A 240,401-nucleotide genomic window follows, 5' to 3' on the forward strand; every position below is an offset into this window, starting at 1 on the left:
ATATAAATTTTGAACCGACACTATTCTGCTAACATCTGCGTATGTAAATATTAATGACATTGCTTTCATAAAGAAATAACTAATATATTTTATGCATTTATATTATGATGATTCATTTTTTAATCGTGAAATTAATTTTGTTTGTATTTTTCTGTGAGCGCAGGATGCATGCGGTGATTCTTTAAAATAAACACTAACCTAAAATAATAAAAACTTCCAACATTATGCGCTCTATTTATAAATAAATTCATAATATAAAAATAAAGAACAATACTGAAATTATGTCATTTTGAACGAGAATCACATTTAGATCAAAGTTTGTCATCAAGTAATTTTTATTTTTTTACTCTTATAAATATAATATCTTATCAGGCACACTGTTTACTTTCAGAATATATGATATTGAAAACTTTAAATCGTTGGAGAATGTTTACTTTTATTTTTGGCAGTTTACTTTTTACAAAATAGTTGTTAAAAATTATATATTTCATCATGGACACTATAAACAATATAATATATTTTACAATATTTTGTGTCATGCAAGATCTTGATATTTTACTCAAACCAAAAAAGGTTTGAGAAGCAAAAACACTGCTTTACTATTTCGATCACCTGTTTGATTCGATTAAGAATTACAGGGGATTATGGGAAACATACTTGTAGGGAGTATATATAAAAACAGATCTGTTATTTTTTTTTTAATAATATATATTTTGATGCGTAACATCTACAGTCGCGTCTTAGAGATAAGAACGACTCGTAAGCCGTGACGGTGAACGTCATACAGCTCTCATCTGCCGTCATATATCCTTGTGTATACTTTATATTTCGTTCCTATTATTATAATAATAGGAAGAACATATGAATTTTAACAAATTCATTCGTTAATACGAACACTATGTTTCTAGGCGTTTTACTCCATATTTATTGATTGGTCATCTCCCACATGTCCGGCCATATGATTTCTGACTTCATTCATTTTTATTACATTTTCGAAAAAAAATTTGATTTCCATCGTTGTACCCTTTCTGAATGATCTTTACAACCAGCCTCTTACTTTATAAATATCAAAGGAGGCTAAAGTTATGAATATTATAATATTATTCCTTTACTAATGGATATGCACTTGTATAAATGTAAGTTTATCCCTTAGAATATCTGATTAATTTAAGTTTACGGTCTGTAATATATTTGTTCATGCATACGTAAGACATTACGTAAAACATTCGCTTATAGTAATAAATAATTAGTTCGCACGTATTTCCTGGAATGTTTTAATAAAGTTCGTTTCTTCGTATGGCTGTGGTTGTGTTCAAATAAAAGCAAACATGTAAAACACCGTACATAATAAACGCTACATATATCATCAGGAGAAATTCTGAGACTCGGTAGAATACTAAGAACAAGCTAGAAGCTCGGTTACTCTTTTTCACAGCGAAGTTGCAAGTATGTTGAATAAATATAATTAAATTATTTTATGTAATCTATCTGTAAATCAACAAATGTTAACTCTATGTGAATAATTTTAGTATACAAACGACCGACCGATTTTAGTATAAAACCTTCCGCAAGCAATTTACCTAATTTAATAAGTATGTAATTACAAATATGATATTAACAATAGATGAAATAAAAGTCACGCCATAAATATAGAAGATTCCAATAAGCCAGTCTTTGTGCGGTAATCTCACGATGTCCGGAACTCATTCGGTGACCGGCTTGTAGGCTTTAACCGGCTTTGTAAGGGCATTTCTAATACCCGCATTGTCGCGAATCGAGACACCTTTGTCCGAGATGTCTAAGAATTCCTTTTTCATGAAAAGAAATATAAAATACATAAGCTCACCTAATTGTTCGAAAGCGAAGGGACACCGATTTTCTTATTTATTTGTTTGAAATAACGATCGAAGAAAAGTGAGAAAAAAATTAGGACGACTTTTATTGCAATGAACATATTATTGAGAAGCATAATAATACTTGGCATTTATTAGAAATTCAAAGCAAGTGCTAATCTTTGGAGATGCATTTTCTTCCCGTCGTAGCTTATTATATAGCGTCGATATACTCCTGTAAGCCTAGCGAGAGCGAGGCGACGATTTCCATGGAATTTTTCCATTACCTCGACAAATTGCGCTCCCGCTTCCATAATGTAGTGCCATCGAACGATTGTTATTTATTTTCTTGAGAAGTTTATTATGGAATAAACATCTTTAATATTTTAAATTGTTGATCCTAAATATAGTAATTACGTTAAATTTGCTAATGCTGAAGGTTATACTAAGGATTTTTAGAAATTTCAACTTTATTGGGGCGTGACGGGAGTCACGATTTTGTATGAATTTTATCCGTATGAAGTCTGGAGATAATTGTAAATAAAATTTTGTATTCTCCTCTTCAGTTTCAAGGTTTAGGTCAGAAAGAGATGGGTAGAATTCATCCAAAACATTTCCGCTTTATTTTTATACAAATATATTATTTTATTATAAATGAATATTTTATGAAAGCGATGTAATTTTTTCTAAATATCTCGGTTTACGCATTTTAGCAATTCAAGTGTGCACTTTCCACGTGTATAAACAAGATGTACCTTCACAAACTCTTTGGATGCGGTCACCGTGCACCGGACAAAGGAAACCGTAACAGCGCGGTTTCCGTTCAAAGTTTTGTGTTAATACGCATGACTATTATCATTTTAATGATCACTTGTTTCATGTAGTTTACCTCTCTTTTAGATAAATGTTTGCCCAATGTTTGCTACGTGCTCGAGAGTTGTAAATTATTACGAGGAAACAATATTATATTATCTAGACACTAATAAATATTTTAATTTTGACTAACTATTATTTTATTTATTTTCTATTTCAAAATTACTTTAATCTATTCGATTATCGGAAATGTATACGCAGCATCCAAAGCAAACGTATTGTGCATCATCATGCATGAACAAATATTACATTAATTCACATATCAATTCCAAATTAATTTTATTTTGAAAGCTTAATATAATAATTACCTTATTACTGCATAATCTTAAATGAAATTTAGAATGATGATATTATTTAAAATGAAGTACAAAGATTAATTATTATGTGACATAGTTGTAGCTTATTTTAGTACCTTTGATTTTGCAGTTATTAAAAACACATTTATAAATTTTAAGAGCAATTTAAATCAGTCATCCTCTATGCTTAACAAGACATAAAATTTCCTCAAAATCATTCTATGGTATTGGTCACCTCCGGTTCAAGCCCTGACAATAAATAGTTACACAAATTTAAACATTATTGCTAGACGATAAAGTTCACTTTGGAGAAAGAGGGACACATATGTATGAACATTCGATTATACACATCGATGGTCAAGTATTTATCAATTAACAGAAAATTTAATACAGCAAGCATCTCGTCATTGAGCGACGAGTCGACGACATTCCAGTTTGATAACACATAATCAGACTGGAATTTACTCTACACGAATGACTGGAAGTGTTTAATATATGTAGCTCGTGTCTATTAATATTTAAAACAAATCAATTAAAATAAAGTTATATTAATAACTAAATATTTTATTGAAATTATTCAAAATTTGGTCGTAAATATAATATACATTTTAAGGTCGTTTCCGTTGAGCTTTTTCATGTGTAAATTTTCAATTAAACGTTTGACGTGAAAAGTTTTCATTTCTTTCACTTACAGCCGATTTTATTTGTTTCTTTTGTTTCAAGCTTTTTTTTTTTAATTTAAAGGCATTTTTTAGAGAGGCTTTTTTAATTTTTATCTTAAGAGCACGCTTTTAACAAATTGGTATTGCATTTATTTTATTAAATTTCTTGGCACAATAAAAATTAAATTGAACAACATGAATGATATAAAATTATGAATATTAAAAATATGAATCAAATTGAAATCCGCGCTAGTGAATGGGCGGTGATTCGAAGAACCCTCAAGTTCGTCTGGCTAATCTACGCGAGGGTTAGATAAAGTATACGTCAAACAATCAGATAAATCGTAAAAACGCAATATTTAATATTTTAAAATAAAATTATTTTAAATATTATCGACTTTTCTATCACTGTTTTTATTATGTTTTAAACTTAATAGAGATATCCTTTAAAAAGAAAAAAACAACTCACCACGATTACACGAGCGTAAAATACCAAAATGTGATATGCGACATTGATTATAATAATTATAATAATTATAAAATTTATAGGATATTCGAATCAAAATGGCGTATCGCCCTAAGCCAACATGTCACGAGTGAACGAAGTGAATCCTTAGAGAATTACACTGCATATGCCTCTATTTTATTCAAGCATATCTAATAAATCTTTAACTTTGCGTGCATATTCATGTTTTCTTCAAATTTTCAATAAAAAATACAGAAAATAAAAAACAATCATTACCGTATTACGTAAGTGCCGAAAAAATAGTACTATATTATTTTTTCCATAGTCTGTAGTATTTGGGGACAGGCTCCGCTAAAATTCTTTTTCATGGTCAATTTAGAATATAATACAGTTGTCGAAGTGAATGGCCCCTTGTGAATCTAATTTGCGCTTCCATAACCTGACCAATGGACGCATTTTGTTAGTTCAATCTCGAATAAGTTCAATATATTTCCAGTAAAAACTTACCTTTTTGATGGTAATAAAATGTTAAAATCAAAATATGTTTCATAGATTTTTTAAATACAGTATGGGTTAATGGAGTTAATAGACAAATTGTCTATGTATTTTAATTGAAAAAAAAAAGAAAACAAATTTCTTTACTGTATGTAATATTTGAATCATTATGTACAAATATATGTGTATATGAAAGCCTTGTATCCTTCTTTATATATACTACCAATATATCCTCATATATTATATATAAACCGTCTGAACGTATGTATGTATTTAACTGAATTTGTCCTAAACGGTTGTACCAATTTAATGTTTTTATTTTCAGTTTAATCATTCATTATCTATTTTATCCTTTTATTACTACTTATAGCGCTTAAATTAACATCTTACTAACCTACTATCTTTCAAAGAGTTTGTTTTCTCCGCCTTCTATTCCTCGACTGATAACATGTATCAAGTATAAGCATGTTACGGAATTAAAATAGGTGAGCAATTCCGTACTTCTTAAAAATTGCAAACGGCTTATCTTACCTACTCTGTCAGTATATTTATTTATTTTTTCGTTCAACTTTGAGAATTGACAATAAGTAGAATTGCTTTTTTTTCGATTCATGGTTCATGATGAGTCGTGCACTTTTAGATTTCAATTTTTTTTTGTATATAGTGTATTTTTTTGTATATAGTAAAATACTTCACGGTGAACTATGGACTTATTTATTAAATCAAGCACACATAATTAACTCAGCACTTTATTTTAGCATCGATAATTTAAAATTTTAACATAAACGTCGCTTTACGTATACGTTCATTAAACCAATCATTGATCGATAAAAAGTGATCAAAATGAAACCATAAATACTTTCAATGTATATATATTTTAAAGTATTTTTTTATGATATATGTAGGCGGACGAACAAATGGGCCACCTGATAGTAAGTGGTCACCACCGCACATAGACAATGGCGTTGTAAGAAATATAAACCATTCCTTACATCACCAATGCGCCACCAACCTTGGGAACTAAGATACGTCCCTTGTGAATCTTGTGTATCTTAAGAGCTTGATTGTAACACAAAAAATATTGAAATTAAATATTGTTTTAGAAGTTCGGGATTGAAGACATCAGTACAACTTATTATATATATACTTTAGAGGTCGTTATGATAGAGGTCACGTATATAATAATTGTCACAACGTCAAGGACCACAGTATTATCGTCAATCTTGTGTGAACTAGAACTTTAAATCTTCATATTTGTGAAATAATGTGCAGTAAGATTATATTATATGCCGTTTGTGTTTTATATCTTGAAATAAGCTTAGTTTCGGCATTTGATTTAACAAAGGTATTGTATTTTGTTGAATTAACTTTGAAGCCAATATTTTATTTATTTTAGCACCCGTCATTTGAAAAAATAAGTGAGAAATTATAAAAATAAATATTTTATATTATCATAGAGGGATCCCCTTATATACCTACATATTTTTCGTCAAGCTTTTATTATGTTGAAATTATTTCGTATACTAAATTTGTAAACTCAAAACTCATCAATATAGTATAATTATATTTTGATGAGATAATTATACATTTTTATAATACCTTTATAAGTAACCCTATTAGATTTTGTCTTCTTCGTCCCTCTGAATCTAAACTAATTTAAATAGAGTCTCGTTATCAACTATTTGAGTCGTAATTTCTATAAAAATTATGTCGAGGTCAATGAGAGTTTAAATTTGGTACAGACACTAAACTAACATAGTTTCATCTCCTGGACAATACTCCAATCTAGCGAAATTAAGCACCGCCTTCGAAAAAAGGTATAACAAACAATTTTTCTAAAATAACTGCTCTCCAAAGCCATCTACGCTAAAAATAGTTTATAAAATTATAAAACGTAAAATTTGTTACAACGTTCACGAGTTACAGCCGATTCAATTTTTCATATTGCTTAGCAGTCAATATTTACAAGCTTTTACTTTTGCGTTTATATAATATATAGCAGTTTTTGACATGTAATTACTAATTCAATAATTTAAAATTCGAATTAATTTGCAAATTTTTGCACTATTATACATTCGTTTATTATTAAAGACTAGATGCTGTGCGCGGTTTTGCTCGCGTTAAACATTTCTACTCCGCCCTCAGACCGTAGCATGTTTTTAAATAGTCTGTCCTATAACCTTCCTCAATTATTGAGCTGTTTATTCGAAGAATATTCTTTCAAATCCAACTGGTAGTTGCAATTAGCGCGTTCAAAGAATAAAACGATTTTAGTAAATATAAAAGAACCAAATTTTTAATTACCAGTAACCTTCCAATGAACAATTCTAATGCGATTTTATCAGTTATAACTTACAAAAATCCTATATATTTATTTTTGTAAGTAAGGAAAGAGAAATTATAAATCTTAACCTTATGGCCATATTAATAATTTATGAAGATTATGAACATTTTTGTAAATATCCAAGACAAATCTTCTATACATGGTTTTAGTGGATTTAGTAAACTGATGTAGTCTTAGAGTTAAGCTTAAATCCCCGTCATATCAAAATATACTTACGTCAATATCATGTATATACAAAATAACGTCGATAATTTTGGAAGAAATACTGACAATCAATGTACAAACACGAAATGCAAAGATAAACATTTAACATCACGGTTTCTGACTACGCTAAGTCAATAAATCCTTACATGAGCAAAGTATTTAATATATAATTATAAATCTAATTCTTTGCTAAAAAAAATCCACAGATACTTTGTACCTAAAAATTGATAAATTTGACACTATTCTTAATAATATTTATTAGACATATTATTCTATTGAAGATTATAATTATTATAGCATAATTGACGACCTCCGTGGTCGAGTAGTTTGTACACCGGTTTTCATGGGTACGCCACTATCGAATCGAACCCGAGATTCCTGGCCGAGTCGATGTAGAAAAAGTTCATCAGTTTTCTATGTTGTCTTGGGTCTGGGTGTTTTTTGGTACCGTCGTTACTTCTGATTTTCCAATATTTTGTCCAACGCTTATTTATTTATAATGAAAAGGCGTGGATTTAGTATTCGACAATTTTTACGGAAAAATATGTATATATACTTACAGTGAAGTGATTGACGATCAAAAAATAACTACTTTCCGATTTATATTTCATTTTAACAATGTTGATATAATAAACTGTACGACTGATTTTGGCTACGGCGAAAACCAACCAAAGCAATCATTCAACCGGGATTGAGAACTTATACTTATAAGCTATAAGCAAAAATATGCATCATACAAAAATTACTTCCAATTACTTCGACTTAAAATACATATCATTATTATTTCTAGATTTCGAAACTATTCATAGATTTTAACATTAAATTATATTGTTAGTACCAATAACGTAATACAATCATTATGTTACTACCGATAGTCGGAACAAATTGAACCCATACCATTTAAGTACTCAGTCAATAGACTCATAGCGTCCTCTTTGTTCGAGATCATAAAATGCGTTTTCGTAACAATTTAATCAGATACAAGATATTTACATAATACTGTGTGATAATATTATCAATAGAACGCGTTCAGTCATACCATACCTAAATACCTACTCAAAAATATTTGTTTCATTTTAGTTTTCTTCTTCCATTGTTCTTAGTTAAACGTTTAATTCGCAACTAGTGAAAATAATTATTAAAGTTACATAATAAGTACAAAAGACGATATAAAATTCCTTTGTTTTGATCTACATTTCATCGTTCTAAATGGTAAGACTACAAATAATTGATAATAATTAAATATAACCTCAACATTGACATTGATGTTTACACAATGATTGATCGGTATTTATTAATTTACGCCATTGTATATTAAGATAATGTTATCGCAAAATAATAATTAGGTCACATTATTTATGTACAACAATAAATATAAATATTTTGATTGCATTCGGTTTTACGTACAGATTTTTGAATTACTACACCGCAGAATAGTAATTCGATGAACATTATACGATTGTATTGTACTGTACAACATGAAGTTACTGTCACCTGTCAGTAGAAAGAAATTGACAGCTAGTGCATTTATGAAGCATGCTAAAATTTTGTAAGAAAATGTTACCAAATTTTAAATTAAATATGTAATAAAAACTATATCGTCTTAGTTTTACGTCTTTGTTTTATCAATTATTTAACTATTGTTATCTTTAACAACTTTACCAATACTTTTTGTCATGCGAATATTAAATATTCGCATGACAAAAAGTATTGGCTACGTTACTTGTATTGCAAGTTAATAAATATACTAATTTCATCAATTTAAAAGTTATTTTAAATTGATGAAATTAGTTTTTTTTTTTATCCTTAGTAATAAAAAAAAGATCACGAAGTAAGATTTCACAGATGCTTTGTTCATATGATAAACGAGGTTATGTGACTGGAATCAAAAGCATTTGTTATATAAAAATAAATAAATAAATGCAAACTGCCTGCTTTTTTTTTGCTTTTTTGTGTATAAACTTTTTATACACATATAATAATATGTACATATTTTTAGCATATACTTATGTAATTTTTGCTTTCTTTTTTCTATAGACACATATATCAAATCCTCGAGTATGTATAATCGGGGCTGGCCTGGCGGGGCTAACTTCAGCCAAGTATTTAAAAGAAGAAGGTATCAAATTCGTTGTTCTTGAATCAACTCGATACGTCGGCGGCACATGGCGATATGACTCTAGAGTAGGCTACGATGAAAACGGTCTACCATTGCATACCAGCATGTATATGCATCTGAGGTAAGTTTATAAAGCTAATAAATAATAAACTAATAATCAGCTCATGGAACTTATCTACATGTTTGATAATTATGACGCTACTTATTTATTATATATTTTTATATGCACTATATTGATGTAATCTAGACGCATTACAGTACTATTTAAAACTAGCGACCCGCCCCGGCTTCGCCCGGGTGCAATGCTGATGCTAAATATACTACAGAATGTCTTTATATACAAAGTTCACAGCTCATGACAAAAAGTCATTAGAAAATCCAAATCGCCTATGTCCCTGCATTTTAAACCTGTAATATCTTGGAATATGTTCATTTATTTTCGTTCTGTACTTAATTGGATAAGGTTAATGCGGTATTGTTTAAAATCGCTTCGTAAATAAGCCATTATATTTCCGTAAAAAGTAAAGAATAAAAAATTATTATTTTAAGTTACCCTCAGAGATAGACATACAACATCGGGAACTTTTTTGTAGACCTTTTTAAGGTGTGCAATACTGTAGTACATTATTTTGATCTATCTCGTAGAGATCAGTCCAAACAATTGTGTTTATTTACGACATCACATTAGAAACCTCTAAATTTATCAGTGTTTCTCTACATTATACATATAAACCTTCTTCTTGAATCACTCTATCTATTAAAAAAAAACGGCATTAAAACCTTTGCGTCGTTTTAAATATCTAACGACTTTGTTTTATACTATGTAGTGATATATTTCCTGTCGTGACTTATGTTATCATTAAATAAATAAATTTACAAAAAGATAGATTAATAAACAACGGCAGTAAATGATTGGTGATAACATATTAGTCTTTTCTAGCGTCGTGTGCAATACTTTAAAATTTATTTGTTGATAAATATCAACAACAATAGCCGCGTCCACAGATTATATAAATATGTAAAAATTGATTATGCTCGTTCTATTATTTTAATTTAAAGAAATATTGTTATCTTTATTTTATTATTGATCGAACACGATGTCAACATGAATCAGAATACTATATTTAGATAGACAGATATATAGGTAACTTTATTTAAACTATAATGAATATCTTTAACAAAACATAAATGAATTAGATAATATGTTTTATAAGCCCTTGACCTCACTAGTGACTGTTTTTTGCTACTACTAACGTAGTAGTAATGTAACTTCCCTATAAAAAAAACGTTTTGTCGTTTTTATCGATAATAGTAAATTATTAAAAAACCCGCATCAAAAAAAATATTGCTTTTGGTTATCGAATCTCGTTTGATTAATTGAAAATTCTTCCACGAGCCTATTCTTGTACACCAAGAATAGGCCTCCACTAATTATCTCCATTTATCACTTCCTTTATCTTACCTGCATGAAAACTCTTTCTCTGTTGCTTTTTAATATTTATCGTAAAATAAACAGCAATTGTAAATTGAAATTTAAACAGGCTACATGTGCAATAAATGCAATTGTCTAATAAGATATAATAATATCGACTTAACCTTTATCAATAACGATAAGAAACATCAAACAATACAGCTGATAATGGCTCTGCTTAAATACTGCAGTTGATTATGACATTAGAAACTAGTACTTACAATTACTTACTAGTACATTCAATTTAATGATTATGATTACCACTTAGTATCCGAGAGTCATGGTATTGTAGATTCAAACCTGGGCAACCTCTAAGTTTTCATATGCACAATTTGTTTTCACTAACCTCTTCTCCAGTGGAATATCTATGGGTTATAAATTATTCTCAATCCTATATATGTCTACCGCCAACAGCGATACTTAGTATCGTTGTGTTCCAGTTTGAATGTTAAGTAAGCTAGTGTAACTACAACATATACATATTATGGTTTATGGCGCATGTAAATCACATCAATTAGTCCGTTTGCCAGTCCCATCTATTATCAATAAATATTATTAATAATAAATTAATTTTTCGTCACAAAAAAATATACTTTACATACCTAATTAAAAAGTGATATATTTATATCTAAAGAGATTGCACCTTCGTATTATGTTGTGTCAAGAATGTGTGAGGAGCTGGTGTCTGAGTTAAGAAAATGCATAAGAATGAATCCCGTATTACAGATCGCCGGTAAATAAACGAATGATTTATAATACTGTTGTTTATATTGTAGAACCAATCTCCCAAAACCTACCATGGAGCTGCGAGGTTTTCCTCTGCCAGATGATATCCCTTCGTTTCCGAGCTGGAAAATTTATTACAACTACATTAAAGACTACGCCAAGCATTTCGATTTAGAGAGAGACATCAAGGTAAATTATTATCTGTAAATCTTCAATATGAAATGATTCTCTATAATTTTCATAATGATTATTTTTGAAATAAGTAAAACATTTTAAAATGATTAGTTCAAAAAGCAACTACAGTTAAAAAACATACTACGTCGTTATGATAAAATATATATGAGTGAAGAATCGAGATGGTCACGTGGTTTGGAACTCGTGAATCTTAACCCAAAATTAAAGTTTTAATCAAATGAAAGCACTACTTCTCTACTTTATTCTCTTCTGCTTAAATTGTGTTTATAATAATTCATCTCGTGTTTTGAGGTGAAGGAAAACACCGTGTGAAAACATCTGTCGAATTAAAATCTGCCACATATTTAGATAAACAACTTTGGTAGTTATAATCCGCATTGGAGCAGCGTGGTGGAACATGCTGTTGGTTTGGATGATATTAGTTTACATCAACCTAACTTTGACTTATTTAAACATTAATTTCAGTTTCTACACAACGTAATATTAGTTTCTAGAGTTAATGACATTTGGAAGGTCAAATATCAAAACGTATTAACTGGTGAGCAGTTTGAGGATGAATTTGACTTTGTTATTGTCGGCACTGGACACTTCAGTAAACCAAATATGCCTAACATTCCTGGAGAAGAAAAGTTTTCTGGTAGAAAATATATTTATATTTGTTACACTGTCGTAAACGAAAAACTGTTATCGAGATTTATCATAAATAATCTTATGAATCATCAAATATATTTCACCTTGTAAACACACTCAAATATAGTATATTATTATTTGTTATTGGTATCTGATGTGTGTTTTATATATCGCGGGTATTCTGGCAGAACTGAATAAGAGCAAAATTTTTAAAATTTATTTAGAAACATAGGATACGGATAAGGATACTTCGTTTTTGTCGATTTCTTATCTGGAAAAACCATATAACTGTCGAAGCTTTAATATTAGTTTTTTTTTACACAATATCATAAAATCAACTATCAAATCAAAATATCCTGGGATAAGGGTAGGAGGATGATGATGATCATAAAATCAACTTATATAATACGGGACAGAGAACTATTCTTAATTTAGTAAAGATTAATGCGTGTTTAAGAGATTTAAAGCTTTTTTTGCGTATCAGGTAAAACAATGTAACTCCAATACCTTCACGCCAAATTTCAGCTTTTTTAAACTTTTTATTACAATTATTGCATAAATAAATTATTCGACCAAAATGTTAGATAATATATCAGAGGTAAAAGTAGTAAATATATATATATATATATATATATATATATATATATATATATATTTCATTATACAAGTTTCGCTACTTACCCAGTTCTCCCTGAATACCCTGGATATGTATTTGGGGTACATAATAATATGTTTGAAATAAAATGATTTAAGAACTATTTATTGTTGCGGGAATTTTATTTTATCTATATTAAAGTACTTAACAAGCTATTAAAACAGATTAAGAATGGTATCGGCACGTGTGGCGGCACGGCATATGATTTTAATATGCAATATTTAGATCAGATCAAAACGAAGCTAAGCAAGAGAATCCGAATTAAAATGTTATTAAAAGGAATAAGGAAAAAAAGCTCTCAATAACAGGATCGAAAAAATTTCAGGTTCCATTATACACAGTCACGACTATAGAGAACCGATTCGTTACAAAGGTCGACGAGTGCTCGTGGTTGGCGCTGGACCATCAGGCATGGACATCGCAATAGATGTGGCCTATACCGCAAAAACCCTCATTCACAGCCACCACTCTAAAATTAACTTCCGTACGGTATTTCCAAAGCACTATATTAGAAAACCCGATGTACAGGAGTTCAATGAAACTGGTGCTATATTTAAGGACGGAAGCTATGAAGATCTTGATGACGTTATATATTGTACAGGTTAGTTTGAGGAAAACTGTCGTTTTAAATATTTATATTTTGAAATACACAAGTTGATTGAAGTTTTGTTCATTGAATATTCAAGTTAATCTATTAAACGAATGGAAATATTTCTATGAAACATTATTTTACTTTAATATACAAATATATTATAACCATAATCAAAAAATATTTATTATTATACTAACGTTTCAGGTTTTCAATATTATTATCCATTTTTGGACGAAAGTTGTGGATTGAACCTAACTCCTCAAAGTGTAACTCCTTTGTATAAATACATGGTGAACATTTATCAACCCACAATGTTGGTGATGGGACTTGTCGTACGAGCTTGCCTTGTTGTGGCATTAGACGCACAGGTTATTATACCCAATTTTTATTTTACTTTAGAGTTTAAAAGGCCGTGACTGAAGGTAATCCCTGAATAATAATATCCTCCTGATTTTGGACACTAGGTTATCTGATGGTCTAGGCAACCATGAAAGAAATATACTAAGGTTAAGGGTAAGGTAAGGGTAAGGGTAAGGTACATACATACAGGTGCATCTCCATTCTTCCGGCATTGGAACACGACCAGAGACTCATCACGTATAGGTATACATAACTCGGCAATTATTTGAAACCTTTTTATCAACGACGTTTTTCGTATAATGTGTCCCTAGCGTAAGTTAACCAAAACCACGTTTATTTGAAGTCACATATAATTATTTAAATTTTATAATATTAGTAGCGATTGAATGTAAAAATTTCAATTTAAAACGCTTTTTCATACTTCATACAAATAATATACGATAATGCTTGAAATATTCAAGGATCAAATATTCAAAAATAGAACTATAATTAAATGAATTAATGATTGGATAAAGTTAAAATTGATTGTATAATTTTAAAACTATCTTAATTTAATTTTTAACAAAAACATGATATGGTATTTCTTATTATTTATGAAAAAACGGCAAAAGAGAGAGCAATATTTTAGATACTACAAAAAAGTTTTAATTTAGCAATCGTGTACTCGACATTTTGCACTTTAAATTTATATGTGTAATAAAAATTAGGTACATTTACATTAAAATTTAGCAGCGCCATCTGTTACTAAATTTACACATCTAACTGTCTCTCGGTGTGTTCGTATGAATGCAAAATCTCTTTGTATGTAGGAAAAATTCTATAAAATATGTTATTCAGCTTATTGGTATATATATAATACCTCTTTTGTATTTAGACAATGATATTTTGCTATTAACCTTCATGCCAGTAACAATTACAAATGTAATAAGAATCAATTAAAATCGGATAAAATGAATAACATCCATTACAATAACTAAAAATCATGGATTAAAAAAAATTTGTTAATAATTCTCTCTTATTCTTTTTTTTTAATATGACGTTTTAATCTAATCAAGTATTTATTTTATTTAGGATTTTTCTAAATAATTAATGATATCCACAGTCCAGATACGCAACCGCATTAATCAAAGGTAACTTCACATTACCACCGAAAGAAGAGATGTTAGAAGAATGGCAAAAGCGAGCTGACAGTATCATATCCAGAGGTCGACCTATTTCTGATATACATTTTTTAGCGGAAAAAGAAGTAAGTAAATTTGTTTTTTTGTTCAAATTTTATATAAACCTAAAAACGCCTTATATAAAACGACACGTATCACTTGATTCTCTTATGTAGGAAATTTAAACCCACTTTAAAGTAGGTATTGGACGTTTTAAATCGGGCATTAAGTTAAAGTATAACGCCACGAGAAATAAAATGTAATTAATAAAGTTTATTATGAATTGATCGCTTTGAATAATAATGTAATAACAGTTTATAAATATAACAAGTTTGACGAAAATTAAAATAATTTGATATTAAATAAAGAACACAATAGAAGTAGGTAAAAATAAACAAACCTTAGATTTAGGTATTTCATTCGATTTGCTAAAAACTTAGGTATATTGTGGACTTCTAAGATTTTATGATTATATTATCTTTATTTATAATTCAACACTATTACATTTAACTACTTATATCCATTTTAATTTTACTCCCAAAATTCCGATTCCGGTTTAGTCGATGTATAAAACGCCATGTTTTGCAAATCCATAGTGAATGTAATAGATTCACCAAGCTCTCGACCAATGACATCGCGTGAATTTGCTGTCAAATATTGTTTATTTGGCGTTTTTCCTCTTATGGTTAGAATAGAGTATGTATATTAGGTATATACCAATTATCATGGCGAACGGTTGAACGTGATAGAAGTTTATGTTCTGCACCGCCGTCTAGCGGCGTTTTCAACAACATATAATACCATCTCCATAGAATATAGGCCAATTTTATACGGCGGTCGTGCGATGTCCAAAATTATAAATCTCGAGCAGAGACTTGAGCTCGACAATATTATCCGACGATATAAAAAAGCATTAAATAACTAACTTAAAAGTGGTTGTAAAATAATAGCATAGTATTTTTGGGTTTAATTAAATTTATATTTCAAAAGAAATGGAAGTTGTTTCGATTAAAAAACGATCGATGACATATTCTAAGAATAGGCATGAACTGAGCTTATCGAAAAACTAGGCCGTTAAACTGAAACGTTGGTTTCAAAATCAATACTGAAAACTAGATGCAAATTTAATTTTCATGCCTTATACCACCCTCAAATTAAATTCTAGTGATCAAGGAAGGTATACTTCAAAAGTTCTTAATATTTTAGTACTACTGTACTTATATATTTTTTATTTCATGGGCATTGTTTAACGATTGTGATTTAGAATTTTTATACTTTGATTACTTAAGTTTTTAACATTTTACTAAGTTAATATCCAATTAAAAATGTAATAATAAAATATTTATCATATTTCCTCAGGACGAATATTATGCTGAGTTAACAAAGGAGTCCGGGATAGACAGAGTTCCACCTGTCATGTTCAAAATTCGAGCCATAGACACGGAAGCAAAGTTGGAAAACCTTTATACATACAGGAACTACGCTTATACGGTGATAGATAATGAAAACTTTGTCCGGACGTTAGATAATATAACCGAAAATAATAGCAATAATTTGTAAATCCTTGATAAGTTAGTGATTATTCAATAATCAATGCAAGAAATATACAAAATATATTACTTTGAAAATCATATCAAAAGTTGACCGACAGCTGGTATATAGATGGAACATCTTCTAATTTTTCTTTTTTAATACATTCAGTTCTTTTTTTAAATTATAGCAATTATTTTTGAAGGAATTTTAAATTAATAATGTGTATAGCTTATGCTAGGAGGAGTACACTTAATCTACGATTTTCTTATCACTGTGGTTCGTATAGAGTTGCGCGCTAGTTGTTGAGAAATTAAGATTTTTGTTGATATCGTATCTTACGTGTATGCTTATCATGTAGATACTACTTATCATTTATGTACAAAACTCCTCATACTGCCTGCCTGCCTGCTTTTATAACTATATTGCAATGTGTCAAATGCACAAAGCATTCCAATTCTGTAAGAATTTACGTCGATTCTCACTTTTGAAATGTCAACCGATTTACGGTGATACGCCATTTTGATACGTGTATACTATAAATTTTATAATTATTATAATCAGTGTCGCATATCCCATTCAAGCATTTCACGCTCATTTTCTGAGCTGACTTTTGAGTTTCTACCTCTGTTTCCTGTCAAAGATGTGCGTGTAACTTCAATTCTTATTTTTTAAAATATATTTTGCAGAAAAATTGTAAATTTTATTTCAAATACGTAAATATATCCACAGTTGTTCTTTATTTAATTTATTGTATCTTAAAATGTTAACGAAATCTTTTTTTTTATAATCTGTGTAAAGTATTGCTATTTGTAGGTACCTTCAAACAAGAGATAATTATATATAATTATAAATAATCAACCAATTTGTAATTTCTTTTCATTAATTAATATTAAATATTCATTTATTCGTTGTATTTTAAAAAATACAATAGATTATTCGTTGTTTAAAATCAAATATGTTTTTAATAATATTTTATAATTATATAAATAATTATATTGAATGTAAATTTAATTATATATACAATATATGTTGGTATTGAAACGACTTATTTTAAAGAAGATTTTCGGACCCCGTACTAAGACTAGGTACAAGACATACCTACCAGGTGGAACACACGCCAACAACTTAAATATCATAATTAACTATCTAGAGCAGCTCTCAATTCTTCTCGGGTGTAACGGTTTTATATCCCATGCTCTATAGTAAAATAAAATATGTTTAAAACCTTTTCTCTCTATCTATACAGCGACATATTCGATTAACATTTTTAAAACATCCCATCAATGAATCATTTATAATGTTATCCTTTTTAAATACTCATTTTTGTTTTAATTATTTTTGTATAAAATCACCTATATTATAAAATGTGAAAATAAAAAATAAAAATAATAAAATGCAGTTTTTATAATAAAATATTTACTAATATTAATAACAGTTTAAAAGTTATACAGCTTACTAACCAAAATTGTTTAGCGTGCGAATATTTTTCTCTCTATCTGACTTACGTGATTTAACATTTGAAAGAAGAAGACAAAGCATCGTGTAACTTAACAATAACTATTTGTAAGTATAAAATTAGATAGCACCAAATAATAGCACTGATTCTATAGTAAGTACATCATCTTTAAACTAAATTAATTCAACTGTACTTAACATCAGACTAATAGTATAAATGCCAAAGTTACTGTCTGTCTGTTAACTCATTATAACATTAAGCACTAGTGGTATAGGATACATATAGGTATTAAGGACTTTTTTAATGTTCCTCGTTAAAGTATGTACATATATCCTGACAAATTAATGTCGAAAAAATAATACATAACATTATTAGTATCACACGCTACAAAATAAGACAAATCAACACAACTTAAAATTCACAATACAAAGCAAAAATATTTTTATCAAATTTTCTATTATGTATATTACTATATAGTATCATTTATATTAGGTACTTGATACATAAGAAATAAATATAGTCTTGATATTAAACATTTCATTGTCCTGTGAGTCACTTACTTTTGTGCCTTTGGAGTATGGACAGAGAAGTTGTTATTTATGTATTACATTTACAAATACGAAAGAGGAAGAGGCTAGAGGCTTATATTAATCTATTAGTTGTGTTACAAAGAGGCGCAGATCAATATAGCAGAATCGAATTAAACCACTTCAATGAGCAGCTGATATATTTACCTAGGCCTTAATTGAAAATAGACAATGTAACAGATCTGATATTTACGGTAACCACAGATAAAAAATATTAATCTACATTTTAAATATAAAAAATAAAATTATATTGTGTACCAAAGAATTCGAATTCGTGGTTTAACACTAAATACTACTAAAGTTTCATCAAAAGTTAAGTTTTTAAAAATATTTATTATAATAATTAATTTAAATCATTACATAAGTATATAATTGTTAGCGAGGTTATACTAGCGGTTTTAGCGTTTTGTTATAATTCTAAAAACTGTTAAAATAAAAAATAAAATTATTAGAAGTAGGTACCAACTATCCTGCATGTTATTATTACAACCGTTTAAATAATAATAATTATACAATAGTTAGAGCTTATAGAACTAAGTTTATTAAAAAGTTAAATGACTAAGTGCGTAATTTTTTAGAATTATTGTGAAATTATTATTAATAAATTTATTATTATTTACATTATTCGTAGGTTATAAACTTAACGGTAACCTTATTAATCGTCATATACACAGAAATAAAATTATCTAATATTATAAACATACTTTGCTTCTGCCCAGCCATTCGCAGCCAAAAGCAGTCCGCTTTTACTAATACTACAAACACATTTGTAAAAAGAGAACGGAATAATTTTTAATATGATTCTTAAGTACGGCGTTGTCAGCTTAGCTTGCAATAGCAGATTGATTTTAAAATTGTGATGTTTATACTTAATAATAAAACTAATTAATTTTTTAAGCACCGCTATTGCTTCGCGAGCACCATTCGTTACTCAAACATGTAAGAACAGATATTTTCTTATTATGATTTAAAAGTTAGATTAATCGGATAAAATCTTTTTTCGAATTCCTTGGTCATCAACCATTTATAAAGCATTGGTTATGAATTATTATATCATACAAGTGTGAAATTGAACTAATAACTTTAATATTGTACTTTTATGTCAATGATGTTTCACATTAGCACATAAATGTTCTCTTTCTACTAAGTCTGTGACACTTCCAACTTATCGTTAGAGGTGATTATTCATTTTTTTTTTTTTTAATAATCTGTCAGGCTCAGAGATATTATTATCATTTTATTCGATCAAATGACGATTACCAATTTTAGAAAAAACACTAAAGCAAACAAAGTTAGACATCACTTTGGGAAAACGACTTTATTTTACTGCGCTTATAAATCAATCGGACACTCTTCGGCTCTATTTCCTCCACCATTGTGCCACCGTTTGTAATTATTCGAATCTACAATTTCGTAATCATAATCTCTATAATTCAACAGATCCTCTAAACGATTTTTTGCATTGAAATCTCTTATTTCAGTCAATACTGGTGGCACTCTCGTTACACCCGCCTCCTTTGTAAGATTGCCGAAGTATTGGTCCTGGAACATGAAGTGAATGATTGTGTGAATTGTTATATAAAAGAATTTTTGAAATTGCAAACCGACTTTGTCAAATACTTTTGATGTATGTGTAAAAGTGTAAAATTATTTAAATTAAAAAGATAAAACAATTATGATGAAAGTACACTATAGTTGTGTTTATTTGTTTTAATTTGAGTAACAATTTAAATAATTAGTAGTGTTTTGCTGAAGCCCTACTGGGTAGGCACAACCAACTTCTCAGTTAATCGGCCGACACACAACAACCCTTTGTATATCTGTGATTCAGCTTGGCAGCCCTGTGACAGTGTAACAGGTTATATCTCTTGGGGGACAAAGCAACTCAGTTCCCATGGTTGTCGTTGCATTGGCAGTGATATCAACACCTATTTTTTCCTAATTCTTAGATGAACAGTTTACCAGACTCCTATACTAAAAATTTCAACTTACCATGTCCGAGCCCACAGTGTTAACATCAATAATCTTCTTACGCTGGTACTGAAGTTTATAAACATGAGCGAGCCAGATCTTGAGCATTTCCTCCTGAGAAGGCAGTTTGAACTTTCCAGCGATCAGCGATGCGACGTACTCTGCCTGTAATATACATATTTTAATGTATTCCTAACAAACGTTTTTTTTTTTTTGAATTTCGTATTGCTGTTGGCCTTATTGACCTTGACAGCATAACTGGCTTGGGGGGCCGAGTCAGTACTTGGCCTTGGATGACTCGGCCGAAAAAAAAACATCATAAAGGTCATTTTGTGAGAATCGACAAAGGATATTGTCAGTGTGGTAGAAAACAAAAGTAAAGAAAACTATACTGTGACAAACTCGACAACCAATATTAGTGCAAATGGTACTAAATTATATAACATAGGTCCTTCAATATAGGAGACCACCGAATTCAAATAAAATTAACATAGTTAATGTTTACTAGTTTGCTTTTTAGCTAGTTGAAATATTAGTTATGGTTACAATTTCATATTATCCCTCTTCATTTTAATTACGGATAATAACAAGAATTACTAGACAAAAAACTGTTAAATCCCACCTGGGCATCCATCACTCTGGTGATGACTTTGTTCACCACCCCTATGAAGCTCATACTAGGATGTCTAATGTTGACGATGTTCTGGTGCAATGGTAGAATAAATTTGCCGGAGACTGTAAGTCCACAGCTTTTATCCAAGAAAGGGTGGTAGAACTCATAACCTTGTAAAGAAATAAAGAATTACTTTATACAATTAAAAAAATTTTGATTTTGTAACTCCTAATGCACTAGGCAGTTAAATAAACCATCGTGGTCAAATCAGAACATGTTACATGAAATTCGGCCATATAATCAATATGAACAGAAACCATTATAGAAGCGAGATGGAAATAAATAACGGAAATAATAAAAAAACAATTCTCCGATACGATACCTGTACAAAATATGACATCATCCACTTCTTCTATAGTACCATCCTTAAAGACGACTCCATCCATCGTGAAAGCTTCTACATCAGGTTTTTTAAAATAATGTTCAGAGAACTTAGGCTGGTTGTATACCAGGTGATGGCTGTGAAATAGTTTAGCGGTGATGTTGTGTAGTTGGCCAGCAAGATCCAATCCTGATGGCCCAGCACCAACAAGGAGCACCCTTCGTCCTTTATATGTCTCCGGTTCTCTATAATCGTGGCTATGGATGATTGATCCTATAAATAAGTAATAAGCTATAAATTATTAAATCTACGCTAATTCATATGTGCAAATGCACCAGATGCAACTGTTACTCTACAGTTTTAACCTAGCTTAAAATAATTGACTGTATATTCAAAGATTATTTACCGTTAAAGACATCTTGTCCAGGAAAATTGGGCAATAGAGGTCTCACATATTGACCATTGGCGATGATTACAAAATCACAAGATACCGTATTGTTAATTCTCTCGTCAGTCTGTGTGTAAGTCAACTCCCAATGATGATCAATCCATTTTACTGACGTCACAAAACTACGTACCTGCAAATATAAAACAATAATTATAAAAAAATAAAAAACAAAAGACTTTGAGTCTAAGAGTTTGAGCTACAAAAATAATATGTTATTAAAAATATATGTGTCGTGACGTGACGTAACATTAAATGTTACAATTGCTTTTGAAATAATATTTATGAAAGCTGAATTGTATTTGCCCTTAATAAAGTATTTTTACCTTTTAATAGAAACAAACTACGAAGAGACAATCTTTCAAACTTCAATGCAATTGCCAGGTATAGAATTGTGATATCTACCGTCCATTTAATAACATTACAGATTTTTCCTAATAATAATAAATGAGTACTTTGAAATATAATGGCGACGTAAATCGAATAGGAATTAAAGCTTATATAATAAACGTAATGTAAGCAAAAATTAACAGTTCGTAAATCATGTTTCGCCCTCGGGATCGGAATGGATTCGACGGGGAATTGCCGTCATCATTCTTGCCATCATTCCACGTGATCATGATTTATACAATGGCTATTTTAATTTGTATTTGTAAATAATAATATAGATACACATTAAATCAATATTATTTTTTCTAATCATTTTAAAATACAAAAAAAAAATATCTACGTGACTATATGCGCAGGTTAAGGTTAGAGGAAATATTCTGCGTTAATTAAAATCACAGTCACTAAACAATGGCATATTATTTAAAAGCGTAGGATTAGTACACAAGACACCTACGAAAATTGCTATTCAATTTCAAGGCTATTTATAATAATATATTACTGTCACTTTTCATACAATAGTCATAATCTACATCTAGACACGCGGTAGCGTGTCAGCCAAGTTCTAGTAACAGAACTGGCGTGCAGCACCGTGTGTAATATTACACGAACCATTTGGAGCCACTTTTGACCTCCTCATAACTCAAAAACTATTTGACATAAATGTGTCAAATTTGGCTCATATATTGAGACTCGTGAGATACATATGTGTTTCAAATTTCATAAACGCATCTCAAATGGTTATTTAGATATTAACGTCTAAAAATCGACATTTTTATCACTGACTGACCTATAGATCAAAACTATAACCTACTTCCAGATGACCTAGAAAGTTGAAATTTGGCATGCAGGTAGATAATTAGGCCAATATAAAGGAAAAAATCTGAAACTGGTAATTTTGTATCATTTTATTATAATTTTTCATTTTATTGGGTCTATAGGAACACTTATATACTTAGTTCCTGTAAAAACTGTAATAAAAAAAATGATGTAAGAACCAGCAATCAAAACTTATGACAGCCGGTCTTAATGTGGATTTTAAGGTCTTCACGTGAATATATAACAAGTTGAATACCACCCTTAAGTTTTTTAAATCCAAATATTTCCGTTTTATTACTTATTAGTATAGCCGACTTTGGTATTTATTACGTTATTAACTAGCATTTAGCGCACATCAATGGTGCAAAATCTATATATATACTTTAAAAAAAAAATACGCATTTCGGTACACGGTGCGCGATGTGACGCCGAAGCAGCGGGTTAGAAGCGTTGTGATTAAACCTTAACGCGGACGTGTCTGAGCGAGTGGCAACCGCGCTCATAAGAATTATTTCAATGTCTTCCGATGGAAGCTGCCTAGTCTATTCGACTGCATATTTTTTGTTTGAGTATACTAGTATACAACAATAAAATAGGTTTCGTGAGACTGTAGTAGAGTATGTATATCGTAACAGGAATGATTTAAGTTTGTACTCTAGCGCTACAAACGGGGATCCTTATTGCTTGGAAGAACAGTATCGAGCGAGCATGCTGATGTCAGCAAAGGACTGGTGAATAAGTCCAATGGAAAAATAGAGAAAGTACATTGAGGACGTCGACAACAGCAATAGCGCATGTAAAATAACAATTCAATTTAAACATAATTTAATCTGCGAACTAGAAGCCAAACCAAGTTACAGATATTAAGTAATGAACATATATGTTCAAAGGAAACAATTCTCTATTTGCTTAGCATATTCTACTACTATATACAAATCACAAGCACTTGACGGTGCTCTTTTCGACATAGGCTCCTCTATATTAAGTAAAGAGCAGGCTTACGTTGGCCTCTCTGGAGTTAAAAACTTAGATGGAGTACATTTTATCAATTTAGGTCCAAGTCAAATCAAGACACAAGAGAGCTCTATTGTAGAGTACAACCGTCTGCACACATTATACCACCCCTACTTGGGCAAATTAAATATAAACAGAAAACGCGTAAAAAATATCCGGACACTGAATGGGCAATTCACTCGAACATTTAAGAGGTACCTACAAGAAAAATAAGAACGTATCAAAAAAAAAGACAATTATACCCCGTAAACATAAGAAAACAGAATAGCTTAACAAAAACCATTTGTATTAATTTTGTTATTAATAAGTACCTACTAATAATTTATATACAAAAAGTAGTGATATCCCATCAAAAACATAAATGTAAAAATGAGAGCCAAGTTAAATATTATGATATATACCTTGGTTGTTGTCTTCAACGACAAAAGAAGTGAGATCTAAATTTGTGCCAAGTTAAATAGTCCTTTTTGAAATTTATTTATAACTACATAAAATATCATTTCTTCTTATAACTTGGGGTAATATATTGTTGCCTAAGGTCTGACTTGGCTAGTTCTTATATGTTTATAAACACAAATTGTAGTTTGTGTTTAGAATAACAAATTATAACTCAGAACATCTAAGAAGAATGGAGGACGGCTCAGTATTGCTTAGTTAGTATTAATGTACATTAAGAGCTGCGATGGTCCAGTCACTAGAAAACATGAATCTTAACCAGATATTGCGAGTTCATATCCAGACAAGTACCATTGAATATTTGCGTGCTTAATTTGTGTTCATAATTCATTTGTAACAGGCTTAGAACTTACGAAGGCTATAATATAATTTGTATATGAGAACTAGCCAAGTCAGACCTTAGGCAACAATATATTACCCCAAGTTATAAGAAGAAATGATATTTTATGTAGTTATAAATAAATTTCAAAAAGGACTATTTAACTTGGCACAAATTTAGATCTCACTTCTTTTGTCGTTGAAGACAACAACCAAGGTATATATCATAATATTTAACTTGGCTCTCATTTTTACATTTATGTTTTTGATGGGATCTTCTTTACATCACTTTGAATTCTTGTCACGCTTTAATACTGAGCTAGCCCTTCCGTTGTAGAACATTTGATCTTTAACAATAGTCTTACAAATGGTTTGAGATTAGCCTTTTAACTTGCATTAAAAGTATAAACCGACTTTAAATATATTGTAAATCACAAGAACGAAGGTATAAGACATAAAAATAAATCTTAAATTGAATTGGTAAATTTGTCGAAATTCTTTACAAAATCAAACTTGTCAATAAAATTTACTTTACTACCATAATATATAAAACTAATGTTATCCTTATAAGACATACCTACTTACATGAATATTCGGCATCAAGTCGAAATGTTTTACAAACGACTGTAAGTATTTGTAGAAGCATGTTCCGGTTGGGTACGAGGGTGCGCTAGCTGGGAAAGGAAAACCTCCAAACTCCATTGTCTGGCGTGGTGTATTGGTTCTGGAATAATATTCAGGATACGATACTTGGGATAGAAACGACAGTTGCCTTTTCTAAACAACAATTTGTACTTAAAAATAAAAAGTAGGTAGTAGGTAGTAGGTACATTTTTAATGTAACTTTTTTGTTTATAAGCCGATTCGATGATTCTTTTTACGTTAAGTTCTGTACAACTCCAACGATATTGGATATTGTTTTTATTGAAAGCATATTCAGGAATTTTTTTAGTCTAAATTTAATCTTTTAACATTATTGTAAATTATTTAATGGACATGTTCTGAACAGTTTATATTCTTATATAACTTTTTAAACAATAACCTGCTTATTTTAAATATATAAGTATTTCTCTTAGTTTACTTATAAAGAACACATTCATTGGTAAAATTAATGTAATATTGGTATATATTTGTTCATGTTTTAGAATAACAAATAATAGCAATTTTTTCTTGACATTTCAACATTTCGTTTTCCTTAAAGTTCGTTTATGGATAATTTGGAACCGCAGTTCTCATTATACACTCATAAAAGTTTATAGCAGGTTACCTAAATAAAATACATAAATTATATACTTTAAAATACCTAAGTTAATTTAATAATATGAATATTATAAATAAGATGGAAATATTACAACCAGCGTTTTTAATTAACGAACCGCTAATACTTTCCATACAAAATCTTTTAAAATTTTGACATGTATTTCTCGATTAATATCGGGTGTTATATTAAAAAAATTGCTTTTTTTAAGTAAAGTGAAATTGTCATTGCAAATTAAAAAGCGTTCGTTACGTTTGAGTACTTATATTACACAATAGAAGTCCTGACATAAAAATTTTGGTAAGTGTTTTTAGAAGTTTTATCACAAACATTATGCTTTGAAAACAGATGGCATTAAATAAAGTTAAAAAATTATGTGAACAAAAATTATTTAAATAAATAGCAATATAAAAACTTGCAGGATGATGACCCCTTGGGATATTGTCGTCCCCACTCCTAGCACGAGTGATAAACTTAAAAGGAAGGGTAAAAAGGAATATAAGCAATTTCTTAATTAATAAGAGGTATTGTTAGTATTATTTAAAAAAATATGTGTAATTTACCTGAGATATTTATACATGCTAGTTAGCACTGGTGTCCCATCTTCATCTAAGCCAACGTGTGGGTCGAATCGCCAGGTACCACCAACATACCTGGACGCCTCAAATACAGTGAAATTTACGCCGAACTCTTTTAAATATCGCGAGACTGCTAACCCTGAGTATCCCGCCCCTATCACGCAAGTGTGTGAATCCGGCTGAAAATAAAAACATTGTTACATTTAAAAATGTAATTTCAACATGTGATTAAGTTGGTGCAAAATATTTTCCTTGCGCTTAATATGCCTTTATCATACTGCATACATTATACAACATTCTAATCGATTAGTGTTTGTGTTATAATATATTCCTTTATGGTAATTCTGCAGACGTATAAACTATAATTCATTAAAAAAAAGACAAAAGGCAATCTCAAAGCAACTACCATCAGAATGTGTTGTACAAAGTTAAAATACTTGTAATGTTATGAATATCTACAATAGTATAATATAGAAACATATATTTTAGAAATAGTTTTTGTTTTTTTTTTATGGCATTGGTTGGTGGACGAGCATATGGGCCACCTGATGTTAAATGGTATGGTAAATAGACAAAGGCGCTGTAAGAAATATTAACCATTCCTTACAACACCTATGCGCCACCAACCTTGGGAACTAAGATGTTATGTCCCTTGTGCCTGTGATTACACTGGCTCAGTCACCCTTCTAACCGGAACACAACAATACAGAGTTATTTGGCGGTAGAATATCTGATGAGTGGGTGGTACCTACCCAGACGGGCTTGCATAAAGCCCTACCACCGAGATTGTACAAATATGTACCTACCAATGAGATTATACAAATATTAGAAATATATTAGAAAATGTTCCTGTTCATAACACTTGTTTTTATTTAAATCAAACGCCTTCTACTTAACACTACTGGGAATATCCTGTCAAGAGTTGAGTCATAAAAGATAAAAAAAAAAAACTAAAAAAATGTGCATATAAAAACCAAAGCCACAAATGAGTTGGCAATATACTCGTAATTAACCTTCAACGCGATTTAGTCGGTATTTCCAATCATGAGATCAGAATCGACCTCTGTTTACATGTGTTCATAGCCTCGTACAAGCTGCATTTTATTGCATTACGTATTGCGTAGAAGAACATAATGGCATGTTATAAATTTTCCAAGTATACGAAGACAGACACATCCATAAATTCAAGGCGACCTTGAACTACATATGTATAAACCAGTTGATGTTTGTAGCTTAAATAATACTTGAGTTACATGGTTACATCTTTTTCCCCAAAAAAAATAAATCAATCGACGAAGAAAATAAATCTATTTTGAAAAAGTGTGAATATTCGCAATCTGAATAGTGAATTATTATTATAATTGTAACTTTTTAGAATACTTAATTTATCCTAACTTGTTTAGTTTATACCATCATAATTCGCTTATCCGAAGCCTGAAGTGTACTTATGTTTTATTACACACAAGGGTATAATTTAATACATATAATATAATATAGATCATACACAATAGTAGCAGCCTGTAAATTTTACACTGCTGGGCTAACGCCTCCTCTCCCTTTGAAGAGAAGGTATGGAGCTTATCCCACCACGCTACATTATCGTATATTCCCAGAGAATCTTCTGTCATGCACATTATCACACACTATTCTCACAAATTGACATGACGTTTGTTGATAGGATAGCAATCTTTTCTGTCACGAAAGTCAAACCATATTCTTACCGTTTACTCGTCTTATATGAATTCTGTTTATGCTCCTGATTATTATATTAAGTATTATACGCAAAACGTTTATATTGAAGTAGAAACATACAAGAATTCCCTTTTACTTATAAAAAGGAAAAGAATAAAGTTAGAATTATATTATTTTATGTAAATATATAAATAAATAGAACAAGAAAAATGTGTTTTAGTTTTAAAAATATTAATGTTATTAAGGATTTATTATCAACCAATAATAAGCAGAAACATAATATTACAAGATATATTGATGTTGTTTAAACAAACTAGTTCATAAGACGTAGACATTGAGTAACATATCGAGGTATTTACATTGAAACCATTGCTTAAAGGGCACGGTGACCAATATTAAGTGATTTAACACTTACAGCGTAAGATGTAGACGTAACTAATCGATTTTCAATTAATGTAGGTTAAGTACCTAATTAGTCTAGTCTAAATACACTAACTAAACCCGGTTTGTATCTCAGTAATTAAACTCGAAAGAGCCGAGATGACCCAATAGATAGCAATTTGATATTTCATAATATGCTTAACTTATGCACATACATATATCAACCAAATGTTACTCTAATCTATGTATATAAATGCGAAAGTGATCTCATTGATTAATCACGAAATCTCAGAAACTATAACAACTACAAACTTGAAATTATAGGCAGGTAATTATATAGGCAGGTAATTATATAGGCAGGTAGGTTCCTTATAGGGTGTAGTACGGATTTTACGAAACTTCGCCCCTAACAGGGTAAAACTGGGGTTTGAATTTTATGTTATATAAATTTCGTGCGGGTGAAGCAGCAGATTCAGCTAATTTATAATAAATTATAATGTTCGTTAACAGTAGGTATTATAAAAAAATGATTTTTAAATTTAAACATGATCATTGTATGCGGCAGAAAACTAACAAACCAAACAAAGTATTTTTTATTTTAGTTTTTTTAAACGTTAGCGTTTGAAAGTCATTCAGAGAGAAACCTGTTTATTTTTGTCTAAAAGGTTGTGCATGATATTAAAACTAGTTTATGATACCTGTATTATCTGTATATATTTTATAATTGTGTATATTTATGTTGCACTTATAATCAAAATTAACAGGAAGGTTTCGATATATTTTCTCGTATTTTACGCCATCATATTAAGCTCCCTCTCCTTTTAAGGAGAAGGCTGACATATGACAGGATAGAACCCATAATGTTCAATGCAAATGCAAGTTTTCTGACAACTGGGTCATCGTTTTTATAAATAAACTATTTAGTAAACATAAGATAAACGATCTTTAGCGCCATCATCACATAACTGGAAATTACGAGAGTTGAATATTTAATTAGTTACACAAGAACTCAATTTCTAATTCATATGTGTTTAGAATACAAGCAACAATGGATTAAATAATAAATAACGTTAGGAATTATAGCCTTAGTGGTTTTAATAATACGAATCATTATTGAATATTCTCATTTAAACATATCCTTATTCATTGCCTGCGTTAAAGTTACATTTCGTCAAAATATGTAGCAATTTGTTACGTATTATTTTATAAATTACATTACATGTGCATAAAATAGTATCCGCAGTTTTGTATATAAATAAATCTTTATAATATTTGAAATAACTGGCGTCTGATTTATATAACCTTAGAATATTAACTACATTTTTTAATAAATTATATATAATTGTTTATTTTTATTTATCCAGACTATTATTATTATAAAAAGTACAGAAATATTTTTTCTTTAGGTTGGCAAAAACTAATAGAAAACTATTATTATTACATGCTTGAAGTAATCGGATTGGTCTCCTTTATATAATAATAACTAAACCAAAATAACGAAACAGATAATATTTAAACTATTCTAATTATTCAAAGCATATACAATGATCTGTGCAAAATATTCGTGTCGCTAATAAAATAGCTGGTACATATTTGCATTTTATCTCAAGGATTTCAGGTTATCGTGACAATTTTAACGATCAAAATTAACTGGCGATATCCCATAATGCAGGTGGTCTCTGCATTCACCTGTATGAGCCATCATTTTTACTGCCCATGACACCATTGCTCAGTGAAGAGACAATGTTGTTTGCCAGTCCGTAAAAAATAATAATTATACGTTTCACGATGATCGCTTATATTTTTAGGTAGAAATCTCCGTGTATTTTTTTATCGTTTCCACAGATAAAGAAAGAATAATAATAAATATCTAACTATTATATCGTAGGTATGAAAAGATGTGTGAAATATCGTATTATTCTTTAAATAAGTGTAGCGTGCATTAAAAAAATGCACACGGAATTATAAAATAGCATTAAAATTTAATTTATATAAAACCTAACTTGCCATTCGTGTAAAATTACGATATATATAAAATGAAAGTACTAGGCAATAATTATATTCTGTATTTTAATTTAAAAAAGCTACGATAGGCCGGATATGTTTACTGTGACATGTTAGAATATTAACAATAAAAAGTTAATATACTTAATTAAAAATAAATAAACACATTAATTATTCAAGCAAGAAAAATGTGCATTTATATATTAATAAACGATTGCGTCATTAAACAAGTATTTAATAAAAAACGTACTTTATTATAATATAAAAACGAAGATATGGCATAGTCTTGCAATAATTGCTTATGATAATTTATTTATTTTTAGGATCTCCAACAGAAATGACATTAGTTCAACAACAAAGATACATAATTAACACATGTGGTATTTCTTTTTATAGCTAATCGTAACACGTATCATAATCAGGGCCAGACCGTAAGTTTGGGGGCACTGGGCTAACACTACTTAGGGGCCCACCTAAGACATATCTGAACATAGACTTGAATTAAATTAATTCAATGGGTTTGATTAATTGCAGGACTCGCAGGGCCGCAAACCATACGATCTATTTAATTTAATAAAGTTATGGATTCTTTCTCATTATTGTCTATTTTTGGCTTTGACTTGACTTAGCTGGAGCCCCCTTGAATCCACGGGGCCCTAGGTTGAAGCCCAAAAAGCCATATGGTAGATCCGGCCCTGATCATAATTAATACTAAGCAATATTGGAAGGAAGTAGTTTTGTTCGTTATCTGTCATCTCAATCCAATCCGATTTACGCTCGAAATTCATAGAATAGTACCTTTCTTATAGTTTGTAAATGTTATAATAAGTACCTATATTAGGTACTATTCACAACATAGTATATTTTATGACATATAGAGAATTATGTCACCAATATTCGATGATGAAATTGTCGACATTGCTGCCTTTTTGGCCATTCTGCCAAACTCTAAGAATTATAAAATACGGAAGTAATTATAAAAACTCATAGAGAAATTTATTCATGAATATTAATATTCATGTAACTAAATTTATGTTTACTAAAATGTGTGAATAAGTCTATCAAATATATATGTTAAATAGAATATTCATTGTATATAAATAAAATCTGACGTTTAAACTTTTTAATTGCAGTAGTTTCGTGGGTAATAAAAAAAATTGTGGAAATATCACATTACTCTTAATACGAATGGACTGTGCGGTAAAAAAGCGTGTGGAATTAGCGTTAAGCATTAAAATTTACCATTCGTAATTAATTTCTACATTTAAAATAAATCTTTAATGAATAAAAGTAAGAAGTAAAGTAACAATTTCCTTATGAAAAGACGGTACTATAGTAGTTTACTAAGTATAATATTCTACTACTATAATAAATAGTGTCTGTTTGTCTGCCAGTTACGCTTTCAATGCTAAAGCACTAAATCGAAGTTAATAAAATAATTGAATAGATAAAATTTGGTATAAAGCAAACTTGAACTCTAATAAAGGTATTGGGCTTTTTATACCTAAACGACTTGGACCCCTCACGGGCGCATACTTAGTCATAAAACTATTTATCTATATATTTAGGTATATAGGTGTTGAATAAACATCGGCTTTACATGAAAATATTTTAAATAAATCGTTACTGTTAAGACATCATGGACAACAAAGTCACAGAATATTTGCTGTAACTATTTAGAAGAACGCACATTCTCGTAACTAACTTAACCATTTAATTGAATAGCGCATCTATTGAATAACTTACGTGGCATTGTTGCAAAACTTTTATTGATTAGAGACACGAATTACTACGATAATATTACCTACTTCATTGTTATTTCCTCTATAAAAAGCAAATTCAAAACATAGTTTAATTACGTATTATACGTTATAAAGTAGATATGATGTATTAAATATAAAACAATTAATAAAGTAAAACATATTTTATATTTTTAATACCAATTTAATAATTTTTATTTTAATATAACGAATTTAGTAACGTATTATTTAATTTGGGTGCCTATTTTTATTTTTGTTTTATTCTTGTTTAAAGCTAAAGTAAAAAAAAATATATACCTAATATTTTTTTATTCAGAGTCATGACAATTTTAATAAAATAAAATATTTAATAGCAATTGTTTGTACGTAGTTTTGTGATGAGGCAATATAAGATCTGTGTGACGAGTATGGAGAGATATTATGCGAGCCGGTTGCGAAACGCTTCCCGTTTCGCCTTGAGCAAGTTGCAGCGCTTTGTGTTCATGGCGGTCCACAGGGCACAGGTACACATTAACAGCCGACGAGTGTTTTAATTCAAAAACACATTCAATACACATATTATTATTATCTTATTTAGTATTTATATCCTAATCATATATAAAACTCTAATACAAAATATACCTAATTATAGAAATTATTATACTTACAAAAAACCAATTACATATTCAAAATGTGAATATCAAACTACTTTTTTCTGTAAAATTTTAAATTTCACAATATTTTAAGAATGTATATATTACTATACATATATTATTAATATTCTTTTTAAAAGGTATTTTTAACTTATTTGTATTATTATCATTACTTTTAAAGGTTACCTACAGCTTAGACGATATAAAACTACATCTTCTATGCACCTAAACATGTTAAACAAAAAATCAATATAGTCTGAATCTATAGACCGAAATTACTTTAATTTATAATCACATTAAGAGTTTTAGTAGATAATGTAAAAGTAATTTTTTTAAGATATACACTTTTATAATGGTGCTAAAGGGATATTATAACGCAATCCGACGTATCGAAGGTTTAATATACTTACTCGTTTGAGGTTTGGGGGTAACCACCATATTTTATTTAGAGTAAGTCACAAAAGCGCCTAAATCCAGTTTTTTTTTCTGATCATCATAATTGTTAATTACTTGTTATATTTTGCCATTATTATATTTTAAAATAAATATACTTATTAACTTTAAAAGTTTCAACTATTTATGTAATTATTACATGTAAATAAAATATTATTTTTATTTTCATAATATATTTACGAAAATGTAATCTAGACTATAAAAAGCGTTCGTACATTGCTAAATTTATTTTAATTAAATATTTTTTTTAAATTGAGTTTTTGTATTATGTCACGAAAAGTACGTAATATTTAGAATATTACTAACAGACAAAAATATTTTTAATATTGTGTATGTACATATAATGTAATTTAATAATAAGATTGTTAAGCGGTCATTGCTCTACATAAACCAAACCGGCTTCCGTTCGGTTTGTTAAAATTTTTTTTTTACTCCGACAAATTACCATAAATGGCAAGTAAGATGCAACGTATTATTCAACAAATATAAAATATCTTAACTGAACTGAGACAGATATCTTTAAGGATTTCTAACTTGTATTTTTTTTATTTCCTCAATGCTACAACAATATTTTGTTTCGCGAATTTAGTTTTTCTTAGAAACGTTAAATATCAACTTACATAAACCACAGATTAAAACATAAACAAAACCAAGTTATCAAAAAATATGAAGGCATTGAATATATTATTAGTTCAAACATTCGCACGGACGTTGGTGAAATAATCTGTGCCTTTATGGCACAAATTAAAAAATTCAACCATCTTTTACTTACCTAATATGTGTTAACTTGTGCGTGGTTAGGTAATAGCATAACACATATCTAATATATAACTTAAAAAGTACTCGATGTCGTTAGTAGTAGTAGTAATATATGATTATATAATATTTGGTCAACTCGTTTCAAAACATAAAAATTTTTATAATTGTGTTATTAACCTTAACACCTTTATCACCTTTATGTATCTGATTACCTTATTATTCAAATGCAAATTTACTAAATTAGCCTAAACATCCATTCTAAAACCATTAAACGGTCAGAACGGGGTTAAAGTTTTTTTTTTTTTTTTTTTATTGCCCGGGAGGGCAAATGACTCTGCTCCACCTGATGGTAAGTGGTAGCAGAGTCCAAACGCGACGACGGCTAGTGCAGTTGGGAAAGGTGATCTGCTCTAGCCGCCCCCGCCTTGCCGGCCCGCAAGATGCCTCTTCACGCCTCGCTTGAAGGAACCCAGGTCATAAGAGGAGGGGAATACGTGCGCTGGTAAAGAATTCCATGTTTTGGAAGTGCGACAAAGAAAAGAGTTGCCAAATTTCTTTGTACGCGATGGAATTGATGTCACAGTTAGGCGGTGACATCGAGAACCAGCACGCGTGGACTTGTGAAGGAAAGGGGAAGCAGGAATAAGGGAGAATAGTTCCTCTGAGCACTCGCCGTGACACATTCGATAGAAAGCGCTGAGTGCCGCTATCTCTCGACGCAATTGTAAAGGCTCGAGGGTGTTGGTGACCTTTACATCGCCAATAATGCGAACCGCACGTCGCTGCAACCGATCCAAGGCCTCCAGTAGGTACTTAGCGGAGCCATCCCAGAGGTGCGAGCAATATTCAACGCAGGACCGTACCTGTGTTTTATACAGCAGGAGCAGTTGAGCAGGCGTGAAAAAACGCCGCACCTTGTTCAGGACTCCGAGTTTACGTGAGGCTGTTTTTATAACAGCCTCGATGTGATCCCTTGGATTGAGGTCGCACCGAACGTCGATTCCCAGTATGGCGACTTTGCTATGTATCTCCAGCGTGGTGCCACAGAGGGAAGGAGGAGGGGAAAATGGTGACTTTTTCGCTGTGAGAGCGCACACCTGTGTTTTCTTGGCGTTAAACTCAACAAGATTGTCAGAGCCCCATTTAGCGATGAGTCCTAACGTCCTATCGAGCTCAACAACAAGATCCCTCCGTCTCTCCTCAGTTTCCGCCCGTCCAGCCGCTGCGCGTCCGTGGTATCCCCCGTGCACTGTACTGTCATCTGCATAGCAATGTATGTTCCCGAGAGAGAGCATATCATTGATATGCAGAAGAAAGAGCGTGGGGGATATCACAGACCCCTGGGGGACTCCAGCATTCACTACATGGGATTTTGAAGCGCAACCATCAACTAGAACGCGAAGGCTGCGCTTGTGTAGGAAGCTAGCAATCCAGGTGCAGAGCTGAACCGGCAGACCGTATGCCGGCAGCTTGGAGAGAAGACTTCTGTGCCAGACTCTGTCGAAAGCCTTGGAGATATCGAGGCTGACGGCCAACGACTCTCCACGCTTATCGATAGCTTCACCCCAGAGGTGTGTTACGTACGCTAGAAGATCACCTGTGGACCGTTTTGGTCGAAACCCGTACTGACGATCATTAATTAGACAGTGATCTTCTAGGTAATGGATCAGTTGGTTGTTTAAGATCCGTTCCATCACCTTACAAAGAACTGAGGTGATAGCTATTGGCCGATAATTTGCCGGGTCAGATCGATCCCCTTTTTTGGGAACCGCTTGCACATTAGCTTCTCTCCAAGAATCCGGCACACATCCTGTAGAAAGAGACAGCTGGAACAGGCGCGTTAACACAGGAGACAGCTCCGCTGCACACTTCATCAGCACTATGGCTGGTATTCCATCGGGACCGCTAGCTTTCCGCACATCAAGTGATTGTAGCTCTGCACGTACATCACGTTGCCTGATTTTGATGTCAGGCATCGTGTAGCCACATGAAGGAATTGTTGGTGGCAGCGCACTACAATCATTGATTACGGAATTATCCGCAAAGAGTTTTGCCAGAAGATCAGCTTTCTCCTGCGGACTGTGAGCTAGCGATCCGTCCGGATACCTGAGCGGTGGCAGCGAAGGTTGACAGAAATTGCTTTGCACAGATTTGGTCAGACGCCAGAAGCTACGGGAGCCTCTAGGTTGTGAAATAAGGTCATGGCCAAACCGCGCAATGCGCTGTGCATCCGCTCTTGTGTATGCCTTCCTACAAGACTTGGAAGTTTTATTGTAGGTTGCTTTCAGTGAGTCAATGTTAGATGCCCCACTAACGCAGCCATTGATCCACGCGCGATAAGCCGCCTGCTTAGAAGACACAGCATCGGCACATTCGCGAGTGAACCAACGGTTACGCGTACCCTTACTGGCGAGGTCTGAGTTAGGAATGTAGTATTCCATCCCCAACAGGATCTCACCAGCAATAGCAGCGGCGCTAGCTGTCGGGTCATTCTCACTGAAGCAACGCTCCTTCCAAGGGACTGACGCATAGTAATCGCGCAAACCGTCCCAATCTGCCGACTTATAGTGCCAAATGCGACGTTTGCTTACCGTTGGTGGCGGCAGCTTGGCCTGTGGCACTTTGGTAGATATCAGGCAGTGATCCGAAGAACCAAGTGGAGCCCGAACCTCAACCTGATATTCCACCGGGTGGCTAGTCAGCAGAAGGTCCAGTAGGGAAGGCGCTTGCCCGTCAATGTCTGGGATCCTGGTGGGCTGATCAACCAACTGGGTCAAGTCATGCGTGAGAGCGAAAGCATGGGCAGTCCTTCCTGCATGGTCAGTTTTGGAGGACTTCAACCATGATTCATGGTGAGCGTTAAAGTCCCCCAAAAACACCAGTTCCGCGTTAGGAAACTGCTCTTGCGCAGCATCTGCCACCCGACTAAGATGGTCAAATAGTCGGCTTGTCTCCAAGTCACCATTGTGGGATCTGTAGAGGCACACGTAGACCCGACTCTGACGAACCAAGTCCACACGTACCACTAACAGGGAGAAGGAAGGGTCCTCCAAGCAGCGCAGACGGTGACAACAAACATCCGTCCTGACGAACAAGCATACTCCGGCTTTCGCTTTGAAGGATTCTTCAAGCATGTAGCCGGGATAATTAAGGTAGCTGGTATCGACAGGACGGAGTATTTGAGTCTCCGTCAGAAACAACATTGCTGGCCGTGCTGTCTCGAGATGGTGGTGGACAGCATTGAGGTTAGCGTGGAGTCCACGGATGTTAACGAACTCAACCTCAAACAGCGTGGGAATGGTGGGGGTGTGCACCGCTGTACGACCGTCATTTCTTTTATGCACTGTCATGGATAGGGGGAAAAAAGAGGAAGAGACGTGAAGCGAGCGATGCGTTGCCACGATAAGGACGGTCAAAGTGTGGAGCTGTGTTTCCCCAATAAGTTGCCAGAAGAGAAAATAAACCGACCCGCCGGGCGGAAGGGCCCCCGAACCCTCCCGGTAGTGGCCGCCGGGACCCCACCGTCCGGTCACCAACCGGCACGACGGTCCACACCGGGATTATGCGTGGCCTGGTGGGGCAGCCTCGCGAGCTGGTTAGGAACGCTTGGGCCCCTGTACTCTGCCACGGGCGGCCAGCGGAACAACCGTTTCTACGGGTCTCCCTGACCGGCGGGTCAATATACTTTCCTCCAGCATTGGTTCAACAGCAACATCCACCGGACCAACACTTATCGCGACAATGCGCGCTCGGGCACTGGCTGTACGCCGGCTGATCTCGAAACGCGGCTGCAAGCAGCCACTTCACGAGTGTTTCACCATGCGTACGGTGGTAACAAGCCAGGCGGATGATTGACATCCTACCACCAGATGAGCAGATGGTCGCTCAGATGTCCCTTAGTCGCCTCTTACGACACCCATGGGAGAGAGAGGGGCAGTGAATTGTATTCTTACTCCGTCACTGCACGGAATAAAGTATTGAATATATACTGGTATCATACCGGAAGTAATAGTAAAAACGACGTTTTATATCTTAAACGCAATTTTAGAAAATTCACACTTAAAAAACATTTTATTTCTTTTTTTACCATATTTATCTTTAATTTATAAAGACGTATTAAAAATGCATGCAATGAAATCGACTATGTTTTTATAATATTAAATATTTATATACTTATATCAATTATACGCTACTTTTCGTAGTATATTCAATTTAACACTAACTTCTTCTCATGCATAAATTAGATAAGTTTTATTGGTAAATGGTAATATTAAAATTATAATACTTTATTGTGAAATAGTAAAGATAAATAATAATTTAACAAGTTGTGTTTGTGGTTCTTTTTAACAGCAAACTTTCAAAGTACGTAAGTAGTTAACATATTCATAGTTTTATAAATATATGTGTATTAAAAAAGGAGACTTTTTTTGTATAACCTAACTGAAAAGACCACTAAACGAATGTAAGTAAAATTACTACCAGAAGATGTAGAGCGTTTCGAAGATTATTATTATTTATATAACTGTTTCACTTGCTTTAAATAAAGACTTGAAACTAATAATCATATTATTAACAAAAAAAAGATTTAATGTTATTAACAAGTAACTAAATAAAACTTTATTAAAAGAGATTGGAATAGATATAGTCTTACGTCTTATATTATATTAAAATTCCTGCATGTGTGTATTTTGAAATTGTAGTTTGTATGGTTAAACGCGATAATCACAAAATCCATCAAATCGATTTGAAAAATTCTACGAACTTGTACGGATTATGTCCGTATGTAGCTTCAACTTATTTATTTAACAACAAACATCGTTACGTTTTCTTGCATTCGCGTGTTTTATAAACCGGTTGATCGTTAATATATTGCATAACATTTGATTTGTATCAAGTAATTTAATACACACTAAGATTATTTCCTTAAATTATTTTAATTCCAACTAAGATTATTATTATTCAGATTAAATGATAATGTAAATGTCGTTCATTTAGAACGACCGTGTAACGAAACTCAATTAATATTTATAATTTATATAGGGTAACGGATTATTACAGACTTAAACAGATTACACACGAGATACTTATAACTAATGAAATTAGTTTAAAATATAAAATACAGATTTTTAATGGCATAAAATCAGAACAAAATTTAAAAATATTAAAATTGCTCTTATTGAAAAATAAATTTAAGTTTGCATTCATTACATAAAAAAATAATGCTATTGATGATATATTATGTATAATTATAACACTATTTTTATTTATCGTTTAGAAAGTTATAGTATTAAATAAGATCTTACCAAAGAAAGTGCGAGGCCTCCATTGTAATTACTATTTAAGCACAATAATAATATTATACATGACCACAAAACACTTAATAAATACATCATGATTTATTTTAAATAACACTATACACTTATATTATATTTCGTGTGAGCTGCATCAACCTTTTTTAGTGAATGGATTCGCGTAAGTCTGTTCTTGTCGAGCGATCGAACAGCGAATGAGGTTCTGCTTCCAAAGTGAGGGCTGAATGGGGATCCAACCAACCTTGGCAGTCAAGGCTCATTGACTCACATAACTGACGCTGTTCTTAAAGTTTACAAAAAACGATAAACACTAAGGTAGTTAATTAACCTGTAAACACTTATCGCTGCATCGATCATTCCACTTTATATTTGTTTGTCTCTCCCAAATACCTCATACTTTTAAATCAGGTTTTTGACAATTCTGTTTCAACGAAGAATTCTGTTTTAAATGTGATTTAAGCGAACTTTTAGTGATCAAATTCATTAAACATAACCTATAAGTTAACCTATTTCCTACTTATTAATGTGTTACAACTCGTTTATTTTACAAAAAAATATTAATTTAATAAATAATAAGCGATATTGTATATCGAATTTTATATAAGTACTGTTTCTCACGCGGTCATGACTGTAGTTTTTTCAGAATATAAGATATTATTTGGAAGAAAATCAATAGCCAATTAAAACAACAACCTTTTATGAAAATATGATATATATAATAGATATGGGAAATTGTGTTTACGTATTCTTATGAATTTTATACATTGCACGGAGTAATATAGACAACTACTGTTTAGAGATATAACAAACATATAAGTTTATACAACATCGAAATAAAAACAAATTACGGTACAGGTCTGGTCGGTACAGGACCTAATTCGTCACTTCGATGGCAATGATTTTGCCATTTAATCACCTGTGTCATTTAGTTTTCCTTAAAGTTTAATTCAGTATGTTAGGTACCTCCATGTGAATTTTTTATATAAAAATTAAATTTAGAGCAAAATTTGTCATAATTACGACATATGGTTTAATAATTATACCTAAAAATACTACATACAGGAACTACACACAGCTGGCGCAATGGTTAGAATACGTGAATTGTAACCAAAGATTGCGGATTCAAATCCGACGAAACACTGCTAAGTTTTCGTGTGCTTAAGACTGCTTTTATAATTCATCTTATGCTTGTCGGTAAAGGAAAACATCGGGAGGACATTTTGTGTTACAGTTGAAATTCCGCTACTGGTGCATACCAACTCGCATAGGAACATCTTGGTGGATAAGGCCTTCTTATCGAGAAAGCTTTTGCCTAGCCGAGGAACATTAAGAGCCATTTTTGTTTCCTTGCTTCGACTTCGTTTTGCACCGAATTAAATAAAGAAATGAATAATATATGCATTTTCTTTCTATAGCCATTTGAAGATGAAGAAAATCTATTTTTTAGTATTTCAAAAAGTGTAGTACAATGTCAAAATTGATCAACAAAGATTTTAGTAATTAAAGTTATCTCATGACGGCGCGCTCGTCTGCCTTATATTAATTACTTTTAATAAAATAAACTAAACAAATATTCGCCACTCATTCATTCATGACACTAATAGTCGCCGCACTACGACATCTTGTAAGCACTCACTCATACTAAAACACACCGATAATAATTTAAGATGGATGGGCTCGTCGAACTAATTAACTGTAGGACAAAGACATTACAATTTTATTTGAAAGAGACTCATTTGATGGAATGTTACCAGCGCCCATGGACATCAGCAACAAAGAGGGGCTTGAAGGTGCATTGCCGCCCTTTAAGAAATGTGTACGCTCTTTTCTTGAAGGTTCCCAAGTCCGATCGACAAACTGCCTGCGAAAGCTGGTTCCACAGAGCGGTTGTGCGAAGCAGAAACTGACTTAGAAGTCCCGCTGTTGTTAATTTTCGGACATCTAGGGCGAAACTTGGAATTTTGACTAAATATCCGAAGGTTAAATTCAGCAGCCGGGATTAAACCAAACAATTCCTCGGAACATTCCCCTTGAAAAATTCGGTAGAAGATGCAGAGTTATTCAACATCTCTACACAAAGCCGATCAAGTAGGATCAAGCAGGTCGGAAAGAACTTGATCGTCGTTAATTATTGTTATTATTATATCAGGTAAGTGTTTTCTAAGCTAACACATTGCCTTGTACGATAATATATGGAAGTCGCTAATTTTTGCAAAGTTCTTGAAATTTTTATTGAATTTTTATACGTTGACGTTGACCAAGGTTAGCAGAGAATGAAATAACAAAGAAATTAAAAAATCTCACCAAGATTTAAACGTATTTGAGAATTATTTGAATATTTTAGTGCTGTTAAAAATACGATCCTAAAATAAAGAAAAACATTTAGTAACATTTTTGTATTCATTAAGTAGTTTAAATTTTTAAACTCAGGAAATCAAAATTTTAGTGAGTCAATTTACAATGTTTTTTTTTTAATTGGCTCGTGTAAGCATTTATGCAGACAGCTATTAGAAATAATTGTTTTTGACTATGGTAACATAAAATAACCGAACAGCTGTTACTTGACGTTGACATTTAAAACGAAGAAATTGTCCTTCGCAATCCTACTTCAGTGGTATTTTGAATAAAATTGTCAAATTCGGTCGGTCGCTATTTATAAAATAAGGAGAAGAAGACGACTGAACGCAAAAAAATAATTTAAATATCAATGATTAGGCGTAACCTATAAAATGTCCCTTGAACAAGAAGATGAATTCTTTTCTGACTTTAAGGTGAGAATAGACTGATTATAATTTATGTTATTAAATACTTAATAAGCTTGCCGTATGTTTTAGTCGCCACCTATATTTGAAGATTTAGGAGAAAAAGTAAAAGAATATTTATTAAAACCAGAACGATTATCTATTCATAAATGGGAAAGATCAGAGGCTCATTGGCATAGGAAAACAGACATTGACGACTTGTTCAAAAAACATGAAATAGACTTAGAACTTGATACAACACTCGAAGTAAGTGCATTTAATCAAATTATGCTGTTAATATTTATAACCCATAAATCTATTGTTCCTTTACTCTTATACATATTTTTAGGTTGTTCGAGACCCAATTACAGGAGAAATAATAGACCTAGAAGAAGTCAGCATACCAATTGATGATGATGAAGAGAATCTCTCTATGTCCAGGGCACCATTGCCACCTAGTCTTGCCACTAGAGGGACTACCACTCAAAGTCCATTCCTCCCAGCTGGTTTTGAAGAAGAGCTTCAAAAAATTCTTGATGAAGCTGCAAAGCGTGGAGAGATAACAATCAATTTGGAAGATGACGAAACTGGAAGATTTTTAGGAGAAGGTTACACTTAGTTAATTTTTTATTTTGAACAATTTTTCATAACTTTTTAATTCTATGTGATAATTATAAAAAACTTTAACATATTCATTTTAGAACTGTTGACCACTCTACCGGGTTCAGAAGAAGGTATTGTCTTTGCAGCAGATGGAATCACAATACTGGAACAAGACAACAAAGATGAAAGTCAACACAAAAAGAATGAAGACATTGATTTAGAAATTCCTATTAACTTAGAAGAAGTTGTTGACACTTCTTCACATTTGATAGGTAGAGTATTAATTAAAATAATATTCAAAAAATAATACCATAGCCTATTTCAATGGAAGGAGTAAAGATAAAAAAAAACATTTGATCTTGAATTGACAAGATACCATCTAGAATTATCTATCATTACTGATTTCTAAAAAAATTGTGGTTTGAAAGTCAGCAAAAGTTGTTATTGGTGCTTTGGGAGAAATTTTAATGTTTATAAATCAAATTAAATCATATAAGTGCATAAAATAGAAAAGATATTAGCAAATTGCATGGAATAAATAAATGTATCCTTCGTTTATCTTTATAACATCCTCTATTGGAATATAATAAATATTTACTGTAAATTATAGTGCTATTCAATAAATGAAAATTTGTTAATATTTCATTTATTCAATTCATTTGCATTAAGTTCATAAATACATACAAAAATTAAATTAAAATTAACAACTCATGAAAATTCATTATTGTGTGTTTAGTTCAATATCAAAATATGTATAGTAGAAATAATTAAAATACTTTATTTAGGTCTTTGGAAAGATGATGATGAATCGGAAACACCACAGCCAAAACCGGTCAAAAAAATAGAACTAGATATTGAAAAAGACCCTGAAGAAGAAAATTTCCTTGAAAGTACTATCATAAAGCCTGCAGTAGAACTTCCTGCGATACCAATCCTTAATATAACTACCTCAGCTGTTAAACTTGGAGTAACATCTACTGATTGGGCAGAGATGATTGATGTATCTTTACCTGTACCTGATTTTAAGGAGAAAATAAAAGATATGGCACATTCATATCCATTTGAATTGGATACATTCCAGAAACAGGTATATATAAATAAATACTAATTTATTTAGTTTCAATAATATTGCCATTTTTTTTCAAACTATTTGTATACTTATTTCGTGTTGTACTCTTGCATAATAGGGATAACTAAAGAAAGTATTGATCAATTAAAGTCTTACGTTACTATGTAAGTATTATAATATTTTATGAATATATAGATTTTTAGTATTAAATTTTTGTTTATTATAGCATTTTTTTTTTAATTAAACAATTTTATAACATTTATTTATTTTTAAGGCCATATTGAAGTTAGAAGAAGGTCATCATGTTTTTGTTGCTGCTCATACTTCCGCTGGTAAAACTGTCGTAGCAGAATATGCCATTGCAATGTCTAGAAGGAATTGCACCAGGTTTGTCAAAAAATAAATATATTTCAAATAATAATTTTCTTAAAATTCACTGAAGACTTTCTCTATGGATTATTTTCTTGCTCAGTATTTTTCTTTAATTTATTTATAATTATAGCCTGCTTTTTTAATTTTTGTATTCATATATTTTTTATTTGTTTTAAGAGCAATATATACATCTCCTATTAAAGCTCTCTCAAACCAAAAATACAATGATTTCAACAAAATGTTTGGTGAAGTTGGTCTGTTGACGGGTGATCTTCAAATAAACGCAACAGCCTCTTGCCTCGTCATGACCACTGAAATTTTACGCTCCATGTTGTATTGTGGATCTGACGTCACAAGGGATTTGGAATTCGTAATCTTTGATGAAGTTCACTATATAAACAATGCAGAGGTGTGCATATATCTTTTTTTTTATTAATAATAAAAATACTAAAATAAAGGTATTATACATTTGAATAAGTTTCACAATTATATATTTGAATTTAACCACATAATTGTAAATTTGTAAGTTTCGGATATTCAATAAATGATAAAATCACTGTAGTTTATAGGGTCTAAATGTTAAATAACTGACACATTTATATTAAACCGAGTTAAAGATAATTTGCAATCGTTTCAGCGTGGCTACGTGTGGGAGGAGGTGTTGATCCTACTGCCGGCACATGTCAGTATAGTGATGTTGAGCGCGACGGTACCCAACACGCTGCAGTTTGCGGACTGGGTGGGCCGTACGAAGAAGCGGAAAGTATTCGTAGTGTCCACACCTAAAAGGCCTGTACCGCTGTGTCACTATCTGTATACAGGTAATCATGATCATTTTATTTCATTAGACATTAGTATCAAAAATAGATAATATGCTTATTGATGCGCGCGGCTTCGCTCGCGTTTCAGGGGTCGTTCGTCAGGCATTAGGAACAAAAAGTAGCCTATTTCCTTCCTTGAGGTTCATATTTTACCATGTTCAGTTCAGTAGTTTGGCCATGATGGCGTGACAAACAAACAAACAGAGTTAATATTAGTACAGATTATGTTCATTGTATATGTAAGTAGATATTACAGAACTCTTCAGCTCTAATAGTCTTTATTATTTATGGTCTATGGGCTATATTCTATTATTGACAACAGCGGCACTTTCTTTCAAATATGCGTTGAGAAATGATTTCGTGCCTGCAATTTCTTTACTATGAATATTTTCAATGCAATACACGGGTGTAGTTGGTTATGGTAATATGACAAAAAAACATTATTGTATTATACAGGATCTGGCGGTAAATCTAAAAATGAAAGATTCATGGTTGTCGATCAAGAGGGTAATTTCCAATTACGAGGCTACAACGAAGCGGTGGCCGCTAAGAAATCTCGGGAGAATGAGTACAAGAAAAGTTTCGGACCCAAAGGTATTTTTTATTTCTCATATTTAGTTTTCATATACACTCCTCTTTCAGTCATCAACCAGCTCTTGCTTCACATAGTTGCCTGCTACTTAAAATCACTTTATTATAGAACATATCTATAGCAATTACCTTTAAAAAAATTTTACTAAAACATTAACTTAAACAATTCCACAATATCTTAAATCTTTACCGAAAATAATAAATGTTGGTCGTGAGTAAATAATAAATAAATATACACTATATCAAAGTAGTTAAGAAAAAATAATCTTAGACGTAAATTTAATATGTAAATATTCCATGTGTTTTACTAATGCTATATCATTCCACTTCTTTCTGATAGCAGAAAGTTGTATGTACTAATATAGATTAGTACATACAACTTTGCCTCCATTCATAACAGCATTCAACGAGTAAATATTCGACCTATAACCAATATCGCGTCAATTTAATGTCAAGGTTGTTTATTTGTCTTTACTCCTCTTATTTTTACTATATATATATATATATATATATATATATATAATTATATATATATATCGTAATAAGAGGTTATATATAGCAATATAATTTTAGGTGGTAAACAGTTCGGTAATCCGAAAGCAGAACAAACAATGTGGGTGGCTTTCATAGACCATCTTCGGAAATCGGACAAGTTACCTGTTGTGGCCTTCACTTTGTCGCGGAATAGGTATTTTATTACTAACTATATTCGATTACAATTAAATTTATTTTAATAAAAAAAATTACGTTACATTAATAACACACACACACGCACACGCACGCACACACGCGTATAATTTATTAGAACTGTTTTAAAATCTTAGAATTGATTGGACATACATAATATTTTGATATAATAATGATATAATGATGAGGAAGTGGTACTTAACTTGAGCTTTGCTAGCAGATAAGTTATCGAATATTTATTACTCAAAAATTCCACGCAAGTACAATGACAGTTGTTCGGCAAAGGAGAAGGTATCTTTAGCGATAAAACCAGTCACCGTGGAGTACTAGGAGCTGACCAAATATTTTTTGTAACTTTAATTCATCTTCCTTAATGTTAGCCTCGTTGGTCTGGATGGGTATTAGTATTTAGAATAATCATTAAAAATTAAAATCAAAAAGAGAGTGACGTAAAAGTAGCGAAAGTAACAAATATAATAATAAAATATATTCTGTTGTACCACTCAGCATCACCGTTGGCTGTACATAACTATTTTTTACTATATAAGATTTTAAATTAACATGGTTATTTTTATTACTAACAGTATTTAAAACGGGATATTTACCATGTTTTTTATTTTTATTTGTTGGAGCTCGATATTTCGACATTATCTACGAATGTCTTGTTCTCGTGAACAAGACAAACATGGTAAATATCCCGTTTTAAATACTGTTAGTATTTTTTACTACTTAGAAAGAGATTAAACAAATTTATGTAAAGCTCCTGAAAACTCAACTTTTCTATCTAATGGACACTTTCACAGGTGTGACCAAAACGCTGAAAATTTAATGTCTGTTGATTTAACTACTGCCAAAGAAAAGGGTTACATACGATCATTCTTTGCGAGGTGCCTTCAGCGGTTAAAGGAACCGGATAGAAGATTACCTCAAGTAAGTAAAACTAATCTAAAGATTTATCTTCATCAGATGTTCTATGTCAATATTATTTAACAGACTGAAACGTTTTATACTTTTAATATACATATCTAGCTCTAGAAATGTTTCATCAACTACTATGTACTGAGAAATGTATATGTATCTCGCTCTAACAACGTGCTCATAACGTAACGAGGCATTGCCTATCTCCTTACATAAAACCTGTTAGTACATAAATGACACACTTAATGTTTTTCTTATTTTTTTTAGGTTATTCGATTACAAAGGGTATTGGAAAATGGTATTGGTGTACATCACAGCGGTATTTTGCCATTACTTAAGGAAATCGTTGAAATGTTATTCCAAACTGGTCATGTGAGTATGAATCTAAAATTAATACAGTATTTCTTTATTTGTGATCGTCACGGTAGCATGCGAAAGCGATCCCGCGGCGCCCACCGAAGAGACGGAGAGAGTACTGCTGATTTTTAGTGGGTATTCTAATATAACTGGCGTCCTGGACACCGGCGAGTCCCACTTACCCCACACCCACTTCGCGTGGGAAACGCGTAGGCGTTCTTTCAGCGAAAAAATAGGCATTTTTTTTATTTTGCTATGGCATTCACACATAAATATTATTTTATTCGATTTTTGTCAAGCAACCAACTTTAAACTGTGAACGGGTGCCTTGACTTCCGGTAATAGATTTTCTCTTTCTTTATAAGCAATTAATAAAAAAGTTCACAGTTCCGAAATCGGTATTCATCATCGTTTCGGCTGATTCTGACAGTTCTTTTGTGATAATGAGGTTCTTGCTTTTACTTGGGCTTAAAATAATGGTATTGACCATCCCCAGTCACAACCTGCTCCAAACTCAGGAAATGATTGGTACCATATAGTGCCCATGTAGATTCATCAATTTGCAGTTCCTTTTAAGGCGTGACGTGAAAATTCTTATAATTTGCGCTGATTTTGGGTGGCGAACAGGGCAATCGCCCGGGGCCTCGCTCTTGCCTCGCGCAAAAATCCAAGCAAAATTGAAATAGATTTTTTATTTAAAACTTTTATTTTTAATCCCTAATTATTTATTAAGGTTATAAAATAACAGTAAATTAAAATATAGTTAGGTTTCTAATTCATTTATTCAGAACATAATATATCGCGCCTCGAAACATTTGAAGATCGGTTTTTTAATCGCATAGTTCTCGGCTCATGCTTTAATTAAAGATTTCGGTCGAAGGAATACGCCAAAAACATCAGTTTAAAAAATTGTATATTTGTAATTCTTTCGATGTCAAATATTTTTAAAGTACACAAATTTTATTTATTTGTTTAACTTTACCATCTCTCGTCAAACATAACAAACACCTAAACCAAACAACCAGACCTACTTTCGAATCATATACATACTTTTCACCGAGGACAGGGGGCCTCGCAAAGGGCTCATAAGGCCGCCGCTGCCAGGAGGATCATGCTTGGTGCGTTTTCCAGGTGAAGATCCTGTTCGCGACGGAGACGTTCGCGATGGGCGTGAACATGCCGGCGCGCACCGTGGTGTTCGACGACATCACGAAGTTCGACGGGCTGCAGTCGCGCAGCCTGGCGCCCGCGGAGTACATACAGATGGCGGGCCGCGCCGGACGCAGAGGTCCGCTTCATGTCACGTACTCGACTCACTCACGGCCCACCGTTGTATTAAATAGAGAGACTCATATAGCTTAATATATATATTAACTAGCTGAACCAGCGGCTTCACCCGCGCGAAATTTATAAAACACAAACTTCCAACCCCTCTTTTAGACCCCCGAATGTGGAGTTTCGTAAAATCCGTTCTTCGCGGATGTCAACACCTTATCAAAATATACTATATATTCAAGTAGGCTTTTACAAGCACCTTTGATGCGTCATTTAACAAACTGTATTAAGTGAAGCTACCACCGGTTCGGAATATAGATTCTGCCGAGAAGAGTCAGCAAGAATCTCAGTAGTTACTCTTTTTCAGTATTTAAAAATACAGTCATGTTAGTTAAATACGATACGATATTTTTTTTTATGGCATTGGTTGGCGGACGAGCATATGGGCCACCTGATGGTAAGTGGTCACCACCGCCCATAGACAAAGGCGCTGTAAGAAATATTAACCATTCCTTACATCACCTCATTCATTCCATGCGCCACCAACCTTGGGAACTAAGATGTTATGTCCCTTGTGCCTGTGATTACACTGGCTCACTCACCCTTCTAACCGGAACACAACAATACAGTGTACTGTTATTTGGCGGTAGAATATCTGATGAGTGGGTGGTACCTACCCAGACGGGCTTGCACAAAGCCCTACCACCAAGTATTTTATTATATATATTATTATATTTAATATATCCTGCCTGGAAGTCAACAAGTATGAAATTCACGCTTTTTTATCATCTACCAAATTTCAAGTTTGTATTTAGGTGTTATAGTTTCAGAGATTTCGTAATTAATCAGTGAGTGGTATTTCGCTTTTATATATACATAGATTAGTATTAGTAATTAAGTGGAATAATGTACTGATTTGACCGCAATCGTACGTCTTAATTACCTAACAACACTAATAGACCACCTATTCAGTGCGTAATTTTTTTTATGAATATTATAATTGTCAATAATGAATTAACCCAGAGTATTTTTGCTTAAAGGGTTGGATGACACTGGTACAGTCATAATTCTGTGCAAGGAAGGAGTGCCGGATCAAGTGACACTGAAGGGCATGATGCTGGGCACGCCGCACAAACTCTCCTCACAGTTCCGCCTCACATACGCCATGATTCTCAGCTTACTACGGTGAGCATTATGTATTGCTAAAATTATTAATAATAACCATGTATTATTTATTTTTTGTCGTCGTAATAAAATAAAAGTAATTAAATTAATAATAAAACTTTACTTTTAGTGTTGCGACGGTATCCGTAGAGGGCATGATGCAGCGTTCATTCCGTGAATTCCACCAGATATGCCAAGCAGATAACTACCGCAAACAATTACAAATCGCTGAGAAGGAATACTCGGAGAAGTGCGGTACGCCCCTCCCCTCGCACCTGGGCCCCCTCGCGACCTTCTACGACACGGCGGCGGCGTACATCGACGTCTTGAACGATATAATGCCGATATTGCTGAACCAGTCCAAAGTTGTTAAGGAACTAGTACCTGGGAAAGTACTTATATTGTCTGCTGGACCCTACATCAATCAGTTAGGCATATATTTAAATAATAGTGGTGAGTTATACTATCATATATTTTTCTAAACAGTTGCTTTAACAATAAAATCAATAACCAAACTTCCATATTGATAATTTATTAAAAAATGTATAATAATAATTTTGTAGCGAACGACCTTCAATTGTATTCTGATGTAATAAAATTAAAAGCCTTAATTCTGTCTTAAGCTGTTATTTCGAGTTTATTTTTAATATAATAGAAAAATATGATTTTCTACATATTTAACTCAGGTCCCAGACAAAGTCCATACAAAGTACTGGTACTCAACACAGTTGAAGAAGACACTACAAGGTACAATTTCGACGTCGACGAGAACTGGTACCGAATGCTTAGTTTTTCTACACTTTACGATTACATAGGTAACATATATGTTCTGAATGTATTTCAATTAAATTCCGATTTTTAAATTGAGAATAAGCCTTCAAAGCCCAATATTTCAATTATGATATTTAAAACATTGCTAGTCGCGTTGTTCTCGTTTGTGTAAAGTAGAACTAACGATATTTTTTAAGAACCGACTAAATAATTTGCTTCTGATAAGCGCATCTATCAATACTATAGCACATTGAAGCAACCCATCAGTAAAATTATTTCTAAAGAGAATGCAAAGTTATAAAAATCTATTTCTTGCAGTTTTCTAAAATCCACAGCGATAACCCCAAATAACCGATAATAATAAATGTTATAAATTTTAGGCACAGAAGAAAATACTGCAGATCATACCATACTATGCATAGCGCCAAAGAACGTAATCGCTGTAACTAAAATGAATCTCAAAATTGACGCTAATATTATCATCCAGGACTGGGAGAAGAGGCAGATGCAAAGGTACTCATTACTGTACTTCGTGTTATTATTCCGTCACTCTAACACGATGATGATTATGTCCGACATCGGCCCTGCCAGCAATCCTCAAGGAGGTTTCCCTTCTCCTGTACTCAGGCATATTATAGTGGACAAAGTTTGTGCGCTTAAATATCTACACACTCTTTCCTCTGTGCTCTTTATTCCCTCAGAGAAAATTCGAGTTTATTGTATTGTAACCGGTAGCAAAAGTGTCTGAAAAAAAAACAGGCTATATACTTAGTTTACATTCAAAGATACGACCCATAAGTACTAGCAGGTGAAATGAAATGAAAGCTCGTAATAAATAACACGTCATGTATAAGTTATAGCAACGTGTAACGGTGTTGCCAGGTTCAAGGACGCGCCGGTGGGCTCGACGTGCGCGCAGGCCGTGCTGGAGCTGTCGCGCGCCTCGCACGCGCTGCGCACGAGCGGCGCCGCGCCCGTCACCGTCAGCCTCACGCAGGCGCTCGCCATCAGCTCCGGGGAGATCCTGCACGCGCTCGACAACATGAACCGACTCAGGGTGAGCCGTGGACATTTTTATATTAACTAATTCTAACTAGTGTCCCTGGCCTACAGGTGGACCACAAATTGGGCGAACCTGAAAAGGCCTAATATAACGTTTGTTACAAAGAATATTTTTTTGGTACGCCGGCTTACTAAGAAACTTTGATTTCTTTACGAATAAACCTTTTATATAGCCATCTAATGCGGGCTTTAGGCCGGTGTAAGAAAAGATGTCATTACTATTCATCTTTTCAGGCTGCGCTTGACGTACAAAAGAAGAACACAGATATAGCGAACTTTAAAAATGAATTCGCGATAGTGTACGAGCGGAAACAAGCCGAGAGAAAGCGTGACAAATACAAACGATTACTCTCCTTTGAAAACCTCGCACTGTATCCCGACTACCAGCGCCGTCTCATGGTCTTGCGTGAACTGAACTACATCGATGATCAGGATAATGTGATACTCAAGGGACGAGTCGCTTGCTGTATGGGAACAAATGAACTGATTATATCGGAGCTGGTGTTTAGAAATGTGTTTACAGATAAGAATCCAGCAGAAATAGCGGCGTTGCTAAGTTGTTTCGTTTTCCAAGCGAAAACAAGAGTGGATCAAGTTTTGACGGAAAAATTGGCTGCCGGAGTTAAAGCTATTGAACAAATTGATGAGGAATTGACTGCCATTGAGGCAAAGTATCTGGTACGATTTTTTTTCCAACTTTGGAAAACATTATGGTAAACTTGGTTCTGTTCACTGTTTCGGCACTAGTGATGCAAAGGATACAGAAATGTACGTAGGGTAGGCGTTAGGATAGATCCGGTTAGGATTTCATTTTCTGTAACCCGGACAATTTTAGTCTCAAATCAAAGACAATGATATTAAGACATAGACAATTATAATGCTTTTTAATCATTTATTAATATATTTCTATCAAAAATGTATATGCAAATTTCAATTTCAAAAAAATAAAGTAATTAAGACGTTAAAAAGTAACAAGCTAACTCAATACTTACTTAAAATATTAGTTAGAATTTTGCCTCTCTATTCTCAGAACTTTATTAATTTCAATATCATTTTTTTCTGATATTAATGAATCCCTATCCTAAAAGGTGGGTCAATTCGAGGGACAAGCGGAACGATTAAACTTCGGGCTAGTTCGCGTAGTATATGAGTGGGCGCTGGAGAAACCGTTCGCAGAGATAATAGACCTGACTGACGTGCAAGAAGGCATTATTGTGCGTTGTATCCAGCAATTGCACGAGGTAACATATTTTTAATAGTATTAAGTACTTTAAAAACTGGCAAAGTCCTACCGTGTTGCAGTTTTTGTTATGGGCGGTGGTAGTCCCCTTCCATCAGTTGTATAATAAACCAAAAAATAATTGAATTTGAGCACAATACATTTTTAGGAAAATTTAAAATATCAACAGAATAACTTGTAGATGTTATCTAATTATAAACAATATTGTGTCTTGTTCTTTCGGATGTTAAAGCAATAATGGGAGAAAGAGAAAAGAAGAGTTTACCTAAAAACCCATATATACCCATAACCTAAACACCAATATTCTTATCCTTTTCTCACATACAATAACTGCTTATGAATATTTTTAGTAAATTTGTATTTGTCATAATCTCTATAATATATTATTAATTAATATAATTAAAAAAATAATAGCAATTTTCTCTGTGATTTAATATTCGAAAGAAGAAGACAAAACATGGTTTACCTATACCACTACAGTACAATGTTTATTAATAAATGCTATTTATGTACCTATATCCTACATATATATTTGAAGATTTGTACTAAATTTATATTTACCTTGATGTTTTTATTATAGTTACTTGTGGATGTAAAAGATGCAGCAGTAGCAATAGGAGACCCTAAACTACAAGCTAAAATGATGGAAGCATCCACTGCCATTAAGAGAGACATCGTTTTTGCTGCCAGCTTGTATACAACACAACGAGAGACTGTTATTTTATAGTACATTGGCATTTTAAAATCATTCATTATTAAAGATCTTGTCATATTAATAATTACAAGATTAATTTGTATTTAAAATAAAATTGTGCAACCTAATAATGTGTGTTAATCTGAACTGTAAAATATACATTTAGCTTTTCGTTAAAACTATAAACTAAATTATAACCTACATTATTCCTTGCTCCATACTTTCCATTCCCAATTTATAGGGATGCCAATTTTTTACAATTAAAAGCAGTTAAAGAAAAGTAAAATATATTGAAATTACGTTAAGTAATGCAGCAACGATCGAACAAAATAGGGAATCGGATGTCTCCGCTCGCAAGTTTGGAAGGCTTCGTCTGACTAATTTTAAAAACGAAAATGGGGCTGCCTTCTAAGCCTGAGATTGTCAGTAAAGTATAAAGTTTTTGGGGAGTTGTATTCATGAAATCATGGAGAAATCTATAAAACACTAATCAGTGTTGATGACCAACGCCCCTTACTTACACGCCTTTACTCAGAAGAGTCTCTGAACATTAAGTAAATAAGAGTGTCTTGGGATTCCATCAGGCTAAGAAAGCACAACCAGCCACAGCCTTTGTGGATTCCAAAAAAGTCGATACAAAAACTATTATGGTTTTCATTTCATTTAAACAATATAAATATATTTATGAAATAGAGTATCCAATTTTAATGTTTCATGAATTTCATTACATATCGTAAAACTTATCAGATAGGCAAAAAAATAATGTATATTAAGAAGTTCGAAGAATAAATTATTAAAAAAAAAAACAATTATCTTACACTTTATTAAATAATTATAAAATTAAACAAAAATATAAACCCATTTAATTACATAACCTTTATACCAAAATAAAACACCAATCGGTTATACAAACAAAAATACTTTTAGCTACCGTTCTGAACCAAGCCAACGACTTAATGCCCCATAGTATGGCGTATTAACAAAGTAACACTGCTGCAATATTTCTATTATTATTTTTCTTCAGTCGTTAGATTTTGTAATGTAATTATAAAATAAAGATTATAAATGAATTAATTAAGTAAAACAAGAGAGACAATTTAAGCGTGAAACGAATCGAAACATGATATAATGATATTTTGGTCTTCATTTATCGACTATATGTCATTATGACGTCGGACCTCGCAATCCTGACATTGAGTAAAAAGTATGTCAGTTGAAATGTAAAATTCGTGAATTGGAACGTATAAACCTTACATATTTTCGGATTTCATTTCTTACTGAATTATATCAATGACTTGTGTAAATTCAATGTTAATATAACTTGTGGATGACTGTTGAAAACCAGAAGTGTTTTTTGTAGTGTGTGTTTACTGCTATGTGTTACAGTGACTTCAAATGCTAAAGAGTAGTGTTTTTATATTTTGATGTGAACTGGTAAATTAAATAAAAATGATTCAAGACGACGAATATGAAGCTTACGTTGCAACCCCGGAGAGAATTAAGGCTTTGGGGTTCAAGCCGCAAAAAGAAATAATAACATGTCACTTGTTGCCCTATGCCGATAAAATCGATGAAGAGTCGAAAATATTCCTGGAACAGGTCAAGACCAATTTAGCGAAGGCAGTCATGTTACGAGAGATGAAGCCAGCCTGTGGAGTCTGGTCATCCAGGCTGATGAAGTAATTATATTTTACATATATACTCAATATCATTTAAAAACAATTTATAACATATTAACATTTCCACAATTTAAAAATTAAAATTTAAAATAATTATATATTTTTATAATAAAAAATAAATAATAAAAACTTATAACTGTGTCTAGCCCATACAAATAAATAAAAGTGCCATAGGCATATATATATGTATAGTATGTATATAAAATAAAATTTGTTCTTATTTTACTGCAATCGTAAAACTAATGTCCATTGAGTTCCTTAATTGATTAATATGTTAAAATCATGAAATACAATTGTTTTGGCGTCATATTAACTAACCTTTGGCAATGTCACTTGTAACTAAAATATCTGGCTGTAACCCAGAACTCCCTGACCGAGACACTTGGCATTGTATTTTTTTTTAATTACCTATTCAATTGCCTTATTATTATTTTATTTTCACTGATAATTAACAATTTGTAATTCTATTGTAATATTTCTTATCTATATATAGATATATAAGACTTGTAATAAATTCTTTATAACCGTTACTATCAGGATACTAAAAATTATGAAATTTTAAAGACACAATATAAAGTTAAATTTTATTAAAAATGTTTTGTCAGGTAATAAGTAATAAAATAATCAAAATCAAAAATTCCTTTCATAAATACAGACACTGGAAAGTGTAATATGTTAAAAAAAAAATGATTCAACCATTTACACATAAGCTCTTTAAAATCCATGAGTCTTACAAATATAATTTCAATATATTTGGCTTACTCACTATTGATCAATAGTATCAATCAATTATGATCATATTTATTATTGATTATTCTGCATAGTATATAAATACATGTTGATCAATGAAAGATTTCAACAATTTGCTAATAAAATTTTACAAAAACAATTGAGATTCGAAGAAAGATACATATTACTAATAATTTTTGGCTTTGAAACCAAAATACCAAAATGATACATCAATAGTAAATGTGTGTACTATTCTTCATTTTAGACATTACAACAAAACCAACTTCAACCAAATGATACTTGCGAACTCAAATTCACTCAGTGGTCCAAATTTAACCAATATTATTGAAAATTTAAGGAAAGCACATGATTTTTTATTTTATAAATATTTGTTTCAACTATTATTCCATTTTTTTTTTCTGATAATATTTAAGTTTGTTAACCTACCAACCAAAGCATACATTAAAAATTAAGGAGAAAAAGATGCTAAACTGTTTTGTCTTTGACCATTTGAAAAAAGCAACTATGCGAGTATCTTGCCATTTCTTCTTGGTAGAGACTGCTTTCCAAAACAGTGGTAAAGTTTAAAAACTGATGATTCAAAAATGCGTTATTGTATAGCTTACATGAATAAAACATCTGATTTGATTATTTATATATAGGAATTAGCTGTGCGCCTAAGTTTCAGCTGTTTTTAAGTTGGATTATTCAAATTTTATGAACTTCGTTAACTTATTAGATAGTCTTTTGGTATAATTTGCTATGCTGCTAGAGATTGTAGTGTAAAACTATACATCTTTAATCTGTAATAATTAATGATTAACATTCTTCAATGCAATATATGGGTTTTATAATGGAAAATATTTATTCAAATTAGGCTGGTATTAACCGAGATTATTTTACTCAACCATATAAGCATTATAACACTTATTGTTAAGTTATTAGCTTAATATATAGATATGTATCACCTTTTGCCAAGCGATCTTTTCGTAAACCTGTACTGTGCTAGTGCATCGTAAAATAAGTGCTACGTAATTATTCACGTTTTTATTTAAATATCTCCTAATTTTTCTATAACTACTAATGCGAATTGTAAAGTATAAAATGAAATTTTTATCTACAAAAACATTTAATATTGACATATTATTTATTTGATATTTAAACAAAACTTGTCGTTATTTTTTTTTCCTATTTTTTAAACACAGGTTCGTTACAATGGTTACTGATATTTTTTTCGATAAATGATAGACATATGCTGAATCTCACTTTTTCGTAAATATTTTGAAGACATACGCAATTCGCTCATACGAAGTTGTTCTGTATTTGTAATAATTTTAGCAGCATTTTTGCTTTAGAAGCATCAGGACTTATCTCCGATTACGGCGGTATATTAAGCTTTATCTCTTATTAAAAAATATGCAACTTATTAACCTACTAAGCTTTTGTCCGTCCTGAAATAATTAGTTCCATTCGGTTTAGTAGTTTTGGCGTGAAACCGGAAAAACAAAACCTACCTTGCAACCTCGATTGGGTAGGAGTACTCGTACTCGTACTGTTTTACTTCGGTTTGAAGGTTGAATGAGCCAGTGTAACCATATGCACAAGGGTTATATCATATTAGTTTACAAGGTTGTCGGCCCTATTGTCGATGTGTAATGGTTGGTCAAACTCACAATACCAATGTCTATCGTCCGTAGTGACCATCAATAAATAAATTAATTAAGTTTTTATAATGTTAGAATGACACCATTTATGTTAATAGTTAGAATATAATTAAATACTTTATCTACGATGTTTAAAAGAACCATTAAAAAACAATTTGATAAAACCTCGTTAATTAATAGACTTATTCAAAAGCATTTTAAAAATTCTCAATGGACTTGTATGGTTAGCCGCGATTCCTCTAGGGCTTCTCGAATATCTTCAGCAGCATCGAACAGCAGTTCTTCTACTATGACCAGACTAAAACTGGTATCTTGTTTCTTTAAATGTAAGCAGAGAATTATATATAAATATGTGCGCTGTTGCTTCTAAGACTTGAAAGGAAATTAATTTTATTTACTTGCCGGTTCTTCTCGGTAGAATCTACATTCCGAACCGGTGGTAGCTTTACTTTAAATAGTTTGTTATGACGATTCAAAAGTGCTTGTAAAAGCCTACTTGAATAAAGTATATTTTGATTTGATTTGCCTGAAGGTTTGAAGACGTTGCATTATAAATTAAGCAAAAGGGATTATACATGGCTTTACGCCAAATAGGGAGGTATTGTGTCCAAAGGCAATAACTAGATAATAATGTAAGTTATATAAAATATAACTTAAAATTTTACTTCTTATATCTCCGTATCAATTAAATGGGAAAAGCAGTTTTTTTTTCTTTAATTTAATCATCAGTTAAGGATGACAGAAAAATTATAAGAGTAGTATATAAAAAAAGTTCATATATGCTATAGCATTCAGCATACAAAAAGCATTAAGTACAGGTATAGTTGAAAGCTGAATCGGATTGAAAAATTTGGATTCTCACTAAGAGACTTGCCAATACTGATAAAAGAGGAATTTCAAAATATCAGCTCAGACCAGATCAAGTATACAACTATGCATATAGTGCATCGCAACGTAGCTGATCGATATTTAATTGCGCGTTACTGCGCATGCGTAGGTTTCTAGGTAACGAGCTTCGGCGATTTGATTTGCTAGGATAGATTTTCACAACCTGTGACGTAAAATACCAAGAGTTGACCTTTGTTTATGAGTACATTATCCAAAGATGAAATAAAATTTATGTCAATCTTTGAATCAGAATAATCAAAATATACTTTATTCGATTACACTTTTACATGCACTTTTGAATCATGATTTTATAGAATTATATTTAATGTAAAGCTACCACTGGTTACGAATGCAGATTCTACTGAGAGGAACTGAGGTATAGGTTATACTATACACAAACAAACTTAACGAGATTCAAAATGGATGGAATTGCCACATCCTTGTAGTTCTTTTTAATAAATCTGTAACAAAATCCTTCATGATTATATGATGTTCATTCACAATCAAAACATACTTTTGTTCCAGTAGGCCTTTACAAGTACTTTTGATACGTCATTTTACAAACTATATTGTGAAGTGAAGCATCCAACTGTAAGAATTCTACCGAGAGCAACCGGCAAAAAACTCAGTACTAATATAATATTGCTATTTATTAACAAGCAGAGCGTAGTTTTACCTGTATTACATTTTTATTATACATGAAAAAATCCTAAATTCCGTCAATAGTGACTGAAGAAAAATTCAGTTTATTTACCATATTACAAGGAAATTTTAAAAAACCTCTCCGTGTATTATAATTATCTACATTATTAAAAGACCAAGCGTTTTATAAGTGGGTCAGGATTTTTTATTTATTTATATAAAGATATCAATACCCAACCAATTGCACAGGACATTATATAGTGCACAAGTTTGTGCGCATACGCTAATACATTTTCTTTTCCCTCACACTTCTGATACCGGAAATATGTAGTTCAAGGACTATGGAACGACTTAACGTGCTTTCCGAGACACCATATTGCATGCACTGCTACATCATTCAGAAATAAAATCAAAATTATGTAACATAAGAATTCATTCAAGTTTTTTTCAAATTGAAATGCCAATAATGACATAATGAGTATTCGAATTTCGACTACTGTGCAAATACTAACAATCGAATTCGAATAAACTAACATCTACTTGTAATAAATTATCATTTAACAATATATTAACGAAAAAAATAGACGTATAATGTTTATAATAGAAGTTTCTAAATAATTTAAATTAAAAGAATTTTATTAATTATGAACCAAATACCAATAGAAACAAAAAATATGTAATAGGTTTATATTCAGGAAATAAATCACTGAAAATTGTTAAATATGATCCATAGTTTTTTATAAAGGTAACCTAAATCACGCTATAATTGTTTTCTGTGATAATTGCTATATAATACAATCGACTATTTCAATCGCACACACTAACCCCGGGGTGTCATGGTTTCCACATTTTACGTCCCGACGATGGTTAGGCTTTTGATGGCGTCATATTATCATACTCCCGACGTCGACAACTTCGACAACGTCTTCAGTAAAAAACATACTCACAGCAGGTACATTAGAACGCGCTTATTCTATCTCCGTTAAATTAATTTCTAATATCTGGCTTAATTTAAAAATTTAATGGATTTTACAAGGTTTTATTTCACTTGCAATGTAAATATGTACGCGTGAAATCTTGCAATTCAATTTAGAAGCAGATATATAAGATATATTTAAACGATTGAACTGAAATTTTGTATACACGTTCAGTTTGGATGACAATAGCATGGTTAAGTGCGTGACGTCATTATCTAACATGGTTGTATACCCAAGATGGCGGTCCAATCATTTATTTATAATAATAAATAATCAAAGCTAAATGAATATCAAACAGTGTTAAAAGTTAAATGCAGTTTATAATAAACTAAATTTTTATCAATTTACACCTATCTACTATAAATAAAAGAACCATATTAAACGATTTTATTTTATTTTTAGATATATTCGTATTTATGGCCTAAAATTCCCGAAAGAAGATCACATTGCATTTATAAAATTGGCCTACGAACTTGTACTCATACCAGACTTGGAACCATGCAAAGTTCATAAATTTGCAACGATGTTTATCATGTTAACCAAGTAAGTAATATTTCAAGTAAAATATATATGATATTTTTTTGTCTTAATTATGTGAATTTTGCTTGCAGGAAAAGGTATCTTTTATCTCCTGAAGAACTCACTCTTCCATGGCGACCTCTGTATGAAGTTGGTATAAAGATTTTTGATAAGAGTTCTACGAGTATTGGAATGTACCACTACTTAACGTATGTCAGGTTTGAATAAAGTATACATTTATAGCACACTAAATCATAAGCGATAATGTCAAATCTAACTAATGATAATAAACTACATAAAAAATTATACACATACAATGAAATGAATACCAATGTGATTATTTAGTAGTTTTAATTGAATAAAGATTAGGTTTTAATTCCACTCATTTAATCATTTACGTTTTTTTTTTAATTTATTTTGACGATTATTGTTTAGGCGCAAATCTTCTGAAAAACAAGAAGTTTCTAAGCTCGAGATGGTTCGAAAATTTCTGTCAGGATACGGTTTAGATGACGCACTCGAATTATTTGGACTTTCGATGAGGCAGAACGAAAATGAGCTCCCCACGTAAAAAAACTATATTTTGGTGCTTAATTATTTCGGTGGCAGTGGAGATGGGTTCACAGTTCATTAAGCTCACATTATGAAGAATAGCCTATCATAGTCACAAATGGTCATGACGTGTATAAATGTTTTATGTTAAATATATCAAATCAGAATCATGAATAGGTTTAGGTACTATTTTAGTCATTTTCAAGGTTTTTCATGTAGTTTTATTTTCACAAATTTGCACCATCGTAATGATAGGTGGCAGGGGTGCGCATGATCTGTTAAATATTATTTCATTTAGTATTTTATTACTTCATAAATGTATTATATTGCAGGTCCTTGGAGGGATCATACATGTCAATGGTTAAATGCGCGAGGACGTAAGTTTTGAAACGATATGTGTTTATGACTTATCATATAATATATTTAAATCATTTTTTAATCTAATTATGTCCAATATTTTAGGTATTTCGAAGTGGGTGCAACAAAAGAGATATTAGAAGAGCTGCTCCCTCTTATTTGTCCCTGGTCATCTAACTCACAAATGATGGGGCCTCTTACGAATTTTCTGCCGATAGGACTTCATCCTAAATATGCAAAACAAGGCCACGAGCTCTGGTTTGGCCAACTAATGGCATTGTGGGATTCATGTTACAATTCCCAATGTGGAATTTCCGTAAGATTATCTTTTTACTTTTCAATGCTATCCTAATCCTACTAAATAGTTATCAATTCTGAGTACTGAATATATTTCAGGATGTAATGATACTTTTCGCTGGTTTGGCTAAAAGAAATCCAGGCGCGATTGATTGGACGCCTCATGTACCAAAACTGTTTATGAGATTCCTTCACGGACTTAACTTACCTGTAAGTTATAAAGATATGCAGTACTCTCGGAGTCACTCCTTAGGTAAGTTACCGTAACATATTTTGTTCATTGTGTATTTGTTGTCTGTCGTTATCGTATATATTTTTTTGTTTTTAGATATGAAATGTGTGGCTTCATGGATCGTTTGGACAATAAATCCAGACGGGGTTGTGCTAAAACATCTTCGGTCATTCCTCGCTGGATTTGAAAGTTATTTACATAGTGCTAACTCTGGTCGATGGTCTTTTAAACTACGTGACCTTCTAAGAAAATTAGCGAGAGAATTCCTCAATAGGTATTATTCGACTAAAACGTATCATTTAATATCAAATATGTATTAAAACCGTATGTTTTTCCGACTAATAAGACATATTTTTTCTATAGAGTACGCCGTGAACGCGAGAAGAGGTTCCGTCAAACTTGGGAGAATAAAACACCAGAATTGTACAAACTCCGAGACGAAGATGTTACAGAATTTGTGAAAATAGTTCTTGAGCCGACGTTCCAAGCCGTCTACAGTAGGAGTGGATCTCTTGACATTTCCATCGCCTTGCATAACTTAGCGATTCTCCGACCAGCAATCGTTATACCTCCTTTACTTGAGAAGTTGAAGACTTCATTAACATCTTTGACTGAGCCTCACAGAGTAACGGCAGCTATGTCGGCAGTAGCGGCCGTGGCTCGTCCGATGCTTCGAGGTGCTGATGCCGATTACCCAGAAGGTCCTACCCACGTAGTTCCTTTCCTAATGGCGGTGCTGCCAGGTCTTGATCCCAACGATATTAAAAAGACGTTAGTCACATTACATTTCATATTAATATTCAGCAGTATGGTACCATATATCGACTGCAGCTCAGCGCACGAGCACTGGCCAGATCTTACAGATGAAGAGTTATTAGTCTGTGAATCGACTGCTCAATTGGAAGACTTCGTCTTAATCTTTCTAGATAGAATCTTTATTATCATCGAATCATCTGTTCTAGAACATGCTCGTCTTGATACTAAAGATTCTGATTGTGCTAGAAGTAAAACAGATGCTGTAATGGAAACTGCTATATCCTCCGCCGCAACGGCAGTACTGACTCAGTGCTCCCCCAAAATATTCAAAGAAGCTCTAAGGAAATTCAAGTCTTTTGCGACTGAATCTACATTTGAAACCAACGTTTCGGGAAGCATGGTCGGAGTGCTATTACACGTTTTCGCCCGAATAAATTCCGAATCCACATTAGCTGCATTTTTGCCGAAACTTTTAGAAGAGCTAGAAGAACTGACATCCAGCGACGAGGCTTTACGCGAAGAAAACCCTCCACGAGATCTTGTTTACAGATTAGTTCTATTGATGCATGTCGTAGATTGTGACGGTACCGTCTTGCTTAAATATATACCGCAAATACTACCCGTATTAGACAGGATATTAAAATTACACGCAAAATACGCATTGACACGTGCGTGTGAAGTTTTGAGTCATATCTTGAACTCGATGTCTTATGTAGACTTGAAGGAATGGAAGAGTTCATCAGAAGATTTCGGTACCGCACCTGAAAAATGGCTGCCAATACGGGAATGGGGGCGGGGTTGTTTGTTGAAAGACACGAACTTTAAGTGGCACGTGCCGTCTGCTGAAGAAGCCAAATGCGCCCAAATGATTTCAGACAGATATTTAAAGCACGAGGTGACGAGACTCAAGCAGTGGTTAAGCGGTGAGAGATCAATGAGTCGCGAGCGAAGATTAAGAAGCTTCCATATTATCAATTCCGTGATGTCTTGCAGCACATTTTTGCCACAGCCAAATGAAGAACCCATTACTCTGTAAGTTTTAAAGATATCACTAATTACAAATTTCTTTCTCGTCGTATATCATTTTTTGGTATATCTATCTCAGTAGCAGTAATTACCTCAATTACTACCATCTCTCGCAAATCAAATCTCTTTATCTATTTACCTTTCGGGTCTCTCTCATTATAATCATTACTCAGCTTTCGTATAATTTTTTTTTTTTGTGTAGTATCATCGTATAATCCATGTCCAACCCGGGCAAGCATAACTGAGTTTTCATATACTTTTAATTTGTAAACACAAATTCGGGAGAAGCTCAATTCTTTGCCCGGGGACGATTATAGGTTGTTACTTTATTGTTACGTTTGTATTTTTTTAGATTAGAGACACAAGTACCACCTACGAGTATGCCGTTCGCAAATGCCGTTCCATATACCGTAACTTTGGACGGTGAAAACATGCGAGTCGCTTTAACACGCCTCTTACTGGAAGTTCAAGCGAAAATGCTCAGCGACAAAACTGATGACACACGAGGCTTGGAAATGCTCCTTCAAGTGAATATAAAACAAATCTTTATTCCACACCTCTATAGAGAGATCCTTTTATATGAAACTGTCCGGCATGCGTTGCGTACCCTCTTTTAATTTTATTCGATTCCTTGTATGTACATAGTTTCAGTACTCAATCAAATGGACATTAAACTCTCAAGCAGTAATCTATTTATAAAATGTAAAATAACTATTATCAGGCTTGGGAGCGCGTGGTCGTCCTGAAAGGCCTCCGCACCGGGCCGGGCCTGGAAGCGCGCCTGCGCTCGTACGGCGCGCTGGAGCGAGCGCTGGACGGGCGCGGTGGGCGGCTGCGGGGCGGGCTCACGGCGTCGGCGCGACTGCGCATGCTCATCGCGGACGCGGCGCGCCTGCAGGACGAGGCCCGTCTGGACTTGGTGTGCGACGCTGGAATCACACCGTCGGCAATGAAAGCGGTGCATGCGCTGTACGACCTTGCCATCAATACTTATAGCTCGGTAAGTAGTAATATAATTTTCTTTATCGTTTCGACTCGTTGTGCTAACTATATAGTAGTTGCTATTATATTTAGAAATATATCTTAGGCGAAGCTCTATGGAATCGTTGATGGACTGCCCCATCTGTAATATTTTAAACTTACAGGTTCGCATTTTCGCACAAATTCGTCTATACTGGATGCTGAGTCACTACCCGTACTCATACCGAGCGCTCATCCCGAGGCTAGTGGATTTGCTAGCGGCCGGAGGTGAAGGAGACGAGTGGCACGCTCGTCATAAAGGAGCTCTTTTCATGATGCTGGGACCGAAGGCCGGACCTCTCGTAGCAAAACAAGACTGGGAAGTTGTGGGAGCGCTGTGGCCAGCGATATTAAAGGCTCCATTGAGCGAGAAACCAACTATACATCGGTAAGAAATTCTGCAAATACAGGTTAACCACGATATATCTTTCGATTCACATATTACACATTTGAAAACTCAGAAATAGTTGCGCGAGACCAGGTTACCTGGTCATGACATTACAGCGACTCTTTCGTAAACAAATATAACAATATAATACTGATCAAATAAATATTTCAAAAATATATTTTCTACAATAGGTTGGAGCATGCCTTTAGCGAAACATTGCATCGCCATTTTCCCGCTGTGAACACTCGCTTAACAATGTCACAAGCTGCCGTGGATGCAGCAAAATGTCTTCTGAGTGAGGAACAACTGAACGATACGGAATTCATGGAACAGCTGGAGAAATCTGTAGAAAGAGAAATCGCTACGTCTGATAAAACGGAGAAAGTATATATTCAGCTCGTGAATGATTTGGTAACCGTTGCGGAGAATTCTAAGGGGTAAGATGATACAAGAATTAAAATTTAATTCACACATTATAATTATACATGGGGTACACACAAAAGTTTATACTTGGAATTTGAACTAAATATATATATATTACATATTAAGTAAATATGTCTGAATGGTTACACTAAAATTTTGCTGAATACCGTAAACATTTTGAAAAAAAAAGTATATGTATAAAAAAGACAATTTATATAATATTAGCATTTATTAAATTTATCAAATTCAGAGACAGGGGTGAAATATTTTCGGATCAATATTGTCGCTTACTCTAATTTACTTTAGTTGCATCGTTTGCTTGATATTCAATTAGAATTATTATTTGAAAAAACTTACATGAGAGATATATACTTGATACGGAAAAAAAAAATTCATTTGTTCCAGTCAATGGCGCCGCTTAGAGCTAGCAATGCAGATGTTAACCTACTGCCCTCTCGTACAAACCCCGTACCCGCCGCGTGCTGTCCGCCTCATGGTGCAATCGCTGCTGCACGACGATATCACCGTACGACGCATTGCCCAGAAACTAACTCACTTTGCGTTAAAACAACGTAAACACAAAATTAAAAAAATTGAAGTGGATCCTTATGAAATAGCCGGAGTTGAGAGACCGGAAAAGCATGTACCAGGTTATTCATTTACCTTATATTATCGATTCCGAATGATTTAATTTGTTGGGTACCTTCTTAAACTGCGTTAGGCGACATGAATATGCGGAAATGTCAGAGAAACAAGTAAGAATAATAAAGAAAAAGATATCCTCCACATTGCATATTACTTTTTTAAATGGTACACCTGCTTATTAAACTGACTTGGTAACCTTAATTGAGTTGCTAACTGTACTTTAATTTCTTTAGACTTCATACGACGGTCAATTCCTAAAAGGTCAATCTATTATGCTATATCTTAAATAATTTATTTAATGTTGTCATTATTAATGTTATATTATAAGACAAAGTTTTAATTCCTGAACATGTCCATATTGTTTAAAAAATAAATAAAACGTATTTCGTATAGGTTATAGAAAGGATATCGAATGGGCGATGTGGTCGGAAGATAATGATATATTAACTGATGAAGAATGGGACAAACCATGGTTACGGGACTACAACTACGGCTTCTACGCTTGGCCGAAAAAAATTAAGGTATTTATTTAAATCTTTAGAACATTAAAATTAAACTCAAACTCAAATTCCTTTATTCAATATAGAAGCATTGCACTAACTTATTAATGGTCAAATTAAACACTACCATCGGTTCGGAAAATAAAATACCCTGACCTGAGAAGAACTGGCGAAAGAAACTCACCGGTTTTTTTTTTGTCATGAAATTGACATTGATATTTACATACATTGAATATGAATAGAAATAGCCAGGAGACCATCGTTTCATTCCCAAGGTGTGCTATCCATCATAAACTCGCTAATTGTATCCTAACCTAATAACCTTTCGTACACAAGCGTTCCTTAACAATTTTTTTTTTTAATTTGGCAACAGAGGCATTTTGAACGCTTTCTAGGATGAAATTATTTTATAGGAATATAATATGCCAATTGATTTACTTACTAGGTGGCAGCACCAGTCAGCGAACAAACATATTCAATAGATAGAGCTCCCGAAGATATGGAAGAAGGCGAACGGTACTTGTACGAGTTCTTCAGTGATGAAGCAAATATTGAACGTCTCGTGGCGTTCTTCACCGTCGAGGAAAAGAAGGGGAAGGACAAATTCAACGGCATACGTTATGCCATGTTTCGGGTGAGGCTGCTCGTTTTTTAATATTAGGTGCCAAGTTGATAAGAAACAGGCAAATAATTTCGACAGACAATATGAACTCTCCCCATATCTGCTTAGAAATATCTCGGAAAGTACGTACTTATCTGAGTTATAATAATGGCAACAGTCGTTTTTTATTAATAAAATATGTTTATATTACTACTACTTAAATACTATTTCGTACTTGAATAATGTGTGTCATATAAAGTCAAATTCTAAAAAAATTATCGTATAGTATTAAAGAAATATACTTTAAAGAGTATATTTTGGCTCGATCGTAACAGAGCCGGCTAAAGAATGGTCAGGATGGCCTGCGAAATCGCTTTACTTTAAATGTTTAAAAACACATTGCTCGACCCCACATAGGCGGGGAAAGGACGAAGGAAGAAGATGTTGCCAGAAACCCACCGCGACCAATAATAAGTTCGGCACCACAGATGGCGTTCGCGCAGTTCGGCGAGCGCGTGTCGCGGCGGCTGCTGCAGCGCGCCGTGTGCTGCGCCGGCGACGCGCACGAGGCGCCGCAGCGCTTCGCGGCCGAGCTGGCCACGGCCGCGCTGCGGGCGCCGCGCGACTGGCCCCGCGCGCGCGCGCTGGCCCTGCAGGCCGAGGCGCTCGACGTCATCAAAGCGGGTACGCTCCGGCCTCTGCTGCCGAGTAATAAATCTTTAAAAAAACATACAGCTCCTGAATATTTGCGTAGCAGTTGTAGTTATTTATAGGATTTCCGATCAACCTTTTTTGATATTATTATTTGTGCTACTTAGACAATGCGTATCTGACTCGATACCTTACAATTTAACTTACAGCAATATTGAGTATTCCATATCCACTCAGTATATCGTATCGTATGCTTCATGCTTCTTCGTTCCAGGTTCGTTCTATCAAAATTAATTGAAATTTCAATTTGTCCGAGGAAAATAATTATATGAATGCATTTAAAGTCTAGCCCTCCACCCAACGGGACATTTCGTTTTTGGTCAGTTCGTTTTAGAAGAAAACAATTCTATTAAACCTCCTTTTGTTATATATGATACCAGCCAGTCCAGCCAACTGAAGTTAAATGGGGGTTTTATATAAATAAACGAACACGTTTTTTATTTGAGATGGTGTCATTGAATAAATTTTTCAGATACTTTAAATTCTTGTATTTTCCTAAATATGTTTCTGTGCTATAACTTTTTAGTTTTCTGACCGGTTCTAACTCTTTTCACATTCCTCCAGCAAGTTCGGTGTTTTCCTATATTTATTTGTTTTTCCCTCAAAATTTTGATTATATTTGTTCAGGTCATACTGTCAAAGCTGAGAACTCGCCGAAAAAAATAGTGGCCAACTGCTAGCCACTAAGTACACGCACACTAGTAAAGTCGCTTTGTGTGTGTCAAGCGTAGCTGTTACGCACACCAAAATAATAAAGTTGGGTCGTTTGTTTTTGTTCTTTTGTAGTGCGACACTTCATCTAGGTATAGAGTAATCCAAGTTCAACATCTTGATTTTTTTCTGTATTTTTTCGACGCCTCTCCATAAACATTAAAAGCACTTTTAAGAACTCGACTAGAATTTGAAGAGTATTTAAATAAAAGGTTTTCTTCTGCTGATTGTATAGCAATTGTTTGGTGGTCGTGATGGATGATTCAGAGTGGTGGTAGTTCTTAATATGTATCGTTTTTTTTATAGTTGAAATTATCATCGCTCATAAATTATCGTAGTTGCTTCACGGCTATTTTGGTTACCGATCTTCACGTAATCAGCAGGAATAGTAAGAAAATTTTAGGCCTTGCTACGCACTCCAATTTAATTAGACGACCTTGACGGTTTTCATGGGTACGCTACTCTGAGGTCCCGGATTCGATTTCCGGCCGAGTCGATGTAGAAAAAGTTCATTAATTTTCTTTGTTGTCTTGGGTCTGGGTATTTGTGGTACTGTCGTTACTTCTGATTTTCCATAAACCAAGTGCTTTAGCTACTTACATTGGGATCAGAGTAATGTATGTGATGTTGTCCAATGTTTATTATTTATTTATTTAATTCAATTTTCTTTTAGAGCGAAAAGAGAGACCGCGACAAAGGCTTTTGTTAGATCGATCTTATAACAACAAAATCCAGTAAATCAGATATCGGAACTTCTTTATTTCATTTAAATAATCGAGAATGTGATTTAATATAATATAAAAATAAAAAAAAATAAAAATATTTTTATTCTGAAAATGGTAGGAAGTACTGGTTGACCGGTAATTTCGACGACCTCTTGTTCATCTGAATCTGTTCAACGATTAATATTATTAAGTATCCAAATTTACTTATTTTTTCAAATACTATTTAAACTTAGTGATTTATTTTTCTTAACTAAGAATAAACTGTAATTATTCTAACTACAATCGTAGCAAACTATTTTTATTAATTCGTAATATCCTATAATTAGAAGTACAATAAACTTTGTTTTTTTATTCATTTAATTCATTCAAGATTTTTTAAATGTAACATCCATCTTTACTTCTGTTTCAAACAGAAGTAAAGAGTGATAAAATACAGAAGAGTGTTTTGCGCAGAGCTGGTTATTGTTTAAGACGATCTTAGACTTTGAGTCATCGTTTTCATGCAGATATCGGCAGTTGTGGTTTGAGTTATCATTTTAATTTTATTTTTACATTATTTAATTAATTCGTAAATCACTTTGTATATTATTTGCGTTTACATTCAGCGGATAACTACGAGTCAAACTCCGGGTTTTCTTAAAACTCAATTTTATCACAAATAAAAAGAATAAATGAAAGTAAGCTATCATTCAACTCGATCATAATGTATTCGGGTTTATCTTTAAGACCCGAGACTACACAGCAGACGTACAGCAGCTGACAAGAGTGACTCGATTCAAACTCGGAACTAAATCTGTAAACTCAATCCATCCACTATACTGACGAGACAAGTGCACACCTGAACCAATATAATCCCCAACAAGGTCTGACGGCGGTCACCCCGGAGACGATCGAGGACTGGGGCACGTGCGTGGCGACGGGCGTGGAGAAAATGGACCCGCGACGCGGCGCCGCCGTGCTGCGCGGCCTGCTGCAGCTGTGCGCGCCGCCGCCCGCGCGCGGGGACTCCGACCCCGACCAGAGCACCTCCTTCGTGCTCTGCGCGCGCCTCTACGCCCTGCAGGTCGCTTTGCTGTTCTATCTCGTCACTTGTGCTCTGATCGGCCCACATTTTACGCTTAACCGAATTAAAAGAAATAAAGTATTACTGAACCGGTACGAGGAGAACCTCGTGCCATAAAATAAAATTAGTACTTAATCAAGCTCTCAATTAATGATATCGCGGCGATTTACTGTCGAATGTTGTTTATTTGGCTTTTTCCTGTTATAGTTACAATAGAGTATATATATAAAGTCGGGTCGAGCACGTGGAGCACTTCGCTGTCGGGGTCGTTATAAGACATTTTGTAGATTTGAAATAAAAGTCTATTATCTAATCGATCTAGTAGCAATGTTGCTTAATAACGAATCAAGAAGATAACAATCAACCAAGCCGATTAAAATAGATGGAAACGCAGTAAGTTCGATACAGGAAGATGACCGTTCGCCCCGGTCATCCTTTTCCAAAGTGAAGTTCACAAACACGATACCAAACATCATGAGTCGGGCGTCCAATCATGTTAATTAATTAAGTCAAGTTGACTTTTCCCGTATCGATCTTACTCGAGTTTACTACTCGACGTTACCGATGATGGTAATGTTGATGATTGACGGTGTTTTATCTTTGATTCTACAACATATATTTAAATATGTTCAGGGTGCTCTTGGATGTATGTCATGGCGGGCGGCGCCATTAGCAGTTGAATTGCTAAAGCGTCTGGAATCTGCAAACTTTATTCAACATCCCTATCAAAATGTCAGGGAAATTGTGGGCAGGTAAAATATAAGTCAAAATATAAACTTTTGGAAGTGTTTTTTACGCAAAAGTAAATACATAACAAATTTGAACAAGAAGATAAACATTTTACCATTATTTAAATAAATGCACTTACTTGAGAACTTATTAAAATTACTTTTTTTGACAGTACAACAAAGAGAATTAAAATTTGCATACGAAGTACGTACATAAAACGTTATAAAATATTTCCAGTATACTTATGACGATATTCGACACCGAACTGGTGATCCAAGGCGGAGAAAACGGCGTAGCGCCGTGCTTAAAGGACTTCATCGCCACGGTCGAGCCTAGACTTGATGCTCTTTACGACGATAATGGAGATATTGGTATGTGTTTATAATTCCTTTTACAAATTATCTAGTTAAAAACTAGTAATTACTAAAATAATTAAAAAAAAAACTTATTATTTTAAGACTAAATCTTATTTAACGTAAAAGGATATTTGCACATTTTTTTAATAATGTATTTATATTTATAACTTTCTTATTATTTATTATATGACTTACTAAAAATGTTTAAAAATTATATATTTTTTTTAGTGGTGAAAACAGCAGTGTCCATTGGCGGGCAGTGCGGCGCGCGGGAGACTATCGCAGCTCCCGAAAACCCCGTGGCGCCCATCACCGCTATACCGCTCACCACGCTTACCAAGAACAGCCCGCACGTCGCCAGGCTGTCCACAGAGACGCCGAGAGCCGATCACGCGCACCAGGTGGGAAAATCAGTGTTGCCAGAGGAGCAATGTACCGGTTACAAATGTGGCTTAAGCGAGATTTTCGATGTGAACATCACTCTATATTTTTCTAAAAACTGACAATCGTACCTCATTTGACTACTATTATATCATTAATTATTTATACGATTACCATGTTATCAAAACGAAATTGAGATTTCAAAATTGAGTATTTCATTGTAAACGTTTTTAAATGACACAAAAGAAAAACTATTTATAATTATTATAAATTTCATTGTTTTTATTGAATTCAATTATTGTGTCAAATATGCTTTGCTAATGTCTTTCTTTCGTCTAGTGGTATTATTCTAGTACATTCATACATAGTAATAATTGTAATTTATTCAGGCCGAAGGCAGCGACTCAGCCGAGACGGAGAGCGAAGATTCCGTCGCTGACAAACAGCTGGTGGAGCGACTCAACAGCGCTCTGCGGCTGTCCGGAGACGTGGTGCCTGCGCAGAGACACCACGCGCGAGCCGTCAACCTACTCACTACAGGTAAGCTGAGCAGAACGAAATAAAACATATGAAAGCATGACATCATTCAATCATTTTTGAAATTTAATCCTGTTAATAAATAATTTTAAATAAATTAATTTGCTTTCGTAATAATGTAATTAATTAATATAACTTCCTTTTATAGTTCTTCGCGGCTGCATGGGTGTGATAGTTCGAGGAGTTTACGGCAACACAGAAACCCAGTACGAACTCGTCACTACTGCGTGCGCGCTTGCGTCGAGAGGTCCTCCGCAGCCGCACGAGGAGCTTCCCCGAGCCGCTGGAGGTTTCCTCGCAAGCCTGGCCTTAGCAAACCACTCCTGCTCCGCTTTCAACAAAGCCCTAGAAGTATTGGAGACTCTCGCAAAAAGTAGATCATGGTGGGCCCGATTGGCATGCCTCGACTTTGCTCAGCCGTTACTCTTCTATGGCCTGCCCATGTTATGTGACGAACCAGAGAGAGCCGTTCGAGCCGAAAAATTCGCATTGAAGCTTATGAGAGATTCTAGAGTTGAGGTTGGTGTAACAAAGGTTTTTTTTTTAAATTAATCTATCGAAATGAAATTTCATATACACAATTACTTTTCTCTCGTAGGTAAGACAATCTGCAGCAAAACTGCTCACTGGCCTAATGCACTGCCGTGCGTTACCAAATGAAGATAAGACACTGAAATCTCTGAAGCGAAGCTGCCGGTCTAAAGACCTTGTAGAACGCCATTGCGGAGTATTAGGTCTTTGTGCGTATTTAGCTTCTCGGCCTTACAGTTTGGGCCCGGAGCTTGGCAATGTTTTGGCAGAATTATCAAGACACACTAGTGCACCAGATCCTATACCGGCAACTATTCGCACCGCATTGGCAGACTTCCGAAGAACACATCACGATGACTGGCCCAAACACAGGGAACAACTAACAGAGGATGAATTAGATCTTTTAGCAGACTTAACTTCACCGCCATCATATTGCGCGTAAATTAATTATATAATCTTAACTAAGTATATGGATGTTTAAAAATACCTATTAAATGGGCAATTTATGACATTTTAAACTTATATGGATATTAATCAATCATAAATTAATCGCATATCTAATACTTAAATTTATCCAATTATAATAAAATCTTGCATGTTAGTAATACAATAAACAACAACATTTGAACTGAAAAATTCGAAATTAATCATGACAAACTTACAGTTTTATTAAAATTTTGAATAAATGTGACATACAAACTACAAACCATAATTATACTCATCTTAACTTTTGAAATAAAATTGTAATGATAACTGGATAGTGGCGTAGGGAATCTTAATGTCTATTATATCTGTGTAGGTGCAGGAAAATATGTTAATTGGTGTTGTTGTTATTTTAATTTGTGTAGTTTTCGTTAAGACATGGGTATAGCAACTTAGCAAAGGTGGATTTCGGTGGAAAGGTTATAATCGTTGGCAAGTTGGAAAGAGCAAAGGTGTCAAACACTTACCCTGGATATATTTTTTTATTTTATATCTCAAATGTAAAGCTTGAACAAATATAATTTGCTCTTGGTGGTGGAAGGTTTTGCAAGTACCTCAATAATATGTATAGTTTTCTGAGTATTTTTATGCATTTTTGTTTTCAATAGAAATATTTTAATAAAATGTTATATCTAACCATTTGTTAAAAATATTTTGTTTTTCATCTTCTCAGAACGTCGTTTATTGCTCTTATTAATTTTATAGATCTGTCACGTGGGCGTTTTTTTTTTTGTAAAAACTGTATATTATTATTTCTTAACATTTCTAGGATAAAAATAAATATAATAAATAAAATACCCGATAATTCTATAACGCATTTTTAATTAAAAATATATGTGTTCTTTATAAAAGTATTATTTTTTAGGAAATTTTAACAAAATTTAATTTGATGATCAAACAGCACCCCTTACTATTTACTGTATTGTTGTGTTTCGGTTTGAAGGATGAGTAAACCAATGCCAATTGAAGATACAAAGAACATGTTAGTTCCCAGCGCCCTGTTAGCGCTAACGAGCACTTAAGTATCCTGTATTAATTTTATTAATGTGTCAAATTTTCCAATGTCCGCATGATGCTAGAAATATTGGCTGAGTCAAAGAACCATCGACATAGCTTACGCATTTTTTTCGGCCCTAGATTTATTAAGCTTTTTAAATACATTTTGTGGCGCACATTTTTCTCAATTCCATTTTCTATAACTTCGAGCACATTTACATTACACAAAGTAACATCTCTTTAGTATTATTAAAATTTATACTAGACTAATTTACTGCATTTTTTGTTCTATAGCAAAAATATATTTTTTATTTTAGTTTTTAGTCAAATAATGCTCGGCAAAGTCGTGACAGGTGTCCGAAAAAATTAACACAACATTTCATAAGGATAGAGATGCCACTTGGTGATAGATGGGACAGCAATTAAAACAATGTTCGTTGTTCAGAAATAAATCTTTGATCCATACTTTAACTATACATATATGTTTGTTCGCGCGCTCGTGTATGAACGCGCTAATTTCTATTGAGCCAATATGAAAAGAAATATATTTATTGAAGTTTCACTATTTTTTATTAAAGGCTTTTTTCTTACATGACATAATATATTATTTGAATCTAAATTTCAAATCACAGATTAAGACATAAGGTGCACGGAATATTACAGAGAAGCAAAAAAAGTAAATCAATGTTTACTAAAAAAATATATAAATATGGATAGCCCTTGCACTGAACCATAACTTCGAGGCATGTGAGGTCATTGTTACCATTGTTAGATTCTCCTTTGGTTAAGATATTATTTCTATTCTGTCCTGTGACAAAATGGAAATATCTCAGTTCATAAAAGTTAAAAATGTATATTTTACGAATAATGAAAAAAGTTTCAACACTTCACTGTTTAATTCTATAAGTGGAAAAATATTTCATAAACAAAAGTCTTCAACAAAACATTTTATGTGTACAGCAATTAATAATTTAGGAAACAGCAAATAGTTATTTTTTTGAAAAAAATTAAAACTAGCTTTCTTTATTACATCATTCATTATCTTCGATCATCAACATCTGAAAATATAAAACGGCAAATTAGTTTTAAAAGAGTACAAAATATGAACATGTAGGGTATGATTTGCCATGTTTTACAAAATCTCTAAATGTATGATAAATAGGACTGTTGTGTTCCTTAATACTATATCAGTTTTATCTTTTAATTGAATTTCCAAGCTTTCGTCCCAACTAATTGAGAAAAAGTTTCAATCACAATTTAGGCATTGATAACAATACAATCAAGTATATTGTTTTTTTTTTTTTTGTAGACATACATTGGATTGTAAGAATTTCAGCACCAATGAGCCACAAACCTTGGAAACACAACAATAAAAAGTATTGTTGTTTGGCGGTAGATTGTGTCGAGTGGTTGTGGGTAAGTATGTATGGTATGGTAGGGTACCATCAAGTAAATGAATCTTTGTCCTCTTACACATCCTCTTATTATATAAATTAAATAAGAGCTGATTTTTAAATTGGTAGTTTTAAAATAAAAAATGTAGAAGTTAATATGGCATCCACTCCATTTAAACTTAGAGACTGCACAGCACCACCATAACCATTACTAAAACAATTGTTTGAGTGAAGTTAGTACATGTAATACTTACTTTTACCATCACAAGCAACTATTTTAACTTTATCCACCTTTGCAACTTCTTGAACTTCCCTAAACTCTACATCATTTAACATAAATGTCCATACATTATCACAAAACCTGAAAAATATGTATTACTTTAGAATTTTTATTGACAATTCCAAATTAAAACCGTAGACATAAATTGAATTTTGTACCTGTAAGTATTTAGCTTTCCTGCCTTAAAAGTTAGTCTAGATTTTACTCTGTTGGATAAGGCTTGATTTATAGATCTATCGAACTGTAACATGACTTTTAACGCCAATGAGTGTGTTATTTGACCATACTGAAAACAAATCGAACAATGAATTGGTATAATTTAACTGAAAAAAATATAATTTGACATACAAATAATTATGTATACCTGTATTAATTCCTCAAGGCTTTCTTGTAACGTGTTACCAATTGTCGTATTTCTATACAGTTGATATGACATAACTGCTTAATAAATGTATGTGGTTTAAAAAAGTATTTTAATATTTTAAATTTAATATTATTTGCAAGCGCAGTTCTTTTGCTTGCATCTAATTATCAAAACGGATGCAAAATGCCACAGAGTATAATAGAAACTAGACAGTTATAGACAGGTGCCGAGAAGAATTAGTGTTGATTTACCACAGATCACAATAATAGCTAGTATCTATTATCTAATAAATAGCTCCGGCCTACTCTAATTTTAAATTATATTTTTTTTAGTTGGTTGGTTTTTTAGCAACAACAAAAAGCATTTACTAATATAATCTCATTGATTTGTTTATAACGTAAAACTTGTTAAAAATATCTTATTTAAAGCCTAACAAAATTAATATTAAGTTTAAGTCGAATTAGCCCAATAACCTACAGTTTTTATGTGCTTAATTAATTTGTCTTATATGTCATGGAAAGAATGTGAACCAAGAAGATCACTTTAAAATATTTTTTTTGGGAAGTCAGGTTGCAAGAACAATTCTCGCACCCGGCCCGCCGCAAGAATTGTGGTATCGCTGACCCAGTATTATGATTAATCGAATGTAAAGAACCATGAGGAAGTTGTGGACTGACAAATGTAAAGAAAAAAAGCGGCAATGCTTCGGCAGCTGTACCGCATCTTTTACAACGCCGTATGTAAGCTGCCTAACAGTCTACAGCTGGCTTTGACATCTGATGTCAATATTTTATTTAAATGAATTCATGACAATTATCTTGTAAACATTGTAGGAGGTTATATAAATTGATTACAAATTAAGATGAATTGAATTAAATTAAAACATTTTATACAAAATGGCATTATTTAAAAATTTGAAATTAAATACATTTCAAATATATCGTTCTTCCTCCACATTATGTAAAACTTTTGATTCAAATTTATTGAAATTTCCATCTGGTTTAAATAGGATTCCACAACGTCAATTGTTTTGGGAAAAAGATAGGAAAGCAGGTTATAACAGTAAAGAACAACCTGGCAAAATCCAACATATCAAAGATGGATTCAAGGAACTTAAATCGGAATTTAAATTGTTTACTCAAGAAATTAAAGAGTTCATAGCAGCAGATCCTTTGCTCATCGCAAGACCAGGTGAGTTCAATTTTTTATACTTTACTTCCTTCCATTACGATCTTCTTGTATGGTGTATTATCTCTTAGAAATTGAGCTTTTAAAAAAAATATATTTATTTTTGTAAAATATGTTATACCTGATAAACATTAACTTTATGTTTTAAAGAAAATATAACATTACTAAAAAAACATCAAAAATAATAGTGCATCAGCATGTGTTCATTTTATTTTTCAATGTATGATTTTGATTATTTTTTTGTTTTTTGCGTGAGTTGTTCTTTCAAAATACATAGTAGCAACAAAATAGCTTCCATATAATTATACACAAACAACTATACAAATTATCAATTAATTTACCTCTGTGAGCAATCAAGATTGTTATTATTATATTAAGCACAATTTGTTTTAATAGTTCTTAGATATTCTAAGGTTTAGTAATATATATATATCATTTATTTTCTACTTCATAAATGGAGGAATATTTAAGGACACTAGGCATGATATTGCCTTAATAAAGGTAATTAATAACCCTTAGTAGCACTAAGGCATATAGTGTGTTTTCTGTTTGAAATCTTCCATTCTAGAAATTCTAATGTCGACAAGAAAGCCTGCAGATCAGAAGTGGTTCCATTAATTTTGAACTATATGGGAAAATATATCCAAATCCAATGAGGTAGTAAAGATTGCGTAAAAGGTGTTACATGCATTTTTAAATTACCTTCACAAGATTTTTATAACAGAGGTGTTATTGATCTTCTATTAAAATGCAAAAGTACCTTGATAATGCTGGTAATTAATAACATACCCAATTATAAAATAAGACAACTATATAATGCTCGATTATAGACTACTTTATTGATATATTGGTAATTTACATGGAACCAACCTATTATGCCCTATTTAAACTATTTATTAAATGGGAGCCCAAGACTCTTCGGAATGTTTTGAGATGAGAGAAACAAGAGTGATTTACTACCTACACTTTCAGTTGCATTACAATATGTTTACACATATTATGTATATTCTAAATAATGAAAACCATTTTGCAAGAGCAGTGCCATTTGATCATTGTTAAAATACAAGTGTTAAAGGTAAACTTAATTATAACACTTAATTTTTGACTTTGCAAAGTTTATACTATGGTCCAAGAAGGATGTATTAATATACGGTATTAGTTTCTAATTCTTATTATAAGGTTCTGCAGATATTTTATATGTACCCTGTTAATAGTCTATGGCTTTATAATCAATATAAGACTATAGCATTGGTAAAAAAAGTGTGGAGTTAGTATCCGTTGATTTTCATACAGGATTAATAATAAATTCAGCCATATTCAATAACTAAAGTAACAATACAAATGTAAATAGATGGAAAATAGTAAATAATGAATTTCTTGCTGTTTCTTCTCAACAGAGTCCACATTTCGAACAATAATAGTAGGTATTTAGGTACATTTAATTCAATGCTGCAGTAACCTCAGACTGAAAGTGTAATATGACAACAAGTATATAACATAACATAAAACTCCGAAAAAAAAACTTCAAGAATTCTCCGAATTCAAGTCGCACTCTCGCGCTCATAACAAATTGAAATAAAATTTAACTCTAGCTGTACTGTGTCTGAACTATACTTATGAAGTATGCATTATTATCCGAAATATTATGGATTGTTACGGATATCATGTTCTTATTACTATTTCCATTCTAGCAGTATCTGCTAAATCTAATAAATGATTCATAACCAGCCGAATACTAAATTTCAATTTATTTTAAAGTTTACCTTAGGTACTCATCATTAGAAACGAGTTTAAAAGATTAGCTTTAAATGTAAATTGTGATAGTGATTTTTATGATATGTACATAAGCTAATTGTTGTTTACTTAAAATTAAAACGGTAAATAACAAATAACATTATAACAATATTTAGGTACGAAAAATTCAAGGCTACACGTTGAATCAATTAAAAAGATGAGTTTTAAAACAGGCCCCCGTTACACTAGTATTAAATTTAAAAATGAATAGAATACCCATTTTTATAGGTTAAGGCCTGTTTCGATTACTTGTATATACTTAATATAATATTACTTGTAAACTGTATTGAATATGACTCGTAATTTGATGAGATCCTTGGTATAATCGACTTTTATAATTTATCCGTAAACATATCTGCTTAATGAATTTGAATTAATTTTATATCGTTTTTCCCATATTACATGGCTAGTAATAATATATAATTCAATCCTTCTCTTTTTGAATCTGATATTTACATTATACATTGTCACAGCTGTCACTTTAAAAAATTTAAGATTTTAGACATAATCTGTATTCCCTATCAGTTTCAAAACTTTCCGTTATTTCTCAACAACGGCTGGAATATTTATTTTATAAATATAGATCGCTATTGTTTTGCTTCTTTCTTTTCTACCTGTGATTATTAGTTAAGAAACTGATAACTTCAAATAATTCCATAGCATATTAAAAGTTTTGTGAAGTTGTTATTGAGATAAGAACATACCACGACTTGATAAATCGAATGTTTACTAATATTCTGTCTAATAATTCGTCATATTTTAAAAATGAAAAAGGTGGCTTAAGCAGCTTAAACCTTAAATGTAATATTCTCTCAAATCGTGAAATAAAAAACAGTGAAATAAAAACTGAAAACATGCTGTCGTCACGAGTTAGTACTATTGCTTCTGATGAAAGCTTCATCACTCCCGTTTCTTCAGTAGACGATCTAATGGCTCTATCGCCAAAAAAATCAAGAGAAATCTCTGATCAAACGAATGTTACAAGTGATTTTCTCACTGGTACCGATTTTGATAGTATATGTGATATAACAATGCAAGAAGTTCCAACGTGCGATGATATGTTTATGGATGCTCACAGCTTAGATTACCTTGTTAAATGTGCGGAAACAAATAGAAATCAAACCTTAATCGATAGAGGAAAAGAAAGTCTATTTGTAAAATTTGATCCACTTTATGCAAAGAAAATGTTGCAAGATGCATCTGATAATGCTCAAAACTCACAAACAGATTCTTCTGAATGTGATGTTGGCTATGAAACCAGCAGTTCTACATCAGTCGTAACTGAAAATGTTACCGAAACTTCCAAACATACATTGTCAACAAGTTTAATGATCTCTAAAAATGGGAAAGATAAACCAACTCAGGTTGTTCCACCGGTTGTAAGCAGTGATGTTCCAAAGCCTAGTACAACTCAGGCAAAATCTGTACCAGCTCTAGTACGAAGTGTTTCTGCTATTCTTACACCAAGCCAAGTAGCAACAGACAGGCTCATAAACTTTGCTGGCAACACTCCACCAACAGCTGCTCCTAGAAGCCCTCGTCGCCCACAGTATGGAGCTCAAGAAGTTGATCGACTCCAGTCATTAAGAATTATTTTGCAAAATCAGGATCAAGAGGTTTTGCTGTTAAGACAAGAGAACAGAGAGTTAAAATCCTCTTTACAAGATATTGAACACAAATTTTCCCGCACAAAAGAAGAACTAGAAAATCAAATAAAAAAATTAACTGATGAAAAAGAAGTTTTACAAGAAAAGGAATGTAGATTGACTCAACAAGTTAATGACAAAACTATAAATAATAAACAAATGTGTATTGTAATGGAGGAATATGAAAAAACTATTTCATCTATAATAGGTGACCAACAAAAAGAAAAAATACTATCACAAGGGAAGTTTGAAAAATTAATATTAGAAAGAGATCAAGCACTTAACCACCTTTCAAGTATGGAAAGTTCCTTCAATGATTTGTTAACAAAGTATGAGAAATGTAAGACTTTGATCCTAGATTCTAAAGAGAGGGAAAGAGTTCTTAATCTGAAGATAGTCGAGTATGAAGCAGGTTTGGAGAAATATGAAATACTTTATAACAATCTTAAGCAAGTTACAACAGATAATTTAGACAAAGCAAATGAAACACTGGATAATATTAAAAAGGCTCACAATGTTGAAATCACAAAGTTAAATGCTACAATTAAAAAACATGAAATCATGATATCTTCTCTCCAAGAGTCGTTGATACAAAAAACAAGAGATAATGAGGAATTGACGAGAATATGTGATCAACTAATCAACGAAGTTCGCTAATTATTATCTATATATTATAAAGCTCAAGATATTATTTGAAATTTTAACATAATTAAACCCTGTTTTCTAAGAATAATACTTAATTTTAACTTATACTTTGTAGCCATTTTATTAGCACTTGTTTGCTTCATAAATGAGCATTGTGATTCCTAATTATAAAGTTTTGCATTAATAAGATTATTTGGTAAAAATTGCTTATCCAATGTTAAATTATTTTCTTATTAATATGGTACAATAAGATTGATTTACATAGTTTATTGCTCACTTAAGACTATTTTATTGACAAACAAGAGCCATAGAATTGAATTTGACTTTGATTTATTTAAATTTTTTGTGGTGGTGCTTATTAGGTTTTTTAAACTATTATTCGAACTGTTATGTTCATTTAGTTGTATAAAATGTTTTGCTTTGCTGAATCTCATTTTTTGTTAAGAAAATATTTTTTAACTTTTAAATTTATTAATTTGTATTATTAACTCTTTATTGACACTAAATTGATAACTATTGTGACATAAAGATATATGTAAAAAATGTTAGTTTTATTTGTCTTCAATTAATTCATTAATGTTTGATTCAATAATAATAATTAGACTTAACATTATGTTACAATTTTTTTCTTTTATTTTATTCATATTTAGTCAACAACAACATCTGATTTATGATGCCTTTGTTATGTGTGCCTTAAAACATATTCTAATGACAAAGATCAAATATTGACTATTAAAACAACATATATCCATCTTAATCTATAAAATATCTTCTTTACAGGTGAAACAGATCTGATATGGTGTTTTAATGATCCCAGTATCATAAACAACTTTGTAACAACTTGTGACAGTGACCACAATCAAGGATATAGTTCTTGTGGATTTGACCCGAGTCCAGCGGGTAGAGCGCTATTTCATGGCTATCTGGACACAAGAGTACCAAAAGATGGACAGGTTAAAAAAGCTGGTTATTGTTCTATTCGCTCTAAACGAATAAGGGTTAGTAAGTTTTATTTAATTTAAAATAATCTAGATAAGTTACTCCTATGTTCCACCCAAACTCCTACGATTTTTGTTTTTAGTGTGGTATGAAAAAATGCTTAATAAATTTTTGTGATACGCGCGCACTAACATGCAACTACGCTATGAAGGTGCTCGCTAAACCACCAATAAAGTGTCTTATTTAACAATGTTTATTTTATTACAAATATTAATTATGTATCTTTCAATTTGAGAGTGAGTGTTAAAGTAGTGGTAAAACAGAAGATTTATTATTATTATTTCAACTACTTTTAGATTATTTATTTATTTATTTAAAAACTTTATTGACCAACAACAAAAGTTGGAACAAAAGGCGGACTTAATGCCTGAAGGCATTCTCTACCAGTCAACCTTTATTTATTGCACGTAATTAAAAATATTTTCAATAACGCCGAAGTTGAACTTTTCACTCGCGTACATAAATAGGTACAGGCGCCTTTTTCTTACTTTTACAACCTTTTAAAAACATTTCTTTTAATGTGTGGTAATGAGAGGAATGCATAGTTTAAATAATGAACTAACACTAGTAGTAGGTATCAATTAAATACCTACTTACCAATTATTGATAATAAAAATAAAAAATATATTTATCACCACCCTTAACTGTATTATGCATGTTCAAAACTTTTAGTGCGCAAACAATAGTTCAATGACCTGTACCTGTAACTATACCTTCATCAAAATCAGATCAGAGAAAGTTCTGGCGCAAGACCCTTAGTCCAAAAGTTTCAAATGCTCGAAAATAATATGTGGTCATTATCTGCCCATGCTGTCTTGCAAAATTGCTTAAAGTCAGTTGACGCCTTAGATTGTGGTTGAAATTATTATTTATTAAAAATTTCAGTTATATATGGCCTCTATATGTATGTCCATTATCCACACAAGAACGCCCTCTCTCTTTCTTGACATAATGATTGCCGACCCATTCAGGTTTCCTTGAGGTGTATCAAAGCGTGAGATAAATTAGAACTACAAAAAAATCACGTAATGAAACCAGTTGTGCATGCTTCGGGTATAAAGCAGCGATCTTGTCAAAATCCGCATGTTTTATGCACAGAAACATCTTAGCTCTTACTTGAAAGTTCAAGTTAATTTGATGTGAAATTAGATATTATAAATTTAAAATGGTTGCATTTGTAATATTATAATGTGACTTAAAATATTTTTTATGACCCAAACATAATTCACAATCTTAATACATAATATGTTTACAGAAATCATTTAAGCGTGAAACAACTTTTAACTGGAATTTATATAACACGATTGTCTTAAAAGTAAGAGGCGACGGGAGATCGTATTTGTTAAATATATCTTGCGAGGGATATCATGACATCACGTGGAACGATATATATCATTATGTCCTCTACACTAGAGGAGGACCTTACTGGCAAATTGCCAAGGTAAGATTATTTACCCAAAAGATAAATAATAAAGTATAAATCATTATTATTTAATTTATTATTTTTACGATCATGTGTTATACAAATGAATAGTTAGAATCCTATGTTTTTTTTTTTTAAACTCGTATACCGTCAAGAAATGTTATTTTACGATTTTTGAGTATCATTAACTCAAAAACTTGCGTGTTGTCGAAAAATGTAGTCTTTAAATTTCGTCCCAATCTAGACAAAGTCGCTTTCAAATTGTTGCGCCGCTTTAAATATCGTAGAATCCTCAACGAATCTAATAATTCGTTATATTATAAAAAATTTAATCTTCCTTATTGTTTCGTTTTAAAAAAAACGCACTTCGACTGTAGTTGTATTTTGGGTCACTTTCACGTCAGCACTTGTAATATGATCGTAAGAGAGTAACATTTCTGTACACTTCTTATATATTATATAGTTTTTATAATTTTAACAATTTTCAGATTCCGTTTTCAAAATTCATTCTGGGATCAAAGGGTAGGATACAAGACAAGCAAACGAGGGTACGATTAGATAGAGTGACTCATTTTGGTATTTCTTGTGGAGATAAAATCAATGGAGTCTTTAATCTAGAAATTGAATACGTTGGTAAATATTTTTCTTAACATTATCCCAAAAATGTTTTATTTTTTTATTTTTATAATATAATTTATATTTCAGGTTTAGAATATGATCCTACGCACAATGAAGAGTTTGCTTATGAAATGTACAAAACAGATAGATATATTGTTGGTGTATAAAATAATAAAATATTATATTACTTAATATACCTTTTTTATTTAACTGTTCTCATATTTCCGCCTTCCTGTAATAATTCAAATCAAATAATAATATATCGACAAATATCAGTAATGCGCTGAATTTCGATATTTGATATGCCTTTTATTAGTTTACCAGTAGACACTAGATTATAAAACAAAAGGCAAATGAAGCGCAAGGAAAAAGTAGTGTATAAAACTAATCCAAATTTCCGGTAGATGCGTTAATTACGCATTGGTAATACATTATTAATTAATATGATAATGTTCACTCTATAATTATTTTCTAAATATTAAAATTATATCAATAGATTACTCCTCTAAATTTGAATTAAGCAGATACTCTATATAAATGTGTTGGCAAATGACAACTATAACTTATAAAAAATATACCTATTACACCAGCCATAGCTAACAGTGTTTACTTTCTCAAAGTCGATAATATACTAATTATTTTTCGTCTTGATTTTAAAATTTTACCTGGATTATCTTTATATTGCGAATCTGTTACTACTACATGCTATTATTATCTGTGAAATATTCTGAATTCTGATGTCATCCATCCGTCGACCATTTAGCGAAAAGTCGTAATTTTTACCAAATAAAGTAAAATAGTGAATCGGTTTTAACAAAGTGAACAACTGTGTAAATTATGAAAAAAAACCGTGAGCAATAAAAACAAATGGGTTAATGAATATATTAATGGAATACCGTATTCATATTATGAATTCTTAATTCCATGCGTGGGATGTTTACAAAATTTTTGTAGTTTTAATAAAATTCCGAGCAATAGGTGAGCTTTATTAATCTTGATTTTATTTGCTAAACATATTTATATACACTAAAGTATATTCTTGATACATATGTTCTCAGTAGCAATGTCACTGTCCTTGGAGATTTAACGATTTATATGGTTTTAGGGAATATGTCAGCAGAAAGAGTCCGAAAACTTTAGTCAATAAAGACAGTGCAGTTAATTTTTTTGTGTAGATTTTGTAAAGTACCATGTCAGGTACAGAGCAAAATATTGCAAACTCAATGCAACAATTATCTGTGCAACCAAGTAATAGTGGTCATACAGATAAACCTACTCAAGTAGTTACTCCCGCAGTAAACAGGAGTCAGCCTGCAGCAGTCAAAGTTACACCAGTCAAGTCTAACACAATTTCGCCTGCTATTGCTACCATTGATAGACTCTTAAACTTGGGTGCTAGTCTTCCACCTCCACCTCCTGTCATAACTAGGCAATCAGATATGGACCCACACACTTTGGAACAGCTGCGAGCTGTTAAAGAAATGCTGACAGCACAAGAAGAAGAAGCTCAAAGCCTACGAGACCTTAATAGAGATTTACGCGAGCGATTAGAGGATTGTGAAACAAAAATTAAAAAACTGACAGAGCAGAATGAGGAATATGCTGAGAAAGAAAAATCTCTTTCACAGCGTGTTGCAGAAAAGGTCAGAAACAATAAACAGATGAGTGTAGTGATGGAAGAGTATGAGCGTACAATATCATCTCTTATAGGAGAAAGGGAAACTGAAGCTAAAAGATGGACTGAGGAGAGATCTACTCTCTTGAGGGAGCGTGATGAGGCTGCAGCTCATTTAGCTTCTATGGAACATGCATTCAATGATGTTCATACTAAATATGAGAGATGTAAAGTAATTATTCAAGGGTACAAGAGTAATGAGGAGACCTTAAAGAGAACTGTGGAAGAAAATAATGATGCAATACAGAAGTTAGAGGCTCGATATGAAACATTACGACAACATGCCATGCAGCAATTGAATAAGGCTAATGCAGAACTAGACTCTGTAAAGAAAACTCATCAAGCTGAGATTTTGAAGCTTAATGCTATGCTTAAGAAGAGCGAAGTGCATGCTTCCTCTTTACAAGAATCACTAGCTCAGAAAATTAAAGATAATGAAGAGCTTACAGCCATCTGTGATGAGTTAATTAATAAAGTAGGTTAACATGTCACAGTCTGCATTGACTATACACGTAATCATTTTCATTTACTCAACTAACATTTAGATTATAACAGATCACATTAGAGTACACTAATAACCACTCACATTCACTCTAATGTATAACATTATTAAAAAATACTTAAAGCAAGCAAGTGCTGTTACCATTTCATAAAAATTATATTGTATTTAATTTATATTTTATAATTGTATGTGCAATCAAGTGTCAGTTTTATTATTGTACAATTATTGAAAATATCAAATAGAATTAAAAGTTTTTATGTTATGACATTATTATTTATATACTTTGTGAATTGTGTTATCTCTTTGTACTAGAACTAGAACATTTGATTCACTCGGTGCTTTGCAAAATTTAACTAGCCTTTTACTGCTTGCTTAACATACTCCCAGGTTATTTATTTTAAAAAAAAGTATTAATTAATAATCTATAAAAATAGTAATTCTTTTTTGCATATATGTGACAATATATTGCATATAAGCCAAAGATTTTTTAAAGAATGTTGGCTGGTTTATGGTGCAAATTTCAGCTGGTTTTGGATTTTGTAATACAATTTTGATTTGTCTTTCTGTTCATAATAAAAATAATTAATCTATAATAGGTACATTTTATATCTACAAATTAAAAAACCGATTTTGTTGCAGATAAATAACTGATATTTTTAATACCTGCTGCCATAAGTGATTGATAAAAATAAAATATTATATTTAAATTTGTAATATAAATAAGAGTAGTTTGTTATTTTTGTGCTTTCCAACTATTAACATTAGTCCTATTTTGTGTTATGTTCATTTTAAGTTTATCAAATATTAAGTATTAAGTTGGTAATACTTTAACCAGGCTCTAAATTTTTGCTTGTTAATTGATCTAGTCTTAAAACTAATTTTCTAAACAGATTATTATGCTTTCAAGAGATTATTGATGTCTTAAGTAATCTAATAATAATGTTTAATAATATTTAATGAATTTAGAATTTAATGTTCTTTATCTATTTTCCATATGACACCATAGCCCTTTCACACATAGGCTTAAATTAGGAAAAAATATTCTAAAGTTTTGTTCCTATTCTTATCTCCATGGGTGTGAGGTATTATACTGAAATAAAGACTTGAAAATTATCCAGCAATAAAATGAATAATTTGTATATATAAATTTTTTTTGGTTGTACAGTGAGTGTGCCTTTATGAAAATTGTCTCACCATCCATTCAGTCCAATATTAGTTTGTTACATAATAACTTGAAATTGGTAAAATTAAGACTATTAGGTATTATAGTAACAGTAGTGTCCAAGATATGGTTAGTAATATTGTTTTTATTGACAATGCAAAAGTATTACAGCTTGTAATATCATGGCATTCTATACATTATAGTTGAATGCCTAGATAACATTCAGTTTCATTACTTATGCCTATTTTTTAATATAATTGTCATTATTTTTTTTATAAATTAACTATTGGCTAACAAACAGTAACAAAGTATTCCTTTTTAACAACTGTCAACATTCCACATATTATTTTTGTAAACATTTTATGGATACTTAAATTTTTTTGAACTGTTTTTATATCCATCATCTCCATTATTTTTGACAGTTTTTTTTGTAATCAATAGTTATGGTTGTATTTTGGATATGACTCAAAATTGTTATTGAAATATAATTTTGTTTTGTTCTTATTAGTCTAAGTATAATTTTGTACTTTTGTCATTTTTTTTATAATATATGAGTATTTTGTGCATTATGAGCAGTTTATTCATGTGAATAGAATGATTTAATAAAACTATCCCTATTTTATACAAATCAGAAGTTTATTTTAACCATTTGATATATTTTTTAGGCTTAACAATAAATACATTTCATGGAAAACTGTTTAAAAACATTTTCATTCCAAATTTACTTTATACACACAAATCATACATGACAAGTGGAAGACGACACATGATAATCACATATTACTCATAATTTCTTCTTCAGAAGTTTATAGGTATCTTTACTTATAATATAACTGATTGCTGAAACAACAGTAGATGCAGCAGTTAATCCACACAGTGCATTTAGTGCAGGATGATCCACAAAATTGAATACCGGTGAAGCTAAAGCTGTTCCCACCTGAAATTAGAAATACATATAAATAAAAATATTACTATCCTTAAAACCAAAGAAATTTTACTAAATTATTAATAATTTAATTGAAAAAGTTAATAATAAAACAGATTAAATTTTATTTTGGGTTTTTATAAGTAATTATCTAAAGCAGTTACCTAGTTATATTAGAATAATTAACAAATCTATAATCTACATTTATATCTCAATTACCTAAATATGAAAAGGGTTTATAAGCATTTAATAATTTTCCATATAGAAACATAAAAAGAAAATAAACTTGCCAGTAAAAGTTGAATTGCAGTATTAACTTTGCTGATAAATGTTGGGGCCAATTGAGCTGTTGCATGAGTCACATCAAAATACCTGCTTAGTGTTTTCTGTAAGGTAAACAGAGAACAATTTAACACAGTTTAATAAAAAAGTGAATTATCTTAAATCAAAACAGTGTTTACAAAAATTGTTAAAAGTAACTTCACTATTATTTTTCTATTAGAACATGCTTATTTAACTTTTATTTATAAATTTATTGTGTAACAAATTTTTTCATTAGTTAATTATTAATAATATAAAATAAAATTTGAAATATAAGATAATCCATGTAAGCACAAAGATATAGATACTTACAGGGGGTGGTAGACTGATGTATCTAATTACAAAACCGGCTCCAACTAATACAGCATCACGGGCCACAATCAGCAAAGTCAAAGGAAGTGGTATCAAATTTTGCCACGTAAGACTAATGAATAATGTGGCTATAAGGACTTTGTCAGCCATAGGATCCAAAAATGAACCCATTTTGGATGACTGACCTTCCCAATTGCGTGCTATCCATCCATCTAACTGCAAATGCGTGTACTCTTTATTTTTTATAATATAAAGGAGAGCTTATGTGTATATCATCAAATTTATATGAATAATTTTGTACTTCACTTACACACACAGTTATGTCACTTACCAGATCTGTAACACCCGCAAATACCAATAATCCTAGAGCCAAGTTATAATTATCTTGCAAAATGACATAACCTAAATATGGAGACATAGCTATTCTAGTCATGCATAGTATATTGGGTACGGTAAAAACATTTTCTTTCTGAAATACAAATAAGTGATTTACTTTAATAAAGAACTGATATTTAACTTATTTAGAAACAAACATATTTACAACCTCCACAACTTCCTCGATTTTTTCTCTAACTTTAGCCCTTGTTTCTAAAATATCCTTAACTAAATGTTCTTTCTTAACTTTAAACTTTTGACCTGTAATTTCTTTTTGTTGTTTCAAGTCGCGAACAATTTCAACACCCTTTTTTCGAATTCTCTGTTCTGTATCCTTGATTTGAAACTTTTTTTGTTCTAAAGCATCTTTTAAAGCATCTGCTTTCTTATCTATGTCTAAAAAATGTTTTTTGTTGTCTGAAGAATATACACACACTAACGATGAAAGTTTTGGGTTGAAATTTATTCGCCGCTTTGTATTAATAAGAGTACTAAATTGACGGCTTGATGTACAACACAACGAATGAATTTGTTTGATAAACCCAATCGTTTTGAACCTCATTTTTAAAATAAACAATACCGTGTAACTTTTTTTAAATAGCTTTTTGTAAAATATTCAAAGTTTCACTTATTTACAAAATGTTACCGACGACCAGCTGATATGTGACAACATGACATTGACAATTAACTTATACGCTTATCAACATGATAAATTATGTAATAAATAACGCCACACAATATTGTAAGCTTTGGTTGATTGAATATACCTTTACTGTGTATCTGTATAAAATTATAAAAAAGGAGCAATTATTTTATGCTTACTTTAAGCACTTAAAAAGTAATTTTATGTAAGTGTAATAGCCTTTATAAAGTTATCGATAATTGTATTTTTATTAGCCAGCACTACATTAATAAGGCAGATAGATATAAATCAGTAAATTTTAGTAAATACTTAGCTATTAAACAGTTGAACATGTGTTATTAATATTATACATATATGAGAACTGTTCCTACTGTATAAACCTACTGTTTGCGTTCTAGAACGGTTAATTGTATAAAATATTTCTAATGATCTTAGACGTGAAATATTCTACAAACTTTTATTACTTTCAAAAATTATTTATAATATTTTTTTACAACTACACGTAGGACGTACACCTCTAGTTAAAGTTGTAAAAAATGTTATAACTTTTCTATACTATATTTAAAATTTACATTAACTATTAATATCATTAAATAAACTTGTATTCAGGGCCGTTAGATATATTTAAAAAATAATCTGGTTACCATTTGTCAAATGTCAATATAAACTTAATAATTGACAGCCTGTATTAATTTTTTTTGTTTATGTAGAATTGTGAAGTGACTTCCAAAATAAACAATTTTTGGTTTCAAGTTCTGTGTATTTTTTAACGTCAATGTAGATGTAGTTTATATTTTCGTATACTTTGTTATGTTATTAATGTAAGGTAAGATTAATATACCATTTGATCAACCTTTTGTTAAGATTTTGTTGACGGTTATTTATTCCTATTGAAGTACGTATATGAATTTTTTCCTACATTCAATAGATTGTCTAAATTCTTTTTGTTTAATTTTCATTCTAAGAATTAAATAAATTTCTACAAATATTAAATGTATTATATATATAATGTTAAAGTTTTTAAATTGAGTAGTATAAAAATTAATGGTAGGTAGCACATAATGCAATAAATGAATGAAGTATTATATAACAATAAATATATTTGTTTTATAGTGATAGAATTTGTAGAATAATAACCAATAACAATGAAGGAAGACGAGTTAAAATATACACTCCGCCTATTGGATAACTTAACTGAAGAAGTATTCGAGGTAAGCCAAAATGCGGTAGATACATAAGCAGCCCGTAAATGTCCCACTGCTGGGATAAAGGCCTCCTCTCCCTTTGAGGAGAAGGTTTGGAGCATTTTCCACCACGCTGCTCCAATGCGGGTTGGCGGAATACACATGTGGCTGAATTTCGTTGAAATTAGACACATGCAGGTTTCCTCACGATGTTTTCCTTCACCGCCGAGCACGAGATGAATTATAAACACAAATTAAGCACATGAAATTTCAGTGGTGCCTGTCTGGGTTTGAACCCGAAATCATCGGTTAAGATGCACGCGTTCTAACCACTGGGCCATCTCGGCTCTTACATACACATGTACATGTTATAAACACACATGTACATGTTATTTACATAGCGACTTTATATTAAATAGATTTAATTGTTGAATATGGAAAATTAAGTGTGGGACAACTGGGTGGCCTTAGTTTAGGTTTAAGTGATTATAAGCATAAACTTTGGTAGAGGTTTTCAATAATATTGAAAATAGTGCTCACCTACAAGACCAATCTTTATTTAGTCTGTCTCTTTGTGATGTCTCAGATTTTAATATTATAAGAACAGAGCTTACAAAGATTTGGTGTAACTTTTTACTCTTAAAAATAATTTATTATACTTTTATTCACCCTTAAAGTATTTGAGTTAAATATCTTATTCCAGGAAATCTTACAAGTTTATTATGATACAGAAGAATCTAAGCCAATTGAGAACATATCCAGCCAAGCACTAGAATTCTTAAAAAAAAATTTGACAAGCAATCCAGTTACAACCTCAACGATACTAAATTTTTTACAAACCCATATACATGATAAATCGATTTTGTATAAAATTCAACTTTTATATTTGGAAGTATTAAAATCTGAATTATCAAACAATTATCCAGAGAAAGTGATTACAATTTTGTCATTAGCGAGATGGGATGATAAAATACAGCCTCAATTAATTAATGATATCTTCAATCATTTCTCTGATGATATATTCAGACAACACAGAAAGCAGATTCTGATCAGCTTAGTTACCCATAGAAAACCGGAACTTATTAATATAGCTTCGGATCTCATGCACAGAAATGAATCACAGAAGCATTTTAAATTAACAGCAGAATACATGATAGAACTTTGTTACCAGGATAAGACTCATTGGCTGTTGAAAGCCGCTCAGATTTATAAACAACAACTGAATGATATGAAAAATGTGACATTTGAAATTAATAACTTCACAAAACAAATTCTCATAATGGTATTAATTGATCTCACAAATTGTCCCGAGACGTACGACTTGCCTTCATTAGTTAATCAGTTGACAAACATATTTTCAATCCTCGATACATACACAACAACGGATCGACAATTGCAATTTTATATGACTGAAATTAAAAGAGAATTGACAGTCATCAAATTTTGCCTCGAAAATAATTGTAAAATTATGACGACATCGATATTTAGTCAGGTTTTAAGTCAGAGTGCTTTAACAGTTATATCCCAGGTTTGTAGGCTGTCTAAAGTGGACAGGTACAAGGTGTCTAGGTTGTTGAATACGAACAATGAGTTTATAACTGAACTATTGTCTCATAACAATAAAAACAACCCAGAGAAAATCAACCAAAGTATCTCAAACTGGGATATTTCCACATATAATAGTTACTGTGCAATAACAAAGGTTATAGATACAATATTAAATACATCCGAAGGTATTGAAAACACGCAAGAAATGAGTACATCACTCGATGACATCAAACGTCTAGTCTTATCAATTCAACCTTTGCAATATTGTATCGAAGCTATAGAAACTATATTCTCTTGTTTATTTTTGAGATATGAATATTTCTCATGCTACGAACATACGCAAGACTACCCATGCGGGACGCATTCAGAATGTTCCTACTTCTATTCCAAAAAGCAGAACAAGAATCCGAAAAGTATGAACAGTTCGAGTACAGGTTTCCTGTGCAACTCTTTAACGACGCAAATAATTTTGAATACTCTTAAATTATGTATAGAAACATTATGGGAAAGAGACGTTAGCAATACACAAATCGACGACCAAAACACATCGGCGCGTTTAAAAAAATTGACGAATGTTATCAATCATTCTATTTGGAAAATGCAACTCGTGTCGACGCTTTCGCCTGACACGAGTCCCGTACATCTGAAACTGTGTCTAGATTACGTGGAGGTGGACGAGAGTAGTGAAGACGAAGATCGTGAATCCGATCAAAAAGTTGTCAGAAAGAAGCCTAAAATAAGACGTCGACACACGAATCCTAGGCCCGAAGTTGATCAAGCTATGCTTACATCTACTGTCTCTGCTTCTGAAGAGAGTAAGTTATACTACGTATGTAAAATAAGAGTTAATTATTACATTAAACTCAAAAACTAATAAATGTTGTAAATTTCCAGCGTGTTCTCTGAAAAAAAACACTATAGATTTCATTTCAATAATGCTGGCGAAGCCGAATTGTCTTGTAGCTCTGGCGCTGTATCAAAATGATTTCTCTAAAGCAAACCAAATATTAGAGGTATGTTAAAAGTATTTAATTCAATATCGCTCGTTAAGGATCCAAGTTGTTTAAATATATAGTTTATATTAACCCACTATTGTTATGAATGAATGACTTATGTTTTTATTGAAACGTTCGTTAAAATATTGTGCTACTCCTTAATTTGCATATAAAAAAAACAAAGGTTCGATTTTTGTCAAATATACTAAATATAGGTCCTTTTTCATACATGATCATTTCATATATCTGCCTAAATTGTTCTGATCAAGTGCTCAAGCTTTTCATAACAATCTCTTTCATTGTCACTTGGCTCGTAATAAATCACACCTCCCCTGTGTCTAAAGACTCCTGGAGGATTAGTTTCTAAAAAAATTTTGGCTTCTTCGATCATTTTATTTGGTTTGAAAAAATTACACAACAAACAACAGCAGCACCAACCTGGAAATAAATTTTAAAATAATTCCATCCGCCATAAAAAATCATGTAGGTACTTTTTTTTCGTTTGAGTATACTTTAATTCATAAATATAAAAATCATTCAAAATGTTGAAACATACCGCAACTTTAATAATGAAATTACCATGAAAAGAAGGTAGGGAACTTTTTCCTATTTTACAATCAAAACAGTAAAATGTGTAGTATGGTATGAAGTCTAGTTGGCCAGCCTGATGTTAGATGCTTTTCGAAATGTAAAAAGTACTAACAATGATACGATAGTTAAATATTTACTTAATTGTAACCGCGATATATAAGTTACCGCTTGAAATCCACACCTAAAAAGTTAAAAACTATATATACAGGCGCTTGTGACTAACCTCTGACCTTAAAATTTTATTACAAAATAAGTATATTGTTTAAAATAATACTTTATGTACCTTTTGTACACCATAAAGGGATCGCTAAGGCTAGGTAAACGAAAAACCATATTTTTAGAATTTCCGATAAACGCTGTATTCGTAATTTACTAATCTGTCTTTGTATTATAATGTCGTTGAGAAAATACTTGCTTGGCTTGGGGCGTTCCAATGTTTTGTTTTTGAGAATGTCATTCAAAAATGGTAACATCTCTGTAAAAAAAAATTGTTTATAATTATAAAAATGGGCATATATCGTTTTTACTATCCTTCAAAACTAATAATTACTTTTTTCCTGGCTGCCAGTAACATTCGACTTCAGTATTACATCTCCAAAGTAATATTCGGCGAGTAAATTGTCATATTCATAAAAAATATTATATTCTAAAACAACCCAGAGAAAATAATAAAAGTAATGATTTATATGTAATACGTGAATTATGGATGTCGAGTCGGTTGTACATTCCTACGCTGAAGTAATTTAAAAAGATTAAAAGGCTTAATCTTTTCAACACATAAAAACGAGGTATAGCCTATTCCAATGGAAGTAGGAAAAAATATAAATAATCTTTAGATTTATTTAATGCGATTTGCTAATAACTCAGCTATATTGTTCACTACTTTAGAGTTTATGAGCAATATATCTTTATTTATAATATTACACTTAACTACTTATTTCCTCTTTAATTTTACTTCCAAAATCGCGATAACAGTTTCGCCGACGTTCAAAACGCCATTTTGTCGCAAATCCATAGTGAATATCATAAATTAATTAAGCTGTCAACCAATGCTATCGCGTCAATTTACCGTTAAATTTTGTTTATTTGGCTTTTCCTATTAATTGGAATAAATAATTAATACTAATTATTTATTCCAATTTTAATTTGGAATCAAGTATAAGTATATTTTTAAAGCTTTTTTTTAAATTAGTTTGTAGATTGCTTCAGCGGTATCAACACCACTACACCACAACACTGATAAATAAAAAAGAAACGGTGAAAAATTTAAGCATTAATGTCTGTCTGTAGGGGGAACTGCAAATGGGTCACTTGATGGTAAGTGGTCACCAACATCTATAGACAATGGCACTGTAAGAAATATTAACCATTCCTTATATTGCCAATGCGCCACCAACTTTGGTAGCTAAGATTTTATGTCTCTTGTGCGTGTAGTTACACTGGCTCGCTCACCGTTCAAACCGGAACACACAACAATATGACTACTATTTGGCGGTAGAATATCTGAATCTTCGATATTTTCTGTCTGAATACACAATTCTAGTTGTGAAATTAAATCAATTTTCTTACGAAAGTAATATTAAGATGAAAAATGTTTTAAAACTTATGTTAGTCTTTTAAAGTATGTTTTGTATATCGTAAACTAAAATGGAATTTGTTTGATAATTAAATTATTATTCAAGTATTGTATTTGTAAATGAAGATAACGTCCTCAGACGGGCAGGAGTTAATACCTGAGTCGTTTTCTTCAAAAAGTTCTAGTGAACAACGTCGCAACAAACATCGAAAAAATTGTAGTTTTTTTTAAATTTAGCTCACAAAACACGATACGTATCTATAGACCATTTTATACTTACGTTACATTATCAATTCAAAGTATAGATACTCTATTCAAGAGCCTACTTGAAGCTTGTAAAAGGCTTTTTACAAGTACTTTGAATTGGTTTACTTCAAGATCTCATTAAAAATAAAAATACAAATGAAGTTACGTAATTGTAACAGAGATTAATTTGTCTCAATATTATATTTATATCTTGAAAAAATAATGACTATGCTGTCTAAATTATGTAAATAATTAATAAAAAATAAACGTAACTATGAAAGTACACTTAGTAAAGTTTTGCAGTTAATGAGATTGCAGTAAGTTATATTGAATACATTTACATTTTACCGTTCAAAGTTTGCATAAACTTTTTTTTATTTTGTATATATTTCTATACATTCAAGGGATTCTAATTTCATAGCATTAAAGCTGTACTACTTGATATAAATATTCATTAGACATTAGATAACAAAGTACCAGTAGAATTATTCTGAAAAAAACTCGAAACTCACTGCTGAATATGAAGAAGAGTACGAAGTGATTTATTACAGAATAGCACTTTAGATAGAAATACGTAATCTTTTAGACAAACATAAGCAAATAAAATTAATGTCAAAAGTCAAAACCATTTCCGTGATTTCGCAATATTCCGATTTGTATTTATCGGTAAGATGTCATTGCCCTGCGCGTAACAACAACTGTTCACATAGAGATAATTAAATACATTTTTATTGTAATAAAACATAACGCATATGCAATATGCAAAAGCACGCACACATAAGTAAAGACACGTATCAAATGTGTAAACAGTTGTCTATTGATAAACCTGAAGTAATTGAATATGATATCATGCATTGCTTTTGAGATAGCTTTGTATATTTAAATACATAATAACAAGTATCAATAATCTAAATCGTCGAACGTCAATCGTATAGTACAAAAAATATACCACTTTTCAATGGATTCTCGTCATTCATTCTCAATCCTTTATTATTGTTATTTATAACTTTGTTATCCGATAAATTATAAGGATTACCAAATAATCTGCTTGTTTGAGCGATAACCATACTGCCTTTAAAAAAATAAAGTAATATTTTACTAAAACAAAGTATAAATATTGTTTTATGCAAAATGACATATATTATCATATCATTTAATTTGTCATTAGTTTGTAATATATTTATAATTATTTATGATGTATCAAATGAACTCCAAAGAGTTTATAGCTTTAATATTTTGATTTAATAAAAATATGTCAAACCTACTTTTCAGATGTTCGATTTATCTGACTCGGAAATTGCTACAGAAGTTACGTTTACCGAACAATTGAGGCATTTGATTGCAAAGATAAAAAATATTATATGTTATCGAGATTGCTCCCGATATCCCTCGAAAGAATTATCTGCACTTTCTGTTGTATCTACAGAAGTCATGGGCCTTGTAGAAGGGTTCTTAGCTTCGAACAGAGCCCCGAATTCCTTCGATATAATCGAATTAGGAGCTCGTCATCCACATTTGCAACTGTATAGCCATCAAAATGCTCCATTTATTAATGCCGTCGACATACTCCTTAGTAGCGGACTCAATAGAGAAATTACCTATGGATTAATTAATGTGGTCGAAAGAAAGCTTGCGGAAGTTAGATGCAGTACTGATGTAATGGCGGTTAAGAAAACTAACTATATACGATTCGTCGAGGATATCGCTAGTGTAACTTTTGAAATTTTCGGTAATACAGATAAATCGTTTGATTTCGTAGATAACGTTTGCGAATTGATCACAGATTGTCGCATCCCTATTAAACATAAGGAATTTTGTAAATTAAACCAGCTGTCCAAAGAGCTCAGGCAATGTTGCTTCGACTTAGCCGAGATTGTAACTCCTAATAAATCTAAGGATCTAGATGAAAATTCGTTGCAAAAATATCATCAAATTTATATGAATGTTGTCGCTGCGTCAGATAAAGATCTATGTAATATAAACGAAGTTTCGCGACACGGTACCAAGAAAGCAAGAGTACATTACTTAAGGAAATGTTACATGTATTCGAAATCCGTGTCACAATTGGAACAGGAAGACAAAGTTAACGAAACATCCATAGACGCGCCATACTTCTCGGTATTAGAAAGACAATTGCATGACATATTTGGAAACATGATAAACAATAAAGAATTACCAATAACGTATTTGGAACCAATATGCAAGAAATTAAATGTGAATTTGATTCCGAAATTAATTCTTAACTTTTGTCCGTCTATAACATTAGCAGGCCCGTTGAGAGAGGCCAGTGAGGAAAATTTCAACAACCTTCTACAGGTTGTGTATGATTTGAAAAATTCGGAAGAAAAACTATTTATTGAACCAATGACTGATTTTGCACCTTTACCTCGGACTCCAGATCCTCAGTGCCTCACCTATATTGTCTTACATAATTGGGTACTCGCACATATTATTAGAAAAATTCATCCAACTTTAAGCGAAAGTAGTACGCAACAAAATATAGACGCACGCACGAAATATCTTAATAAATACATGGATTTAGAAAGATTCAATTGTACCAAAGCTTTGTTCGGAGGTAATAAATGTTTAGCGTCACTTCATACAATAATAGACTTAGACAAATTATTTTCGTACTTACCGCAATTACTGGAGTCTGGTAAGATATTGCAATGCCTGAAAATATTGGATGCACTGTCAGAACGTCAACTCATGTGCAGTGCAAATTTAACGAACATCCGGGACTTGATTTTGTTCAAAATAGCTACCAATCCAAAGGTCCACTATAACTGGAAATATTGTCAATATTTGAAATGCCCCGATTTGAAGTTAGATCTCATACTTAACAACTTATCAGCCTGGCCGGCGGAGGGGGCTCTTGAAGCTATTAATTACCTAAGATATAGCTTAAATCATAGTCTGATAGACGAAAGTTTATATGAAAAATGTACAGATTGGGTCGTCAAAATACCACTTTACGATCAGGTAAATTAACAACTGAATAAATATATCTACTAATCTATGGTTACTGTATTATTGTTCAAAATTAGTTTCTGTGATAAGCAATGGGAACTATATTTTTTTTATCTTACAGATATCCTCCATAATGGGAACTAACCATTGGTATACAATTTATGAGAAATCCATGGAAAATCCGGAAAATATAATTGAAGTCCTTATGGATAGCCAACAGGTATTTTTTTGATAAAACAAACTATATTTTGCTTATTGATTTTGGACTATGTATTGGTACATCCATATCTCCCATATCGATCGATATTATGGGAGAGTTAAATTTTGTTATTTGTTTCAGTTTAAATTATGTTTAGAATGGGCTGATGTTCACGAGGCTTCTGATTATATGAAAAATCTAATCGTGGTTAATCTTTTACGTCAATTATTTGAATACACCAGTCAGGCGACGCCGACCTTAGTCCGTGAATTGCTCGCAAGGTTACCGAAAACTCAAGCAATGGACTTAGTTTCAGAAGAAATATCAAAAATCAGAAACATTGAAATATTCCAAGTCTGCATTGACTTTGTTTCTGCCAATGCCACAGTTTGGAAAACATTTGAAAATATTAAAATAGGTTTTCAAATTATGCTCGAAATTGAAGCAAATTCGAGGCAACTCTTCTGGGACTTAATAGAAAAACCTCTGATAATGATCGAGCAACTCTTAATGAATGCAAAGCTCGAAATGTTGGTTCAAATAATAAATAAAATTGCACCCACACTCAAAAATGACATAAATGGCGATAACCTGTATTATAACATAAAAGCAATTGATACGTTATTGATTTCACGTAATTCTGTCGATGCCTTGTTGAGATATTACGCGGAGAAAGCGTTAGATATGAAAAACCCGAGACTCTCGTGTCCTACACCACCAAAACCTTGGGACGATTCATTATTACAGTCCATAGATTCTATTAATATAGAAGCTACCTCGAAACCATTCGTGATGCCGGAACACGTACCCACAAAGGAACAGTGGGTAGAAGATTACACGGCAGACAGATGTATGGTCTGCAAGATATCGATATTCTCATTGATTATACGCAGACATCACTGCAGGCGGTGTGGTAGAGTAGTGTGTCAGGGCTGTTCAAGAAATAAAATGCAGGTACGGATATTTTATTTACTTCAAGCTAGTATACTAACCAATACATCCAAATGATATACCTTTAGAACAAATAACGTTTATTCGGGTATAATTACTACAAGATGATACATGCTAGTGTAGTATTTGCTTAGAAGTTTTTATTTTTATTTATTTTCATTATTGTGGCCATATTTTTCTCGTTATGACTAATTTCCACCCATGTGTTTTAAATATTGTCTTGTATATATATTATTTTGTACTTGAAAGAAGTACTTTGTTTATTTATATTTTTTTATCCTAAAAAGTCGTCCTTGTAGAATTAAAGGTAATTTATACAGACTATTTAACCTAAGCATACTATTAAAATAATAACGCTTCGTTTGTTCTTTTGCGTTGAAATTTTGTTTAGTTGTTGTTCCGCTAAGGTTTTATTGATATTAACACTTTCTTTCTGGATAAAATATTTGGATTTAGGCTCTGGTTCGTACGCAATGTCCATTATGTATTTGTATCTAGATTTAACAACTTAAATGTATATGTGTTTACTTAAAGGTGCCAACATACCCCAGTGGCGTAAAGTTCCGTGTCTGCGAAGATTGTTTCACGCAAACAATGAATAAGAAATCTAATTCTGAACGGGAGAACATGATGTTAAGCAGCAACTCGGATACCGGCAGCGCCACCACTTGTATGGACTGGTGTCTGTCTACTAATACGAAGAAGAATGATGCGGTTAGGACAGAGTTTAGTTATGAGTTCACTCCGAATGTTACTCTCTGTTTATCCATAATGAAGATGCATACAATCAACTTGGACTATCCGAGGCTAGTATTATATAAACTCTTATTTATAAAAAGTACGACAGGTTCTAAATAATTTGGCGTCTGGTAATACATTCGATTTTGTTTTTAATCAATTTTATTCACATTTCTACGAATGCCTGTCTACACTCTATGGAAGCGCCAATTGAATACAAGCGTTTTTTTTTTTTAATAGAAATCCCGTGTCCCTTTTCAATTACATTTTTATTCCGCCATTGCAATTCGAACACTTCGTTCTTACTAAGAATTAAGTTTTACGTGTTTTTAATTTGAATTATCTATTTAATAGAACTTTTATTTATTAAGTTTTAGTTGTTATAACGTAGGTATAGTGCTCTGGCACGAGTGTACCGCAGGGTTCAATTATAGGATCTCTGCTGTTTGTGATATATATGTAAAAGAGTGACCTTATTTTGCAGATGATAAATCTCTTATTTTTGAACTCGTCAGAAAGATAAACATCTATGACCTAGTGAACAATGCTTTGTCACAGGCTTATGGCATAAATAATCTTGTTCTAAATGTATGTTATTTTACCTGCCAAATGTCAAGTTCAATTCTTCTGTGGTTATTTTAAATAATGAAAGGCTTGAGTTTGACTACCATCTATTTGTATGCCCTAGTAGGGAAACTAAGAAGTGTAATTTATGTAATCACAGAAACAGCTTTACGAAATAGTGGTAGAGTGGAAATTTTGACAAATTTTAAAGTTTACTTGAATAAATTACATTTGAAATTATATTTTCTGTCTTCTTATTACAAAATGAACCGTCTGTGGTCATGATATTATTATTATTCATTTATCCAGTTTTAATAATGTTATTTTTTCTATGAATTCTACTCACTCTAATAAAAAGGCTTAGGTTAGGGTTAGGGTTACAACGACGCAATGCGATTCACGATTAATTATAATTACTAAGTCCTTATTGTATTAATTCCGACAGGTTTCTTCTTGATCGAAGTGATGAGGTAGCGCGAGAACTCGCAAACGGAGGTGACTCGAGACTTCTGGTACGAGCGAGACGATCACTTCTGCTAGCGGCCGCTGAACTATATTCGCGAGCTCCGAATGAAAAATCGTAAGTAAATATTTTTCCTTTTAAATTGAAAGGGTGCACTTGTTTTAATATCAAATTTAAAAAAAATTCTGCCTTGACAAACTCAAGGCAGAAAACGATTAGATTTGTATTTTTTTTTAAATACTCGTATTCAGGGGCTTTTATTTTCTTACGAGATCTCTAAAGATATCAAAAATAAGAAACTTTGGTCATCGGTACGATATATTCCGTGGGTTATGTATGTCGTAATGTGTGACGCAGCGCGGGCGCGCGCGTGTGCGAGACGGGCGCCGCGCACGCCGCGCGCTGCCTGGCGCACGCGGACGCCATGGCCACGCTCGTCAAGCACCAGGCGCACCACCTCGTGCCGCACCAGGGCGCGCATCCCAGTGAGTACCCCACTCGCGATTTTGACGATTTTTTTAGAAAAACAAATGCAATATGTACCTATATTAAAAATTGATATCTGATAATAATTAAATTCATTAAATAATTATTAACTTGAATGACAACAGTGCAATGATTGTTAATTCGGATTTTAAGTCCTTATATTAGTAAAACTGCAAAATAAAATTACAGTAAACACCTTCTTAATCGGATTCGGTTACGGCTTCGGATATATTTTTATTTAGGGTATCCGATACTTTCAGTTACGGTTACGGAGCTCTATAAAATCTCTGATTTCCAGTGCATTACCAACGTGTTTAATAAACGTAGTTCTTAATTTACTATCGTCACTAACTTACTAAGTTCTTTAGGTCAAATTGTTCGTTCTTTGCTGGAAGCGGAGAAATGGGAGCTAGCGTTAGAAATAGCGACGAAATCGGGCCTCCCTCGCAACAGTGTTCTCGCTGCGTGGGGTAAAGCGTGTCTCAAGGCGGGATGTTTTAAAGAAGCGCGCAGAAAATTCGCTCTTTGTTTCAAGAACGCGCCAAACGTCTGTCTCGATGTTCAGGAAGAACTGGAATACGGGAAGGAAGCCTCGGAATCACATTTTGTAAATAGAAAATTACAATTGAGATCAGAGAGATCTATTTCTGTATCAAGTATTCAGTCTGAGAATCGTTCTCGGAGCAATCCGTTGCTGAATGAAATAATATCCATGTTGGAAGAGATGAACTACCCAGTTAACCAGCTACTCCTGGATAAAGCGGAGACTATAAAAGTAAGATTATAAAACAAATAATTGTTAATAGCCATTTTTATTCAGTAATTCAGTGATTGGTTTAAAATTGTTCCAATTATAGGCTGTTATATTTTTGGCATCCATACCAATTAAATGTTTTCGAATCGCACTTATTATAAACCATTTTTAATAATACAAAGATTTTGTTCGGAAAATTAATTGAGTTTTAAGTAAATATTTACATTTAAAGGAAGAAAATTTTGTAACATCACGCCAAAAAATAAAAACGAAAAGATGTTTTAAAGTGACGGTTTTTTTTCTAATGTTTAAAATATCACTGTTTCTACAAGAGTAATTAAAAAAAAAAATCACACAATTTGCCGCCTCTCAAATACCGCGCCTCGATTACTCACTCTGCTTGAAAACTGTTGGCGATGTATTGATTTAATGTATATAATTTTTACAGACTACGAATGAAAAACTATCAACAATGAATACAAGCAAGAAAAAGATTTCTCTAACAGAACCGGCGTTAAACATAATGCATACTCTAGCAAGTGTCAAAAAGATAAAACAAGGCGATTACAGCGATTTCCAAACGGCAACCGTTCAGCCGAAAAAATCACTAGCTCAAGGTCTTTTACGCAGAAACAATAACCACAACGAACCGAAAATGGACCATCAGAATAAGAAACTCGACCCGTTCTTTTATAAAGAATGTGTTTACTATCTCAGCAATTATGGTTCACACGTCGCAAATATAATGTTCTTCATGAAACACAGTAACATGAATGAAGTGATTAGATATTGTTACGATAGTATGGTTGATAAAGAAACCTTCACAGAATCAGTTTATATGGAATGCTTAAAGAAGGACAAAGTAAATGATCTTTTAAAGGCTATGAGTGACATGGACTCTACTCTTGAAATGTGGTCGGTAAGTGTAATCATAGGCACTTTTTTTTAAATATTTCTTAAAGAATACTTGATTTATGTCTTATTATGTAATTTGACACACACGTAATAGAGAAAAAGAGAGAGAAACACATATGTCTAAAAAAATAATACTAAATTATAACATATTAGTAGAAGGTACAAATAAAACTTCATTGTTTTCACTTAACTATTCAAATTGAAAAAAAACTATTATTTCACTCGTCATTTTATAATTTTCTAATTGTATCCTGCGGTAAAACCTTACATTTGGATTATACATGTATTTTATAGTCATAAGCCTAAAGTTTGTCAGATTGGTCGTAAGTTATGGTTATTTATCTCCTTAGGGTCGTAACGCTGAATCACATATATCCAGCAACCTTTCTCAATAAATTCCAAACAAAATAAAAAAATTAATACAAAAAATACAGCTAGAGAGTTTTGGTCATAACTCTTCAGTATTATAAAATTAATGTAGAAATAATTCTTTCAGGAGTACATCATGCATATATGTCGAACTTTAGAAGTCACAAAGAGACTGGACGCGCTGTACGCCCTGCAGTGCGGTACGGGTCAGCACGCACGCGCTTCGGCATCTTGCGCTCTCTTGTACTCGAGGCCCATTCCGCCGGGCAACCAGCCGTTCGGAGTGTTACAAGCACGACAGCACCATCTAAACGCGGCCTTACACCATCTCAGCCAGTGTGTACCGGTCACCAATAGTAAGTTGTTTATCATTCAATAACTTACAAAAAAAAAAAAAATTACAGCTAATTAATTTTATGATGTTTGCTGGTGATAGAGCGCTAGGGTATTAACACCCTAGAGGTTAGCAAAAGCATTTTTTCATTCCATATCCGCTTCATTAACGAAACAGTGTCCGTGTTATTATTTTTCAAGTGGTAATGATGTATTGGATATAATGTTCACATTTTTTTCCCACAGAAGTAAATGATCCAAGATCAATACAATTCAATCTTGACAAAACTACCATAGACAATCTCATGACGACGATGTCTCGTCAAATAGAATTAGCGAAATATTTAGCAGCAAGTGAAGCGAGTGGTAGATTAACAGAAAAAGTAATTACTGACGTCATACCGGTTCATAGCGGACGAAGGGAAGAAAATGATCTAAGGCCGTTGACTCTATTTGGTTCGAACACAGATAAAATAAGAATCGTTGCTATAGTACTGGCTACTGGGCAGACCATAGAGGGAGGATTTGAATTGGCTTTCAAGTAAGTCATAGTAACTTTATCAAAGCATTGTCTTATGATGACTGTGGGTGTTACATTAAATTTATTAATTATACCTTTGTTTATTCATGCTTATAGTTTGTTCAAATATATTTGTTACTTATATCAAAATATAATTTTCGTATAATTTATCTTAGATAGATAAATTATATACTGAGATGTGCTAATTATAATACTAAAGAAAAAAATATTTAACTTTGCAATTTCAAAGCAATTATTAGTTGGAATTTTATTTTTTTGCTTAAAATTTGTTGGCAGACTGGCAAATTGGCCACCTCATCATAAGTGGTAACCACTGAGAAAAGACATTAGTACTGAAAGAAATATTAACCATTCCTTACATTTTAAAAGCGTCACTAACCTTCAGAACTAAAATTTTAAGTCCCTTGAATATGAATGACTCGATCACCCTTTAAACCGGAAATACTAACAAAGTTATGATGTTTGGAGGTAATGATCAAAATATAATAACAACCATTAATTACAGGATCATTAGCGAGCATAAGTTGGACTCTATGAATATTTACACACACGTGGCAAAATATTTGGTAAACGCGGACAGATTTATGGAAGTAAAGACGTTGGCGAAGTGCATTCGGACTTCAAAAGAAACTGCTGCCAAGTATGTAAAAAGTCTTACAGTATTAATTATATTAGTTTAAAACGTAAATATTAGGGTAGCTTATAAGGTTACAGATCTAAGTAAACGACCCAAAGTCTTTAACTCAAAATGCAGACCAATAAAAAGGTTTTTGGCTTTTCCTGTCAAGAAATTCTTAGTAGTAGCTGTTTATAAGTCGGCATTATTTACACTACCTCGTAGAGCACGTAAAAGCCTCACTCCTAATCTCTCTCCGGTCGAATAGGATCCGATAGAATGGACGACCTATATTAGCTACAGCCTGTTCCTTAGATTTACGTTGCCATCCAATTTGCTAAAAGCACTACTAAAGGCCATTACATATGTACATCCACATTATTTTAAACAAAGTTCAGATAACACCTTCGACATTAAAAACGTAATTTTTTTGCATATCTATAATGATTATCATAGATTATTTATGCTCTCAGTCAATAATATCGCGTCAATTCGATAACATATGTTTTTTTATTTGGCTTTTGTCTTCTCGTGGTTGGAATATATCGTAGGATTTCAAAAAGTTAAATTTTTATATTATTATTTTTGTATCATAATCAGCTTTTGAGTCCTGGTGCGTTTATATGCGCATTTTTTTTAAAAAGTATGGCTTTAAAGTATCGTTTTCTCTCAAATTTCCTGGGTCATTTGTTATTTAATATTATAACTTTATATTGTATCGTGTTGAAGGGATAATTCTTGATATAAATGCATCATATTTGAGGTAAAGATTTACTAACCTTTTTTTATTTGCTGAAAATGGGCGTATCACTGGGATCAATTTTAGGTTCTTTTCTATTTCAGTTACATATAAATGATCCGCGTTGTATTTTAAATGTGTATTTTTGTTGATCAGAAAAACAACTTATTTTACCAATGCATCATCAAAGTTAGTTAACAATGATTAATTTGGTTTGAAGTGCTAATAAAATATATGTAGTATGTATACTGGTGGTAGCTTTAAATTGTATTCAAACTTCCAAAATGAGCAAAAAATTTTTTTTAATTTTGATGCCGTGCTAATTTCTGTGTAATTGTTGTTGTTTTTGTTATGGCATTGTTGTTGAATTGTATGTCTGTGTTTCCCCTGTAGTCTGATGAGCGACCAGGTGCTGGAGGCGGGTGCCAGCGCCGTGGTGTCGCGCTGCGAGGCGCGCGGGCAGCTGCACGACGAGCAGGCTGAGATGCTCATCACAGACATCGCTAGTGTCGCTGTCAAGGTCGAACTATTTAGCGTGCTTGTAAAATACCTAGTACTATTCCTGTGATTAACTATTTTATAAGCCGTGTAATACATATTTTACAATGTACAGCCTTCTAAACTTTGAACAATACGCTTTTTATCTTTGAAAATATCTGTAAATCTTGCACTTTTTGATAAAGTTAGTTGAACATTAAGACATCCTATGGTGAATGGTCACAATCCAGAGTACATTGTACGAAGTATTATGCATTATTTACATCGTCAATGAATTGGTGATTTTGTGATTTAAAATGTCATGTTCAGGGTCTGTAATATTTCGTTTACCATTTAAATTGGAAGTAATAAAAAATATTGAAGTTTAGAGGAGAATAAAGTTGGATTGGATTGGTTGGACCAACTCTACCATTAGTTAACAATAATTATATTTGATTACCTACAGATCTCCTGCTATCTTGTATGCCGTAATGTAAGCAGCGCTTACATACTGGCAGCAAAGCACGACCGTACTAACGACCTCCGAAGAGTGTTGCAAGAAGCCGAAAGATTGGGTAACGACCAAGTGAGGAACGCTTGTCTCAAGCGACTCACATCTAAAAACTTACTCTTATAGCAATCTCTAAAAATATTTAGTAGAAATTGAAACTTATAACCAAAAATGTTAAGATTTTTTATAGGCCTCAGGACATTAAATAAATAATTTAGTGAAATAATCTCTCAATATTGCAAAGTATGATAATTATGTCTTTGACTGTTATATATTTTAAAAAATAAACTTAGTCACTAGGTGCGATTCTCTATTGGGATGTGATAATTTATAATCTGTAAAAATGTATAACTATTAATTTGTTTATGTCTTACCAATTTATATTGTAGAAATTGTCTTTATTAATGAAATATTATAAAATGTTATAAATGCGAGCATTTGTTTCCTTGTTAAATCAATTTATTAAAAATGTAACAAACAATGATACTAATTATTATGTGCACATTTTTTTATCTAATTTGAATGTAGTGAAACACTTGATATCCTTGTTAATACCCAACAAAGATTATACAAGCAGAATTTACATTCCTGTCAAAATAGTTATGACTGTGTGCAAATGAACTAAATACAATAAATCATTAATAGTTGATAAATATTTTTGTATATTAATAAAAAAAAAAAATAACCTATATATTTAAATTCATTTGATAAACAGCTATATTTTGTTGCGGTGTCTTATATATATATTTTAAATGTTAAGATTGCTATTTTTTATTTCATGTTATACTTTGAAAAGCTATTTAGTTAAATTATACTGTATTTCAATTTTATGTATTGGTCTCATGTTGTGATATATATAATAAGGTGAAGAATAAAATCATGATATTTTAACCCTTCTTTAATTTCATTGTTATCTTATAATTGTTATTTTAAATGCAATTTCAATAAACTGTTTAATAAATACATAATAAACCTTATTTTACAAATAAAATCTATTGTGACATAAAGCCCCAGAAACTTTTCCCTTAAAAATATATAAGGTATATTAAAATTACATTAAAAATGACAGAGAAATTGAGAACCAGCAGTATTTATTTGATAAATGTTAAAAACTTTAATATATAAATCAGGAGAAAGGACAGATGGTCAGTGACTTAAGCACCACAGTCACCAGCCATACAGGCAAGACTCCAACTCTTCATCTCACAGAGAGAAAAGCACACTTCAATGGACCTCAGCCAACTTGTATGGCATAAACAGTGGCACATCCACAATAAGTTCATTTACACATCACTATTGCTTCAGTCTCTTGACACTACTATATGGTTATTTATTGCGCCGCCATTGCTTTTTTCTTAGGCTTCTTTAAACGTTTTAACCCATTAACACTAGTTTTTAGAAGGTTTGAATATGCAGTAGTAAATTTTTCAACATCCCGCTGCTCTATAACTGTTGATATTTTCTTGCTCCTTGACTGTGCTCTGACCAGACACTTAAATTCTGGATTCTTAACAACTGGAGTTCCATCTCGTGGCTCGGGTTTAGTTCTACCATCATCTAGAAGTTTAGGAAACTTAATTATTTTCAGATCTAACAGTTTTATTAGTCATATTAAGTATAAATTAGTAATTTTGTGTTAAATGTAAATTAATATCATGCAAATTTAATTCACTAATCAAATTATTATTAAGCTTACATCTTTTCATAGTCATTGTGACTGATCCAGATGCTCTGGCTTTTTGAAATAATTTTGATAGCTCCATCAGAAACTGAAAAACAAGAAAACATAAATTTACAGCTTTGATAACTTGTAATGATTTATTTAAGATACAATTTTGCACCATGAAAATATACCTCATCATTTCCTAACAGGACCATGATTATAATATGCAAGCTTATAATTTAATTTTTCATTAGGATTAAGGTTAACTTTCGGCAATGATATAGTAATATATCAATTAATCACTTCTATACATTTCAGAACCACAGTTTTATCTTCACGTACTGAAATTCTATTCTACAGTCTACACGAATTCCACGCAAGACAGGAATACACGTTGACTTTATTAAAATGACGTTGTCAATATGACATTTAAACAGGTACAACTATTATTACTTTTCTATGTACAACTCTTGTGTCTTAAAAACTTAACATTTTTTAATAATAATGTTCAATTTTTGTTAAAAAAAGTTAAATTTTATTTTAATTTCCATTTTCATATATAATTGTTTGTAGTTTTTTATACGATTTAACTTACGAAATGCGTAAAATAGCATAAATAAATATATAAGTAAATGTTGACATAATTATATGTAGGTACTAGCACACATTCATATTAAATATGAGAGCATGTTATTATTGTAGTTGTTGGTAATGTTGCTTACTGTTATCAGTTCTACTTGTAGGACACAGCGGACATATTCATTGCTATTTATTCTACGATTTTGATTTTACGAACGTCATGTCTTTTCAAGGTAAGAAATTTGCAATGATAATCATTAGTATTTAGAGTATTAGTTATGTATCCCTTATTTATTGATTTGATAAGCTAGATGTAAATATACGTATCATATATTTTTTTAATATTGATTTTCTGTTGATACGCTTGAAACTCATTTGATTAGAATAAGCAGTATCTACGTTAGTATGTTTGTCTGAGACCTTAAAATTCCACAACTACTAAAATAGTTATTCAATATATTTTTTCCATGAATACAATTTTTTTAGAATGAAGGGCAGGTAATTTCAAAGTATCCAATTTTGTTAGATATTCTGTTATATCATTGTACCAAAAACACTACTAATTAAGAAACGTTGAATTGAAGTTCTCTAATGGAAAATACATATTTGGATAACATTTTGGTTAAGTGACAGGCTGTATTTGTATTTCCGATTAACTAAATCAGAATTAAATAAAAAAAGACAAATATTAAAAAAGTTTAAGACACAAAATCTTAGTCTTAGTCTAGACGAATAATAATTACATTTAGTGGATTCTATTCCTATTATGATTATTTTTATGAAATAGCGTGACTGACGGGCAAATATGCGATCTGAGGGGAAATGGTCACCCGTAGACATAGGCGCTGTAACTAACCATGGGAACTACGATGTTTTTTATGCCTGCAGTTACAACAATACCTGTTTGGCGGTAGAGAGAGTATATTATGAGGTGGTAGTATTCACCTATCACCAATTTATTTTACATAAGTAATTTGCTTACTATTATTTTACTATATTTTTTTTATTTACATAAACTTTTTCAGGCTCTTATTTAACAGCAGCAGTTGCTACTGCAAGCGTCATCGGGGGCGCGTATTGTGCCTATAGCATGTACCGAGTGTATCAGAAACCGCAATTACCAACCGTATGGAACGAAGTTGGGACTTTGAAAGATCTCTATGTGTACCCAATTAAATCTTGTGGTCCGATCATACTTAGTAAAGCGGAATGTACAATTTTAGGACTGAAAGACGGCTGGTTGCGAGATCGGTGTGTAAATAAACTTTTAACGTAATCACGATTTCTGGGGCAACATGATTACTAATGATTACTAATATTCGCATGTTATTATAGAGTTCTTATGGTCGTTGACGATAAAAACAACTTTATAACTGCCAGAGCGTACCCTGAATTATTGCTCGTCCAACCAAAGGTCAAGAGTTCAATTCTTACATTGAATTGCAATGGTATGGAATCTATTGACATCAACTTGGCTGAGGTTTGTTGATAAGTTATTTTTTAATACAAATTACGATGCTAATGTAAAAATAGTGCTCCCTCCTAATATATAATTTTTGAAGTTAATAATCGCAATATAAGAGTTATTGCTTGACTCAATTTAAAAATTATTACATATATTTATAAGGATTTTAAGACGAACGTGTAATTGATTATAACTTACTTATTGCACGTTATCTATTGATATAAAAGGTAATAGCGCTACAAACACCAAAGCCGGCTACAGTATGGGGCGTTACGGTTCCGGTGCACGATTGTGGTTGGGAAGCAAGCGAATGGTTTTCAAGGTAAGTTATTATTTTTATACAATTGAAATGAATGTTTCCTTCTTAATCGTAAGTATCTTGCTTAATAGCTTGGAATATATCAAATTATAAAAAGTAGTAAAATTGTCTAGAAGGCTTTGTATGAGTACGACTATACCAGAGATGTGAGAACTCTTTTGTAATTATAACATATATCGTGAATTAGTAGGTAAATAAGATAAATAATTTGATGGTGATCATAATGCGGTATATAATATTTATATTTTAGGCTGCTTAATAAAACAGCAACTAGCTTCAGACTCGTTTACTACGCCTCGCAAAACAGTCGCGAATTGAGAGGATCAACGAACAAATTCTATAAATTCACAAAGAATGATACGGTAAGGTGTTTATATTAAGTTGATAAATAAACATATAAGCTTGCTATTAAACCATGTTTATTATTGCTTATTATTTGAATACACTCGCACTAGTTTTTATTTAATAATTGCACAAATACGATTTTTATAAGCTATTGCGTACCTATGTTAGACTAAAAACTTGCTATATTAAAAATTGATTGTAGGGTGCATTACCAGATGAAGTACCTTTTAATTTAATAAACCAAGCTTCAGTCGACGATCTCAATACGAGGCTAGATGGCTGTCAAGTGACTCCGCGCAACTTTAGGCCAAACTTCGTACTCACTGGCGCTAAGCCCTACGACGAAGACGCTTGGAAGTTTGTCAAAATCGGCGATAATATTTTCGAAATTATCAAACCTTGTACCAGGTAAGTTTAATTTATCTTTCATCGATATTTATCTGTACTTATACGACACTTTGACACTGACCTATTATCTCAATTAATCCGAACTGTAAGACCTACAGATATGAAATTTTTGAAATGGGCATGTTCCTTTTGTTGATAAGGAAACAGGGCAATTGTATAGTTGTGGGCTTTCAGTACGTCGGGGCTGAATCCACTTCCTAATAATTATATTTTTTCTACCACTATGAAATTTTATTCATACTCATATTTATTATACCATATGCCTAAACTATATATTTACTTTATAAATAAGAGCAATATTTGTCTTTAACAGTTTTATTTCTTTCTTTTTTTTTTGCCTACCATGCCTAATGGATAATGAGAGTGACCAACGATAAAGCTTAAATAAGTTGTATAAAATCGTAATTACGAATGTCCTTATTATTCAAAATATCTTACAAAAAACACGAAGATTTAATTCTAAACTAATCCTAATGTCTAGGTTGTAAAAACTGTGAAATTCCTAACTACAATATTTGTAGAGAAGTGTAGTGATGATCAACTTTCAATAATTACCTACTCAATATCAATATATCGATTGATGTCAAGTCCTATGGAATCAAAATATAAACGAAATATTTAGTATCAGATTTAAAGATGATGAGGACAAATGAGCGCGCCAGGATTAGTTACCACCTTAAAAGTTATAATAAAAAAAAACTTATTAGTGATCAACATTACGATTTTATTTGTTAATTATTACAATTTATATTTATATATATATATATATATATATATATATTTATTTATTTATATATATTCAAATAAATTAAGATCGAATTAATTTTATAGATGTATCCTAACAACGATTGATCCAGAAACCGGCGTGCGAAATGCAAAAACAGAGCCTCTGGAAACATTAAAAAAGTAAGTCTGTTATTTACAATCCTATACGAATGTACTAGTACATATAACTAACCATACTAAAAGCTAATAAATCTGATTGAATAACATAACAAAGCCAAAACGTTTTCGTTTTAACATATGTATTATTTAAGACTAACAAAGACGGAAAACGAATGACGTAGTTTATTATTAATGAATGATATTTCTCATTAAAGTAAGTTTCGAGTTATCATGTTCTTAATTTGTGTTTATAATCCATCTCGTGCTCGGTGGTGAAGGAAATATTGTGAGAAAACCTGCATGTGTTTAATTTTAATGAAATACTGCCACATGTATATCCATAACCCGCATTGGCTCTATACCTTCTCCTTAAAGAGAAAGGAGACCTTAGCCAAGAAGGGGGACAATTACAGTGGAGCAGTTACTTAACTTACGAAAAACCTAAAAAAATCATCGTCGTTTATAACAGCTACCGTCAAATCGAAGATCCACGAGTTCGTAAATCAGCTGGCAACTCGCCACGCATGGGCCTGCAGATCTCGCTGCGCTCTGGACCTGGTGGCATTATTTCACTGAACGACACAATATATGCTGCATAAATCTAATATTTCATTAACATTTTTTTAATATTTTTTTGCTTTTATACATTATTAATACTTGTTTATTTTATTTTATGAATTAGTAATAATAAAACATTAATTATAAAGACTTATTTTACTGAAATAAACATATGATATATTGTTGGAACATTATTTTTAATTTAATAATCCCATTTAATATTGTTTTAAGTTAGTTTCATCTTTCCTCTTATAATGGGCTGGTTGGATAGAACTTATAAATGTTTAAATTCAATTTATTGTAATTACACTATTGAATAAGTTAGTTAATACTTCTCTGCAGTAAATCATTTTAATTGAAAAAAGTTACATTGTTCGGCTATTAATAAGTAAGTTATATATATATATATAGTTCCTGAGTTCCTAATTTTATTTACATAAGAGTTATTAACATTAAGTCCTTAAATATGCATATACAAATAAGAATTAAAAATAATTACTGTATAAATCTTGACCGCGTGGAATGATTGCAAGAATGCCATACAAAAACCACCAACTTCCACTGGTGACAGGGGTCACTTTACTTTTAATGAAGATTTTTGCATCGTTCCTGAGTATTTAAGACAATGAGGAAGGCCGTTGAACATTTCGACTTCCGTCCTTCTTCGACATAGTCTTCTAGCGTAAGTTTTTTAATTTAATACTTCTAACTGATTCCAAAAATTATGTTTATTTATCCAATCATATCACAACTGCTAATCTGTTGAAATATAATCATTAATGTGATACTTGAAATCGCATTTCTTAAGTTACTCTAGCCATAAATAAACCCATTTATATAGTAAAAAAAGGATAAATAGAACGTAAAGTCGCAATATCGAGCAATCGGCCAATATCGACGACCTCCGTGGTCGAGTAGTGTGTACACCGGTTTTCATGGGTACGCCACTCCGAAGTTTCGGGTTCGATCCCGGCCGAGTCGATGTAGAAAAAGTTCATTAGTTTTCTAAGTTGTCTTAGGTCTGGGTGTTTGTGGTACCGTCGTTACGTCTGATTTTCCATAACACAAGTGCTTTAGCTACTTCCGTTGGGATCAGTAAGCAAAATTACAATAACCATTGACCATGTGTGAAGCTTCTGATACACATCGTTTTATTCCTAATGTAATGTTTCTCTATTATGCTTATTTGTAATATGTAAATTCAGAAATCATTATTATAGGTATATGAGAGAATAATTAAAAAAAAACACTTTATTATACATCATTTTCACACATATATAAAAATATAAAAATTTTATTTTCGTAGGTTTTTTTCAGCTAGCGTATATTAAAAACAAATAGTGTTACCTTGTTGATTTACTTTATACATTTTTTCCAATAAGAAATATGGGAGACTTATTATTGCCGTTGGTAATGTTGCTTACTGTTATCAGTACAGCTTCTAGGACGCAGCAGACAAAATCATTTACATTCAATTAACGAGTTCGATTTAAAAAACATCATGTCTTTGCAAGGTTAGTTTTATTTTTATAATTTAACTTTTATAACATTTAACATATTTATTACTTATTTATTTAATTAACGTGAGGCTTAAAAAAGATTAGTATTAGTAATTCGAATAGTATTATATTAAGATAGTTTTGTTGACAAATCAGATAAGAATAATAAGTAATCAACATTGAAACTTGAATTAAGTAATATTTTACTTGCTAAGCTAAATAAACCATTAAAAGAAAATTAAATTTTAATTAAAATACAAATCTATAGATAGTATTCTAGTAAAATTCAAATTCGATCCATGACATACTCATATCATGTAGGTATCTCAGTAATTATGACCTCTTGTTTATTTTTATACAATAACGATACCAAAAAGATTAAAATTCGAACAATGTTGTTAATGTGACTAAATATTAATATTATTTATTTTCATTTAATAAAGTGTGTGTTCTTTCAACAGGCTCTTATTTAACAGCAGCTGTTGCTACTGCAGGCGTCATCGGGGGCGCGTATTGCGCCTATAGCATGTACCAAGTGTATCAGAAACCGCAATTACCAACCGTATGGAACGAAGTTGGGACTTTGAAAGATCTCTATGTGTACCCAGTTAAATCTTGTGGTCCGATCATACTCAGTAAAGCGGAATGTACAATTTTAGGACTGAAAGACGGCTGGCTGCGAGATCGGTGTGTAATTAAAATATTTTACATGATCACGATTTCTGGGGCAATCACGATTACTAATGCTAGCATGTTGTTATAGAGTTCTTATGGTCGTTGACGATAAAAACAACTTTATAACTGCCAGAGCGTACCCTGAATTATTGCTCGTCCAAACAAAGGTCAAGAGTTCAATTCTTACATTGAATTGCAATGGTATGGAATCTATTGACATCAACTTGGCTGAGGTTTGTTGATAAGTTATTTTTTAATACAAATTACGATACTAATATAAAAATAGTACTCCCTCCTCCTAATATATAATTTTTAAAGTTAATAATCGCAATATATGAGTTCTTGCTTGACTTAATTTAATAAGGATTTTAAGACGAACGTGTAATTGATTATAACTTACTTATTGCACATTAACTATTGATATAAAAGGTAATAGCGTTACAAACACCAAAGCCGGCTACAATATGGGGTATTACGGTTCCTGTGTACGACTGTGGTTGGGAAGCAAGCGAATGGTTTTCAAGGTAAGTTATTATTGTAGATCACAATTTAAAACAATCCGATATTTTTGATATATATCTGATATATAATTATATATCCAAGCTAAGAAAACGAAACGAATTTAATTCTGTAAACACTTAAAAATGTAAAAGGAATTTGTAAAATAATGCAAGTGTCGAAATTATTAAAAAAAAAGAAACAAAGGAATTAGTGTCTATCTATTTGAGAGAGAATTTTTTAATGAACACTTAAAAAACAAGTACCTTTTATTATTATATCTTCATTTGATTGTGATTATTTTAGATAATTCAACTAATTTTATTTTTATATTAATTTGTAATGGACTAATCATAAATCTAATCATTCAGAGTCAGGCCTCTAGGCATTGATCTATGAGTGTTGTTCAGAAGATAGAAAAAAACAATTGATATATATCGTAATATATATCATGATATATATCGCGAACCCCGATTTAAAATGTATGAATATTTATTTGAAAAAAAAAACTTAAAATTAAACTAAGGCGTGATTTTTAACTAAGATTTTTAATTTCATTACTTGATCAATTAGTACCAAAAGCCACTGGATCCTGTTACAAAATACTCTGTGTTCAATGACATGAATAACCAACGTTTATATTTTAGGTTGCTCGATAAAACAGCAAATAGCTTTAGACTCGTTTACTACGCATCGCAAAATAGTCGCCAATGGAGCAATTCCATCAACAAATACTTTAAATTCACAAAGAATGATACGGTAGGATATTTAATATCTATATGTACCTATCTATCGCTAGCTATACAATATTAGAGTTGGAATAAATACGAAAAGTCGCTTGCTTTTATAAATAAAATGATGCTATATAGAAACTGAACTTTTTAATTAATTTTAACGGTTTTAGGGTGCTCTACCAGATGAAGTGCCTTTTCATTTAATAAACCAAGCTTCAGTGGACGATCTTAACACGAGGTTAGATGGTTCTCGTATGACCCCACGCAACTTTAGACCAAACTTCGTACTGACTGGCGCCAAGCCGTACGAAGAGGATGATTGGAAATTCATAAAAATCGGTGAAAATATTTTCGAAGTCATCAAACCCTGCACCAGGTACAATTTAAATTTAATTTAACTTTGTAACGAATATGTGTACTACATGTATGTAGGATATATACAATACAATTTGATTTTAGGTGTATTCTAACAACGATTGATCCAGAAACCGGTATACGTAATGGAAAAACAGAACCGCTGGAGACTTTAAAACGGTAAGTCTGTACTCGTCAATGAAAAATTGACATTTTAAATTTTTGGAAAAGTGAAAGCTAATAAAAAAAAAATATTTTATTCAGTTTACATAAAAAATATGATTAATAAATAAATGTTATGTATAAAAAAACATTTTTTTTTTTCATGTAAACATAATAACTAACGTTTTCTAACAGTTACCGTCAAATCGAAAATCCAGAAATACGTAAAATAACAGGTAGTACGCCACGCATGGGCCTTCAGATCGCTCTGCGCTCGGGACCAGGCGGCATCATTTCGCTCAACGACACCATATATGCAGCATAAGTCTTGTTTATGTAAAACATGTTCACTTTTTTCGTATCTTATAAAACATGCTACGAGTGGTTTATTTTTTCTTTAACAGCAAATAAAAGTGGTTTTAATTGTAAGAATTGTTTATTGAATAAAACTAAATATATTATCATAACAGTCTATTTTAATATTACATTCCTATTTAATTTGTATAAGTAATACTAATTTAAATCCGGACAATCTGAGCCGCAACACCTCCAGGAGGGTTTATATCCGGGGTAATCAATAAGCGGGCGAAGGTACCGCCTCCGACGCCCTTCGCTAAGCGTTCTGGATTTACAACGACGCAGCCATTCACTTCCTGCAATATATGTATTAATATAATATTTGCTTATTTCACATTAAAGTTTTTAACTCTCAAATTCTATGCCGTCAGTTCCGATACGCGGCATGTAAGAATTACCTTAACGAAGTATCTAAAGTTGGAGGGCAGCAGCAGCACGTGCGGCGCGGCGGGCAGCTGCGCGTGCGCCGCCCACAGCGCCGCGTCGGCCGCCAGCGGCGCCGGCCACAGCGGGCAGTAGCTCTGCTGCGCGCACACGTGGCCCGCCAGGCGCGCCAGCTTGTCGCCGCCCATGCCTCTGCAATGCGTATTTTTGTCATATTGTCAGTCCTTCATTTATATATTATGTTCGACGATATGGCAAACATTATCCATTATACAAATTAAAAATAAGTTAACATTATTTATTGATTTTGTCTTTCTCTACAAATTTACGGCTACCAGCATTATAACAGTTTATTTTTTTGAGAAGAAATAGTTTTGTTACAGTCCCATCTTTCACATCACTTCTGGCTTATTTGACTGGTTTCTCTTTGGACGTGTGCGATAGTTGTCCCATCGGACTATTACTAAAAGAATAGTACATCATTCACTAAAATATCTCCTGCATAGTTAATCAATGAGATTAGCTAAAATTAGATATTTTGAATCTTGTCATATATCTAATTCTAAAATATTGGTTTTTAAATGAAAACTTACAATGAAATCTCTTCTTGACTGATGTGCATGAGGACATCTGTGCTGGTTAATCCAACAAAAATACCGTTAATGTTTAGAGTGCTCGGGTCTGGTAGAAAGTGTATGTTGGGGTGCTTTCGACGACTGCTGTATGCTGGAGTAGGGTAGATGTTCACGTTGAATGCGTCCTTAGAACTCGATACGATGTATATCTTTGTAAAAGGACTGAAAATTTCCATAACATAATCATTTATCACTTTGATTAAGTTGTTTCAATTTCAAAAGACATCTTATTTTTATTAGCTAACACTATTATACCATTTAACGAACATTTGCATTAAATTTATGTAATTGAATAACTTGTTATGAATATATGACTAGATACGTGTGTATAATGCGAAGAAAGGTTATTATTGTTTTCGTTTTATTTTTTAAGATTAATATTTTTTTCTTACGATAACATTATCGCAAAAATAAACAAAGTAGAATTAAGTTGTTTACGATGTATTGTATTTATCTGAACATTTCTTACCTCGCTGTACTAATTTCTGCTATACTATCAATCAATTTATCAAAAAATGATTTGTAAGTTTCGGCCATCGAGTGATCTTTTATCTTGGCGTGTTCGCTGTCCATAAATGGTCCGATCATGATTACAACGTGAGGTTTGTGCGTCCCGATGTATGTTATTAAGTCTTTAAGTGGCTCATAGGCCATGTTGTTCGAATTTGTATATGGTCCAGTCGCTACCACCATTGACATTGTACCTAATATCAATCTGGTTAATAATTGTGTTACTTACTTAAGGTTTACTTAACATAAATCAAAATTTGTGAACAATGCCTGGGACCTAGTCCTTAACATAATTTAATTAATGTTTGATTTTGATTTGTTTGAGTTTGATTTAAATTAAATTATTGACTCGCAAAATAAACAATTATTTGGCATTTAACCAGAGATTATTGATCCGTCTTACATAGCGGGAATATATTTCGAAAAGGATTCTTTGTTTATTATCTTAATAGGATTATCAAAATATTATTCGATTTGTTGTATGTGTTTTGGAGAAGCCTCCTATCGAAAATGCTTTATTTGTACCTTTTAAAGCGTTCATCATATCAGCCTTGGGGTCGGACACGAGTCGAGACGCATCATGGAACACTTCCTGTGCTATGAACTTGTTTCCCCGCGGGTTAACACCGCGCATCACTACCACTTGTCCAGGGAAGAGTGAATACTGCTTTACTCTGTCGAATTAATCATTTCTTAAAAGTTTGAAAACTTTTTTTGGCGTCTAATAAGGGATGCATCTTAGGAAGTTAGCAACATTGATTTAGAGCTATTTTGAATTATGAAGAAGGCGCAACTGGTTATATTTTTACCTAATCATGCCTATAGGAATTATTAATAGAATTTTTAATAATGAGTTTACAGAGTAATAAGACCTTTTTTGTAAATATAATAATTATTATATTTTGATAATGGACGTCAATCTTAAAGTTAATAACTTTGATAATTGCAAAAGTGTAACTTTTACAGAGATTATTTTATTAAGTCTATTTTAACAAAATTGATTAGTTCAAGTATCTTTTATTAGACTAAGGTATTTTTAACATGACTTAAAAAAAGTAGAGGTTATATATGTTAACTACCTTTGTTATACATACTTGACTGTGTGTCTTTTGTATAATGTGAAATAGGATATTAACTTATAAGTATAGAAAAAAAAGGAAAAAGTAAAGGAATTAACTTAAAAGTAAAAAATACAAAAATACTGAAAAAATATGAGAAAATATTAATAAATAAATATTGGACAACATCACATACATTACTCTGATCCCAATGTAAGTAGCTAAAGCACTTGTGTTATGGAAAATCAGAAGTAACGACGGTACTACATACACGCAGACCCAAGACAACATAGAAAACTAATGAACTTTTTCTACATCGACTCGGCCAGGAATCGTACCCATGAAAACCGGTGTACACACTACTCGACCACGGAGGTCGTCATTATATTATAATGTTACAACGCATATACGCCTCTTTTTCGGATAGTTTAATCGCGTACTGTTATAAGCTTATCATTTTCTAAACTTAAAACATTTTATTATTATACGTAATATAAAATGATTTGCTTCGTATGGCAAGATGTGTGATATTATTGTCTTATAAGCATTGAGAAAACATAATTTCTCCTTTCCTTAGAGGCATAATTATTGTATGAAATACTATTATTTTTGAATTTCCTACATTTTTACTCAAATGTTTAATTTTTCTTACCCATCTAAATCAACAGATACAGCCTGACTCAGAGAATCCTCCCATGTTCCTTGTAGAACAACACTTTTAGAGTTGAGTCTCGCATCCGCGTCACATTCTATGCGACCTGCTACTAATACTTCTGTCTGTAAACATTTCAGGAAACTTAGAATTTGAATCATTTAAAATCTATATAATAGTCAATAACATATAATATCTTACCTGGGTTTTATGTCTCACCGAAGACGATTCCGTAAAACCATTCTTCTTCATTATACACTGCGACAAATATCTGATGTGGTTATCGAAAGTACTGGCTTTTTCATGGAGCAATTCAAAGCCGAACCTTGAATAAAAGTTAGGCATTTGTTTTTAAAGTAATACAAGCAAACAGTCCTTTGTTGGGGAGTGACCATTGCCCACAAACATACGCACTCACTGCAAGAAGTAGGTATAAGCCTTCGCGTATTTACTGTATAGCTAAGAGGACACGTGTCCAAGGATAGGACTTTTAGGGACGGCAGACTAGACCGCTTTCGTCCGGCATGTACCAGTCTTTGACAAAACAAATTTATTATTTAATTTATATTATGTAAATAAAATTATTTATAGTTAAAAAAGTACTAGATGACCGGTGAATGTGGCTTTCGGTTCAAATCAATAAATATGCTCTTTGTTATTTCAGCTATTATGCATTAAACACAAATACAAATTATAATTATTTATGGAAGACAGACAAGACAAACAGACAGTCCGGAAAGCCACTGGTTGCGGGCTGCAAAGACCGGTCGTTGTGGCGATCTTTGGGGGAGGCCTATGTCCAGCAGTGGACGTCCTTCGGCTGACATTAATGAATGAATGGAAGACAGATCATAAGTTATCTATATTATTTACTGTCTATTGAATACATAACGCAAAGTTGATTCTTTACGTACACGAATGCTCATGGCCCAAAATTAATTTACGCTCCAATGACACAAAACACAATTAATATAACTCCATAATTGTTAAAGTAAAAGTTTCAACTTACATCGCTTTAGTATACACGTCTCCATCATCATTTGGCACTTGCGATATATTCAATTCCAACAAGTCATTAACTCCGGTCGACGAGGCTATTGCAGATAACAATTTTTCATCGCCATAGGAATGTACAACGGATCCTTGATTCGTCCGTGAAGTGTATTTGCCCGAATTATCACTAAAAATTGTATTGATTGGTTATTGAATGTCGTATCAAAAATTCTACTCTTGATCTTCCCTGTCCTATCTTTAGTAACGGGTGAGAGTTACATGACAGTAATTAAAACTTGTAATTCATGCATTACAGACTTCAGTATATTTCGCACGTGCATAATTAAACGATAAGTTAGTATACCAAATAACAAATTATTCATTTAGATGAAAAATATTGAGAAAAAAAACACTGAAAACTGATCAACTCCCTAGAATCTCTCTTTAAGATATATTTTGGATGGTTTGTTTGAAATTTTATATACACGAGAGAAAAAACCTATAACGATTTTGTCAGTGTAGTGTATGTTCCTGAGGTACGGTGTTAAACACAGCGCAGTGCAAATTTTTTAAAGACTTCCAGAAAGAAGGAACATTGTTATTCAAAAGTATAAACGAGCGCATCCCTATATATATATTTTCTCCCTATGTTCAACGCACCTAAACATTTTTCGTTTTGTTTACATACTGCATTTGTCACTTACACAGTCATTACATGCAACAGAAGTTAATACAAAGCGTGTAAAAATAATATTAATAAACTTTAGACAAAAGGAAAACATATGTATACATCGATATATATTTTTTACAGGCTTATTAACTGTAATTTATGTTCGTTTGTTGAAATCAAAAAAAATTTTGCAGGATGAATTAGAATGATTTCCTTTGATTGTATGAGTTGAAATTATACGTGTTGGTTCAGATCTGATGACAATCATTTTTACTAGAATGAGCTGTTTCTACACTCACGATAGGCTCCAGATGCAGGAACTCTTACGATCGACAACAGGTTTTTTGTATTTATAGATGAAAACGCATCGACAAGTCGTCAGCTAATGATCGTCAAAATACATATATTTATAATGTAAATATTCATTTTGTAATTGTAGTGAAATATACAAACTTTGACATTAAGGCGACTAATAGCATAAGTCTTGAAAATGTAAGTTTACCGTAAGTTCTAAGTCTTCTTAATTCACTATTTAGACAATACATTTTTAGTTCGTATGAAATATATATGGAGAAAGATTAACTGTATGGTTATGGGTTCGTAACTGCATTACACTCGTACAAATACATGTAAGTATATTTAACTAGCAATAATATTACTACATACAACAAAACTTAATATGAAGAGTGTAAAAATATCTTTTGGAATATTTTTTTAGACGATAAGAATTTTACTGATTATTCGTATTCTGTACAACCCGATATCCGTAGGAACAACCCATGTTTATACCATCACTAGTTAACATAATCATTGAGTTGAAAAACATTGCAGTAAAGGTATTCTGTAAGAAGAAACTCGAAACTCATCGCAGAACTCGAGCGTGAACTGTCGAAATAAGATTACATGACAGTGACTATAACAATTATAAAATTTATAGGATACACGTATCCAAATTTCGTATCATAATTTTTTGTCAACACTTCACGACTGAGATACCAGATTTCTAATAGAATCGCACTGCATTTCTAATATGTAGATGTAATATTGGGATATTTGCAAAAATTACAAAGTAGTCAGACACAATTATTTTATTTGTCATTCTTGGAAAGTTCTATAACTTTCTCGAAACAACTACGTATTGTATTTTCAATACGGAATAAAACGAGTAAGTATTTATAATATTATACGCTAAGAGCGTTAATATGAAATACCTAATAAGGCAAGAAATCATCAATACAAATAGTTCGTGGTTTTTTGATGACGTAATCTTCACCCACGATCTAATCTACAAGTAAAAAAAAAATGTACCTATATTTAAACAAAAGCGAAGTTTACAAAACACGGCTACATCCTAAGTATTCGACTCTTGAAAGCAAATTAATAATTGGAGAAAAACATATTATATTAGCTTTTATGCAGAAAAAAATTAATAGAAATTTATTCTGCCTTATTGCGTAACTTATTTCCTATATCATGACAGGACTCATTTATCCAACAAAGTAATATACCAAGCTATAGTTTATTTGTTATAATATATATAATAAATGAGTACTTTTTCTATAATGCCTAACTGCTGAAATAAACTACTAAACCAATATATATATAACATATACCAGAAAATGCATCACAGTAAGGTTAATAAGCAACTATGTTGCACAGTCAATGCTTTAAATTAGACTAATCATATGATAAGTTAGAATATTATATCCTTGTAACATCATATTTGATCTAAACTCTATGGATTGGTATCTTGTGTTAGATAATTAACAATAACAATAATTCACACAGTACATGTTTTATAACAAATGTATGTGAATTTTCAAAAAAATAAACTTACACATTTGGTGAGTATGTAGCGGGATGTAATTCATTGTTATGACTTTTGCCTTGTTCTATTTTCTCAGTTTTAATTCTCTGAAATAATGTATTAATAAGTATTTTATTGACACAGCATCTCGAGAATATTTTATGGGGTATTTTTGACATTTATAAAAAAGTTATGTTTGAACATGGTATAAAAGTTTGTATTGACAAATTTATTTCATATAAATTTAATTTATGTAATTGCTGGACTGTATTTAAGTAAGCAAATAAACGTAAAAAAAATGCATTTACAAATCTTAAAAACTACAGGTAAATTTAAAATGTTTTCCAAATCGCAGTAGATTGAGTTGATGGCTGCAGACGAGTATGGATCTAGTCATGATGTTGAATTTACATGAACCAGAAGCAAACTCGCCCACAAAAATCATCAAGTCAAGAATAGTTAGGTTATTTTCAAATCAATTTCACTTACAAAGCTTAATTTTAAAATAAAACATTATAAAAAAAATATTAATTAAATAGTTAGTTGATTTATTATTGGTTTGTTTTATTGCAAAAGTATAATAAATAAACACCATCAATATGAAAGCACAAAATTTTAGAAATTTTAATGTAGAAAATTGAGCATTCAAATAAAATGTACATTTCTTAGGCTATGTTAGATGTCTGTCTACTTGTATTCTTAGCAAAAAAGATGTAAATGTTCAATATTTTTTATTTATCCTTGTCTTCTCTGCAGATAGTTCTGGCAGCAATCAATGAGTGTAGATCTAGTCACAGGACTGCACTGCACCACTAGATTTATACCCATCGACTGCCAACAGTAACTTGAAGAATTCTGGAATACTCGCAGTTAGTGTTGTCTTGATGTTTAATATAAACATTATAATTATAAAAAAAAAATTCATTGCAGATAAATGGTTCAGTTATATATTACAATATAATAATGTTATTTTAAAATAAATAATTAAGTTATTATTTATAAAAACAAATAAGTTAAATAATATAATCTAATAGCAAATAAACTGCAATTTTTATTCAATAAATTATAATAATGAATGAATTTAAAGTTCAGGTATTTAAGTTTACAATTATAATAAAATTATTAAGGAAAATATTCAACAAATTCTTTAAAAATATATTCTACATACCTTTGGGGTAGTACTCATATAATTTGACAGGACTTCATTTTCTGATCTGATTTGTTAAGAATTATTACTAGTACTAGTATTCCAGCTGGCATTATACAACAAAATTGATAATACATACTTCAGTAACTTAACCTTATGACAAAAAAGTTTAGTAACCGACACGAACGTTAGAATAACAATTAAAAAGTAACATTTAAAATAAACACGTGGAAAAGTTTTAAAAAGGATACGGAATAGTTGCGGGTGCGCCGTAAACAGTCAAACTTGCGCCGGTACTTGAATGTGTAACTTCATTAACAAGAGCGTTAGACCGACTTGCCGAACGTTTGGAAAATTCCCTTTTTGCGAGTAATTCCAAGTTTTCTAAAGTTGGCGACGCACCATTTAATGTAGTTAAACTGAATGCCATCCATTGTTCAATAAAACTTTCGGCGTCTACATTATATTCTGTACACAGACTTACACCTTGAAAGAAACGAATAACAGAACAACCTTGAACATAATTTTATAGCGTTATAGCTTTACTAACAACAACTAACTTTTTACTGTAGGGGAAGTTAGTAAGAGGCTTCGGTGTCGAGTAAAACATCTTTAGACGACTAGTTGGTTACTCACATTTGGTTAAAACTTCTTTCGATACGTCTATACCTAAAAATTGAAACTGCTCAGTCACCAATTCTTCGGTAGCCATTTTCTGTAAAATTGAAAGAGCGGAGCGAATGAAGGAAGCACGAAGTAAAAGAGCGCCAATCAAAAAGTATGCGTCAGAAAGTTTTCGTTATAGACTATAGACTATTTTGAATAGTAATTTATGGTGACATTATATGTCAGAATATCTTTTTAACGGTTAAACTCTTTGTTTTCCACAAATCAAACTTTTTTAAAAATAATGTTTTTTTTTTAGATAAAAATATTACTAAAACCGAAAAAATATTACGTTATATGTTCTTGTTAAAATAAAGAAAAGAAAAAAAAAACTTTTTTTTAGGTTCTTTATTAAAGAATGATGAATAATAAGTGTAGCATATTATAAAAACATTTATATATTCGATTACGAAAAGTTTATTTATTTTTATATTATATTCAATTAATTATTATTTTTTCTAGTAATTCGTTATCAATGTTTATAATGTGATGAGACTAGTGATGGTGCCCATCGAATTATTATTAATAATGATTTTAAGTAAGTGTAAAATCTTAAATAATTTAGATTTTTTTTTATGTTTATCTTATTATAGTAATTAGTAACTTAGATAATAAAAGAACCTACTTTTCAAGCAATGGCTGCCAGTTGATCAATCGTCAGATTTACAAAAACTTTGTATGTACAAACGAAATGTAGGTCTCAAAAAAATAAAAACACCTCATCTACCTTAGATACTACAACACAGCAGACATTTTTAGTTTGAAAAAATTTAACAAATAAACAGTAACGTTAATTCTATTTATTTGACCCTTGTAGCTTGTCGCACATCTATCTTAGCTATTCCTATACAATATATACCTAATTCTCATCAAATATAATTTTCTAGATTTTATAAGATATAGAGAACAAACACATAAGAAAAAATAGACGTTTTTCCACGTAAAGTAGTAAGTTGAATACATTAACAGAGTGTCATTAGTGATCCCTTGGACCGATCCTTTACATTATAATTTGAAACTAGATTTAAGCCATAACTAAATCTCGAACTGTGGTTTGTACTGTTTTCAGCCAAAATATTAACGTTTTAAACGTATAAGTCGTATTATATAAAATCCTACGATTTATTTAGTAATAGACCTATAACTATTTTGGAATGTAGGAATTTTTCTTTACTAAAATTATTGCTCAGTAGTTTCCTAATTAAAGAAACTTATTACTAACAATATAGTATTTACAATTCACTCACGGAGGCTCCTCCACTCGTTCTTACAAGATATCTTAGTGTGAATGAAACGACTAAAAGTAAAGATAGACAAAAGTACACATTAGATTATATTTGTTAAATTTATTTTATTAAAACTAATTAATAAAAGTTATTGATGTTTACGCGCTTTTTCAATTATTTTTGGTCGAAAACCAAAATGAAAAGAATCTATTTTTTTATGTTCACTAATATTTTAACTTATAAAAGTATCGTGAGATAAACCTGAATTTTTCGTGTGCAACGGCAGGGAAACTTTTATTTTGCTTTCCAAGTTTTGCACCTACTTGGTGGCGATTCTTAATTCAAATGTTGAATTAATATCTGAAAAATAGTAAATACATATTTTTTACCTAAATGTTACGGTGACACTGCTTACTAATAAAATTTACATACACATAAGTATTATTAATAAGTTCGAAAAACAACCAGGAAAAACCAGTAAAGCAAGAAAATATTAGAACAATTATGTTACAATTTACAAAAGTAAGTTTTGTAATAAAAATGAGATCCAATCAATTTATAAGTAATGCTTTAATCTGATAGGTATTGTTAAAGTATTAGGAATTATATTATTGTATGTATATGTAGGTACATATACATACAATAATATAATTCCTCATTGTATTTTACCTAATTGAAATCTAATAATTCTAGGGAACATCGAGATATTTCTTTCGTGGAATTTCTACTACACCAATCAAACATCAATCTACACTTGTGAAATTAAGAAAACTTCAAGCGGATTTTCAAGTTGGTAAAATTTTTGTTAATGTCATCTCTTATATTTGTTTTTATGATAAACAGAAATTCAAGATAATAAAAATTATTTTGAATTTTAAATTGCAATGTTTATAGTCTAACCCGATTTTAATATATTATTAAAAAAAAAACACATAGTAGCAAAACAAAAAAAAATGTTCAGTAATACTTCATTTTATTAACATATTAAATATAATTTCTTCATATTGTAGTGTGAAAATGGAAAACCAATTTGGCTAAAAGGTGGTTTAAGTGACAGGATCCTGTATGGAACAACTGTGGTTCTGTGTTATATTGGTGTATTGATGACACTTGTTACAATTTATGATAACGCCAAACCATCATCTTGGAAAAATCCTACATGCTAATTTTTTATTACAATGTCTTATAGCATTTTTTTATTTCAGTATCAGAAGGGAATATAATTTAATTACATAAATAATTATTAGTATACATTATTATGTTTTCTAATTTGATTGTAATAAACAATTCTACTTAAACTATCAATTATTTTAATAACACTAATACATATGTATATTAAAATGATTTATTAATATGTTTAAGTTCTTTGGACATGTATATGAAATTTACAAGATGGCATTGATTGTACTTCAGCGGTCACAATACTGTTAATGCAGAGATTGGCCAGACCCCCTCTTATCAAGCCACATGTGTATGCCACATACTGTAAAAAAAAAACAGTGTTAGTAAAAAATTTAACATTTGTTTGAATTGATTGATACTTTTATATATGTTTATTGTATCTGTTATAATATATGAACTATTTTTAAAGTAACTAATACTTTTTTCGATAAAATTTAAAGTTGAAACATAAGTATAATTTACAATATGAATAAAAAATATCTTTAATTGAATAACAAAAACAATTGTATATATTTATGGTTTATACAAATTTTCTGCAATAATGTATATAATTCAAAGTAAAAGACAAAAAGTGTTTTTTTACCCTAGGTGCATATTCCAAATATTGATGTCCATTTGAGAAATTGGTAAGAAATCTAAAAGCATTATCTTGTAGGACATATACACCCTGGTGATTTGTCCTTAAGTTGTCTATCTGTTTTTTATAAATGCATGTCCAAAAATCTGTACATATGAACTTCATTGTGTCCAATTCATCTTTAAACCTTGGCCATTCTCTTGTTAGCCTTTCCATTATTTTATAACCAGCTGCAAATCCAATGTACTCCACTACAGACAAATCTACCTCCTGTAATATATTCAAATATGCATTAAATTCATCTGAATTTGAAAAGAAATATTAAGTAAGGAACATAAATGATATTTAATAGTTTTTATATTTATATCAACATACCTTACTACCATTCGTATTTTTTGGTTCTAAAGCGTAGTTAATAATTTCAGAATGTAATAACTCGAACACTATATCATCAGCCATGTTTAACGATATACGACAATAATAATTTTAGGATAATTTTCAAGAAATATATGTTAAAATTTAAAAGTCTATAGATCAAAACTTTATTATATTTTTATCGAATACAGGAAATAATAAATAAATAAAAATATATGGTAAAGTGTTAAATATTCTTAAAAATTAATTATTACTAATTACCACTGAAATTGAACAGAAAACACTTTTGTCATAAGCATAACAATTAACAGTTACTCATACTCACTGTCATTTGTCAAATTGACAGTCAAGAGTCAATCGTGAATTCAAAATTCAATGACGTCTCAGATTGTACTACATAGTTTAAACCCCTTATGTCATTTAAAAACAAGAGTTAAGTTTATTATGCTAGGTCATATGATCAAAACCTTTAAATGCCCAAATAATACAATATAGTAATTTGTGGAATATTTGTGTTACCTATATATAGAATAGAACAATAGATATATATACCTATATATATCTATTGTTAAAATGCCTACATCTGTAAATCAATATTTTTGATTTTGTTAACACAACCAAATTGTTCATATAGTTTCTGTTTGGATAATATTTTGAGTTCAGAGCTTCAGCGAGGCCCTTATTTATCGTATTAAGAAGACCTAGGCTCAACTTCACATTTTATGATATTTACAAAAAAATGTTAGACTATTGACTGTATTGAAACAGACGTGTTAGTCAGTTAGTTATTTATTTCTAAGACACACGGATTCTGTACATAGTATATAGGAGCCAAAGAAAACATTTTTCAGAGATTTTCTTAAAAAACATGATCTTGTAAAGTTGTATTCGTGTAAATATTTAGAAAATAGAAAATAACTATGTAGATAGATAATGATATAATAATAAATGATATGTTATTCTTTAAATAATAATTGATACTCTTTTTAATATATTTGATAATAATAAAAAATAATTATATATAATTCCATATATGGAATACCGCTCTTTGTTTTCGAATTGATTTTAATATCAATATACAATAAAACAATTGTATTATTTAATTTGAATTAAGTTTGCGTTCAATCATTACTAATACATCATGAAGATATTCAGTGAGTTCATTACTTACTGAAACTATTTATTGCTTATCCTCGATGTTGACAAGGAGAATATGGTATGTAACGCCCAAATATTAAATTTATGTTCAATACTCAATTCCGATATAAGCGGGCTATCAATGATCTTCAAGTTATATACTTTTTCATGTTGAATTTGAATTCAATCATATCCTATATGAAAATAATAGTTCTATCGCTATATATTAAAAAAACATGTAATTCTTAATCAAATATAATAATAAAATAAACGTATGTTAATGGTTTGCAAAACAGCTACGATACGGGTAACACTGCTTGAAGTTAAGTTAAAAGGAGTCAAATAGCAATAGCCGCGATATAAAATGAATATGGCGAAGCTAGAGATGTTGTGTCTAGTTCAGAATTTAGTGAATAGAAAAGGATCATTATTAAAGTTACTTTTGGGTTAGTGGCGTATTCGTGTTAATCATAGGTGCGAGCAAATTGGTGAAATTAAAATATAGTGACTTGTATATCTGTTGTTTTGCAAAATGGATGTTAAAAACATATCAGAAATAAAAGATGGCGAATCAACGAGTCCTCTTGTGCTGGTAGAAGCGCCATCTATATTAGAAGTGCCAAATCTCAAACTAGATGGAAGTGTAAAAAAAAAGAGAAGACGCGGGAAAACCAAACGAAAAATTATAAAACCATTTTTAAAAATGCCTTGGCAGGAAAGAAGAATGATTGATAATTCTAAGAGAAATAATCGATTTCGAAAAATCGTTTTATCAAAAACCCAGGCACCTTTTAATAATAATCAATTTCTAATGGAAATTCATAAACCAGAACCAGAAAATAATTTCAACTTATTCAGAACCCCGTCTGCTCGAACCCGGGATTCTAGTTTTAGTGTAGATTCAGAGGAAAATTACTTTTTTTCACTCCCAGAAGACGAGGAAGAATATTTAACCAAGGAATTTTCTAGTGTTTACGAAGACGCGCAAAGTGAACGGTTATCAAATATGTCTAAAAATGAACTTGTTCAAGAATATCTTTTGCTTGAGGCTAAATATGATAATCTCATAAAGAGGAATGAGCGAAGTAAAGTGAAAGACACGGAGGGAGACAAAGATGTGTCAGTAGCAGATAAGGATGTCTCAATTACGGATAAAGATAGCATGCTGACTGACCGGGATACTTCAGGTACATCTGTCATGTCTGGTTCAATAGACGAGCCCTCAGTTTATGACGTCATGCAGAGATTGAAGGAGCAAGATGAGCAAATTCGCGAACTACAGCTGGCTAATGAAAAATTACTTTTAGAAAATAGCCATTTAAGACAAAGAAATCAGGGCTCAAGTGAAGATTCAGAGAGTGACAGCTCTTCTACTTCTGATAGTTGCAGCAGTTCAAGTTGTAGTTCAAGTCCTGAACATGAACCTGTTTTGGTAAATGGTGATGTAGCAGCTAATGAAAACCACATTGTTAATGGAGAGCATAATGTCACGAATGGTGTACAACCAACTCCGCCTCTTGTCAATGGATTTCACAGTCCAAGTGATAAAAACTAAAGTGAACAGTATATAAACTTTTAAAGATGGACAAAGTAATATATGTGTTAGTCTTACGTTTATAGCCTTAGCTCAAAAAAGGAATAAATATAAACAAACTATAGATTTATATATTCCATTTGATATAGTAATAGCTGTAGCACTACAAACAGTTCTTGATTAATATATTTTATTTTATAATACCACCACTATTTCACTTTCATTTTATTATTTAAGTTCTAAAAACAACTTCATCAACATTTAAAATACAGGTTTTTTGTCAATCCATAATGCATATCAATTATCATTCAAGCTCTCGACCAATTATATCACATACATTTTAAGTCATATGTTGCTTATTTGTCTTGATTCCTCTTGTGGTTTGAGAAGCTGCTGTGTATTACTAATATACAAGACTATTGTTGTTCTCTTGCCTGTGTTGTATGTCTTTATAAAGATACTCTTATTCATGTAATAATTTTAAGACTGTTATAATGTAACTGTGAGATCTCATCTTAGGTTTAATGGATCCTCTGTGATACCCATGTTGATATTTGTGTGATAGTTTACCTGATTGGTGATAAGATTTGGAAAATATTTAAGACAATGTGTATGGAATGACAATTTGTATAGTCAAGCAACATTTTACTAATGTCATATTAGATGTGATAAAATGTTTTAATCAAAATAAATTTAATGGCATAATAAAGTAATAAAATAAATATCACAAAAATATAAATATTTGCATATTTTTTACAATAAAAATAAAACTTAAAAAAGCTGTCTGTATGCAAAATTGCACAATTTTATTTAATTATTTCTCATACAATATATTTTTTACTTCTGAAGTGCTATAAAAATATTTCTAATCAAGATCTGGATCTCACTTTTATATTTATACAGTGTAATGATATTAAGAATGTAACAGTACAGTTGTAACTTGGTCTAAAAATTGTTATTGCGTTTAACAAGTGATAAGTTAATTGTGTCAAGTACCAGTTTAAGATAGCAAGTTAGTCTGACCGAGTAATTATTTTATGTTTAGGTGTTTAATGTTATTTTAAACGCAATTAATATTCTTACCCATAGTTGTTAATTATAAATTTTTAATGATAAATCATATTAAAAATATACCTAATATTTACTCTTTATATTCAAGCTCAAACTCTATTTAAAAGTTATTTTTATTTGGAAGGTGCTGTTCTCCTGTTAACGTTGGTACCTTGTATCTATTGATTCGCTGATACACAAACTAGAACAGTAATACAGAGTAATAATGTTCGGCATTGGTAGCATATGTGATGCATGGGTAGTCATCCAGATAAACTTGCACAAAGCCTTACCACCAGGTGCATATTAATTTTTTTTGTGTGATAAATGCATATATTAATTATTGCTTTTATATGTTACAAAAATATATTTAGTCTAGTTTACATCGAACATAATATATAGAAATAGTTAACCAATATTTTTAGTGTAGATAACAATAAATAGCAGTGAAAATGGTCATTTCTTGTGATTAGTGAAATATTATTTTAATACAATACTTACCATTTATTTATTTATATACTATGTTTTGGACAAATTGATTTATAGTCTATACGATTTGGTTAACTAATAAAGAGTATTCATGTTTTATTTAGGAAACACATTTGGATGAATAATATATTTATATCAAAGAAAAACAGTGTTACATCATTTGAATACATGCAATATTATAAATAAGATGCATTATTATTTAATAAAGTTATACAGTTTGTCTGATGTCAGTAAGATGACTTTAAACATTTAAAACTGTGTTAGAAAAAAGACACTATAAGTAAAATATAAAAAAATATGTATCATTGAGATGTAAATATTGAAACTGCGTGCTTTTATTAAGTTTAACTATTTGTAAATTTAAAATAAATACTTAAGTGATAACCTTATTTTCTTTTAATAAAATGTTTCATGTTTGCTTTAATAGCAAGGCCTATTTATAAATCCTAATTGCTTATATGTAATAATATTTTAACTTACTTTTATGATTAATTAGCACTTGACTAATTCTCTTTTAGTGAGAATATTTAAATAACAGCATACTACATGCACAACAATAAAAAAATTCTTACAAAATAATATATATTATCCTTATTTATAATATTATAATGATGTTATAAACAAATTGACAATTATAAGAAATTATTGTTTAGCTTTTTTTACTTTAGATTCTGGTGCATTTGGATTGGTACCCTTGTAAAATTGTTTCAATAATGCCATAGCTTCATCAGCCAATAGATGTCCCCTTAATATGTAATCATGTTTGTAAAAGTCACTTACATTCAATACTGTCTTACCACCAAATCTATCATTGGCACAGCCGTACACAACCTCCTTAACCTTCAAATTATTTAAAGCTGCAGCACACATGATACATGGTTCAACAGTAACAAAAACGACTATATCTTTGAAGTAATGCTCATAATTAATGTTATTATTTCTACAGTAATCTAACAGAAAATCTATACAATTGATTTCTGCGTGCCTTGTCGGATTGTGGGTTATATTTACACTATTTCTAGATTCAGCAACTATGGTTCCCTCATAAGTGAAAACACATCCTACAGGAACTTCCTGAGCAGCTAGTGCTTCTGAAGCTAATTCAAGAGCTCTTTTCATAAAGTTATTTATATCTGAATTACTCATTGTCACACTTGATATAACTAAATGAACTGTATTTATTTTCAAGGCATTAGCCTAAAATTTTAGGTATTTAAACTAACTTATAAAACATTGAATTTGAAATCACGCCATTGCTCTGTCAAATGACAATTGACACTTGAACACTTTTGGTCGTGATATCACATTATACAGAGTGTTGCCATCACAAAAATATCGAAATAATGTGTCTAGTTGCATAATAAAAAGGACATTTACAAAAAAATAAATCCTAAAATATAAATACATTTTACGTTTGGTCAAAATTTGAGTTTATCTTAGAAATTATCAAATTACCTAATTAATTAATAGTAAATTATAATATTGTTAAAAAAATATACGATAAATTAATAATATTTGGACATAACTCAATATATTAGGTCATATAGGTAAATATATTGTTAATTTATTTATTTATTTATGCTTTATTGCACCAACACTTAATACACATACCTAAGGTTTAACATTAAAAGTTGCATGAGTGCAACAGGTGGTCTTATCGCTAAAACAGCGATCGCTTCCAGGCTTCGCTCTAAGGAGTGAACCAAAAAATAGGTAGGTCCCTGCTTACCTAAGGGTAAGCCCTGACAAGCCGAGTGTGCGGGCGTTATGAGTGCCCTTCGTGTCAGCTAGGAACGGTACCAGGTCTCCTGGTACAATACCATTACCATACAAACAGACTGGATTTTTCCTGGATGAATACACTACAAGTTTCTTCACTATGGATAAATGCAGAGAAACATTTAAAACCATAGAAATGAACTCAGTACTATACCCTGTTCAAGTTTGATTGATCTTTTTGACAGACGGGCTAGTGATGAGAAACAGAAAATATAACATATATAAAAGTCGATGGAACGATGGAATGCGTAATTCAAATTAGAATTCAATTTTTTTTTAACTTATTTTTCTTAAAAGTATTATACCAGCTAAAGAGACCCCAATCAAAAGTTCGTAACCGTTCGTAACATTAACTTAACTATGATCTTTAATAAGGATTTTTGTAATCGATATTTGCAGTTACTGCCTGTTATTCACGTCCCTACCGTCTCACCGATATAACATTGTACAAGCGTCTATTATTTTCAGTGTTTCTATTTAAATTTTGCTTTGAAGCAATAATATATAATAGAAAAAGTCTTAAAATTTTCTGATAACTCTTGAATCTTTAGGAACTTTTATATAATATGTATTTTTTAAAATATTTTTAATATTTTTAAAATCATTAAATTAAGAAAATAATATGTTATCATTGCAAAGTTATGTCGATTAGAAAATTTTTACATCTGTCAAAAGATCAAGCTATCTTGTACAGGGTATTACACAGATTTAAAACAACTGAATACTGTCATAAAAAAAATATGTCATGATCAATAAAATATGTAGGTATATCTAATTATTATTTAGTTTAAAAAGTCAAGACCACTTTCAGAAATCAAGACAACTTAAACAAAAAAATGTTCTAATCTAAACAGTTCAGACTGGGAAAATGTTCAGTATACTCTAAACTATGAATAACAGTTTTAAAAAAATTTGGCATCCTTATCATGCTCTGTATAAACCAAAGGGTAATTAACAATGTAGAATAACACAAATTTTTACCATTAACATTTTAATTAAAAAAATATAATATAAAACTTACAATTATTTGTATTGTGCTTACATAAGAGATCAATGAAATGTTATATTTTAGTTTTTTTTTGTTGATTAATCTACTTTTTATAATATTTTAAAAGATCATGAGCTTTTAGTTGCTCCAGCGCTTTTTGATCCCAATTATTATTGTTCACAGTTCTAGGACTTGGATGTGATAAATAAAGTATCTGAAAAAAAATATATAGACATGAATTTTTTTTTTATATGATAAAAAACATAACAAAATTTACACCTTAAGTCACCATACAAAATTTAAATTTACCTTGATATTATTACATGGCATATATTTTTTTAAAGCTTTTTGTGCTCTGGTTTCACAGAATTTTCCTATTGCTACAATAATTTCCACTTCATACAGTTTCAAAACTTTGACTAAAATAGGATCACAAATATTATAGAGACCTTCCATTTCTGAAACCTAAAATATTAATAAAATTGACTAAAGATTCAAAATATTTTCATAATATTGCAAAATAGCTGATACCTTAAAATCTCCTGGAGTAAGGTTGCACCCGTTGCTTTTCATCCATTGTTGATTAATATAGTTATAGACAAAACTTGTTTCAAAAAAAGTATCTGGTGTTCCACAAATATTTTTAAGCAGTCCCCAAAACCTTTTTCCACTTACCTGTAAGTTATAAAATAATTAAAAGGTGATAGGAATTAAAACTTGATAATATAATACTTATAACAGCTTACTTCAGTCCGAGTACATGCAAAGCCATTGACAGGACGTTCTCTAATTTCATTACATGGCTTACTCACAGGACCCTCTATTCCTAACCAATCTCGTACTGATGAAATTTCACCGAAAGGCACCTATATAAGTATTTCACTTAATAAATAATTAGGTAACATAATACAACTGAAAATAGCAACTATATAAAAAAAAGTACCAACACCAGTTTGGGACATTCCCCAAGGACCAGGATTCATGCCAAAAAACATAATTCTTTTTTTTGTGTTACAATATTTTCGAACATACATTTCAAAAGTTTGTCTGGCGTATATTGTGGGATTGTAAACGCATTTAACAGCAGCTGGTAAAGTAAATTCACGAAGTGAGTCATTGAGTTCCTGTACGATTTCAAGATATTCTTCGGAGATACTGTTTGGTTTTCCAGATCCAAGTTCTTCCGTTTCAGTAGTAAAAAATGACGATTTCACATCTAAAGCCATTATTTAAAATTAATCGACTATTGTTTACATTCTCTTTGAGCTGTCGTTCATGGTTAAAAGGTCAAAACTGCAAATCTTAATTAATGTTAAAAATATTTATTTAATGAAATATAATGTTGAAAGTACAAAATGTTGAAGAATATATAATTTTTTTAGATTTGCATACATTAATTTTTTTTTAAATTATTTTTAAAATTGTATGCTTAAATTGAAGCCAATCACTAAAGAGTATTCATTATTCACTACGACTTGTCGTACCAATCACCAGTAAGTCCAATCACCTATGACGCTATTTCTTCTATAGGGATGTTATTTGCGATAAGGAATTGGAATAAAGGTGATTACTAAAATCGATTTTCAAAACGGTGGTGCAGTCGAAATATTGTCGATTCAAAAATGATTTATTGTTAAATTACTTGAATATATTTGATTTCATTTAATTTTTTTTTTAAGTTATTCTTATGTTAGATGAAAAGATGTAGCTCTTCAATTTTCCAGTCTATTATTTAAGATTTTTTTTGTATAAAACAGGTAGCTGGAGTTACCAGTGCTACCACTTCCACCTACCAGGTATCACTGGTTACAACACTGGATAAAGACATTGTATCCAAACTCGGATACTGTTTAATGTTAATAATAATAGTATTTATATATTATTCATTATATAGTCATTATCGAATGAATCGAATGAATATGTAATATATATTCCATCTATAATTATCTATAATTATCATATAAATATATTTATACTTTATATTAAATTTTAATTGACATTATATTTTCGTTATACGTGCAGATAACCTTACAGTACGTTTCGACGATTTTACAAATTCAATAGTTACAAATATTAAAAATATAAAATCGTTAAAAAAGGAGATTTTTTTATCACTATACAGGTTAGTTGTTACCTTTTTTCTGTTTTTCTGTAATATACATATTTTCAAATAACTGTGAACGGACTATAGTAACTTTGATTTTATTTTTAACTGTCAGTGTCAAGTTGTCAACAATTGATATACCGTATGACACGAGTTGTCACTTGTCACAGATTGAAAGATAATAACATTGGGTACATATGAGAAAGTAAATTAGTATTTTTCAAATAATACTTTTATTTTAAGTATGATCGACAATATTGTATTGCAAAATATTGACCATATCGTTATCTTATAATGACTAAAAATTTGTTAAACTTAATATAGCACTTATGTATTTGAACCTATTACAAGTATTTTAAACGCAACCAACAATATTCTTAGTATGTACATTATGTACCTACAGTTTGGATGAGCGAAACTAATGCAGTAAATATTTTATTGCATATGCGGTTTGGAATGTCGTCCGGGATGCGACTCTTGTATCTTTGTAAGTGTTGATGTAGGTTTATTTATTTTTATTGTCTTTAAATGATTATATATTAAAATAGGAAAAAAAAAATTGAATACAAATATGGTTTCTCTGGACGAAGATTTAATCCGCAATTTGATTGTAAAAAGTTGCACGCCTATTGTATTTCGGAAATTTGTTAATGATTGGCCAATGTGTGGATGGCGTCAGGAGAAATGGGATTCAATATTTGGCAATAAGGAAATACCATTTCGTTGCTTGAGAAAAAATGTCATCAGTGACGAACCATGTTGGGAGAGATGCTGTAAGATAAGAAATATGACATTTAAGAACTTTGTTGAAAATTCTATTACCAGCAATGAGTGGATGTACTTTGACTACAAACACCTTCACCAGTGGTTTAGTGGAGAAAGTGAACTATGTAAGGTAAAATTAAAACAATTTTAACATAATTATCATTTAACAAAAAGGAATACAAGTAGTAATTGTACTACATAACATAGTTTATTTTTATTTGTATTTTTAGGAAATATCATGGAAACAGTTTGGGTATCCTGATAAAGGAGCTTCTGAGACAACCCTCTGGGTTGGGAGCAAGGGAGCTCACACTCCAGCCCACCAAGACACCTATGGCTATAACATTGTTGCACAAGTACATGGAAAGTAAGTGTTTTTTTTTTAAAAACACAATCTTACTTTTGTAACTGTTCTAGTATTATGTTATTTATTAAGGCATTCTCAAGAGCATAGAGGTTTTTTAGGCACTCAGGTTCATTTCATGTTTCAGGAAGAGGTGGATCTTATTTCCTCCCGAAACAGGTGGTCTTAAACCTACAAGGGTACCATATGAAGAATCTAGTGTTTACAGTGAATTAAATTTCTACTGCCCCAGTAATTTGGATGTTTTTAATGGTAATTTTTGTTTTTAATGTAATTTGTTTATTTTTACATTTTTTTTTATGAAAATATTGAATGAATACACAATTATAAAACTCAATAATAATATTTCAGGTTTAACGGGGGGACGAATGGTTGAACTGTCAGCAGGGGATGCCCTTTTTGTGCCCAGAGGCTGGTGGCACTATGTGCAAAACATTGATCCTTTAAATATTACCTTCAATATTTGGTTGCCACATGTAAATATATTTTAAATAATTACAATTACATAAACCAATAAGAATTATATTTCCTTGTTTGAAAATAATTGTATTATGTACAGATTAAAAATATTATAAAATAATTAAAGTTCTTATTAGATTTCATTTATTTTTTATAGGAAAAAGACAGCTCAACACATGTATCAGAAGCTCTAATTAAAATATTTGTAGCTCAAATATGTAAGGATCTTCCTCAAGATACAGCCAAACTATTGGTCAATCCTAATGAGGTAATTTGAACTTATTATTATTTGTATAACTCATAACTATATATCTAACTAGAGAGACAAAGAATCAATAACAAAAATAAACCTAAAAGTACAATCGTTTTTGTAAACTTAAAAATGGCTCTCATATCTTTAGAGCATCAATCACATAATTTAAAATCATGTAATTACTAACTTGCTGCTTGCATCTTCATGTTACATGTTTAACAATAAATTAACATCTAAACATCTAAAATGTTACTCCTTCAGGAAATATATTTCATTCAACTTTAAAGATTACACATTTAGTTTCGTGATTACAAGTAGAAATGTAATAAATTTCAGATTCCAATTTAATGCATTTGACACATTGTTTTTGCTTTTAGGTAAAATTTTAATATTCATTTTTGTTTTTTTTTTTTTTAATTTTCAACATTTATCAGACAATCCCGTTTATCCTGTCTACTACTTTTTTAAAATTAACTTCAATAAAATTAGTTTAAAGCCTTGGATAAAGACACAGACAACACATAGTCGATTTGAAATATAATCAATCTGTATATGTATTATTACCCTTTATATTGCTCATTGCTTTAAAAATTAATTATCTTTTACTGATCATAACATATGTTTTAATGAAGTGTCTTGAACAATTTCCTCAATAAAACAGGACATGCAGCCGTGCACGTCGTAAACTTGTCATGTTCTATTATTCATATTAATTATACATTGAGTCATGCACATCTTGAGTCAGGGCTGTGCTAATAATACTTATACTGCTCTCATACCTGGGGATTATAATGATCTATTAACATTGCCAAAATTACTATCGAATTGGCAGACACTACACAAATAACGTTCGTTTTATTTGCCCATATTGTATATACATTTGTATTATGGTTTGAAGACTGATTACAATTGCTCTTCGAACAAATTGACTTTCAAAAATTTCGTGTCATACCACGAAAGAAAACGCCGCGAGAGAGAAACTATATAATAAGTGCAAAATATCACGTAAGCATCCTGTCAGCATTGAGCCCTAGCATCATCATATTAGAAGTAGCTAGTTCATAGCAGATGTAATTATTTGAGCCTTGACCCCTAAAACCATGCACGTCTAAATTATGCCTCTTTATCACTATCACTTTACTTACAAACCTATTACTAAGGTTCTGACCACTGCGGTCCCAGCGGGCGTGCTCTATTATTGTCATTGGCATTTTGGCGATCTTAGCTTACTGGTGCATCAACTACTAGTAAACCTACCGGAAAAATTCAGTGCTTTGTATTGCCATATTTGTGCAATAAGTTAAACAGTCAGTTATACAATATACAAGCATTACCATACCATTATGCTCATAAAATATTAGGTCCCATATAAGAAAAGAGGTGACGATTTAACATCACGTGCTCATTTTCAATTCCAAATGAGCACGGATGTTAAATTAATGGACCGATTATATTAATAATAATACCTGTTTTATCAGGATGATATAGCAGATACACCATTAGCAGTATTATTTTTGCAATTGGAATCTGTCGTAAATACATATTTGGATAAGAAGCGTAAAGCGCGTCGAGTGAAACGACAGCGAACGCGAGACGACCCTCAAAGTTCCGACGTAGAAGAAGCTGATCTCAAACTTTTATTAGAAAATCACACTAACAACATTCAAATTGTTCCTACTATAACAAATAGTGATATCATCGAAATAATAAAAGGCAATTTAAAAGAATACATAGCTGAAGATAAAGCGCACGACGAGGACGAAGTAGAGGGCGCCACGAGCAGTCTGTGTTTAACAAAGGCTGTGATTGATGCGTTCAGTCAAAGCAACGTCATTGATCTCGTTAAGCAGAATCTCTTTGTTAAGTTAGGCTAGTGTTTGCAATAAGAGCGCAATATGTTTGTTCTATGTCATCTACGTGACGCATTGAACATTGATTAAATTATATTTCTAAGAATATATTATAAGGTATAACCTTATAATTTTCTTGTATATTTGCTTACTACATATTTAATTTGTTACTCTGTTTGTTTTTATTTATATTTTATTTATATTTCAAAGTTTATATTTTTCTTGTCTTCGAATTTTATTTATAAGACTTTGTCGGTGATATAATATTGTGCCTTAATAATTAGGTACTTATATACTTAATCTTAAATCTTCTTAGTGCTGGTTTCTATAAAGTTTATGTATATATTAACAACTTCATCATACTAATAAGTGTTCGTCATTAGGTACTACTTTATACTTATGTAAAAGATTTATACTGAAAATGTCAAAGATAAATAAAGTAATCAAACTTTAAACACTGCAACATTCTGTTTTTATTTTATTATTTTTTCAATTAGATTATTTACGAGCATTTCCTGATTATAACATAACACAAGTAATTAACAAATGTATTTAATCTAAACGAATTATATAACAATTTATTACAAACTAGTGTTTATTATAAATTTCTGTTACAGTTTACTCCTTTTTGGTAGATTTGTTTGTTTTGATATATGATCTGTAGTAGAAATCACTGAACAAAATCACCATAAATAGGTTCTGTGGAATGAGGATGTATGCCGGTACCCGTGGAAAATCACAATCTGCAGCAAACACTATTGCTATGAAGTGCAAAAGTATAAGTGTGAACTGCAACTGAAATTTTTAAAAATATTTTATATTAAATTTGTGTTTAAACAAGCAGTAGGTTACTTTTTATGTTTATTCTAAACAAATTTATTTAGGAAACTGGTTATTACATCTTTCTGTAACATTTAATTTTATAAAAAAATATAAAATTAAATAACTAGTAACTATATTTTGTACTGTTTTTATGGTGCCATTTTTGCACAGCGTTTTCGCTTATATCTTTGTCACCAAATATTTGGCGTATTCGCAATTATTACAAACGATTATTCTACCCTAGGTCTGTCTTCATTATTTTTAATTTTTGTTCATTTGAAGAAAACATTTATGCATACGTCCTTTACATATTGCCCGTTTCGGGCAGCTAATTCGCATCTTACATTAAAAGAAGTGCCGTCATTACAACCACATTACAGCGACTTGAGTTTTATTTTTATTTTGAAGAGACACTGGCGCCGTTTTATAAAGTCGAACTACTAACTTTCAAGATAAAAAAAATAATATAAAGTTTGTTCTAGTTCTTTAAATTCAAAAAAAATAAATAGACATTGAATGTTCGTAATTCCTTGGGTGTACTGAAAGAAATCTTATTAAAGGATAAACATTCTTTTATAATAAGTTCTCTATAGATTTTCTTTGCATATCATATTTGTGTATGCATAATAGTGTTAGAAACAATAAATAAAATATCGTATGTAATCTGTCGACTATACCGAGATCAGTATAATGTTATAAATCTCTTCTAGGAATATATCAAATTATTAAAAAGTAGTAAAATTAATTGTCTATGTTTAAATCTCATTGTTGTTGATTAGGGTTTCCGCTGAATAACTTTATCATAAAAATTACGTGAGTGAGTGCAAAATAGTTATGTAGGACTTACAAACTTAATAGATATAATAATACATTTCTTACTAAATATAAGTCAATAAAATATTATTATAAAATAATTAGTGAGTTTTTTTTTTTAGATTAAAAATAGATAATCTGAACTTGACTTACGATTTGAATTTGCGTTACATGCTTTTTCCACCATAGAGACTTCTTGTACGACTCGTCCCATGTCGTCAGTAAATAGTAACTGTACATAATTATGTGTACAAATGAGTTGAGCGGTAACAGAAATGTGTAGTGGCCACCTACGAATAATAATTACCAATAATTATAAATTAGTTAGTGCATGGAAATTATGTAAAACAAATCTTTGTAAACTTTGAGGTTACATCGGTCATGTTATAGCGTAAACAGAAAAAAGCAAAAATTATTGTCTTTGATTAGTTCTATAGTATAAGTAGTTAAACAAGACGATAAGTAAATACTATTTCTACATGCAAACGAGATATTAACCGTTTGCAGATTTCTCAGAATAATAAACATACTAGTAACTATTATTACCACATAAACAAATAGTAATAACACAAACCTGGTAACCATTTTACCATTCCCCACGCTACAGCTACCATTCCGAAATGATGGTACACGTGCAAAAATGTCACTTGGTTTTGTTTTTTCCTCAGGACAAAGAATACCTTAAACAATATATCATTAAATTTATGGGTGGTTTTATTTAACCAATTCTTTTATTAAATTAAACCATAAATACAATTAGTATTCTAAATTCAATATATGGCTGAAGTTTTGTTTCTAAAAGCGATATCGTTTTCCCATGTAAACATAGTAGGCTATGTTTACATGTTTTGATATTTTTTCAATATTGTGGATATAATAAAAAAACTAGGTCCATATCGTTTATAAATAAATATTGCGTCCGATATAAGTTATTAGCATATAAAAATCTATATTTTTGACTTAAAAAAATCTTCTTATTTTTTTAAATTAAACTAAACTGAATTACTTAAAAAGAAAACCGTACAAAACTAGATAAAGATGTACTGAATATATTGAGACCAAAATTGTCTCATTTCGTAAAGGTTTAGAGGGATTAAAACGTTATTTTTAAGTGTAGGCATGCCCCCATCACTTGCAACTCAACGCAATCGCATGCTACGGGTTTGGACAAACTATATGAAACGGATAGCATTTTGGAAAATACCTATTCGAACAACAGCGGCACTTCACAAACCTCTTATAAAAATCGATGGGTATCTGTATAATTTTTCCAATGAGGTATTTCCATCGTATATCCATAGGGTATTTTATTTTATATATAAAATATGGTTGTGAAATGGACTTAAATTGTTTTTATATTCAAATGCTTTATAACGAGGACTTAAATGTTTATATTGGTCTGGTGCTAAAAGGGACGAAGTACATTTTGACTAAAATCTAAATCACATTTTGCCTTTAACGAAAATAATAATAATGGTAAAAATGGCATAAGTTTATCATTATCAAAACTAATAAAAACGTAATATTAAATAAAAGGCACATGTTATACAAAAAACCAACATCTGTTAATTTATATGCTGATTATCAAAAATAAGGATTATCGATATTGGCCGCTTTAGCACCGGGCCTCAGAATCAATAATTAAAAGTGCAGAACTTGCAAGTTCGGCTGCACACTATCGCAGTATTTAAATCAACGCGGTTTCCAAGACTCAAGTTAAATGGTCTATCAATTGGGCGATTATACATAACATACAATGTTATGACTTTGAATAACTTGGCAATTTTACAACGAAAACATAGCTACCGTAACATACCGTATCGAAAAGATCCACCAGTTTGATAACAAAGTAGGCGTAGCAGACTTTCCACGCGTATTCCATAACTAGCGGACCGTCATCCACTCGTTGACATATTAATTTATAGTGATTAAGCCACCCCAACTTTAGACTCTGGAAATTTAGATATATTTATATTAAGTATTTAAAAAAAAACAACTTTATATCGAGGCTAATAAAGCGCGACACATGACGACTCTTGTTTGGGATTATTGCTTTATTTTATTTATTTAGGTTCTTGTCTTGGCTTTATTTTTATTATTTTGAAATATAATTTCAAAGTTTTCCATATAAGTATTGAATTCCGTGTGAGTTCATTTCATTGAATTAAAAATAATCGTCTGTATCTTCTATATAATTCATTGATAAAAATGTCAAAAAATAAAATCAATTTAGATTCTTTTTTATTTGAATACAGCTAAAGCTCACCTGGTACACGACGTACCCACAACAGAATACTTGAACGGCATTGTAGTAGGCTATTAATTTACGAAGATCATAAGCAGGTCTTTTCTCCATAAACTGAGGGAGCCACTTTAATACCGTCAGTAAGTAAATAGCAAGTAGTAATAGACCGGGAAAAGGAGAGCCTATTAAAGGCCAATCTTTAGTTCTTGGATCTGAAAATTTGACGTAACCTGTAACTTTTCTTACCATCAAATATATATATATATATTTGATGGTAATAATTTAAATTATACATATTTATAATCTTAAATATGTATAATTAATATATATAAGATTATAAATGAACGGAATGCGCTTTTTTTTAATTCACAAACTATTTATATATAATATACTATAGGACTGGCCATGATGTTTTTACTTCATTTTGTGTTTTTTTATTAATTACAAATATATTTAAATAATCATTAAGGTGTCTCAAATATACATGTTTTAAATTTGGTTTTGCTAATTTTTAATCCCGCTACCCTAATTTAAATATTAAATATTATACTATATATTGGCGGTAAGCACTTGGGTTCACTTGTTCGTATACACAACATACCAGTAATTTCATCATTTAGATAAAAAAAAAGTTTCACTGTTTGCCTCAATACAAGCGCCATTATTTAAAAAAATGTAATTATATATATGATAGGTTATAAATTATTGAAATATATTATATACGTCACACTATGTTTTTATTTTAGATAAGAAAACGCCTAGGGTGCTTTATAAGAGGAATTTATTGCACGTGCGACGTTACTACAAACCCGAACGATACTGAATAAAACTTCAGTAGGAACGTAACCCTAAAAGAGTGCGTTTAACATACTTAATTTAAATTTAACGTAAAAGTAATTGTTTAAGATTTTCCTATTTTTCAACTATGGGAAAGTAAAGGTGTTATGCTTATTTTGAGTCTAATTTTATAGAGGATAAAATATGTAAATAAAATTATTTGATATTTGAAAGTCAGTCAGTTACAGTTAATCAAATGCAAAGAAAATGTGAAAAATCAACTTAATTTTTGGCTAAAATCTATGCACGAGCAATTTTCTCGACTTATGCATTCATGTCCTTTGCAAGTTTCGTCACATCTTTCTAAAATAAATAAGTTTTCTGTACGAACGTCACACCTAAAAGGATAAAAAATTATTTATTACTCATTTTGACTATATGCTAAATTGGACATGGAATCTTTTTATGAAGATTTTAAATGTAAGAAAAAAAGAATACAATTTTAAATGCCCTAATTTACTGAGCTGTATAAATAAAATAGTAATAGTATAATAGTGTAATAGTGCCAAGAGGCACAAGTAAATAAGGGATTAGTAAGAGAAATAAGCATGGATGAGATAATGACAACAGTCAAAATCATGAAAAATGGGAAGGCTTTGGGTCCAGATAACATACCAGTTGAAGTATGGAAGGTGTTAAAGACTGACGGATAATAAGTTGTTGCATGAAGAAACCATCCCTCAAGAATGGTGCAGTAGTTCGCTAGTGCCCATCTTCAAAAATAAAGGGGATGTACAGGATTGCAACAACTATAGAGGGATAAAGCTCATGTCACATACTATGAAAATATGGGAGAAGATAATAGATAGAAGATTGCGAGAAATTACCCAAAATCAGTTTGGGTTTATGTCAGGTCGAGGGACAATGGACGCTATTTTTGCACTCCGCCAATTGTGCGAGAAGTACAGACGTGCTCACAAGAATCTGCACATGGTATTCATTGATCTCGGGAAAGCTCGGATGATAGGGTGCCTCGTGAAGTGTTATGGTGGGCATTGAAAGAGAAAGGTTTGCCTGGGAAGTATGTGGAGTTAGTCCGTGCTATGTACAGGAGATCCTGTACCTACGTCCGATCGTCTGCCGGCAACACCGACCATTTCAGTGTGGCTGTAGGGTTGCACCAAGGGTCGGCTCTAAGTCCTTTTCCTGCTGATTATGGACGCTCTAACGGCGGACATACAGGAGGAGGCACCCTGGTGCATGCTTTTTGCCGAAGACATTGTACTGGTTGGTGAAGATGGACCTGAGATCCAGAGCAGATTGGAAGATTGGCAACAGAAACTGGAGAATGTTGGCTTGAAAATCAGTAGAACGAAATCTGAGTACATGTTCTGCGATTTCGGCGGTCTCTCCGGTCCTGAAGCCATAGCGCTTGATGGCGTGGCCCTTCCAGTCTGCTCCGACTTCAGGTATCTCGGTTCACTCATTCAAGGCGATGGCGAAATAGATCAAACGGTAAAGCACAGGATTAACACAGGGTGGGTGAAATAGCGGCAGGTTATGGGAACAATTTGTGTTTCCCGTATTCCCCTTAGACTTAAGGGGAAGATCTATAAGACCATGGTCAGACCTGCTATTCTATATGGATCAGAGTGTTGGGCTATAAAAGGGATGACTGAAAGACAATTGCATGTGGCGGAGATGAGAATGCTGAGAGCAATGTGTGGTGTTACGCGAATGGATAGAGTAAGGAATGAGTACATAAGAGGAAGTTTGAAAGTGGCACCGGTAACCGAGAAGCTATCTGGAAACCGGCTGGTTTGGTATGGGCATGTTATGCGGAGGAATGAAGACCATGTTGTGAGAAAGGTTTTGACTATGAATGTGGATGGATATATAGGTAGGGGACGACCCAAGAAACGATGGATGGATTGTGTGAAAGACGATATGGTTAGAAAGAATGTTACTTGTGAGATGACGTCTGACAGAGAAGTATGGAAGAAGAAGACATGCTGTGCCCACCCCAAGTAAAATTGGGATAAGAGCAGGAGGATGATGAGTATAATAGTGTAATATATAATAATAGTGTACATTTGCGAAACGTACAAGAGAACATCTTTGCATTATTTTTCAACAAGTTCACATTTTGTCCCTTTAATTGACAATGATTATATAAAGCGTTGACGGGAAATTCTGACATCCTTCATGCACTCTATAGCTGTTTTAAGTAATCGTTGGTTGACTGGACTAGTTGCAAATATACTCAAGCGTAATTATCGTATCTGTAAGTCTCTACTCAATAGCACCACATTTGAAGGAATAATAAAAATGGGGCCCAGTGTCTGAAAAAAAACGAGCAAGTGGAAAACACTTCATTTTTTTAATTTCTTAAAATGGAAGGAGATATTTAAATACACGGAGGATTTTGATACATATTGATTATAGAACCAGTAAAATAAAATCACATAATATTATCTGTTACTAATTGCCATAGAACTCTGACTTCATAGAACTCTTTGTCGTTCAAGACATAGTTGAAGACATAAAATCACACAGACGCCTATGCGAAGGACTGACTAAATTATATCTGTGTTGGGCTGATCATTACATAAGTGTCACAAGGACTGTTGGCGTAGCATCCTGAAGGTAGTAGGTACAATCAGCCACTACTCGCTCTGCTCTACCAAGAGCGTATCTAAAAAGAAGCTGCCCTCCGGTTTCGTCTGTTAACCGTTACTGGTTCATATACATGAGCATAACGTTATGTACATATCTGCATACATCAACAATATCTGATATTGAAATATTTGCGTTTCGAAAATAATATTATTATACTGCCAGTTATTCAAAAAATATTTTTTTTGTAAATGTATCAATGTCTTACAATCAATGATCCATAATTAACATGCGAACGGTAATGTTAAAAGGTCGACCTCATTGAATTGTAAATTATTGTAGTTTTCCCGTGTCATTGTTTTCATTAAATCAGAATTTAAAACAAAAAAATGCAATGCAAAACCGAACTAATAACAAAAAGCCAAAAAAGTATTTCTACCAAATATATATAAACTCATTAATCAATTATCAATTACCCAATAGATGAACAATATTGATTAAGGGTTAGTCGTCAGGTTTTAGAGATAAAAAAGTATTCTATGTCCTTCTTTAGAGTTCAAATTTGCTTCATACCAAATTTAGTCAAGTTTGATTTAGTAGTTTGTTTGTGTATGAGCAACAGACAGAAAGACAGAGTTACTTTCGCATTTATAATAGTATATATGTATATTCAAATTGAACCATTCAATTAGTAATTTAGGAAATGTTATTGGTCAGAAAATTATTACAGATAATACGTACTTTTAAAACAAAATATAAGTAAGGCGAACATTGGACGACATTTATACGTCATTTAAACTTTTATCTCGTTCTTTAGGAAAACGAAGATTGGAAAAATAAATAGTACAATAGTAATAAGTTATGCATGACACCATAATTTATTCAACATTTTTATTCATATAAATGTTTGTTACTTTATAAAAAAATATTTATGTAGTACAATCTTTTTCGACAGTCCGCTCATGGTGTAACAGTTGGGCAGAGACCTGTTTTCGGCGTTGAATTAAAATTGTAAATAATGGAGATGGTTGAGGAGGATTGGAAATTCAACCCTCTTTAAGAAACTTTTTTAAAAATATTAATACTTTTGAGTTATTAACGAAAAATTAAATTAATATTTAAAAAAAACTAAATATTGAATCTATTCGGAGTGTGATTCACAGTCGCAACATTTTATTTTATTTATTTTTACTACCTACTGTTTCAAAAAGCAATAAATCCTCTTATCTTAAGAGGGGGTCATTATTTATTTATTACAAATAAAACAGTGTTTGCTGTATGAACACAATAATTAAATTTTTTTATTGTGTTGAGCCATCCTACACCTTTTAACCGATCTAGTTAATAAAATGGTGTGTATTTGAGTGAGCTTGAGTGAGTGGTTGATATTGGTAAGTAAATAAAATCCTTATTTCACCTGGACGAGGTCTATACATCAGCTCGTAGCATATAAATACTAAAAACATGCATGCTAAGGAGATGGGTTTAAGCTAACAAGAATAAATATAATAATATTTTATAAATTTACTCGTAAAAAGAAAATTATTCCAACCAAATATTATATAAAAAATATAGAATTAAAGGCAGGTGATAGGATTCGTGATTATAAGCATCATATTAGATGGTAACAATTAGTTGAATTTCAACCTGCATATAGATAAAGCTCTAGATTTAGCAAATAACTTACTAAGCTTCGTTCTAAGACTTAAAAGGAGTGCAACTGTCTTAAGTCTCTTTAATTATTTCGTGTAACAGATTAGAATATTGTTGCTTAATTTGGTCACCGTGTCAAAAATTGCGTATTAATAGAATCGAGAATATACAAAAAGAGTTTCTTCGTCAACTGTCATATTAGGATAAGTTTGAAGTCTTATAATGAAAGATGCAATCTGTTTAATATATAAAGTCTGGAGAATAGATGAAAAATAATGTCAATCAAATTTTTATTTAATCTATTTAACAATAATATTGACTGTCCGGAACTTTTATCAAGTTTCTCCTTAAACGTCCCTCGCATAAATCCCCTAAATACGAGTCATTTCTTTTATACCAGATTATATACTTAGAACGCAATTAGGAAAAAAGAACCATCATATCGAGGTTAACATTGTTATACATCACCAGTAATCAAGTAAAAGATTTAAACATATTATGTCACAATAACCGCCCACAGTTCAATCGAAAAATAAATAATTTTATTTGTGCTCATTTCTAATTTTATGGTATATCTAATATCTTATTGATTTTTTTAATTGTTATTTATTAAATCATTGTTAAAAATGTATTATAGTTCTTATTTCTAATCATGGATTATGTTTAATTTATATTTTTAATATATATTGTGAGACTACCTGTAAATAGTAAGTAGAAAATTTGCCAAGATAATTTTAAAATGTATTTTTTTTTTTATTTTGATGTGATATTGTATCAACTGTGGATTGTCCTATTGAAAATAAAATAATATATGGTATAGATTAATTTTAATAAAATTTTATCAATTCAATGTGTTTGAAGATTAGGTTTTAAAAAAAATCATTCATATGATTATTTCATAATCATTTTTTGAATGGAAATTCTGGATGTTTTTCTACCCCAATGAAAAATGCAAAGTCACATATACGGCCCTCTTCACCGCGGTCTAAAGCACGTAGCTCGTCCATTTCTTTTTCACTTAATTCAAAATCCCAAACGGAGATGTTCTGCAAAATAAATAAGTAATTAATTATAGAAATTAACACTGAAGGTATATTTGCGAAGATAACAAGTATTTAGCAATGACAAGTGTAGCCTTGCAGTTTTAATATGTACATATGTATCAGTATTATTGCTACTTTTGATTTTGAACCATTTTGAATAACTACAGTACACAGCAATGTTTTTTACTGTATTAAAAAAACGATTTCGAAAACATGTGTCGTCTATTCTATTTTATGAACATTGTAAAAAAAGTTCCTTTGGTTACACAGCCTTTAATTATAAACAATCTTCATTTTATTTTGATATTGATACAAAATATAAAAATATACTTTAATTTAGTTTACCAGGTTATTATTGCACAATACGCTGTCAGATAGAAAAATGATTATATTTTATTTGTTATATTTACTTAATACTATTCGTACTTCCGACTCACACAGATTAAAATAAGAAAATAATAGTTTACGTTGTTCCCTCTCTTTTAAACGTACCTGTTTAATTCTAATTGGATTCGTACTCTTTGGAATTGTAGCAACTCCTTGTTGCAATAAGAATCGAAGTAGCACTTGTGCGGCTGTACGTGAATGTGAATGTGCGATTTTCTTAACTTCTGGTAATTCAAATAGGCTGGGGTAGCTACGCCTGAAAGAGATGAATAGATTTAGTCAAACCATATTTTAGTAACATTAAAGTATTTTAATGACATACTAAACATATTTTACAGCCGTTAAATATATAACTTACCCAGTTTTTTCGGCTATAGCATCTGCCAAAGCCTTAGAACCTAAAGGTGAATACGCGACCACTGGTATTCCTAGTTGATTAGCAGTGGCGATCAGTTGTTTCTGTTGGCATAGCACGTGTACTTCTACTTGTAGACACGCTGGTTTTTCTACTGCGCATAATCGTTTAATTTGCTCCTCATTCACATTAGATACGCCAACGTGACGTACACGACCCGATTCTTTAAGCTTTAGGATGGCCTGTAAATATTCATACACATCATTTATAAATAATAATAAACTTAACTTTATTTAAATACTATGGATAAACTAATTATTTACATAAAATTAAAATGTTTATTATATTTAATAAGTACCTAGTTATTTTATTTAGGATGGGTAAAATTTTTTTAAAAAAAAAAAATAAAAATATATTTTAATTGTTTTGTACTGTCCAATTCATTATTGCTTCAGGATATCAGTCGACTTAAATTAATAAACAAATAAATATTGGACAACATCATATACATTACTCTGATCCCAATGTAAGTGCTAAAGTACTTGTGTTATGGAAATCAGAAGTAACGACGGTACCTCAAACAGCAAGATCCAAGAAAACATAGAAAACTAATGAATTTTTTCTACATCGACTCGGCCGGGAATCAAACCCGGGACCTCGGAATAGCGTACCCATGAAAACCGTTGTACATAAGTACTACTCGACCACGGAGGTCGTCAAGAAATTATTATTGATAATTACGATAGTTTGTATAAGCTTACCGTAACGAGATATCGGTCACTGAGATTATTTGAACATTGGATTCGTTTTATAAAATCGGACTTGCAACGCTTTAAAATTACTTGAATTTCAAGAGCTTGCATGACAAAGTTAATCAATGAGATTAGATACATACAACTTTACAAATTGTGTAAATAAATTAAATCAAATATGGGCGTGTTCGTTGTACTGATGATCACGTATAAACATTAAACATATACTTATACATACTTGATAAATGTAAAGAAATAGACGTACGTGTTCACACAAATTGTTTTTTTTTTCTTTTCAGTTTTTCATTTCCTTTCTTAGATATTTTTATCGCGGATATTTCGTCCATTTAAAATATTTCTTTCATATTATATATTTGATTCATTGATGTAATTTATTAAATTATTCCAATATTCATATCACATACTTACTAATAATTTTCTTAAGATCAAGGAAATACAAATAGTTAATCAAATATATTATACGTATCCAATTATCAGTAACGTTTGAATTATCTATTTATCTAGCATAACAGGCAATGACTCCCATTCTTTGATAATACTGACCGCAACACCTTTATTTTATCGTCAGCTTCATAATAAGACACTTTTTGCGTTCGAGGTTGGCGTGAGAAGGAGATTATTCGAGAAGAAAGTCACTGTACCGCAGTCGCAAGATGCCCGCTCAAAAGTGTTTTTGTTAAATAAATTGTACTTATCATTTTCAGATATAAAGTTTTTTTTAATGAAATTGCCTATTTCGTTTTTATTTGTAACAGTTCTTTATTGAAGGATAAAGTTCTATTTTATATATAAGTATTTTTCTACGTAGTTGTAGTGTATAAACGTGAATAGTCTAAGTAGTTATAAGTGATAAAAATTAAACAAACCAGTATTTTTCTCTTTATAGATGAGTAAATAATATGAGTTTAATTAGTCGCAATAAAATTGTCATTTCTAAATAATTTCTAATTCTTTAGGTATTTATCATGATTAAAATTACGTGATTAAAAAGTTCAAGATATATGTTTTATAGAAAAACATTTCTTAATATTAAGGATAAAAATCAAATTTTTATATGTATTGCGAATGATCGTTGTTAATATTTTGGAGCACACATCTGCAGTTTTTTGGCGTAGCAATTGTTTTTGCAAGGACAAAACACTGGTACGAGAAGCTGATATTTGTGTGGATGTTCTCAGTCTAATGCTTTCAAAAGAATCAGTATCTCGTTGGAATTTACGGGACCGTTCATATGTTTCTATTTGGTCATCACCCCCACAACAACAGGGACACAGAAGGTTTGGTATTATTCTAGAACATTTTCTTGTATTTGTATTCGGTAATACTATTAATGTCGTTTGAGTTGTGGCCTCAGCTATGTTAATACTGTTTTCATCAATTTTCTTTCCTGAATTGTCTGGAATTATTACACTAGACGTAGTTTTATTTAGTTCTTCAATATCTTGCCGGGATCTCGTCGGTATCGGCGATCTGTATATCTTTGTCCAAGAGAATTTGTCGTGTGATTTTGTTGTCACATTATTATTTAAAATATTTAACATTCTTTGTTCCTCATTTATGTGTGATTTTTTATAATTTACGGGATAGCTGCATTGCTTGTAGACAATATCATCTTTATAGTCACTCGTTATGATATTTGGTATATTTTCAGTATGATTTTCTTTACGCATTGACGAATCTATGCTGTTCATAAATGATACGCCCATTTTTTTTTAAATATTTTTATCGTTGAATATAAAATGATAAAGTGCAGCTGTATTTTTATTATAGTTGTGTTGAGACTGTAATTTTGTATAATTTATTTACGTTAACAATGACATAAGTCTGTTGACATTGTTGATTAATTATTTCATATTGATTATTATAGATTTTTTTTTAAAGTACCTATGAATTATAACATATATGAACGCTAACAAATAAGACACTGTTTTGTTAAATTATATTTTAAAAATATATTGCTTTAAACAAAACTATAGAAAGTTATCAAATATTAAAAGGAAAACAAAAAAATTATCACATAGATACTTTTTATTACAATTATTGAAAAATAATAATTAGTACTTACTTTCCAAACGGCAACTAGATCGTTTTTGTAGTCAAATTTCATGCTGCCATCTGAGTTCTTTGGATGAAGATCTCCTGGTACATGTTCAAAGGCGAATGGGGTATGTAGCAGGTAGAGGTCAATGTATTCTAAGCCCAAGTCACGATATGAGGCATCAAAATACTCCTCTACCAAATCGGGCCGATTACCTAAAAATCAATCGATCAGTAAATATAAAAGAAAAAAGCCAAAGCTTTTAAAGTAATTTGAAAAGGTACCTGGTAATACCTTCGTAAGTATTAAGCTTATTTAACAGATTAATAATACGTTATTGCTACTTAGTTATTAGCCTTCTTTAATTACTAATTCGCTATACTTATATGTATTAATTATTACAGAGTCATCCATAGCCCCACTCGTACATAGCCTTCTGGAGTTCTAAACTAATCAAAGACAATGACACAATTTTACAACTCTTTAACGATTTGATATATTACTTTATAAATAATGAAGGCAATTAAACGCAATTTCAATAAAATGTTATAGCAACATAATATTGTGTAATTTTAATTATCATTTGAATAAATTTGTTACTTATTTTATAAACATCTTCACCGCGCGGTTTTAACTGAGTTAACTATTACTGCACCACCCCGCGGGCTGTATCATGATGTTATGAGTGTATAATGAAGTGCCACTGTGACTAGCGCGTTCAAGCAATATACTTATTAGTAGAGAAGAACAGTAACTACCTCCAGGGGGAAGTTTTGTGACTACAAATAGTTCCTTTCTTTTAGCAGGATCGTCACCGATCCAACGGTTGAGAGCTCGACCTAGTGCTGCCTCGTTTTCGTACACCCTAGCCGAGTCGAAGTGTCGATATCCTGCTTCTAGAGCTGCATCTACTGATGTTTCTAATATATCTGGTGGAGCCTGTAAAACATTACAAAGTCCTTAAAGAAAAACACAAAAATCTATAGGTTTTCAATTACTTTATTAAAACTTTTTGTTCTTAAATGTTTTATATCTATAATGCACGTCTGACGTTTAACGTCTCAAATAGCAGAACTTCAGTGACGAAATTATGTAGCAAAAGTAAATAAACGCAATCTTTTTTAAAATGGGGAATTTATATTTTTATTGGAACCAGTTACAGGGACAGTATGTCAACAACGAATATTTGCCGAGAAAACATTCAGGATAAAAACAGTAAATGGTCGGAGGGAAGTTCTTGTCTTGCAACAACATCTAGAGGTCTGTCACCGTCGAGCGGAGATCACGACAACAGCGAAACTTATTCATTCTGTAGCGGGAAATGCTCATGCTGTTCTGACTACCGTTACGTGTCAGAATGTTGTGAGAAGCCCATTGTTATCGTTGACTCTACCACAAAATTACAGAAATCTAAATGGATCGCTATAAAGAACTATTTTAAGCGTCATATGAAATCAAAAACGAAAAAATCTAAATTTAATTCAAATAAGTGAGTGAACAGTGTCAAATTATACTTGATAAATAGTGGTGTTCGAAATTTATAAAACATTTCCGTGTTTGTTTTAGCAAATTAAATCTTAAGGTCATGTTGCTTTTCTGATTTTTTTCCCTCACTTTAAAGAGAGGAAGTCGAGGACAATACAATAGTAGCCTACAGCTATGCAGGGCATAGTCATTATTTTAATTTACTTCATTTTACATTGCCGTTCCTAACTAGTTTCATATTATTCTGTTGTGATGTAATTTTCTCACGCGTTCGTTCACGCTAGATGCCTTCCGTTATTTGGTTGAAACTATGAACTTTTTAATATTTTAAACAATTTAAAGTTTAATGTCTACTCGTTATTAGCTAACCTATATTTATGAAAAAAATTAAAAGGTTTGTACCGTATCGTTGTTGCCCTAAAAAGTGGATAAACCAAGAAACACACTTTATAATTATTAGATTTTTAATGATATTAAAAGGACTTTTTGAATTTTATGAAATATGCATATGCAAATATTATATTCGTAAAGTAACAGATATGATAACAATATTTAGTTTAGTACTGGCTGGAGGTCAAAGCAAAAACATTGCGTTGATAAGTGACTATGACTAATTATAAAATTTGGAAAAATATGGCACATAAAGGAACCACACAACGAGTTAAAGTCAGAAAGGGATACGATTGTGATAGTATTAATTAAATATGGACTAAACAATCTTATCTGATATATCTCTCCACAAGAACAGATCTCGAATTGTTAAGAAATATATACAAACATTATGTAAAGTTTCTACATCTACGTATCTGAGTATAACTTAATTTAGATTATGATATAGTTACAAGGAATTGAATACAAGTGTTGAGGAATTCTTTCAAAAATATTTTTCGTAATAAAGTGACTTTACGTAATTGAATATCTACTTATTTGAAATTATTATGCCCGGTTTATGCTGTAGGTACATAGCGTGTCTGCACACAATATGAATATAAATACTACGATTCTCTACGTATTCCTAGTATTTATATATTTTAAAATAATTTGAACAATATTTATCGGAAACAATAAGGTAATCAAAGATTTGAGAAATAATAAAAAAACAGTTACATTAAAGAAAGGAGTATGTTATATGTACCAAAAGTGGATCGGCGTGACTGCTTTTTCAAAATTCCTTTCATACTTGGTAATATTTTCGGTCATTCGCCTGTTTGCCTGATGATCTGAATCTGCGATGCTTCGAAATGTACCACAATACCTCTCATTAAGTGTAAAGGCAAAATATGTTTTTATTTGTTAGAATGTATCGGAAAAAGTAAAAGTTTTATTTTACAAACTTAAAGCATATACATATCTATAATATAGAGCTTAAATAAACGTATAATTTAAACATGGTATACATTCATTGGTGTTATTCGTATATATATGTGTATATCATAATTATAATGAATTGTATTAAGTGTTTCCGAAAATGATTTAAGAGAGTAGTATCGTTCAAACACAGAAAATAAATGAATAAGAAGCATCGATTAATCACTGACTATACATCGTTAAAACGGGCTTTTATTGAAAATGTATATACCACTTAACTTTTAGTAATACACACACTATTGTGGTTTTGTTTATTAATATAAAAGTAGATACTTTTTTTTAAGGAGTGCCATAATAGCAATATTTTTACCTGCCAGGTACCAAATCCGATTCGCGGCATGCGGTTGCCACCTTCTAACTCGAAATATTGAGGAATAGACATTTTAATTATTACACTTTAATTAAACTAAATATTTATTGTATGTAAATACTATACAGTAACTAAAATTGGAAACGCGATTCTTGTTTTATTAAAATGAACGGAATGGTAGTGAGAGAGATCGCGTAACTGTTGTGCACCAAGGTTATAGCTTGACTGCATACTGAGGTACTGATTGAAAATAACAGGTTTATGTACTTCGTCACGTTTAGATAATTCTTTAAGCTAGACTGGTTTATAAACTTTTTTAAAGTTATATGTATCAATAAAGATTCCCATATTAAAATATATATATGTTGAAAATTTTGTACATAGTTTATCAAATATATTATATTATTAGATAATTTCTATGGTAACCAGATATTTTTCAATAGTTTAGCTCGCTATATTTTTATTTCATTTAACAAATAAGTACAGCAGCCAAAAATGGCTTAAAAACATTTCATCCGCCAAGCAGCAATAGTTAGTATTGGTGTGTCCAGTTTGAAGGGTGAGTGATAAAATAATTTTAATGCCTAGCTGCTCCATTCGACTTCGTACGGTAAAATATGAATTTAGTAAAATAATCCCGTAGATTGTTTTAATCAATGAGATATAAACATTCTTCATCCAATCTTAATATTATTATGTCATCTTAAACTACTGAAATTACACTAGCGAAAATTTACAAAATGACATGCCGTTTACAACAGTAACTTGGTAATTGAGTCTCTGTTACTTGTTATTCAAGTAACAGAGACTCAATAATTATTATTAAGCAACATGTTCTATGATAATATAAAAATACACACAAGTAATTATATTTATGAAACAAAAGTAAACATAACAATAATTCAATTCGACCGTATTTTATGCGGTAATTTAAAATAAAAAAAAAATGTCCACGTAATCGTTGCGGATCTAAGTTGTACAAGCGGCGTCCTTAGACGGGGAACGGCATTGAACGGTAGTTAGATAGTTTTTGTGCATTTGCAATTACTATTATACTATTGAACGTTAGAAACTATAGCGGAAGTAATGATACCTAACAACTAGTAGAATTGTAATTTTAAATAAATATATTGAATTATTAACCTCTTTGGAGGTTCAAGGAATGTTTAGCTATTTCTAAAATATTCCTAAACATAATATATTAGAAATAGCTAAACATTCCATAAATCATCTGTTATATTTAATTTTAATTATTTTATTACAAACTATTAATATCTGCATGCATACATGTAGACATAATTTAAATAATTAAATTAACTATGTCACTGAGTAAGATTTTAATCATCGCAGCTTAAAAAGTTTAAAATACAAAGCGAAGTAAGTAATCGTTATTTAAACATAAGTATTATTGCAATTTGCAGCCATCCGAAGGTGAAGAGCCGATTCTATATTAACTTGTAACAATTGTTAAGATAACATCTATTCAATGTTGGGTTTTGTCAAGTAGCGGTTTAAAAATTAAATAATGTGGCTCTCGAAAATGCGGCATTATATTATTTAGATGGTTACGACGATTACGCAATCGCATCGAGATGTTCGATGTTTTGCCCCTTACAATTTTAAATGATCTCATTATTTGTAATATTTTTCAATGTAAATAGTTCAGACTTAATATATTTATATTATTTTCTATTTTTTCTTTAATTTCAGTTGATGGGTAAAAGTGATTAATATAAATACTATTAAATTACTATCTTTACAGAACTACTTTTTTTTATTTAATTATTATATAGATGGGCTCGTCAGTTAGGGTAGTACTATTTGAATCTACGGACGACTCCTCGTCATAATCTCGTGCCGATAGGTTCAGGAATTTTCCCGTGGCATACACAAAAACAAAAAAAGAAATGTTAGGTACGTATGTAGGTATGATATAATATAGGAATAGACCACACGTAATAAAATAAAAAATATTTCGTTAAAGTATATAAGTACAAATCAAAATGAAACTGTGTAATGGTAGCATGCCTACAATTTATAATGCAATAATAATATAACAGAATTAGTCATTTGGCGGTAGGACTTTTTGCATGTTCTTTCAGTTCAGTTCAGTTTTTTACTTTTTCATAGGAATGAAAAACAGTTCAGGAATCCGATCATAAAGCCACCTATCGTGTTCAAACTTAGACCCACGCAATCAAACACTAAAAACAAACATCAAAATCGGACTAGCCATTTAGGAGATCAGTGACATATACAGAAGAATTGTATACATATATATTATTATGATAATGAACTATTTAATACTTATATTTACATAATTATAATACAACTAATAACAATTTTTATTGAATAGTTTAATGAAAAATATGTTTGTAACAAAAACCATTTTGCATCTGGCATATGTGCAAAAATCTATGAGATTTTAATTGGCTACCACAATCCGATATTATATTACTCCTGATAATTTCGGAACAAAGGTAATATAATATAAGTTACAAATTAATTTTCCCACATACCCTTAAAGTAATAACATCCTTTTGTGCAATGTATCCATTTCTGATTCGCATCGTGCGTATGAATGAACTAACGTCACAACACTCGTGTGCTCATTGGAGCGTGCTCCCCATTGATAGCGGTTACTGATAAACATCTTTACATTTCAAGGGGATCAACCCCTGTTTGGAGGGAGGCGTGTCCTACAGAAATCCACCCCTAATTGTGCAAGCTTATAAAAGTAACAAATAGACCGCTTATGTTTAGTTGGAGAACATAAACAGTTGTAAACATGAACTTGTCTTCCGTGCAATCGAGTGCGAAGTGCGGTAGTTCCGATTTTAGTATTGAGAGAATTTTAAGTGAAGATAATAAGGATCGGGAAGAAAGTAGTCAGGTTCCAAATTGGTTGTGTTGTACGCGCTATCAGCCACCAAGACTGCCACGTTAGCATTTTTTTATATATTTTTCAATGAAATCAGTCAGTCGGTATCAGTCGCGTTTTAAATTGTTTTGAATGTATACACGCCAAAAAAGTTTTGGCTACTTTACTAGCCACTAATTTTTCATCCTTCTGATAATTATTTAATAAATTAGAGATTATAATGACGTGTTAAGATATATTCCGTAAATTGTTCACTGCCTCTTTTGTAATTTTAATTAGTTTATAAGGTATATCACGAGTTCCTGGATCCAAAGCCAGTGTTGGAATATTACACAGTCATGATCTTTTTTTGGCAATAAATTCTCAATAGTAGAACGGAGTTCAGTAAAAGTGTGGGAGTAAGAAGTAAAGTGTACAAAGGCAGGTGTAGAAAAGCTTGAAGAGAAAATTGCACCAGTGTTTGTTAACAAATTGTGTGCAAAAGAACATAATATAACAAAAGATGAAATATTTGATTGATGCTAAACAATGTTACTGTCAATTACTTTTCTTGTAACATTATTAAATAAACAAAATAACTTCAGGTGCACCTAACGCCTGCCGTGCACGCCGCTCCGGTCGGCATGCGAGAGTGCCATTCACAAGTGCGCAGGCGGCGGCGTTGGAGGCTGCGTATGCGCGTGCGCCTTACCTCGCGCCACCGGCGCTACGTGCTTTAGCTGCAGCGTTACAGCTCAGAGATGATAGAGTGCGTAGTAGTAGTATATTTACTTTTAAAGGAAAATGTATGTAAAAGGAAACTATCCGGGATTAAAAATGTGCTGTCAAATTAATGCCATTTAAACTACAAAATTAGTAAATAAGACCAAAAGAGCAATTTATAATAGAGCGAGAGTGTGCTGATTTAAATTGAGTCAGATATGATCTTTCTAAGAATATTGTATTACTTAGATTACAATGACATGAATTTTTTTATTTAAGAAATTCCAATCGACATAGCTTTTCAACTAGATTAAATGTTTTTTACGAACTTAATGGATAATTTATGTTCTAGATAAAGATATGGTTTCAAAATAGAAGAGCAAGAGAACGAAGAGAAAAAACTGGACCCATCACGCCCCCTCACGCAGTGGCGTTGCCCTCAACTGCTTCTCAAAATAACATTTTTACCGAAGCTTGGAATCAAAGTCAAGAAGATATCTCATTGGTCCTACACAGTCAGCATTCTGAATTAGGTGCAAATTTAAACATATCAAACAAAGCTTATTTTTGTCCATCTCTCAGTACTTCCGAGGAAGATTCAAACGAAAGCCGGTGCGAATCTCCAATAGACGTCGAAAACATTCATGGATGATACATATTAACTAATTTATTCGAGTTTTACATAAAATAATACTGTGATAAGGATTTTAATATAAATGTACTGTAATTATATTATAATTAAGTAAATGACTGTATTTTTTACTTTAATTGGATAATAACATAAATTAATAAATCGAATAACAATATCTTGTTTACTTTGAATTTATTTAACTACTTGTAATGTAGTGGTGTAATAGGTAAGTTTTCCTGTTGTCAATATGTCTAGTTATTCGTAATGAAAACATCGTAATATTATCTGATTGGATGGTTAATTACAATTTGACTTTAGGACCTGGTTACGACCGAGAAACTCGCGCAAATGATACAATAATGTTACATTATATGATACCCTTTTCATAATGATAGATTCAATTCAAAGAAAATTTAATGATCACCGCCAGACTGGTTTATGAAATAAAGAACAATCTACTAAAACTAAATCGCTGCCATTTTGTATCACCCTCTCTTATGTGCAAGCAATATTTTTAACATTTAGGTCAGTAAGTCTACAAAGAAAATTGTTTTATAAAGATGACATGAAAAATTTGTAAATTTGATTTAATAAGACACTGATATCTTCTGACCATTTCGCCAATCTGACGCGATATCATTAAGCGAGAGTTTGAATAATCTATGATATTAATTATGGATTTACGAAAACAAAGTGAAATTACAAAGGATACAAGTTGTTAAGTGGAATAATGTCATTTTATAGATAAACAAACACATATTCATCAAGAACTGTCAGTAGTGCACAATATAACTGATCTGTTAGCAAATGGAATGGAAAACGTAAATTTAAGGTTTGTTTAGGAATTATATCAAAGGGCGTCACGGTAGCATGTTCAAGCGATCCCTTGACGCCCGCCGAAAGACGGAAAAAAAACCGCTGGTTTTTTAGTGGGCGCACTCGGCGTCCAGGGTACCGGGGAGTAACTTTCCATCACGTGGGGGATGCGCATAACATGTTTTTTTTGAAAAAAAAATGCTATTTAAGAAATAAATATCGATTGTATTATATAAGTTCATTTTTTGTCACAATACCTATACAAGAGTAGAAGTCCGTTTCGGCTTAACAAGGGTACATATACTTACTACTTAGATTGCATGTATTGTACATATAAATTTTCCTCTCGAATCGCTCTGTTTATTAATAAAAACCGCATTAAAATCCGTTGCGTCGTTTAAAAGATCTAAGCGTACAGATGGTGGGAAACGACTTGGTTTTATACTAAGTATATGTTGATTATTAGCTGTTTTCCACTATAGGTATGAAACAGTGTAATTAAGAGGCAATATTAGTATACGTTATGTGATACTTCAAAAGTTAAAAAAAGTATAATTCATACAAAGTCATTATGTATTAAAAAACAATATCCTAAACTATAATACTAAAATCAACGCTACACGGACATAATTAATAGTGTTTAAAGGAAAAATATAAATCAAATACAGCCAATCGAATTGATCATGATTACATATGCGCACATTTTTATTTAAACGTCTTTATATACAGAGTTTTTCGATAAATTAATAACTGAGATAACAGTACAACTAAAGTAATCATCAACATATGCAGCTAAATTATTACAAATATACCATTGAATGTTCATTTGAACGAATCACTTCTGTAGATATTATGTGAGTGTTTAAGGACTGAACCTTACAAAAAACTATTGACTCATAGGATATTTCTGAGAATCGAATTAATAGTATTCATAATGTATATCTTATCCGGCTCTTTTTCGGATTGAATGATACGTTACGTTTAATGACATAAATAAAATAACATTATTAATTAAAAACTTGCCTATTTCTTGCATAGCATTGCTCAGGCATATATACGATGCATGTGAGAAATCACAATAAAATGCTGGTGATATATTATGATGATCTATCTAAAGAAATCTATTACGTGGCACATGTAAGGCTTTTATACAAGCTTAATCTTTGTTATATAAAAGGAATCTTTGTGCTGCTTCATTACTAACTAAAAGATCTGAACATATTTCTAAAATGGTGTAGTTTGGCTCTGTGCTAAGAAATAGGTGTTCCACAGGGATCAATATTGGGGTATTTTTTATTTGCAATATATACATTGTTAGAAGGGTGAGTGAGCCAATGAAATACAGGCACAAGGGACATAACATCTTAGTTCCCAAGGTTGGTGGCGCATAGGTGATGTAAGGAATGGTTAATATTTCTTACAGCGCCTTTGTCTATGGGCGTTGGTGACCACTTACCATCAGGTAGCCCATATGTAGAACTATACTTAAATAATTTTATTTTGAGTCAAATAAGCGCATTAATAATTTATTTTGTTGAAATTATGTCGTAATTTTTGGTCTGTATATGTGGCGCCAGATAGGCAAAAACTGTCATTTCAATATCATCTGGAACTTTGATAAACAATTTTTTTCTGGGGTTTTAAAGCTAGTATTTGCATATTACACTCCAACGACAGTGATTGTTATTCATTATTATCCCAAAAACACCAAATATTTACAGCTGTCAACGTTGAATGAATGCCAGTCGTACATACACCACTGTTGTTTTTATCAGTGTGACGTTTTTGCGGGAATAAAATATTTATTTTATTTAGTTTTATGGCAAGAAAGCGTGTTTATTTTAAGTAAGCAGATTTTTTGTAGCTTCAAAATGTTATTAGGAAAATCAACATTTTGAAGTACTTTTTCAAACATAGTACCCTATTCGTTAGTATATACAATATTTAACAGTACCCATTATGAGAGAGATTCTGCAATAATAATAAGTATATCAATAAACAGTTAAATAAGACTCAGTAACTCAATAGTGTAAATTATACAAACATAAAATATGATTTCCCATTGTATATACATATATATTAACTCACGAATGCGCGTGTTTAAACTTCTATCACCGTGCATTATTGAGCTAATGAGGCTCATGCTTATTAAATGTATTAGTGTGTGTGAGATGACTAAGAGTACTGACAGCAAAAAAAATACAATTTGAATAATTAAATTAAGTTTACTTTATAAAAAATAATTAATTTGACGTGGAGTGTCACGGCGTCGTAAGTGAATAGATTCATACTTAAGTTATTGTTTACATATTAATGTTGACAGGAAAAACACAAACTATAACACTTACGCGCAACTATCAATGGTACAGGGTTTTTTTATAACGAATAATTTTATTTTATAAGCCAAAAATGTAGTGTTGTTTCATTAATCCAATGTAACACAACAAAATGTTAGATAATGTTGAAAAAATGTTAGATAGTTTGCTTTTATTAGATAGTGGATAGTGAATACCTCAATGTAAACGAGTACCATTAGAATTCATTGAATAGTGCACAGCACTTAGTGAATCGGATTGTTCGAGAACGAGTGGCGCAGACGTTCAGTCGCTTCTGTTTAAAGGAACCGATAACATTCATTAATCACAGTCATATCGCTTCGCGAGACTATTGTCCAATAATTATTATACCATTTCGTAGAATGGCACTTAAACTTTATCTATCTCATTATATTCTATATAGGTACTTTAAAAAGCAACTAACTCATTGGTCTAGGGACTAGCGAAAACGCTATCTGGTTTGTCGGCTAAGAAATTCACTGCAACAGCCTAGTCTCAGTTATTTGGTAGACTTTGTGCAAACCCATTTGGGTAGGTACCTCCTACTCATCATTTCTTCTACCGTAAAACAGCAATTAGTTTAAACAACTTAGTATTGTTTTGTGCCGGTTTGAAGTGAGCCAGTGTAACTACAGGTACTAAGGACGTATCTTAGTTCCAAAGGTTTGTGGTGCAAAGAAGATATGGAGTTACAAAGTTTTGTTACTCATTCATGTTTCAGAAAACACCTTCAGCTATTGGTCCTAAGTCTTGCCTATCTCCAGTCTTGTAGGATTACCACCTGATTGAAGTATAAGAGGGAGACATAGAGATTGCTCCTGCGTTTATACACACACACACACACGCAAGGTCTTTTGTTAACTATTCTTCATGGAATAGCTGTTGGATCTGATATTTGATACGAACACTTTATTTTTAATACTTAAATAAATAATTAAATACAAACCAGGAAATTAAATAAAAGTCATTGTTATTTTATTTGTTTTATTTCTCAAGATTAACTTTGGAAATGCATTGATAAGAAATGTTAATTTAATTTAAAGTATAACTAGCAATTCTTAAGAGCCTGCGAGTTCTATCCGTGTATTGGGTGGTTCTGGTAATGTATCGTCCTCCATCGCCGTCGCCTCGGTAGCTTTACTCAAGATTTCGTAATGTGAAATCTCTTCTTTCGGTGGACTTGTTTCATCAAGACTGTACCTGAGAATACAAATATATTATTAAAACGAGCCTCTAGTCACTCATATTTGTACGACGAAAGCCGATTAAGTTGGTATTACATGTTTAGGTTCTCTTCAGTAGAATCTGCATTCCAACCGGTGATAGCTTTTAATCTAATTAATTACGTATTAAGCGTGGCTGTTGGAGGATGAATAAAAGTAAAGTAAAGTAAAAAAGTTACTAGGTATGATAGTTGTTAATTAACAGCCTGTGCAAATGGCGATTCGTTTGAAGATGGTTGAGGCTTATGTTCCGATATAAATATATATTTAAGAACGATGCATATAGCTATCAGCAACGTAAATATAAGATTTATTTCTTTTATTTTTCTACAATCCTCCTTAAATTGGAATAGACTTTATTTACAACCATGATCTACCCCTAAACTTTCTCTTTCAAATAAGAACATTTTAAAAACTTTTACAAATAGGACGATTTATTTATGTTTCATGTAAATCAATGTTATCTTTTCCTTAATCAGCAGCTTTATGTCCCAAGGCTGAGCCAAGGCATCTCTCTCTCTCCTTTTTTCAGGCAATATTGATCAATCTTTAATTTAAAATTCATGTATGTTTTAAATAATTCGGTGAAGATATCAGTATAATTAGCTGGTCAACCTAGAGGTTAACAAATGTCACTTTAATTGGTAATTTTATGATAATTACGTCGCGCGTTTTTTTTCTAATACATCGGTTAGAATTCGTCGATGATAATTAGTTAAGTTTAAGCGTAGGTACCTACTTAATTTGCGGTTAACGACCTCGTGATTTAACAACATTATCATTTGTATATAATTGTCTGATATGAACTTGCTTATCTTAAAATCCCGGTTCTTCGAAACATCAGACTTAAACTATTGGCCTTGACATTCAATATCAACTCAGTGTATGGAAACTGAGTGTAAAAATCATTTCTATAATTAACTTAATTAATTCATCATGGTTATCTATATTTTTGTACCTACATTGTACTTGTTGTAAGAAATTTCTTAATTAATTTGACAGACATATCCAAAAATGTAGCTATCTCTTTCTCAAGTGGGAGGTTGAAAAAGGATGGTTAGTTATCTTGTCAAAGGTGTTTAGATTAGACGTCGTGTACGGCATAATTGGCATCTACAAAATAAATATTAAATTTCTATATTATCTGATTCTATTCTGCACGTGTTTCGTGAACCGAATATTCAACCTCGCCGATTGTTCGCACTTTCGATAGCGAACGTCGAACGTTGACCACACACGATGAATATGCGATGCGCGTGTGATCCGACCGCTGCCGTCACGTGACCGATGCATGACTGACAAATACGTATGGAATAAACTATTCGGTTTTTTTATTTTGCTGAAAAAAGTAATCTTTTAAATACCGTTTTAATATTATTATTAGTAATTGGAAAGAACACATTAGGTTCGTTCATAGAAAGTAAATTGTATTTTAATTTATGTATATAAGTGTATATCTATGATTTAATACTTTTACTTTTAAGTGAATAAGGCACTTTTAATACAAATAAATGCGGGTAAATCAGTCAATAGTGTTCATCATTTGATTTTTAAAAAACTTCTATAAATTTTTTTTTTTTATTTTGTTTAGATCATACTTTGTTTTAGCTTTATTACCTTTGTGTTTACACTTGTAAAACGAGTGTTGTAAAAATGTCCTGGGTGCTTGTAAGGATCTATGTATGCGAATAAAGTATATTTTGATTGAAATTGAATAAAAAGGAAATTGTATAATACTTCTTAGTATAAAGACAAGGGCGTATGACATTGTTTAGAGTTAGACGGAGAGACGCACGCGGGGCGCGGGTCACAGGTTGACGACCACTGTTCTAGATATTATCGCTATCTATTTCGCGAACTATTTCCAATCTAATTAAACGAAATATTCCGCTAAATGACTTCAAGAAAAAACAAACAAATTTAAGTATGTGGTAATAAGGATATTACGCATTATATGATTTGAAACATTATAAATAATGTAATTACTTTCCGATTTAATTCGTCATTAATTATTTTTAAATATTTAGAAAAAAAATACTTAGGTATATCAACTCAAACTCATTAGGAGTAATAAATAATTTCTTGCAGGTCTACGGATTCTACCATAGACCCGATCGAAATCTAACCATGGATATAGATCGTCAAAAAAAACATGATTTTATAGTCGACAACATACTTGTATGCGCAAAATGGGTATAATCGAGATACATATTCCGATTTTAAATTCATAATATTCAATGACATGACAGTTCTACGGGTGATCATATTTGACGTTTACAGATGCGTTCTGAAAGTGTGTTTAGAAAATTTGTTTAGTTTTATTTATATTACACCGAGCGAAACCGGGTTTTCATCTAGTGCATAATATTTAAATACGATTTTTCACTCTTATGTGGGTACGTCTACGACTCATCGTTACAATTACATATATTATTAATAGTATTTACATTTCCCTCTGCAATAGAGAGATAAACTGACCCACAAGCCCTGAAGAATGCGGCGGCGGAGGGGTTGTGTGTGAGCGCAGTGAGCCGCACGCAGCGCATGCGCGTCGCTTGCGCCAGCCGCTCGAGTACGCTCAGCACGCGCTGGCCCAGCCCGCGGCGTCTTCCTTCCGCCTCGATTTGCAACTCGTAACTGTTAAAAAAATTCAACATCAAAGTAATTAAAGCTGGCTCATCGGTTGCTGCACGTGGATCTTGGCCTAAGGTCGTGGATTCTAATTCGGGCAAGCAAGTTTGCTTAGTTATTATTTACAAGAACATTAATTGTAGGCTTGTCACGTCAATATTCTAAATGTAAAGCTGATTAAACAGCGAAGCTTTACCACTTGTAAATTACCATTGTACATATATAAAAAAAATAAACTTCTAAACGCGTTGCATCTTACAGTATAATTTTTATGTACCTACGTAAATTATTAATTAAGGTTTTTCAGTAGGTATTACAACAAAAAAAAAAGTCTCCTCATCTATTAACACAGATTACACCCTTATTCGGCGAACTATACAAATAGTGAAAATATATGTGTGGCAAACGGTGTCAGCACAGTACAGCTAAGTCGAATCGTAGCACTAGTTTATGGATCTTAACTTCTAACAATAAGTAAATTTTTTCATGAAAACAGATAATAGAATGAAAACCTTAAATTATATTAGAAGTAAAATTATCTGCAAATAAAATAATAAAATTATGTTTAGAAACTGCACTATTGATAGCTCTATAGAAGAGAGTAAAGAAAGTACGACCAGAAATATTTACCTTAAACCTTACAACAGTTATATTGTTTTGTCGTAATATCTTATTTCCTCGGTTTGTATTTTGTCCGTACTTAATACGAATGATAAAATTGGTTCACAATTACTTTTACATCTTGACCCCTTTACATAAAAACATTCACATGAACTCATTCAAGATAAAAAATATATATATTATCATTCTTTTATTATTGCTAAGCTGGACTCGTGTAGGTATTCTAGCGTTATCGTGAACTTGTATGCACGTAGTGCTGCTTGCGTGGAGGTGAACTTCAAAAAATATAATTGATAAAAGAATCCGCCAAGATATGAGTAAACGAAAATATTTAGGCTTAATTAATTGGTTACAATACGGATCCCCCTAATAAAAAATTATCTTTTGAAAAAAATATATTTTACAATAAAATATATATTTTATTGTAATATACATTTAATTAACGGATAAAAAAATAACATTTAATTTTTCATTTGTATATGACGGATGGCTGCAGTTAAATAAATGAATGTCTATAAAATGTGAACAAATACGATAAAAGTCAAATTGCAGCAATTACCATTTCGCACAATATGTATCGGAAATCAATAATATTGTTGTTTGTTTGACAACATTACCGATTATGTAAGACCGCTTCTCCGAACTCACCGACTCACCTACCCGAGTAAGCGAATGGCAAGTTTTGAACTGAATAAGAACCGTAGGTTATTTACGCGCATAGTATTGTGAGAAAGAAAATCTATCAGTGACATCTTGTAGTCGAGTGTAGTGAAAAGGTCGTGTGCGCGTGCGGGCAATTGTTTCAGGGTGACGTCAGATGGGTCAGCCGTCAGGCGGGATGGGAGCGCGGACATCGCGGCGCGCCGCAATCTGTGTCGAACAGCAGCGGGATGAGCGCGCGGATGCTGTGGCTGGTGCTAGTCTGCGCTTCAGTGGCGCATGCAGCACGCATCTTGGCCGTACTACCTACTAACACGAAAAGCCACTATGCGATGTACGGCCGCCTCATCGATGCTCTTGCCCGGAAGAACCACCAGTTGACCGTCATAACACATTTCACAATGGTATGTATTGCAAGATGTGTCATAATATTATCAATTTGTCTTTTTTTTCTATAATATTTACACGAATTAAATTATGCAATAACGATGTCCTATCAAGTCAGTCAGTTAAAACAAAGTATTTTCATAATATAACTATTTCTTCTAGTTCCATCACATTCTATGTTACCAGTTTTGACAAGTAAACAGCTAATTAAAATCGAATAATTGTTTGAGCAATTAAAACTACATACACAACCTTTAAGGTAATTAGTTCAAATTCCTTAGATAAATAAATAATATTTTTATACATTCCAACCAAAAAAACACACGACACTATTTGAAACGGTCTCCAAAATTTTTATGGAATTTCAAAATTGAGTGGAAAATGAAAAATTAAATATATTCCCGACGTACCAAGTCGCGGTCAGTGTAAAAGACGTGAAAGCATCATCTGTATGTCTATTAACTTAATTTATTTATTGTTTATGTTATCGAATTAAGTAACCGGGTCGAAGGGTGAACTACAATTAAGGGACTATCTGTACTAGACCACTGTTCTCGCAGATAAAACAACGTTAGATATTATAAATTACAACTTCCTATAATTACGAGTGTGTCTCTAACATAATCTTTCTCCATACATTGAATAAGATCAACAAGCGTTAGGCATCGAAGTTACCGCGCTTAATAAAATTGGATAATTTATTAAATACCGCAACTTAAGTGGAAAAAGAAAACAAGTGTTCGTCAGGTTTGCGCATTTAAATATTCAGGAATAAAAGTGAAAGTGGTGTTCGAGTAGTTTTTTTTCTGGACATTTTTGATCTTAACCCATAAATATAAGTCTGAAAGTTTACTTCGTTACATAATCACTGGAATTATACGTCGATCATTTAGATAAATTAATTATTTGCATAATATCTTACTCCCATGATCTTATTGATATGATTCGATGAGTGAGTCAGATTTGATATTAGAAACATATTTTTATAAGGATTTTCGTATGAGAATTAACCTTACTCGATATTAATTCGCAGGTATCACCAGTCCTAAGTCGTTTCTTAGGAAGGGTCTTAGTGGAAAAATCCCACAAGAGTTCTGTTTTTTTATTTTTATATATCCTCAAAAAGGAACACGTTTCAAATACGTAGTAAGTAAATACAGCAAAGTTTTTGACCTGCGCACGAACATTCAACGTGATAGTGCAAACCTTTTTTATTTTTTTTTGTAACTAAGGCGCCGTGTTTTGGATTTTGCCCACAGTTGTTAAGATATCAAAACATGCTATTTCGCATTAATTAAAGATTTCAAGTTCAACGACCGTCCATGTTACGTTATATCGCCGACTAAGACTGATAATTATTAAGCGAGTTTTTTTTTTGTTTAGAAAAAACTTATTTTATCATAATATTATTAATGCGAATGTAAATCTGTCAGTCTGTACACGGCAAAATCACTGAAACAAAATTAATAAAATTTGATGAGAAGAAGCTTAAACTAACCCTAAGATGCAAGCTAAGCGGCGGTCGACAACTAGTAGTGTCATATTTAACAAAAAAAATCATGTTTCAAGAAGAGAGTTATGTGCGAATGTGTATTATAGGGCCAAAGGTATACCGAACAGTAGATGGATGGACTGTATGAGGGATATACCAGTAACTGAGGATACAGAATAAATAAATTTAATGCGGAATGAAAGAAAAAACAAAATAATATAACATACGTTTTCATTTAGAAGAATCGATATTTATATTTTATGTTTACTGTTTTATGTTGTTTCCATGTATTTCGCGTATTATGGAAAATTGTTCTAAATGCCATTGTCAAAAACACCGATTTAATTTTATTTCTTTATGCCAATAAAATATATTAATTTATTTTCGACAAGGTTGTGTAAGAACAATTATCATATCAAAGTAATTTTTAACAATTCCATCAATAGTCGTTTTGCAAGATGCTTGATTATATTAAAATATACAATTTAACAAACGTGAACTTTGTTATTGATATAAAAAGTTATGACAGTATTCAATAATAATCGAAAAATAATGAAAATAAATAACATGTCAAATGTCTCATTGCTGGTCTCCCTCCTCCTGGAGTTTACCTCTGTTCTGTACTGTACTACATAGCCTTCTGACTTACTTATGTAATCTTATCAGAGATAATAGGATTTAGGCGTAGACAATTTTACTGCTTTAACTAATATAAATTTATAACAATTACATTACACTTTTACAATTCGAATTTTTTAATTTCGGTTCGATTATTTCCTTTCACCGAGTAATAGATGATTTAATAAGATCGGTGTTGCTAGCCCAGTTAAACGCAGCTCCGTCGGTTAAGATGCACGTTCCGAACCAATAACCTCGGAACATGTAATTTTATGTAACTTAAATTATAAAATACAGTAATTATTTTCTATACATTAGTGAATAATTAGAGACTATTTTGTTTAAAACTAATTGCGGGTCAAAAAACTTTATTAAGATAATAATTATACCGATTGCTTACCTACCAATTTTTTTGGTACATCTAAACTCATAACGATAACATATAATTTAAATATCACTATCTCGATTTTACGCAAGTGAATGTGAGCGCAAAATGTTTGAAACAAGCCTAATCGTCGGCAGACGTTGGCTGCAATAGATTTATGTACTAAAATCTTCTCCAAAGAGCGCTTTAACTTCTGCTATTTACTTTTATGTATATTGGTTTAGTAGTTCCCTCAGTTAACCGTTAGTTAACAAAAAGAATAACATCTCATTTATTATTATAGATTACAATGTTCGTCATTAGGGCATTAAACTGATTTAACATTTATTATCAAAAGGGTAAAGGATAAAAAATATATTTGACTGTATTTTTCACAATATGTACTTTAATATTTAATTATCGTTAGAGTGTGGTTCATCGTCGTTTGTTTTTTTTTTTAACATGTTAAAAAAAAAACATTTTGGCGTTACTGCGTCGAGTGTAAGGTTACTCGTTTTTACATGTTATTTAAGGATGAAACAACAATCTCATACAAAAAGAAATACTTCTTGTAGTTTGTACTTAATGAGATAAACGATCGTTCATCGAATGCGTCGAAACTTTTTACACTACATTGTACATACATTGTACATGTATACACATGTGCTTAAACATTTCTGGCACTGCATCAACTTACGCATGCAAGGCATTAGGTAAATTTTGTGTAAACATAGCAACTGTCAAACGGTGTTCACAGATCCTGGTAAAACATAAGACATGAAAAAATAATATTGCATTAATTTTAATTCTATCCCTATTTTAACAAATGTATCTCTATTTTAACATTTTAGAAATAGTCCTTTACATTCTGTGGAACAGTCATATTACAAAGTGAGTTTGAATATAACATATTGAATTGATGGAAAATAAGTATTCAGTCATTTACGTTATGACCCTTAGGGTCGCGGGCCGCGTTATCTCACGGCACGCGCTCTGCTCTCGACCATTTGTCTTGCCGCATTCATAAATATTAATAATAATATTGACAAAGTTCAATTTTTTTTCTTTCATCAACCTAAACAAATGCTTCGTTTTTTTTTATTTACAGAAAAATCCACCGACCAACGTGGAAGAGATCAACTTAGCTGGTACGATACCTGAAATTACCAACAACCTAACTAAACAGCATACTTCCTTGAAACCAGATGCCGTACGAAATTTGGAACAAATTATGAAAGAATGTGTTCACGCTTGCGAAGTTGTTTCCCAAAACCCAGCCGTGAAAGCGCTGGTCAATTCGTCAAAAACATTCGATTTAGTTATAGTTGAAGTTTTTGGAAGTGAATGTTTTCTACCCTTTGGTACTAGATTCAAAGCTCCAGTTGTTGGGCTCCTATCGAGCGTACCACTTCCATGGGTCAACGAGCAATTGGGTAACCCAGAAGGAACATCATACATACCAGCTTATATGTTGGGTTTTGGACAAAGTATGAATTTATGGGAACGTTTTGTTAATACCATAGCTGTCATTTACTCCAAGATTAACTACAAGAATAAGTCCCAGCAACCTTCACAGGTTTGTAACTATTCATAATTTTACTATTAAAACTACTAACTTTACTACTACTACTTTTAACTACTAATAAAATTACATACATTTCATTGTGTTCTATATTGTTTTTTATTCCAGATAATTGCTGATCGTTTATTTGGTCCTGGGCCTAAATTGGAAACATTAGCACAAAACTATAGTCTAGTTCTTGCTAATAGCCATTTCAGTATCAATGAAGTACGACCATTAGTTCCTGCTTTGATAGAAGTTGGGGGATTGCACCTTGACAATTCGCAAGTGTTACCAAACGTTAGTAAATTATTTACTTAGTCAATCTAGTCAGTTTAATGAATACTATATATCTATTAATTACTATATCTATATAACTTTCTCCATAATTGTAAGCTTTTAATGAGACATCATAGACAATGTTCGATGGTTCAATTATATAAAATAATTGTATCTGTTAACCTAAATTGGAGCTAAATCCGCATTGGAGCAGCGTGGTGGAATATGCTCCAAACCTTCTCCTCAAATGGAGAAGAGGCCTTTATCCCAGCAGTGGGACATTTACGGGCTGCTAATGTTAACCTAAATTAAATACGGTACGTGTTGCCTATCACAAAAGAACAACACTGCTCTGAGACCTAAGACCTTTCTAAACTAAATATTAGCTATTAAATGGGTGGACGGAATATGCACAACAGTATATGTAATCATTCGTGTATACGCCTTTTCTTCCAGGAATTAAAGCGACTCTTAGACAACTCACATGAAGGCGTAATATACTGGAGTTTTGGTTCTATGTCACGAATTGAAACTATACCCAGTAAGAAATTGGCACAGATTTTCACAGCTATATCTGAACTATCTCAAACTGTTCTCGTGAGGATGGACCGCCAATTGCTTGCAAGGAATCTTACCGTTCCAGACAACGTATATACTATGGACTGGATACCTCAATACAAGACCTTATGTAAGTTTTGACTGTTATTAACTTAATATATCATAAAACTTATTTTGTCGTCGTAAAGCATTTTTGGCTAAAATTATAATTGTGATTTTCAACATTAAAATGGATGATTTATCGCGATACATTTAGTACTACTTGATTATATCAATACCATAGTACAGAATGTGTCTGAAAACTAACGATAATTGAATATGTCAGCTGATGTGCTATTTAAAAACTAAATTAATATTTTTGGAAAAAATTGGTTTGTTTACATTACACACTTAACATTATAATTGAATTAATTATCTAGGCTCAAAACTCGGTAAATAACTTTGCAGGTCACCCAAACGTAAAACTGTTTATATCTCATGGGGGTCTACTAGGAACACAAGAAGCGGTAGCGTGTGGCGTTCCAACGCTTATGGTGCCTTTGTATGCTGATCAGGCCTTGAATGGACGCGCCATGAGCGATCGTGGTGTCGCAAGGATAATTTCCTTAAAGGATTCATGCACAGATACATGGAGAGAAACATTCTACGATTTACTTACAAATATTAGGTAAATTTTATTTTATACGAACTCATTACTCATGAAACAGATCTCTACATATAATACATCTCTACATATATGTATGCCTTATCTATGAATTACAGTATTCATTTTAATATATATATATATACCTAATACCACCGATACGTATTTTAAGGCGATATTTGTTTAATTGCGCAAAATAAAATAATGAGCGAGATTAAAATCACAGGCACATAACATGGTATTGAATTAAAAAAAAAAGTTTTTAATTCTACAAACAAACAAAATACAATACAAAATTTCGATAACCTCAGTTATAAAGAAAAAAATGTGAATGCTCATTATATGCAGATGATAAATGGTTTGAGCGTTTATCTTTAAAAAAAATAAACAGATTTAATTGTCCGGTTGATAACTTACTTGACATTCAGTAATAAAAATCTTTGCTTACTACGATGATATCATTAGTCGGTCATTACTTGCAGGTACAAAGAAAACGCGCTTAAATTGAGAGATATATTCCTCGACCGGCCCTTGCCGCCGCTGGAGACCGGAATCTACTGGATCGAATACGTCCTAAGACATAGGGGGGCTGGACATTTGCGGTCACCAGCTCTCGACTTATCATACACACAGTATCTTTTATTAGACGTGTTAGCTCTCAGCATAGCTATCACCTCGTTGGCTATTTACATCCTCCATAAACTATTTCGATATTTATGTACACGTTGCATTCGGTGGTGGCCCAAAGACATAGTCTTAGAGAAGAGACTCTTCAGACGAAATATTAGTCTATTTCATTGTTTTCTTTGGATATACAAGGTGAAAACGAATTAACGATAGTTAGATTTAATTAACGTTAATTTTATCGTCAATTCATTGTCCAACACTAGTATGTACGTTGTAAATAATAATATGTAAGATATTTATTATTTTCCCCTGTGACATATCAAACACAAATGATTATGTGAGTTTATTGAATGCAACAAAAGAGTAACATAGAACCAACCGATTCAAATATCTCTATCTAAATGTTTTATAAATGTGTTCCGAAAATAATGTATGTATGTATGTATTACGAAAATTAGTCATCGGATATTGTGTGATGTAACGGAGATAATATAAGTGTTCAAATTAGAATAATAATAAAAAAATAATGATAATTACCTTGTATTATTTTACTCAAAAAAACTGTCGGACAAAAATTGTCTTACGCTATTAATATATAAGATTACATATGATTATATATTATCTGTGTATTAATCCATCTGTCATCCCGAGTGAAACATTGCGGAGCGCGGGAAAGTGAAACAATATAATAATTGGCACGCGGTATCAACGCGACGTGTGCGTGAATAGCGAGCTGATATTCAAAATATATTTCAAATAATTTGTAAGCCGATCTTATATCGGGCCTTAAAAGGTTAAGATTACAGAATAAATTATTGATTAATGATTTGTTAATATTTATTTAAAAAAAAATCTTTAAAAAAAGGAAAACAAAACACGATGCTGCATTTGTTATCATAATATTGTTGTAAAAAGATGATCAATCAAAATAGCTTGAAAGAACTTACTCGAAATATACAAAAAAACTTTAGCCTCTAAATCTATTGTACATTTTAATGAGATATCTCAACTGATTAAAGAATAAAAATATCTTTAATACTTAGAGATTAATGCATGCATTTTCTATCCGTATTTAATTAAATCTATCAACATTATTTTAATACCCAAATTTGATTTATAGGCAAAATTTTGATACCAATAAAACAAACTATTATATTATGACTTACCAATAAAGTACTGGATCACCGAAATCCATGTCAAATCTAAAATGTGAAAATGCTTGAAGTTTATTATTTTTATCTTTAGCTATCAGGTACCATGCTGTATCGTCCATCATTTGCTCAACTTTATCATCCTTGTTCCAGCCCCACGCACATGTTTCATACCTAACAAATAATAATTTAAAAAATTACATAATATAAAGGAAGTAGCTATATATTTATATAGGACTAAAACAATTAGTAAAAAGTAGTCAAATTGTCTCTTTGTACATTGGTCCAATGCATACATTACAAAAAGTTTATACTATACAGTATATGCATACTATATAGTTCATAGAATGGTTTGCTAGTAAGATTCACATTATAATATTCTTTAAAATTTATATTAAAATTTTTAATTCATAATTATTCATTTTTATTTGACAGGGTGTTCAGTATTATAAAATTAACTATTGATAAATAATTAATATAATGAAATAAAATAATGGGTCAATTTAAATGCATGAGAATTACTTCTAAATTATGAATTTTAGTAATATTTACCTCACCGAAACACCTCAAAAATGATGAAGATTGTATATAAAAAGCTTATTTATTATAAACACAGTTTGGGTGCAACTTATACAACTTTTTTGTTATATTATTGTCACTTATAAGTAGTTTAAAAGTTGAAAGTTTAAGTGAGATGAATATATTCAAAGTTTGAGTTGAAATGGCCACATCAGTTGTATTAAAGTTAATGCACTACATAATTGTTTCTTTTACATCATGTATGAATGTTGTCAAAGGACTAAAAAGTTTTATAAAAGTATGGCCTGAAATCTTTTAACAATTGTTTTTCAAAAGGTAGCATTAGACACATTTTAATGCAAACTATAATTATGGTATGAATGTTTTCCGGAGGCAAATTACTTGTGATACAACCAATATTTGTGTTGTTCTATATATGTGATTTAAACTAACATACAAAATTGTTTTATACAAAAAACTTCATATTTTACACTGACAACATCAAAGACGCATTATCAAGACTCATGAAGAGGGCACAAACCGAGATTCTGGATTACCATTTTAGAATGATGATCCATTATAGAGATGGCCAGATCATACCAGGCCACAAAGATAACACCAAGAAACATTACTCAACAGACACAAACTACAAGTCAATGAAGTTGTTGTTATAGAGTTCAATGCAAACTTATGGACCTCAATTTTCAATCCAAAAATTTAGATATTTTTTTCCATAATAGTCATAATAGAATTCTATTGAGTATATATAAATGTTTATTTATAGAATAATTGAATACAACAAGTATGAATGATGGTTAAATAGTCTTCTTAAACACATTGATAGGCCACTAAGGGATGTTGGGTTACTTTATTAAGGCATCTAAATAACTAAAAGTTGTAATTGTTCTGTTATATACATTCATGGCTAGTTGCGTATTCTTTAAGGACCAGTAAGAATTAATACTTACAATGATTTCATATTTCTTTCTGTCAGACTGATGGCCCAGTCTAATACTTTTTTGTCAAGTTCTGATACCTTTTGGATGTACATGTCTATCTCTAAGTCCTTGTTACTGTAGACAAGCAGCTCTTTACACAAGGGAGCGAGCTCTTTCAATTTGTTTGCAGAAGTAACATAGGACATTCCATCAGCTATGCGGCGCTGTTCTAACTTTCGCGCTTGACGTTTTTCTTTGCTTTTATTGACTGAAGAAACTGTCTTTTTCTAGTGAATAAAAATTACATTAGTTTTATTACATATTTACAAATACCGAGAAGGATGTAACTTACAAGCAATACAATATTACTCATTGATTGTATGTTTATCGCGTAATAACATAATAAATTTACAGTAAGTATTCACTTGATTAGCATTTTAATACTAAGTAAAATACTCACTCCCATTTTTATACTGTATGTAAGTTTAGTAAATTATTTAATATAATATTTTAACAATTTATTTAATTATTAATTTAGTAAGAGTCGGCTGTTTACTGAAAGCGCATTGTTTTTTTATACGACATTGGCCAGTGATTATGATACGTCAACATTCTGACAAATACAGAGCGGTGATTGGTTGAAAGGATATCAATTTTATAAAATAACCAATAGACATTAAGTATACAAGATAACATCATAAATGAAAACAGCATGTGTAATTAAAGTTGTTTGACATGTATATTTAACGTTCGAAATTATTACAAAGTATATATATCATTTAAATAAAAAAATCTTACTCATATATTCAATCCTACGTTACTATATGTTATTTGAGTATTTATATAACAACACCTGAATCATAATTTTTTTTTTTTCAAAATCCCAGACGTGGTAGCCGGGAAATTTGAATGAAATACTCTTACATCATAAAAATCAATAACGAGGTTTGAGAGTTATCATTCTTTTGATCTTTTCCCACAATAAATAAATTGAAGCTGGTAAAATTTGTATTGTAACAAATATCTATCTATCAACTACTGCGCAACATTAGTGTTTGGCGATAAGCCAATTTCCTATGTCCGTCAGATTGTTCTTGAGAAGTGAAAATTTTGTGAAAAGAAGAGGCAATAATATTTCATATTTTTGTCGCTGTATTCATTCTTTAGTAAGAAATATGAAGTACGTTAAACTTTCTCAAACGGAGGATTTAATGCCAACGCTAGGATTGGGAACATGGCAGGTTTGAAAATATTGTGTTTTTGTGTTGAAATATTGTAACCATTTATACATTCCATATTGTATTTTTTAGGCTTCACCAGAAGTCATCGAGTCAACTGTATATAAAGCTTTAGACTTAGGATATCGTCATATCGACACTGCCTTTAATTACAACAACGAGGAGGCTATTGGTAATGCTATAAGAAAATGGATTGATAATGGTAAAGGCACAAGAAAAGATTTATTCATTACCACTAAGGTAAGATGTAGAACTTTTATTTTACTTAAATAAATAAACCAGAGATGGAAATATATTTTAATTTGACTTTTTTTTTAATCATATGTGACTATTTGTACTGAAAAATAATTCCAATAAATATTACAAAAATACAGTTAAAATGTTCGACTGCCTCAAAGCCTATCAAGTACTTCTGGTGGGAGTGGTATAGGTTCAAATCTTAATGTGGTCGAAGCTTATCATATAAGTTTTTGGAAATTATTTTTACAGCTCCCTCACGTGGGAAATCGTGCGTCCGATGTAAAGAAGTTTCTAGATCTTCAACTGAAGCGACTGCAGATGGAATACGTAGATTTGTATTTGATACACGTGCCTTTCGGATTCCATTGTAACCCAGAGACGTTGACGCCCGTCGTAAAGAGTAATGGCGAATATGATTTGGACATGGATACGGATCATATAAGCACTTGGAAGGTGCGCTTTGCTTTGACCTTAGGGTAATTTACTTATTTAACAAAAGGAAAAAAAAAATCGTTTTGGAGTATCTGAATAAAAATTGTATGTTTCGTACTCCACAAAGGTTTCTGGAAATTGTACTTATTATATTAATTTACAAATATGTTGTAGTGTATTTTTTTTAACTTTCCATTAAATATTTATCAGGCAATGGAAGAATGTCAAAAAGAAGGACGCATTCGTAACCTTGGTCTATCCAACTTCAACGAGTCGCAAATAACTAAGATTATCAGCGCTTGTACAGTGAAGCCCCAGGTGTTGCAGGTGGAACTGCACGCATATTTCCAGCAGTTAGACTTGCGCAAGTTCTGCTCTGACCATGATATAGTAGTCACCGCGTATGCCCCTTTAGGGAGTCCGGGCGCGAAGGATCACTTCGTCAACAAGTATAATTATAGGTGAGTTTTTCATTTGTAATTAAATAATGAGTTATTTGCTTATTTTAAGAATATTACTTTTTCAGCCCTGACGCATTTCCGGATATACTGGGTCATCCAGATGTAAACGAAATAGCTCAAGCTCACCAAAAGACACCAGCTCAAGTGTTATTAAGATACTTGGTCCAGCAAAAAGTTGTAGTTATTCCGAAAAGTACTAGCGAGAAAAGACTTAAGGTAATTAGGCCATGATATTATTAAAAAAACATACAAATAATTGATTTTGAAATAAAAATATTAAAATTAATTTTCAGGAAAATTCTGACATTTATGATTTCGAACTGGCACCTGTTGAAGTGAATCAACTGAAAAAAATAGACCAGGGGGAGGAAGGCAGAATTTTTAATTTCTTATTCTGGAAAGGTGTAGAAAATCACCCAGAATATCCTTTTAAATTAGGTCCAGCAATTAATTAATTTAATAATTATCTTTACTAAAGCGCATAATTTGTTCATTTGAAAGTTTTAAGTTTATAATCACTGCCAAGTTAGCACTTTAGTTTTAAACTATCATGGCGAATGGTTGAATTTTAAATACAAATATGAATTCTGCACTGTTTCTGTTCCATTCTAGTCGAGCATTAGCTCTAGATTACCGGTATGTTATTATTATAATGTGAACGTCATGAACTCAGTATAACTGGGATGAGACGATAAATTCACGTAGTAAGGTCAGTATTCGTGATAATGAGAAACAGGAGAGTATTAGTTTTTAAAACGTAACACGTATAACGTGCTAAGTGCTGTGTATTTTAGTTTTATTGCGTTTAAGGAAGGAGACATTGCAAGTAACTATTATGTTACGAGCTGAGCTCAGTAATGTGGTCAGTCAAAGGAAGTTATTTTAGTTTATTTTAGTAAATTTTATATCTACGATGTAAAACAATGTATTATGTTTAGATGAATAAGCTATGGTAGGTGTGACCAACTGTTTCCATGAATAACTAAATAGCGACAATTTTTTTCGATTCGAATAATATATTGGAGATTTTTTGTAGTTTAATAGTATCTTTCAACTCGAAATGTATAATTTAGTAGAACTCAAGAATTTTCTCTGAATATGCTTATATATTATTGTAAACGCTTAGTTAAGCGATCTTATTAAATGACTAAAAGCAAAAGTGATCCTCATATTTCCTCTTAACTGTTGTTCTAATTCAAATAAAATTTGAAATGATCATTGTTTGTTTATTTTACTTATCAAATAAAAAATCCTTAGAAAATACAAATATCACTTAACAAAATATACAAAACACTTATGAAAGTCTGTAAAGCATTTTTCTCTGTAGACGATGCTGCAACTCGCCTCGCCTTATCATAGTGTGGATCACTTTGATGATGGCTCTTTCAGGGTACTTCTGTCGCAGGAAGTCTTGGATGATAGTTTGTTCAGACACCTGTGACCCGACTGCGAACCTGCGCTTCAATTGTTTCTCTACACGTGAGAGCATTTCGTGGTCTTCCTCAGTCGTAAAACCCTCTGCACCTATTAAATATATGATTTTTACATTAAAAATAGTATTTCTAATACTTATAATAATAGATATATACCTAATAATTCACAAAAAATTAAGAAATAATATGCGTCATGAGTTTTACCAGCTAAACTGCCAGTCATTGCTGCGTCCAGTGTAGATACTTGGAATAAACGTAGAGACTCTGTCACATGAGATTCTGTTGCAAACGGCTGCAGCTGCATTTTTGCCAATGACTCGGAGATTCGAATAATGGCTTCAAGTTGGCTGTAAATGGGAAATATTACATTCAAGTTAACAATTGTAGTCAGTCGAATATTACTTTTCTTATCACCTACATACTGTCTATCTTAATTACAAAGTTGACTATATACTTTATGTTGGAGTGAAAAGTAAACGAAATCGTTAACCAATGAAGAGTAAATCTAAGCGCAGACAGCTCACCGGACAGTGATGGGAATGGCGAGGCGCTTGTCGGTCTGGCGCTCCTGCAGCGAGGCGCCGGAGCGCATGAGCACGTAGCGCGCGCCCAGGCGCTCGGCGGCGGCGGCGGACAGGCGCGGCCCGCAGCGCGCGCGGCAGTACGCGGCGTAGCGGCGCAGCAGCGGCAGCGGCAGCTCGCCCGCCGCCGCCGCGCGCTCGGCGCTCGCGCCGCCCATGTGCACCGAGATTATGTGCTTCGCCAGCGTCTGCGAACCGGCGGGCCTCGTGACAATTACTCAGATATATTTATGATAGGATCTGCCTGTGTACGGAAATGGATATGGTTGTTGCAATCGTAGGGCTCCGATTCGACAGATAGTAGTCCTGTACATGTGCAATTTTTCTGAACTTTGACCAGATTCAAACTATAGACCTTTAAATACTTCGTTGAGTGTAATATATCTAGTATATGTTTAACTTACGATATCTCTGTTTTGATCATGTTCATCCTTAACGATGAATATCATATCGAATCTCGATAATATAGTCGGCATAAAATCTATGTTGTCTTCAGCTTTTGTGTCATCCCATCGACCGAATACAGAGTTCGCCGCGGCCAGGACGGAGCAGCGAGAGTTTAACGTAGTCGTTATACCAGCCTAGAACATAAAGTTTGTCATAATTAGAATACTGCAACAATTTAATTAATTATTATGAAGATAAATTTATTCATTATATTTATGTCCTGTATGAAAATATATTTATCAATTGCTCAATTTATCATTGGTTCGAAACGAAACTTTGCAGTGTATGATTACTTAGAATTTTTAAATACTATATTTAAAAAAAACAATAAAAATATATTTACAGTAAGGTTCTTATAAAAATAAAAATTAATAAAGTTACATTTTGGAAGACAAAGACATTAACACAGTATTCTGTGTAAATTTTTCAAGCAAATAGGTACAATCAAACAGCAAAAGAAAACATTTTCATATTTAAAGTATTCGAAACAATTTCATCCAATATGATTACCTTAGCAATGGAAATAGTCTGCTGCTCCATGGCCTCGTGTATGGCGACCCGGTCGTCCTCACGCATCTTATCAAACTCATCGATGCACACAACACCACCATCAGCCAACACCATCGCACCCCCCTCCATCACAAAGTTACGCTGCAAGCAATTTGATAAATAAATAATGTTAAGGATACATTGATTTAACACAAAAACTTAAACTTTTTTTGTGAGTTTCATTTATATATGACTTAAATTTTATTTATCTTAGCTTTTTTATTATCTACAATTTCGAACGAATGAGTCAAAAAATCATAGGAATTTAATTAATCCTTTTTTTATATCTAATTTAAGATGTATTATCTTATTTTTGTCTTATTATATGATATATATAGTAATATTAACAATAAACATAATATAAACTTACACTTCCAGGGTCCCTTATGACGGAGGCAGTTAGACCAGCTGCACTAGAGCCTTTACCCGAAGTATACACTCCTACAGGGGCTACCTTTTCTACAAACTTTAGCAACTGCGATTTGGCTGTTCCAGGGTCTCCTAGTAGTAAAATGTTGATGTCTCCTCGCCTGGTGAGACCATCTGGTAGTCGCTTGCGTGAACCTGTTATTAATATAACATTACTGTAATTTGTTATATATAGTAGCTAAATAAGATAAGTGGTTATGGACCTATGCTATGAAGATGACAGGAAGAGAGAGGTCAATGTCACATTTATTAAATATTGTTTCAACCAATATCTTCCTGAACTCAGAAGTATAGTTCAAGTTATATATAATAATCATATCATAGGTTTTTGAATAGGAGATCGTAAATATTTTTAATTTTAAAAATTAATACCTCCAAATAATAAACAGGCTATAGCTTTCTTCATATCAGTGGCACCAAAAACACTAGGGGCTATAGATTTCGCAATTCTATCATAAACATCAGGGGCCGCTGCTAATCTCCTAAATTGTTCTTCTTCTTCAGCAGTGAAAGGTTGAAGTCCACCAGTGACTCCCTCTTCTGCTGTAAGTCCTACTGCACGGAGGTAGGAAGATCGCACACCTACTGATCCCTTCTCTTTACCTTCTCTCTGTAAATTAAATTGAAATTCATTATATTTATAACAAGTTAAATAGAGAACTAAACTTTGTTTTTGATCAATAAATTAACTACAGAAAGTTATTTAAGAAATTATTTAAGTGCTAAGAGTATCAGTGTAATTTCTGGTTTAATCAGATATATTAAAAAAAAAAAATGCATTATGTATATAAATTAATCATACCCCCAATTTGGAAATCTTTTTGATGGAATATATCCCTAGCACTGTGACTCTTGCGCCGGGAGCTACTCGCTCACAGAGGACGCGCTCGCAATACACGGTCAAGTGACGAGGCATCTCTCCTTGTGGAATCATTTCTGGGGCTTCTTGGAGTTTCAATACCTGTGTACCCATATTAATATTCTAAATAATATCTTACCAACGTAATCCCATTTAGATTTTTGTAAATTTAGGCTAATAATATTAATTTGATTTAATTTCGGTTTGTATTTAGTTTTTAATCAACTATTAATAAGTGAGTCAAATGATTCCAAATTAAATAAATAAATTTAATGAGATATTGTATCAAACAAAAAGAAGTACCATATAGGTACTCAATTCAAGTTAGTTATACTAAGACTATTGTCATCACTTTTGATTATTTTTTTATTATTTTATAAGACAGTGACCAATTATCTAATAAATAAATAATATTAGTTTAGTAGTAAATAAATTTACCTGATAATCAATACATTTACACTTGTCTGGTATAATGAAATATGGATCCAATGGACATTTTGGTCTTCCTGCTTGTTCTCTAAAATAGTAGTACAAATAATATATAACATAAGTACATAAGCATTATTTATTACATATTAATTATTTTTTTCTTGTGTTTTGAGTGGCACAAAAGTTAATACTGTTTGAAACAATAATTGAATACATATTTTACTAATGCAGACTGTAACAGTCTCAGCATGAACATAAAATATAGAAAATATTTAAATTTTAACAAAAATACACGTAAATTAAATTTTAACAATGAATATAAAAGATATTTATATTTTGGCTATATATCATTTTAAAAGTTAAAGTTTTATCTTTTAAATTATTAGTTTTGTATATGAATTATTATTTTCGTTGATGTAATGAATAATTTTATATAAAATAATAAAATTGGGCTTGACTTACGTGTTGCATTTCCTAGGCATTACATAGCCTTCTAAGCCTGGCTTTACAGGCAGATTGGGTATAACATTACGGCAAGATCTGCACTGAATTGATATTTTAGTAGCTTTTGCTTTTATGCCAGATGCTGAGATTACTATTCCAGGTATCTTGACAAGTCTTGAGACTGTTTCGGACTGAAAAAATTATAATTCTACTTGTTGTATGCATAGTATAATTATACGAATTATATAATTATACAAATATTATTTATTTATTAGTTTTATAAAATATCTACTACTCAGATTAACGGTTAATAAATTATTTGCGTTGAAATAATTTTACTGTTCTATCTCTATTGCAAATGAGAATTCTGTTAAGTTTACTAGTACTGTAGTTGTATTTAAGAAAGTCTGTTGATATATTAAGATTATTATTATACCTTAAGTTCTCTCAAGTTAGAAGCGTGAGCATCTGATAGTAGCAACACCTGTATATCCTCTACTTTCTCTTCACCTTCTGGTCTTGGTGCGGTCAGCTCATCAGCTAACTATAACAAGAAGTTTAAAAAGTGATGAAAGGAAAAGTAAAAGTTATTTAAGTGGGTCCAACTACTTTATCTCACTTTTTGTTCCAGCCAATGCCAGCAGGAGCCATCATACATTATTGTTTTAAGTGTAACAGAAAGGTATTAAAATTATATACATACACAGAATCTTTTCAAATAATAATTTAAAGTATGAGATATTAAATATTTATTTATATCTATGTTTTAAATACATTTTCAAGATGACAACAATCTTGTCATTATGTATATATCAAGAGTTAGAATAAGAATTTTACCTCTTTAGCAGCTTCTTCTAAAATAGGTAAATGTTCTGTTGGTTTTTTATACAATTTCTCCGCTAATACTTCATCGAAGCTAGACAAATCTTCAATGTTAATTTCAACCCAGTATTGTTGTAAGTTGTAATTACGTTTTAACGCATCTCTGAAAATGTAAATATTCTTTGTATATCGACTATCGTTATAACCCATTTTATAGGTAATCAATAAATAAAAATAGCTATTGTGTCTGTACCTGTATTTAAAGTTAAAATTTCCTGTATGAAATTGGCGAATAAACTCTTTAAATTTTTTCTTAACAGCTTGTAGGTTAATTTGATCTTGGGATTCATGATCATCTAAACCAAAATTATCAGAAAAAAATACACCAGGATCATCGAATCCTTCCATAATTAGGTATGTTAAATTAATGAGAAATAAATTTATAATCACAAGTTAGACGGTTTGTAAGAATTGAGAATGGCGCGAAAATTGACATTTGACAGTGCATTGAGTATAGATCATACTTTTTTTTCTAATTTTACCGGTTTAAAAGGCAAAGATAGTGCATTATTCACCCCAATCAGTATCAACACTACATTTTTTATTACTAGGTAACATTTTGAGAAAGCGTAAACGGCAATGTGAGAATCTAACAAAAATTCTTAAAATATTGCTGAAAAGTAATAATGCATGACAAATACATTAAGCTAAAGTATTTTTTTAGTACTTTAATAGTTTTTAGATAAAATAAGTTTTAAGCCGTTATAAAATTGATTAGTGTATAAAACACTCGAATTTTTAGTTTTCTCACAGGTTTCGTGTGCATAATTTCTGCTTATAATTCGTTTCGTAATGGAGTAAAAATCATCAACCTTCGGATAAAACTCTAACACATCTCATTTATGTTATGATGTCACCACAAAGAGTCATATTTACGGGCGGCTACTTTACAGTTATTTTTTTTCTATAATGTGTCATTTAATACGCGCTGCGAGATAAAGTAAGCTCCGAAGCTTCTTTTCGAAAAGGAGAAAAGAGGTCTTAGTCCAGCACTGGGAAATTTATAGGCTATTAGTTTTCCTTATTTGAATTTAATATGAATTTGAAATTGGATTTATTTCAGACAAGATGGCGACACAATAACGGTCTTGTGGGTAAATTGGGATACGAATTACCCACTTGTGAATGATCGGAAATATATGAAAAAGTATAGTCATTTCTTTGCTTGTTCGGAATGTTCATAGGAATGTAGAAGGAAATTAAAAACAAAATGGCCGTTATTTTTAGACAAAAATATATTAAAATCTAAGAATTCGCTTTCTCTCATAATTCGGAGAAGGCATAGAAAAGAAACCACAGTGAATATTCTTTAAATAGAATATTACTGAAAAAATAGTTCCTAATTTTTGTAGTTTATTTAAGACAAGTACCTAGCGAAGATTCCAAATTCGATTAAATGAAAAATTGTTGCTAAGCAACGAATTAAATTGATTTAGTTTTCTCATTGTTTGCTTGTAGGAATAACAGAGAATGTTTAATACAGTACAGTAACAGTAGAAAAGACAGTGTTTTAATTATTTATCTTGAGTTAGTCATATTTAACATTAGTTCGATAATTATATTTTATTTAATTGAACTAACAATGCAGAATTTATATTAAGACACGTAGAATAGATCTAATAAAATGGGTGATGTAAGTGTTAGGATATTTATTATATTTTGAAACAATAATTCATAGTTAATAATAATAAATACATGTTATTTATTCTCTCCCATAGCCATTTTGGTTTACATTATACATGCACGATAATGATAAATACAATTGTGTGTAGGACACAGGAGCCCAAACCAGGTTGCCTGTACTAAGGATCTACTGGTTCCACTCTAGGATTAGGCTTTTATTTATTAATTTAATTTTACAGCACATATTCTATTTGTATTGCAGAAAGAAGATGTCGATACTCGTTTAGAGTTTATGAGTGAATACATTTTAAGGTCTCTGAAACAAAAAATAGAAAAATGGACAAAATTTATAACGGGAGATGAAAGGGTAATTATGGGTTAATAATAGTACCAAGTTTAGCGTCGTAGCTTTAGTAGTTTAAATTAATTATATCGTAGCAAAATTAGTCTTAAGAGGAAATGGTAGCAGGAAATGGTAAAAGGAAATGTCTAGCAGTGGTGACCAATTACCCTCAGGTGGCACATTTGCCAGTCCACAAATTTCCTTTTTGGGAATGAAGTTGGACCTGTTTGTCCATTGTACTTTTCTTTTATTTTAAATAGATTTATAGGTAATATTGCCGTGCATTGACTCTCTTTACCTTCGTTCCGATTAGAATTCTGATTGGATTTACGAAAATTAAATTTTGTAAATGAATGTATCATTTAGTAAGTAAATTTGAGTAAATCGATTAATTTTATTAATTGTTTTGTTGTATATTTTTACAGCATATCCTATTTAAGTTCTTTGAGATGCCGAAGTTTGATATAATCGTATTCCGTATAAATACAGCCGGCTTATTGACTTGCGCCACGAGCTTTCCACCTATAAGCAGAGGAAAAATGATTTACTTTTTACGAAATGTAGACGACAAAATAACGCAGACGAACTTCCGGAAGGTGGGTTTTAGTTATAAAGGTGATGTTAATCTATTGTTTAATGTTTATTTACTTTATTATCTCACAATATATTCGATTACGGGCAATATATGTATATATTTTTAATTTTCCTTATGAGTGGATGTATTCGAAAAGTGGAAAGTACTATTTCTTATGATGATATATTAAATACTTAATGTATGGAAAAATATTTTCGCTACAGACACGTCTTTATAATCTGAATTTGTACGCTCCAATATAAAAAAATTTGCAAGGCATTCTAGCAAACAATAGTTCAAATAAATTACAAATATCAAATCACAGTGTCTATGGGGATCTTATTATTAAATTGTTACTTTGCTTTATCACTCATATTTCTCAGAATTAAAAATAAATAATTAAAGCAAACATTTAGCATTAATTTAAAAGCGATATCGTCTGTAAGAGAACCGAAACAATGAGAATGCGTATGATAGAAACTGCATCGATTTCAGAATTAACAAAGTTAAATATTGAATCTGGATTATAGCAATCGTCTGCCACTATTAAGCACTTTCTTAGTTTTTATAAAATCCTCAACCCTTCTAGGCTCTTACAATAGGTGAAATATCTGGCAATGTCCTTATGGATCTGAGCGTGATGGCCGACGAAGTGATCGGTCCTCTGCTCTGTAATCCTGAAAACCAGAAAGGATGGCCTAAGATAGTGCAGAATGACATGAAAAGACACGTCAACGAACTGAGGAATTTGATGCATCAAGTATACTTCGTCTTATATTATACATGATATTTGTAATAATATTGTGGTATTTTTAATAAATGTATTTGTTTTTTATAGCTTAAAGGAGAAATGTCTAGCCAAATAATGCTTCCGATGCCCGAAGGTGTCGAAAATATATACCATGCAGAAGCTAGATTAAAGGAAAGGTAATTTTAATAATACGATATATTATTTTATTCGGGAAATAAGATACAATTGAGAATAAGGTATTGTTATCTAATATTGAATTACATCTAATTAATAATTTACACGATTTATTTGCCGGTTTGCGTACAACGTTGTTTATGCTTAGATATTAAAAAGATTTCCTTGCATTCAAGTGTATAACAGTTACATATGTCTTGCGTAAATAGAAAATAATATATAGAATCGATTTAAAACCAGGACAGATATTAAATGATCAGTTACCAATAATAATTATAGGTAACGGGTGATTTAAGTTTAATTATAATAAAGTAACAGTTAATAAATTTAAAGTTTAGGTTACTTTTGTACGTTCCTAAAAGTAATTTATATAAATCAAGCACTAAACAAAAATGAGTCTTAAGGATGTATAATTATAATATAATTAATATCATTTATTGAACACGAAGACAAAACAATTTCACTGTAACGAATATTAAAACAAAATAATAAATAGTAATTTAAACACAAAATTGATATATAATATTTAGTGATTCAGAAGATGTCGACTTATATTTGAAGACTAACATTGAAGGAGCCATCATTAAATGGGCGCAGCAAATTTACGATTTGTTGCAAGAAGATTCTTATATTGGTAAGTATATGAGTATATATATATGATCCGGCATTCATAAATTTTTATTTTATTTCAAAGTTTTATTTAAATTTTTTTTTAATCATATTGACTTATTTTTTATCCAGCGTTTAAGAGAACAAAGTTCCCTCTACCAATATCAGATATAGAGTTCTATACGCATAGACTTCGGAACTTGGAAGGCATATACTCGCAACTGCGAGACCCTCGTGTTAAACGAATGGCACACTATTTGGAGTCTACTCGCAGCGTATACCTTGCTTGTTTCAAATCAATGCTCACTAATGTAGTAGCCGGTAAGAATTGTGGATACTAAGATTTTTTATGAAGTAATTGCGAACTAACTCCTTATTATAACAAAACCTTCTTTATTCTGTATAACATTCTCAAAATTTGTGGTATATAATGTATTAAAAATTATCTCAAGTACCGTATTTTATGTATATAACATCTCTTTGGTATTGTGATTATTATGGTCATAATTTATATTTTTTTTTATTTCAGCCATTATAGAATGCAGAGACATTTATGTTTATCAGAAGCCTTTGATACAACATTTTGAAACTTTTGAAGGGAGTGATTTTTTCGATGCAAAAGCTCTAATACGGCCAATGTTTCACTGTATTGGGTTGCTTTGGGGAAATTCACGATATTATTGTAACGTCGAAAAGTTAATACGTAAGAATTTGGTGATTAATACATTGCTTATCGTTATTTAATAAGTAAAAACATAACTAAATTATATAATTGTATATTTTGTCAATTTTGAAAATGTTGTAATCAATAATGTAATGTTTATAACCTTTTAATTATCAAATTATATGTTTGAATCACTTCTTATATTTTCTACAATCTTAAAACTAAAATGACTGTCAATTTAACTTTACCCACAATTTTTTGGTTAATTATTGTGGTTAATTTTTAGCACTGTTACGTGAAGTATGTAATCTAGTAATCCAACAATGTACGAATTCAGTAGACCCCATGTCAATATTTCAAGGGGATGCGGACGAACAGTTGATAAAATTGAGAAAGGCAATGGGTGTTCTTAACCATTTTATGTAAGTGTTATTCTTTAAAGGCTTTTCTGATTTCTCCGTGTCTGGCGGTAACTAATGTAAAAAAATTTATACTGAAATTATTTACAGCGATACCTATGAAATGAACCGTGATAAAGTTCATACATTCTTTCCACCGGGCGTGATGCCCGTGCGATGGTCCTTCGATTTCGATCGTGTCTTCATGCGCTTTAACACCTTCATGAAGAGACTAAAGATGATCGATAATATTGTAGAGGCTACGGTCGAAATACTTAAATTGGAGAAAGTAGAGTTTTCAGGTCTCAGAGGCAAGATATTAAGTACGGAGTGTATAAAGGTGATTACGGATTTAGTTATTTCAAAATATCGCTAAGTTATAAGTTTTAAGTACCTGCAATAATTATACAGTGTGGTATAAGTGTTTTATCTTTAAATCCGTAGCAAAACACTGCAACAACAATTCCATTTCTTGTGTCTTTTTACTATATTAATATATATTATCTAAATCTTTTTAAATATTTATTTTTGTTTTGAATCGATTTTGGTTAATAATGTTTAATAATTGTTATTCTAGTGTTTTTTTTACTGATTTTCTAATACTTGGGTAAATATGTTAGGTATTGGAAGAATACACATTGATTTATCAAAATCTTGGCAATATTACCTACGATCCTGCGGATCCTGAAGATACGAGATTTTTATCGGATTATGATAAGCATATGGCGGTATTAGAGGACGTTGATAGAAGACTCGCTTCACTATTCTCGCAGGGTTTGGACGAATGCCATGATTTGGAACATTTCTTTAAGGTATGTACAGTGAATTCTTAAAAATTTCAAAATCAAACAAGAATTACGATGACATTAGCGATTTGACCTTATAAAAATATTTCAGTTTTTCCAAATCATAGGAGATCTATACCATCGGCCTATTATTAAAAATGAATTAAAACCTAAAGTGGCTAAGTTACTAGATTTTATGCATTCTAACCTTGATGCAGTTAAAGAAATATTTGATGAAGAAATGGCGGTAAGTCAAGTTTTATTAGTTTTAAGCCTTAAGAAAATAAAAATTGAATGTACACGTAAATTCAGTGCATATATTTTTAATTTGAGAAATTTTATTTACTACCATGATTTTTTTGGAGTCACCCATATTTCCGGGCGTGAACTCGAACTACTATTAACTTGCTGTTTGGAATGTAGAAGTACCAACACACATTCGTATTAATTATACAATCAAGTGAGGAAGTACAGATTGGGATTAAAAGTTGAGTTATAGGAACCTAAATAAAATTATTTCCTTTTGTAGAAATTGAATCCTAAAGGTGTAGAGAGACCCATGGTAGATCCTTATTTGCCTCCTGTGGGTGGAATAATGTGGTGGATACATAAGTTACGGCGAAGAATACAAATGCCAATGGAAGATTTTATTTTATTTGAAGATCCGTAAGCACATGTCGTAATTGTAATAATCTGAAATATGATATGTTTTAACTTATATTCCTTTTTTTAGTCTATAAGGCCAGCCTTTCGTGCATATTTGCTCCTAGGTTGACATTATTTTATGTTGCTATTTTAGAATCACTGACTCGGAAAATGCCTTATATATGAAACAAAAACATAATGAAATGCTAAGTTATCTCAATCAATTAGAAGACCGGCAGTTTAAGCAGTGGTGTACAACGGTACCTAATATTTGTAAAATGCACCTTGCCAAAAACCTCATATATCGTGATCCTCCATTTGTTAGAAATAATTTTAGCTCCGAGGTACGTAAAAAATGAGTTATTTGAAAAGAAATATATATATAGCAGAAGTAATAAATAAAAATAATGTTATTGACAATTTTTTTTTTCAAATGTTATGTAAAGTTGGTGATGCTGCTGAGAGAGATTCGGTATATGAAATATTTGGAAAAACAAGGAATTCCGCAGGATGGATTAGATTTATACGCAAGGAATGAAAAGTTGCAGGTTGTTATTATAATTTATTAGTTTTTAATTCACTTTATATAATTATTAAAAAAAAATTTTGTACGAGCAGTATGATATGAATCGTCTCAACCGTGCCATTTCGTGGTACAATGCAATACGAGAGGGAAGCCATGAAACAGAGGTAGCTCTGATTGAAAAAGAAATATCGGCTATCGATCATCTTCTTGGTAGAGGCGTGGAAGAGCTTACCTGGAATGATGATTGTAAGTTTGATAATAATAATATAACTTAAAGGTTTTTAAACCTAACAATAACAATATCGGAAAATATTTTCTAACTTTTATTTTAAAATATCGCATCAAGTCACAGAATGGATGGCAGAAGTTTATGCAGCAATAAATACGCTGCAAGAAAGAGTACTGACAGCTCAAAATAATGTGAGACGTGGTCTCTCCAACATAGCAGCTTGGGGTGATAAGCCGCTTCATAACCGTAAAGATAATCCAGAAAAGCTAGAACTTCTGGCTGTTAATGAACGTCACCCAAGACTAGTTGCACGGTAAGATGAGAAAACATTTCTGTTTTGTGTTCTCATTTATTATTAATGAATGCGAGAATAACTTGAACAGAATCATCTTGAATTTTACAGTCGAAACAAGATTCTTCAAAGTCACGCCGAATTTCTACATATATTGAAAGATAACTATAAATTATTTTTCAATATCAAAGAAGACGAAGAGGTAATATTAAAGAAGCGTTCATTTAAAATGATTTCAAACCGGTTACGGGTACAGTAAAATGTCTTAGATGTAATTATCTTACTTGCAAAGTATTACATTGTTAGGCGGGATCCAGATAGCTCATAATGTCAAATTCTTGTATAAAGTGGCTAATATTATTAATAAAAAAAATATGATACAGTCAGATGATGAAGAGGAGGAATTAGAAGAAGTAGATGAGTCGACTATGGATGAAGACGAACGGCTTGCTCGGGCTCAAAAACTACAAGCAATTATGGAGCAATGGGAGGCTAAACGTATTGCGAGGGAGGAGAGGGAGAGAGAAAGGGCAGAAATAGCTCAGGCTAAATTCGAGCGAAGAGAGGCACGACGTCTTAAAAGAGAAGCTAAAGAAGCCGAAAAACGGGAGAGACAGGCACGTCGTGATGAGGGTTAGTATTTCTCTGTGTTTGCTACATCCATATATGTACCTTCATAGTGCTCATTTTGTTTTGTAAAGTTAATTATTGATATTAAAGTACAAAATAATTTACAAGAAAATGTTTGTTAAGGAGAAGAAGTTGAATCTCCAGCTGAGGAAGAAGAGGAAGAATTAGATCCAGAAGAACTAGCTGATATTGAAGAAGAACGTCGAGAAATGGAGGAAGAAGCATTTCGTGTTGCACGGTGGCCTGCTTATGTGCAGTATGTGGACAGTCTTGTAAGGAATAAGAATTTTAATGTAGTTCGGTATTAAATTAGATTACCGTTACAAATAAACTTACCAATAAATTAATAATAAATAATTTTATCCTCTACAAATACAGGCCCAATATAGTTCACGGATATATGCGCAAATATGAGTGTTCTATTCCGTCATATAACTTCAGATCTAAGTATTAATTTTTGTGTAGGTATCAAATCATGTGATGAAAGCGATTCAGTCAAGCCTCGATTTATTTGAAAAGCAGACCGACTTGGAGAAGGGTCCAAGAGTAGCTTTTTTGGAGGTACTTGCGGAGTTGAGAGACCCAGGTAAGATCTATACAGAATGTAATTTATTTTGTTGTATAAAAATCGTCACTCTTTTTTTTAATTCGCAGACATTTATTTCTCACCATCTTTGGATCTCGATGATTCGGGTGGTTTGTACGATACACTTCGAGAAATGATGAAGGACATGTTTCTTCAAGCAACTATGTTTCCGCGCATTGATCCTATCGTACCGATACCTACTTATGAAGGTATATTTATTTATAAGCATTACATATAATATAACTCTTGAGCTCTAGATAACTGACTATATTATATTACAGATGATATTAAAAATGAAGATGCCATGATTGATCTTTATCATGATATTTTGAAACGGGTTGAAAACAGTATTAATGATGTTGTACAGTATGCTTCCGTAAGTACACTAAAATTTGTCTCAATTATACTAAATGATTTCACTAAATACTGCAGTCATGACAGATACGTACGTAATAGTTTTCCTAAAAATAATAAAAGTTATCGAAAAAAAAATGAAGAAGAAAAATTTAAATATTAGATAACATATTCTTTTGTTACTAGAAATATGAGAAATATGCTCCACTGTGGTTAGAAGATAGACAAGAGGTGCTAGCTGGGTTTCTAAAATATGGTCGCGTAATTCCTCCAGAGGAGTTCGACAAGTATCGTTACGACAACGGCTGCGATCCCCCTGAAGTTAAGCCTAAGCTGGAACAGTATCAGAAAGAAGTAAGTTTAATTGTATTTAAAATTTGAAAATTCCCTTTTTAGTGGCTTTTGAGCGGCTCACTCACCCACATTGGACATCGAACATGTTATTGATGGTATATTTACTGATTTATGAGTAGTACCTACCCAAACGAAATTCTATAGCCGTAACAACATTTTTACTCTTATTTGAATACCGTTTTTTCCATTTCTACTTATTTTTAAAAATTAATTCTGAATATTTGTTTTCAATATCAATAGATTGACAAATTCAACTCGCTATATGCTGAAGTATCATCATTGCCGTCCGACTATTTATGTAACGGATGGTTGAAGTTGGACTTAAAAAGATTAAACCAAGCGATCATGAATATTATTTGCAAATGGAGTAATCTTTACAAACAAAATTTAAAGGATCATGTACAAACGAGGTAATTATGTAGGCTATAAAAACTTTTTAACATGAGGTTGTATCATTATTTGATACGTAGTATAAAATAGAGTCGCTTACCGCTGTCTGTCCCTATGTATGCCGAGTTATTTAAAATGAAATAAGTAATTTTGATGCGTTTTTTTTTTAATAGATAGATTAATTCAAGAGGAAGGTTTATATGTATAATAAATGCACAATATAGTAGATAAACACTGATAATTTTAGAGGTTTCTAAAGTGATGTCGTAAATAAACACTTTTATTGCGCTTACATTGCAAACGTTGTCTGAGCCCTACGATATAGATCAAAATAATTTATTACAGTATTGTACACCTTATATGTCCGCGATGGTATCGATCTATGTATTATTATCCCCAATAAATATTTTTATCCTTTACTTTATACGAGAAAAAATGGTTTATTTTCGAATGATTTCAAGCAATACAGCATTACCTAATCCTTATTAAGTACACAATTAAGTAGCTTTAATACATTGTACATTAAATATAGATCAATGTTAATTTTATTGTTACTATGACCTCTTTTTTTTTTATTGGATATCCATCAGTCAGTTATCTAGGTATCAATAAAATAATTAAAATCCTAATATACAAATAATACTGTTATCTCCCTAATTTCATAACCTTAAGAAATAGAATAAATGAATTCAACGTTAAATAGATTCCCCTGCATTCTAAGTTATTTAAATGTTGGATATGCGAATGAAATTTATAATTCCAGCCTCAACGACCTTGAGAAATTCATTGTGTATGCTTCTAAAGAATTATCTGTTGTACTGGAGGAAGATGACTACGAAGGCTTGTTGAAAGTAATGGGTGTTCTCAATGAAGTAAAGGCCAAGATAGATGCCGGTACTGAATTGATGTTCGAGCCACTCAGAGACATAATATATGTGCTTAAGGAATACGGCGTTGAATTTCCTGAAGAGACATATGAGCAGGTCAATGTTTAACTTATCTATATCTATACTAATATTATAAATGCGAAAGTAACTTTGTATGTCTGTCTATTGCACTTTCACGGAACGATAATTAGTTCTCTATAAACCGAAATGCATATAATCTTGATTACACAAATAAGAATTTACATCCTTAGTATCATGGTATAAAATATAGATAACATATTTACGTATTACTATAATTTCGAACATATTATTGAAATGCATTTTGGATTTTCATGCTTTCTTTTGGACTTTAGAAGTATTCTCAAACTCATCAATATTCGGTGCATACATTGGTAAGACTAAATATTTCTTTCGTAAATAGCGAGCCACTAAATATTTTACTATTAAAAAATAGAAACAATTAATAAAATTAATTAATAAACAACAGTTGGATGTGCTACCTGAAAGGTGGCGTAACCTCGTAAAATTAGCAACAGTGATGAAGAATGAAGTGGCACCGATGCAGGCGGCGCAGGCAGCATTGATTGCTAAGCGAGTTGCCCTCATTAACCTGCGCATAGCCATGTACCGAGACCAGTTTAAACTTAAAGAGGTAATTGTCATATTCAACTATAATGAAGATCAAAGAGTAAAGTATCACTGTCTACAAATTTGTGTGTCTTGTAGTCAAAAGTAGTTTTAAAAATAGAAAAAAAATTTAGCTATAACGACAAATAAATTGATACTTCGCATACAATGTTTGATGTATATTAGCCATCTTTACAGCAAGCTGAACAAATATTAAGAAACAGATCTTAATATTGTAATATTTAAAGATATATATGTTTATGTTATAACAGATATTCCTCGAAAGTTGTAAAGAACCATATAGACAAATAGACAAAGTTAACCAAGAACTTGAGCACTTTGAGGAAATTGTAAAAGGTTTGAAAAAATCTTGTGGACTGTTCGATATACAGCCGCCAGACGAGAAGAATCTAAAACAATGCCGGCGAGAGCTGAAGCTGGCTAAGGTAAATATTTTTTTTAATTTCATAGATTTGCATTTATCTTATAAGTCCTTCCATTATTTTCATAATGGATCCTCAATTTATTAAAATTTTTTTATGATTTATAATTCCAGCAACTCTGGGATTATTATAATTTGGTGATGGGTACGATTGAGTTCTGGAAGAAGTCTCCATGGAAGAAGATAGATGCTGATGGAATGGATCAAGAATGCAAACGCTTCACCAAAGACTTGCGACAGCTAGACAAAGATATGAGAGTATGGTTAGTAAGAATAACTTGCGATTATTTAATAGTAAAAAAAAACGCAATTTTGTCAGAACAGCAAATTGCAAGTTCTAATAACCATTCGTAGGGAACCCTATATTTCAATAGAAGGAACAATCAAGAATTTGATGACATCGCTAAGAGCAGTTACTGATCTTCAAAACCCAGCCATCAAAGATAGACATTGGGTTGAGTTAATGATGGCCACAAAGGTAATAAATAAACTTCTAATAAATACTATACATTAAGTTTTGATTCATTTCATGCACTTACTATTTTAATATTATATTGTTTTATGTAGAAAGCTGCACATTCATTCATCCTATCTATTGAAAGAAAGAATCTTTCTTCCATACCATTTTCATCGAAACATAATATACGAAGACGTATTTCGATGATAGAAATTTTAGATGACTTTAAATCATTAGAAGATTTAGCTAGTTCATTAGATGGTTCAATGGTAAGTGCCCCGGAAGATGGAGATATTGAGGCAGGCTATCATCAATATGTGCAGCTAAAAGACTTCAGAAGACCTAAGTTACAGGAATGTGTTAATTATGGACATAAATTTACAAGCTTAAAGAAGTCCTACACTTTACAAGAAATAAGAAAAAGTGGCTTGCAATTGATTCCAACAAGAGGAAAGACGCAATCAAATACTCAAAGTCATTCTTTGATTTTATCAGAATTTATTTTGTAAACATTTCATGTTACTTTTTGTTTTATCCATATTCAATTATATATTAATCATAGCTTATATTTAGTAGAATCACGCACTAATCAAATAATTTAAGGTGAGGATGACATTCTTATTAGTTCATATTGGTTTACTAAAATTAAAATATAAGCTATGACTATTTTTTTAGGTAAAATTCCATATCGATGATGATACAACGCTAGCAGACTTATTAGCTTTAAATCTTCACAAATATGAGGAAGAAGTAAAGACAATAGTCGATAAGTCCGTTAAGGAAGCTGCAATGGAAAAAACTCTCAAGTAATATTATTATATTATTTAGTTTCTGTCAAGCATTCATTTTAAAATTTATTATATATAATAGAACCTAAAACCTTCAAAATATACTTATGGTCTCCTGACTAACTTGAGCCACGGTGCCCAATTTCATGAGAGACGATCCAATTACACAGGACATATTGCAGTCCAGAAGTATGTGTGCAAATAAAGGTTATCTGATTTTTTCCACTCTCATAATCCGCTAGGACGGCATATCCGATACGACCGGAAAAGGCTTAGGGATACGAACAACGGTTCACGTGTTTTCTAATGCATGAGCGCAAACACACTCCTAACTTCCAGATGCCAGGCATAGAATCCTCCAGGCCGAGAATTTTTCGACAAGAAAAACCCAATAACTTTGATCTGCGGCCTTATATCTAATTACTAAACCAACGAAATAGTTATATTATGCTTAGGACACTTATGTATTAATATTTTTTATATAAAACTGTTACTTTTCTAGGGAACTAGAAGTGACTTGGGCTATCATGGAATTTGAATATTCAGTCCATGATAGAACTGGTGCTAAGTTGCCAAAGGCAAGCGAAGAATTGGTGGAGACGCTGGAAGACAATCAGGTTGAATATTATACAATGATAAAATGTTACTGTTAATCAGAATTAATGTAAGTAATTATACTTTCCAATGGTTAAGCTAACGCTAGATTTCATTCTTAGAATCAAGTACAAACTATGATGTCGTCAAAGTTTATCGGATTTTATGAAACGGAAGTGACGGCATGGCAGAAGAAACTAGGAACAGCTGACGCAGTTATTGCTCTATGGTTCGAAGTACAGCGCAAGTGGCAGTACCTGGAGAGTATTTTCGTAGGTTCTGATGACATACGCGCTCAATTACCAGAGGATTCTAAGAGATTTGATATGATTGATAAAACGTTTAAGGTATATATAATATATTTTTATAGAAAACTAAAAATATGATTACTATCAGAATTATTGTTCACTTTTACTTGTATTATATAAATATTTTAGGAGCTACTGAAAGATGTAGCTGCGACACCAAACGTAGTCCAAGCTACGAATAAACCTGGACTTTTGGACAAGTTGGAAGAGCTAATGGCAGCATTAAATCTTTGTGAAAAAGCTCTTAATGATTACTTGGAAACGAAGCGTTTGGCCTATCCTCGCTTTTATTTCGTATCTTCAGCAGATTTGCTCGGTATATTTTTTAATACTTAATAAATTTAAAAAAATCCTAATCATCTTAGTCTAAAACGAATGTGCTTACTCGTTATTTTTAATTTTTAAGATATATTATCCAACGGGAATAATCCTCCTGCAGTCTGTCGCCATCTTTCAAAGTTGTATGACAATTTAGCAAAATTGGTGTTTACAAAGCCAGGCAGCAAGCAAGCGTTTGAAATGATCTCAAAAGAAAACGAAGAACATGTACCGTTTAAAGCTCCATGTTGTGATTGTTCTGGCAAGGTATGTCGCAATTATCTAGTTTTAAGTTGCTTGCAATATTTGAGTTTAATTTTAGGGAAAGTATACTAAAAATAGTATAGGTATATGTTTAAGTTTAATATTTACACAGGTTGAATTGTGGCTCAACCGTGTAACGGAATGCATGCGTTACACATTACGCGATATTTTTGAACATAGTGTAAAATCGTATGAGGACAAACCTCGTGACGAATGGGTGTTTGACTGGCCGGCACAACCTGCACTGGTTGGCACCCAGATTTGGTGGACCACGGAAACCAACCAAGCATTTGAGAAACTTGAAGAAGGTAAACTCAAACCTTCAGTTCTAATTTTTTAACAAATATCTATAATACTTACATCTAATAATAATATTAAACCTATTTGCTAACAAAAAAATATGTTTTTTTATAAGAATTATTAATTAACACACTGATTATGATACTATACTGATTTATCTCTACTAATGGCCCATAAACAGATTTTTTGTTAATATTAGAGGAATCAAGTATCTTATTATATTTATCGGCTGTAATTGTATATTTTTCCCATAATTAAACGTTATTAAAAAAACAGGCTATGAAAATGCTCTCAAAGACTATCAGAAGAAGCAAATAGCACAGCTAAATGCATTGATCGTTTTGCTATTGGGAGACTTAACAGTCGGAGATCGACAGAAAATTATGACTATTTGTACTATTGACGTCCATTCAAGAGATGTAGTAGCCAAACTTATAGTTGCTAAAGTTGAGACTTCCACCGCTTTTCAGTGGCAGAGTCAACTAAGGTAAATTATTCAAATGAAATAAGTACTCCTTTTTTTGGTTTGGTGATATGTTCCGATGGTTTTATAACTTATTTGCTTTTGTTTTGGTCAGGCATCGATGGGATATAAAGTTAAGCAATTGTTTCGCTAATATTTGCGATGCACAGTTTCTCTATGATTATGAGTATTTGGGCAACACGCCTAGACTTGTAATTACTCCTTTGACAGATCGCTGCTATATAACATTAACTCAGGCAAGTTAATTTTATAATTGTTATGTAATATGATGATGACTAGAGTAGAATGATATATCGCATCTACAAACTCATTAATGCAATAAACCATCAAATCAATAAAATATGAATTTATGACAATGCCCTATGCATTGTCATAAATTCATGTATATACTTTGTTTCGCTCAGAGTCTTCATCTTATTATGGGTGGAGCACCAGCGGGGCCCGCAGGAACTGGTAAAACTGAAACAACAAAGGATTTAGGTAGAGCTCTAGGTATAATGGTATATGTGTTTAACTGTTCCGAACAAATGGATTACAAATCTTGTGGCAATATTTATAAAGGTACTCATATTACAAATACTATACTTGTAATTATGTAATCATGAAAACTTAGAAGTATTTTGTAATATTTTAAGGGACATTATTGATCATGTATTTCTTTACGTTTAATATGTTACAGGATTGGCTCAAACTGGTGCATGGGGGTGCTTTGATGAGTTCAATAGAATATCTGTTGAAGTGTTATCAGTAGTATCTGTACAAGTAAAGAGTGTTCTTGATGCAATTAAAGCGAAGAAAAAGAAGTTTGATTTTATGGGCGAAATTATTGCGCTTATTCCCACAATAGGAATGTTTATAACTATGAATCCAGGATATGCAGGAAGGACAGAATTACCAGAAAATCTAAAGGCTCTGTTTAGGTATATTTTAAAAAATAATATTTTTTTTAAATAATTATAATGTAAACATTATACTTTTGTGACTTTAAAAAAAAATGGAATGCAATAAGGGATTTCCTTACAGGCCTTGCGCTATGGTAGTACCTGACTTTGAACTGATTTGCGAGATCATGTTAGTGGCGGAGGGTTTCCAAGACGCTCGTTTATTAGCACGCAAGTTTATTACGCTTTACATGCTATGTAGGGAGCTATTATCAAAGCAAGACCATTACGATTGGGGTTTGAGAGCCATCAAGTCGGTGCTAGTGGTCGCTGGATCTTTAAAAGTAGGCGTTTTACATTTCTATGATTTGTAAATTTTGTATAACTTGTATTATAATGTTTTATGTGTTATTTGTTTGTTTTTCCGTATTGATGCAAAAAGGATTAATCTTATTGATATGAAACTATTGTGTTAGGTTATTAGGTATTTGTTTTATTAAATGCAAAGACAATTGGAAAACAAAAATACTCGGTCCTAGCGGTTTCTAAGCGAATAACTTCTCAATAATTATTATATTTTGGAAATTCTACCGCCAATTAAGTATTGTTGTGTTGCAGTTTGATGGGTGAGTTAGCCAGTGTAACTACAGGCACAAAAGACATAACATCTTAGCTCCCAAGGTTGGTGGCGCATTGGCGTGATGTAAGGAATGTTTATTATTTCTTACTATGTCAATGTCTATAGGCAGTGGTGACTACTTACCATCAGGTGGCCCTTTTGCTCATCCGCCTACTTTTTACATAAAAAAATATCTCCTGATATACTCCGACACTTTGTGTGAAAATATATTTTAAGAACTGCATAAAGTATCACAATATACAGAAAATTTGCGACCGCCTCTCCTATCCTTATTTTATTAGTCCTTATAGAAATAAAAAATATGTTAATTAGAGATGTGTAATGTAATAACAATTAAGATTTGCAATTTACATTGGAATTTGCTTAAAAGAGGTAAAAAAATATAGACACATGAATAGTACAATTATTGTTCTATTCATTAGTCTAGTGTTTACTTGGCGTGATTCTGATTTTATTATTTATATTTGCTTCCTGTCAATTTAAATATAGAGCTCATTAGATGCAAAAATGACTATGAATTATTGAATTATTTTCTTAATAAGAGAGGTGATCGACTGAGGCCTGAAGATCAAGTCTTGATGAGAGCTCTACGAGATTTCAACATACCTAAAATTGTTACGGATGATATGCCAGTGTTTATGGGGCTTATTGGTGATTTGTTTCCGGCTCTCGATGTGCCAAGAAAAAGAGATTTGGATTTTGAAAAGAAACTTTACGATGGTGCTGTGTCAATGAAACTTCAACCGGAAGCTGGGTTTATTTTAAAGGTGGAACCTTATTATTTTGATAATACTCATAAATTGCAAGAATATGTAGTAGTAAGAAAAAAAAATACATCTATTTCTAAAATATCATTAAATTTCAGATGGTACAACTAGTAGAACTTTTCGCCGTTCGACATTCAGTATTCATTAATGGTTTTGCGGGAACAGGCAAGTCTATGGTATGGCAGTGCCTTCATAGAACGTACCAAATGTTAAAAATGAAGCCATACTACAACGACCTTGACCCAAAAGCAGTTACTAACGATGAGTTATTCGGTATTATAAATCCAGCAACGAGGGAATGGAAAGATGGCTTATTTTCTACAATAATGAGGGACATGGCTAATATGCCAGGCGATGGACCAAAATGGATAGTACTTGATGGAGATATTGATCCTATGTGGATCGAGAGCTTAAACACTTTGATGGACGATAACAAGGTTAAAATATAACGTACTCATATTTCAATAATTACAATAGTATCATCACTTATTGTAGTTTGAATGATCACAGCAAACGTTGCATGTCATAGAAAAATTAAACACTAAAAACACTTTAACGTTTTTGAATGTATTCACTTTTATGGAAAGAATGTGTTGTTGTCTTTTTTAGGTATTAACGTTAGCAAGTAATGAACGAATAGCTCTTACGAAATCAATGAGGTTATTATTTGAAATTGCCACATTGAGAACAGCTACTCCTGCCACTGTATCTCGCGCAGGCATTTTATATATAAATCCACAAGATTTGGGATGGAACCCGTAAGTATTCTTTGTACTGTATATATATATAATAACTACTTTCATTAATAACTATAATATATTATATTTTATTTGTTAAAGATTCGTGGCCTCATGGATTGAAACCACACGAGATGATGAATCTGAAAAAGCAATGCTAACAGTAATGTTTGACAAGTACATTCCATCTCTATTAGAGTCATGTAAGAAGTACAAGCGCATAACTCCTCTCAGCGAGCTTCAGCAGATTCAGTTGACCTGTTATCTGTTAGAGTGTTTCCTCAATAAAAGCCTTTTACCAACTGACTGTCCCAAGGAATGGTAAGAAAATATATTATTGGAAGGCTGTTGCTTTTATTTACTTTTTTTTTTAAATAAATAATGGTTTTGTTTTCTTTTAGGTACGAAACTTATTTTGTGTTTTGTATTGTTTGGGGCTTTGGCTCTGGTCTATTTCAAGATCAGCTTGTGGATTGGCGAAATGAGTTCAGCAAATGGTTTTGCAACGAGTTTAAACAAATTAAGTTTCCCTCGACGGGCAATGTATTTGGTTTCTTTATTGACCCCGAGACGAAGAAGTTTTTACCTTGGGCAGAAAAAGTTGAATCATTTGAATTGGATCCCGATATACCGCTCCAAGTAAATTTTATTTTATTCTAATAAACATATTGGTCTTGGTTTCTTTTACTATAAAAATTAATATATTACAGTCATGCTTGGTTTCAACGTCTGAAACAACTCGCATCAGGTTTTTTATGGATCTTTTGATTGCGAAGCAAAAACCAGTGATGTTGGTGGGTAGTGCCGGAAGCGGCAAGACTGTAAGTGTAGCGGCGAAGTTAAATTCACTTTCCGAAAACTTTGCAATCACTAACGTTCCACTTAATTTCTATACTACATCAGGTCAGTAGTTTATCATAGTAATGATATTTATTTATTTTTTGTTATTATTATTATTGATAATATAAATATATTATTTAGATCGTTTTCTGGAGTTCTGTTGTAGATAGGTACGTTTTTATTTATAAAGAAAAGTTGAAGCATTAATCAGTAAAAAAAGTGTATTTTTTTCAATTAGAAATGATACAAAAAGTACTCGAAAAGCCCTTGGAGAAAAAGTCAGGTCGTAATTTTGGACCTCCTGGTAGCAAATTTATGATATACTTTGTGGATGATCTCAATATGCCAGAAGTGGACACGTACGGTACAGTACAGCCTCATACGCTCATCAGGCAATTTATGGACTATCGTCACTGGTAAGCAAAGTAATATTATTTTGAAAATAAAAAAATATATTCGTTTTGGTGTTCTATACTAAGATGTTTAGTTCGGATTGAAGGGACATAATCTACTACTACTTTAATAATAATTATTATTATTTATTTTAGGTATGACAGACAGAAACTAAGTCTTAAGGATATATCGAATTGCATGTTTGTCTCGTGTATGAACCCAACTGCTGGTTCCTTCACTATCGATCCACGTTTGCAGAGACATTTCTGTACATTTGCCGTGAGGTAACGATGACTGTATAATAAATTATCTGGATTTATAAGTCATAATTAAGGAAATGCTATAATCTTATAAAATGATATCAGTTTTCCAGGACTGGATGCATGTTTCCACATCTACAAACAGATTCTCTCGCAACATCTCGCTAATCCCTTGAACAAGTTTAATATCATCGTTCAGCGTTATGCAGAACCACTAGTTAACGCGGCACTTGCTCTTCATACGAAGCTCGCATCAACCTTCCTTCCTACAGCAATAAAATTTCATTATATCTTCAATCTTAGGGATCTTTCCAATATTTTCCAGGTAACATATTTTATTTTATTTTATTATGGATATCAGTATTTTTTTTTTGTGTATATAATTCCAGAGTATCTTATTAAGTCCGTAACTTGTTTTGCAGGGTATATTATTTACAACAGGTGATGCCATAAAAGCACAGTCAGAATTGATCAGGCTGTGGATGCACGAAGCAACTCGTGTATATTCAGATAAGTTAGTAGATTCTTTCGACAATGAAAATTTCAACAAACTCATTACAGATGTTATAAAGAAAAATTGTGAGGTAAGTTTCAGCTTTTAAAGCTAGTTTCCACATATTATGTTAACGATTTTTTCAAATTATTATGATTTGGCTTGCTGTTATTATATTTACACTTGGAATTAAATGATTTATCAGGATTTCGACGAAAATGTAGTGTTCGAGAAGCCCTTAATCTATTGCCACTTTGCGGAGGGTATTGGGGATCCTAAATATTTTCCCATCCGAGATTGGGCACAAATAAAACGTTTACTTGACGAGTCTCTCTCGTCTTATAATGACCTCGTTGCCACGATGAATCTAGTACTTTTTGAAGATGCTATGTATCATATCTGCAGGTACTAATTACACGAATTCTTATTTGCAAATGTCTTATTCGTTACTAAAGTTTAATCGTTTATATAATGTTTTAGAATAAACCGAATATTAGAAGCTCCCCGAGGAAATGCCTTATTAGTAGGCGTTGGAGGATCTGGAAAGCAGTCTCTGTCACGGTTATCGGCTTTCATATCTTCACTAGAAGTTTTCCAAATCCAACTTCGGAAAGGATACAGTATCAATGACCTTAAAGTCGATCTCGGTAAAATAAGAACTATATATGATTAATATTTACTTATACATATTCATTAATAGTTATCTGCAAAAATGAAATAATATTTTTTATTACAATCAAGGGTTTTTATTTATTACAGCCGCCTTAAACATAAAAGCAGGCTTAAAGAACATCGGCAATATGTTCTTAATGACAGACGCACAAGTAGCTGACGAACGCTTTCTTGTCCTCATCAATGATTTGTTAGCTTCGGGTGAAATCCCTGAGCTTTTCGCTGATGACGAGATCGAGAACATTATTAATGGTGTCAGAGGAGAGGTACATCTTTTAGCCAAATTTTATTTGTATAATATAAGCAATAGTAACATGCTATAGTAACTGAAAACAAATCCAAATTGCGACTTTTTTTAACACAGACACATACTATTACTTTTATTTTAATTTTAGACAAAAGCGTCTGGTGTTCAAGATACACGTGAAAATTGTTGGAGATTTTTCATTAATCGAGTGAGAACTATGTTGAAGGTAGGCAATTCTGCTACCATACCTTAACTGCTTTCCTTATACTTATTTCCTCGAATTCAAATATGCCTATTACCTACACAATAGTAGTATTTTTTTGTTAGAAATCAGAATAATTGGTATAAAATACAAATTATGCTTGAAATTTATTTTACAGGTTGTGCTATGCTTTTCTCCCGTGGGTGCTACGCTCCGAATTCGGTCGCGTAAATTCCCTTCAATTGTCAATTGTACGGCTATCAATTGGTTCCATGAATGGCCCCGCGAAGCACTTCGATCTGTGTCCAAGAGGTTCATCTCTGAAGTAGAGGCGTTACCAGTATGAATTTTCATGTAATTCTGCATATGGAAATTTATCGGTAGTGTCACTTATTTGTTTTTATTGTTTAAATTTTTAGGCTGACCTTGTGGAGCCGGTTGCATGCTTTATGTCGCATGTGCATCAAAGTGTAAATCAAATGTCAGCTGTATATTTCCAAAATGAGCGTCGATATAATTATACAACGCCTAAAACATTCTTAGAACAGATTTCATTATACGGTAAATTATTAACCGAGAAGACTAACAACTTAAAAATGATGATATTCAGACTTGAAAATGGCTTAGAAAAGTTAGCATCGTGTGCTGCTGACGTAGCTATTTTAAAGGTATCGTCATTGTGCTAATTATATACAAAAACTAACTATACTGTGTGTATCAGTAATGTAATCAGTATATTAAATAAAATCATATTAAAACGGTAGGTTACTCTTGCGGAGCAAGAGCAAATACTAAAAGTGAAAAACAGAGCTGCAGAAGAACTCATTGAAGTAGTTGGTGCTGAAAGTGATAAAGTATCAAAAGAAAAAGCATTTGGTAAGTTGAAATTCAGGCAATTTTTAATTACTGATACGAATTTTGTGCTTTTTTAACCATTGGACATTTTTCAAACAGCTGCGGAAGAGGAAAAGAAAGTTAAGGTTATTGAAGAGGACGTAACAATAAAGGCGAAAATTTGTGCTGATGATTTGGCTAAAGCAGAACCAGCGTTGATTGCCGCCCAAGAGGCGTTAAACACTCTTAACAAGAATAATCTAACTGAATTGAAGTCATTTGGGTCTCCACCAGATGCCGTCGTAAATGTTACAGCAGCCGTACTTGTACTTTTTTCTAAGAAGGGTAAGATACCCAAAGATAGGTCTTGGAAAGCATGCAAGGTATTTAAACCAATAAATAACTTTGCCTCGAAAAAAATATATGTATTACGCAAGTATTCAAAATAATTTTATTATTTTATTATTTTTAGCTAATGATGGCCAAAGTAGATCAATTTTTATATGACCTGGTATATTATGATAAAGAAAATATTCACCCTGATGTTATTAAGGTAAGTTCGTCAATAAAGAATTGTAAAATGAAACGTAATGTTAGGTTTTAAGGAATGTCCTATATAGATCGGATATTTATTTGTATATAATATTTGTATAGAAAAATGCTACGCTTTAACAATTTATTAGTGTAAAGCAGAGCATAATAAGGTGTAAAAAAGTACAATATAATTATTTCTGCAGGCTGTATTACCATACATAAAAAATCCGGAATTTAACGCAGAATTTATAATGTCGAAATCAGCAGCCGCAGCTGGTCTTTGTGCTTGGGTAATAAACATCGTCAAATTTTACGACGTGTACGTCGTTGTTGAGCCAAAAAGACGTGCTCTCAATGCAGCCAACGCAGAGTTGCAAGCGGCGAGGGATAAGCTCGCTTTTCTTACCGACCAGATTAAGGTACAAATGTAATTCCCTTCAATGTGCTTAATGTAGTAGTACAGACTTATTGTAGCTGTTAAGTTACTAATTTTTTTATAATAAAAAAAAAACTTATATTTTATATACCACGAACACAGGAATTGGAAGAAAAATTAGAAGAATTATTAAAAGCATTTCAAGAAGCGGTTAATGAAAAAATGAAGTGTCAAGCAGAAGCTGATGCCACAAATGCTACTATAGATTTAGCTAACAGATTGGTAAATGGATTAGCTTCAGAGAAAGTAAGGTCAGTCATATTTAAGAATTTAGGGAAACTTCAAGTAAGATGAACAAATTCATTTGACGTTGGTTTTTTGGAAGGTTAAAATGCCAAGTTGTAATGTCAATATAGTGTTAAGTAATAATTAATATTTCTTAGATGGTCAGCAACTGTAGTGGATCTAAAGGAATCAGGAGTAATGCTGCCGGGAGATGTACTAGTTGTAACAGCATTCATATCTTATGTAGGCTGTTTTACTCGTCGATATCGCTTGTTACTCATCGACGAGGACTGGATACCTACGCTTGCGAAAACGGATGTTAGTATTTATTTATTTATTTCAGGAAAACAACAGCATATTATAAAAAATATAAACATAAAATACAGTATACAAAGAATAGAGTCAATTACTGTTTTCCATTGAATTATGCAATGCATATATTACCAATTATAAATAATAATCGCTAATATATGCTACACGTCTGATTTTCGTTATTTATCAATAAATTTCAATAATTTTGGGAAATCATGAACTTGATGTTCTTGATGTTGGACCTGAAATCCAAAAATAGTAAAAAATGCAACAACTGATGATTAGCTTAATTGAAATGCACTAGTTTGTTATTGTTATTTGTTAAATCATGCACAGTCTTTACTTTTATTTAGTTCCACTCAATTGATACAGCTACGATATTGCACATAATGCAATATTAGTACACAGATTCAATAAAACTGCCAAACAGCATTACTCAGTATAGTTGTGTTCCGGTGTGAAGAGTGAGCTAGAGGCACAAGGAATATAACATCTTAGTTCCCAAGGTTTTCGGCGGTTTGTCAAGACATTTGACGCGGCATTGTCTGTGGTCAGTGGTGACCACTTATCATCCAGGCGGCCCATTTGCTCTAGGAGGGTTCTCAGTACCCCGGGAATCCCCCCTAGGAATTGGAGGCCCGCATAGGTGGGCTAACCGTCAGGGCGTCACGGTAGTATGCGAAAGCGATCCCGTGGCGCCTACCGATGAGACGGAGAGGGTACCGCTGGTTTTTTAGTGGGTATTCCGGTGTGCCGCTAACATCTTGGGCACCGGCGAGTCCCACATAGCCCCCCACTTCCACGTGGGGGAAACGCGTAACGCGTTTTTCCAGCGAGAGAAAAAATAAGGCGGCCCATTTGCTCGTCCACCTACGTATATAATTCCAAAAACTTTTAAAAATTATATGTTATCGAATTTGATAACCATTTTATCAATTAAATCAATGTTAACAAATTTAATTTTATGTTAATTCTATTATCATAAGATGAACTGAATTTCTTTAAGCTGTAGTATTATGTCTATATTATTTGTTTTAGCCTAAAATTGAGACAACTGAAGATCTAGAGCCGTTATCAATGCTGACAGATGACGCTCAAGTTGCGACTTGGAATAACGAGGGTCTTCCAACTGATACGATGAGTACTGAGAATGCCACTATACTTACAAATTCCGCTCGATGGCCGCTTATGATTGATCCTCAACTGTTAGTATTAAGATTTTATATTTACGCCTTACTTTTTATTTAAATGAAAAGCATAGTTATAGTTGCTTTCACTGTCCTAAAAAATATATATTGTAACAGACAAGGTATCAAATGGATTAAGTCTCGCTACGGGGACGCTCTCGTTGTGATTCGCCTAACACAACGTAACTACCTTGATCGTATCGAACGCGCTGTAAGCAACGGCGATGTAGTGCTGCTCGAGAACATCGGCGAAAGTGTCGATGCCGTGCTCGAACCTTTACTTGGACGAGTGCTCATTCGCAAAGGAAAAGTACTAAAGGTCTGTTGATTTTTCGCAGTTGATGAGTTTTACTATCAATATACGGCTTAACATAAGACAGTAATGCTTTGTACTCCTGTATTTTGTACTTTAATACAAACAAGTGAAATAAAAAATAGGTTATTCAACTTTACAAAATTATGACTATGACGTTACTTACTACACTTAGTATGATAAGTATCCTACAAACACTAAAAATAAACGAACATGTAAATGATCAATGGTATGATAACAGCATAAAATTCACATCAACCGAAATTAATGTAATTAAAAATATTATCATTGGCATAGTTGCAGTGACAATGTAGTGCTTGGAACATAATCAAAATTTAAACAAAATATTTTAAAATAGAATTACCTAGTTTATTTTAAATGTAATATTTGCAGATCGGTGATAGAGAAATTGATTATCATCCAAATTTTCGTCTTATAATACAAACAAAGTTGGCAAATCCTCATTATCAACCTGAAATGCAAGCACAATGTACTCTTATAAATTTCACTGTAACAAGAGATGGGTAAGAAATCTGTTAGTATTTTTTTAAATATAATAAATCACCGAATAAACAACTACTTCCGTTTCTAGACTTGAAGAACAGTTATTAGGAGAAGTAGTGAAAGCTGAAAGACCAGATCTAGAAACACTAAGAGCGGGACTAACGAAACAACAAAATGATTTCAAGATTACTTTGAAGAGTCTTGAAGACGACTTATTAAAACGCTTATCATCAGCAGGCCCGGATATACTTAGTGATTCAGCTTTGGTCATAAACCTCGAAACAACTAAAAAGACAGCTGCAGATATTGAAGTAAAAGTCGAAGAAGGAAAAGTAACTGCTGTGAAGATTGATGAAGCCCGCGAAAGATATAGGCAAGTATATATTTAAAAATAAATCAGATCTTATGTGAAATATTATTTTGGGTATGTTGGCTGTTCCTTTTATTATTTTTTTTACCTTGTCGTGTATTTTTCAGACGAGCTGCTACTCGAGCATCAATCTTATATTTCATATTGAATGATTTGTACAAAATAAATCCGATGTATCAATTCTCGCTCAAGGCGTATAGTGTGGTGTTCAAAGATGCACTCAATAAAGCTGAACCCTCTGATGAGTTGGAAGTTCGAGTTGCTAACTTATTAGACAGCATCACCTTTGCTGTATTCGTTTACACCAGCCGTGGTTTGTTTGAAAAGGATAAATTGGTCTTCTTGTTCCTTGTCACTTTGCAGGTTAGATGTTTAACTATTCTTTTAACACCAATGATGTCCATATATACGTATTCTATAACAAAGTATCTGCATGTATAAGAGTCTAGTCGATACTTTTTCGGCTACAGATTGGAATATTCAGTTAAATAAGATTATAAAGTCATATTTTTTTTTTTTGGTGTAGATTCTACAAACTGATGGAAAAGTCGATCCAAGGGAACTAGACTTTTTACTTAAGTACGCAGTTGCACCAGCAAACTCACCGTACTCTTGGTTGTCTAATAATTCTTGGGGAGGAATTATAGCTTTATCTAAAATGGATGCCTTCGAAAATTTAGATAAGGATATTGAAGGAGCTACAAAGAGGTAATTGAGATGGACTTCTTCGCAATACCTGGTCATCTCAAATATGAAGTTTTTTTTAATGCACAACCAGTATAATAACTAATAAAACCAAGTTAATGTAAATTAAATATATAATAAGTCATAATTAAACATGCAAATCACTCTTATAATACATTAATTCAAGTTTATTTTATAGTAATGGTTTATTGCAAATGTTTTCAAATATTTCCAACCATTCAATTAAAAAGTACTGCACCATTTAATAGATATAAAGGTGAAATATTTCAATAGATGGCAAAAGTATACGGATGGTGAAGCTCCAGAGAGAGACAAGTTGCCTGGCGAGTGGAAGAACAAGACGTCGTTACAGCGTCTATGCATACTACGTGCGCTTAGGCCGGACCGCATGTCTTATGCATCGGGGTATATTATAATATTTACATTAAATGACTATATATTAAAAATATTTGTAGCACCGAAAAACAATAGTAAAGAACGTAATAAATTACAGAGCTTTTTGTGAAGAAAACCTTGGTACAAAATATGCGGAGGCCAGAACTCCGCCGCTAGAGAAGTCTTTTGAAGAAAGCACGTCTACAACTCCTACATTCTTTATTCTATCTCCAGGAGTAGATCCTTTGAAGGTGATGTGCTGTTTTTTTAATTAATATTATTTTATTATAATGACCATGTTTATTTTTTGATATATTTTAGGACGTTGAGAAGTTAGGTCGTAAGCTAGGATTTTCTACTGATAAAAAGAACTTCCACATTGTATCTCTGGGTCAAGGCCAAGAGGTGGTGGCAGAAGAGGCCATGGGTGTCGCCTCCGAAAACGGCCATTGGGTTATTCTTCAGAACGTACATCTCGTGGCAAAGTGGCTTTCGACACTAGAGAAGAAGATGGAGGAGACCTTTGAAAATCCCATTGAAGACTACAGGTATGTATAATTTTTATTCTTTTATTTACTTATTTAATTATATAATGAAAAAGTTAATTTTGCTGTTGTGGTTTATGTCATGACTCTTTAAGCTGTTTTTCATTTTAATTATATAAACTTTTATTTGTTATTGTAACGGGAAGTAAACTTTTTTCTTTTTAGATTATTCCTAAGTGCAGAGCCAGCGTCTGATCCTGCATACCATATAATTCCACAGGGTATTTTAGAATCGGCAATTAAAATCACTAATGAACCTCCGAGTGGAATGTGGGCTAATTTGCACAAGGTAATTTTAACGAACATTGAGATAAATAAAACTTACTATGATATTTTATTTTACGTTTAATTTATTTAGGCTTTAGATAACTTCAGTCAAGAGACTTTAGAAATGTGCAGTAAGGAAGCAGAGTTCAAAGCGGTTTTGTTCGCTCTTTGCTATTTTCATGCTGTGGTTGCTGAACGACGTAAGTTTGGACCACAAGGATGGAACAGGTATTTAAGATTATAAGTTAAGCTACAAATTCATTCTACGAATGTACCTTGTGTAGAATTGTGCTACATTGCTAGTTCACTCGAGTATATAGTGATATATTGAGATAGTTTTCTTGTCAATATAGTCAGAACTTTGAATTATAAAAACTGCATATTATACTTCGCAAGTGCCAAGTCTCATGTAAGGACATTAAGTACTTTTCGTAGATATTTTTCTATTTTATTGTAAATGCATCCGTAATAAATTTGTCGTATCTAAAAAGTATGTATATCTAAAAAGTTTCTGTTGACGAGTCTTGTTATAGATATAGTGCAATTTAGTTTAAAATATATAAAACTTGGTCTTTTCTATTGTACGTAGAGTGTATCCTTTCAACTTTGGCGATTTGACAATATGCGTATACGTTCTATATAACTACTTGGAGGCAAACCCGCGCGTGCCCTGGGAAGACTTGCGATACCTTTTCGGAGAGATAATGTACGGTGGACACATCACCGACGACTGGGACAGAAGGCTCTGTAGAACTTTCTTACTGGAGTATATGCAGCCGGAACTGGTGAGCTAAATAAGTTTATAGGTACACCTTTTCTCGACGTTTTATCTTTTATATGATATTTTTTTATCGGGTTAAGCTCCATTTTGAATGGTAAATTTACTACGTTTTATAACTAATATAGGTATAAAAATAAAATCCTTTTCTAAAAAACAATTGTTAAAGACTACTAGACTTTGGTAATTACAGGTCGACGGGGAGTTGGCTCTGGCTCCAGGGTTCATATCTCCACCCAACTCAGACTATGTGGGCTATCATCACTATATTGACGACTTTCTTCCGGAAGAGACGCCCTATCTATACGGTTTACACCCTAATGCAGAAATTGGTTACTTAACCACTGTTTCAGAACGACTTTTTAAGGTATCGCGAATTTTTAAAGCGAAATATTTACAGGAAATATATTATATTATAATCATTATTTAATAATTTTATAGGTAGTCTTTGAAATGCAACCGCGAGATACAGGAGCTCAAGCTGGTGGCGGCGCGAGTAAAGAAGAAATGGTATTTTTCGTTTTTTATAATAAAATCAAGTTTTCTTAATAAGAATTGGGAACCCCCGAAACAATAATTTTACTTGTTATAAACAGGTGCGATACATATTAGATGATATTATGGATAGAGTACCGGAACCGTTTAACTTAGCTGAACTGATGGGCAAAGTGGAAGAACTCACCCCGTATACAATAGTCGCACTGCAAGAGTGCGAGCGAATGAATCGGCTCATGGGAGAGATCAGACGGTCACTAAAAGAGTTGGAGCTGGGTCTCAAGGTGAAGTTTAACACTTTTAATCACAAGAAATTATTTAATAATTAAAGGTGTATTATAATATAATATCTAAAACTAAATTTTAAATGTAATATATCTAATTTAAAAATATCGTTGAAACAGGGCGAACTAACAATAAGCAGTGACATGGAGAATTTGATGGAGTCTTTATTCATGGATCATGTTCCCGAATCTTGGACAAAATTAGCCTATCCAAGTCTGCTAGGTCTTGCTGCGTGGTTCTCTGATCTCTGTTTGCGTCTAACAGAACTAGAAAACTGGTCTGGAGACTTTAATGTAAATATATTAACAAAACTATAATTAAATATATTTACAATTTCCTCTAGTAGCTTTTAAACGATAAAGTCAAGTATTTTTGACACGGATATCAAATTAAATACTTCTTCAGCTACCACCGGCGGTTTGGCTTGCGGGTTTCTTCAATCCTCAGTCGTTCCTAACGGCCATAATGCAGCAGACAGCGCGCAAAAACGAGTGGCCTCTGGACAAGATGTGTCTTAACTGCGACGTAACTAAGAAGAACAGGGGAGATTTTAAGTCAGTGTTTTACACTTTTGAACATAAACGTAGTTTTTATTTAAATGTTATTTAATGTTGTTACAAAAACCTTTAAATGATTTAATCGTAGATAAATCAAATATTTCTAGAACTGCTTTTCAATTTTAATATTGTTCAGTTTATATTTTTATCATTTTTAGGGTTGTTATTTATTTACATTTTTTTTTTCTTTTGGCGTAAACTTATATTAAATTATTGTGGTTTTTACTGAAGATGTCATAATAGCTAAAACTCGATAGTTCAGATTCAGTTTTTATTTATGACTTTATAATCATTTGAGTAATAAAAAGGATATTACCATTGCAAAGTTTACCCTAGAAAGGCGAGCTAAAAATGCCTTTGCTAAATGATCTTTATAAAAAACCAAGATCATGGCTTTTTAATAGAATAGAACACCCTTATTGTACTTATTATGTTACTTTATTTCCAATACTTATTTTGACTATTTAACCCCAGTGCACCTCCACGCGAGGGTGCCAATATCCACGGCCTATATATGGAAGGTGCCCGCTGGGATACATCCACGGGTGGTATCGTGGAGTCACACATGATGGAACTGTTCCCCATGATGCCTGTCATCTACATCAAAGCAGTGACGCAGGACAAGCAGGACACGAGGAATGTGTACGAATGTCCGGTTTATAAAATACGGTAAGTAACTAATACGAAGGTTTATTATTTGTCATAAACTCCTACAGCTCATAATTAATGAACTGTTTAAATAAGAATACTTGTTAGTACAGCTTTGTGCAAGCCCGCTATACAGCAATACTTAGTACTGTTGTGTTCCAGTTTGAAGGGTGAGTGAGCTAATGTAACTACAGCCTCAAGAGACATAACATCTTAGTTCCCAAGATAGCTGGCGCATTGACGATATAAGGAATAGTTAATATTTAATGCTTAGGATTAAGAATTCCTTACAGCGTCAATATATGTGTAGATAAAAGGTATATTATAAAAACAAACGAATAATTAGTTCATAAAATCTATCTATCATTAAATACGAAATACGATCTACACGTTACTTATATGTATGTAAGTGTAAGGTCCCAAACATGCACATGTTAGCTAAAACACTTTCAAAAGAAATGATATTTTTTAATATTTGCAGAATGCGTGGTCCAACGTTCGTTTGGACGTTTAACTTAAAGACGAAGGATAAGCCGACGCGCTGGACCCTTGCCGGCGTTGCGTTGTTGCTTGGAGTGTAACAATTCCTCATGAATTTGAGTAATTGTCATGTTATTATTTATTTTTTTTATATTATGCCTTAATATGTTAATAATGTTGTGAGGATAAAATTAATAAAAATAAATTGAATTTTTTATTTCATTTATTACGTGATATTCAAGTTTAAATCAAAATATAATTAAGGATTTTCATAATAATAGTTTAGACATTGAAAATGGGATTTCTAAATAACTATCGGCTTCGCCGAGAGCGAAGGTTCTCCCGCATGTTAAAATAACAAAGACTTGAATTGGGTTGGGTTTGCAAACTAGTAAAAGGTATTACAGTAAAATTATTTCATACACTTATTGCTCATATTGTTCTTGAATAGTTAAATATTATCAATTAAAATTAACACATTAAAGAGGAAGACCAATAACATAAATAATACATTTACCTATAACTATTTCAAATTAGTGTCTTAATATTTTGTAAGAATTCGGTGATTGAATATCAACTAATTACGATTAATCACTGTCATTCGACGTTTTATTGTATTTATATATCAATAAGTTATGATAGTCTAAAATGGCAGTGATACTTATGATAATGATCGATTAGTTCCAAAATATGATACATCAGTTACTTTATTATATAAATTTGAATCAGCCGTTTTAATAGAAAAATATACTTATTACTTGAAATTATCAAAAATATTGTTATTTGTTTCACGATATAAATACATATAATAAATGTGACAAATTACTTATCAATAATGTGATTTAGCTAAAGTACTTGAAATAAGATTTAATGGTTTTGGAGAAGTAATAAGTCAAAGAGAATTACACATATTTTGTATTTCACTTAAAACTAGTTTGCACAGATTGTTAATAAAATGATCATAGAGCAAGAGCCCTTGCAGGCTATATCTTAAGTTTAGGTAAAGATTAATATTCCTTCAACCGATGCGATGGTAACAGATGCATAAAATACACTAAAACATCACAGTAAAAGCATGATTTTTCGATATATTCTGTGACTCCTCGTAAGACACTTATATTTTCATAAATTAAACTATTATTAACTTTCTAAAATCTATTTTTTGTATTAATTTCATTATTAACGCGGTTAAATGTTTAAATATGCTTCGCAAGCAGCCAGGCTAAATTCGTATGAAAATCGGAGTAAGGTAATGAAGGTGTGACGCGTTCACGGGCTTTTGTACCATTAAGTTGTTTTTGGGTAAAAAATGGATACTCATTCAAAACATTTTACATAATATATAGTTACAATAAAAATAAATTCGGTATATGTCGAACAAAAATGAATTTAATCTATTTACATAAAATATATAACACAACCGAATGAGTATATTTAATATTTTAAATTTTAATTTATCTAAATATTATAGATCCTCTTTTATTCATTTGTGCAAATTGTGTTAACTATTTAAATTAATATATAATATAACAATCTGTTAATACTATGTTTACTGTATCGGTTTATCAATATCACCCACTTTTCGTCTTGGTTGATGATTTGGGAGAAGCGTTATCGTCAGATGGTGGTTCAGAACCTTTGACAGTAAACGTTACATAATACCTTTTATTTTTATCCAATTTCTCAGCTGGTAAGGCTATAAGTTGTCTTTCTGTACCATGTGACACTTCCAGAGTTACGTGTGCTTTTCCAGACGGTGGTTTCGATTTAATTTTGGGTAAAAATCCTTTAGATTTACTTGTACCTGCTGTAGCTGGCTTGGGCATTGTGTGGTGATTCCATTTATAGGGAACTTAAAAGAAAGAATTATATATAATAAACTTGATATCATAAATTAATAGTAATAATTGGTTACTTACTATATGCGGAGCAAGGAATTCCTGTATAAGCATGTACTGCATGAAAACACCGATGAGTTTTACTCGTGCATAGGCATGGGTTATCAGGGATAGCACTCATTTTGTATAATTCACTTTCTCCATAATCAAAATCTATTGCCTTTTCAGGTAAATTATCCAAATGTCGCTTTCCACTTTTTTGTAGTTTTCTTAAACTTTCATATAGAAATTTTTCAAAACTGCTAAATGAATAATCGGTGCTATTATAAGGACCCAACCCAACATTCGATAGACTAGATTTGTTAAATTCATCAATAGCCCTTTTCACTAAGACAGCCTCATTAGCTTTACTTGTCCTTATTTGTAAACGTTTAAGTTCTAATAAATGCTGAAAGATTTTTCGTTCGCAGTAATATCTGAAATCGTAATATCGGTGATTAAAATGTATATTAAAATGTTAAAACAATATTGCGGATATCATTAAAAAATATATCAAATAGAAATATTACCTCCTCATATTTGTTTGTATTCTTTGTGTGACAGACTTCATATCTACAGCTTTTTTATCCCCTGGTTTTCGAACCGGTATTTTACTGTCAGATTTTCCTATATGTCTTGCACTCCTGCGTTGTTGGTAGTACGCATTAAGTCTTGGGCTCATAATAAAACGTTGAACTGGGCGTGGACTCGGTTCAAAACCAGAATCCATTAAGCCGCTAGATTCATAACCTCTTTCCGAATTCTCACTTTTTGACCTGATAGTAATTCTACTTTTCAATCTACCTTTCTTCCGAAAACGTTTCCTCCGACCATTTGCTTCTGATAGACTATAGTAAATTTCATTATCACTTATACTGGGGATTCTTCCGAATGAACTTTCTCTTACAGCGCGCATGGTTTCTTCGCCCATAGTGTTTGATTTTTTCAATATTCCGACGCTTAACTCAGCCGTACCTACAGTATCCGATAGAACTTTATAACTTTCGGTTTCATAAATACTGCTTTTTCTACTGCTTACTTGACTATCTTTTGAAGATTTACTAATACGCCTAGGAGAAATTTGTGACAGTGGTAGACTTGTTTCACAATCTCTTTCATCTGGACCCTGATTTATTGTATCATTATCTAGTATTGTTATAATACCTTTATCAGGAATTTGAATATCTTCACTGCTAGCGGCTTTAGAAATAGTTAGAACTTCATCATGATCTTTTGCTAAAACACTTTCACTTTGCTTAAGAAGTTCTTTTTCAGTTTTTTCATCATTTTTGTTATTTATAATATGCTCTCCCATTAAACATTCGGAGGCATTATCTGATTCCTTAATTTTGATTATTTCGTCTTTGTTTGAAAAAGATACGCTCGGTGAACTCTTGTCTTCTTGATCTTTACCTAGATTTTCTATACTTGACTTAGAATCATCTTTACTGTCAGAATTAATTTTATCTGGGCCAGATAAAATTTGAAAAGATGTTATTTTCTTTATATCTAAACTATTGTCATTGCTGTCTCTTTGTTGTATTTGTGCATTTTGTGTTTCATCGTTCGTGTGTTTATCTATTATTAATTGTTCATTTTCAAGAGTTTCTGGTTCTTTATCTACTTCTTTTAATGAATCAGGTCTATCTATTTCACTTTTTAAATTAGATTCATCTTTTACTTTATCGGAATCATGAATAGTTTTAGTTATATCTTCTTCATCAGTTTTCAAACTGAAACTTTTTTCAGTTGTATCCTTTTCAGTAGATGGCTCGATTTTATCCAGCGCTTTTATCTCTACCTTTTCTTCTATCACATTGCTCTGAAAATCTTCTTCTTTTTGTGTTTTATCATCTTGCTTTGATTGTTCATCTAAATCTTTATGCATAACAGATAAATTTGTAGTTTCTATTGAAACATTATTCGATGAATCCAAAGTGACAGTTAGCTCAGAATTCCCATGCTGACTAGATTCACGTTCCATATGAATTTGAGCTTCTGTAATTACCATATTAGTTTTAACTGATATTGTATCAGTTTCTGTTTCACTGTGAGCTTTATTTCTTGATACTTCGGCTTCTGTTACTGGTTCGATTTCTAAGTTTGTTTCGAACGAGTTAGAGGGTAGACTTTTACTTTTACTATTATCTTCTGCTTCAATATCTTGAGGCTTGTTAATATTTTTAAATTTAACAATATTCACGCTTTGTTTTTCACTATCGTTTTCGATTCTAATAGACGTTTTTTTCCCCTTACGTTTCATGCTTTGACGTTCGCTTGATTCAGAGCTACTGTCTGATGTTGACGTTGATTTCCGCTTACTTCGCTTTCGATGTCGCCTACTTTTTCTTTTTTTTGAATAACTCGGTGTTTCCGATGAACTTCCTGATGAAGACCGATAATAACGATGACGATATCTTGCACAACTTCTACTCCTTCGAGATGGTTCACTTTTTGATCTACTTTTCTTATCTTTTGTATCTCTTTTAATTTTCTGTTCTTTTTCAGGGAATTTGTCATATAATTCGTACTCGCTATCATAACCATCACTAAAACTCCGTTGTTTTTCTATACGCTTTTGTCTGCGTTCAGAATATCTGTCCCCGTATTTCTTTGTTTTCTTTCTCATTTTACGATCTTCAGATGAGGTACTACTACAACTCTTTGACTCTATATTATCCCTTTTAATAATACGCCTCCTGTCTGAAACTGGACTTGACAATTCAACTACTTCACGTTTTTCTATTCGAATCCGATCACGTACATCTATTTTTGTACTTGTTACTTTTCTCGTTGGTAACGCAGATATTGGTGCAGCATCAATTACAATATGTGTATTTGAAAGTTTTGTAGCAGGTAATCCACCTTGCATTTGTAAATATTTTGCAGTAGACCGATGACCCCTACTTGTTGCACAATCTAAAGGTGTCAAAGGTTCATTTTTTGATGATCTAGCAACAGGATTCACTTCTGCTCCCCGATCTAATAACAGACGGCAAAGATCAGCATTATCGGTAGCCGCAGCAATGTGAAGAGGTGTTCGTCCTTCATGATTCGTTGCATTTACTTGTGACGGTCTTCCATCTAATAACCATTTTACTAATTCTCGGCGTCCTGATGCAACAGCTTCGTGTAATGGCAGATCACCTTTTGAATTTCGCAACCATAGATTTGTACCTCTGGCTCCTAAAAAAAAAGCCATTATGTTAAATTCAAAATATATTCTACAAATCAATCGTGCATCTGTCCTTTCCACTGACCAAGAATGCGTACAGTCTCAATTTGTCCTTTAGCAGCTGCTGTATGAGCAGGACTTCTGCCTCTTCGATCCTGTCGATGAGCATCTGCCCCATGAACTAACAAAGCAGAAGTTGCGTCTGCATGACCTAATGCAGCGGCATAGTGTAGTGGAGTACAACCATGCGAGTCGGCGACATCAACACGAGCACCGCAAAGACCTACTAATGTTTCTAGGGCTTCTGTATGTCCTCGCGCCGATGCACAGTGTAAAGCTGTTAACCCATCTCTGTAACAATGGTAAACATAAAATCAATATTTATAACAAACATATTGATTAAATGTTGCATTTTAAAGGCAAATCACACAAAAACATTTTTAATCACTGTAATGTAGCTTTCTAATGCAAAAACAATTAAATGTTTAATAATTTCCTTAGTATGAATATAAGTGAAAACTAAAACTACTCATAAAAAATCGTATAAATATTATTCAATCTATTGTAAATGATACCTGTCAGCATCGTCAACACTTGCGCCAGCTTGATGTAACGCTAACACTGCGGCAGCTGAGCCGGCAGATGCAGCCCACAGTAGTGGCGTACGACCATCTGCGTCCCTGACTTCTACTCTCGCATCGCCTTCTTTTACTAAAGCCCGGAGCACTTCCAAGGCTGCTCCTCTGCTCTATGTTATGATTGAAAAAATATTATGTATATTATTATGAAAAAATGATACATTGCAGAGTATTAGTTATTTAAAGGATTTGTAAAGCATCTTAAAACTGATATATATAATATAAATATTGTAATTTGCTTACTAATTTACTATGAGAAGATAGTTTAAATTTATTTTTCTAACAGAATTTTTTGCAATAAGAAATACCTGGTGATCTGTAGCAGCAGGTGCTCCACACATTTGCGCGGCGTAATGCAAGGGATATCCACCGTGTTGGTCTGGAGTCGCTGCGTCAGCCCCTGCGGCCAACACCGCTCTTAGTGCTCCCACCTCGCCACAAACTATAAAATAATTATATTCAATAACTACCATTGGTGCTTGATGACCGATGAAAACTATTCATGGGTCTAGTCAGACTCAATTTAACATAAAATTTCTTTAAAGTATTTTAATTTCTTTATATGTTTGTGTCGCAATGACTCTTAACTATTTTATAAATGAGATAAAAAGAGATAATATTATTTTCGGAAGATAGAAAAATTAAATAGATTATCTGAGGACACTCAAATATTGACGACCATTCAAATCGGAATAAAGTAATAAAAAATATAGTTTTTCAAAATATATGGTTTGGTCAGGCAAACTGCATAACCTTCTTCATATTATATACGTAAATCGACTAATCAGCGTAACGGTTACTGTTGCGTCACTGTTAGAATTCGATCCAGGCTGCGAATAATTGAAAAGACCATACAGTATTTGTTATAGCCTGGATCTAGGTGGTTATGGTCCCACAGGTAAAAATATAAGTAAGCCAAATTTTAACAATACTTTCGCTTAATTATGATGCTATACAGCTAATAGAGGAGAACTGAAACCTTACCACAACTTTTTAGAATTAGAATTCCTGAAAGACTAGGTAAAATTTCCAAAATTAATTACAACAAGTTCTAACTAATTACGTTGTTTGTTATCTAAGACTTTATCTCGTTAGTCATTACTAGTAATTCGTGACAAAAAGACCTTTTTACCTTACTGAAACAAAAGTTTGACATTGAGAAAACAGAGTTGACCTTTTTAATGTTTGTGACGGAAAAGTCCTAGATAGACGTAATCTGTGGGTTCAAGGACCCGGCCTTGTTCGTCGCTCAATAAAGTAGTTACGACACCCCTTGCCTCCTTAACAACGACATACAAACTTTGGTCATTCTACCCCTCACTAGCCGTTACAAATCATCAAAAAACAATTTCAAGCAATGTTGTATGAAACATAATATTCGTGTAGTTTATCGTGATTAGCATTTATGTTGGTTTGTTTATTATCATATACTTTGATGACGTCACGTAATTTAGTGAGCAATTATAGTTTATTTTATACATTAGTTACAAAAGTAAAGGTCACAGAAAAAAGAAACGATAGGTCAACAGCGTGTTTAGTCCGTCCAAATTCGTAGGTTAGCTGTGATTATGTCAACTAAAAAATTAGGCCCGCATTTTATTAATGTTTAAAGTACATGTAGAGTAAACTGTCTTTTTTAAAGACAAATTACTAGGAATTAAATAGATTAAAGAGTTATTTGTAAAACAGGCTAATTATTTTTAAATAAGTATTTTCTATTGATAAACCAAAGTAAATAATTAAATATTCCATTATTTAAGGTTGAGAATTCGTATCGAAGACAATTTACATTTGTACTTTGAAAACACTAATTGTGACCGATAATTTGAACTGAGATGAATGCTATGATTTACACCAGTTGACAGTCATAAGTGTTGTGGCGTGCACGCGGAACGTCGATTCCACCGTAGCGGTGATAATGCGAAACCGGTTTCACCGCGGAATGACTTCGCTATACAACTTACTCAGCAAACTGGTCTAGTGGAGACGTCATGCGCAAATCCGTTTTGCATTCTTGATGGGAACAATAACCAAGCTAATAATAATACACTCGCTACTACCGATCATCTTTCTTCATTACATAATAAAAAAATAATACAAAAAAACTGATCTTCTGTTTTAACATATCATTTTGGGCGTTTTTCGTAAAAAGAAATAATTTAACAATATAATATAAATTTTATACGTATTTTATATTATTATGATAGTTTCTATAACTGTTTGTGTATCTTCCTATTGTTTGATGAAATTCAGTAATTTGGCGTGTCTGCATGTTTTTATTTCCGACAGCACCAAAGTCAAAAATGTCGAATTAATGTTTTACTTGGTTTTTTACTCGTTATTTCTTATGTATCTATCTTTAAAGGCTAAGTAACAGCGTGAATCTTCGAAGCAATACGATAACACTTTTTGTAGATGTATAGTTCTCAAAAATATGTTAGGTATAATTGTCCGCGATGGCATAAATTAACAATATAAATTGTATAGATTATACTCGTCTGTAGTTAAAGAAAGTAGCTGATAATTGCAAGTACATGGCGATATATACTATTATTAAAAAGTTTTTAATTTTTATGTACTTACATTTCCTGCATACATAAGGACCAAGCAATTTTAATATCAAGATTACGTGGCTGTAAAAAAATATGATATTTTTTTATTAATATAGTTTTAATATATTATTGACTGCAAACATTACCTACATTACCTTAATATAGTTTAAAGAACTTGCCTGTAGCCCAGTGAACAACGGTATGCTGTTCGTTATCCTTCGCGTTGACATCTGCACCCGCAGCCAGTAGCGTTTGCACGAGTGGTACGTTGCCGTGAACAACAGCTAAATGTAACGGTGTTAGACCATCAGCATCACGCGCATCAGCCAGCGACGGAGCAGCCATTAGCACGCGGTCTGCGCACGCGGCACGCGCTGCCTGGCTTGCACCCGCGCCGCTTGAAGCACAGTAGTGCAGCGCGGAACGTAGACTGCGATCACGAATACGTACCGATGACGGCTAAAAAGATTATTTTTTTAACTCTAAGTGTTGAATAAATTGAAATAAACACAGTTATTGGTTTTAAACTTAACAGTGATAATAAAATGACCCTTAACAAAGTTTTATTTCATTCTTTGACTCAAACATGAGGCAATGAGATTCAAATGGCTTTAACATCGTAATTTTTAGTTAATACAAAAGGGAATGTGTGGGAATGTGCCTATTACACTATCAAAACTCTCAGTTTACTAAGCGTTTTGCATCGAAAATCACAATGCATTATGGCAATATTGTAAAATAATATTATCTATAAGAGAAATCTCGGTACATGTTCCACTGCTGGGCTAAAAACCCTCTCCTCTTACGAATAATGTGAAGCTTATTCCACCACAATGCTCGCACCACCGCAATTTGGGCTGGAGAATAAATATGTGACAGAATTTCATCCAATGCTGAATCTAATCTTCAGTTTTCCTTATGGTGAAGGAAAACATCTGATGTCTGACGAGCACGGTACTACGGTAAATGAAAGTTCAGCGGTGCTTGTGATCTCCAGTTAAGACTCACTGGGCTATCTCGGCTCAAAATTCGCGAGGTCTAAGTGATAAACATAAGGAAAACAAGACTACATTTATCTTGGTTTATATAATAATAATAATTTATTTTCGTAAAAAGAAAATATCACAAAAATAATCTTATATATATTATATATTTATATCTTATATATATTATTATAATCTTATATATAAATATATAAGTTTACACAGTAAGTATGCCTAATGCCTATAATTAATTGAGGTATATTTATTTACATGTGGTTTATGTGCTTGGAATTCCATTTCATGTCACTTTTTAAGTGTGGAGTCAGTGTAACTATTTTAGGATAAGTAAAAGAAATATAAGTCGTAATGGCTGTTCCGGTATACACTTTTATTTATATGACATTAACTGAGACTACAGCTTTCCTATGTTCCTATAAAACAATTCCTATAGCACGCATGCCGACACCCCCTTTTACCTTCTCGAGGCGTGAATTAAGAAAAGGAGCCTATCTCCTTCCCTGCGACCATACCAATTTTCATCTATGTCGGTTTTGTTTCAAAAGACGTTACAGATATTTATTTTCGCTTCGTTACAGATAATTATTTTCGCATTTATAATATTAGTATATATATTGATAAACTTGCGTTCGGGCACCTGTCAGTGCAGATGCGGCACTTCTGGTGTGATAGATACCTTATTTATAATATATATTATTTTTTCCTTAATACACACTAAAGACAAAACTAAATGTAGACTTTTTGTCTACATTTAGTTTTGTCTTTAGTGTCGTTCTGTTTAGTAGTCATTTACTAAACAGATTGAAACTGTTATAGTCTAGTAAACGCAACACTACTTGAAATATTGTAAACATATTTTTTCCATTATATACATAACATATTATTTATGAATATTCGTTTACATATTGTGACTTAAGGTTTTCAAAACTAACAAGTTAACGTAACATAAGCAACTTTCGTTATAAATATATATATGTACCAACGTAACACAAGAAGTTCCGTAACATCGTGGGGCTGGGTATACCTATTGATTGACTATGTGTTCCCCGCGGTTCAATATTCACCCCTACCACTAGTGCATTTCTTTAAAAGCTATTCAATATAATTGCTTCCAAAATGCCGTATTAAAAATTCATTGATATAATGTTTCGCTGTATATATGAACATACTGTATACATACTTATAAAGCGACTTATATCTAACATAATCAATAACTTAATTATTAATATTTAAATGTTATGTTTTTTAAATTTATTGTTGGTGTATATTTTTAAAATTTTTCACCATAATAAACTTACAACACCAGACATAATAACTTAAAATGTATTGTTTACTAGGCGATGCGATACGACTGACGGCGTCACGAAGCTACGAGTACCTACATCGCGTGCCAAAATTAAACACTAGAAACAAATCTAAAATTCATATTTTAACGCCATTAATGCTATGGCTCGCTCTTGATTTATATCAAAAAATATTTTGTACTGCACCAAAAACTACTGTTCATCCAAAAAAGTATAACTTGATTAGGCATTTTTTAAATAATTTTTTATTGCTATAACGAAAAAATTGACAGATCAAACAAAACTTACATCTTTATTGAGTATATCAATAACAGATTTATAGTTCGCCTGTTGACAGGCGTACATAAGTGGTGTGCAGCCTTGCGGCAGAGGGATGTTTGCATCACCCTTTTTGAAGCCGTTCTTTTCTCGTCTGATCTTAGTACTTTTATCGACGAGATCGCCTCCTGTACGATGCTTTTTAGAATTTTTTAGTATGCTCGGGATGGGCTCGCCCCGGCCGCTCACTTCGCGCTTTTCCATAACAAAAGAGGACTAAAGTGGCTCGCGTGCCATGTGTCGGTATGGGTTGCGGTAACTATAGCGAGCCGCGACGAGCGGGCGCGGAGGGCGCGAAGCTCCGACTGACCCTTGAAACTCGCCTGAAACAACGGCCAGCGGCCACCTACTGCCCGCTTGGACAGAAAAGGTGTCGGGCTACACGCAACGCCAAACAACGCAAGCATCAAACCAGGTCAAGAAAATTGAATATAAATGGTCGATAATTATTATAATTTACACAAAATATCTACAACTTACTAGAAATTGTTTTTTTACCGTAATATACCAAGTAGTATCTTAGAAACCATCTTCATGTCAAAATCTCACCGGACTTTGTATTATGATTATTTTTATATGTCCCCATCTTCCTGTATTGTACGTGTTAGCGGTACTAAATTGAATGATCAGTTCGACCTTAGCATTTTTCAAACAGGCACAAGGTTAAAAGCTGTGTGATTGTTGTGGAAGGTTCCTAGGTAACTGTTATGGGTGTTATTAGGTAGTCATTATGTTGAAGAATAGCCTTTGACTTATCGTGTTAGGGTGTGATGCGTGACGTCATGCATCGTCCGACCCTAAGGCTCTTGATGGTAATCGAAAGTTAAGTTTTATAAAAAAATCAAGTTTCGAACTAAATTTGAACTTGGCGACATATAAAACTATTTAGCTTCGCATTCGCACACAACGTACTACGACTAATTAATACTTAATTAAAAACAGAGTAATGATGCTAATTTTAATTCTTACAAAATTAAGTAGTACATTTATTAACATAAGAATTAATAACATAAAGTGCTTAAATATGTACAAATATGAATTACAAATTGTTACTGTATACATCTTATATTAGATTATAATATAATTAAGTAAGTATTAAAGCTCTTCAACACGTGTTCAAACATGTGCTTTTAGAGATCGTTTTATAAGGGTTTCACATTATATATAATACTTCCCTACTTTTATATTACCTATTAAAAAATCGAGGTTCACGTATTGATTATGTTTTAATATACAATCAAAACCGTCCGCAAGCGTTGTCTGCCTTAAAATTCTCCGTAACGCGCTATAAAAAAACATTATGTCCATTGATTCAGTAGTTTTTTCAGTTACGCAATAGATACATTTGTTTTGTATCCGCGATTATAAAACCCCATAACCCGTGTCGGTCGGACACGAACTTGCTCGAATTATTCAAATACATACATTTGGTGGATATCAAAGGCATGGTTGTGACCCACTAGCCTGTATTCAAAGTTTGTAGACGAAAAATTTAGCGTTGTTCGTTAGGCTGCTTACCAATAAAAGTCACGATAAGGTTTTTATTGTTTTTTTACTTTAAGATAAATCTTTTACTCGAACCGTTCACTCTAGGTTGTACGCAAAGCCAGAACGTATATAGATAGAGTAAATGGCGGAGTCCTTTTATGTTACCAGTCTATCAGTTTCATTAGAGTAACTTTCTACAAACAAACTAATTTCTGATAACGTTGGTTATCAGAATAGCGTTTCCTTGATGTTCCAATTTTATCAACTTCCAAGTAGAATTAAATTGTAGAAAATTCACCTTCGAATATATGTAGAATATTCAAGCCACAATTCTTTTATTTCGGAACGATTTGGGCTGAGGTTGTAATTTCTCTCTCAACAGCCTCACGCCCAGGCGAGCTTAAAAGACAAGGTGTAACTCTGGGGCCATTCCAGTTCGCATTTTATATTTAAGTCGGCCCTGAGAAGGACGGCAGTCTGGATAGTCACAAAGCTATAGTCTCTAGCAAGGAGTTTGAGATCGGCCCTTTGAGTGTAGCACAGCACGAGAGGCCCGCTAATTTGTTACACAATCCTGCAGCTACTCCGATCCGTGCCGAGCACAGCCATAGCAATGGTTTTTTAGCGCCCACTTCTATCATACCTGTTAATAATAGCTAAGATAATACTTTATACGGTGTTAATATACTGTTTACTCCATCCGTATACGGTGTGCAATCAGCACATGAGCTAAAGAGGAATTAAAGAGACCACAATGTTCGGATTCTCAGGTCATTGTCATTCTAAATTATTATTAATGTTCATATTGCAAATTACATAGGAGCACTATTGTAACAAACGTCGGATGTTAGTTGACGGTCACCTTTTATAATACAACGTCATTAGACAAATCAAAAACGGTTGTGTTCACGTTATAACCTCAACCATTGTTATAACGTTATAACCTCAACCTCAAACATCAGTGGCAAATAGTATATCAACAAAAGTATAAAAATATATATATCTCAAATAACATTAGATCTCTGTTTGATGTACCTATGAGTAACTCTTATTGTAAGATAGTATTATATATACTCGATTATTATTAATGTAAAATAATAATAGATACATATGTGTGTGTAATAAATAGCCGAGACGGCTTAGTGTTTGCCTGTAAATTTCCCACTGGTGGGCTAAGGCCTCCTCTCCTTTTTTTTTGGGTTGGTGGATACACATGCGGCAGAATTTCGTTGAAATTACACATGCAGGTTTAATCACGATGTTTTCCTTCACCGCCAAACACGAGATGAATTATAAACACAAATTAAGCACATGAAAATTCAGTGGTACTTGCCTGGGCTTGAACCCTCAATCATCGCTTGCGCTTGATGCACGCGTTCCAACCAGTGGGCCATCTCAGCTCTTTTTTGCTTAGTGTTTAGAAATACTTAACTAATGATTGCGTGTTCAAAACTTCAAACCCTCTCAATTTTCATGATGAAGGAGTGAGTGTGGTACCTACCGGCCTTCATACCGATTTGAATTTTTTATTTTTAAACTTTAAGTACTTGCATAAATTGATATTGCATAAATAATTTAAAAAAATAAAATGTTTAAACTTGTTATTTATTAAATTAATAATGCTTTTATTATTTTTCTTCGTATAATTGTAGGTACTTATACTCACCGTATCTTATAAAAGTGTTTTAATCGGTTTTCGATCAAAGACTTAATAAGCAAGCAGTAATTATAATAAACTTTAAACAAAATTATAAAAGAAGTAGGCCGTGAGCCGACCCAGTTTAGCCTAGATGTTTGCTTGTTCAGTTGTTCCGCGACGTGTGTGCATTGTTGCTGAAGTGTGTTGTCAATAGATAACAAAGCAAAATGCGTTTCAGCATAAGCAGTTTAAAATGCAAAAAAATATATTTTAGAATAAAATGACCAATAATAATAAATTCACCGCTTATAGATTACTGTTAATTTTTACTTTCACGATGGTCTTGAGGCGCTCACGCCTCACCTGCCTCACCTATCTCACCACATCAAACTGATATAATGATTTATAATCTTTAAATTCTTGTCTACTATGTTTTTATTGTCATTATGTGGATGTTATTTTAGTACTTGACCCTTATAAATTGTCTAATGCTACTTGAATTGTAATCTTAATGTAATAATAATAATAAAAACGTTTGATATTTAAGTGTTCTAAGAAGTAATATGTTTACAAAAATAAAGTATCATAATTTATTGAATTTATGCTTAAAATATATACATTTACTGCACTTCTTTTCTTTTTCGTATAACCTTTTTATGTACTCGTATTTAATATTCAGCTTTCATTTAAATTCATTTTGTAAAATTACGGTTCCTCCTCTAACTTGAATAGTGTTTATAAATATATTTTAATTTTGTATATGTTGACTTTCGTTTATTAGCATAACCAAAAGTATAATTGTTTTAATAAAATATTTCATTTAGTAAAAATTATTAATATTCTATATTTATAATATAATACATGTTGACACACTTTGTCAACATGTATTATATTATAAATATAGAATAAGTTAGATGTATACTATTGAGTACTTTAAATTCTTCACAAAGGAACGTAACGTAAAAACCCCATATGCTTTATGAATTCGTTTTTGATCATCAATAAGCGAAAAGTTTACACGTATTTAATACCACGAATGTTTTGAACAAGAATTATATTTGTGCGTTTATTGTTCAACTAGCGAATTTCTTGGTAAGCACACTTAGCGCTTATAAAGAATTTATTTTTATTTATTAGTTATAATAATAAAAAAAATGTAAATGATATAAAATTGATTTAAATTTTAATTGAAATATCGATTCAAATTTGATTATAATAATTTTGGTAATTTGAACTGCCAAGATTAAAGTTATCCGACCACACGTATCGCAGCAAACGATTTTTTGATTGAACGTAATTTGGACTCGATAATATCTTGTAAATTATTTATTCGAATGCTATAAATAGATTACGTGTAAAAGAAAAGTTTTATCTATATTAAATAGTCAAGGTAACTTACATATTTAACACATTAAGGATCAATAATTAAGTCGAAAAAATGGCTTCGTAAATAACCGATAATTTTTAATAATTTATAACAAGTTAAAAATGGTTATTATGAGTGTATCCTTAAAATGTAATCCATTATATACTTATATAAACCTGGACCTTTCTGTAGGTCTCTTTAAGACCTACAATATTTTTTTGATACATTGTTTTGATGTTTGGTGATCAGTTTTTGAATAAAACATACGTTGAGAGATTTAGAAAAAGTAAGCAGAGACTACAGACATTGACCGAAAGTGACTTCGTTATCTACTATTTATAGATAAAGATGAAATTACCAATTAAAATTATAAAAAAAAATAAAAAAATTACAAATTAAATAAAATGCCAATGTACTTATACATTTACTTATTTTTTGCCTAATTATAATGCCTTGAATATGCCTATTGAAAAATTTATTCGCCTATATTAAAGAAATGTTAATTCGATTTTTTCTAGTAATAAAAAAAAAATTTTTTTTTCATACATAACTTAATTCTTAGAATACCTACAAATATCAAAACACTAGTACCACTAATTATAGAAAATATACTCTAGTACTAGAAACTTAATGTTGCAGACTTGTAAGTATTCTTTCGTTAATTTCTCTAACTTAAGATCGTCAAGCCTTTTATCAGCGATGGTCGATGGTAGTAGGCAATGTGGGTCAGCGGTCAATCGCGATAATAGTGCCTACCTTGCGATTATATGGAAATTAATCGACCCTCGGTCAACTTTAGGTAAATCTTATAGTGCCTATAAACAAAACAAATTGCCAACATCCTGCATTAATTTTTTTATTAATAGTTCGTGACCTGAATCGTCGAAATTGATTGGCTACAGATGCCATATTTCTTTTGAGAAATAAATACAGTTATAAAGCTTAAATATGAAATAATAAAGACGGCACGCCTCGGTAGTAAACCTTATTTTAGGCTCTGAACTGGTAAATTAAAATTACTAACACTTTTTCTTGTAGATTAAATGTTCTTAGATTTTAAAATTAGAATATGTATAATAAAATGTTATATATACATTATACTTACCACTATTTGCACATGATTATCGTCTATCAAAAACACGTGTTATATCGTTTAATTAAAAGACTACGATGATAATTTTACACATTGCAGCAGTCAGAAGTTTTCTATAACTATTTGCTTAAAGAAAAAACTATAAAGCTTACAACGGAATGTAACGGTTGATATTCTTTCGAGAGTTGCCAAAATAATCGGTGAATAACAATGACCAATTCAAACGTGGTATGCAAGTGGTGGTTGTCATGGTAACATACAGGACGCCTATCTGTTGCCATAGATAACTACCACACAACGTTACGCATCATTTTATTATTACTGAGGTATCCTAGCTACCTCTTTGTGGTAGAACATTTTTCTCACGCTAACTTTTTTTAATAATTATGTATTTTTATATAACTCGTTCTATTAAATGAAATTAAATAAAGTACAAAAATTTTGAAAACTCTTACTTGGCAATATAAATCTGAATAATATTGAGAAACTTCATAATCTCGCTGTGTGTTATATATGCTATATACGTAAATGCTCGCTAATGCTCGGACTTGCAAAATTCTATCTCGTCTGAATTGAGCTTTATTTGATCCAAATGGTCTTTGAGTCTCATAAAGACTCTGCAACCATATAAAACTAGACGTTCAAATAAAAACATCTAATTTGATTTAAGATAGCCCCTTGTAAAATATATCAATTAAGCATATAAAGTATTGTGTTAATAATAAAATGTATAAGTAATAATAATAAGTGTGCCGTTAGGTTCTGGCAGAATAGAATACGTCCTGCCTCTCTCTCAGGGCCGGATCTACCATATGGCTTTTTGGGCTTCAGCTCAGGTCCCCGTGGATTCAAAGGGGCCCCAGTCAAATTCGAAAACAGACCTTAGTGCGAAAGAATCCATACATTTCTAAATTAAACAGATCATATGGTTTTCAGCCCTGCGAGTCCTGCAATTAATCATACCCATTCAATCAATTTAATTCAAGTCTACGTTCAGATATGTCTAAGGTGGACCCCTAAGTAGTGTTAGCCCAGGGCCCCCTAAACTTACGGTCCGGCCCTGCTCTGTCTTCTACTAAGTGAGGTAAGAGCTAGCTAAGGAACGAAATTATGCAATCCCACCTCGATATTAAATGTAAAGACAGATCCTGCAACCGACCGATATCGGTTCTGATATTGCAGGAAAAGTATAAAAATAGATAAATAACTTATATATCTTTGTGGTTTTGGAACTAATATCTATATAATTATGAAATTGATGTTGC

The 240,401-nt window shown here is 31.8% G+C and overlaps 29 protein-coding genes across 31 annotated transcripts; 16 read left to right on the forward strand and 13 right to left on the reverse strand.

The window, feature by feature from the left end:
* Positions 1-5,838: 5,838 nt before the first annotated feature.
* LOC125071166 (senecionine N-oxygenase-like) lies at positions 5,839-17,349 on the forward strand. Its single transcript, XM_047681270.1, has 8 exons — positions 5,839-5,969; positions 9,210-9,412; positions 11,539-11,677; positions 12,149-12,320; positions 13,294-13,569; positions 13,765-13,928; positions 15,023-15,166; positions 16,440-17,349. Exons 1-8 carry the CDS (start codon positions 5,889-5,891, stop codon positions 16,638-16,640), a joined length of 1,380 nt encoding a protein of 459 aa, XP_047537226.1. The 5' UTR covers positions 5,839-5,888; the 3' UTR covers positions 16,641-17,349.
* A 2,464-nt stretch (positions 17,350-19,813) lies between these two features.
* Positions 19,814-40,089, reverse strand: LOC125071165 (senecionine N-oxygenase-like). The gene is made up of 8 exons (XM_047681269.1): positions 39,882-40,089; positions 26,883-27,076; positions 25,647-25,785; positions 22,029-22,200; positions 21,623-21,895; positions 21,250-21,410; positions 20,649-20,792; positions 19,814-20,198 (listed from the first exon to the last, which is right to left on the reverse strand). The coding sequence occupies exons 1-8, from the start codon at positions 39,969-39,971 to the stop codon at positions 19,989-19,991; spliced, it is 1,383 nt and encodes a 460-aa protein (XP_047537225.1). The 5' UTR covers positions 39,972-40,089; the 3' UTR covers positions 19,814-19,988.
* Positions 40,090-42,480: 2,391 nt separating this feature from the next.
* LOC125071151 (helicase SKI2W) lies at positions 42,481-54,383 on the forward strand. Its single transcript, XM_047681245.1, has 21 exons — positions 42,481-42,661; positions 42,725-42,898; positions 42,981-43,239; positions 43,333-43,506; positions 44,020-44,321; positions 44,578-44,690; positions 44,853-45,084; positions 45,313-45,496; positions 45,953-46,090; positions 46,661-46,775; positions 47,578-47,704; positions 47,960-48,064; positions 49,181-49,337; positions 50,365-50,509; positions 50,619-50,941; positions 51,175-51,303; positions 51,640-51,772; positions 52,142-52,316; positions 52,556-52,999; positions 53,410-53,562; positions 54,142-54,383. Exons 1-21 carry the CDS (start codon positions 42,620-42,622, stop codon positions 54,286-54,288), a joined length of 3,771 nt encoding a protein of 1,256 aa, XP_047537201.1. The 5' UTR covers positions 42,481-42,619; the 3' UTR covers positions 54,289-54,383.
* Positions 54,384-55,463: 1,080 nt separating this feature from the next.
* On the forward strand, positions 55,464-75,091 carry LOC125071148 (proteasome activator complex subunit 4-like). Its single transcript, XM_047681240.1, has 24 exons — positions 55,464-55,934; positions 61,237-61,377; positions 61,446-61,562; positions 61,789-61,920; positions 62,238-62,282; positions 62,368-62,578; positions 62,659-62,812; positions 62,888-63,065; positions 63,155-64,579; positions 64,926-65,100; positions 65,295-65,573; positions 65,719-65,981; positions 66,173-66,418; positions 66,810-67,054; positions 67,443-67,570; positions 67,995-68,183; positions 68,639-68,834; positions 71,161-71,360; positions 71,994-72,112; positions 72,327-72,460; positions 72,674-72,846; positions 73,216-73,366; positions 73,512-73,882; positions 73,962-75,091. Exons 1-24 carry the CDS (start codon positions 55,705-55,707, stop codon positions 74,334-74,336), a joined length of 5,877 nt encoding a protein of 1,958 aa, XP_047537196.1. The 5' UTR covers positions 55,464-55,704; the 3' UTR covers positions 74,337-75,091.
* A 1,163-nt stretch (positions 75,092-76,254) lies between these two features.
* LOC125071189 (transcription initiation factor IIA subunit 2) lies at positions 76,255-77,605 on the reverse strand. The gene is made up of 4 exons (XM_047681298.1): positions 77,412-77,605; positions 77,206-77,333; positions 77,022-77,128; positions 76,255-76,431 (listed from the first exon to the last, which is right to left on the reverse strand). Exons 1-4 carry the CDS (start codon positions 77,481-77,483, stop codon positions 76,412-76,414), a joined length of 327 nt encoding a protein of 108 aa, XP_047537254.1. The 5' UTR covers positions 77,484-77,605; the 3' UTR covers positions 76,255-76,411.
* Positions 77,606-78,227: 622 nt separating this feature from the next.
* On the forward strand, positions 78,228-85,916 carry LOC125071181 (complex I intermediate-associated protein 30, mitochondrial). Its single transcript, XM_047681285.1, has 5 exons — positions 78,228-78,602; positions 83,465-83,682; positions 84,939-85,124; positions 85,595-85,739; positions 85,812-85,916. Exons 1-5 carry the CDS (start codon positions 78,308-78,310, stop codon positions 85,889-85,891), a joined length of 924 nt encoding a protein of 307 aa, XP_047537241.1. The 5' UTR covers positions 78,228-78,307; the 3' UTR covers positions 85,892-85,916.
* Positions 80,926-83,099, forward strand: LOC125071164. Its single transcript, XM_047681268.1, has one exon. The coding sequence runs from the start codon at positions 81,116-81,118 to the stop codon at positions 82,694-82,696; it is 1,581 nt and encodes a 526-aa protein (XP_047537224.1). The 5' UTR covers positions 80,926-81,115; the 3' UTR covers positions 82,697-83,099.
* Positions 85,917-86,437: 521 nt separating the features above from the next.
* LOC125071180 (transforming acidic coiled-coil-containing protein 3-like) lies at positions 86,438-89,616 on the forward strand. The gene is made up of 2 exons (XM_047681284.1): positions 86,438-86,702; positions 86,830-89,616. The coding sequence occupies exon 2, from the start codon at positions 86,915-86,917 to the stop codon at positions 87,881-87,883; it is 969 nt and encodes a 322-aa protein (XP_047537240.1). The 5' UTR covers positions 86,438-86,702; positions 86,830-86,914; the 3' UTR covers positions 87,884-89,616.
* Positions 89,617-89,696: 80 nt separating this feature from the next.
* Positions 89,697-91,654, reverse strand: LOC125071177 (probable cardiolipin synthase (CMP-forming)). Its single transcript, XM_047681282.1, has 5 exons — positions 91,166-91,654; positions 90,953-91,090; positions 90,622-90,837; positions 90,279-90,374; positions 89,697-90,000 (listed from the first exon to the last, which is right to left on the reverse strand). The coding sequence occupies exons 1-5, from the start codon at positions 91,556-91,558 to the stop codon at positions 89,848-89,850; spliced, it is 996 nt and encodes a 331-aa protein (XP_047537238.1). The 5' UTR covers positions 91,559-91,654; the 3' UTR covers positions 89,697-89,847.
* A 691-nt stretch (positions 91,655-92,345) lies between these two features.
* Positions 92,346-110,159, forward strand: LOC125071146 (zinc finger FYVE domain-containing protein 26 homolog). The gene is made up of 17 exons (XM_047681239.1): positions 92,346-92,465; positions 92,753-92,850; positions 93,527-95,186; positions 95,266-95,384; positions 99,052-100,761; positions 100,871-100,969; positions 101,090-101,902; positions 102,434-102,705; positions 103,647-103,781; positions 104,022-104,149; positions 104,519-104,925; positions 105,353-105,823; positions 106,316-106,544; positions 106,768-107,062; positions 107,568-107,702; positions 108,811-108,937; positions 109,361-110,159. The coding sequence occupies exons 2-17, from the start codon at positions 92,785-92,787 to the stop codon at positions 109,529-109,531; spliced, it is 6,837 nt and encodes a 2,278-aa protein (XP_047537195.1). The 5' UTR covers positions 92,346-92,465; positions 92,753-92,784; the 3' UTR covers positions 109,532-110,159.
* Positions 110,160-110,318: 159 nt separating this feature from the next.
* Positions 110,319-111,472, reverse strand: LOC125071190 (signal recognition particle 14 kDa protein). Its single transcript, XM_047681299.1, has 3 exons — positions 111,260-111,472; positions 111,102-111,174; positions 110,319-110,962 (listed from the first exon to the last, which is right to left on the reverse strand). The coding sequence occupies exons 1-3, from the start codon at positions 111,281-111,283 to the stop codon at positions 110,736-110,738; spliced, it is 324 nt and encodes a 107-aa protein (XP_047537255.1). The 5' UTR covers positions 111,284-111,472; the 3' UTR covers positions 110,319-110,735.
* A 287-nt stretch (positions 111,473-111,759) lies between these two features.
* LOC125071174 (mitochondrial amidoxime reducing component 2-like) lies at positions 111,760-115,781 on the forward strand. 2 transcript variants are annotated; one of them, XM_047681278.1, is made up of 8 exons: positions 111,760-111,880; positions 112,673-112,898; positions 112,983-113,127; positions 113,340-113,434; positions 113,682-113,793; positions 113,979-114,184; positions 115,016-115,090; positions 115,539-115,781. In XM_047681278.1, exons 1-8 carry the CDS (start codon positions 111,868-111,870, stop codon positions 115,666-115,668), a joined length of 1,002 nt encoding a protein of 333 aa, XP_047537234.1. In that variant the 5' UTR covers positions 111,760-111,867; the 3' UTR covers positions 115,669-115,781. The 2 variants fall into 2 exon arrangements, with proteins under 2 accessions (XP_047537234.1, XP_047537235.1); XM_047681279.1 differs by having other exon boundaries at positions 113,685-113,793.
* Positions 115,782-117,027: 1,246 nt separating this feature from the next.
* On the forward strand, positions 117,028-119,997 carry LOC125071175 (mitochondrial amidoxime reducing component 2-like). The gene is made up of 8 exons (XM_047681280.1): positions 117,028-117,141; positions 117,588-117,813; positions 117,890-118,034; positions 118,231-118,325; positions 118,947-119,058; positions 119,204-119,409; positions 119,493-119,567; positions 119,745-119,997. Exons 1-8 carry the CDS (start codon positions 117,129-117,131, stop codon positions 119,872-119,874), a joined length of 1,002 nt encoding a protein of 333 aa, XP_047537236.1. The 5' UTR covers positions 117,028-117,128; the 3' UTR covers positions 119,875-119,997.
* On the reverse strand, positions 119,973-128,541 carry LOC125071162 (DNA polymerase alpha subunit B). Its single transcript, XM_047681266.1, has 12 exons — positions 128,399-128,541; positions 128,014-128,248; positions 127,784-127,829; positions 126,646-126,722; positions 124,155-124,325; positions 123,347-123,470; positions 123,146-123,270; positions 121,961-122,109; positions 121,395-121,629; positions 120,884-121,087; positions 120,305-120,482; positions 119,973-120,202 (listed from the first exon to the last, which is right to left on the reverse strand). The coding sequence occupies exons 1-12, from the start codon at positions 128,472-128,474 to the stop codon at positions 120,068-120,070; spliced, it is 1,755 nt and encodes a 584-aa protein (XP_047537222.1). The 5' UTR covers positions 128,475-128,541; the 3' UTR covers positions 119,973-120,067.
* Positions 128,542-130,610: 2,069 nt separating this feature from the next.
* On the reverse strand, positions 130,611-132,105 carry LOC125071188 (trafficking protein particle complex subunit 6b). Its single transcript, XM_047681296.1, has 3 exons — positions 131,789-132,105; positions 131,420-131,683; positions 130,611-131,137 (listed from the first exon to the last, which is right to left on the reverse strand). The coding sequence occupies exons 1-3, from the start codon at positions 131,870-131,872 to the stop codon at positions 131,012-131,014; spliced, it is 474 nt and encodes a 157-aa protein (XP_047537252.1). The 5' UTR covers positions 131,873-132,105; the 3' UTR covers positions 130,611-131,011.
* Positions 132,106-133,283: 1,178 nt separating this feature from the next.
* LOC125071172 lies at positions 133,284-134,688 on the forward strand. The gene has a single exon (XM_047681275.1). It carries the CDS (start codon positions 133,458-133,460, stop codon positions 134,478-134,480), a length of 1,023 nt encoding a protein of 340 aa, XP_047537231.1. The 5' UTR covers positions 133,284-133,457; the 3' UTR covers positions 134,481-134,688.
* Positions 134,689-136,412: 1,724 nt separating this feature from the next.
* Positions 136,413-137,244, reverse strand: LOC125071186 (tRNA-specific adenosine deaminase 2). The gene has a single exon (XM_047681294.1). The coding sequence runs from the start codon at positions 137,142-137,144 to the stop codon at positions 136,641-136,643; it is 504 nt and encodes a 167-aa protein (XP_047537250.1). The 5' UTR covers positions 137,145-137,244; the 3' UTR covers positions 136,413-136,640.
* Positions 137,245-138,504: 1,260 nt separating this feature from the next.
* On the reverse strand, positions 138,505-140,268 carry LOC125071192 (single-strand selective monofunctional uracil DNA glycosylase; the record flags this gene model as incomplete). Its single annotated transcript, XM_047681301.1, has 6 exons — positions 138,505-138,979; positions 139,075-139,230; positions 139,297-139,440; positions 139,512-139,631; positions 139,713-139,981; positions 140,250-140,268. Coding segments are annotated over 6 exons (819 nt in total), but the record flags the coding sequence as incomplete, so codon positions are not given.
* Positions 140,269-141,042: 774 nt separating this feature from the next.
* LOC125071167 (HSPB1-associated protein 1) lies at positions 141,043-145,019 on the forward strand. Its single transcript, XM_047681271.1, has 6 exons — positions 141,043-141,764; positions 141,865-142,001; positions 142,126-142,250; positions 142,350-142,474; positions 142,615-142,725; positions 144,189-145,019. The coding sequence occupies exons 1-6, from the start codon at positions 141,441-141,443 to the stop codon at positions 144,582-144,584; spliced, it is 1,218 nt and encodes a 405-aa protein (XP_047537227.1). The 5' UTR covers positions 141,043-141,440; the 3' UTR covers positions 144,585-145,019.
* A 10-nt stretch (positions 145,020-145,029) lies between these two features.
* On the reverse strand, positions 145,030-149,264 carry LOC125071182 (elongation of very long chain fatty acids protein-like). The gene is made up of 6 exons (XM_047681286.1): positions 149,042-149,264; positions 148,462-148,652; positions 148,012-148,146; positions 146,770-146,875; positions 146,349-146,485; positions 145,030-145,355 (listed from the first exon to the last, which is right to left on the reverse strand). The coding sequence occupies exons 1-6, from the start codon at positions 149,100-149,102 to the stop codon at positions 145,179-145,181; spliced, it is 807 nt and encodes a 268-aa protein (XP_047537242.1). The 5' UTR covers positions 149,103-149,264; the 3' UTR covers positions 145,030-145,178.
* A 5,085-nt stretch (positions 149,265-154,349) lies between these two features.
* Positions 154,350-161,467, reverse strand: LOC125071178 (aldo-keto reductase family 1 member A1-like). The gene is made up of 6 exons (XM_047681283.1): positions 161,246-161,467; positions 158,841-159,021; positions 158,110-158,297; positions 155,275-155,513; positions 155,022-155,172; positions 154,350-154,532 (listed from the first exon to the last, which is right to left on the reverse strand). Exons 1-6 carry the CDS (start codon positions 161,315-161,317, stop codon positions 154,389-154,391), a joined length of 975 nt encoding a protein of 324 aa, XP_047537239.1. The 5' UTR covers positions 161,318-161,467; the 3' UTR covers positions 154,350-154,388.
* A 282-nt stretch (positions 161,468-161,749) lies between these two features.
* LOC125071122 (homeobox protein MSX-2-like) lies at positions 161,750-165,498 on the forward strand (the record flags this gene model as incomplete). The annotated part of the gene is made up of 3 exons (XM_047681214.1): positions 161,750-161,804; positions 164,711-164,874; positions 165,181-165,498. Coding segments are annotated over 3 exons (519 nt in total), but the record flags the coding sequence as incomplete, so codon positions are not given.
* A 4,135-nt stretch (positions 165,499-169,633) lies between these two features.
* Positions 169,634-183,481, reverse strand: LOC125071183 (N-alpha-acetyltransferase 40). Of its 2 annotated transcripts, none has more exons than XM_047681290.1 (5): positions 183,344-183,481; positions 182,914-183,170; positions 181,442-181,600; positions 172,313-172,471; positions 169,634-169,811 (listed from the first exon to the last, which is right to left on the reverse strand). In XM_047681290.1, the coding sequence occupies exons 1-5, from the start codon at positions 183,347-183,349 to the stop codon at positions 169,670-169,672; spliced, it is 723 nt and encodes a 240-aa protein (XP_047537246.1). In that variant the 5' UTR covers positions 183,350-183,481; the 3' UTR covers positions 169,634-169,669. The 2 variants fall into 2 exon arrangements, with proteins under 2 accessions (XP_047537246.1, XP_047537245.1); XM_047681289.1 differs by lacking the exon at positions 183,344-183,481 and adding an exon at positions 183,236-183,271.
* LOC125071163 (UDP-glucosyltransferase 2-like) lies at positions 173,662-180,808 on the forward strand. The gene is made up of 6 exons (XM_047681267.1): positions 173,662-174,150; positions 177,716-178,183; positions 178,298-178,468; positions 178,904-179,135; positions 179,453-179,672; positions 180,131-180,808. The coding sequence occupies exons 1-6, from the start codon at positions 173,977-173,979 to the stop codon at positions 180,480-180,482; spliced, it is 1,617 nt and encodes a 538-aa protein (XP_047537223.1). The 5' UTR covers positions 173,662-173,976; the 3' UTR covers positions 180,483-180,808.
* Positions 183,482-183,827: 346 nt separating the features above from the next.
* On the forward strand, positions 183,828-186,441 carry LOC125071171 (1,5-anhydro-D-fructose reductase-like). The gene is made up of 6 exons (XM_047681274.1): positions 183,828-184,124; positions 184,194-184,361; positions 184,611-184,814; positions 185,004-185,254; positions 185,320-185,470; positions 185,548-186,441. Exons 1-6 carry the CDS (start codon positions 183,960-183,962, stop codon positions 185,707-185,709), a joined length of 1,101 nt encoding a protein of 366 aa, XP_047537230.1. The 5' UTR covers positions 183,828-183,959; the 3' UTR covers positions 185,710-186,441.
* Positions 186,442-186,465: 24 nt separating this feature from the next.
* On the reverse strand, positions 186,466-191,725 carry LOC125071158 (DNA replication licensing factor Mcm5). The gene is made up of 13 exons (XM_047681258.1): positions 191,501-191,725; positions 191,263-191,410; positions 190,862-190,969; positions 190,444-190,616; positions 189,991-190,069; positions 189,496-189,654; positions 189,066-189,303; positions 188,635-188,828; positions 188,226-188,366; positions 187,673-187,849; positions 187,212-187,456; positions 186,892-187,034; positions 186,466-186,778 (listed from the first exon to the last, which is right to left on the reverse strand). The coding sequence occupies exons 1-13, from the start codon at positions 191,653-191,655 to the stop codon at positions 186,549-186,551; spliced, it is 2,190 nt and encodes a 729-aa protein (XP_047537214.1). The 5' UTR covers positions 191,656-191,725; the 3' UTR covers positions 186,466-186,548.
* Positions 191,726-193,812: 2,087 nt separating this feature from the next.
* LOC125071124 (dynein beta chain, ciliary-like) lies at positions 193,813-199,558 on the forward strand. The gene is made up of 14 exons (XM_047681215.1): positions 193,813-193,869; positions 194,437-194,607; positions 194,686-194,774; positions 195,303-195,406; positions 195,514-195,702; positions 196,332-196,467; positions 196,555-196,783; positions 197,064-197,255; positions 197,341-197,475; positions 197,758-197,811; positions 198,492-198,645; positions 198,746-198,941; positions 199,032-199,122; positions 199,304-199,558. Exons 1-14 carry the CDS (start codon positions 193,813-193,815, stop codon positions 199,556-199,558), a joined length of 2,052 nt encoding a protein of 683 aa, XP_047537171.1.
* A 187-nt stretch (positions 199,559-199,745) lies between these two features.
* Positions 199,746-222,230, forward strand: LOC125071194 (dynein beta chain, ciliary-like). The gene is made up of 62 exons (XM_047681303.1): positions 199,746-199,822; positions 200,016-200,136; positions 200,205-200,345; positions 200,418-200,512; positions 200,677-200,844; positions 201,085-201,254; positions 201,998-202,217; positions 202,609-202,773; positions 203,021-203,194; positions 203,305-203,453; positions 203,545-203,668; positions 204,323-204,453; positions 204,938-205,052; positions 205,152-205,376; positions 205,467-205,653; positions 205,744-205,922; positions 206,032-206,227; positions 206,496-206,706; positions 206,798-206,939; positions 207,108-207,264; positions 207,383-207,623; positions 207,727-207,928; positions 208,767-208,991; positions 209,090-209,428; positions 209,601-209,749; positions 209,831-210,049; positions 210,130-210,367; positions 210,439-210,631; positions 210,807-210,984; positions 211,117-211,245; positions 211,327-211,546; positions 211,644-211,805; positions 211,920-212,119; positions 212,195-212,361; positions 212,474-212,652; positions 212,782-212,859; positions 213,014-213,175; positions 213,255-213,503; positions 213,600-213,711; positions 213,790-214,052; positions 214,142-214,222; positions 214,407-214,622; positions 214,742-214,890; positions 215,023-215,182; positions 216,215-216,381; positions 216,481-216,682; positions 217,070-217,200; positions 217,269-217,553; positions 217,658-217,913; positions 218,077-218,258; positions 218,529-218,660; positions 218,749-218,881; positions 218,952-219,178; positions 219,341-219,464; positions 219,534-219,670; positions 220,032-220,227; positions 220,414-220,587; positions 220,662-220,730; positions 220,817-220,999; positions 221,120-221,293; positions 221,406-221,554; positions 222,032-222,230. The coding sequence occupies exons 1-62, from the start codon at positions 199,760-199,762 to the stop codon at positions 222,228-222,230; spliced, it is 10,764 nt and encodes a 3,587-aa protein (XP_047537259.1). The 5' UTR covers positions 199,746-199,759.
* Positions 222,231-222,922: 692 nt separating this feature from the next.
* Positions 222,923-233,754, reverse strand: LOC125071150 (inversin-A). The gene is made up of 8 exons (XM_047681244.1): positions 233,521-233,754; positions 231,107-231,386; positions 228,684-228,817; positions 228,313-228,485; positions 227,823-228,088; positions 225,093-227,748; positions 224,605-224,999; positions 222,923-224,537 (listed from the first exon to the last, which is right to left on the reverse strand). The coding sequence occupies exons 1-8, from the start codon at positions 233,752-233,754 to the stop codon at positions 224,257-224,259; spliced, it is 4,419 nt and encodes a 1,472-aa protein (XP_047537200.1). The 3' UTR covers positions 222,923-224,256.
* Between the last annotated feature and the right edge of the window lie 6,647 nt (positions 233,755-240,401).

This window comes from Vanessa atalanta, chromosome 18, assembly GCF_905147765.1.
Source record: "Vanessa atalanta chromosome 18, ilVanAtal1.2, whole genome shotgun sequence".
Classification (NCBI taxonomy): domain Eukaryota; kingdom Metazoa; phylum Arthropoda; class Insecta; order Lepidoptera; family Nymphalidae; genus Vanessa; species Vanessa atalanta.

What these genes read in the sequence shown, in the direction of transcription:
- LOC125071166 (XM_047681270.1), top strand. Translation starts at nt 5,889, where the DNA reads ATGTGCAGTAAGATTATATTATATGCCGTTTGTGTTTTATATCTTGAA. An exon ending in ATTTAGAGAGAGACATCAAG is followed by an intron (nt 11,678 to 12,148) that starts GTAAATTATTAT and finishes CATTAATTTCAG; the next exon opens with TTTCTACACAACGTAATATT. An exon ending in TTGTGGCATTAGACGCACAG is followed by an intron (nt 13,929 to 15,022) that starts GTTATTATACCC and finishes TGATATCCACAG; the next exon opens with TCCAGATACGCAACCGCATT.
- LOC125071165 (XM_047681269.1), bottom strand. Translation starts at nt 39,971, where the DNA reads ATGATGTATTTATTAAGTGTTTTGTGGTCATGTATAATATTATTATTG. An exon ending in ACTTGATGCCGAATATTCAT is followed by an intron (nt 22,201 to 25,646) that starts GTAAGTAGGTAT and finishes TTATATTTGCAG; the next exon opens with GTACGTAGTTTTGTGACGTC. An exon ending in CCAGAGTGATGGATGCCCAG is followed by an intron (nt 20,793 to 21,249) that starts GTGGGATTTAAC and finishes TGTATATTACAG; the next exon opens with GCAGAGTACGTCGCATCGCT.
- LOC125071151 (XM_047681245.1), top strand. Translation starts at nt 42,620, where the DNA reads ATGTCCCTTGAACAAGAAGATGAATTCTTTTCTGACTTTAAG. An exon ending in ACTATATAAACAATGCAGAG is followed by an intron (nt 45,085 to 45,312) that starts GTGTGCATATAT and finishes CAATCGTTTCAG; the next exon opens with CGTGGCTACGTGTGGGAGGA. An exon ending in GTGTCACTATCTGTATACAG is followed by an intron (nt 45,497 to 45,952) that starts GTAATCATGATC and finishes TGTATTATACAG; the next exon opens with GATCTGGCGGTAAATCTAAA.
- LOC125071148 (XM_047681240.1), top strand. Translation starts at nt 55,705, where the DNA reads ATGATTCAAGACGACGAATATGAAGCTTACGTTGCAACCCCGGAGAGA. An exon ending in GCGAGAGAATTCCTCAATAG is followed by an intron (nt 63,066 to 63,154) that starts GTATTATTCGAC and finishes TTTTTTCTATAG; the next exon opens with AGTACGCCGTGAACGCGAGA. An exon ending in AATGAAGAACCCATTACTCT is followed by an intron (nt 64,580 to 64,925) that starts GTAAGTTTTAAA and finishes GTATTTTTTTAG; the next exon opens with ATTAGAGACACAAGTACCAC.
- LOC125071189 (XM_047681298.1), bottom strand. Translation starts at nt 77,483, where the DNA reads ATGTCATATCAACTGTATAGAAATACGACAATTGGTAACACGTTACAA. An exon ending in GGAAAGCTAAATACTTACAG is followed by an intron (nt 77,129 to 77,205) that starts GTACAAAATTCA and finishes CATATTTTTCAG; the next exon opens with GTTTTGTGATAATGTATGGA. An exon ending in AGTTGCTTGTGATGGTAAAA is followed by an intron (nt 76,432 to 77,021) that starts GTAAGTATTACA and finishes TTATATTTTCAG; the next exon opens with ATGTTGATGATCGAAGATAA.
- LOC125071181 (XM_047681285.1), top strand. Translation starts at nt 78,308, where the DNA reads ATGGCATTATTTAAAAATTTGAAATTAAATACATTTCAAATATATCGT. An exon ending in TTCGCTCTAAACGAATAAGG is followed by an intron (nt 83,683 to 84,938) that starts GTTAGTAAGTTT and finishes ATATGTTTACAG; the next exon opens with AAATCATTTAAGCGTGAAAC. An exon ending in CTTACTGGCAAATTGCCAAG is followed by an intron (nt 85,125 to 85,594) that starts GTAAGATTATTT and finishes AACAATTTTCAG; the next exon opens with ATTCCGTTTTCAAAATTCAT.
- LOC125071164 (XM_047681268.1), top strand. Translation starts at nt 81,116, where the DNA reads ATGTTTACTAATATTCTGTCTAATAATTCGTCATATTTTAAAAATGAA.
- LOC125071180 (XM_047681284.1), top strand. Translation starts at nt 86,915, where the DNA reads ATGTCAGGTACAGAGCAAAATATTGCAAACTCAATGCAACAATTATCT.
- LOC125071177 (XM_047681282.1), bottom strand. Translation starts at nt 91,558, where the DNA reads ATGAGGTTCAAAACGATTGGGTTTATCAAACAAATTCATTCGTTGTGT. An exon ending in AAATCGAGGAAGTTGTGGAG is followed by an intron (nt 91,091 to 91,165) that starts GTTGTAAATATG and finishes TTTGTATTTCAG; the next exon opens with AAAGAAAATGTTTTTACCGT. An exon ending in TTGCGGGTGTTACAGATCTG is followed by an intron (nt 90,838 to 90,952) that starts GTAAGTGACATA and finishes ACGCATTTGCAG; the next exon opens with TTAGATGGATGGATAGCACG.
- LOC125071146 (XM_047681239.1), top strand. Translation starts at nt 92,785, where the DNA reads ATGAAGGAAGACGAGTTAAAATATACACTCCGCCTATTGGATAACTTA. An exon ending in CGAGCTCCGAATGAAAAATC is followed by an intron (nt 103,782 to 104,021) that starts GTAAGTAAATAT and finishes TGTGTGACGCAG; the next exon opens with CGCGGGCGCGCGCGTGTGCG. An exon ending in TCAAAAGAAACTGCTGCCAA is followed by an intron (nt 107,703 to 108,810) that starts GTATGTAAAAAG and finishes TTTCCCCTGTAG; the next exon opens with TCTGATGAGCGACCAGGTGC.
- LOC125071190 (XM_047681299.1), bottom strand. Translation starts at nt 111,283, where the DNA reads ATGGTCCTGTTAGGAAATGATGAG. An exon ending in TCCTGTTAGGAAATGATGAG is followed by an intron (nt 111,175 to 111,259) that starts GTATATTTTCAT and finishes CTTGTTTTTCAG; the next exon opens with TTTCTGATGGAGCTATCAAA. An exon ending in CACAATGACTATGAAAAGAT is followed by an intron (nt 110,963 to 111,101) that starts GTAAGCTTAATA and finishes CTAAACTTCTAG; the next exon opens with ATGATGGTAGAACTAAACCC.
- LOC125071174 (XM_047681278.1), top strand. An exon ending in GACGGCTGGTTGCGAGATCG is followed by an intron (nt 112,899 to 112,982) that starts GTGTGTAAATAA and finishes ATGTTATTATAG; the next exon opens with AGTTCTTATGGTCGTTGACG. An exon ending in GCAAGCGAATGGTTTTCAAG is followed by an intron (nt 113,435 to 113,681) that starts GTAAGTTATTAT and finishes TTTATATTTTAG; the next exon opens with GCTGCTTAATAAAACAGCAA.
- LOC125071175 (XM_047681280.1), top strand. An exon ending in TTGACATCAACTTGGCTGAG is followed by an intron (nt 118,035 to 118,230) that starts GTTTGTTGATAA and finishes TTGATATAAAAG; the next exon opens with GTAATAGCGTTACAAACACC. An exon ending in GCAAGCGAATGGTTTTCAAG is followed by an intron (nt 118,326 to 118,946) that starts GTAAGTTATTAT and finishes TTTATATTTTAG; the next exon opens with GTTGCTCGATAAAACAGCAA.
- LOC125071162 (XM_047681266.1), bottom strand. Translation starts at nt 128,474, where the DNA reads ATGGCTACCGAAGAATTGGTGACTGAGCAGTTTCAATTTTTAGGTATA. An exon ending in ATATGAGTACTACCCCAAAG is followed by an intron (nt 126,723 to 127,783) that starts GTATGTAGAATA and finishes ACATTATTTCAG; the next exon opens with AGAATTAAAACTGAGAAAAT. An exon ending in TATGATGAACGCTTTAAAAG is followed by an intron (nt 121,630 to 121,960) that starts GTACAAATAAAG and finishes GATTGATATTAG; the next exon opens with GTACAATGTCAATGGTGGTA.
- LOC125071188 (XM_047681296.1), bottom strand. Translation starts at nt 131,872, where the DNA reads ATGGCTGATGATATAGTGTTCGAGTTATTACATTCTGAAATTATTAAC. An exon ending in AAAATACGAATGGTAGTAAG is followed by an intron (nt 131,684 to 131,788) that starts GTATGTTGATAT and finishes AATATATTACAG; the next exon opens with GAGGTAGATTTGTCTGTAGT. An exon ending in ATTTGGAATATGCACCTAGG is followed by an intron (nt 131,138 to 131,419) that starts GTAAAAAAACAC and finishes TTTTTTTTACAG; the next exon opens with TATGTGGCATACACATGTGG.
- LOC125071172 (XM_047681275.1), top strand. Translation starts at nt 133,458, where the DNA reads ATGGATGTTAAAAACATATCAGAAATAAAAGATGGCGAATCAACGAGT.
- LOC125071186 (XM_047681294.1), bottom strand. Translation starts at nt 137,144, where the DNA reads ATGAGTAATTCAGATATAAATAACTTTATGAAAAGAGCTCTTGAATTA.
- LOC125071167 (XM_047681271.1), top strand. Translation starts at nt 141,441, where the DNA reads ATGGTTTCTCTGGACGAAGATTTAATCCGCAATTTGATTGTAAAAAGT. An exon ending in GAGAAAGTGAACTATGTAAG is followed by an intron (nt 141,765 to 141,864) that starts GTAAAATTAAAA and finishes TTGTATTTTTAG; the next exon opens with GAAATATCATGGAAACAGTT. An exon ending in TATTGGTCAATCCTAATGAG is followed by an intron (nt 142,726 to 144,188) that starts GTAATTTGAACT and finishes CTGTTTTATCAG; the next exon opens with GATGATATAGCAGATACACC.
- LOC125071182 (XM_047681286.1), bottom strand. Translation starts at nt 149,102, where the DNA reads ATGGCGCTTGTATTGAGGCAAACAGTGAAACTTTTTTTTTATCTAAAT. An exon ending in TGGTGGATCTTTTCGATACG is followed by an intron (nt 146,876 to 148,011) that starts GTATGTTACGGT and finishes ATATTGTTTAAG; the next exon opens with GTATTCTTTGTCCTGAGGAA. An exon ending in ATGTAACGCAAATTCAAATC is followed by an intron (nt 145,356 to 146,348) that starts GTAAGTCAAGTT and finishes TAAAAATTTCAG; the next exon opens with TTGCAGTTCACACTTATACT.
- LOC125071178 (XM_047681283.1), bottom strand. Translation starts at nt 161,317, where the DNA reads ATGTCTATTCCTCAATATTTCGAGTTAGAAGGTGGCAACCGCATGCCG. An exon ending in ATCTAGTTGCCGTTTGGAAA is followed by an intron (nt 155,514 to 158,109) that starts GTAAGTACTAAT and finishes GAATATTTACAG; the next exon opens with GCCATCCTAAAGCTTAAAGA. An exon ending in ATCCAATTAGAATTAAACAG is followed by an intron (nt 154,533 to 155,021) that starts GTACGTTTAAAA and finishes TTTATTTTGCAG; the next exon opens with AACATCTCCGTTTGGGATTT.
- LOC125071163 (XM_047681267.1), top strand. Translation starts at nt 173,977, where the DNA reads ATGAGCGCGCGGATGCTGTGGCTGGTGCTAGTCTGCGCTTCAGTGGCG. An exon ending in AGTCCCAGCAACCTTCACAG is followed by an intron (nt 178,184 to 178,297) that starts GTTTGTAACTAT and finishes TTTTTATTCCAG; the next exon opens with ATAATTGCTGATCGTTTATT. An exon ending in GATTTACTTACAAATATTAG is followed by an intron (nt 179,673 to 180,130) that starts GTAAATTTTATT and finishes CATTACTTGCAG; the next exon opens with GTACAAAGAAAACGCGCTTA.
- LOC125071183 (XM_047681289.1), bottom strand. Translation starts at nt 183,256, where the DNA reads ATGAGTAATATTGTATTGCTT. An exon ending in TGAGTAATATTGTATTGCTT is followed by an intron (nt 183,171 to 183,235) that starts GTAAGTTACATC and finishes TTTATTCACTAG; the next exon opens with AAAAAGACAGTTTCTTCAGT. An exon ending in GAAAGAAATATGAAATCATT is followed by an intron (nt 181,601 to 182,913) that starts GTAAGTATTAAT and finishes ATTATTTGTTAG; the next exon opens with GTATGAAACATGTGCGTGGG.
- LOC125071171 (XM_047681274.1), top strand. Translation starts at nt 183,960, where the DNA reads ATGTCCGTCAGATTGTTCTTGAGAAGTGAAAATTTTGTGAAAAGAAGA. An exon ending in GTCAACAAGTATAATTATAG is followed by an intron (nt 185,255 to 185,319) that starts GTGAGTTTTTCA and finishes TTACTTTTTCAG; the next exon opens with CCCTGACGCATTTCCGGATA. An exon ending in CTAGCGAGAAAAGACTTAAG is followed by an intron (nt 185,471 to 185,547) that starts GTAATTAGGCCA and finishes ATTAATTTTCAG; the next exon opens with GAAAATTCTGACATTTATGA.
- LOC125071158 (XM_047681258.1), bottom strand. Translation starts at nt 191,655, where the DNA reads ATGGAAGGATTCGATGATCCTGGTGTATTTTTTTCTGATAATTTTGGT. An exon ending in AATTTTAACTTTAAATACAG is followed by an intron (nt 191,411 to 191,500) that starts GTACAGACACAA and finishes TTACATTTTCAG; the next exon opens with AGATGCGTTAAAACGTAATT. An exon ending in ATGATCAAAACAGAGATATC is followed by an intron (nt 187,457 to 187,672) that starts GTAAGTTAAACA and finishes GCCGGTTCGCAG; the next exon opens with ACGCTGGCGAAGCACATAAT.
- LOC125071124 (XM_047681215.1), top strand. Translation starts at nt 193,813, where the DNA reads ATGATTTACTTTTTACGAAATGTAGACGACAAAATAACGCAGACGAAC. An exon ending in GAAGCTAGATTAAAGGAAAG is followed by an intron (nt 194,775 to 195,302) that starts GTAATTTTAATA and finishes TATAATATTTAG; the next exon opens with TGATTCAGAAGATGTCGACT. An exon ending in TAAGTACGGAGTGTATAAAG is followed by an intron (nt 196,784 to 197,063) that starts GTGATTACGGAT and finishes TAAATATGTTAG; the next exon opens with GTATTGGAAGAATACACATT.
- LOC125071194 (XM_047681303.1), top strand. Translation starts at nt 199,760, where the DNA reads ATGGAGGAAGAAGCATTTCGTGTTGCACGGTGGCCTGCTTATGTGCAG. An exon ending in TGATTGATAAAACGTTTAAG is followed by an intron (nt 205,377 to 205,466) that starts GTATATATAATA and finishes TAAATATTTTAG; the next exon opens with GAGCTACTGAAAGATGTAGC. An exon ending in TTATAAAGAAAAATTGTGAG is followed by an intron (nt 211,806 to 211,919) that starts GTAAGTTTCAGC and finishes ATGATTTATCAG; the next exon opens with GATTTCGACGAAAATGTAGT.
- LOC125071150 (XM_047681244.1), bottom strand. Translation starts at nt 233,754, where the DNA reads ATGGAAAAGCGCGAAGTGAGCGGCCGGGGCGAGCCCATCCCGAGCATA. An exon ending in CGTTGTTCACTGGGCTACAG is followed by an intron (nt 228,818 to 231,106) that starts GCAAGTTCTTTA and finishes ATTATTTTATAG; the next exon opens with TTTGTGGCGAGGTGGGAGCA. An exon ending in TGAGACTGTACGCATTCTTG is followed by an intron (nt 227,749 to 227,822) that starts GTCAGTGGAAAG and finishes CTTTTTTTTTAG; the next exon opens with GAGCCAGAGGTACAAATCTA.